This window comes from Haliotis cracherodii, unplaced genomic scaffold (genome assembly GCF_022045235.1).
Source record: "Haliotis cracherodii isolate W230 unplaced genomic scaffold, xgHalCrac1.p SCAF_18, whole genome shotgun sequence".
In the NCBI taxonomy this organism is placed as follows: domain Eukaryota; kingdom Metazoa; phylum Mollusca; class Gastropoda; order Lepetellida; family Haliotidae; genus Haliotis; species Haliotis cracherodii.
Genome location: NW_027266273.1, coordinates 1,025,279 through 1,313,636, shown reverse-complemented (window position 1 = coordinate 1,313,636; position 288,358 = coordinate 1,025,279). Strand labels below are relative to the sequence as shown.

The 288,358-nt window shown below is 38.7% G+C and overlaps 9 protein-coding genes and 1 long non-coding RNA gene across 18 annotated transcripts; 5 read left to right on the top strand and 5 right to left on the bottom strand.

The window, feature by feature from the left end:
• Nucleotides 1-8,396: 8,396 nt before the first annotated feature.
• Nucleotides 8,397-11,286, bottom strand: LOC139465611 (fibrinogen-like protein 1). The gene is made up of 3 exons (XM_071247316.1): nt 10,996-11,286; nt 10,236-10,338; nt 8,397-9,067 (listed from the first exon to the last, which is right to left on the bottom strand). Exons 1-3 carry the CDS (start codon nt 11,284-11,286, stop codon nt 8,397-8,399), a joined length of 1,065 nt encoding a protein of 354 aa, XP_071103417.1.
• Nucleotides 11,287-22,504: 11,218 nt separating this feature from the next.
• On the bottom strand, nt 22,505-34,373 carry LOC139466095 (fibrinogen-like protein 1). The gene is made up of 3 exons (XM_071248109.1): nt 33,964-34,373; nt 23,765-23,867; nt 22,505-23,407 (listed from the first exon to the last, which is right to left on the bottom strand). The coding sequence occupies exons 1-3, from the start codon at nt 34,252-34,254 to the stop codon at nt 22,737-22,739; spliced, it is 1,065 nt and encodes a 354-aa protein (XP_071104210.1). The 5' UTR covers nt 34,255-34,373; the 3' UTR covers nt 22,505-22,736.
• A 2,730-nt stretch (nt 34,374-37,103) lies between these two features.
• On the bottom strand, nt 37,104-52,280 carry LOC139466094 (uncharacterized). The gene is made up of 16 exons (XM_071248108.1): nt 52,183-52,280; nt 51,394-51,494; nt 50,400-50,498; nt 47,743-47,841; nt 47,362-47,460; nt 46,897-46,976; nt 46,041-46,380; nt 45,165-45,353; nt 44,538-44,821; nt 43,083-43,651; nt 42,697-42,845; nt 42,027-42,154; nt 41,677-41,777; nt 39,527-39,687; nt 39,249-39,373; nt 37,104-38,562 (listed from the first exon to the last, which is right to left on the bottom strand). Exons 2-16 carry the CDS (start codon nt 51,490-51,492, stop codon nt 38,490-38,492), a joined length of 2,595 nt encoding a protein of 864 aa, XP_071104209.1. The 5' UTR covers nt 51,493-51,494; nt 52,183-52,280; the 3' UTR covers nt 37,104-38,489.
• A 3,120-nt stretch (nt 52,281-55,400) lies between these two features.
• On the top strand, nt 55,401-59,953 carry LOC139466092 (uncharacterized). Of its 2 annotated transcripts, none has more exons than XM_071248106.1 (3): nt 55,401-55,622; nt 58,212-58,356; nt 59,419-59,953. In XM_071248106.1, exons 1-3 carry the CDS (start codon nt 55,473-55,475, stop codon nt 59,820-59,822), a joined length of 699 nt encoding a protein of 232 aa, XP_071104207.1. In that variant the 5' UTR covers nt 55,401-55,472; the 3' UTR covers nt 59,823-59,953. The 2 variants fall into 2 exon arrangements, with proteins under 2 accessions (XP_071104207.1, XP_071104208.1); XM_071248107.1 differs by lacking the exon at nt 55,401-55,622 and adding an exon at nt 55,896-56,251.
• A 15,189-nt stretch (nt 59,954-75,142) lies between these two features.
• Nucleotides 75,143-113,681, top strand: LOC139465654 (pleckstrin homology domain-containing family A member 8-like). Its single transcript, XM_071247388.1, has 12 exons — nt 75,143-75,191; nt 80,845-80,961; nt 81,252-81,407; nt 81,518-81,642; nt 86,502-86,654; nt 87,168-87,205; nt 87,898-88,269; nt 90,987-91,072; nt 92,636-92,694; nt 99,906-100,036; nt 100,836-100,968; nt 106,128-113,681. The coding sequence occupies exons 1-12, from the start codon at nt 75,152-75,154 to the stop codon at nt 106,323-106,325; spliced, it is 1,608 nt and encodes a 535-aa protein (XP_071103489.1). The 5' UTR covers nt 75,143-75,151; the 3' UTR covers nt 106,326-113,681.
• Nucleotides 113,682-116,496: 2,815 nt separating this feature from the next.
• Nucleotides 116,497-140,431, bottom strand: LOC139465649 (uncharacterized). Of its 2 annotated transcripts, none has more exons than XM_071247382.1 (12): nt 140,370-140,431; nt 137,714-137,804; nt 136,736-136,794; nt 136,126-136,304; nt 134,270-134,404; nt 130,863-132,812; nt 130,198-130,339; nt 129,824-129,906; nt 129,304-129,440; nt 125,471-125,664; nt 122,027-122,164; nt 116,497-121,423 (listed from the first exon to the last, which is right to left on the bottom strand). In XM_071247382.1, the coding sequence occupies exons 2-12, from the start codon at nt 137,756-137,758 to the stop codon at nt 120,736-120,738; spliced, it is 3,750 nt and encodes a 1,249-aa protein (XP_071103483.1). In that variant the 5' UTR covers nt 137,759-137,804; nt 140,370-140,431; the 3' UTR covers nt 116,497-120,735. The 2 variants fall into 2 exon arrangements, with proteins under 2 accessions (XP_071103483.1, XP_071103484.1); XM_071247383.1 differs by having other exon boundaries at nt 140,366-140,424.
• Nucleotides 140,432-147,595: 7,164 nt separating this feature from the next.
• On the top strand, nt 147,596-186,745 carry LOC139465648 (ADAM 17-like protease). The gene is made up of 23 exons (XM_071247381.1): nt 147,596-147,734; nt 148,314-148,443; nt 150,075-150,208; nt 151,053-151,141; nt 154,016-154,128; nt 154,649-154,728; nt 156,700-156,824; nt 157,329-157,418; nt 157,710-157,802; nt 161,227-161,365; nt 161,697-161,807; nt 162,730-162,735; nt 163,065-163,180; nt 163,841-163,910; nt 165,751-165,892; nt 166,121-166,222; nt 166,739-166,801; nt 167,851-167,924; nt 172,002-172,117; nt 174,724-174,802; nt 177,071-177,159; nt 181,861-181,914; nt 182,515-186,745. Exons 1-23 carry the CDS (start codon nt 147,680-147,682, stop codon nt 182,620-182,622), a joined length of 2,178 nt encoding a protein of 725 aa, XP_071103482.1. The 5' UTR covers nt 147,596-147,679; the 3' UTR covers nt 182,623-186,745.
• A 1,632-nt stretch (nt 186,746-188,377) lies between these two features.
• On the bottom strand, nt 188,378-190,958 carry LOC139465647 (uncharacterized). Its single transcript, XR_011653173.1, has 2 exons — nt 190,837-190,958; nt 188,378-188,778 (listed from the first exon to the last, which is right to left on the bottom strand). It is a non-coding gene; the product is annotated as an uncharacterized lncRNA (long non-coding RNA).
• A 27-nt stretch (nt 190,959-190,985) lies between these two features.
• On the top strand, nt 190,986-203,307 carry LOC139465646 (angio-associated migratory cell protein-like). Its single transcript, XM_071247380.1, has 11 exons — nt 190,986-191,190; nt 191,562-191,663; nt 192,542-192,661; nt 193,085-193,224; nt 193,664-193,808; nt 194,179-194,262; nt 195,674-195,789; nt 196,574-196,659; nt 198,489-198,579; nt 198,994-199,148; nt 203,191-203,307. Exons 1-11 carry the CDS (start codon nt 191,070-191,072, stop codon nt 203,264-203,266), a joined length of 1,236 nt encoding a protein of 411 aa, XP_071103481.1. The 5' UTR covers nt 190,986-191,069; the 3' UTR covers nt 203,267-203,307.
• A 15,791-nt stretch (nt 203,308-219,098) lies between these two features.
• On the top strand, nt 219,099-287,008 carry LOC139465645 (voltage-dependent L-type calcium channel subunit beta-1-like). 7 transcript variants are annotated; one of them, XM_071247372.1, is made up of 14 exons: nt 219,099-219,378; nt 219,751-219,825; nt 268,599-268,715; nt 269,669-269,791; nt 269,899-270,035; nt 270,571-270,651; nt 272,007-272,084; nt 274,841-274,926; nt 275,139-275,260; nt 276,006-276,145; nt 276,411-276,523; nt 277,687-277,838; nt 278,117-278,212; nt 280,438-287,008. In XM_071247372.1, the coding sequence occupies exons 1-14, from the start codon at nt 219,316-219,318 to the stop codon at nt 280,942-280,944; spliced, it is 1,890 nt and encodes a 629-aa protein (XP_071103473.1). In that variant the 5' UTR covers nt 219,099-219,315; the 3' UTR covers nt 280,945-287,008. The 7 variants fall into 7 exon arrangements, with proteins under 7 accessions (XP_071103473.1, XP_071103477.1, XP_071103480.1 ...); XM_071247376.1 differs by lacking the exon at nt 272,007-272,084; XM_071247373.1 differs by lacking the exons at nt 219,099-219,378; nt 219,751-219,825 and adding an exon at nt 241,495-241,757.
• The last annotated feature ends 1,350 nt before the right edge of the window (nt 287,009-288,358 follow it).

Sequence of the window (288,358 nt, the reverse complement as noted above, 5' to 3'; positions counted from 1 at the left end):
GTGGCTGACAAAAGTTATGTAATGTTACGTGCTACGCGTGGTCACGTGTGTATTTCGCTGTTCACAGTTGCTTCCCTTAGCCATGCGATAAACCGTTGATTGTGTTTTTCAACACCATTATCCTTTATACTGTGTTTCAAGAAAAAAAAAGTGGAAAGCTTCGGGCTCCCTTCCACATCAAACTGAAATTATAACTGAACTATTCCTGAAAGCGGCGTTTAAATTAACATTTTACTGCGATATTGTTTATCATATTCTTTGAATAAACGTTTAAAGGATAAAGCAAGTGCGTGTTATCTAATGATTCAGACCTGTTACTGTAATTTTGTGTACTAATTTCCCATCGACTGTGTATACTGTCCACAGAGATATCCTTACACAATGTCCAAAGATCATAATCAAAAGACAAGGTATCATAAGCCCTTTTTGCATCACAGGACTTGCATAATTTAAGAAATTAGGAAAACTTCAACAAATCATTATGACAGTTATCACATGTGTCCGTATACATAAATATGAGACTTGGTTACCTAAATAATTGTATATAATAATTGTGGATAATTACAACGCTAAAAGTATATGTACGTCTAAAATATGTCTTAGGATGATTTTAGAGGTGTTAAATAAGCGGGGGTGGGTAATATTGACCACAAGGAAGCTGAATATCATGGATGTAGAAAAAAAATCACAGACATAACTTTATATACTCTTCAAAAAAAGAAACTTGACATAGATGTAAAACCACTTTTTGCCAAATATCTAAAATAATTACATTAAATGAGAACCAAATAAGTCAAACAGAAAGATGATGTGTCTATAATTCGCGAAAACACATGCAAAGAAAATCCACATCAACGGCTGTTTATACATTCCTTATAACGGCAGTAGAGGCGGTGACAGAATGCCAAGACTTATTTGCAGCTCAACGGAACAACGCCATTCGGACGTGTCTGGTAATTTTCTTATCGATTTTTCCGCAACTTGAAAAACATGACAATACCAGTTAGCTACTTCGTCCTGTTAGGTTACAAATATTGTGAGTGGAGACAATAGCAAATTAATCTTGTATATCAAAGTTTACCCACAACACAACTTTCACATTGACTGGATAAATGTTTAGCATTACAGTCCTGTAATAACATAAGAGAGAGTAAACATTATACACACATTGTAAGCAACAGTATGTAAAATAAAAAAAACCATATTAACTCTCATTATTGTTTTCGTCCTTTGTCGAGAACCACTCGCACGAAAGTTTCTTTGAATACTTTTGATTTGCAGTAATAAAATACGAATCCAATGGCACCACCGACCATATCAAAACACAAAGAGTTCGAGTTCTAGTGGGCGGACTTTTACGAGTGATCCTAAAGGTCAATATGACGTCATGATAACACACAAATTTCATTGGTTACTGCGTAAACGAATGACGCCATGTAAACACACACCCACGTGGGCCGTTTGACAACAAGGACAACAAGTTTATCAAACGATTTATCAAACACAGTCCAACACAAAAATTATAGTTCTGTGCTATTCCCTGGAGGAGAACGAAATACGTTTGTCGTGATGAGCAGTGTATTTGAACAAAACATCATAATATGTATCACGGCAGCAATCGTAATCCTGTGATGTACGGTATATATGTAGTTTATGAATAGCATTTCTCATAATATATACGGTAATCGGTGATTTTAACAGTAATCGTTTCCGTTGTGTTCGTCTTGTCTTCATCTGGAATCTCCATGACAGCTAAAAGTTTAAAAGACCCTGATAATGGTAAAAAATATTCAAGCGATGAAAGCAGTATTTTATACAGTATACATAGAGTGATACAGTTATATCACGTCCTCCAGCATCCAGGGACGGTGAGGTAGCCTAAGGACCAGGCTCGATTCCCACATGGCAACAATGTGAGAAACCCAACTGAAATACAACCTAAAGCATCTCGGTTTGTCAACATCTGATCGAGCTTAAGCGCTAACCAACATAAACTGTACCGTATACACGATTACACATTTCTGTCGGGAAAATAGACCATCCAACTTTTAACAAATGAAACCCAGTTTGATGAATGAGCAAACGTTTGTCCTAGTGATTACGATTACATCTAGAAGGTGTTACCTTTTAGCGTTAAGGTTACTTTTTGTGTTAGAAGTTCCTATCTTCACGTATGCCCAGGCGATGATTATGGTCATTTGTGAACTTTCATTTTATACTCTGTGGATGGTACTACTCAGTGTGGAAAGTATCATTCAATACTACTGCATGTGTATGTTCACACTTGATTCGTGAATTTAATCATTCCTAATTGTGTTTCAATGAATCCGCTTTATCTAATGACTCATAAGACACCGGCATTCAACGAACCAACCATCAACACACACATAATCGTTGAATAGCATTGTGTAACATGTGATAGTATAAACTATGGAATAATTAAGTCGAAATACCTTTAGCCAGTGAGCTAAAATGTTTTCTGTTCATATGCCATTTTTTGTTAAAATTTAGGATAATTAAGAGATGATTCGTTTATAATCAAAGGCATTTTAATTTCAAGAGATAAACTCATTAAATGTGATCATACGCCTGTCGTGTCTCTTTTTTTTACAGGGCGTAATCCTGGAACGTTTCTAATAGGCAACTGATGAAAAGGCATAGGACCAGCTGTAAACATTGTCGTCCTAACAGATACATTTCACTGTTGTATTATCAAAGTTTGACGGAAGAAACGGCATCATCAAATTTTTCATCTGAGACGTGTAGACCTTTTGTTATTTCTTCTAATTAACAAATAATGCTTCTTGTTTACAATAACATGCTAATGAAACACCATTGTTCCGTGTATGTATCTTGTATTGATCAGTTCACAAGAACACTCTCTCGATAGCTTCAGCAGCCATTGTTTACAGATTACAAGACCTCCATGTGTGTGCGTGTTTATATGTGTGTATAATTTTCGACTTGTAATTAAAAGTCGCAATGAACAGGTAAATATCACCTGGGGGGAGAAGACAACAATGTTCTCTCTTGTCTTTGCCTATCTGGTTCACAGCATTCTGCATAGATCTACTCCCTGGGGGGCAAGGCGTGTCAAGGTGCGTTGTACTCTCATCGCTAAATCAAGTAATCCCTATGACTTGTTCTACTCTTTCCAGTGTTACGTAACATGGGTTAAACCCCGGGGGAGCTGAATATGTAATTTGAATGCATGATAATAGCACATGCTTTTGGCGTGTGTACATAACATTATATATTAATAATTACTTTCTGTTATATTACTGTTATGAGTTATTTTATGTGATTGAGATGACAATACTGTAACATGTAACTTTTTTCTTTAAAGAAAATGTTCATTCTGATATAATTAAATTTTCGTCGTGGTCACTGAAATTCCTGCATTCTGATTAGCTGAACTGTTCACGTGCTATTCATTCATTTCCCAATGTGTGGTGTAGTGGTGGTGGTGGTGGTGGTGGTGGTGGTGTGTGTGTGTGTGTGTGTGTGTGTGTGTGTGTGTGTTCAATATTATACATAATCCGTCTCCATTATCCGCCGAAACAATTACCACTAAACGTACAAGTAATAAAGTTAATTTTGAATAACGAATTACTCTTGTTGCTTACAAGTAAAGAGATACACCTAAGAATTAAGTTCGATTTTCAAATCGTTTTTCAACTCTCAATGGTGTGTGTGTGTGTCTCTGTGTGTGTGTGTGTGTGAGTGTGTGTGTGTGTGGGGGGGGGGGGGGGGGGGGGGTAATGTCTCGGCCCAAACATTATCTTTCCAGTTGACTCGCTGTGGACAAGGGCCTTGATCTCATAATGAGCCTTTCCGGCCTGACTGCGCCATGATCACCCAAACCGTCTTTGCTGCATTTTTTATTTTAATCTGTTAAATAGTAAGTGCCTGTTGTCTTACCCCCGCACGGCAGTACACCTGCCTCACGACGACAGCCTATAAACAGACCAGGCAATCAATTGAAGGAAAAGCAAATCCAGTGATACGCTCATCACATTTATTGATTTTGTTGAAACTTACAAAAGATTTTGAATTACCTCTGCCGTGTACAAGTGTAACGATTCTGCTGCTTAAAGAAAACGTAAAGTAAAGAAAACATTTAAGGAATATGTTCGTTTTGCAACACAGTGGGGGGGAAAGGAAGGTGGGGAACTGTCGCTGACTAAGCATTATTGATAAATGCTGCTGAGGCTCTAGTAAAACTCGTGGACTTCAGTCCACCAACAGAAACATCGACCCAGTTATAATATATATGTCAACGCAAGAAGATAATCAGTCTCCATTATCCACCGAAACAGATTCAATTGGGGGTAAAGGGCAAACCAGAAAATTAAAATGGATCACTGAAAACCACTGATGACACCAGGTGTTTGCGAAGAGGGTAAGCGTGTTGTGCTCTAACGTTATCACCCGCCCCTCACGCAACTTGCATCAAAAGTAAGTGTTCCTTTGTTGCCTAACGCTGCACCCAGCAATACGACCGTGACCTGAAAACAACTGAATCTGCACCAGATCACCATAAATCACCGCAACCTGTTTATTGATTGTACGTATAAGCATCCGCAAACTTTTTCAGACCACCAGTTTTCTATACATTATAAAATAGAAATATAGAATCTATACATTGCCAACTTTAACATTGACAAGATTGGATCCAAGCCCGATTCACTAAGTATCTGTAGGAACTGCTGTATTGTCCGGTTTTGGTTTATAAAATGTAATATCTTATTCTGAAATCTCTTAACATTTATTACAAATTCATCCTTCATCCACAAACAAATCACATGTAACATACTGATCATTATATTCATACTTTATGGTGCAACAAAACAATTGGATTGTCCTTACTTGATATTTTCTTGTAAAATATATTGCAAGTGCGTTCAAAACAGCTACATATTATGGTACTGATACTTTAAAATATTCAATATAGAAACTTTGAAATATATAGTAAATGGTCCTCTTTGTGCCAAAGAATTTCATTTATTTTTTCAAAAATTCACACGTGAACATCGCGGAACACTTAATTACAGTTTAAGGTAATGAATTGATCTTAAACGTCATCTCTTATATCAGGATCACAATTATGTCCTTTAAATTCTAATTTCTAAACACCATATCTGTTGTGTTCGTATGCTCTAACAAAGTAGTCTACGGGACCTGCATCACTGCGGGCTTTCCTTCCACATCAATCGGACTTGCCGTGATAAAACTGACACACTATTCAAAGCGGCGTAAAACCAATCTCTCACAACTTCTGATTATGATTTGTTTGTGGCACATTACGTAACTCGTGATAAAATGGACAACCTGAAAAGAACCCTCGGCCTAGATATTGTGGATATCAGTAGTATCATTCAGCTGAAGAAAGTTTTATAAAGTTATTAAGGGCGCAACATATGTACAGCCTCATTAAGGATGTTAATAAAATGTACAAACTTTAAAAACATATTTACCTGTATTGAAATAATGATGACTCGACGAATACAATCCACTTTATGAACAGGAGGGTTAAATCTTGGTATTTCCCGGATATTCTTACAATTTTCACGTTGATTATCTGCAGGTTTTCTCCAAATACCGATTGTTATATCTTCCACTTTTCGAAGCCACCATTCGGCAATTGCTTTTATCTACGTTGTCCAGCTACACTCACTAGAAACGTCCCTCTGAGAAATAAGGTAGTCCAATTCAGGACGTCATCTCCAGAAATGACGTTATGATAGAACAATGTTCTATCAGCAAGATGTTTAAACGTCTATTCATTTTTTATCATTTGTTAGTGCATTGTTATAGACTACTTAAACCCTCAATCGAAGTTGAAAGTATCAACAGAATTACTTGTATTTTACAAGTATTCCATAATCATAAGATTTGTACATTGCCCATTGTACGATTTCGACTTCATCTAAAGCTTATGTTTATGAATCGCAATCAAATACTGATGATATCAGGTGTTCGCGAAAATGTGAGCGTATCCTGCAAATCAATCAATCAATCAATCAATCAAGTTTATTTCGTAATTCAGGCCACAAAGTACAGCCGACCAGTCCTTGTTTTAGCCCCTTAATGCCCAGCGCCAGACAGGGTAACAACAAGTACCATCTTTTAACGTCTTTTGGTATGACGCGGCAGGGGATCGAACCCCGGACCTTCCGCTCTCCGGGCGGACGCTCTACCACTAGACCACGGAGGCGGTCTACATACATATAAAGCTGTCAAGCGTAGTACATTAATATCACATGATTTAAATAAATTTGCAAACGTAATATTACCTTTATAAACGTAATATTACCTTTATAATATTTCAATTAGTATACGGTACAAGCCAAAACATGGAATTGTATCGGACATTATGTTTGTCACTATTGCGTCAAATTTGAAAATACCCTCCTCATGACAACCATAAAACGTTATGAAAGATTTACTATGATCTTGAGTGTTTATAACCCGCCCGCCCAGATCAAAAATCTTTTGAGCAGAAGTCGTATGACGCTCTTTGACATCTTCGTTGAAAACGAATGCTCAATTGTACCTCAAAAGATGCGAAATGTAGATACTTACGGATGGAGATACTCGAATACTGTTCGACATGAAGGGAAAGTTGACTATTGGACAGTTGAAGTCATCCCTTTTGTCATAGAGTTTTGTAGATATTTTTATCATTCTGAATACGTATACATATATTTAAATATGAAATAAAATGAAGGGGTTTAACTGGTTTCTCTTATTTCTAGTTCCCGTTGGTAAATCAGTGCAAGTTAGTTTGACCATTATTGAACGATATCAGATCTGAAGCTTAAGTTCAATTCCTTAGCCAAATTCGTTTGTCTTGGTTTTGTCAATCAGAGCTAGAATTCCCATTCAAATGCATAAAGAAACAGATAACTAACGAAGGGAGCACAAATGGTGCCTATTAGGATGTTGACTTCTTGCCTAAATGTCTTATCCCCAAATTTCAAACAAAATGAGGAAGTCCAGAATTGTATATATTGTTTTCTCATTAAACTTCAGATGCCATTTGGTTTTGCATTTTTTTTAAATTGTCCTGATCCCTTTAAATATAGAGATGTACATTGTAAATGTACCTATGGTAACCACGGTTCGTTAACACGGATAAAACGAATTATGGTTTTCCTATATGTTTGTCGTATGGGATAGTAAAAAAACAATTGTTTGAGATCAACAAATCATTCTCATCTTCAACCATCGATTGGAGCGCCAATCATACAACCCAGTACTTGCAACTGTTTAGAGAGCAAATGTTAATGTGAAACTGTTACAATTCCATAGGGTTTCCCACAACATATGCGTGGTATTAAATCAATTTGTCTTTGCGGCCACATTCCAACATTTATCTGTCCAATTAAATTGTCCAAGGTGTCCCATAGACGACGTTCAAATATACATAAGCAACTTTTCTGTGTAATGGTCTACGTCAGTTTTACCAAGTGATGCTTTATTGTCAGCACAAGTATCATGTTTGATCAATCTTTTTTGTGAAGATTAAGTTTTTGTAGAACAACAATTTCATGATGATATTTCGGTTTCAGCACCCATAGAAATTCCCATGGAATTTTTAAATGCTGGAAAAGTACCACCCAAAATTATATCCAAAGCGATACATAAGGAACAAAGTAGTTGAAAAGATACATTGAATACAATGTCCTAGGCAGTTCAGTCAGAGTCACAACTATGATAACTTTTAATATCCAAAACAATAAAAGTGTATATATCGGGTGAACACAACAACCACATAGCAATTCAAAGAGAATGTTTAAGACAAACCTTTATTAAATTAAAATTATAGGTGGGGCAACCAAATCAAAAGAGTAAGTGAAAGAAATGTTCAACGAAAAGCCCTAAAAAGACCTTTTCTAAATACAAGACATCAACGCCGGAGCATAATCAGTCTCGAATATCTGCCGAAACAGATTCCATTGGGCGTAAAAGGCAAAATAGTGATGATAATTATATGAATGGATCTCTGGACATCTGTGATCGCGAAAGGGTAAGCATCTCCTGCTTTACTGGTAGAAATTTTGAATTATTCATCCCACACTAAAGCCAGAACGATTTGGTTTAAGCAAGTACAAGAGTTTTCTTTACAGAACATGCAGGCCTTTTATTTAAACAGAAGTTTTAAAAATACAAATAAAAGGTTTCCAATAGTGTAAATGGCTCTGTCATGATTCATTTGTTGGGAATGGGATTGTGGTAGAACCAAAGGATGTATTTAACATTGGAATTACTGCATTGCTGTATTGTTATCCCGTGGTGTCTGGCTTGTTCCGTTTTTAATGCATTTCTTCATTCATTGCTGCCTTGGTCTCTTTCAATGTTCTGGCTGCCTGACCCGGGCCAAGCTGACTGTCTTATCCCCATGTGTCTGGGTTGTTGTAGACCAGGTACAAGAGCATCATCCTCGGGGACCGGGTTCCCAATCCCTGCCCAGGAGTCCAGTGTAGGTCACTGTCAGCGCCGCCAGCCTGTCCACCGGCTGGGGATGCCTCATACACGCCTGTGGGATTGCAAGTGGAGCAGTCCTTGAACCACCAGCCTGACTGAAAGTCCTGAGCACAGTTCCGGGCACTGTTGTCATTGTCCTGGTCTGGGGTGCTGAATGTTGAATCGTATAACGGTCCAAGGCAGTCTTCGAGGGATTCAGGAAACTTGTCACTGGTGAAATGATGGCCAAACGTCAGCTTATACTTACTTGCTTCATCATTTACTCCAAAGTCCTGCATGTAATACTGGTGATAGCTGCTACCCGTTTCAACCTGTACCAAGAGCGAGTGTTTTCTGCTGTAGCTGATGTAGTGGATGTAGTCATTGCCCAGCCAATGGTCTCCTGAAATGTTTCCAAATCCATTCTTGTAGTCATCCCATGGTCTATTGAAGTTTTCATTTCCAATGGTCTGTTTCAGAATGGCGGTTCGTCCACCTAAGGCCATCTCACAGTAGACAATAAATGGGCGGGGGGACAGATGAGGTTGGATAATGTATTCGCCACTCTGTCCGTAATGCGTCACACCATCGGAACAGTCTGCAACGTCAAGAATAATACTTCACACCACCAATTCCACAGTAAACTAAGTGAATTAAAAACTTGAATGTAGCTATCGTTGAGGTGTACGCTTTCCATAATGTGATGTTGCATCTCAACGCAACACCTAATCACAATGAAAGCACACCGAAACGAAATTGTGTGCATAAATTGGAGAACTCACAATTTACCTAAGCACACGCTTAAAATGCCTTTGAGACTCAATGAACAGTCAAAATGGCGAATTGTACGATAGAGGGACGATGTCAATATCCCAAGTTGCCCCAATGTTTGGCAAATCAATATGTGTAATGTCTCGTCTGTGGGACAAGTAACGGATTGGGAAAAATGACATCTTGACAAGATCGACTTATTACATTATTGCACTACGCAATAGATTTAAGTCTTCTCCTCTTATCAATAGAGAATTCCCTAACAGCTTGCCAAAGACCGCAAAGTTACGAGTGGGCAAGGCAACAAAAGGGACGGGCTGTGCGCAGATGGCGTTACACCATGTTCACAGACGAATCCATGTTTAGCCTCGATTCACAGATGGCAGAAAGCCTTGGCGACGTCGCGGCGACCAAGATCGGTATTGGGGCGGTAGTGTTATGGTGTGGACGGTATTACACATGACAGGCGAAATGATTTGGTTATTGTGAATGGACATTTGACTGGCCAGCGGCATGTTGACGAAATGTTTGGTCTTGTCATTGTTTCATTTGATGGAATTATCGGAATAAAATTTGAACAGCAAGATGACAATGCCAAACCCCATCGTGCCCAGGTCGTGTATATCTGTGTGATATATATATATATATATATAATTTACGATTTAACTTTAAATGGTGTATTTCAATCACACGTCAGTCACTTCTTTACCCGTGAAGAGCCGGGGTAGAATAGGTCTTCAGCTACCCGTGCTTGCCGTAAAAGGCGACTATGCTTGTCGTAAGAGGCGACTAACGGGATCGGTTGGTCAGGCTTACTGACTTGGTTGATGCATGTCATCGTGTCCAAATTGCGTGGATCGATGATCATGATATCAACCACTGGATTGTCTGGTCCAGACTCGATTATTTACACACCGCCGTCATGTAGCTGGAATACTGCTGAGTGCGGCGTTAAACAATAAACAAACAAACAAAACTTCGTTCATCACGCCTACCTGTAATTACATCTTCACACACATCTCCCTTGTAACCACTGAAACACCGACAGATGTTTGTGTCAGGGTCGTGGTCTCCGCCATGAAGACAGGGGTTATATACCTGAAACCAAAATAACATCTGTTGACAGTTCCTAACACACGTGTCAAGGGTTACATGAACATACATGTACATGGATGGTCACTAACACTGAAATAATATGCTACAAGAAGAAGTTGAAAACCTACAAGTCAATTTGCCCTTACAAGATCAGTAAGAACACTTCTGAGTGTATCAGTCATTCTACCGAAACAATAGAAATCTTAGTAGAGCACATGAAACCTCTTTAAATCTCCTGTTTCTTGTGATATTGGTGATGGGTAAGTATACACTGACTAATTTAAATAATACAAACAAGACATTGGTTGTAAACTGAAACAAAGAAAGGTTCGCACCTGTTGACATTTCACAATATCTGTGTCCATAGAAACACGAAAATATTTAGTAATATAATTGTAGATTACATGCAGTTACAACAATAACTTATATCTAAATATGTACAAATGCTATATGGCTTAAACTGCTGAATATATGTGAAGATTCCTGACTCCAAGTTTCAACACATTCCCAACATACAGTTTACTTCACACAACTGCGTGTTAAATACATCTTTGTAGTCCAACACTTGCACGTTTTTATCAGATGCCCTTTTTAAGTAAATAGTGTTAAAAACCAGGGAAACAGAACATAAAGTCACTCAATTGGCCTGAAGGTACTCACGTCGTTGAAGTAGAGATCGCCAGATTTGTCACAGGGCCAGTCGGGAATGTAAGCACAATGGAGAAAACAGGTTGAAGAGGATTTCCTGAACGTGAAGGAATGGCACAGTGTCTCCCCACTGCACAGGTTGGCACAGGATGTAGCGGTGTGACCTTCAACTGTCCTCAAGGGCCAACCATTGAAGCTATGGGGTTCCATACAAGACCCCACAACCTCAAAGCCCTTAAAGACCCCTGAAATGACATAGTCTGTGAAATATATTACCAGGACAATACTCGCAGCAAATCCCATTTCCATGAATAAATCTTTCTTATGTTATGTCGAATCGTTACGTACTGGGAGTACAGTTACTATCTGTTTTGGAAAACTGAAATGGGGAAAAGTGAAACCACGATACATAGATGCTTCTTAGGACTGCGAACAGATTTGGTTATTAAGATCTCGATTGGTCCCTGACTGTTCACTCAGGTCAATACAGCTTATGTTTTTTATACACTGTATTGATTTGAAAAACCGTTCATGCTTGTTTATATTAACTTTAAAACCACAACACACCTATCCAGTCCATATCAATCAGCCCTACACCCCACTCAAGACATTCAGTCTTTCTTTTTGACGACGAAAGGCTATGATGTCACAGCCGGCAAAACTTGATTAGCGTGAGCGTTGAATTGGCTGGAATATTTCTTATAAGTCGTTCGTCAAAACAAAATCTAAAGAGAGGAGGGTTGTAAATAGATTGTTTTGTATCATATCTGAGCTGTAAACTTGTGAAAGAAAATCGCCGTTGTTGAGGCCAAGATTAAGACGTTGTTGAGGCCGAGATTATAACAGGCGTGGAACGGATCAGTCAATAATTCATTAATAACACATTTTGTCTTTTCCAGATTCAAGATGTATATTGTATTTAAGGCCATATAACATGAAAATGCGTAAATAAATTATAAGTTGGAATATTCAAAGTAAAAATTCAGCAAAAGTACAATTTGTTTCTTCATCTTTAACTGTACACACCTGGTATGGTAGGCTACTTTTAACTGACAAATCACAAAATGTATCTCTCACATCTTCATATAAAGGGCAGTTGAATATTTTTTTATGATTTTATTTCTTTTTGGAGTACACAAACAATATGGTTACAGAATATAGTCCACATGCAATCTTAAATACATACAAGTTACAAAGTATATCTATAGATGATAACAAACAAAAACTATTCCAGTGTCATATTGTTGGATTGTGCAAGTTCGTGGTTTTAAACGAATAGGTGGTAACAGAGAGACCAAAATGTCATGAACTGTGTGTATTTACATTGTGAATATGATGTATTTCTGTCGATGTAATATGAATCTGTTAATTCGTGTTTGATGTGTTTTGGTGTGGAGTCGGAAATGTTTGATTTGAAAATGTTTTGCTTTGTTACAGTTATAATATGATGTAATACTTCATTTCGTTTTTGTTGATATCCTAATAAAATTGTCAATTTTGAAAATTCTAGTTCTATTCCAGTTTTTTCTTTGATCCTTTTTGTAAGGTTGTTCCAGATATGTTTTACAATTGTGCACTCAAAGAACATGTGCACTAAGTTTTGTTCTTGCAAAGAAATGATTTTTTATATCCCATTTTGTACAATAACTCGTTTGTTGGTATAATTCTATGACTAATACAGTATTGGAACCGTTTTTGTTTTGAGGACACATTATATCTGAGGGGGCTACGATTAATCGTTTGCCAATCTTTTTCCTTCATGTTAAGGCCAACATCTAGTTCCTATCTTTGAATGTATTTTTGGGATAGCAATTCTTCAAGGAAATATGGCAGTTGAATAGGGGTGCCCCCGGTTTCCCAACATTTCTTAAACCAACAAACCCAGTCAGGCGTAGAACAATAGAGGGATTAATTTGGGTACACTATTGGTAGGGGTGCTGGTGGGTGAGTTAAGTTCACCCACCTGCCAGATTGAACCGTGTTCACCATTTAGCACTTATGCCAGGCTCTTACAATATGAGTGACCGTGTTCATGCCGTGATCCGCACAAAAAGCATTAAAATGGCCCAAAACCTACTCCAAAAATCTCTAAACAAAATACAGCAATGGGCTGACAAATGGGGCTTCTCCCTTAACTCGGAAAAAAACTACAGGAATAGTATTTAAACACAAAAACACCAGCTAAACAACAAACCAATCCAATTCCTAAAACAAACCAAATTCTTAGGACTAATTTTCGATGAACATCTCTCCTGGGACGCTCACATAAATAATCTAATAACTAAATGTAGCAAAGATCTAAATATGCTAAGGTGCCTTACTGGCTCAACCTGGGGGGCCTCCAAAGACACCCTCCTCTCACTCTATATATCACTAATTAGATCTAAAATAGACTACGGATGTGCCATATACGACACCCTAAACCAACCCCTAAGCAAAAAACTAGACTCAATCCAATATCAGGCTCTAAAACTAATAACACGCACTCAACATGGCACCTCCTACACTTCACTCCAGGCCTTAACAGGCGAAATGCCACTAAATCTACGTACGGAACAATTAACTCTAAATTTCTGGGCCGCGTCTCAATCCAACCCCCTAATTCAAAACCTAATAAACAAAAACATCAGCCCCAAAAACCAAGCAATCCTAAACCCACAAAATAAAATAGAAAATTTCAAAGCCTTATGCGTATACTTAATCAAAACAGGACTAATAAATCGCATTTAAAACCCCAATAAACTACCAAAACCAAACCACATAATCAAACTAACAAACTTCCATACTCAGGCCCCTTAGTTCGCTCCCCAAACCCTCTTGGCATTTTTTCAAAATCTCACAATTTCCAAAATTCTATATAAGCAACCACTAAAACACCCCTACTGGATTGCCAAACAACTTTTTCCCCTCTTTCGGAAACACATTAAATGGCTTGGCCGGGCCCGTGTGCGAAATACGCTGCAGTCGGAAAACGCACGTAAAATCTCCAATATAAGTAAGTAAGTCATGCCGTGATTCTCATCTTCGAGAACATTTATAGTCATTCAAAACGAAAAGCGTTAGCATCACATAAGTGCATATTTCTCTGCGAACATTTTGTATTCCAAATGAGTGTAATTTAAGTAAAGCTTTTATCTGTTTGTCTTTTCCTTTCCATCGTAGTGATACGGAATCCGAAAACACATGCGCATGTTCGATTCACAAATCATCTGGATATGTATAAATGTCAACAGTTAAAACGTTTTACAGCTGGTGCACAGAATATAAACCAATAAGCTGAAAGGCATAGTGTTAGTTCGGTTTTCAAATGAATACAGTTATTAGAATTGTTAATAAAAACAAAGCAGTAAATATAAATTGTCAATGCAAGAGAATAACTATATTTTCTGCCGAAACAGTGTCCATTTGGCGTAAAGGAAAATAGCTGTGGAACGCCAATGATTGGACAAGGGGAAATCAAAGATGGCACCAGGTGTTCGTGAAAAGGATGAGCATGTCCTGCCCTACCGGTGGCACCCCCATTTATATAATTTGCATAAAAAGTAAGAATTTATTGCCTGACAGCGCACAGCAGTACTCCTGCCGCGCGACGTCAGCTTGTAAACAAAACAGACAATCAAGTGGCACGTTAGTGCATTTACTAATTTCGCCGAAACTAATAAGGAAGAATATGTTAATCTTGAATAACGTTTATGTTTATAAACCCCGTGGGGCACAGTTCTTAAGCCACGGTCCAATTTGTAGCCGACTCAGCATAGACAAATGCCACTGAGTCTAAGATGAAACTCGGGACTTCAGTCCACCAGCAGAAACATCGACCCAATTTGAGTAAATATAAATTGCAAAGAGAAATAACCATCCTAGATTTTCTGCCGAAACAGATTCCATTTGGCGTAAAAATAGCTGTGTCACTTTGAAGCAATTCTATGAATGAATTAGTTTCCCTCTCTGCTCATTGATCATTAACAGTTTGTTGGTTTGTATTTTTATAATAAATGAATCATAACGTAAACTAGTATGTTTCATTTGGGCATCAGAAACATGTGCACATGTTCACACCATCATTTCACACCGCCTGCTGAAAGGTCGATGTTTAGCCAAAAGTCTGCAGAAAATGGCAGTAAAATTTCCCATTTCATGTTTTGACATTTTTAAAAGTTTCGAAGATGTGACTTGTACTTCACTAATGCAAGGGCCATATTACAGAGGGGTTTAAATACTCAAATTTAAATCATTGAATTGTGCGCAAGGTTAAAATGCCTCAGAACTTAAGAAATATAAATTAAAGAAATCAAAATTTCGAACAAAACTTTCAACAATTGTATTGCCTGTGGCGCTTAGTTTGGAATCCTGGACAAAAATCCCAGATCACACATCAAGTGTACTGGACTTCATGAGCTGTCTGAAATGAGTTACTGTATTTATGTCTGTGGTAAGTCTAGACAAACAGTGGCAAAATCTGGGAGGACAGAAGCACACAAGTTGCACAAACTAAAAGGACACAAGATAAATCCAGCACATGTAGTGAAAACCTTTAAATGGTATGCATAATTTCATTTTACAAGTCAGAGAAAAAACATATCACATGCGGAGTGACAACTATTACTTATCACAACTGTCACAGTTATATATGAAGTTAATCACTAATTATATAATTTATTCTGTTAAAGAATTGAGTTATGAATGTGACGAAGAGGTACCAAAAAAGCGACAAAACCCTTTCCGTGTTCATAAGCAATATCTGCTTAAAGCAGAGACTATTATACGATTCCGACTATATCATGTGTTTATAATTGTATATAATTTGAAGTTTACATGATATACGGCTTTTAAATTAGACGAGAGGTTTGTCACACGACCGTGAAATTGACGTTCAAAAGTGTATAAATGGCACAATTTGACGTTCATACGTTTTTCACGAGACCGTGTTCTTTCAATTGACGTAACTACTTTGGAGTGAGGGCCAAACACTGTATGAACGTCGTCTGAAGATCCGACGTTCATACAGTTTGGCCCTCACTCTATGAAGGTCCATACCCCAATAAACTCACACAAATTGAAAGTCAATGCTGAAATGAATCACTATCAAATAGTGGTGATACAAGTTGTGAAATGTTTGACACTGAACACTGGAGCTACATTAACATCCCACTCACTCGCTCACTTGTATTTCAGACATATGATGACGCACCATAACGAAAACGAAAAAGGTAGTATTCAAGCATCAAATAGGATTTGTTTTGTGCTCAAGTCCATCTCAAAACACATCGAATGAGATTACACACACACGCACGCGCACGCGCACGCGCACGCACACGCTTACACACACATACACACACACACACACAGTAGTTAGCCTATATATCACGAGTTACTTTATTTCAAAATTAATATAATGTATGTGTTTTCGTGGCATTTGATTTTCTTATTATTTTCAGTTAGTTTTTTTTGGCGTCCATGTTTCCATGAAAAAGTAGGGCACACCCATTAACTAACTACTGTTGCCTGATTGGCTAATAATAGAATGGTAAGGCTTGTGTTGCAGTATTGCACTGAACGATGCCACAGATTTTGTATTTTTGTTTGCACTTGTATTTGTCTTCATGATTAAATATTCAGTCTGTTAAGTTATTTTATATCTATAAGAATTTAATTTAATATATGTCAAAAGGTTACTATTTTACATTTATACCTCCATAAAAGCAGCAAACATTGAATTCAATTCTTAAACATATCTAACTAGCGACAGTAAGTTCGATACGTTTTGAAGTATACAAGTTACTATCTATCACTAGCTACTTCTAAGTTCTCTATTGTATCTTGTTTTACATGTGACTTACATATTTAATGCATGCTTGTTTCAGTACAAAATGTCTCAGTTATATTTTATTTTCTGTTCGTTATGACTCTTAATGTAAAACAATAACAACCGATGCAATAATCACAGCTTAGTAAAATGCTATGGCTCCGCCCTTTACTTAAATTTAATTATTTTATTAACCACTGTTGTATTATAAATACAATACAAATCTTTGAAAATGTACCAGTCTATAACAGATACACGCGGGTATAGGTATGCGTGTGTATATATGTGCATGTAGGTATATGTGTTTGTGTGTAATACTGTATATATACACGGGTGTACGTGTGTGTGTGTGTGTGTGTGTGTGTGTTATTCGCATTACTTGTTTATGATTTCTATGCACTACACTTATATTCTGCACTATCATTACTCACATATTACAATATAATGAATAATCCATTTTGATTTTTCGCAATCAAATGTGTTTAAATCAAAACACAAGTTATGATATCTGACAGGATAATAGTAATAATGTATTGTATTTACAACTCAAGTAAATTTTGCGAATTATCTAATCGAATAACGAAATAATACGTCACTTGTATATGAAGGCGGCGCATGTATACACAAGATGCGCTGATGGTGCCACTGACTGATCTCTCAAAATAACTAGTTCCAGCAGAAGCTTGACCAAATTCATATGTGACGTCAGATTTTACCTGAAAGAAATTGCGTGTTTTGAAGAAGTCCTGTTGCTAAAACAATCTCAAGAACATTTTAATGATGCTGCGACAAAATATTTCTTTCGTTTATTGATGATTCTCTGAAACGAGATAATGCCATGACGCTTGCGTTGCTAAATATATTGTTGGGAGTAAGTTTGCACTTTCGATTTCAAATATTTGTTCTCGGGCCAAGCGCCTGATCAAAAGCTCCTGCAAATAATCACGGACAGTAATATGCGTGGTATAGTGTCGATGTTTCGTGAACATTGGAAGGATATATCAGGAGTATATAATCAGCCTGGGGCACAGTAGGCGTTGTGTACATTGTGCTGCAGCTGATAACCAAAAATAGTCGCGTGATGTTATTACATGATGTGGAAAATTGTATGTCATCTAATGATGGCTTGTTCATTTGTACAAAGCACTCGGCATTCAGAAACGTATATGGCTTTCCCATTCCATACACATCTGAAGGCTTATAACTGATGGGTACAATGTATCCGAGGGGTAGTCCGTGCCGCCTGCATTCTTCATCTCGCACTCGCAGACAAAACTGTATATGGCATAGTTTTGCATCCTTAATAGTCATGTCCTCCAAACATACATAGCACACTGACTGACGTAGGTATCTTGCTTCCTAGGATGAGGGCATTTCTGTTAGTCAGTCAATGTTGGAACAGTCGTTTCGCCCGTCGAATCTTCAATTCCGTGCTCTCCGAGAATCTGAAATATTAAAAATGAAATGAAATTTCGGTTAATGTGCAAACCAGTACTTTCCCTACCCACTCAGGTATATCAGCCCAAGCTTCCTTCCCTTTAGTGCTACACGGTGTTCTCTTACAATACTAACATCCAAGTGACTTGTTCAAGAATCAGCGCAACGGTTAATCGAATTAACCAATGTACCACTGTGCTGCGTATATCAGTGTGGACACCACACCTGAATTCAGTTTAGATTGTTTACACCAGAAATAGGGTGATTTGTTGCCCTATATACCATTTTCACAACATTTTAATACTCTAACTTCATGATTTTCAATATAGAATGGTGCGTAAAACATATTGTTGAGTCACCGTTTATATTTTACATTTCCATCTAATGCAACTATCCTAGCCTTAGTACGTTCGTTGGAGCTAAAATTGCTGAAGGTATTATATTTGTGACCGACAAAAGCCTACATGTACTTCCGATGAATGTATATAACTAAATTTATATGTGGAAATAATATTTACCTTTTCTGTTGCCATTCTTCTGTGAACGGGACGTAAAACAGGTACCAGTATTGAAGTTGGGCGTCACTACTGGCATAGTCGACTTCACATGACGCTACAACGTCGTTGTCAGACGCTGAGTTAGTAATATTGTTGGGGTTATCAACAGTTTTACTGGTAAGAGTCGGCTTACTGCATTCAATTTCTTCTTCTGATACTAGTATGTCCGACTAACAATAACATAATCATTGCCTTCACTTTCATGAGAACTGTTGTCATGCAAAGAATTTTGAGTCAATAACAGTTCCTCACAAAGAGATGCCATTCTCCTTCGTCTCGTTGTCAACTGTTCAAAAACCTCGCCTTGTGGATATGGAGAAAACAGTTGTTGCACGATCTTATTGTAAATGCGTTAATGCACGTGCGTTCACGCATGTGTACATAATATTTACATGCGAAAAGCTATCTTTGATTGTGTGGCTTTCGACGTGTAACCCTATCTTTAGTTTTATTTCTTTTTTCAAATATGTATTAATATCTGAATATCATCAATATTCTTTGTATTATTTCTATAGATATAATCACAAAGTGTTGCTATTTGTGGTGGTTGTATTTAAGTGAGTGAGTGTGGTTTTACGCCGATTTTAGCATTATTTCAGCTATATCAAAAATGGGTTTCAAACATTGTACCCATGCGGGGAATCGAACCCGGGCCTTAGAGCATGACGAGCGACAGCTTTAACCACTGGGCTACCCCACCGCGTCTGGTTGTATTTAAAGTAGGGGAATATCCATGTACGGAATATAGATTTACTCGGACATTCCCCTCTGCAATGAAAATTACGAGTCATGTACAGTAAGTCCCATGTACAGTATTTGTCGTAAGGAGAACATAATTTAGCGTTATGGGATGCGTGATATCCTCAATTGACGGAACGCATCCGTGGTCTAGTGGTAGAGCGTCCGCCTGGAGAGCGGAAGGTCCGGGGTCCGATCCCCGGTCGCGTCATACCAAAAGTCGTTACAAGATGGAACTTGTTCTTACCCTGTCTGGGGCTCGGCATTAAAGGGTTTAAACAAGGACTGGTTGACTCGGAGTCATTATGCGTGGGTGTTCATGTTAAACTGCGGCATGGTATCTCAGTGGGCTAGCACTATAATCACTATCAGTCCGGACTAGTACAAGCAGCCACACACACACCTGCATGCACCTCGCTATATGAGTTCAATAATCTTGGACGCGACGTTTAACCCTATTTCACCTCACCTCACCTCCATTGTCTGTTCACGTGGATGCAATATAATTGAATTTATCATATATTGCAATGTAAAACATGCATTTCCTTTGAGAAACTGTTTCAAATATATTTCATTGTCATTTAATGGCAACTACACCAGTTACGGAAAGAGTTTTTATCTCAAATGTAAGTCTTCATTACATGTTAAACAGTCTAGAGATTAACGAAGCTTCTATAAAGTGACACTTACGAATTAAAATCTTTCCATTGCACGGTGTTGCACGGCGCAAGACAGGCGAAATGATTAAACATGACCACATGACAACATGGCCACGTAGGCCAATGCCGATTGGCCAGCTGACTATCCAAAGGTGCGTGAACTTTACTGTATTGCAGAATGGGCTAAAATACCTCAGCGTCTACTGGAACGTGTAATTCATGGAGTGATGATGCGTCTCGTGGCAGTCGATCCTGTGCAGGGCGGTTACACCAAGTATTGACGAGAGCAGTGTTTCAGGCATCTACTGACATTGGTTTACGATTCACTTGATACAGACTGGTTTGAAGCAGTTCAGAACTTATTGTGTGACAATAGTAATTTCCACTCTGTTTTTTGTGTGAATATAATGTCTTTCTTCAAAATGTCAACAATTCTGAGGAAATATTGTTCCAACTCAAACCCTTGTTTACTTCATGACTGATGACTCTGGTAAGCAGGAAACATCTGGATACTATCATCTCGGACGCAGTTTGCACTAGGCTGAAAGTAACTCGGCTCATTCATGAAGTGAGTGAGTGTGGTTTTACGCCGCTTTTAGCACTTTTCCAGCAATATCACGGCGGTTGACACAACAAATGGGCTTCACACATTGTACCCATGGCGGGAATCGAACCCGTGTCTTCGGCGTGACGAGCGAACCACTAGGCTTTACGACCGCCCCACTCATTCATGAAACTATGAGTGGTGCTTAATAAGTTTCTAGGTGTAAATAGTTCGATCAACATGACGACCGAATTTTAGAATTTCATATCGAGCAGCATTTGAGTAAGGGCCATGACTGCCGACAAATTGTGTTGACCCGTGCAACTGGTGAATCCAGTCCAATATGGATTGCTTCCACTGTTGGCCAAATGGTCTTCGGGACTGAGATGACCTGAGCAGTTGTTTCGATGTGACTGGACGGCAGCAGAATACGACTGGTGCAACAGTAAAAACATTGCAAATGAGAGTAGAGAGGAATAGATCCCATATAGTTTTATTTATACCGGTCTGCTTGAAAACGGGATATTTCAAGTCAGTAATCGCACAAGTTCTCAGTCTAGCTTTTGGACAGAAATACGTCTTTATCATCCTTTCAGTTTCAGTTGATCACATATTTTAATCAAGGCCAAGACACATTTTACTTTCGGTATCATTTTATATTTATTATATAGAGAACGTTCAGGGTATGATAGTAATTCTCCCCACATCTCTATATAGTCATTCACAAACTGCACTAGTCTCACAAATGGAAGCACGACCGAGTCGTTTATGGCGTCGCAATTCGTTGTGAAGAGAGGCGTCCCCGAGGCGTACCAGAAAGCTATGACCGTGGGTTCGAATCCCGGTTCACCGTGTTCACGTTTTTGGGTTTGTTAGCTCTTTACCCGTGCTTGCGGATTTCACTGCATCACTTCAGACTTTCCACATCAAACTGACCCGCCGTGATATAACTGTAATACTGTACAATCCTGCGTTAAACCAACTCACTCACTCAAAAATGTCTGTAGTTAACAATTTCAAAGTCCTGTTGCTTTGCATTTGCGGGGAACCATTGTAAAAACAAATTAATATGAAAATTGTTCTGGTTCTAAATGTTTTATTTTATAGATACCAGACAATTCCCTGGATCACGGAAATCCAATTTAATAGTTTTGTTTAGTTTTCTCTGCATGTGATTATTTTGGATATGTAAATATACTTATTATGAAGATATAATAGTAAAACAATCAAATTCATGTTTGGCCAAGCAATCCTAGCATGGAGTATTCATTTGCAGTGGACTATGTGTCTTTTACCGAAACCTGTGTGATGAATAGGTAACTAGAGTCCACTAAGATGGTGATCGGGTTGCCAGACAATATCAGATGACGTGTCACCGTACCCCGATGGTATAAATGGTTCCTTATTCTTTCGTCCACTGTTTTCCTTGATCCCGACTTTATTAGATCAAATCGCAGTGATGTAGCTGGAATGCTAACTCTGGTTAAACAACTTTCACTAACTCGCTTTTGCAGAATGCATTTTTAATTGAGAAATACAAATACATAGGGCAAGACAACAAAAAAGAGGAACTATAAATATCACTTTTTAGCAAAGGACTTAAGGCACAACACAAACACTAAAGAAACTTTCAATGTAGAAATGAGCTTAAAGTATATGAGACCATTTCGAAAATGCACATACCTTAATGCCTTTGTCTAAAGAAGCATTATATATGTTGGATATTCATTCCATTTGTCTTTCGTATGCAGAGCATACCGGCAAAAGAGGGTCACCACAGGAACCTATCGATAGCAGAGCAGGTGGGAATAGACTAGGGGGAGAAGTTCTTTTTCTGTCTTTTGTTTTGTGGGCATAAGGTATGATCACTCCGATGCTGAGAGCTGTGAGAAACACCTAAAATGTTAAAAGTCATCTGTTCCGTTTTAATGTATTTAATGTATTTCTTCATTCATTGCTGCCTTGGTCTCTTTCAATGCTCTGGCTGCCTGACCCGGGCCAAGCTGACTGTCTTATCCCCATGTGTCTGGGTTGTTGTAGACCAGGTACAAGAGCATCATCCTCGGGGACCGGGTTCCTAATCCCTGCCCAGGAGTCCAGTGTAGGTCACTGTCAGCGCCGCCAGCCTGTCCACCGGCTGGGGATGCCTCATACACTCCTGTCGGATTGCAAGTGGAGCAGTCCTTGAACCACCAACCTGACTGAAAGTCCTGAGCACAGTTCCGGGCACTGTTGTCATTGTCCTGGTCCGGGGTGCTGAATGATGAATCGTACAACGGTCCAAGGCAGTCTTCGAGGGATTCAGGAAACTTGTCACTGGTGAAATGATGGCCAAACGTTAGCTTATACTTACTTGCTTCATCATTTACTCCGAAGTCCTGCATGTAATACTGGTGATAGCTGCTACCCGTTTCAACCTGTACCAAGAGCGAGTGTTTTCTGCTGTAGCTGATGTAGTGGATGTAGTCATTGCCCAGCCAATGGTCTCCTGAAATGTTTCCAAATCCATTCTTGTAGTCATCCCATGGTCTGTTGAAGTTTTCGTTTCCAATGGTCTGTTTCAGAATGGCGGTTCGTCCACCTAAGGCCATCTCACAGTAGACAATAAATGGGCGGGGGGACAGATGAGGTTGGATAATGTATTCGCCACTCTGCCCGTAATGCGCCACACCATCGGAACAGTCTGCAACGTATGCCAATTGCATATATATTCATATATGTATCCGTAACGAAATCACACATCCGAAATGACATGATACACTTTTACAGTGCTGCTATTGGCAATAGGATAAACTGAGTCTCGTCAAATTGGAAGGCACATAATTGTTCCAAAAGAAATCATTTTGCATACCCTATCACCGACACTGCATGATTATATTTGTCCATATATTTACAATGGTGATGTGAATCATGAATACATTACTTGAACTAATATCAAAAGTATTAAATTCGTAGCGACGCCTGAACTATATGAATTACACCCCATAATGCATAAAGTCATAACTTGTCATAATAAAGTCATGATATGTGTCAGACCTACCTGTAATTACATCTTCGCACACATCTCCTTTGTAGCCATTGAAACACCGGCAGATGTTTGTGTTAGGGTCATGGTCTCCGCCATGAAGACAGGTGTTATATACCTGAAACCAAAATAACATCTGTTGACAGTTCAATAGAAATCTGGGTTTTTTAAAATACTCAAAGTGAAACACATGAAACACTCATTTCTGTCAGGGTATTGACAAATTCACACGAAGAATCCACACACTCGCTCTCCCCTTAATCGTTTAAATTCACCAATCATTATGGGAGGGCGTGTTTTGATTCAACGTGGAAGCTGTTCATGATATAATTGTATTGTGCACACATTTATTTGTCTGATGATCCTCTTGTGAAGCACGGCATGACTCATGATGAAAACAATTCATACCACAGGTTTTTTTTAAATGTGCGAAGGATGTGGGATAAAATCTCAGAGTCAATGTTGATTTTGTTGACTAATGTGATTGACAAGATTTAGGAAAAGGATGGCAAATATGCGGACCTCGCTTTCCTAAACGTCATGCTTGCATCTCAACTACAAAGTTGTCCAACTCCCCATTGTTCTTGGTGCCTTAGGTTTGGTACCTTCCAATCTTTTGACTGACATTGGGAGAGTACCCGGGTTTGTTGCTATTAATACAGCTCTTCTGACAATCTGTGTAATGCAACAGGCTGCACTGTCTTCACATTCTCCGAAAAGCTCTTGATGGTTTCGACTAGGTAGCGCTTCCTGTGAGAAGTCTCATTCGCTGTCCGGACTGCGTTTAGAGAGGGCAAGGATCACCCAAACACTCATTGCTGCATTTTTAAAATTTATTTTGTGTATTATATATTCAACAACAAGAGTTCCCGTGACGCCAATATTTTAGTGTATTTTTCAAACAAGTAAAGTTTGGTTTTCAATATTGTAGTATATGTATGGAATCAAGTCACAAAGACGCAACTGCTACAGAAAAGCATGCATTCCATGCAAAAGTTTACTTTTATACAAGCGCCATGCATTTCACTACCCAGGAATGGGTATAAAAACTGGATTCGTTAACGGTATTTCATATGCAATGTTTGGCATCGTGATGACAACAACCACCCAGAAAAACAACAAAATTACGCAATTATTCAACATTACGAAATGCCACGCCTGTCCGAAAATGAGCGACTGCGAGCCATTGGTATGCTTGAAGACAGAATCGTGTCAACGTGATGTTGCAAGACAATTTAACATCCACAGAAACACAATTTGGTGTTTATGGCAACGTTGGTAACAGACGAATGCAGTCAGAGACCATCCTCGGAGTGGCAGGCCGCGCGTAACCAATAATTGACAAGACAACTGGATTCGAACAACACAATTACGAAATCGATTCCAGCCAGCAACAGTGACTGCAAGAAGCATCCCTGGCCTTCGACGAATAGCTTCACAAACCGTACGTCGTCGCCTCAGATATGCAGGGATTGTAGCCAGAAGACCCGCCAGACGTCCCATTTTGACAGGAACCGTCAAGCACGTCTACAGTGGTGCAGACAGCAACTACGCTGGACGGTCATGCAGTGGGGACAAGTTCTATTCACTGACGAGTCTCGTTTTCACCTAAGCCACAGCGATGGACGGATTCAGTGTATCGACGTCGAGATGAACGTTACGTCAATCATTGTGCCATGGAAGAAGATCGGTTCGGGGACGACAGCGTTATGGTAAGGGGTGGGATTACTGCAAGACAGAGGACCCGTTTGATAGTGGTAGAGATCATCGGCCCTGTTGTTCTACCGTTTTTGCGTCGTCATGGCCCAGGTATTAACTTTCAACATGACAACGCCAGGCCTCATGTTGCACGACTTCGACTTCAGGATTTTATTCAACAAAACAACGTGAACCTTCGACGTCAAGGACGTGTTCTACAGACACTCCAGGAACTTCGAAACATGCTCCAGCAGATATGGACAGATATCCCACAGGTTATTGTGCGACGCCTGGTCCATTTTATGAGACGAAGATGTGGTGCTTGCGTCGCAACCAGAGGTGGACACACGAGCTATTGATTTGTAAATTGGCATTTTGGCATGTTCATGGGTTTATGAAATCACGCATTTTCTGAAGACAGTATGGCAAATTAAACCATTTGAACACTTACAGGAGTCTTTTATCTGTTGCAAACCGAAATTGTTTCAGATTTGGTAAAAAACATAACTTTGCATTAAATCTTATTCAATGTCACAGGAAATTTTGTTGTTCAGTATAGTATAATAGTATGTCTCCCAACAGATCACTTGCTTAAGGAGATAGCACATATTTAAAAACCTGTGTCAGTACGGGGCAAGACCGAAGCCCTGGAAAGTCGATCCGGAGTAACACTTGATCTACGTCACCAGCGTTAACTTGTCACCACTCACACAAAACACAGTAAATTTACAATAAAGTCACACGGGTTCGCGAACCAGATAAACATGTACTATCCTTCTAGGAATAGCTGCCGTTAGGAAGGCTCAAATTTCACAGCTGGCAGTAGAAAACATTTTAAATTCGTTGCTTGAATGGGAACTTGGACACAACGCTCTATACAGTTTACATTTTGGGAGTAATTCCATCATAGTCATAGTTTGAACAACGAATCAATTTAAAAAAAATGTGTACACATGTCGCATGGTTTGAGGAGCTGGTCATACACCTGTCGGAGGAAATGATTTGTTGCTTTAATTTGTTCTATGAAGTGTTTTTACATTTTAGCCAACGTTTCAAGTTCAATAACAGATTATCATTAATTTTCAAAAGCAATCTATACGTACAGTTCACTTGCATGTGGCATTTGGCACAACAACGCGCATAAAGATGTACAGTATCATGACGTAATTATACTTAGACTACTCGTACAACCAACACATACCTATTGAAGCAAAACAGGAAGGTTTTTTACATTAGTATTTATATGACTAGACACCGATATGTGCCTAAATATGAGATTTACATGCACATTTGTCATTTCTTACACAGGCTTAGAATTCAACTCACAAAATGACATAATTGCCTAAAACAAAGTGTTCTGTTCCTAAACAACGAACCCGTTTATATCATTTCACGTACATGGAGACTTAGTACGCCTGCACGGCGAGCTATTGCTTCCGGAAGATAAAAGCAACCATACAACCTTGCCTATCTCACCAGCCGTCCATCTACTACTTAACATATGTACAAATCACCAAGGATATTGAACGCTTTCCCTATATGGAGGCAACCATGCAGTAACTACCATCAAATACTACCATCCAGTCCAACACTTACAAGGACTTTATCTCATGACATCCTTTTATATAAATCTTATGTGTGAGAAGTAAATAGTTTCCTCGGTGTTTTAAGTAAATGGAACCATCAAAGCCACACCTTCACTTTCATGTTCTGTTGTTCGTTGTTTAAGACTGGTTTACGTTGGTCGATTTATCATTCAATATAACACGTCACTTATTTGTGTAAACAGCATTAATGTTGTAAAGAGGTTTAAGAAAGCATGTTGTTGGGAGGAGTAAGTATGCAGGTGGTTTTGAGTAGGTATGCTTATGTTGAAGTGTAATGGTCGAGTACCACAGTTATTGATTCAGGTTCTCGAGGATCTGACGATTGGCGATTTGAAAAACCCTGGTCCATTTTAGACCTGGTGCAGTGGATAAGACGCGTCGGATTCATGTTCTAGCTTTTGTTTTGAGCAGATCATTATTTATCTGCGACATAAGTGGTGTCAATATGTCTCCTCTTATTTGTGCATTGATAATCGTAGCTGTTTCTTATTCGCAAATTACACCCGTGAACATCCTGGTTGGAACTGGTCTTCAGCAACCCACGTTTGTCATAAGAGGCGACTATGCTTGTCGTAAGAGGCGACTAACAGGATCGGGTAGTCAGGCTCGCTGACTTGGTAATCCAATAGCCTAGATAGATGCTCATGATATCAATCACTGGATTGTCTGGTCCAGACTCGATTATTTATAGACCGCCGTCATATAGCTGGAATATGGCTGAGTGTGGCTATAAACAACAAACAAACATGATCGGTAGACGTGTAAAAGCTGTCAAATGCCACCCGCTACGTTATCCAAACTCAGATTGTCAGTGGGAGATTAATTCGGATTATGCCAAGCCGCATAAACGAATGTTTGACCAATCGTGGCTTTATTTTTTTATCTAGTAATATCAAACATTCATTTTTGTCCAGTTTTCCATGCTGAATAGCATGTTCCAAGCGCATCATTACCCCGGTCAATGGATCAGTGATGCACTGGGATTTCATTCTCAGCTCCTTGGGAAATGTACAACCCAAGCTGCCCGTGAGGCGCTGGAAGGTTAATAGCCTCACTGCCATCTCATCCTAACGGGTACCCATTTACTGCTGCTATACAGAGGTATATTTTGAACAAAGTCACTTGCCCCATGAGACACCCCCATGTGTTATATGTACTTCAGTAAGGGGCAGGTCCGAAGCCCTAGAAACTGTCAGAAGCCATGCTGCCGAACACGGTCATCCTTCCAAGGACTCGGTTTAACACCGTTTTGAAAATTATTTCAGTTATGTCACAGCGACACGAAAACGACACCGACAATAACGGTATGAGAATTTGTAAAGCAACGATTACAGATTTCTTTTAATTTTGAGAAAAGCAACACACATGGCCATGGCTACTATGTCTTGTAGAGTAGAACCATTTCTACGCATGCGTAGATTAATTCACGTACTACACATGCGCACCATTAATAGAAAAGGGCAACAATACCACATTATCAACAACGCGACAATGTCCCTTCTAGGATTGCACAAAGAAGAGCTAAAAAGCCACTTTTTCCAACTTCAAGGGAAAATATTAAAAGCATACAAAAATGTATGGGATAAGTTGTTTTGAGGTGAAACTTGAGGAGAATGCACTAATGTCTGGCAATGAAAGTGATCTATGTAGCAGGAATATTTCCGAATAAATCAAACTCCCAAACGCTCTGGACGCCCAAGGGGAACAACTCAAGCCAAGGACAGATTAGTCATTTGCGTGCACGGCGTCCGTGTGTCACCCAACAACGTACAGCATGTCATTTCAATCAGAGGCGTTCGTGGTGTATACTTAGAGACCGTGAGCACTGGGATAATCGACGTTGGGCTGATGAAACGAGGTTCACTCTCGACTTCCATGACCGAAGCAATCGAGTAGGGAGACGCCCTATATGAGCGTTTATGGACGTTAACGTCCCACGGCATGATTTGGGGGCGGTTCCTTACTTGTATGGGGTGGTATCACAAAGACTGGCCGACTGAGCTCCATGTTGTCCATGGCAGATTCACAGGTCAGTGCTCTCGGGACAACATATCACTACACCACTCGTGGTGCCATTTGCACAACGTGTTGGGAAACGTTTCCTCTTTCAAGATGATAATCGTACCAGGATTGTGACCCAATTCCACAAACAGCAAAACATCCATGTCATGTCATGGCCAACGCTGACCTTTCCCACATTGAACACGTCTGAGACGTCAAAGGCAGACGTTTACACAATGTCAAAATCCACCAACCACTCTCAATGAGCTCGGTGTTGCTTTGACTGAGTGGACCAATATGAGTCAAGATTACATTGGTCGACACATCAAATCTGGCCAACAGAGATTGTTTTACCCTGTTTCGAATTTGACCCTGATCTCTTTAACGACCTAGTGACCCACCATTTCACCACACCAACCATTAGAAACCATTATATTGATCCCGGCTCTCAATCAAATATGATCATATCATTTCCATTCACCAATACCATATAGATCAGAAGAAATGTCTTGATGATTCCCACTATCCCCTACATTTTTGTCATAGCATATGAACAAGTACGTGACCCAAGATGGATCTTTAACTTGTGTGTATACTGTCTTCATCCGTCCAAATCAGCTTAAATATTTATATACAAAATCTCGCCAATGTCACTTTTTCAAGTATATTAGGAAGCCTGGTGAATGTTTGAGAACGCTTCGTTAGTGTTTTAGTCCACAGACCTAGGAACAAATGACAATACAGTATGAAAAACCGTACACGCCTTGGAATTATCGAACTGTGTCGATTTATCTCGGTTCGAGATAACCTCATTGACGACATTAGATGAGAATGCTAATAAGTACTTTAACGGAACAATACACTCCGAATTAACAGAGTTTCACTGTAGATATGTTAAGTGTGCCATACACGTACATATCATACTCCAACAGTTATAGACAAGGCATAAGAGACTGCTATTCAACAACACATCGCCAATACATTGTCATCCGATCATACAAATATAGTTGATCCAATGTTTAAATTTAGACTATCAAATTCAAACGTTCAAGTTGTTCAAGTAGTTGTCCGGAGCATATATTCTCAACCGCAAAAGAAACGTCACCCCAAGTAACATTGCATGAAAAGTTGTAATTTAAATATCTGGGTAATTTTTGTCAAAGTCTGTAAAATTTAACATTACCTTGTCCAGAAAAAAATTAATTTGATGATAAAAAAACAAAGCAGATGACAATAAAACCGATCGCCCAAACGCATCACGGTAACGGCCATGGTAGCCCGATGCACGCGCGTTCCGTGCAAATTGGAATGCACATGCGTTCCCCCGTTTCTTGCTCTATAAAAATCCACCCAGATCGGATAACATTCATTCGTTATTGAATTGCTACCACATGCCAAGATTGATAAGAAATCAGAAACACCAAGCCCTTGGACGATTGCAAGCTGGACAAACCACCCGGCAAGTAGCCAATGCATTTCAAGTCCACGTGAGGACCATATACAGGCTCCAGCAACGGCACCAGACCACCAACACTACAGATAACCGACCACGTAGTGGAAGACCAAGGGTCACCATCCGAAGTCAGGATCGTCAGATTGTGCGACAGCATTTTCAAGATCGCTTTGTTCCTGCTGCGGAAACTGCTCGACAGACCATGAGAACACACCAGCGACACATAAGTGCGGACACCATGCGTCGACAATTGACACCTCCACTGTCACAGGCCACACCGAGGACCCATTCTGACACCACGTCATCGCCGGGACCGTCTTCAGTGGGCAACACCGCACCGGCATTGTCGCCACCAGCAGTGGAGAAGAGTTCTCTTCTCAGACGAGAGCCGTTACTGTATATAAACAGCAGATGGCAGAGAGGGAGTCTGGTTACGCCGTGGGAAACGTTATTCGGGTGTTTGTGTTGTTGAGAGAGACTCGTGGGGTGGTCCGAGCATCATGGTGTGGGGTAGAATTGGTCTTGCACAGAGGGTCGGCCCCGTGGTCTTCCAGAACATCAGTCCAGGGAGAGGCAATGGTGTCACAGCAGCTCGGTACATTGATCAAGTCTTGAGACCACACGCCATACCTCATTTGGCACATCGCCGCAACCACCAGTTTCATCATGATAACGCACGTGCCCACACTGCGAGAGTAACAAGAAATTTCCTCCAGCAGAACGGCATGAGAACCATGCAGTGGCCCGCCCTCAGTCTCGATTTAAATCACATTGAGTACCTATGGGACGAGATTCAAAGACGGCTGAATGACGTCCGACCAAGGCCGACAACTGCAGCTCAACTGCGTCAGGCGTTCCTCAGAGTGTGGGCTCAAGTGCCTATGGCCTTCATCAACCGCCTCAACCATGCCATGTATCGACGTTGCACGGCAGTCATCAATGCACATGGCGGACACACGAGATACTGACTTGTGATGCCATTTTGTGTTGTGTTGTGTTTCACTTTCAGAACATTTAAGAACAAAGTATGTTTACAGTGTTTGGGCAAATAAGGTTTCTCATATATCTATCCATGGTGACGTTTCTTTTGCGGTTCAGTATATATTTCTACGTGTACTCCGACAGCTCGAGACGGTCATGACGTCATGATACGACGGATGTTGTTAAATGAAAACCGCCTGGTTAAAATCAACAAAGTTCTTCTGATAAATATACTCTTCTAAAAAAGAAACTAGGCACTGACTTTCAAAATGTAATTATTATAATGCGACTGTTTCAAAATAGGACACAGAAACCATAATTGAAACACATAATTGAAGATCAATGTACACAATGTTCAAAACATTAATCGTGTCACCTAGACAGACACACGTACACGATACAGTTAATAACACTGGGGTAGGGAAATGTCAGTGTCGGTTGTGCCCACCACGTGCATCAATCACCGCTTAACACCGACGACCCATAGATGCAATCAAGTTGTCAATAACACGCTGTTGGATGTGCTGCCATTCATGCTGAAGTGCATCAAGAAGCGCCGGAAGTGTTTGGGGCGGTGGATTCCTTCTGCGAACGCATCGATTCAACTGGTCCCACAGATGCTCAATCAGGGACAAATCTGGTAACCGGGCTGGCCAATGTAATGTCTGGATGTTGTTGTGCTGTAAGAAGTCCTGACAAACACGTGCAATATTCGGTCGAGCGTTGTCCTGCTGGAACTGTCCGCCATGAACGTTGACGTGAGTAAGAACGTAAGGCTGTAGGATCAAGTCTCTGTAACGCACACCTGTCAATGCACCTGCCACATGCACGAGAGACGTCCTACCACCGTGATGAATTCCGGCCCATACAATGACACTCCCGCCGCCAAATGGGAAAACCTGCTGCACACAGTTGGGGGCATAACGTTCACCCCGACGTCTGTAGACACGTGCGCGCCCATCAGCACTTGTCATTAGGAAACGGGACTCGTCAGTAAACAGTACATTTCTTCACCTTGCACGTGCCCATCTAACCCTCTGTTGGCACCAAAGCAGACGGTCCGCCAGATGACATGGGGTCAATACATGACGTCGAACAGATCTTCGTGCAAAAAGTCCAGCCTCCCTCAGTCTGTTGCGTACCGTTTGATCTGATATTCTGCGTACCCCGGGGATCTGTGTGGTTGTAGACGTGGCTGTGGTGTCGCAGCCGGATGTATCGATCTTGTGCTTGGGTTGTCACCCTTGGTCTTCCTGACCTTGGTCTGTCGTCAACTTTGTTGGTGTTGTTGCATCGGGTCCACAGTGCGGAGATTGTCTGTCTGGATACGCCAAAGTGCCTGGCCACTTCTTGCTGACTTGCTCCAGCTTGTAATCTCCAAATGGCGTTGTTACGTTGAGCTGCATTCAGTCTTGGCATTCTGTCACCGCCTCTACTGCCGTTATAAGGACTGTATGAACAGACGTTGATGTGGATTTTTTTACCCATTCAGCAGGGGGGCCTGCATGCCTAAATGCAGGATCCTGGGCTGTACGTATTTTACAGGCGGTTGCGGTTGGATGAAGCTGTAAAATTGATCCCCAAACGCTACGTTTATGTGCTTAACATGTGTTTTCGCGAATTATAGACACATCATCTTTCTGTTTGACGTATTTGGTTCTCCTTTAATGTAATTATTTAAGATATTTGGCAAAAAGTGGTTTTAAATCTATGTAAAGTTTCTTTTTTTCAAGAGTATAATAACGTTAATGTATAACGAATAAGATATCCTTATTATAATTACTAGTTTCATTCCCAATTCTATTTTGGGGGGCCAAAAAAGTAAATTATGCTTATGAAGAAGAGTCCAGAAGAGGTTTCGTGACAACGTAATCCCGCCAATCCAGTCCATATACACATAGACATACGCTGTCCCATTCCTATTTATGATTTGGAAATAAATCCGATTAAAGACATCAAAACAAAATGCACATATTTGGACATTGTATGCATTTTAACAAACTGCATTCATAAGAATGTCCTTGAAAGTCTGAATAAAATAACCATTACGGGTTTGCAAACGAAAGTGTCAATAATAATGCTAATTTAGCATATAGTATAATATGATTTTCAAATACACACTCTTCCAAATGTCCTTTTCGTAACTCTATTCGTGGTACGGGGGTCCCAGTCCGCCAGGGTGCAGCAATTCGATATGCAGTGTTGCGTCTCTCAAGCTTGCTAGAGACCTTAGTTATACGAGAGATACATACAAGCAGTTAAATACCGTTTCTGTTTGATCTATGATATGTTAACCTGGTGCCAGTTCATAACTCTGATTATTGCTGCAGACACATATCCGACCATGCAAGCCAAAATTTAAACAAGGATGGCGTGATCAATTCAACATATTGCATTCATCCATATTAAACTTAATTCATAAAAAACCATTTCAAACTTTTTAAATGAACAGGATATCAATTCAATGTACTTACGTCGTTGAAGTGGATGTCGCCAAATTTCTCACAGGGCCAGTCGGGAATGTAAGCACGATGGAGAAAACAGGTTGAAGTGGATTTCCTGAACGTGAAGGAATGGCACAGTGTCTCCCCACTGCACAGGTTGGCGCAGGATGTAGCGGTGTGACCATAAACTGTCCTCAAGGGCCCACCATTGAAGCTATGGGGTTCCATACAAGACCCCACAACCTCAAAGCCCTTAAAGACCCCTGAAATGACATAGTCTGTGAAAAATATTACCAGGACAATACTCGCAGCAAATCCCATCTTTAGTAACAGTTGCTTCAATTCTTCTTCCTTTATTTTTCCGTTGCTTTTCAGAAGCAGTATGTCTGTCCCAGAAATGTCGCAATGTATCAGTAAAGCGAAAGTGTCTCAGCGGTTCTTTGCGTATATCCTGATTCAGAAGTGGTCGTCTTCTTACAGTGTCATCTCTTTATATGGGGAATTGTCACTGACTGTGCATACAGATCAATGATCATTGAGTACATAAACAGTATATTGATTTATCAAACAGTTACACTCTTTGATACAACAACTGAAATAGGATTCGTCAATAATGATCGTATACATCCGTGTTTTATATTCAACTTTGGTTTACTTGCAGGTGTTCTCTGCAGATAGTTTTACCGCACGTGGATCCAAGTGAGTTTTATCACTTCCGTTGTGTTTGTCGTGGCTGTCCCTGGTGTGTAAACCTCGTTACTGTTCAACAAGACGAGCTTCATCCACGGCTGCCTGAATAAGCTTTCATACGTTGATATAACATACGTCAGTCGCAGAGTTAAAATCGCTTTGTGAAACAGGGCCCCTCTTCAAATAAACAGGAATTCTTTTTCTTCAATTTCAGATGGGCTCCGATTGGTCTCTCATCAATTATCACACTCAAGTACTGTTCGACCATTGGTATGAGCGAATTAGAAAACGATATTTAACGCTGCATTCAACCACAGTCTAGCTATATCGCAATGACATGCACATAACCGAAACGCTCTACTCCAACGGTAAGACATTACGAGTCAACTCATATAGTGCAAAAACCCGGTCCTCTTTTGTCGACCCTTACGCGAAACATGGGCTTCTGAAGATCTCTTCTGCCTGCCCGGATTTTTGAAGGATGTATTTGAACTCAATTACTGTACTGGACCACCAGGAACCAGGAACCATATTCAGTCCGAAACATAGTAGCACTTAGCTGAACATACAAAATTATTTTCACGCGTTTCACATTGGGAAGCGAAACCCGGTCTGCTGTAGCAGGACGAGCCTAATCTTTGAGCAATAAAGTCCGCCTTCGTTGAATAGAGGTAAGAGCGTTTTCTGGTGAGTGGAGGCTCGGTAGTTCGATCCACTGGCGGCGTCATACCCAAAGACGTCAAAAGATGGTACGTGTTGTTACCGTGCCGGGCTCTCGGCATTGAAGGGATAAAACAAGTTTGGGCAGGTCATTATGATGTGTCTGAGTGTGGTGTCCATGTTAGATAGCGGCACAGTCTCTCAATGCAGTTGGGTTAGCACTGCAAAGGCATTGAGCAATGAGGCTGCCACTTGAGGCACAATGAGGCTGTTGAGTGTAAAGTATAGTACTTAAAAACAATTCAGGTGTCTTCCACAAGCCGAAACGCAACTTTTAGAAAGTGCTGACTAGTCCAGTCCGGTCTTAATTTTATCAGTCCAACCCATGTGTAAGTAACTGTGTTTTCTGAGAGGTCATTTTAATTTGTTATGACCTGTGTCTTTCCATTGAAATGATACTGTATGTGTTTATGCTCTGTCAGTTCTTCGGGTGAGCTCCAAAAGAAAGTATTATTTGCTTTATATTAGACTGCTGCTGATTTAAGAAGAAGTATAAGTTGAATATGCCGAGAGTGGGTGGTAAGTAGATATCGTATTTCTCCTTGACCAGAGAAAATGTTTAATTTCCCAACGTTAAGGACATGACACGCTGGAATGAAGAGTCATTGGGTTGATGGCTGTTAGGGTTGCATTTATGGGGAAATTGGCACTCCATTAATCTCATTTTAGTACATAACCTCAGAATGCTTGAATAGAAAACACTGGGGTTGGTTGTTAACAACAGAACATATTCTTCTACAAAATTGCAGAACTCGAAGTGGAGCTAAGACCGACACACTTAAAACGTACTTGTATCGAGATGAATGAACCGGAGACATTTCAGAAAACAGTTGTCCAACGCACGTCAATACCACAATCAAAAGCAATAATCTTAGCCTATCTGTAAATCTACCCAACTCCTTCCCGAAGATCAAGAGTGTTGTTAAAATCAATATCACAATATTGCCATACTGCAAGTCATATGAATGTTCAGCAAGCGTGTTATTCAAGAGAGAATGTTTCAATCACATGCATGTTCAATGATCTGTATATTATTGGACGCATGAATGATTTTTAGTTCCTTCTGCCTTCCGTTTTGTTACAATGTTACAATTCACTGTGTCAAGCACTGTGTATATTTTCTAATATGAAAGTACAAGCAAACAACGACATATTCGGCCCTGATCAATGTTATATTTCAGTAAAAGCAACAGCTCAATAATATTTATATATGGACGAACATGGCACTGAGAGTACGTATTTGTTGACATCAACAAACAATCATTGATTGTGAAATAATGAACGTTTCTACTGTAAGTTTTACAGACTACCTGACCATCTTGGAAGAGATTGATATTGCGTTTTAATGTGTCCCCAGCCATAGCACTATACTGACAGTATAATGAACCATGGTGAGTCTCTTTCCATCTCATACACGTGTCAGTTGTGACAAGGGAGTGAGAGAGTTGGGTTTAACGCCGATTTGAACAAAATCCCAGTTATATGCCCGCGTGGCAGCCAACTGTGGGGAGAAAGCCTAGCCTGTGGGGATACATGTCTCAGACATTTGCCAATTTGGTGAAACCCGCGAGCATGGGAATGGTGCTGACAAACCTAGAAATTCGGGATTCGGATTTTGTTATAGCAATTGCTGAGTTTTGTAAAGTGTCCAATACAATCCCAAGACATCAAGTAAGGGTATGCAGATTGTATCAAGGGGAAGATGGCAGAACACATATTTTACATATGTATATGACAAAAATATCAGCAAGTAAGTGACTTTATTCAGAAGTAATACAGGCCAGAGGTCCATGTCACACATCGAGAAATACAAAGTGAGAAAGTACTAGTTTCTTATAATGAAGGCTGTTCAATGTATATTAATTGATACATTTTAAGATGGTTACATTTGATGATAATAAAAGCATATCGAACTATCTCTTCTTGTCAAACACATTCGAAACCATACACTTGTTATATTTGCTTGACACTAGATTCCTTTTTAACAACCACTGCTTTCCATTTTACAAGCATTTTATACTATTTCTTGGCAACGATCATTTAGTTTAGACTGACTTTTTGAAGGTATACATATACATCGAACATTTACCACATTGGCCTTGCACTACATGCGATGGTACGGAGGTCTTAATCTTCGTTTTCAAGATGCCAGAGGTACAACTTCTATTTCCTGTATTTAACATTATAGACCAAAGTTTGGTATAATATATCTTAATAAAGTACTCATAGAAAAGTAACGGCATAAGCATTGACAACAATATGCCAAATATGGCAAATAATACTCGTTTAGCCTGCGTTGGTCCATACTAATGTCCTAATGAGGAAAACAAATATTAATACAAGGAAACACAATCTGAAAGTATTTGTGTCCATAAGGTCGTACAGAATCTAAAGATGTGCTTTCATGTGAAATCTGTACATCTGACTGGCATCATCATAATATCATTTTATTTGGTCTTATACATTAAAATTCAGCAAATATAGAACTCTAAGAATGTTTTATTATCTATTCATCCGTTACAATTGCAATTTACACCGGATAGGATTCTATTTAGTTTATTATCAATGATAGGTATGCATCCCAAAAAGACATCAGCGGTTCCCATGCAGTCATTGGTCCTAAGGCGCCATATCATACTGACTGTGTAGACGTGTAGAGTTATAATAATAGCACCTTCAATAAGCCACCACACTTGTTAAGGAACAACTGTGATGGAATATTTCAAGTAACAGTACAGAATTTGAATGATTCGAAATTCAGAATAAAGTTCAGCGGCTTTTCCTGTTGACGTTGGTTGAACAAAGGCGTTTCGTAATATTTAACGAATATGTGGGAACAATATAAAGCTGAAATTTGTGCTAGGTAAGGAAAACTCGAATTGGTAACATGAAGTAGTTACAGGTAGAGTTGATAAATATAAGGCTGTGTGGTTAGGCAAGCTTCTACAGTAATTTCAAATATACAGACGTTATTATTGCTAGTGGGAGCAACAACTGAATGCTTCAAGTCACTACGAGTTAAATATATTGTATAATCATATGTATAAAAGTGCAAGGTAACAGTGTCTTCTTTTCCCTTAATCCTGCCCTGCAAAAACATATCCATGACAATAAGAGTCATCCACTGGCACGGCTTCCTGGATGATCTAGGTGAACTGGTCAATAACCATTCTTATTTGTTCCGCAATCTTTCCATTGGATTGTCCATCAGATTGTAACCTTTAATCAAAGAAAACAACATTCATCTGAAAATAATCTTTCTGGTAATTTTCTTTTTCTTTTATTTTGTACCCACGTTTTTCGAATAAACATTACGTCAGCAAAGATTATCATTTATGATACATAAGGATGAAAACTTGTTAAGAAATGGACATAGACAAACATCATTTGTTTACAGATAGATTAGAAGTGTCATAGATGGAAATCTCTGTAACGATATATCGACTCAGAATGATCACAATATATCAATATATCGGATACAAATACGATTAACTATTGTGTATGAAGATTGGTTAAAAATAACCATGTAGAACTGTAATTTAATGTTAAATATCAACAAAGCTGATCCATTAATTCTTTGAAACTTAATTTTCTGCCTTCTCGTTGTCTTAACCATTGTAGTTTTAATAAATGTAAATATTTCTGTGGCAGTAAATTATTAATTTAGTATCGAGTAGTTACTATCAAATTCATAAATTTATGTCGATACAGTATCGACAGTAAACATTTACCAATACATATACAACGCAATATACGATGAAATCCCTCGTGGAGATGGTACGAACAACTTTGTGTTGACGTTATAACATATGTTGGCCATTTTCAAGACAGATGAAAGCTGTCCTATAAATATGGGCTTTTCATGAAGAGAAGTGTGGGTATAGGGTGGGTGGGGATTTCCTTACCACGTTTCAGTGTCTTGCATGATGGACTCCTTCGCATCATTTTGATCCAGTTGCTCTAGTCCTTCCAATAACGCATAAAGGCTTCCAGATCCATGTTGATGTTTCTCTCTTGCTCGCAGCAGCACCTTAAAATGCCATGTCATACACATGCATTGTATCATGCATTTGAATGAGAGGAGCAATTCCTAAAATGGCTTGAAAATAGGATAGAAAATTTCAATAAGTCTGAAAGCCTAGTTTTGATTCTTTGGTTTAATTATCATTAAATGTATATTTACCACAAATACCCGGCATTCACGGCCAACCTTGTGTATATTGCATGTTGTTGTATCAATTTCTTGTTTTGTCAAACCCAAAAATGTTCCCAAATTCTCGGGCTCAACTTCGATGTACTTCAGGATATCAAGGAGAAACATATTTGACATTGGCTCCGGCGCACCTGCAGAGATAAATTCAGAAACAGTCGGTTTCATCTGCATTATAGAATACTGACAAAACAAAAATGGAAGGGTGCATCTTATAATGTAAGGTTTACCACTCAATATTTTAATCATATGTACATGTATATTTATATTTATAGTCTGACGCTGACGAAGAGTTAGCCATTTAAGTATCATCCTCTCATCAACAAGCCCGGTGATATCTACAGGTTCTCTCAGCCTGGTTTCAAAATTGCGCTTCACGTTGTGTACCATTTGTAGCTTGAAGTGTAAGAAAAGGTATATTTTCATCCACTTGTTTGCTTGTCAGAAGCATGACGTCTGTTTTGATGATTGATTATTGATTAAGTGTTGTTGAGAGGGACATTATGAAAATAAGGTAATACCTCCATGAAAAGTTATGCAGAAAAAATACAATAAGAGTATTTCTCAATAAAAGTGACAAGCAAATAGTCTTTAAATTCATTAATATATGTATAGTGTAGCACGTGGTTGAATACCATGTGCTCATAAAGTGTTTTGTACGTCTTGCTGACTAATATTTATGTAGAATACACAATTACTTCAGTAAATCACAGTGAAGCCCTTTTAATAAGTGCATTTACGAGTATTTAATAAAATGATGGAAAAAGACAATACTATTGAAATGTCCCTCCCCTTAACACAAAGACGTCCCTCCAAGAAAGTTGATACAGAATGCATGTTGAGTGCAATTTTAAGGTGGCCTCTAAGAAGACATGTAGCATCTAGCCCAATAGGTTTGAGGAAGTCAAGGTGCTAAACAGTTATAAAAACAGGTGATGGGTAGATCTAAAACTAGAAAGGGGAAGTCCAGATGAAGCTGTGGAAGATTATTGAAAAGGGTATCAGAGTTTATAAGTAGTGGGTTGACATTCAACTGGAGACAAAAAAAACAACATCTAATTATCACAAAATGAAATGAAAATGTATATTAATAGATATAAATGATGTTAGGATGGATATTAGATCAAAGTCTGGGTCTGAGTTGCACAGCACTACCACTTGGCTATGCAAAACAGATTTCGCCATGGATATGTGAGCTCATGATACCAAAAAAGGTTCTTCCTAAAGATTATCCAACTGACATTATGACAGAAACTATTACTCCAAAGTACTCCATCTATGCTTTAAATGTTTTTTATCGTCATTCAAATGACGTGAATTAGTAATGATACCTTTCATAACACAGAACTTCCAATTTGACAGCAATGTCACATATAATATTTTCAAAACACTAATTATAATAACACAAAATAAACAATTCCTGAAATGATTTATGATGCTTCCGATGCTTGTTTGTTATTTAAATCCGCATTAAACGTCCCACTCTCTCAGAGTACGATGTCACACAACCAAGTCACCAAGTAACCACCGAGCCATTTAGTTGCCTCTCAAAACAACAAAAAGATTCATGAGAACATTTTCTAACACATAGTATAATGAATGATATCTGCATACACAATTACATACAGAATTACTGAATTGTGAATATGTTGTCTTGGAAACGAAAAAAACACAAAACTTTCCTGAATACAACAAAGGGCACCAGTTCAGCACTTGCATGGAAAAGGACCTTCAACCATAAAAACTACACATAAACGTCAAGTTTATGGTGAATATGTGTGCACTAGGTTTTATTAATGTAGCCCTAATAGTTTTTTAGGTCTGCTCCTGCAACTTGCATCCATGGAAACAGAAAAATATATTATTGCGGAAACCATAATAGTAAAAGGCAAAACTCCATTTTACCAAGTTTCGTAAGTGCAGCACTTCTTATTGTTTTCGAGATCTGTTCCGGAAACGGCATCGGGACACACGGAAACATGGACGGAGGGAATCTTTTTCAGTATCTTCGTTGTAGCGGGGGATAATTACATATTGTAACATCAGGTAACGTAATGAAATGTATTACTGTCGTATTTTGTCTAAATTTACAAGTTTCACTCTTTGTTTCACAAAAGACTTACTAGTGTTTCCTATAAAACTGTCTAGGCTGAAGGTCTGGTTCTTCAACCAGTTCCAAAATGGCTTATTCTGCCATTCATGTTTGCAATCAGATGACTTCCAGCTAGAAAAACAGATTCAAAGGCTGATAATACAATGATTTGATGGATAATCCAAGTGGGTTCATTTTCGTCTCGTTAAGATTAACTTATAGTCAATGGAAAGGAGTATATATAGAAGTCACGTGTTTTTCTAGGGCTTAAAATTCCTTTAGTCGTAACCTAAATATTAACAACAGTGACTAAGCATAAAATACATTGTATTATAACAAGTTCACAGAGATGAAGATACTGTATAATACATAAATACTTACCACATCTCCAGATAATCAATAACTGACTGTGCCGCAGACAGATTGTCTACTCTCACCAGTGCTTGTGTAAGCTTTGTGATGCCAAAGTCTGCGGCTTTGGCACTTGCTGAGAACCACTTTCGCAACACCTGTAACGTGTTTGTATATTTATCGTAATGTCCTGAGTTCAACTGCAACACTCTCGTTTTGCAATGTATCGGATGAAATATAGTATTACTGGCGGCTTGCGATATGTCAACATACTATCCACTCTTTAAGAGGTCAATATGATATTTATGTTATAGTGACAAGTATATATTTCACCAGCACTGAATTTTGTTTTTCATATTACCAATTCCGTTCAGGACATACGTGTACTGGCACAAACTAATTGTAGTGTTGCAAGTAATATGAGGGACCAACTATTTGATATTTGCAATGGTGTAGGGGTGTGGATGTGTGGGGTGCGTGCGGGTTGGAGGTGTGGGGAGAGGGGTAAGAAGGAATAACTCATTTCAGATGACAGCAGAAAAAAATGTCCTCCGGTTTTACCTTAACAATCATCTCAAACCAAACTTAAACCACCAGAATATTAAATGGTGGTTTCAAAAGTCAATTGTAAAGTATGGCATTACGATAGTTGTGGCGCTGCAATCGCTTTGCTCAACTGCCCCCTGCACATTCACCATACCTGTTTGCTTCCCTCAAGAGAGTCATACAGGTCCTTGTGAAGCAGATCCATCAACATAGGTAAAGGGTGACCAAGGTATAGCCAAATCTTCCACCAGGAACAAAACACTTGAACTGACAGACTGGCTGTAAGATCTGCTACTATGAATTCTGAAAATATAGTAATTTTTTGTTTGAAAACGATTCATATCTGTGCAGGACGAGTTTTTGTTTACTGTATTGATTTTTCTTTGATATTTTCAATGTGATCAACCTTGAGATCCCTTAAAAATACTTCCTCGTGACATTATTTTAGATGTTACTGTTATTCGTATTCATTAAGAATTTAGACTTCATCTGAAAAATGCAAACTGTAATAAATTTCCTATGTGAAGGACATGTACGTACTGCCTTTGGACTCGTACAGTTCAGGATCATAAGCCTCATCCAGTCCTCTGTCCACCTCATCAACAGCGGATTTGGATACAGAAGTGCTCTGGGAAGAATAGGCATTTATATCTAGGATAAACGGTAGAAACGTGAGCACGTCGTGGTCGGCAGTCTGCAGATTGTTTATAGCAATTGTTGCCCGACTGATGTCTTTAAGGTCGATCACTTCCAGTTCCAAAGGCTGGTAACAATTCATCCCTGGGAAGTAAGTGATCTTCAGCCGTGAGATATTGGACAGGGATTTGGCGTTACCAGCGACAGCCATGCCGTACTCGTGTTCCGGTCGAGCTTGGAACATCCCGCTAACTCGGAGGCAGGAGTAGTTGGCCTTCTCCCAAGCTGAAGTGCGTCTCTTTAGGTTTTCGGCTTTACAACATTCCACTATGACATCATGTAATTTTGGAGACAGTTGTTTTGCATATGCCAAAAATGTTACTATGTGAATCTTTCTCCTTCTGTGACATTTTGATATTTGCCTTCTTTGTGTGCGTCTTGGTGTGTTTCTCGGACTCTCCATCATCGCCTTTCTGTGTAGCATTAATTTAGGACAACATATGAAACAGGAACATATATATTCTCAATTCCGAAAAGATACATCCACCCAACCGGGTTCAAGCAAGCCGTGTTGTTGTTCTTGTATTATGTCTCAACGTCAGATATATAATTGATGTATTTAGAGTCCGCGAATGATTGCCATTTAGTGCCGCTTTGAACAGTATTTCAGTTATATCGACTACGAGTATGGTGCTGACAAAACCAAGAAACATTGAGGAACCATCTGGGATTGGCAACTATGATCATTAGTCTTTGGTGTTACTCTGCACGACTTAAAACCCTATAAAGCGATAAGTATTAATGCTTGCACAGGTCAACTATTTTGCCAAGACAAATAGAGTCATATGTGATGTCAGAAATAGTGTCAGAACTACGTACTTGCCTTAGTGCCAGGACTAAGAAGCGTAATGCTGTATCATTACATGTTTTGTTTCTGCTCAAATATTCAAGGATCTGGAAGAAAGCCATTGACATCAAAACAACTTTGCAGCTGTATACGACCTGTATATAATCTTGGCCAGACAAACCAGTGGTTTATGATCAACTTCCCACGAAACTGTACGTTGACACGTAATCAACCAAGTCATCAATCCAATTTATTTACGACTCGCGACAAGCATTAGAGTGTCAGGGGACTGTTATAGCCCTGGCCACAGGGGCAATACCATTTCATATCACCACGACACGAGCTGAAACAAATGAGCATTACCGCTGATGGGTTTGTGTTAGTTCATAAATACGTGTGCTATGGAAGCACGTTATATAACCGACCAAATTATTCACAAGACCAATCAGAATACCAACATCCACTCAACCTTTATCATTCTCAGGAAAACATGGACTATGAACAATTCTTACGTTGAAAAATGCTTGATGGTAAAGCTTGCAACATTGCCCTTGATCTCGATGTCAGTGTCAAGGAAGGTCCAGTATTCTGTATCCTCTTCAACGCTTGAGACATTCTCGGGTCCAGCCCTGGACAAGACAACAAGTTCCCCCTTCCCTGTGTATTTATCCGGGAGAGGCAATGTCAGGAGGATACCTTGCTTCGGCTGGGTCCCAGACGTGTGCTCAATGTCATAAAACTTCGAAAATGACAGAATTGCATCTAGGTCTTTTGTAACTGGCAGACACTCCTCGACCTTTAAGAAACAACAAATAGACATGCATGCCAACAAGAGATATTTGATTCGCATTCATAAACAGACATGATCATAATATGTTTCAGTATTAGTAGTACCAAATGCAAGTTCTCTTTCCACAAAATACTGTTAGCGAAATGACTACTGAATGTAGAGCAAGAACTAAGATAGTATTAGCGCTAAGATTGTTTTGTGGAACAAGGCCCCAAACCTGTGGTATGATTCATGCATGGTTTCCTTTGAAATAACTGTGGTCAAAGTGATTAAACATTATGCCTGGCAATGGTGATATATGTGTATAAAACATATAGGAAATTATCATCAAACATTGACAAGTTTTTACCTTGAACGATATACTCCCAGGTCTTTCAAATGTATTCTTTGGAATGTCCATTTCCACGTCCGTATCAAGAGTAGATGTAATCTTCCCACCATTGGCGGGAACTTCAAGTAGTTCTTCGCCTGGCCTATGGCAAATGACAAACCAGCCACAGGCTCCAATATTTATTTTGGCTTCTGCTATCCAACGTTGCTGAAAATGATGATCTATTTCAAGCATGTGTGAAACTATGAATGTTAAAGGTTCTGTAAAATGAAACAAATACGTCAATTCTCATATTCATTCGTTGTCACAGTATCACTAATTTCACGATTTTATTTACCTTATGTGAAAACGGTCTACTCAGGAGTAGGAATTCGTTGTGCAGAATTGTGCTTCTTAGTCGCGACAGGATCCGCTGGTTGTGAATGCGAATTTCAGAATTGTTATGATTATGATTCTTGGTTTTGTGGTCACCAGAACCGTGCAAGCTAGTTTCCACTCAAGTGGTACACATAAACAACCTGCTTCACCTTGGGTGTTCCTCGTATAGTAATCTCACACGCCGGAATAAAACTTGGTGCTTGAAGAGGCGGTAAACCTAATTCAATCACATGCTCATGAGTGATTACTGACATGAGTTACTGTAATATGAGGACACATTGGCTGTTGTGCTCAAGCTGGATTCAAGCTCAGTGTTCTAATATCGTAATTTCGTCAGTCCAGGTCAATTCTGATTAACCCTGATCCATCCTGTCAATCTATCTAGTCCTGTCAGTTCATTACATATAACTGCACGCGTTGCTTTCCGGGGAAATACGGATTGAGTTGCACATCACAGGATGCAGCAGTGACAGGACATTGCTTACTGTAAACCTTTAAACATGACATCACACGTACCTCCACTGTCATGAAGACTGTTTGGGCAACTGATTCCTTTTCCTCTTTATCCATGGTTGCATACTTCACAAACACTTCAGAATAGGAGCTTGGTTTGTCTTGCAAAGGGAAAGTGATTGTCAAGAGAATATTGGGTTGCGATATACGGCATTCAACCAGCTCTCCCCAGAAGGATTCGTCTTTCTTCTTAGCAGGACATTTTGGGTGCGTGGTTGGTTCGTATCGCTTGAGCAGCATGAATGTCTTTGAAGAACCAAAGTCAGTTTCTGACCCAAATTTGATAGTCATGTTCCTGATACACTTCTCCTCGCAATGGTCAGCTAGGATTCGTTCTGTATGTCTGAATGTTATTGTAATCATTACTTATAAAGCCACAAAACGTACCCAACAAACAAGTTATTGTGATCATGTTCTTAGTCATCATATTGTGCTTTTTTTGAAGTTCATAACTAAAAGTACTCTCTTCTTCTTCGAAGGTTTTAAGTGTTCTAAACAAATTCAAAATTTCATTTATTCAATTCTGCCTGGCGACTTTCTGTACACGGGTTAAAATTTAATGACTTGGCTATGGATATTTCCATTGTCCATTAGCGATGGAACGAAGCTTGAAAGGTGAGAAAATTGCTTTTGTACACAAATAGCACTTAAATGTAAAACAGCTACATTTCAACATGTCTTGACAAGTGATTTGTTGCGAAACAGTTGGAAAGAAATGGTCAATTAAAGTCATATATCCCTTTTCATGATAGTTAAGATTTGTCATTTGATGTGTGATTACAGTAACGTTTGTTACTGTATCGAAAGAGGAATTACTACCACTTGTGCTGTATAGCTACTAAGACTGTCTTCTTATTACCTTTCTAAATCCACAGGTTGTTCAATTGCGCCCCTAAGCAATTTCTCGTCGCCGACAAGAGACTTGGCAGAGTTTCCCATCTACTCAAGAAAAAGCGTAAATGAGTGAGTGAATGTTGTTTTAAGACAGACATATTTTAATATATCGCGCATTACAGTAAAAACGTGTTTGGGACATGATAATCAGTTGTTAGATTAAATGGGTTGAGAATACCATGACAAAAGATTAAGTTACAAATTGTACCCGTACCCCAGTTTAGTCGGGTAGGGTAGTGAGACGTTCTGCCTTGGAAATATCCAAGTGGGCTCAAAAACATACATTGCCTCTGGTGGTGCTGAATGGCATGAAACAGTCAGTTATTATATACTCAGCATCGTTCATGTTCAAACAGAAACCATTACTTCTGTTGCTCTAGAGTTGGTACAGAATAGTTTGATCACTTTATATCAAATCATTTTTACGAACTCTGTCTTCTTTATTGACGTCAGCCCCCAGAAAAACCAGCCATTCTACTATCTGTGTCCATTTTCTCTCCACGGCATAATGGAGTGGCGTTTGACCATTCTAAAAAATAATTGTGTATCAGGATAGAAACGGAATGACTACATGATATTTAATAAGATGATTGTTCAATTTATTATCATCCCGAAATATGCTTGTTATTGTATTACATGTTACTTGGTCATTTGAAAACCAAGTATTTAAATTGAAATGAGAATTGACTTTCGGAAATTAATTGAAATGTTTCAAACGCTCTTTCATTTATTAACACAAATGTTTGTATACATTGTACACGTAAGTTTTTTATCCAAGAGAGATAGTGACAACAGCTAAAATACCAGATACCTTATCTTCTAGGTTAATATTAACGGTTCTCGTCAGCAAGATCTGTAGAATGCCTCGTACACCAGACATCATGGCATGGTGAAAAGCACTTCTCCCATCCTGTAAATATGCATGGCAATGATATAGGCAATGTGGATTTACAGGTTGGTTGACAGTCCAACTGATCGATCACACGATACAGCTCTTGTCAATACGGACATGAGGCGGTTGATGCGGTCGTAACGAAAGGCACACCGCAATTTGTTTGTCCCTTTAAAAACGTATACCGGGTTATGACAATAACTAGTATGTATGAACGCATGCGTGCGTGCGTTCGTGCGTGCGTGTGTGCATGCGTGCGTGAGGGTGCATCTAGTAGATCGTAGAAGGCATACAATTGTCTTGCTCTTCAACAGGTACAGTCAGCATTCTAGAAATTGTTATCTCGCGGAGCAACTCGTATGAATGAGTCGGTCCCGGGAGTGAATCGACATGAATACCTCTCTCAGACTCAGTATGCTAACTCTGAGCCGAGCAGTCCTTTGCTTAGCCCCTTAATGTCGAGCGCCAGGCAAGGTTACAAAAAGTACCATCTTTTAACGTCTTTTGATGTGACGCGGCCGGGGATCGAACCACCGACCTTCCTCTCTGCGGGCGGATGATGTATCCACTAGACCACGGAGGCGGTCTTCATCAGAAATAACTAACAATATATAGGATATGTTGCCACATGGACACATCTATTCACGTTATAATAGCGTTTAACCATTAAAAAGAGATTATATATTAAAATGGTTGCTTCGACAGTTCAAACACAATGTAGTTGTACGGAAGGATGCTCTACACAGGATGCTTAGTGTTTTGCGATTTGTCTTACGTACGTAATATGTACAGTTACAAGGACATATCGCAAACTCGTGAATATGATCTGGTCCAGGATCAGACAGATTTACAGGTCGCCGCCACATACATGGAATAATGTTGAGTGCGGCGATACACAACAAACACACACGCACGCACACACGCACACGCACACACACACCGTATTTCCATGCTAGGGGGCACGGGTGACCAAGTCGTCTAAGGCGCCGCGATTCGCTGTGAAGAGTTGCGTCCCTTGGGCACGCCAGAAACCTATGATTGTGGTTTGGAATCCCGGTTCGCCCCGATTATGTTTTTAGGTTTGTCAGCACCATACTCGTGTTCGTGGGTTTCACCGAAATGGTAAACGTCTGATACCTGCATCACTTCGGGCTTTCCTCCCACATTAAGCTGACACGTCGTGATATAACTGGAATAATGTTAAAAGCGGCGTTCAACCCAACTCACTCACTCTCACTCACACATGCTTCGTGAGCAAATGGAGACTCATGCATATACCTCATAATACATAAGTACATTCACCAAAGATCGCATTGTCTAATGAAAGAAATGATACGTCTATCTTGGAACATAAACAGTGTGATCACTTAAATGTGTATGCATGTCCTGCCCTCCCGGCAGCACCCGCTACTCGCACGCTTTGCAGGAAATAGTTAGTGATTATTTGTTGCGTGACGCCGCGCAGCTGTACCCTTGCCATGCGACGGCGGCCTGTAAACAAAGTAGACAATAACATAATGGACCAGATAATCCAGCGACACGCTAGCGCATTCATCATTTTGAAACTAAAGACGATATGTTTATTTTGAGTTACTGTGTACAAGTGGAGAGATTCTGCTGCTTATAGGTAAATATAAATATTTAAGAAATATGTTTGTTTTACAATTCAGTGGGGGTAGTTTGGGTGTCTAGGCCCAAACATGTCTTTGGTATTCAATTGAAGGTCGGGCACGGATGCATAGTACAGTTATACAAATGAACACATGATTGGTCGCTTCTAACCAGGAAGATCATAAATATTATCTAGCTGCTTGACATATATACCTAGAGCTTTACAAAGCCCCTTTATCGCATTACTTGGAACACTCCCACCCCTTTCTGTGTCCTAAGGATCTCAACTACAATGAAATGAGGTGTAAGTCTGATCTTCCAGGTTAACTCGGGTTACGTTTGGAGTCACGTTTTAACGTCCTGTCTTATCCGTACATACCTTTTAGACTACTCGTCGAAAGCACGCACATTAAATTTCACATTGATACAAAATTAAGTTAACATTTGATTACATGTTATGTATGGAATTGAAGTTGTTTTATAAATATTCTGGATGAAAATTTAACCTGCACTATAACGGGGTTAAACACCACGGGGGATGGGGGCTGTACATAATGGAGTCTAACCCAAGCATGACAACCGCTGCATGGAGGAGTGAGTGAGTGAGTGAGTGAGTGAGTTGGGTTGAACGCCGCTTTTAACATTAATCCAGTTATATCACGGCGTGTCAGCCTAATGTGGGAGGAAAGCCCGAAGTGATGCAGGTCTCAGACGTTTTCTACTTCGGTGAAACCCACGCGCATGGGTATGGTGCTGACAAACCTAGAAACACAATCAGGGCGAACCGGGATTCAAACCCACAATCATAGGTTTTCTGGCGTACCCAAGGGATGCAACTCTCCACAGCGAATCGCGGCGCCTTATACGATGGGGCCACCCTTGACCCCGCATGGAGTACTTATTGAACGTGGTGTAATTGAAGGGATACTGCTGGGTGTGGCATAAATTCCCATGTGCACCCTCACCTTGTCAGCTAGGTCAGGTTTGGCTCCGTGTTCCAATAAGCAGGTGACAATGTCTGTTTGTTGACCTTCAATGGCAAGGAGCAATGGTGTCTTGTCGGACTGAAAAATAACATGCTTACTGGTACCTTGATTATCTGAGGTAATAAACACACACTGAGACCCCATTAATCCGGACACTACACTTTCCAAACTAATTTTATGAATATTGGTGAAACCCAGTTAATTCGGACTGGAACATTCTGCGTGTAATCGTCCGAATTAATGAATTTGGATACGAATTATTTTCTTCTTAATATACAGTTGTTCATTATAATTCTACAAAATTAGAGATAAACTAGGTTTATCGGTATACTAAAATATGAATGAAAACTTATCATAGAAAATACATACTGTATAAGTAAATTCGAGTATTTGACAACTCGGGGTAAATAATCCCAGTGTAATTAGTATCTATATTTTGAATATATCTCATTTAACTCTTTGGGATACTTCACTGAGGGACTGGTCAAATAGTGTAGGGGTGCGATAGTATTAGTCACACACTCGCTCGCACGCACTTTATTATAGGAACTATTTGTACATTTGTTCACCCATCCAGACCCCAAAAATGTACATAATTATGAAATAGAATACATACTTATTATGACCCCGGTGCCCTCCCTATAATAAATGACCAGTCCCTAAATAATGTTCAAATTAAAAAAAAGATGTTATATTTACAGAAAAAGGAACTTGGGCAATGTATATATATACAGTGTAGTTAATTATGTAGTTGTGGCACGTGTCGGCGCCCCAAGCTCTTTCGCTGCGTCATTTTTTCATGATGCCATCTCATCGGCCCACCCACCCTGTTATAAATGATTTCATAAATTAGTTTTATAATTTGATTTTTTTCAAAACTCATGAAATGTGTATCCAAAAACAAACTATTTTCTCTGGTAAAACAAAAATACTTTGGTTTGCTTTGCTACATACATATACCACTGATATTTACCCAATCGCTTCCATTTACATCTGTTCCACTCTTGAGCAGTTTTTCCACCGTCTTCAAAGAATTGGCGCCAATAGCCTCAAATAAAGCTTTTCTTGTCATGGCTGAAGGACATGCGACATTAAAAATTATTTGTGATGATTTCAGTTTGATATATACAGTGTAACTTAACAGTTAGTTATTCATGCACTCCGTGGGTATTCCGGGTTCTCCAGCGACCAAGTCATTAGGGGATCGGGCGGTTAAGCTTGGGTACTTGATTAATCGCGTATCATCCTACCCCTGAAGTCGTGGGTCCGTTGCTCAAAATCAATCATTGGATTGTCTGTCGCACACACACGTACACGCACACACGCACACACGCACACAAGTACGCGTACGCACGCACGCACACACGCACGCACACACGAACACACACACTGTGACACATCAATTTGTGTATTCATGGCAAACTGTGAGTCCATATAGGCCCATAGTTCAACATAATCTACAAGTAATGCCTGTTCTTCATTGCATGATGTATGGACGATGCAATATTTTGCACTAATGAAACATTCGAGGTTGACATGAGGGTGTAAAACAAACTGATATTTGGACAACATAGAAACTTGTTTGGAATTTATTTGTTCTTTATTAATGCAAAATACAAACAAGCATGAATAGATTGTCATTTTCTACACACAAAGACAAAGGGGTATTCTTTAAAAACAGCTGCAATTATGTCGTGTGTGAGACAACAGTCTTCTTTTGAAATGACTAAAGATAGACACACAAATTAAGCATAATACATACCCAAATATGAAATCCTCAGTTATGCGTGGTTGGTTGGTTGGTTTGTTGTTTAACGCCGCACCCAGCAATATTCCAGCTATATGACGGCGGTTATGCGTGGTAGTGATATGGTCCCTTTCTTGAATATGTAAAGGGTCGTGATCGTTGGGAGATACGCTATGTTCTGTTTTGAATTCAACAGTTGTCAAGTGCCTACAAAAGGGGTATGCGCTACAGCTATTGACACTGCAATCCGCTGAACTGATTTATTGCCAAGTGAATCTCTGCTAGGGTGTTCGTGTTTCTCAATAGCAGTGTGCGGGGGATATAGAATCGTATATGATATTCATAAATATTCATAAAGACCCGACTTTGGAGTTCGTCCATTTTATGTAGAGGACATAGGTGTCAGTTAACCTAATAGGTCACAATTATCTGCGCAGAGCTGCAACCCTTTGCCGTGTCAGGATCTCCTGATCGTGGATTTGAATCCCAGATTCCATTGTTCAAACATAAACATGTACTCAAAGGCAGACGAAACTGTGATCATTTAGCATTATCATATTCTGTCTGTATTAAGTAGAAAACGCCTCTCTTTTTTATTGAAAATGTGAAATACCGATCTTTAATTGGACTGAAGGTTGATTTTTCTTCTTCTTTCATACTAGGATAAGTCCAACTCTGCATAACATTTCTTTATTACAAGTTATCTGAACTATCTGGTTTGAAAGGGAAAGAAGTTTTCTCTATATTTTTATCCAAATACGCAACAAATGCCACCCTGTGGTGTCCTGACAAGTCGGTTGTTATGTACACAGATTCATCAATCCATATATTCATAACTAATTAATATTAATATTTTCAGTCTTGCTTCAAATTTTGAAAGTTCAGAATGAAAGTGCACGCGTACTGTTCTTCTCTGTCTATTCACCACACCTTTCTAGTACACTTGGGCACGGAACAACTGATAAAGACGTAACAATAATGAAGAGCATGTCTGAGTCATGCTGCGTGAATTCATAGTCTAAAGTTATGAGATAAACCTGCTGTGGTTTTAATGTGATATAAACATATTTATTTCCATACAGTGGAGGGATTGGCAAACAAGCAAATTTTGCTCATCTGAATGCCTCTCCAAAACATGATACATATACAAATAGCAATGTATGGATAGTGGCATGAGAAATAGCAATAGCATACATTGTATAATTGGCATTAAAGGTAAGTATTGTTCTGTAAGTGTTTAATTACTGGATTATCTTCCATAACTACAGTTATATTATTATTTACATTCAACACAACAACATCGCAGTATCATATAGCAAAGCCATCATCTCAGACAAAATCTCTAAATCGGCAAGAAGATAGAATAAAACTGTGCACCGATTTCAAAATTTCAAGATTTGTTACTGTCGTTACATTTGAATTACCATTTAGAATTGAATTTAAATCGTAGCCTTTAACGAATAATACATGTTTTGCTTTACTGTACTGTTTAAGGGACACGTAATAAAGAAATGAAGTGCATCTTCCTTATGATAGCCACAACAACATCTCGGGCTGTCGGATATAAATCTGGCAAATTTGTCGGCGTTTAGATCACTGCAGCCAAGCCTGTGCGCTTTGCTACCAGTAGATTTGACTGCCCTAAATTGAACTTTTGAACAGGTTGGCAACTTGAAGATTATGAGCAATACATATTTACTTTGGAGATTCATAACCATTTGAGTTCAGATACAGTTCACCTGGGGACATTTTAATGTTTCTTTGAAATGACACAGAAGCCCAAATGCAAGATGTCATGCAATTGTGCGATCGCAAAATAATCAGATGCATAATATGTTGTTCCAGAAATCTTGATTTATCCATTAGAATTAAATATTGTCAATGTCAACGTAGTAGAATACTCCAGACTACATGTCCTCGTTTCACAAAGGTTATGGTAATACTATGTAGATGGCACCTGTCTGTTTTTCACAGGTTAGGCAATTGCACATGTTGCACTCTATCTGGTTAGTTCGTTATCTGGCCTCCATTTCCGCACAAGCTGACGAAAAACGTCACTAATTTTGCATGCAAACATGATCCAACTATTTCTAGGGTGAGAATTGAATGATTTAGGGTAATGTTGTTGTTTTTACATTTTTGCAACATATATGACATGAATTTATTAAAAACTTATTCCATGAGTATATTAGCTATACCTCAAATAAACCACACGTCAAAATGAAAGGACTACAAGCAGGTGTATGCTTGAGGCTAATACCAGTTCCCACTATGACGCTGTTGCTGGCAACAAAATTGTATGCCATATAATGTATCTGATATTATATTTACTGTGTGGTCCATAAACCAAATAGCTGACTAGCTTTCAAGATTTATTTCACGACCCATGTCATAATAAATAGCGTTTACCTGAAGGAATATTTCTGATTGAGAAATGCCAAGCATTTTGCCAAAAGTGAGGACACGCATGACATGTTCCTTGAAATGACATTATGTATTGCCTTTGACGACTTAACTATTTTAATACTTACATAGTCTCGTGGATTTGTGCCTTTGCTACTTTTCAACCTCCTCCGGTACTCCTAAAACAATGTTTACCGGAGCACCTTGATAAACTTTGTGCGTTGTGATCTGATGTGTACACTGTGTGCTTGTTTATGTGTTGATATATTTTTCTCCACCTATTCAATGAGTGTCACGTGTTGTTTATGATGGAAAGTGTTAAAAGCTACGTATAATCGTACTCATTGCTTCGGGTTTTGTTCATTGATTTTAACAACAAATGGCTACAAAATCGTACCACCGAAAGACATGTTAGATTAATGACATATATTCAGCAAACCAAGATCTTTATACCAAAACGTCTACTTAAAAAAGGGTCATATTTTATTTTCATAGAAACATTAAAATATATTTTCTCTCTCAGGATAAGTGTTTTCTGATATAGTACGTATCATGACTTAGTTCTATCTTCCACTCTAACACGTAGTACCAATGTCCAATACGAATATATACACATCCAGCGCGGCTTTAGGTAATTCTTTCAGTGCAAATCATACATCGGTCAACGAATATCCAACGATCCATTTGCAATACCGAACCAACATTATAATTGAGGAATAATAACGAAATGCGCATATACTGGGTATAAACTCGGACACATAGAAGCCGCTCCTAACCTACATTCCTGGCATATTTCTGAGATATTAAAATGTTATCAGTAAACACAGACATACTTCCATGTACGCCATTTAGCCACTTGTGTGGTTCCAAGTGACAGGCTATTACGTAAGACGATTGGAACCATGCGTTTATGTTTCGCCATACTATTTTCTATGGCATCGGGCCTGATAATGCCGCTGACCAAACCAAATGGACAGGTTGATCTTAGGAGTTTAGTAAGTCACGTGTCGACTTTGGAAACAGCCATGACTTCGCTACAATCCCGGTTTCAGGTAAATGTATTATTTTCTACTGTTTGTTCTTTAATTCATGTTTGTTGGCAACATTCGTGAGGATTCGGGATCAGGATAGTCATTATCCTAAGTTAGAGCGACCTCGGGAGGTTCTAGGTATAGAAGCAGGGTGTCTTGGCTGATTAAGTGACACCGTGCCCCAATTGTGTGAATCGTCACTAATGCTTGCTGTCACTGGTTCAAACCAGATTGTTTACCGACAGTGGCTTTAAACAACATTTATCTTGGAAACATATGATGTCATCCTTTGTATCACTGTATTCTTGAATACATATCTGTCAGAAAATTGGGGGCACGGGTGGCCCAATCGTCTAAGGCGCCGCGATTTGCTGTGCAGAGTAGCGTCCCGTGGACACGCCAGAAACCTATGATAGTTTATGTTTCTAGGTTTGGCAGCACCATACCCGTGCTCGTGGGTTTCACCGAAGTGATAAACGTCTGAGACCTTCATCACTTCGGGCTTTCCTCCCACATTAAGCTGACACGCCGTGATATAACTGGAATACTGTTAAAAGTGGCGTTAAACACAACTCACTCACTGTCAGAAAATTACTGAATATATTAGATTTATCTCAAGTAAACCACAAGTCAAGATGAAAGGACTGCAGGTAGGTACATAGGTAAGGATGATGCCTGCTCCCACTATGACGATGTTACTGTTGTTTGGATGTTATTTTTGGCTAGATGTGGTGAACTCAGGTGTTTCATCCATTGCGTCAAATCGTTGCAAGAACATTTCTGGATCATCAAACAATTAGATTTTCACGAGACTTCGAGCTTTTTTATGAAATGTCAGAAGCTTTCTAACCCAAGAAGTTGATACTTTCTTCATTGCAAAAGTTTCTGTGATAATGGAATGTACTCTCTCCTTGGAAATACCCACTGAACTAGTGGTATGATGTTCAGACATTCGCCGGTCAGTCATCATCATATCGTGGATTATTTCTGGTGGTTTATTTGGGTTTTTTTTCAGATGAACAATTGACTTGCCTTTGCATGTGTTTGTGACATAGTCGGAATCGTACAATTGACTCTGCTTTATACAGAGTTTTCTATTTTATATAGAAAGGGTTTTGTCGCTGCACGTTCCTCGCGTTGGTCCATTTTCCGAAGATCACAAATTCCTGCTTGTTTTACTGAATTGTTTTTGTGGATATTGTAGTGTAAATCTTGACACGAGCATGAAATAATGCGAAAAATGCGAGTGGCAATAAGACATTTTGGACAGCAGAAATACAGACTAAAAACAAACAACTTTGTATTCCACATCACTGTCATTCAAACACTAATTACATCCTGTTAATTCTCACTGCTTGGGTCAAGACAAGTGTTCTACTCACTTACGCCATCACCGATCACACTTGCAGGTCCAGACAGACGCCACCCACGCAACACGGTGTCTTTGTTCTTTGCGACTGCATGCGTCAAAGGTCGACACGTACTGTTTTAACGGAAGTACTTTACTCAGCGCAAATAAGCGGTGCTATTTGGTGTGTGATTGGATTAATGTAATGTTGGATTCTGTGAGGATTCTCCTGTAAAAATGGCAGATAACGTTTTCTTTAGATATAAATCCACTGATGCTTTGAGGGGAGGGGGGTGTCGCATTCATATTGAGTCGCATTTTTGGCTAGGGACCAGCGGTCGCATTCTTTTGGAGACGCATTAATTTCACGATTTACAGTATTACGTCGCAATAGTTGGACCAATACTAATAGTGTAATCATAGCGTGGTGTTTTTAGATATCACGATACTGCTGTGGTAGTAAAATTGTAACGATAAGTCGCTCCTAGCGGACATACAATATTGAAATACAGGGAGTAGCTACACACTCTGTTGTGTGGTATGAGTGTCATGAAATGTTGAATTTTCACACGATGATTGAACTGATTTCCCAGCATGCGAATAGAAAATGCATGAAGTTGTAGAGACTACCTGTACAAAATACACGAAATGAGTGAAGGAGCAAATGGTGTTTTATGCCGCAGTCAGTTCCGTCAATATTTCATCGGTCTGGCGAAATAGATATCGCGTTCATGATCAATAATTGTCGGAACAACGATATAGCTGATAAAGCTCCTCGTTTTACTAACCAGGCAGGTTAGGAAGAATATGACGCCTTCAATTCTATTATGACGTCATTGGAGAGTGTCAAATATGTAAGAGTTCACACAGTCGTACGGAAATTACTATTATATCTTACAATTTCTAAAGACATGATGTAATTATTGTGTATGCCCCATATCATTGATTTCGTTTTCGTTTTGTGACAGATCGCTTTTTGTAAAAAAAAACCTTCCTTCCGGTTCAGGGGCCGTCGGGTAGCCTACTGGTTAAAGCGTTCGCTCGTCACGCCGAAGACCCGGGTTCGATTCCCGACATGGGTACAATGTGTGAAGCCCATGTCTGGTGTCCCCCGCCGTGATATTGATAGAATATTGCTAAAAGCGGCGTAAAACCTTACTCACTCCTTCCGGTTCGGGCATTGTAGTTTGTTGTGTAATAAACTTGTGTCACTGGATTTGTCCACATTAGCGATGTGACTAATTATCTGTGCTTCCCGCCAGGTAAACACGGTGCAGTTGGAGAATGTCAAGTCCCAGTTGAAGGCCACCGAGGACAAATTACAGACAACCTCGGACGAGCTCCTCATTGTGCAGGCAAAGCAGGAGGTGCTGCAGAAAACAACTAAAAATATGTCCCACATAGTCCGTGAGTACCTTTCCCGCTAGTGAACTGACAGGAAGAAACCCGAGCATCTGAATGCACTATTGCAACACTACAAAATTCTTGAATATTTGATACCTGGTTTATATTCGTTGTTTTAGGAACAATCACACATCTGGTTAGGAAAATCTTTGATTATTCAGGGTATTTTACCTCTATTTTGTCATAATAAATTTGTTTTTGATGATTACCACCGGTGGGATAATCGAGCCTGGACCGCACAATCCAGTGATTGATATCATGAGCCATTGGGATCGATGACATACTTCAACCAAGTCAGCGAGCCTGACTACCCGATCCCGTTAGTCGCCTCTTACGACAAGCATAGTCGCCTTTTACGGCAAGCATGGGTTGCTGAAGACCTATTCTACCTGGGGTCTTCACGCTTCGATTTCTAATGGATATGGAAAGGGTTTTGTCGCTTTTATTTATTGTATATTTGTTGACGGCGTGTAAATAAGTGTCATGAACATGGATCTACACAATAGGGATACGATGACATGCATCAAACATGTCGGCGACAGGCATGGGTTGCTGCGGATCAATTCTAACCCAGATTTTTACGGGGCATAATGATAAATATCCTGACCCAGAAATACCACATCTTCCTTTTGGAAGTGACATCACTACCTCCTTCGCAGAATTTCTGTCCATCGTGATGGACTGCTATTTTTTACCGTAGTGTCATTTGAAACGGCCTCAAAACAATTCTATGGTAGCGAACTGGTCTATGGTGTTAATAAAGTACACTTGATAATCGAAGATGAAGCTTATTGTAACAGACTTGTTATGAACTGAGAAAGTAAATTATTATTTCACTACCGCATCGGACATATTTCCTATGTTGTATTTCATGAACGAAACAGTCCCTAATTAGTAAGTTGAATATGATGATAGCTGCAGCAAAAATACAGGCACCTTTGAGTATACACTCCATTAATTATCAGGCTACCTCAAGCCTTCTACCAGCAATTATCCCTAACAAAGTGTAAATGTTCCTGAATATCAAAGAATCTTCCTGTAATGCTTTACCTTAAATTCTTGCAGTTGAACTTGACGCAGATGTTGCTTTCGAGGTGACCCAGGAGGCAGAAAAAGCTGGATGGTCTACTACTCTCAAGTTTGATACACTACAGACGAATGTAGGGAAAGCCTATAGCCAAAGGACAGGCGTGTTTAAGGCACCTGTTTCTGGAACGTATTTGTTCTGGGCAGACGTAATGATTTCTAACCACCATAACGATTCCTATTTAACCCTGAACCAGAACGGGGTGATTCTTGGCACTGCATACGCACATTCCCTGGCTGGTCACAACAACGGCCTAATCGTTCTAACAACTGTCTCCCGACTAAATCAAGGCGCCAAGATCACCTTTTCGTTTAATTCCTCCACTGTGGTCGTTGGCGGAGGCGTTTCCAGCTACGGCGGCACACTGCTACGTGCTCGTTAAAAGACTATCTTGAATGCCCCACTGAAGAGTATCGGACATGAGTATCTATGTTAAATAGACCGTTTCGTTGTTACTGAAGTTGCTGTTTAAAACTCTTATTCGAGGAAAAGTTGTGTTACGAACTGTTTCTGGCCTAGTTACTTCGGAACCATGCCAGATATTACTACGCGAACCGTTCCTGCGTCCTGCCATTGCAGGGTGTCGGTCGTTCATGCAAACATATTACTTCAAGCTTAAAATTGTGGCTGTCTAAACTCGTATTAATGGTTCCGTAATGCTAATGCAATGACGTCAAAACCTTAAAGTCAAATGACGTGCTCCACATTGACAGTCGAAATCAAAGCATGATTAGTTTAAACATTGAAACAAACCAACTTTGATACAAAATACTGCTATTGTTCCGAGATAGAGTCGCACCTTATACCTGTGACGAACCCTTGATCGCAGGTTAGAATCCTGATTCGAACTATTTATGATGTCAGGGTTTTTGTTTGGGACAGGATATTCGGTCACTGCTTCCAAGTCATACTTTTTTTTTAAAAAGGAGGTGCCCAAATTAGTCGTTTCATGTTGGGTACTCGAAGGCATAATCAAGGACGCCAACAGAATCCTGGAGCCCTACAAAGATGTAACCCACCAAGCTGCACCATACAGAACTGTGACAACCACGTGTGCGTGGGTGCCCGCCCGGGCAGAAATCGAATGATGGTTCAGTATATGGGTTCAGAGAGGTTCGAGCACGATCTAAACACATTCGAGGACATCAACGCCTTCCCCACTCTCTGCGGAGACGATGGAATGAAAGTAACCCTGACTTCCTCTCCAACGCAGCAGTCACCTCAGTCAAGCGTCACTATGTCCTATACCTGCTCACAGGGAAGCTCAGGTAGTCGCCACAGACACAAGTAACCAGCTGCTACCGCGCCTTACAACCCCTGACCCCGACCCCCTCAAACCCAAGCCCAAAGTTTTCCACCTGTTCTCTTATATTGTTCCTTGACTGCCCTCTCCCCACCCGACCCAGCCCAAACTCACCCAAGTTAGAACCTTTATTTTGTCTCGACATTTCTTTACTTTTGGGGGGATTCGCACTTTTACCTTATTATTAATTTTTATTCATAGATCACCCAGTAATATAGTGCAACCCCGTGTGCGAAATACGCTTTTATGTCGGAAAGCGCACGTTAAATCCCAAATATCATCATCAATAGTTGTTGGTTTCACAATACGTTTTTTGATGAGTAAAAAGCTAAAACTTTTGTCCAGTATTTTCTGGAAAACAATGTTTTCAAAATATAAAATGACCTGTCCCTTATCAGCAGATTGCTAATACATCCCATGGTGCCTATAGGGGATACGGGTGGCCTAGTCGTCTAAGGCGACGCGATTCGCTGTGCAGAGTTGCGTACCTTGGGCACGCCAGAAACCTATGATTGTGGGTTCGAATCCCGGTTCGCCTCGATTATGTTTCTAGTTTTGTCAGCACCATACCCGTGCCCATGGGTTTCACCGAAGAGGTAAACGTCTGAGACCTGCATAACTTTGGTCCTCCCACATTAAGCTGACGTGCCGTGATATAACTTAAATAATGTTAAAAGCGGCGTTAAACCCAACTCACTTACTCATGTTGCCTATAGGAACTTATAACCGTCCTGACAATATATCGAGTTGAAGACGTTCGAGTTTACGAAGTTTCAGTTTATACAGTCAAGAATTATAAGAACTCAGTAATTACGATCAATACCATAATGTCCCAGCCACGATCTTAACGTGAACAGCAGCCATAAATAATAATAATCCCCGGGGCTATTAAACTGTACCCATGTCAATATGAAGTACGGCATTGCCATCTTTCAAAGTGTATAATTGACAAAGTCTGCTCATCTGAAGTCGGGTTGATGAAATCGAACTCAGGATGTGCGTTCTGTACACAACAAGACTTGACTACGTGATCATGTCGCCGGTAATGGAAGGAAAAGGAAGATACAGTTTCAATGATAGCTACATAACCTTGAAACATTAGAAGGCCGTGTATAAATACATGTAATTATCATTTGTAGATGTCACAACGACCTCTGTTGTGTTATTCGTGGAAACAGCAATTGCCAAACGTTGGTGTTTGAATGGCTTGTTTCGGGGATGTAAGCAACAACACACAGATGTAGTCTAGTGAGTGAGTATGGTTTTACGCCGCTTTTAGCAATATTCCATCAATATCACGGCCGGGGACACCAGAAATGGACTTCACACATTGTACCCATGTCGGGAATCGAACCCGGGTCTACGGCGTGACGAGCGAACGCTTTAACCAGTAGGCTACCCGACCGCCCCGGATGTAGTCCAAACACTATCCATTTTATTAGGTTTCAAAACGTTCAATAGACGCAGGACTATTCATACACAATAATTTCAGATATTCTATCAAAAGGGGTGGTTTTGTATCTCAATTGTTATCGATTTATCTTGTTAAATGTGCATGTCTTAAAACGTTCACCATACCCAGACTGCAACGGCCAGACATTGTCTTGTGCGAATGTACATGTGTCAACAATACAAGTCCATGGCACAACGCCGGGTGTCACGTGACATCACATCACCTGCACTGAACCCCTTGACAGTGTTAGCGCGAAAGCGATTAAAAATCATACAGATCGCTTATACAAACAGAATATTTACATGAGCAACTAATTATCTAAAAAGTATTAATTATGTACAGGTATTTTTTAGCCCCGTGACAAGTTTGCAGAGTGTTGTATGAATAGTATTTGACTCAAGTGTACAAACATTACAACACCAAATTACCTCCCAGACTATATAGATGCAATTCAATTCTTGACGGATGAATATTAATTAATTTCTGACATGTATGTAATGTGATTTAGGTCAGTACGGTTGCAATTGTAGTGTGACGTTGTATTGACCTGTTCACCATAAATCAATTACAAAATTATGCATAGTCTAAAGAAGACCACTCAGATTTATGAGTTACGGAAAAAACTTGAACTTTTGTTTTAACTGGTATCTGCCATGCAGCATGACAACAACGTCATTTCGCTGTATTGCGGTGTATTTCGGAAACATGACATGATCAACTGCGAAAATGAGTGCCAAAATAAGATTTCCGAAATTCATGTGAAAATCCAACTTTGACCAAGCCTTCATACAAGATGGATGGTTAAAAAATGTAGTGAAACATAATCTTGATAAAAACATAGGTTTGGCAGAACAAATTGAAGATATCCACATACTGTGCCTTACTTGCATTTTCTAAATATTGAACAACAGTTGAAGGTACCACCCCGTATCATTCGTCCCCGCACGCATGTTTCCGTAACCTACAACACGGAGACAAAAACAAAGTCTCGGTGGCCGAGAGGGGACATCGCTTTCTCGCCCTATCGCTTTCTCGATTTATCCCTATATCGCTTTCTCGCTTTCTCGCTCTATCGCTATTCCTTCTTGGCCACGATATGGGTCGCATGCGTTACGTGTTTCTTTACGATAAAAAGTGTTTACGTTAAATAACATTAATGAATTGCCCTCAGTGTGTGTGTGTGGGGGGGGGGGGGGGGGTTAATCATAAAAGAGAGCTGAGATTTTTCCAGACGCATTTCAAATTATACATATGGACGGAATGTTGAAATTTTCTCACTATCTACTTAAATATAACATAACAGTACAGACATATGTGCTTTTATAACAATCCACGTATTTCTGCGTAAAAAAGAGTTTGATTGATTTATGGCCCTATTTAGCTATTGGATCCCCAGCCCCCAGGCCAAGTTATCGAAACAAATTATAGCAAATCACACCGCTCAATAGCGCTGAGTAGTACGTACTTCCTGAAAAGCAATAGTGTTTTCCTAAAAACAACGCTTATATCAATGTTTATTCTGTTTGCGGAGTAGATGTCATCAAAGTGGAAGTCCTCACCCAAGCAATGGTAATACTACCGGATGTCCATTATGTAATTTCTAGTTTTTGAATGACATATTGTTCTCAGTAACCGTAATGTGGAAATAGATAGTTGATTGGTTTTATATTCAAGTTGGTATTTCCGCTATTCAACGGGGTTCAGTGAGGCCGTCTTATCAACAGTCATTTCTGAGACATAAATGCAAAATAAAATTACCGTTTTCGACGTAATAAGCGCCCCGCTCTAATAAACGCCCACGGCGATATTTGCTAATATATTGGCCAGTGAACAATCCCAATTAGCACCCCTTCCGATTGATTAATGTACACAAGACTTATTTATTCGCGTATGATACGCACTCGTTATATGCACACTTAATTATGGGCAATTAAATTCGGGAAAAATGTATCTGTCGTACATAAACATTTCAGACTGTCAGCATAAACCACGAAATTAATCTTGCAACTCCACTTTTTTTCACCAAAATAATCTTCTAATTTTGAGAGCGCCCTGGGCGCTTATTACGTCGAATACGGTAATTAAGTCTACGCTTATTTTTTTGCATTTATAATTAACTCGAACGTTAATTTCAAGATTTATAGTACATACTATTCAAAAGAAGTTAAACAACACACGATTCCTTCATATGACTATGGTTAGTCATTAAAGGAAGCGATAGAGCGAGAAAGCGATAAAGCTATAGAGCGAGAAAGCGATATTTCCCATAATGCCGTACATTAAAACGTTTTTTGCTGATATTTAGTGATCCTGTAATTCTCACCGCTATTTTGCCTCTTATGATTAGATTTTTTAAACATCTTGTAGTAGATAAATATGTTACAAAATACACACGTATTTTTTTCTCGTTTAGCTTGCATATTTTCCTGTAGTGTAATAAATAAGCAAGATTCACAGAATACAGATAGTCACTGTTCATATTTTCATTTTGTTCATAGTCTTCCCCCCATTCCTCCACCAAACTTAAAACTGATAAACTTTCGAGAACGTCATTAACCCGTAACCCCATTCCTTGGACAATAGAAATGAAATGCGTTGTAAATTTTGTTTTTAAACAACTCCTTTCTTATAATGACTTTCGATCAAACTGTCTCCGGGAATTAAATTTAATGCTAAAGTGCTTGTAAAATAAAGTTTAACTTTCCCGCCAGGAGAGACTAGATATCCAATTATAGTATAGGCTCAGGCAGGAATATACATATTTATGTAACAATTCTCTATCCATTTAAAATGTATGGTTAACAATTGTTTTTTCTGATGTGAGTTATGGTGTTATCTACTACCCTTTTACACAGACAATGAGTCGAACACACACACACACACACACACACACACACACACACACACACACACACACACACACACACACACACACACACACACACACACGCGCGCGCGCGCGCGCGCGCGCACACACACACGCACACACATAGTTTTGACAAAACTATACTTAAGATATACCTAACATATCACAATGATAGCTGATTTTATATATGTTATAGATAATCATAGTAATGCATTTCATATTGTTATCAACCTTAACTATGTGGCCACACTAATTATGTCTTTCCATATGTATAGTTTACACAAGTACACATATCAACTGTGGTAACGCCACAGCGATGGGGGCAGTGGGGTAGCCTAGTGGTTAAAGTGTTCGATCGTCACGCCGAAGACCCAGTTCCATTCCCCACATTGGTACAATGTGTGAAGCCCATTTCTGGTGTTACCCGTGATATTACTGGATTATTGTTAAAAGCGACGTGAAACCATTCTCACTCACTCACTCACAGTGGTGTTTATCAAATTACTATATGCAAGTACATACATTTGTAGATTTGCACAAGACAAGAAACACAATTCAAGTTAAACATACATCAAATGTCAAAAAGAACATTTACAGACAACCTTATGACACACTGTAACATCATATACTACCGAAAACAAGTTATAGAACACCCACAATTATAAGATTGTATTTTTGCAAAACAATCAGCCATGACTAATTAACCATAGTCTTCTTAACGTCTTTTGAAAAGTCATATATTTAGATTTTAACCTGATTTATTTAGAGCGTAATTGCCATGATCTGCCACGCGCTTTCGGCGTGATGGTCATATACAACTGAATAGGAACCATTAATAAATAAATTACATTTTACGCAAAAATCGGTGGATTGTTTTAAAATCACCTACGTCTGTACAGTTAAATTATGTTTTAAGTAAATAGTGAGAAAAGTTCAACATTACCTCCCATTTGCAGCAGATATCACATGCGGCCCCTGTAGTGGTCAAGAGGGGATATTGCTTAACCGCGATAAAGCGATAGAGCAATAAAGCGATAATGCGAGAAAGCGATAGAGCGAGAAAGCGATGTCCCCTCTCGGCCACCATACTACATTGACTTCATCCCCACAAGAAGACTGGAATGCGTCGGTATCTGATCAAAGGGAGATAATAATGTTACGCCAAGTTATGTCTTTTACACAACAGCTCTAAACATCGTACGACTTGCCTTTCATCACATGCTTTGTTCCGTCCGGAAAATGTTCGCTTTGTCCTGGAATGCGAAAAAATCCACGCTGGTCACGAAGGTGACGTTCCAGACATTAACCTTATATTTCTACGGGTTTTTTTATTGGAAGGCATATGTAACCAACTCGTGCCATTCCGGGACAATCCGAATATAGACTCGTGTCCATGTTAAAGGATTCCATATTATCATTATTATTTTCATAGATATTGTGTTACGTAAACAGGCAGTTATAAAGAGTACCAACTGTCATTCCATAACAAACAAATACAGGTTATTCTCTAGAGAAAGAAAGAATATCTGTGGGACAGGTTCTATTTATCACTTTCACACTCTAGAGAGTAGCACCAGCTTCTGGTATTCCAGATGCGGCAGTACATGGGTGTCACGAAGTGGTTATCTGACCAACATATCCATGATGAATTTTATTATCCGTCGTTCTTATTTAACACAAATCAATACGATATTTAGCCCTAAGCTCATGATCATGCATTCTCAGTTTTATAGATAGTTTTTTTTGTCACTCTGAATACTTATGCACAGTAAAATATGTTTCAATATGCAACAGCTGAATATGCTTTCGTTAATATGTATCCCTAACATGTAATTCAACTCACCTATTCCCTGCCTTTTTATAAAACATTATTTTCTAAAAAGCGATTTTAAAATAAGATGCTATAAACTGACAATACCATGGTCGTTTTCAGTTTAAAATAACTTCCAAAATGACTTTATCAGACTATTAACTTAAGAATCGCAGTCGTGATTTTGTCTTTTTCATGTTGAAAAGGACATTTTAACTTATTTATGTCATAACTTTTTTCTTTTCATGGGCAGTGTTAACAAATAACATACACAATTTATATATGCTCGTTACAATATCAGTATTAAGGAAGACATATCCATCATGTTCAGAGATATAAGAACATGTTTGTATCTGCATTTAGCAGACGCTTAAGAGATATATAGTTGTAACCATGGTACCACAGTTTAGTGTCGTTACTTTTGTAGTGTATTTTGCTAACAAAAAAACCTCTTCTGCAACCCGAATTATACACAACAGTACTCAGGGACAAACGATCAGTTGGAGCAATGTGTAAATTTCGAATATCTCTTCAAAACTTTCGAAGCAACATTATTCGTAATTTTAGGTCATTGTTAAATATACCTCATACAGAATCTATATGTAAATAATGGGACCTTCATTTAGTAGAGGATGAAAACAGTGTTTTTTCTATATGTAAGAAATATATTCACTTGAGAAGTACTTTTTTTTACCTCATTACAGAAATATCATAAAAGTAATATTACATTTGCAAATATATTTAAATCATGTGATATTAATATACTACGCTTGATAGCTTTATATTTATGTAAATTATTTAAAATGAGATCGACAGAGATGTAACACTCTGGACATGTGACCTAAAATGTTACTATGGGCCTGAATTACGAAATAAACTTGATTGATATTCAGGATTTCTAAATGTACACGAACATCATCGTATAACCATTGTAATATTCAAACCCTGTTGGGATTCCAAGTTAAAAGCAGTCTTCGGGAACCAATGCTGGACGACTAAATGCATCGGATGGTAAGGCTCGATAACTTGGTTGATTGTGTATCATCATATCCCGTTGTTCACAGCACCATGCTGGTTTGTCTGCTCAAGTCGTTATGGGCTGTTGTCATATAACTATATATGTGCGGCGATAACATCAAACAAACTTTAATATTCAAAGCTCGTTGACATTTAAGGTGTTCAGAAAAAGGGAAATCACTATCAATCTTATCAACTACTGTAAGACTTGCAGCTACGCACAAAGTAAGCGTTTGATAACAATTACTACAGCTTTGGCAGTTGGTGTTTAACAAATGTTATATTTGGGATAACACTTTCTTAGTAAAGTACAGATTCTCGTACGTTTTGGGGTTGAGTCCCGTCCGGGATTCGAACCCACACTTGCCAGAGTGATGTGGTAATCGTCAGCACACAAAGTCTGCGATCTAACCCACTCAGCACCGAGGCTTCCACAAAAATGAAAGTCCGACAACTGGTAGTCTAGATCACGTACTTTGAGTACCCCTCTGACAAGTGTAAATTGGCACGGCTCCAAAGTGTTATCCCAAATATAACATTTGTTACTTTTGACCACTTTCTAAATGGCATTGTGTATTCATAATTGGTATTTAGTGGAATACATTGTGTTGGAATAATATTGCCCCTTAGAGATGTAATAAGCGAGAATATAAGACAGCTACGTGATAAATCGCAAAGAACAATGAAGAACGAAACGTGGTTTATTTCACGATAAAACAGTGTTTTATCATGACGTCATTTCTGGAGATTCGAATAAATAGCAAGACTAAATAAACAAATTACTCAATACATGATCACATATACGTCACCTATTTTGGTCATTTAAAATCACATATATTTTACATTAACAATAAGTTTCCATTTATCATTTTTGTAAGTATTTATTCTTTTTCTTCATAAGATAGCATCCGTTCATTGTACTATATGACAGAACATGAACTTTCTTTTGCAATGTTTTATGTATAAAATTGTCTGAGCGACGGGTGGTACAGGACAAGGCTTGCCCTTACTTACTTACTTTGGAGATTTAATGTGCGCTTTCCGACTGATGCGTATTTCGCACACGGGCCCGGCCAGGCCATTAAATGTGTTTCCGAAAGGGGCGACAGTGGTGTGTGCAACCCAAGAGGGGGCTTTAGGGGTTGCTTATATAGAATTTGGGAATTTTAAGATTTGGAATAGATGCCGTGTGTGTGTGTGTGTGTGGGGGGGGGGGGGGGGGGGGGGGGGGAGAGAGAGAACTAAGGGAGCTGGGTATGGTGCATGTTTGTTTGATTGTTTATGTGATTTTGATTTGGTAGATTATAGTGTTTTTAGATGCGTTTTATTAGTTCCGTTTTGTTTAAGAATACGCCTAAGGCCTTAAATTTTTTAGGTTTATTTTGTGGGTTTAGTATTGCATCTAGAGTGAGAGCCTTGTTTAGACTTAGGGTGGTTTGTAATGCGGTTCGATGTGTTAGGTAGTGTGTGCAGTGGATGAGTGCGTGTTCTGGGGTTTCTAGTTGTTTGCAGTGTGGGCAGTTTACAGGTATGGGGGTTTTTTTTAAATTTTAGGTGGTTATTTAGGTTGGTGTGTCCTGTTTAGAGTTAGTGATTACTCTGTCGATTTCTTTTTATGGATGGAGAATTTTTGGTTTGGTTAGTGGTTTGCTGAGTACTCTTTTGATTTGGCTATTTGAGTTTAGATATACGTTATGCCATTTTTTGGTGATTTTTTGCTTGTTTACGCTTTTAATTTCTGATTTTGAGATGGGTAAGTTTAAGCTTATTTCTGGGATTTTGAGGGATAGTTGGGCTGCCTTATCGGCGTTTTCATTACCGTATATTCTTACGTGGGCGGGTATCCACAAGAAGGTTATTTGTTTGCCTGCCTTAGTTAGGTCGTTGGAGCTTTTATGTATTTGATTTATTAATTTAGGTCGGTTTTAGGTATTTTTGTTTTGGAGGGCTTGCAGTCCCCTTAGGGAGTCGGTTAGTATTAGGATTTTTTGTGGTTTTTGGATTCTTGATTATGGAGGGCTGAGGCCATGCCCATTAGTTCTGCCGTGAATATTGATTGGTTGTTTGGGCGTCGGAAAGATTGTGTGGTTTTAGTTGGTTGTGTGGTATGGACTCCGAAACCTGTGTGTTTGGAGGTCGGATCTGAAGATCCGTCCGTGTAAATGTGACACCAATTTTCGTGTATGTATGCTAGTTTGGTGGTTTTAGCTATGTTTGGGTCGGTTTGTTTATTTATTTGGCTAGCTAGTCTTGCGTCTATTTTGGGTATTTTAAGTTTAGGGCTTGCCCTCATCTGGCCTACACCTTATATCGCCTACACCTCATCTGGCCTACACTAAATACAAATGGTTACTTCCACACCCCTGTTGTGTAGAATGGTACTGTCCGTTAACCCATTAATGATTTCCTTCATTAATATGAATTAATGACCTGAGTATATGGGCTTCTTTGAGTGGTATTTAGAAGTTGGAGTGATGAAGTAAGACGAGTTCTATGTATAGAATAAAGAAGTTGTTCATCCATAGAACTCGTCTTACTTGAGTACATGGGCCTTTGAACTAATCCAATGTTTTCATAGTGGGGTCTCCTCCCATTAGTAAGACAGCCCAGTTGTGAGACACCTTAAAACAACAATGTCATACCTGGTTGCACATGTTAATCAGGTAATTAACCCCTATCATGAAAATGGACTTGTCTTATTATAGACAAAAGAAATGACTCAAGATGCTTGATACCCTCTTTTACTTTATTTCATTCAACATTTTAATTCATCCATCCCTTAAATCCATTGTTTTAAAATATTCGCCACTTAGAGTTCAGTTAAAGTTAATTTCACAGTTCACATCACAGTTCACATCGAGGTTGTCACACTGACACAACCTTAATCCATCTTCAGAAGTTTGCCAACAGCATCCAAGAACTGGAGTAGTGTCTTGACACCCTGGGATAGCTGATCCTTCAGTCTGGAAAGTCGACTGTCAATCTCCTTGTACACATGCTTTCTTGCTGGTGGAGCTGCACCTAGGTCTATTTGAGATAGCTTGGTCTTCTCGATTTCTCAATTTTCTTGATGATCTCGATGTACCTGTAGAGATTAGGATGACGATGATTCAGTGATGCATTGAGGCGACTGTGGAAACCCTCCAGGTTGTTGTTGGTACTTGGGCCGAATGTCTGGCGATGGTTCCACAGTGAAAGAGGGAATCTGGCTTCATAATCCACCCATGGTTCTTCTCTTGCTCTCTTCTTTAAGCTGTCAAGGAACTGGATTCTGCTGGTGTCTTCTGGTGGGTGGTTGTGTACAGTGAAATTTCTGACAAAATTTCCAACTGTTGTATATTTGCCAATTCAAGTCTTAACGGTACAACGCCAGTGAGCACCAGTTTGTCTTACTTTGTTCTTGTAGTGGACATATCCCTGAAAGGGGAGCTGGAGAGTACCTCTTTGACTGGTAATGAACTCAACCTGCTGCAGACCTGCCATGATAAACTCATTTATTTCCTGAGAATATTCAAACAGAAATACTGGCCTGCTCATATTAATTAATCTGCTAATCATGGGCTGTGACCATTGTTAAGTGGGTAGACTGGCTGTGTTTGATTAATTAATCCCACCTACTCCATTGTCTTACAATAGGTGTCTCACTAAGGGGATGTCTTACTAATGGGATGTACCAAATGGTATCTGATCCTTGAGTTTGTTTAGACTGTTTATACAGGATTACTGTTATAATCCACTTTTAACAGGTCTACTCATCTCAAACGTTTTGTACTATTGTTTCTCTTTACTTTGATCAACGAAATAGCTTTCACATTGTTAACAGGATCACCTCATCTCCAATTTAGGTATAGGTATATATGTTAGTTATTAAGTTTGTACCTCAGTCTGAGAATGGCAGAGTTCATTTTACTTAAGGGATAAGGGTACAAGTGTGATGGGCACTCATCCATAAATTTGTTTTGATAGTAGTGTAGGCGATATGAGGTGTAGGCCAGATGAGGACAGGCCCAGGACAATGCTTATCCTTTCTCCAAACACCACTTCATACCACTTTCTAAATGGCATTGTGTATTCATAGCTTTCGGCCATGGAAGCCGTGCCAATTTACACTTATCGGAGGGGTACACAAAGTATGTGATCTAGAAAACCAGTTTTCAGACTTCATTCACACAATGTTCACCACTATTTTGCCTTTTACGCCCAGTGGAATCTGCTTCGGAAGATAATTAAGACTGATTATTGTCTGGAGTAGACGTTTCACATTTACGGTTTTTCTATTTCATTTAACATACGGGTTCCCTGCTGTCAGGAAAAGTTGTGATAATCTATGTAGGACAGGTCTATAAAACAATGAAAGAATCTCCTCAAAAATGTTGAAAGAGGTAAATATATCATAACGACTTACTTACCAGAATCGTGAAGCTGGTGGGATTCTGACTTGTTTGTGGTGGTGGAGAAGAGGTTATTCTATAACATGTTTTATCTATTCCTGTACATGAATTAATTAAAATACGTTTGTGACAAGAGCTGGTCGATGCTGTCTTGCGACAAATGTCTATTTTAAGATGAAAGTATTCTGGTTTTTGTTAAATGTTATCAGAAGTGTTCAACTATGTCACAGATCACCGACTGCTCATTGTTCGAGTTTCAGCAGAAGTTCGAAAAATGGTCACCTTGGGTCTTCTTCTGTTCTTTCAAATACACAGCTAGAAAGTGATAGAAGATAATCAGGTTACCCACTTCTGTTCTTGATCAAATACACAACTAGAAAGTGATAGAAGATAATCAGGCTACCTGCCTCTGCTATTTCAAATACACAACTAGAAAGTGATAGAAGATAATCAGGTTACCTACTCCTGTTCTTGATCAAATACACAACTGGAAAGTGATAGAAGATAATCAGGTTACCTACTCCTGTTCTTGATCAAATACACAACTAGAAAGTGATAGAAGATAATCAGGTTACCTGCTTCTGCTATTTCAAATACACAACTAGAAAGTGATAGAAGATCATCAGGTTACCTACCCCTGTTCTTGATCAAATACACAGCTAGAAAGTGATAGAAGATAATCAGGTTACCTACTCCTGTTCTTGATCAAATACACAACTAGAAAGTGATAGAAGATAATCAGGTTACCTACCCCTGTTCTTGATCAAATACACAACTCGAAGGTGATAGAAGATAATCAGGTTACCTACTTCTGCTATTTCAAATACACAACTAGAAAGTGATAGAAGATAATCAGGCTACCTGCCTCTGCTATTTCAAATACACAACTAGAAAGTGATAGAAGATAATCAGGTTACCTGCTTCTGTTTTTTTCAAATACACAACTAGAAAGTGATAGAAGAAGATAATCAGGTTACCTGCTTCTGCTATTTCAAATAAGCAACTAGAAAGTGATAGAAGATCATCAGGTTACCTGCTTCTGTTTTTTTTTTTTTTAAATACACAACTAGAAAGTGATAGATGATAATCGGGTTACCTACTTCTGTTCTTTCAAATACACAACTAGAAAGGGATAGAAGATAATCAGGTTACCTGCTTCTGTTCTTGGTCAAATACACAACTGGAAAGGGACAGAAGATAATCAGGCTACCTGCTTCTGTTCTTTCAAATACACAACTAGAAATTGATAGAAGATAATCAGGTTACCTTCTGTTATTTCAAATACACAACTAAAAATGATAGACGATAATCAGGCTTTTCAAATACACAACGTCACGCCGAAGACCCGGGTTCGATTCCCGACATGGGTACAATGTGTGAAGCCCATTTGTGGTGTCCCCCGCCGTGATATTGCTGGAATATTGCTAAAAGCAGCGTAAAACCATACTCACTCACTCACTCACTCAAATACACAACTAGAAAGTGATAGGAGATAATCAGGTTACCTACCCCTGTTCTTGATCAAATACACAACTAGAAAGTGAAAGATGATAATCAGGTTACGTGCTTCTGTTCTTTCAAATACACAAGTAGAAAGTGATAGAAGATAATCGGGTTAGTTGTTAGTCATGGTAAACTTTCCATTATCCAGTGTATTAAGTATCCATTTTATATTTTATAATACAATCATATATGATACTCGGGTTAATCAGGTATTGTAATATGATCACGTCGAATACATTATTACTTCATAACAATTTGCGAAACGTTTCAGTAACTTCTCCATTTCCAGTGAGTTAAGAAGGACCCTTATCATACCCCATCATTTGTTGTTGTTGTTGTTGTTGTTGTTGTTGTTGTTGTTGTTGTTGTTGTTGCTGTTGTTGTTTTCTGTGTGTTTTCTTTCTTCTTTTGCAGGCACAGATTGCCATCGGTATGCTGTCAAGGATAAACACATTAAAAGTTCATCGTCCATTCCAGTCGTAATCTGTTATCATTTTAACAGGAACAATATGTCTATGTACTCAGAAGTGACGGTTTTATCGTAGTCGAACAATGACAAGTTGAAAAGTTAGAACCAAGTCACGTAAAACAATATGTCCATATGTGGGGGTCGAACGCATTACTGTTGGTTAAAACGTTACCAGAGAATACTTATTAACAGAGCAAATTCAGCTAAAGCTCCTCGCAGCTATAGGCTATTCGCGGAGTTGTCACGCGCTGGGAAGGAGTATGGAGAAGCTGGGCCCCGTCTCTCATTTGATTGTAGTGAAAACGGCCTTATGTCAGAACGGCCTCAAAACTCGAAAGTCAAAACGGCTACAAAGAAAACTTGTTTGATAGGCATTACTTAGAAGTTGGCGGATGACAAGATAGACACAATTTTTATGGATAACAACTTCTTTGGATAACACAAAAAAGGTTAAAATGGCCACAGGCCCATTGTCAAAACGGCCCCAAAAAAATCCTTACGGCCACAACAAAATTGTTCTGTGTGGCCGTTAAGACTATTTATTGTGTCCATTAGGACTGTTTTTTTTTGTTGCCGTTCTGACTATGGGTTGTTGCCGTTTTGAGCTTTGGCCTTTTTTAGCTTACCTTTTGAGGCCGTTCTGACTTAGGGCCGTTTTGACCCGCTCCCTCTCATATTAGCTTGCGCAGCGCAACTAGGACATGGTACTAGTCTGCTAGGTACATCAAATGTTATAAAAATCGCATAAAATCTCTTAAGTTATAAAACCCATCTTGCCAATTCTATATTTTGCCAATTTAGAATTTCATCCACCTAAATCCATATATTTAGTGTTGTATTTGCATGATACGAAACTGAACATTTTGATTAGCTTTACATGTTGACGTTTGACAACAAATATGGAAGGCGTGTTATGGAAGTGGACAAATTATTTATCGGGTAAGAGAATGAGACATAGTGGCTCATTGTGAAAACTTTTGCTTTTTTCGGAATCGTTCACATTTCTGTCGTGAACAACCAGTTTTTCCTTTTTGTTTCTTCAACGAAACGCCAACATATTTGAACACAATACTCCCTGTGTGACTGTCAAATCCTCAATTTAGATTTTACTTTTTACGCCGGTTTTGTGTGATCGGATTGTTCAATATGGATCATGATATACTTTAGTCTGTCGCGACAATAGAGTCATTTGCATATTCCCTGTGGGCAACAATGCAGTTTACCGGGCGCAGCCCGAGCTCTACCATCCGCTCAATTACCGCGCTATAGTGCCACTGCTGTCTCGTTATACCGTTACCGTGCCTCACGCTCTGGTGACTCTCGCTTCACGATCCAACACCCGTTTTCGGTCTTAGGGAAACTTACACATCTTTACAATCAAACACCCCTTTTCGGTCTTAGGGAAACTTACACGTCTTTACGATCCAACACCCGTTTATCGGTCTTAGGGAAACTTACACGTCTTTACGATCCAACACCCGTTTTCGGTCATTAGGGTTAGCCTGCTTTGGGCAAGGGTGAGCCATAAATTCTTACCTTTACAAGCGTTAATCCTTTTAATCCCATTGGTCGGTCATGCTGACAAAAACAATTGCGGGTGTGATTTCAAGAAAACATGAATGGGAGCGCGGACCGTGACGTCATACGCATGCGCAATTCATTGTTTACTGATTACGCGAGCATGTCAATGGGGATTCTAATGACCCGTTGAACGAGCACTGATTACATGTGATAGCGCCTGTGGTCCAGTGGTAGAGCGTCGGCTAATTAACGCATTAATTAGCAGAACCGGTGAGCCGGCGAAGCGCGTTCGAGCCCCCACAGCGCTAATTGGATCTGAAAAAGTGCGCCCGGTAAAGTGCACTACTCCCTCCCTGTGTAAGTAAACTGATAAACTTGATTTGTATATGCGATCATATCCACGATACACATGTTAGGTGTCAGGTGATCATGAGGCTGGTGTTGATGTTAATAGTTTTTTCCACAGTAATAACGATGTTACTGGTTACTGAATTTCTTTTGAAAACGTTTCATTTCCTTGCCTGCCCAGATGCAACATTTGCTGACTGACTTCTAGGTAATCACCGTAATTAGCAGCAAAACTATCAAATACTGCCAATACATCATATAGGAAGCTGACAAATGTCAGGCTGTGATGAGAGTGTGTCATGTTAGTTCCATTCTCACTTCTTATGTTACTTTTAATATTGTTCAACACATATATGCAGATTCCTTTCTCCTGCTATTTTTTTAAGTATTGTAAGAAGAGCTTGTAATAGGCCATATATATACTCAAACTAATATCAGAAATGTTAGATAGAGACAAATTTTACAGTGGTTTAGGTACAGTCGGTTTTCACATGGAACATGCTGCTATTTTGCAAAGCTCATTAAAATCAGATGTTAGTTCTCACTGCCATTAAACAAAGATCTGAGGACACCCCATTACGGGTCACGTCAGAGCGACCTTTTGAAAACTCTGACCGACCAATGGAATAACAGACAAAAAGTTGACATTAGCCAATCAGAAGGCAGCTTTCTCGTGCTTTACGGCACTAATTACAAATTGGCGACTACGCTTCGAAACATATTTTGACAAATTCTCGCTTAAAAAATTGAAACCTAAACAAAAGAACATTCTCGAATGGCTAATATATGGTCTAGATTGTATAGATTCAGTCGTTATGCCCGTAACTTTGTTCGGAATACCCTGTTTTAAAGTTTTCAAAGCGGGATGATGACAAATCACATTCCGACTGTCACTTTCAGGATCTGGTAAGCGACGCTCTGATTGGTCGGATGAAAGGTCGTTCTGACGTGACCCCTAATGGGATGTCCTCAGATCTTTGTTTAGCGGTAACTGTTGACAGTTATTCATATTGTGCACATTACTAGTTCCTGCATTTCTAAAGAAAATTCATTCAGGGTTTTTTGCGACACACAAATGTGCATCCAGTACTCACAAATGTTAAGATTGGACACCAAAAAAAAGAATAATATTCAGTGTACCTACAGCACATCAAGAGCAATAATGGGTGTCTGTCATTTCATCCATCAATCGTTAACACTGTCTACAGGATCACTGATTCATTCCAGGCTCAAAAAGTAATTATCAAAACATACTGTACACATCACCATTTCAAATCTCTACCTGACCTTTTTGATAGTCAAGGTAAATCCTGACATTGTAAGTTTGATTCAGTTAGTAAGTGATTAGCCTCTTGGTGTACAAAAGAAACTTATAAAAACGACTACCTGCATATCGTGATGTGTGTGCAAGGTAAATCATGTTCACTGTGTTTACATCATGTACATGTTCAAACATTTTACTTGTAGTTCCAAGTTGTCCAGTGACATAAATCTATTGCTAACCAAAATTGTTTTTTGTTTTTTTGACATTTTTTATTCCTTTCAAAGGGTTGTACATCAGGTTCAGAGGTTACACAGTAGGTTTAGTCAATTGTAGTGAAAATACGTTACATGGATGTACATTTCTTGTGATATGAATATAGCATGCACAATTGAAACACACACACACACACACACACACACACACACACACACACACACACACACACACACACACACACACACACATGCACACACACACGCACATGCACACACATGCACACACACATGATATGCCTCAAGAAGATCATGAAAAGTTGTATCGATAGTCAGATATAACTAAAACAATTATGATGGTATTGCTATTTGAGGCGTAACTGATCTATAGCCTTATTGTACAGGGCATGATGATTATATTAATTTGTGTAGAATTTTTCCCCATTTTCGTTCAAATTGTAATAGACCATTTTTTTTGTGGCAATGAATTTTTCAATCATCGCTGACTCTTTTAGTATTTACCTAAAATTATCAAAAATTAGTTTCTCACCCTTAATACTTGATATATATATATCTTTTACTGGATATTATTATATGATTAAGTAAAAGTTTATTTTTGTCGAATCCAAAAATAACTGAGTATCTGGTAAGTGAGATCCTAGTATTTGTGTCAAGGTTTAAAAAAGTTTCCAGTTTGCTCCAAAAGTGTTTAACATATTCACATTCCCAATATACATGTATAAGGTTTTCGCCTTTTAAGTCACAAAAGGAGCAAATGTCATTATCAACTAGTTTCATTTTTAATAATTCCTTTTTGGTGTAAATTATTCTATGGATAAACTTAAACTGAAAGTCAATCAATTTAGTATCTTTAGTACATTTTCTGAAATTTGAATAAACTTCTTTCCATTGAATATCATTATCAAAAAGAGATTGCCATTTTCCATTTACTAAGGGTGGTTTTGTTTTTGTAAGTAGTCTATCATAAAAGTACCTAGATCCTTGAACGGGTATAAATATATCCCTCAATTGTGGACTAAGATTTAAGTCATATATTGGTATTTTGATAATATGATTGACAGTGTCTCTCCATTCTTTAGGTATACTAAGTTTAACCTTATTATAATCTAATATTGTACCCTGTATATCAAAACGTACTTTTAATATTTCAAATGGCAAAAGTCCATTCTCATTACATAAGTCCTTAATTGTCATTATACCCTTTTTAAACCAATTTTTAATTATGTAGTTTTCATGTTTAAATTGGTGATTTAGCCATAGGGGCTGTGATAGAATTTCGGAGATCCTTTCTGAATTTGTTGTAAATTTTCTGCCGTAATTTCCCCAAACATTTAAAACATCTCTCCAAAAAGGGTTTTTCACACATAAATATTTATCAGCATTGACTCCTAAATTTATCATATCAGTGAAAGAAAAAACTGAGGGATTATCACATGTACTCTTTTTTAAATACTTTCTTAATGTAGATAATTTTAGTGATTCTATAAATATTTTAATGTCCACCATTCTAAGCCCACCATCAGCATAAATTTTTTTCAGATTTTGCCTTTTAATTTTATCTGGTTTATTATTCCATAAAAAACTAAACAAAATTTTGTTTAAGTTTGTAATAAAATCTTCTTGGGGGTTTGGCAGTGCCATAAAAATATGGACAAGAGTTGAGAGAGCCAATGACTTGATAACAGTAATTTTACCTATAAGAGTCAAGTTTCTTCTTCTCCAGTTTGCCAATAGCCTATTTATTGTTTCAAGTCTTTTTCGGGTATTGATAACCCATAGATCTTGCAAATGGGGGTTGAGAATAATTCCTAACACTTCAAAATTGCCTATATGCCAGTCTAACTTTAAGTCTTCGCAAATATTTGTTGAGCTCCTTGCTTGCGTCTCGATCCATATGGCTTTTGTTTTATCAATATTTATTTTAAGTCCAGACATTTTAAAGAAACAATCAAGTATATTTATTGCTGCATACAGGCAGTCAGCCTCTCCTTTTAAGAATAATTGTGTGTCGTCTGCATACTGACCTAATTTGTACTCTTTCTCATTCAATACAATTCCTATAATGTTTTTATTGTCTCTTATCATACAGCCTAAGATTTCCACAGCAAAAAAAAAAAGATATGGTGATATTGGATCTCCTTGTCTGCAACCTCTTTCATTAATAAAGAAAGAAGACATATGACCGTTTTCTATTACACAAGAGGATGCATTATTAGTTAGTAGGTGTATCCATTTTATCGTATAAGGCCCATGTGTCACACTTGAAAACAAGTAATTTCCTACCTTTCAGTCTATGTTTTGAAAAAAACAAAAACTTACTGCAATAATATCAGATCATTCCACCTTGTTTAAAACATGGATGGCTGCAAACCTGATTAGTTTTTGATTTATCTTGATTATATTATGTATATGAAGTCATTGTTATATCTCATAAACAATGTGTTGATAAGTTTTATTTATTGATAGTTTTTATTACATCCATTGCCTAGTGTTATCATGGTTATTGATAACCTAAATTAATCAGGATAATTGATAATATATATGTTAGTTCAATTTTTTGTAGTAGAAGTTCAGTAACTATAGACATGTTAAATATTTATTAGCCTAAATAGTGATATCATCATCATCATAGACCTCTGAAATTCTGCTATCCCTGAGGATTCTTATAATATTAGACAGTGATAAACATATTGTTGGAAAAACTGACTCTAGGTGGTGGGCTTGTGCAAATCTCTATCCCTGCAGTCAATATTCAGTGAATATGTTTAAGTCATTATTTATACATGTCTGGTCACAGCTGTATCCTTGGTAACTATGGCAACATGAACATGATGGATGCATGTTGAGGTTCCTTGATATACAGCATGTATACAATGAAGAGTGTGACACAAGTTAATACAGTAGTGAGTTACAACTTAAAATTCACATTGGCAGTAGTTCAGCCATATTGTGACTATAACCATGATAACATTGTGTACATAGTACGAGTTGTGGTAAGGATCGTGTTGATGTTACTGTTACCCAGGGAAGTAAGTTTGAAATCACAAAATGATTACATGAATACAACTTGTTTTGTGTTCAATGGCTGTTCATATAGAATGTGTATCAGGGCACCCCCATAATCTTAAATTATTCAATTAATTACATGAGCATTACAACAACCCCTGATGAAGAAAACTCATTGAATTTGTTGAAGTCTTGTGCTGACAACTGCTGTGTGTTTCAGGTTGGCAACCGCGATGGTTTGTCCTAGACAATGGAGTCCTCTCCTACTACAAATCACAAGAGGATGTCAACAATGGCTGTAAAGGTTCAATCAAGATGACTGTATGTGACATAGTTGGTGAGTCGACTTTCAAAAACAGCCATCTTTGGTTGAATTTTTCCAAGTTAACAAACAGCTAAATTGACTTAATTGTTTTGAAATTTTTGTTTACCTGTTGGCCAGTGTAGCATGTGGAGGCATGGTTGGATGCCTTTAATGTGGAACAGATTGCAAGTGCCTGTTATCAATTCATAATTATTTTGTCTAAATATGTACTGGCCTTAAGAAGGGACACAAACTTTCATTTTTCATCATTGCATCATTCTTGACAACAGCCTTAGCACTAAGATGGAAATAAATGTTTTCAGTCCATCCAACTGATGCTGCCCGACTGGACTTAATTATTCATGGAGAACAACACTATTATGTAAAGGCTGCTACAACCAAGGAGAGACAGGAATGGCTTGTTGCTCTGGGCAGCGCCAAGGCCATGCTCAACAACAGTGGACGAGCTGCAGATTCAGGTAACTGTAACGTTATGTATCAGATGTAGCTATGGTACTGGATTTCATTTCTGTCCTTAATGCTGTATAGCCACCATGTACGTATGTTGATATTTTGCTTCATGTTCAAGCTGATGAAGTATCCCCAGGCAGCCTTCGCTCCAAAAAGTCGGAATTGCGACTGTATTGTGACCTCCTTATGCAGCAGGTCCACTCTGTCAAACAAGCCGTAAATACTGACCAGGCAGACACTCAGGTAAGCTATCTCCTCATGTCCTCTGTCAAACAAGCCATAAATACTGACCAGGCACACACACAGGTAAGCTATCTCCTCATGTCCACTGTCAAACAAGCTGTAAATACTGACCAGGCAGACACTCGGGTAAGCTATCTCCTCATGTCCTCTGTCAAACAAGCCGTAAATACTGACCAGGCAGACACACAGGTAAGCTATCTCCTCATGTCCACTGTCAAACAAGCCGTAAATACTGACCAGGCAGACACCCGGGTAAGCTATCTCCTCATGTCCACTGTCAAACAAGCTGTAAATACTGACCAGGCAGACACTCAGGTAAGCTATCTCCTCATGTCCTCTGCCAAACAAGCCGTAAATACTGACCAGGCAGACACACAGATAAGCTATCTCCTCATGTCCACTGTCAAACAAGCCGTAAATACTGACCAGGCAGACACTCGGGTAAGCTATCTCCTCATGTCCTCTGTCAAACAAGCCGTAAATACTGACCAGGCACACACACAGGTAAGCTATCTCCTCATGTCCACTGTCAAACAAGCCGTAAATACTGACCAGGCAGACACCCGGGTAAGCTATCTCCTCATGTCCACTGTCAAACAAGCCGTAAATACTGACCAGGCAGACACCTGGGTAAGCTATCTCCTCATGTCCACTGTCAAACAAGCTGTAAATACTGACCAGGCAGACACTCAGGTAAGCTATCTCCTCATGTCCTCTGCCAAACAAGCCGTAAATACTGACCAGGCAGACACACAGATAAGCTATCTCCTCATGTCCACTGTCAAACAAGCCGTAAATACTGACCAGGCAGACACTCGGGTAAGCTATCTCTTCATGGCCACTGTCAAACAAGCCGTAAATACTGACCAGGCAGACACTCAGGTAAGCTATCTCCTCATGTCCTCTGCCAAACAAGCCGTAAATACTGACCAGGCAGACACACAGATAAGCTATCTCCTCATGTCCACTGTCAAACAAGCCGTAAATACTGACCAGGCAGACACTCGGGTAAGCTATCTCCTCATGTCCTCTGTCAAACAAGCCGTAAATACTGACCAGGCACACACACAGGTAAGCTATCTCCTCATGTCCACTGTCAAACAAGCCGTAAATACTGACCAGGCAGACACCCGGGTAAGCTATCTCCTCATGTCCACTGTCAAACAAGCCGTAAATACTGACCAGGCAGACACCCGGGTAAGCTATCTCCTCATGTCCACTGTCAAACAAGCTGTAAATACTGACCAGGCAGACACTCAGGTAAGCTATCTCCTCATGTCCTCTGCCAAACAAGCCGTAAATACTGACCAGGCAGACACACAGATAAGCTATCTCCTCATGTCCACTGTCAAACAAGCCGTAAATACTGACCAGGCAGACACTCGGGTAAGCTATCTCTTCATGGCCACTGTCAAACAAGCCGTAAATACTGACCAGGCAGACACTCAGGTAAGCTATCTCCCAGTGTCCACTCTGTTAAACAAGCTGAACACACAGCATGTGTATTCCCAGGTGAGTTATCTCCCCTGGACTACCTTCGTCTTGGGGAGTAGTCTCCCCTTGTCTACTTGGTCAAAGCTATTCATTATGAACAGTGGAGGCTGTGACACTCTTTCAGCTAAATGAACCATGCTAACAGTGCCCCCCTCAAATAAGATAAAACAAATTCCCTTGAAATAAACATACCCAACTGCATGTCTTTGAATGTTGCAACATCAAAACGTCATGTCGTATCTCCCCATGGGTTTTCTGAGTCAAAATAGATCCCCGGTACCCAGTGTTTGATTTAAGAGCAAACTAAAAGGAGATTTGGATGGTTGCTATGTTTGATTAGGCTAATTGTTTGTCAATGACAACATGTGTTGATCATTGTGCTATCTGGTTTGCCTGAACCAAAGTTGATAATTTACATGCCTCCTTGAACTTGTTGATATGGCAGAATTACTGCAGACTGCAGCATAAAACAACATTCACTCAGTCATATAGTCAGTCACGTGGATTTGACGTGTGAAATGGTCACTTACCCTGAAGAATGTTTATTATGTTGGAGTGAAAGTATGAACATGTTTTCTGTGCCTTTGTTGCAACCAAATATAGTGTGTTTGGAAAACTTTTTATACAATTAGTATTGGTAGTGATTAAAATGTGCCGGATAATTTTTAAGTGAGCAATCGATGTACACAGATGGTAGTATTTAGTTTTCTGTAAGATTGAACTAACCAGCAGGGCTGCTATAATAGGAACTAAACAAATTATTGTATATTTTTACTTATCCTGCATTACTCCTTTATGCTTTCACTGCTTACCTTACCTTACAACAAAATGACAGCATACAGCAGTAGTCTTAGGTGAAGAAATAAAAGTTTTTTTAAAGTCCCACTCTCGCTTTTTGCACTGACCACTGCCGCTGTCTTTGTGACCTTGATGACAAGTCAGCTTCCTCACAACACTGCCTGTTGCACCAAAGCAAGGACATGTCTCAGCGGATCTCTTAAAATTTGACAATTTTAGACCTTCAGCTTGGCATATAATTCTAAAATTTATCTCCGATGGGTGATGAATTCTCTTCATATTACTTTCACTATGTTGTGTAGTTTTATGTGGATTATTTAGGCGTACAAAGATTTTTTTCCCGCCATGTGCTCGTTGTTTTGAATTTGTGTCACAATTGTTTGCCTGTAAGGGTAGTCAAATTGTTTACAATTCTCAGCTACGTATGTATAATATATTCTTATGTTTTTTGTATACTAGTAGCTTCAGCGTTACATAAGCGTTTGCATGTATCAATATTTGTGAAATACACTTTCAACTTGTAAAAAATATCTGGCGATAGAATATTGTTGAATTCTATGGCAATCTTCCAACTCCGTCTCATCAACAATTCTCTATTTTGTTTAACTTATGCTTGCGCGTTGTACTAATTGTCGTGAAAAATAATATTCCAAGGATCCTCAACCACGTTGTTTGGCATGCACACAGATTTGCTCTCCAAACTTTAAATGTAATTGTTGTGCACCTCTTCTTTTTTTTGTGACATTCTTCTGTCATTAGTACACCTTATCTTTGGTGGGTAATATGGCTTCCGCCATTTTGACTGCAGACGTTCATCATCCGCCGATATCAACAGTACCGGAAGCTTTTGTGAGATTGTACCTGCTCCTAATTTTCAGGCGCCTGGGACATCCAGTACTACTATCCCTGCGACGCCGGCACATGCTTTTCAAGATGGGGGTAGCGCAGGCGCAAGCCATGATCCAGCGTTGCGTTTCATAAACACCTCTACAATTACATCAGCCCCAGGGCTTACAGCGTACCCTGTTACGCAGGCGACACATGATTAGCATAGCTCTGTTCTAACAACTTATCCAGTGCAGCAGATGTACGCTCAGGCTTCAGCACTGTTCCAGAACACTAATCGGATGCAAAACTTTATGCAGTCCATGTGGCAGCAGTCTATGGCATACATGTATCCTGCGCCTACGCCTATGTACCAGATGCCTGCGTCAGCTATAACTATGGCACAAGTGTTACCAAAGCGCATGCATTGCCAGTACACCAGTGCGTACATGGACATCAGCGCATGACTCCTTGTCACCAGGCAGGTCATCAAAGCCTTCTGATAGAGAAGGCTCTACGCACTGGAGCACAAGCCGTCAGACTTATCAAATGGCGAGGATGGCGATTCCTCTGTAGAATGGAATACGCATCTAGACTTAGCGCCAGTACCTGATTGGGTGGCAGACCGTCTCATGTCATAGGCGCCCATTCCCTGGTAATGGGGTGGATAAAAGGGACACCACGAGGTCACATCCTACATCGATTCTGGTGGATTGGATGTTGACAGACATGATTAGGTCATTGGACGAGGACTTCTCCAAGCTCACACTTGCTCTGTCATTTGAGCCACCCAAGTTTAGGAAGGATGATTTCCCTGTCCATGCGTTTGAGGTCGCAGACCCAGCTCATAGTTTGGATGAGGACATACAAAGGATGACAGGCTCATCAAGGCCAACCACCCTTAAGGTACAAGATACCAGATTTGTCAGCACTAGCGTCGTCATTGCATGCAGTGGATCGGTATCTATCGGGATAACCCTTACCAAACCCTTTCCAACAGCGTCAGATTGACCACATAAGAAACCATCTTAAGGCTGCTCTGGCGGAGATTACCGTCACAAGTAGACTTGGTTATTTAGCGCTTTCCAACTGGGACTCTGAGTTCAAGCGCAGGATGCTGCGTAAACCTTGGTCATCTCAATGAACAGATCGCAGACACGCCCACCAAAGTTTCCATTTAAGCTAGGGATGAGACCGCGCTCAAGGCTCTAGAGCACGTCTCTCATAGTCTATCCCAGCAGGCTGGCAGGTCAGGCAATTATAAGGCTAGACATGCGTCTCTACCAAGGCAGGGGAGGTGATAAGAGGGGTAAACACTGAAGTGTTGGACAGTCACATCTGGGAACTCCCACCCCAAGTCATTCCAATTGTCGATTCCCCCATAGGCGAGAGACTGAATCTGTTTCGGAAAAACTGGACCATTCTCAAAGACGATTACGCACTCAACGTACTACGTCACGGTTACCGTCTAGACATAGAGTTAACCCCACTGTTGACAAAAGCTCCTCCGCCTTGAAAATATCCAAGAAAGCAACATCTGCTATTAAAATTCAACATAGACATACTGTTGGTGAACATTATTAACATTGCAACATTGGAGTTAACACCAGGGTTATATTCTCACGTCTTCCTGTTTGTTTTCTTGGCGTAAGGTAAGCAGTGAATGCATTAAGGAGTAATGCAGAATAAGTATACAAATGTAATTAATGTTTAAAATTGACTAAATTTCCTTTTCATTCAAGAAACTTGACGAAGCAACTTCTCTACTGACGGCCACCTGTGACACGTTTATCCAGACACTGGAAGACTGCATGCAACTCGCCAAACATGTCTCTACTCCTGGGCCGACAGAGCTGGGTCCTTCCCCACCCTCCCCTACACGCACAACCAGAAAGGTATGGACATTCTTCATCACTGATGTCACATTGTTTTGTAATTGGTATTTGGCTGAAATAAGGATCTTTGCTATTATGATTATTATCTTGAATTTTTAGATAGGGGCATGGATGTCCAAATGGTCTAAGGTACAGCAATTCATTGTAGAGAGTTGCTTCCCTTTGCTGTATCAAGATCCATTGGCAGTGGAATCGAATCTCAGCTTCGCATGGCCTCGGTCTGTCATAACTGCTTGTGGGATGTAAATTTCCGACAAACACAGTGCTGACATGCCTTGATATGATTGCAAAGTACAATGATGTTTAAGGCAGTGTTAAACCCAGCTCTGGCACGAATGCATCCTTGTCAATCCTAAGGCGGATACCAGGTATCAGTCGGCCACTGTGGTTGCTGAGGATTGATAATACTAATAATAATGGGAGTCCCTTTCGACGAATCTCAGCTATCACTGGTAGATATACTATGTTGCCATGATTGTGGATCTCATAATAAATTAAAATGTATACTTCTAGGGATCAAGGAATGTTTCAAGGTCCAACTCTGTTGAAAAGTGAGTGTCTTTGGCTGTGGTAAATATGAACTGACAGTTTTTCTTAATCATGACATGGACATTTTAATTTGATCAGTCATCTACTATTAAAAACTCTTCTTCGAAATAATCACTATAATGGAATTATAAGCATGATAAATAATAACTTGTATTATCTTTTGTTTCAAAACAATATTAATCTTGATCGCACGAGGGTTTTCTTCATGAGAATAAGAAAAGCAACAGAGAGCAACCATTCTGTGGAATTTTGATCATTACGATGCACACTTTAAGAAGATTGTGTCTTGTTTGGAATTTGTAACTGTAAGTGTGTATGTATTCCGTTTTGGTTGCTCTCCGCTGGTTTTATTGGTAGGCCTGAGAGCTGTACCTGTGGGGAACAAGAACAGGTTCCTAGCAGTACTAGCACAACTTGCTTGTACATGCTGTAAACACCTGTGAAGATCCAGGTTAGAATAGGTCTTTTCAACCCATGCTTGCCGTAAAAGGTGACTATGTCATAAGAGGCGACTAAAAGGATCTGGTGGTCAGTCCTGCTGACTTGGTTGATGCATGTCATAGCGTCCCAATTGCATAGATCAATGCTCATTATGTCATCATACCCAGCTGAAATATCATTGACTGTGACATTAGACAACATTCACTTCCTCATTAGAGCTGTACATCACTTAATCATCATTTATCTGTCCCAGGTCAGTGCATCCCAAATTGTCTCCAATGAACTCTTATGATGGTGTCACACCCATGCGACCTCGTACAAGACCAAGATCTGGTTCAGAAAGTTCCTTCTCCGAGTCCGAGCTCACCAACGGAACAATTCGACCACGCTCAATCAATTCAGACTCAAATGTGATATATGAAGTAGAACCTGTGAAGGAGGAGTCAGGAGGTGGTGATAACCAATCAGAGAAATCTGTTGGTGTGAGTGACAGTTCAGATACCCAACCAAAGCCTTTGTTATCATTGAACCATAAAAGAAACTCAGAAGAACATGATGGCTTGGAGGATTTTAAGGATGCAATTGATAGCAAGATACCAACATTTTTCTCAGCAATGAAACCAAGGTAAATAGTATTTATGTCATATATATATTGTTGATGCCCGTCAACTAAATGTTTTTCATCTCAACACTGCTCATAGCCATTTTAGGCTTCATATGGGGGGTCTGATTGTCTAGTATTAACATGGTTAAAGCATAGCTAATTCCCATCCCATCTTCATCTGAGCTGTCATTTGCCTTGTGTTAACATGGCTAAAGCATTGGCACGTAGCTAATTCAATCATGACAATAATTTCTCAATGTTAAGATCCTGGCTTCTTTATGAACATCATTTTGTCATTAGATCTGTTATTAACTCTATCTGTGGTTATCAGTTGAATGAGTGTTAGCAGCAGTCATGGTAGTGATCAGTTGTAAGCATGAATAATATTCTGGGGTATTTTCTACGTCCCAGAATCCTCATGGGACGTAGAAAGTAAACTCCTCATGAGGATTCTGGGTAGTAAGAGGCACTCAAATGTCATGCCTAATAATGTGTCATTTAGAGCTGAGTATCACCTGCGATCTTGCGATATGATACTTATGTCGATACAAACTGATGATACACCACAACAAATTGTAAGTAATTATGAAATCACTGAAGACTGAAATGCAATGGGCATGTCCACTTTTACCACCTTGTCCTCAAGTTCCACCATGCTTACAGGTGGCATTATAGTATTTCCCCAGTTACAGAAGGTAACTCCATCAGTCCCTGTTCTGTTTTTAGCTTATTATACCCCAACCAACAAAGTTGTCGGGGCATATAGAAACAGGCTCTGTCCATCCGAACATCCATCCGTCACGTTTCGTTTCCGGAGCATAACTCAGAAACTGTTCAATATTTTTGCATGAAACTTTGCAGGTCTGTCAAGTACATGCTGAACTGGTGCCTTTTGCTATTTAGAAATTTTAGAAATTTTTATTTTTTACGTTTCCATGGCAACAAGATGGACTTAGGTTCTGTGAGGGTAGGGTTCGTTTTCAGAGTATAACTCATAAACAGTTTAATATTTTTTCATCAAACTTTGTAGGTCTGTCAGGTACATGCTGAACTGGTGCCTTTTGCTATTTAGAAATTTTAGAAATTTTTATTTTTTACGTTTCCATGGCAACAAGATGGACTTAGGTTCTATGAGGGTAGGGTTCGTTTCTAGAGTATAACTCATAAACTGTGCAATATTTTTTCATGAAACTTTGTAGGTCTGTCAGGTACATGCTGAACTTGTGCCTTTTGCTATTTACAGATTTTATAAATTTTTATTTTTTCTATGGCAACAAGATGGACTTAGGTTCCAAATTCTTCTTTTTTTTACAATTGCCATGACAAGTTCCACCTCGGTTAAAAAGGTTAGGGTTTGTTTAGATTTAATTATGTCATAAATTCTGCAACAGGGGCGGGGATATAGCCATGTTAGTGGCAAACTCTTGTTGGGATCTTACAAGCTGAGGATTCAATTTCTCGTCTGTACCTAAGTATCTATGACATAATAGATATCAGTGAATCGTTACATCCTTGTGTCATTGTACGCAGCCTGCATGGATCGATGATCAAGCTATCAATGACGGGTTGTCTTGTCCAGGCTTGTTTATTCGTACAATATATGCTACTCAAAAGAAGTTAAGGAACATCAGATTCTTTGATATTACTAGCATGACTATAGTTAATCAGCCATAACATGATAACATTAACTGTAGTAATATGAAAGAATTGAGTGGTCCTTAGCTGCTTTTGAGTAGTGTAGTAGGAATACTACTGGCTGAGGCATAAAACAAATTTGTTCACTCATTGTTAGCACATTTAGAAAACCTTTTTGACTTCTATATACCATATTTGACTGTAGATATGCCAGATTTTGAGGACCAGAAAAATAATACTATAGAAAGGTGTCAATTGTGGTAATCTGATCGTGGTTGCTGGGAATAATGTGAGTTGATGCTGTGATGGTATGGGGAAAAGCGAAACCTGTGTAGCAGAGTAAATGGAATGGCTTATGTACCGAAAATACCATTTTAATACAGATTTCAGGGATCAATGTAATACCTCAGCTTGACTATGAGATCAGCTCATCTACAGTCATATACGGTACATGAAAAATATGACATATTAAACGCTCTGTAAAACATTATAAAGGCAAACAGTTTGACTACTGGTTCAGTGCAAAGTTTGATTTCAATCACCCGACCTAAAAGGGCAGGCTTATATAGTAATAAGTTACAAGGTCAAAAAGTACAAAAGACATTTATAAATACATGAATATTCTTCAAGATGACAATCGATCTTGGGTCAAAATATTAAGTCAAGTTACCGTATCTGGAAAATTTTGATCACCATGATCACCAGTGCATCTTTGAATCATGCCATTACTATGTGATATTATTGTGCTTTTTATGAGAAACCGGCCCAAACATTAAGGTATTGATATATCTCCGATATTAAAATTGTTCTTCAGCTGATGTCGAGGTTTGGGGGTGTCAGTGAGCCCTCACTTCTTGCCTTGTTATTGATTGTCACGGGAGCTCCTCTGTCATGTGATCAATCCAGGAGATATTGATAATGTAAATATACATGAAAAATGTCATTTTTATTCATCAAATCATAATTAACATGATCAATAAAACCAGAATCAGTGGCATCAATAAATGAAGATGTGAAGTATGTTACAAAATGTTATCATGGTTATGTCAGTCTAATCACACTTTTATGGCATGTATTCATTTTGAAGTTATTTTTACTTTTAGTTTTACTGAAGTAACAATTTTACCAAATAACGGAATTCCTGTGGAACCATTCCTGGGAGCATGCAGATCCATTGTGCCTATATTTGGTGAGTCAGCAATTTGCACTACTTAGTAATCATGGTAATGTCGAGGTTAGCTGTAGTAAGTACCGTATTCGACGTAATTAGCACCCCGCTCTAATAAGCGCCCACGGGAATATTTGCTAATATATTGGCTAGTGAACAATCCCAATTAGCACCCTTTCCAATTGATCAATGTATACAAGACTTATTTATTCGCGTATAATACACACTCGTGTGTGATATGCACCCTCAATTATGGGGAATTTAATTCTGGAAAAATATATTTGTCGTACATAAACATTTCAGGCTGCCAGCATAAACCACGAAATTTTGAGAGCGCCCTAGGCGCTTATTACGTCGAATACGGTAATTATCTTTGTTTTTGATTCATTGATGATAGTACTATGAGTATGACATTCAGGAGCAGTTCAGTAAGTTAATGTACCATAAGAAACCTTATTCTTTATGTTTGGAGACATTTCCCTCCCCACCAAGAAATATGATTCAAATGTGAATGTGTTGATTTCCTCAGAGATTACTCTTTACCATGTTTACAATGTTTACAATGTTTACCATGTTTGCCATGTTTGCCATGTTTACCATGCTGCTTCAGGTATGATATGTAATCTGTGCCAAAAACCCACTCTTGTATTACTTCATCTTCATCGGTTCATGCATGGACTGTTCATAGATATCTTTCCTCAGTTTTACTACCCAAAGTGGCTTAAGTTACAGACCACTAACTAATACGTAATGTATTCCTTGTAATAAACTATTGTGGCTGCTTGAATATTGGAGTGGGGTGGGATGGCCCTAGTAAAACCATAGACAAATTAAATTTTTTTTTTTTTAGATCAATGGAGATTGAGCAGCAGTGAACAAATCTAGTTTGTCAGTGAATATAAAATGTTTTCGGTATAAATTACCATACATTTATAGGGTTTTCTCCTTCTGTTGTTATTGAAATATATACAAATTAACATTGATTAAGCATGCTTTTAGAGATAGAGGGGCCATGGGTAGTCCAGTTTTCTAAGGCGCAGCGATTCGCTGTGCAGAGTTGAGTCCCCTGGACACGCCAGAAACCTATGATTGATTGTGGGTTCGAATCCCAGTTCACCCCGATTATGTTTCTAGGTTTGTTAGCACCATACCCGTATTCGTGAGTTTCACCAAAGTGGTAAATGTCTGAGACCTGCATCACTTCGGGCTTTCCTCCCACATTAAGCTGACACGCTGTGATGTAACGCAGTAGTGACGCAGTTATATAGTTTACTTCTTCTGTGCAGCTGATTTCTGTTAACAAATGTGTAATATACACAAGAAAATACAAACTGTCATGTAAAGTTTCAGTCTATGTAAGGGGCGCTCATAAAGATTGCCCAGTACTGACAGATTGGTCTGGAAGTTGCTCAGATGTGCTTATTGAAGCAGGGTGTTTGATACAGCGAATACGATACATGATATAAGGATATGTATTTGTTTCATATTTTGTTATTTAGCTTAGTGTAATTATTGAACTACATTAATAATCAAGTGTTATTATTAAGAAACACTTCTAGTAGGGTACATTGTATCTTTTTGCAGATAAATTAAATGGAACTGCCTTTGCTCCTGTGAAGATGGACTTTGCAGGGAACATCAGGGTGAGTAGCTCTTAGTACTGATACATAGGGCTACATACTTGGTGGCCAGCCTTTTCTAATTGCTGTATGGACAGGGCATTCGCAGCCCATGTAGGAGGCACTGGTGATTGCAAATTATGCTGTAACATGCACAGGCCCCCATACTGTCATATTTATTATTATAATGTCAAACACATTAAATACCACTGGTGCCACACACTACATACATACAGCCTATGTATATGTTACAGGGACTATGTCAAATCAAGGAATATGGTTAATCCTTGGCATTTTCAGGGAATATTTGTAATGTCTGATCCACACAGGGAATATGTATAATCCCTGGCATTTTCAGGGAATATATGTAATGTCTGATTCATGCAGGGATTATACATAATCCCTAACATTTTCAGGTATTATACATATTCCCTGATTTAACAACATGTTATTTAGATATATTCCCTGAAACTATTTCATTCAACTTTGTTAGAAAAATGATTCTCTCTAGTATCAACATAATAATGTCAAGGAATTTATTAATAAGAAAAGATTTATTTGACAAATGTTAAATATAATTGGCATACATCAGTACCAACTAATTTGAATGCAGCATTGTAACTCTTGCAGTAAGACACAAGTTATCAAAACAAGACATATTATGTACCTATTGTTTCAATTGACGCATGGCACAGCCTGGCGAGATGTAATGTTCCTGTCAGTAACAAGATCTTCAATTGCATACATCATGTACATTACTGTCGCACAATCATCAAGCCATCTTTCTGAGGCAAGGGAGTTAACTGACTATAAAAGTCCAGTTTCCACCTTTGCCGAATTTGGCTGGTATTATGGAGTTACATTTTGGCTGGACTAACGAGTCTATGCAAAGTCAAATCAAAATCGCGCAATGAAATTGAAATCCGGTTTGTAAACTGTCATGCAGATTTCGGTCAATTGCAGGTTTTACAAAGCATGTGCACCAGCAACTCATTGTCAACAGATATTTTCCAAATCTTTTCATGTTTTTAGTCAAGGTGCTCACATGATTTGATGCACTTCACGATGTAAGACCCGTTTGATCACAATATAGATCTTGATTATCGATCAGATCGTCTTGACTGGGTGCCGCCATTTTGTTTGAAGCAAATGCAAGTGATACGAAAGGTGGAATCTGATTGGTCCATAGGAGAGGCATAGAAGGGACATTACTCGTAATAACCACTGGACAAAATATCATCCATTCCAAAAAATCCTAAACTTGGAAATACCACCATTCCAATTGGAAATGTGACCATTCCAATTTTTGGCAAGGTCATATTTCCAAGCTTGGATTTGTTTGGATTTGTTTGGAAATGTTTGGATACAACATGTCATAATCATATATGTTAAACTTTGTACAACTTTTGACCTTATGTGAGGTTAGTAATGACATGAAAGTAAATAATTAAGAGTATTTTGGCACTATGTACCACGAAAAGACCAAATCATGAGCAAATTTAACTAAAAGAATTTCTGTGGCTACTCTTTATATTTAATTTCTTATCTTCCTTGTCTATAATCATATGACATTGACTATGAACTTTGAACAATTAAACAAATATTTTGTTTTCCCATACCGACTTACGGTTGTCGTAGAACAAAGACCATTTCGAGAATATAGAGGGCCTAATTATTATAATTTGAACTAATATACATATGTACATAATAGTACTAGGTATAAATTAATTTTGATAAGTGTTCGTACAAGAATATGAACTTCGAATTATCTCGGAATTATGCACAACACATAGGGCTGGAAATATTATAATTGTTCTGGAACTATCTGACGGTAATTCAAAACAGGGAACAAGATTTCATCAAATGAATCATTGAGCCAGGAATGCAACGATTTAAATGCCAACAAAATGAAAAAACATATCTGGAACAGAGTAGACTGTTCATGCGGACAATTATATGCTACGTCTATTGCCAATGAAGTTTATCACCCCATGTTATAGCATTTGTTTCATATAAAAGATAGAAGCCAAATAAATGGGACAATTAGTTGTTATGAATTAGCTTTACCACTGTGACATATCACGCAACTAAATGTGAATATGTTTATCAAATAATCAATTACAGTAATTAACCTAGTGTCCTTATTTATACACAATTTAATTACGTATTGGGGTACAATATATAATACACATATACACGGAATGATTTCTTATTTTGTCAATTTAATCACAACACAAATCATACAAATCAAAATGTGAAAGTAGTGACTAACTTTATGATCAAGGGTATAACTACTCAGTTGTATCTATTAATCCTAATAGTATAACAATAAACCCTGTGTATAAACTGAGCATATTTAGATACATCCGGATCTACGACCGCAGCCATATAATCAATCAAGGAAAGTATGTTAGATTGAATTACAAATGTGCTATCACTTAAACAAAAGTTTCTGTTTTCCACGTAAGCCTAAACCTGGGAGAAATAAAGTTCTGTTCTGTTCTGAAGACGCCGTCATGATTAGTTGGCGCCAGTCTAGACTGTCCAATCAACGTGAATATACAAACCGTGATGTTACTTGACCAGTTGATGACACCTGTCAAACTCAAAGTGCCCCTGGTCCTCCACCCACCATGTGTAATACTTTAGCGTACTTGATTGTTTAATTTGCAGTTATATCACTGTTAGGCTGAGTGATGAGAGAATACATTTTGTTGTTTTTGTTAACGATCGTTTCCATTTTCAACGTGGTAACCTTATAAGTGACTAACTTTTTTATCATGATGAAATGAAACATATTAAAATAATCAGAGGGACTGACGATCGCATTTTTCGCATAAATGTCATGCTCGCATTGATTTCATGATTTACGGAAGATAGATTTGAACATTTCTGAGCAACGATCATGTTTGGGTAAGGGAAGTAATCTTGTCTCCGCTTGCAATTGGATTCAGTTCCGAGATCGCAGCTTTACTGTTCAGTACCGCCGAAAGGCGGCTTCCATGTTGTTCACGCTCCGCTGATTACGGGGCCTCATTTGTCTGTATTCTGCTTATGAGCCGGGATACGCATGAAACACGGGTGTCAAAACGAATATATTTACCAATTATACGTACGGTCTATTAGCCAGTCCAAGAGACAATACCCTGGTTCTACCACCTTTAGGTGTAATTACATCGCATGCCCCTGGTTCACGGTTGGTCTGATCTCCCATCATAAAACCACGATGTTTATTTACCTGGAGCCTCCGACAGTGCCGACTTCCTGTGTACATGTACGTACATGGCAATAAATGGTTTGACAGTTGTTTGAAGGAATCAATCAATAATTATTGACACGGTTATGTAATTTAACTTTGTCACTATTCACAACTCCTATTTTTATTTTTCTATTGTTCAGCTGTATTTTCGACCAGTTTTATATGTATAAAAAATCTTCTCTAAAAAACATTATATCAGAACAATTGTGTTTTTAAACCGTAAGTTTTCTATTAAAACAACCATGCAAGTTTCAGCCGTAATATTACTTTAGTCACTCCACAGATTACACATCTTATATGCTGCAAACGCAGCGAATGTAATGCTGCTACGTCACAGCTGCCTCGGTAATTAAGGGCTGGAATGTGTTTGTGAAGGCAGTTAGAGCAGACGAATTCCCCCCTCGCTGTATAATGACGGTCGCTAACCATATATGTGTATTTTTCGTGTTTTTGGCTTGATTTGATTGTCCTTTGGTGAAAACAAATGTTCAATTGTGAAAGCAAACCCTTTTCCCCTGAACGTTAAAAGACAGCTGACTCTGTTTTTGTCTGAAATATCAACGTTGGAGTCGTTTATATATTCGGAAATCCATATTATGGTTAATATTTATAATATAATATGAACAATGGTAAAATTCATTATCACAGTTTAAGTGCTATGCACAAATGTATGTAAATCTACTTCGTGATGAATGAAGCATGGCAATAAATGTATGCATCCGATTCTTCATTTGTTCTGTATTCTTTGATGAGAATGAGTTTCGTTGATGATGATCACTCTCACAGATTTTTTTATAAGAGGATAGAACTTTAACTGGAGAATAGTTATGAAACTGATACCTCATTGATTTGCTAATCGGGACTTGGAAATCATAGTCTGTCATTAAATTGATTTTAAAATATATGGTTTTGACTGTAGTACGTCCTGACATCATAATATTATGTTGTAAACAACTTATCTTATCTTATGTTAAGTAAAACAATTATTGATAGCTCCCTGAATTCCAATTGTTCAATGAACAGAATTATTCACAGCTCTGGCGTGAGAACAATAAATTAGATGTTACCAAAGATTGTCCATTTTATGATCTTAGGCACATGTCGGCGCACTTACATGTGAGCCGTCTAGACGACTGTCTGTTTTGTAATTAAATGGCAGCTGCCATCCAGCGGAATACTTAATCTTGAGACCTATTAGTTGTCTCAGCACTACACAATCAGCAATCTAAAAAACAACAAAAAATACTCATCCTAACCGACTCCCTCAGTGGACTACAAGCCCTCAAAAATAAAAACACTAAAAACCACCCCAAACTAATAAATCAAATACTCAATAGCTCAAACAACTTAACTAGGGCAGGTAAACAAATAGAGTTCATTTGGACCCCTGCCAACGTAGGAATCTTTGGAAATGAAAAGGCAGATAAAGCAGCAAAATTATCCCTTAAACTCCCAGAAATAAGCTTAAACTTACCCAGCTCAAAATCAGAAATCAAAAGTCTCACTAAACAAAAAATCAACAAAAAATGGCAAAATACATGCCAAAACTTAAATAGCCAAATCAGGAAAGTACTCAAAAAAAACCTAAATAAACCAAAAATACTACACCCATCCAAAAAATTCGACAGAATAATTACTAAACTACAAACAGGCCACACCAGACTAAATAATCACCGTAAAATAGCTAATCTACACACAACAGGAAACTGCCCACATTGCAAACAACAAGAAACACCAGAACACGTACTCATTCACTGCACACACTACCAAAGACACCGAACAACACTACAGACCACCCTATATCTTAAAACCGGACTTACACTAGAATCAATCCTAAATCCACAAAATAAATGAGAAAAATTCAAAGCCTTAGGTTTATACCTAATTAAAACAGGACTAATTAGTCGCATTTAAACCCCAAATAAAATAATAAAACCAAAACTACCTTATCTTACAACCACCCAACACACACAGCTCCCTTAGTTCGTCCCCCACCCACTCTTGGCATTCTTTCCAAATCTCAAAATTTCAAAATTACTACATAAGCAACCCCTAAAGCCCCCCCTCCTGGGTTGCACAAACTCACTTTCCCCTTTTTGGAAACACATTAAATGGCCTGGCCGGGCCCGTGCGCAACATACGCTTGCAGTCGGAAAGCGCACGTTAAATCTCCAATATAAGTAAATAAGTAAGTGTCTTTTCGAGTCAAGTGCGGGTCTCTCTCTCACCTTAGGGAGAATGCGACTGTAAAAGCCCCTCGCTAGACAGACAAGTAGTGAATGTTTGAGATAAATTTATTATTTATTATATATAGTTTAAACTCAATGAATAATTCATAGTCTTTTTATTGTTCAAATTACTGATAAAACATATTTTAACTTGTTCCTTCTAACCATATTTCCAAACAATTCAAAGTCATTCCAAACATTTCCTGTGTTGGAAATGTTGCTATTCCAATTTTTGATTTTCTGGAAAGATCGATCCTTCTAAGCTTTGGAAAGTTTGGAATGAGCGATCTTTCCAAAGCATTCCAACGTTCATTCCAAATTGGAATGGACGCTATTTGGTCTTGTGAACCACAGGTGGCGCTATGATCAAGCCCAGGAATTCCAGCCTAGTTCGGCAAGGGTAGAAACTGGACTTTTAAAGTCAGTTAACTCTCTTGCTTCGGGAAAATGACATCAAAGTGGCTACAGGAGTACTTCCCATTCTGTGTTCCACCTTTCACAGCAATAGTGTTTAAACTATTATCACTGCATTCCCTCACAGCTCCTATTGTGATTCTGGTATCAGAACAGCACCTTGGGGAAGTGGCATTGTGACATGGTCACCAAATTGCACTGCTCATAAAACACGTTTTCGGCACTTAACGATTTGTTCAGCTTGCTGCATCTGTGCATTGTGTGCTTACTTTCACATGAATATGAAGGCTTCTACGTCATCAACTCTGAAACTGAGTGATAACTTTTTGGGGCAGACCTGATGTCAAACCAATTTTACCCATCAGCTACTAAAAGTGCAGCAAAGGGGGAACACTTGATGGTGCTGTCATGACTACAGTTTTTTCTGGACTTTAACATCACTAGTGATGTTATCTCATAACCATGCAACTAACATGTCCTTGATGTCACAGTTTGTTGTGTTGTTACAACAATTGGAATTCCCTTATTTAGTCGTAAGGAGACAGTCACACCTTTACTAACATTGTGTTGATTACAGTGTTGACTAATTGTTCAATTAAACACATGTATGTGTTATTATTACAAACTTTTTCTTTTTAACAAACGCTTTAACAGTGTTATATTGATACTTGATACTTAACTATAAAGAATCATTCATACAACCATGTAGGAAATAGTTTCAGGGAATATGTCTCTAAGTCACATGTTAAATCAGGGACTATGTATAATACCTGAAACTTTTAAGGATTATGTATATTCCCTGCGTGAATCAGACATGACATGTATTCCCTGAAAATGCCAGGGATTATAGTTTATACATATTCCCTGATTTGACATATTCCCAGTAACATATACACATACATCTGGTCAGTTGCTCTTATCAATAAACTGCCATATGTTATTGTCACTGGTTGATCTCTCTCATTTGAATGTGCCCTACTTGTCATTTCCTGCCCTTGTCTTTATGGAACTGAGATCACATGTCAAGCTAGAGAACTTAGATTTGTTACAATGTAAACACCATTCACAATCAAAACTGATCAAAACAGAATTATTTAATTTCAGTTCTAATCAAATGTAACTAAATGAATTGATATTTTGTAAACTGAATTTGGAATCCTATTTCTCCTGTTAAAATTTCTAATCCTGAGTAAACTTTCGGTCCCACACAAATCTGGCTCGGATTGAATCAACTGTACGTCGAAGTAAGAATTGGGAACTGATCTGTTGTCACTTATACTGAAATAAAGTGTCATTAATGCAATTCACATCATGTAAGACATGTTTCCTTCCAGAAAATCCAGCAGAAGTATTCTACCAACTTGAACAGCTTTGCGACACTCCAAGACATGGTGGTGTATGAAGTCAAGGCCAAACAGCACACAAACTCCAACTCTGCTACAGTAGCAATACTCTGGCTCAAACGGTATGGTGTGATTTTCTTATTTCAGGCCATTTGTAATGATAAAGAATTTGAGTGACAGTTACTTGTTATTTCAGTTTGACTTTGCAATGTAAATGATAACTTCTTTGATAGGCATTTAGAAGTTGGAGTACTAAGTAAGGATAAGAATATATGGAACTGTTATACTGGAGTAGAGAAGCCTGTTATGTACACACAAGGGTAGTGATGACAACCCCACTCTGTAAATCACTTGCTTGATAACGGTGTTAGAACCTGCACCGAAACGTCGCTCTTAATTGTAATAAAGAAGTTGTTCATCCATATATTCTTATCCTTACTTAATGTAAATGATACTTGATTATTACTGGTCACATAATAATTTTATCGCAGATTGATGCTTACATACATTCACGATTTTTATCACAGATCAATGTCTACAGGGTAAAGATTATCACACATTGATACAAGTTTATCACACACTTATTATCACACATTGGTACTTAACACACACTGTTTATCACAAATTGATACTTATCACACACTGATTATCAGTGTCACAGACTGATGCTCATGCCATATTGATTATCACAGATTAATTATTTTTGCATACTGATTCACAAAGATGATGTCATGATGTCAATCACTTTTATTGTCTAAGACTTCATCATTTACAGACTGCTTTTATATGGCTGGAATATTGCTGAGTAGCGCGTTAACCATCCAACAAACAAACATACAAAACGTTTGACTCTTACAGAATACTGATTATCACAGATACATTGCATAAAGGTCTTCAATTATTGATTGTATTGTGTTTCAGGGGGCTTGAATTTGTCCTGGAATTCATGCGTGAAGTGTGTTCAGGTCAGCTTGACCTTACGTTGTGTGCAAGCAATGCTTATTCCCGCAGTCTAAAACCTTTCCATGGATGGGTTGTGAGGGGCGTGTTTGCTGTAAGTTATTTACATGTTCAAATGTCTAAAATGTAACTGTAAATGTAATGTAAAATGTAATGACCGATGACTGCAGGTATTTGTATGGATGACAACTTCTTTCTTGTTTATTTCATTGTTTTGTTCATGTCGGTGCAGACACAAGGCTCTGTATCAAGCATGTAGAACAAACAGAACATGCAAGTAAAACATTATGAAATGTGGGGCAGTCTTGTGCTTAAAGTGTTCACTCATCAAGCTCATACAAAAATTGCTAGGTTAGCAAATCAAATGCCACTGACACACTTGCAATTTATTTGTTTGGTCTTGAAAGGCTGGAGAGATGTGATAACCTAGATCTCTGAGACTGTGTAGGTAGTATATTAGGTATTCTACTTAAACATTGCATTTGTCTCTATTCCCAAATCAAAAGTGGAAACTTTCCTTGCAAACGCATCTGTTTGCAACTGGAAACACCCTGCCCAAATGCAGCCTTTCAGTGACACACGAAGCCCAAGCCTCTTGTTTCATTGGCATCTTGCTCAAGACATGTGGTTTTGCTCCCCGTTACACATCATCATGAAGTAGAGAAAAGGCCTTGATTATGTTGCCATTTGCCAACTACATTTCATCAAACTGTATTTTGCAGTGGATTTATATTCTACCTTGGCATACTTGTTTTTTTACGCCACACTACATTCTTCACTCTTGTTTTTCAGTGGATCGATATTCTACCTAGACCTTCATAGTTTTAATGTTAGGATACATTTATTCAATGACTGACAACCTATTGTGAAGGCTGTTCTACCTTATACATCTGATCCTACACCCTTGCTATCCCTTATCTGGGGAGACAGAGAATGCACTAATGCGTCATGCTTTGTCACTCTGTTACTTTGCAGTTTTAGACTAACAACAACTTCTCTACCCAAAGTCTGTTACCTTCTCCAGGCAGTCCCAGTCGCCGCACCATTCATCTCGGGTCGTCAGGATCGTCCACTGCAACTCCAGCACAGTCCACCTCCACTGGACACCACGCTGGTTCATTGTTGCCAACACCTCATGCCAGAACCTCACATCAGCCTTGTCTGTTTGTCTTCTCAACCTCCGGCTCGTTGACGTCTCCTTCATTAGGCGACTACAGTTCATTGTACACATCTCCTCCTCTGGCACAGATATCTCACCATCATCGTTCTCCCTCTCTGTTGGGAAAAGCTCCTTTGTCCCTGACTATGACGAGGAACAACTTAGCAATATGGATTCAATAGGTCACCTAGATGATGACAGTGTATTCTGTTTGTTAGCTTGATGTTTCAGCTAACTTCCATCTATGACAATGGGATGCTCTGTTTTGCATCAAGCAAGTCACCAAGTCTGACCACGCGGTCCCATTAGTCATACAACAAGCATGGGTTGCTGAAGACCTATTCTATCCGTGGCTTTTCACGGGTATTACAGTGTATAATGTTGGATGTTTTCCCAGCTGCCTTTACATTCACCTCAGAAGTCTGACCCTTCATCGTTAATGTGAGGGTGCCATAGCTGATCGCTGGATATGTCCTTTGAAAGACTTAAGGAAATGACACTTCATTAAGGCGCCCACCTTCCTGTGTCAGGCTGTCCCTGTCTACACTGCACTCTTTTTGGAAGGCCCCACAAGTAGTTGACAATGACCATAAGATGAGTTAGAGATCTTTTTTCACATCATTAAGTGTGTACAGAAGGAAGCCAATGACACAACACAGGGGCCAGTAGATCTTCTGCTGTTTCAGTTGACTGTCACATGACTTTAGATGGAACCGCCTCTAGGAATGATCAACGATGCACCTTCGACCAGCCCTATAGTTTTTCATACACATACTGACTTGTGCTGGACAACTAGGATCTCTGGTGACACCAACTCCAGTAGGCGGCAGATTGCAGCTGTTCTGGCCAACTTGACGATACAGGACAACCCTTCGTCATGTTGCTCATGAAGGAGAGGTCTCAGCTGTATGCAACAGCCACATCTGCTGTCAACACCACTTGTTGTCTTTTTTGCACCTGCCAGCTTGTCGAACCACCATACAGTCGCTTGTCCAGAAGTAATTTAAATCAAGCTACCATCGTCCCTAGCTTCAACTCACAAATATATGTTGTGCCGAACAAGTCTGCATGTTTTGCAGTATGCGCATCTTCTACCCCTTGGTCTAGGACCATCCACAATGCTTCTGCTTGGTCAGTCAGTCAGTAAACTATGCTTCCAAGGATGTCTGGTGTGTTTAGATTTACAGAATGCTTATCTACGTGTGCCCATACCTCCGTTCTACTGCAGATACCTCTGGGATTCCTTCCTGGGACAACATTTCACTGGCATGTCCTGCCTTTGAAATTTCCCGGGTATTTTACCAGAATCACAGAGCCTGTCATCTCCTTCCTCCACCAGACAGGGATCAGATTCGTATATATTTGTGTACTTGGACGATTGCTTACAGGTTCACCCCCAGAAGGAAGTACTCATCTGGCAGCTGCCCTTCAACCAGCACCTCTATCACTGCCCCTGTTGGCTTGTCATCATGGTGAAGTCTGACCTGATTCAGTCCCAATGCCGGACATTGAACAAAGAAGTATTCAATGCAACCTGCGACTGCCTTCTTCTCCCACAAGACCGATTGCAGACCATTTCCATTGCCGTCACACACACCTTGTGTCAGCACAGCTTTCTTCATCAGTGACATTTCACATCTGACACCTGCAGATCTTCCCATATTAAGCTGACATGCTGTAATACCTGGAATACTGGTATTCACTACACTCATCAGTGAAAGAAGTTCTTTGGTATAGGCACTCACGATGCGCAATCACCTCTGGTCGTTACTCCCTCATCAGCAGTCAAACTGCCACTCTTCATCCTGCCTCATCCCCACTTGGGGGGGCATGGGTGGCCAAGTCGTCAAAGGTGCCGCGATTCGCTGTGCAGAGCTGCGTCCCTTGGGCATGCTAGAAAACTATAATTGTGGGTTTGAATCCCAGTTCGCCCCAATTATGTTTTAGGTTTCTCAGCACCATACCCGTACTCGTGGGTTTCAACGAAGTGGTAAACGTCCGAGACCTGCATCCCCTGGGGCTTTCCTCCCACATTAAGCTGACACGCTGCAATATAACTGGAATACTGCTAAAAGCGGCGTTAAACCAAACTCACTCACTCATCCCCACTTGGACTGGTGGACTCAGCCAGCGCACATCAGCAATGAATGGTGTTTCCTTGGTGATATTTATGACCACTCACTTTTTCGTGAAAGCATCTTGTCAGAACTCGGGCGCCCAACTTATGTACTAGCAAGTAGCGAGACAATGGTCAGACGACGATCACTTGTGGTGCATCAACAACTTCGCGTTTGTGACGGTGGACGTCATACTGGCTGATGTAACTTTTGTTTCCTCCCTCCTCAATGTAGCAGCAATCCCATCTTCCAAGTTTAAGCATGGAAAGTGAACCAAGTCTTCCCACCCTTCCCACCCCATTCTGTCTGCCCATCTGGCATGTATGGAGAAATACCTGAAATTACTGTTGTCGTTGTTCCATGAGACAATTTTATGATGCTAAGTGGTCTTTGAGATAAACAGTTCCAACAACATCTCTCCTGCACTGTCTGCTATGCCTCAAAAGATTGCTGATTTCCTCAACAATCTTCATACCTATCTGACAGCCATTACCTCTGCTGGCTCTCGAACGCAATGCTTGACCATCCCTGATCCCTGTCTACTGCTTGTGGTTTACAACTCAAAGATTGGATGTAAGAGTTTTGTCCTGTATGGTACTTGACGTCTTGCCTCCCTGAAGTACGTCCCTCAGATAACTATTTTTCTGCTCATCTCAGCCACTGCCAGCATAATACATGGACTGGATTTCATGAGGATCAATTTTAACCGACACCATTACAGCGCGGTTTATTTTGTTCTCAGATAGGATTTCATCGCTAATAATCAACTCAGGCACTGTAGTCACCCTTTGGATTTTCTACCATTCTCAAAGCTTCTGACAATTGTGGAAGTACTACTTCCAAGGTCCATAAGGCTGCACGAGGCGTGTGAACTCACTTCTACATTGACTCTTCATCATTACTGGTCCGTCTCAAGGGGTGTTTCGGGCAGTCTCAGCCTATCTTTGTTGGTCACTACCTTCTTGATATCTCCGTTGAAGATGTTTGCCATCAGCTGTTTGGCCTCTTGGTACTTGCACAGCAAGTGATGATGTCCCATGAAGATGAAGTTTCCACCCCAAACTTATACTCGTACACTGAAGAAGCTACAGTGTCAATCCAGATTTATTATTATGTACATGGGTTTTTTTTCAACTGAGAATTATCATTGTTATTATAGCGCAGGTGTGTCTATTGAGGTTGACATAAATCAATTTGTTTGTAGTTGGTGCTGGGTACCTATTGTGGTTACATCGATTAGTGATGTAAATTAACTATGTGAAGTACATGATAGGTTTATATTATTACCTCTATCACATGTTAGTGGACTAATCGACCTCCCTTCATCAGTTAAAGTGTGCAGTGTGTGAGAATTTGTCTCACAGGATATGTTGCCTACCCCTCTGCGGATTGATTCGTCTACCTGTACTTTGACTTCTGAAGACTTGAGCCTCGTGCGTCATGGATGAGTGTTGAGGTTGGGTGTTTCGAGTTGCAACAGTTCTGTTTGCAAGCAAAGTTTCTACTTTTTGTTCAGAAAAAGAGACACAATGAAATAATGTGAGACAGGATAAGTATTGCGTATTTATTTTAATGTAAAATTAACAATACTGCTACAGAAAACATAGAGGAACCCTGTAGTCCTGCTGATTTCACTGGGTATACATTGGACATATAGGACATTGTCACTGAGTACTTAGGATGATCATTAACTGCTTATGGTTTTATATATTATACAGTTTGAACTAGAAGACAAACAAGTGGTGCTTGGGGGAATTGAATCAAATAGCTGGGACTGCCAAATAGCACAAATCTAATGCCCTGTTTTATAAAACTCTTTTAGACAGAAACTAGAGATTAGACTACATGATATATGTTGCTTATTCATAAAAATCTGATTATTTTGCTTGTCAACTTTCTGCCCAAACTGTATGTGTTGTGAACACACAATGCCTTGTTGTATCTTGTTGGTTGTAAAACATATTCTGCATTTCTTAGGTTGCAGTGAAAGCGCTACCATATCGTGAGGTGTTCTTGTCTCAACTAGCGGAGGTGAAGTGTGACACCCAGAGCTCCATCTACCAACACTCCCTTAATGAAGACTGTGAGGTCTTCATCCGGTCTCTCAGTTTCATCACTCGAACCATCAATGACTTCTATGTCAATCATGATCTTGACTGTGCTGATCAAGTTTGATACGCAAACCACGAGAATATTTCAACACTCCTATGACCAAGTTTGATTTGAGCTGGAGCAATGTACAAATGAAGCGGTGAAGCATACCAGTTAACTCCCTTAGATTTGAGTTTGGATTGAAGCTGTGTATCAGTAATAATTGTATTCTCTCTTTCATTGTTTAGACTTTCAATTTTGATGATGCATCAAAACATGGATGATCATATTTCAATATTTGAGTTTCATTTGAACAATACTTTTAGACTCATGACTTTGATGAAACAAAGAGAAAAAGACATCCAAACATTATTTACAATACCATCACCAGTGTTATAAGGCACTTCTTGTTTAACCAAATAAGAGACAAAGGCAGGGAATTAATTGAGATATCTTCAAGGATTTGGGCATCTATTAGGACATTGTACATATCCACTATTTTCATTCCAGACTGGTAAACGATGTAAAAATGCCTTATTATTTGCCCATCATTTTCAGTGTTTACTTCACATTGTACAAATCTTCAGTTATGATGACAAAGTACAGAACACGAGAACTGTGTTACTTACAAGTATAGACTCTGTTTGTTCTCCAAGTTGTTTTCTGTCATTTGTGGAGGGGTCATTCATATGAGTTGAGGAAGATAATGGGTCTATGTATCAGAAGAAGGTGCAAATTACATTTAATTCAAGTCACAGAAAACATTCATGAAAAATCTGTACTGACTTTCCTTCATTATGTATGATGCATGTCTAAAATCTCAGTAAGCAGCTGTCACTGAAGTCGACATCATCTGTCATGATCCTCCATCATTCGTTTTAATGTCTGATCACAGCTGGACCCATTCAACATGTTGATGAGATATATTGATGATCATGCGTATGAGCCTTTTTACATAAGGATGTTAACGCTTATCTCACTAGTACTAGTGCCAGTGGTAGCCTTGTTTACTATCTTAGTGGTAATATTGTTTAATCAATTTACTATCTTGTAGTTACAGGGGCCAAAGGGACCAAAGAGATTCTCATGTTTAATATATGTCAACTTTAGTTCATCCTTACATATTTTTGGGTGAAATATGCTATCAGCTTATCATCAGATATTAAAAAAAAGGAGCCCCATTTCGACAAGATTTACAGTCTGCAGATCTGTAAAACATGTTTTAAATAAAAGTCGCCTAACTGTATTTATTTGAAGGAAGTAAATTGCATTTGGAATCAAGATGTAAACTTGATTATTTGTGTATGTTAACCTATGTTTAGATGACGAGAGGGAACTGTGTTTACAGAAATAGTGAAAGGTCAGGGGTTGGCCATGAGGGGATCTTCTTGTCTGGTATTTCATTTGATAATTTGACTTCCAAGATCAATATGATGACACATATCAAAACTTTAATTTAATAGTCACAAGAAAATGTTCATTATGAAAGTCACAAGTGTCTCGGCTTGAGACAAAGCACAACCTGCAGCTGCCAATGTTTCTGGTTATGTGGCATTTACTGATTCTCCATCTCCTATTTCAACCTGGCTTTTCAGTGGTACATACTTTCTTTGTACTGTAAAAGTCACTCAGTCTATGCTTTGTTCTGTCATGACAGTCTATGCTTTGTTCTGAAACATGGCAGTCTATGCTTTGTTCTGAAACATGGCAGTCTATGCTTTGTTCTGTCCTGTGACAGTCTATGCCTTGTTCTGTCATGACAGTTTATATTTTGTCCTGTGACATGACAGTCTTTGTTTTGTCCTGTCACACGGCAGTCTATGCTTTGTTCTGTCATGACAGTCTATGTTTTGTCCTGTGACATGACAGTCTTTGTTTTGTCCAGTGACATGGCAGTCTATGCTTTGTTCTGTCATGACAGTCTATGCTTTGTTCTGTCATGGCAGTCTATGCTTTGTTCTGTCATGACAGTCTATGCTTTGTTCTGTCCTGACAGTCCATGCTTTGTTCTGTCATGACAGTCTATGCTTTGTTCTGTCATGACAGTCTATGCTTTTTTCTGTCCTGACATTCTATGCTTTGTTCTGTCCTGACAGTCTATGCTTTGTTCTGTCATGGCAGTCCATGCTTTGTTCTGTCATGACAGTCTATGCTTTGTTCTGTCCTGACAGTCTATGCTTTGTTCTGTCCTGACAGTCTATGCTTTGTTCTGTCATGACAGTCTATGCTTTGTTCTGTCATGACATTCTATGCTTTGTTCTGTCCTGACAGTCTATGCTTTGTTCTGTCATGGCAGTCTATGCTTTGTTCTGTCATGACATTCTATGCTTTGTTCTGTCATGACAGTCTATGTTTTGTCCTGTCATGACAGTCTATGCTTTGTTCTGTCATATTACAGACTCTATTTATCCTTCACATGTTCATGTTTACCCTGAGCTGTTAGTCAGGTTTGACCCCAGCAATAATGACTGATTTTACATTTGCAAGAGAATATGATTACTTGTTGAGCATACAGATTACATGATAAACATTATTGAATCAGAAAAATTCATTGCAATTTGAATTCATTACTAAAACATTCAAACATGTAAGGAAATTACTTTTTAGCTTGAGTAAAAGAATGATAGATTATTTGTGTTATAATCCCTGCATAATTGTTTTTAGGGTTTAAATGTATAAGGTGTTTCTTAATGGGTGTACATACTCTAATGTATATTGTTAACAGATAATGCCTGTGACTGTTCATGAGAGTGTCCAAGAGAAGGTAAATGGTAAATTTTACTGTTTCCATGAACAGATTGTGTCAATGTAGCGTTTCATGTTAATACCCGGTATATTTCTTAAAGTGTGTTCGTCACTTTTAGTGGCTGTTGTATTAAATAGTATTTTCAGTTGCCATGGATTGAATAAAAGCATATTGAATAAGCAGCCTGTATATTTTAAGGAAAACATTGAATGAGAAATAATGTATACATAGTGAGAAAATGTGCTGGAAGTTGATATGTGTATTGAAACAGATATATCAGTGTATTGAGAATGGATGTAATTTTTCGGGTGCCGTGTTAAGGTAAAGATATTGTGAAAAGATCGCTTTGTGAAACAGGGTCCAGAGCACCAACCATATTCACTTGATTTGTTTAATTAGTGATGATACGGGGTCACGGATGGCCCAGACATCTAAGGCACTACAATACCCTGTGCACAGTTTCACCCTTTATGAATGCCAGTACTCTATGATTGTGGGTTCGATTCCTACATTGGCCCTGGTAATGTTTCTAGGTTTGTCAACACCATACCCATGCTCATGGGCTTCACCAAAAAACATCCAAGACCTGCAACATTTTGGCTTTTCTCCGGTCAAACTGACATGCCATGATTTAACTGAAATATTGTTAGGCCACATCAAACCAAACTCACTCATCGTGATTCAGTGCTGTGTCCTTTGTTTTCTGTGATTGATCCACAATAGTGAAAGGTGTACTTAGTATTGTTTGATCAACAGCCCTGCTGTCAGTAGTACACAATAATATAGGTGAATGTCCAGATAGAGCACAGCTTTTTTTCTGTGACTTTTTGACAAATGTTCCTTCATTGTAATATCAAATTTGTTCACACCTGATACTATTTTGTTTCTCACATGACAGTTGGAGAAGATTAACTGAAATTCCTATTCCAACAAACAAACTAAATTTGGGAGTTTATTTTGTGTAATTGAGGCAGCAAAGTTTTGTGATACCCATCATTCAGTGAAGGCTTTCTTTAGAGACACCATATTGCTGCTTGATGGTTGGTTACTTGGGCTATAGTTGAACAGTATGTTCAGGAAGTTCCCACAAAACATGACAAGCACTACCATGCACTGACACAGAATTGTCCAAAAGGAAAGGTGCATTTTAACAAACAACATGCTAGATCAGTGCAAACTTGCATGTTGAAGTTATGTTATTACTGTTGAAAATGTTCTACTGGATGCAGGGCTGTTTCAAAAGGCTGTCTAGATTATTTGAGAAGTCTTGCGAACATGGGCAGTGAACATGGGGTAATATGTGGTAAATTGTATGCCAACAAAAGATCTTTACAAAAACTTATTTATTCATTTGTTGTAGACAATTGCATTAAAATGCCATTAGTAATGAAAATATGTATCTATGCATGATGTTGTCTCTATATAAGAACATGATTGTTTGGTCCCTGTGTCCAGCATTGGATTGGGTTTGTCTTCAAGACATTCGTCATTTGAAAATACCAGTACATTCCATAGAAACAGGAAAAAAGGGAGAATGTGTTTCCTCTAAACATTGATTTCCATGTATGCATTTATGATCACAGTTCTCATGACATGTATGACATTTGGTGAGTTGAATGAGAGGATAGACCAAATGTTTGTGATATTCAAGTTTGTAAACATGCAATGTTAATCTTCAGTTTCAAATACATGTTGATTATCAAGGTACCTATTTATGTTAACGCCAAAAAGGCCTAAACATTTTTAAGGTAAAAACATGTCATTTTAAACGAGCACACCTTTTGTTAAACACTAATTTTGACCTTACAAGAATCCTCTATACAAACATTAAGAAACATGATAATAATAAGCCTCGTGATTGAATTTTGCATCATACTGGCGTTCATGTAACATGCATTTTCGTACATTGAATGAATATTCTAATTAACATAGTTTTAGGTAGCATGTTTAGTTCCTTCTTGCCTATTTCCTCTCTGATCTCAACTGAATCTTTTAATAGTGTAAATATTCACTTTCAGAGGTCAGGCAAAATCATTACAAAGTTTACTGATGTAGCACTGTCATAACGATTTGTGAAATACAAGTGAACTTGTTGCAAAGCAACAGTAATTATATCCAACAGATCATTCAGTGATTTTGTAAACAGAGATTGGATGCAGATTTTCGTTTTTATCTCAGCTCCTGAATGGGAATTGAACTGACCACCTTGGTTTGTTTTTTTTTATGCAAAATGTTTAGTTAAATCCTTGTCTGAGTATGGTGAGACTGTGGTGGGGATCTGATTTCTTTACCTCAGACGTTTATATATGCTTGATTAATTTAAAAAATGTAATGGCTTTCTTGGTATTGTCTATCTAAAATCTTTTGAATCCGACTTCACAACTAATATCTTTCATACATTTTAATTTAAAATGTTTTTTTGCGATACTCACCTCATGCAATACACATACTTGAGTCTGATATGACACACACCTTGAAACTCAATTTGCACCACTTATCACATGAATTTCTCCACTTGCCTTGCGTCTCGGCGAAAGAAATGTTGAACTAGTTTGTCTAACTTGTATGAATGGTTAATTTGGGTGTGCCCTGATAGTTTTTAGCAATCAGCTTTAGCATTTTGTTTCGTGATACAAGGAGAGGTAACTGTAAGCCTAGAAGTCATCAGGCCGAGTTATTGCACAATGCAATGTCACATATTCCTCTTTGAAATGTGATACAGAATTAAAACACTAATTGTAACATGGGATATTGTGTATTGTATCATGTGGTGCAAATTTGTGATGTATTGGTGAATTGTGACAAGCCTCCTAATTTCATATTTCATAGTAAATTCATAAAACTCTTACTGCATCATCAATAATATTTCTTTGTTTATTCACCTTGTGTAGATATTTTTGTTGTGTTAATTATGCTTTTTCATTAAAGGTCACACAAAATATTGTTCATTTGAACACATTGTTAGGTATGTTTTGCACTTGATATTCATTTAAGTATGAATGACAATTGTTATTTGTGAACTGTTGTTAGAATATAGAGATTATTTGCTTCCTTTATTACTATTTCTTGTTTGATCAAAAGTTTCATAATGTACTTTGTATATTTTATTGATCAAATACAGTCCTGATTATTAATTGTCAGAAAACTTGTAAAACCACCTTCACCATCATGCATTAGTGCATGCTTATTAATATTAAGGATAGCTGCTGGTTTAGATTCAGGGTACATTTATTTCACTAATTTCTGATATCAAGCCCTTTTTATTTCAGAAAATACCTGTTAAAATGGAAAAATGGGGTAGCAGCACATCGCATTTTTACAATATCTCCAAATTCACACTTTCTTGTTCATAAAATATTTTAACAATACATGGATAAAATGTTCATCTATAGGAAAGATATAAGAAAATATTATGTAAGTGAGGTAATTAGCTAGTAAATGGATATAAACATGCACATTAACATTATTTGGATTAAAAGTCAATTTTCCTCATTTTCATCAGTGCCAGCAACACACAGTGCTACACAACAAAGTTACAATGACTTCATTGTTTACACATCTTTTCAGTGCTAATTCCTTTCATTTATGCAGTAAGCGATATGCAAGTTATTAAATAAGAATCGTTGACTTCATTGCCTGATACATAAACCTTTATCTTTGACTTTTAGTCTGATTCTCAGCTTCACCTATTGGCAATAAACTTAGAAATGGAGGTTGCACAGTGATACAAGACCATATTACAGAAATACCAATTGCATAATGTATTAGGTAGCATTCTAATTCTCTAAAAGGAAGTACTTATAAAAATATTAAGATAATTGAAAGTTAGGTTCCTTTTGATGTCATTATTGGGCTTTCATCATAATTTTTCACAGACTTTGTGATAAAATGTTTCCATCCACTTTAAATTTTCATTCACTGAACAAAGGATCAAATGGCTTGTCAAATGTCACAATTCTACATACTGTATGTTCACTTGCGTGATAACAGTGTAAGAACCAAATGTTATGTGTTTATTTACTTGTTTTTGCATGATTTTGTTAAAATTGGTTATATATATATATATATCTAAATGTTGTATATATGTCATGTGAAAAAGTGTTCAAATGTGTTTAACATTGCTGACCAACAGAAGTAGACCTGGAACAACATATTGCTTATGTCACTATCAACATCCCTGGAAATGTTTTGCAATTTCTGTTTGGCAGTTGTATTGTTACCATTATGTTCTTTGAATTGTTGCACTGTTCTGGCAGCATAGGTATTCTATATTCCTTGAAAGTCCTGTTGTGTGAACAAGACTGCGACTCCAAACATGCATGTAAATATGTATATAATAATATATGAGGACAACATTACTTTACTATGTGGTGTGAAATTTGGGAGGCTGTTTGGAATTTGAATGGAATGTGGTGTTTTGTAGGATGGCTTTGTGGTGACTTTTCAAGACAGGAACACCATATTAAACAAGACTGTTTATATCAAACCAAAATTAACTTAGCTCAGTGTGTATCTCTACTTCATTACCAATGCAGGATATTCATCAAAAGTACAACAATATCAACAGTGTGAGATTGTATTGATTCTCTGGACTGTCAGCATTGTCAAACACGGACCTAATTAATGTTTCTACATCATTGTACAGAAAGTTTCTGAAAGGCCTGCCATCTTCCCATTTGGTGTTAGTTACAACTGCATCCATACAATATATGATTTCAACTTTCTCATGTGTCATGTAGTTTCTTTTAATAGTCAAGAATGTTCCATTGTTGTCGGCACTTTTCACATTTTGGCAGGACAGCTTGATAAATTGAGCTTTTCCTGTCCACAAGGACATTTTTCATCAAGACATTCCAGCTCAAATGTATATAGAGAAGTTCAAGTTCCTTTTGATGTCAAATATATCGACACTCATTGATAAAAGTGGAAAAAAGTTTTTCCACTTTTATCTGTGAGTGTTGATTTATTTGATATCAAAAGATACAAGAGTGAGTGTTTATCATCCAACGTCATTTTTCAAACCTTTTCAGTTTGTAGACAGTAATAAGCAGTGTCTTAAGTGTAAAAAGTACTGCTAACAGCTTCAGTAGCAGAGCCATTAGTAATGTCATTTCATAGTAACGTCACGGTAACCATGTATGATCTGTATGATCATGGTCTGCAAAGCATTGTGATGCAATTTCATTGCAGCGATATCTACATTGTAGACATCGCTTGATCTCACATAAGCCATATTTCCTGTGGGAGCCAGTTTGGGATGATAAATTGAGTCTGCACCAGACAATCCAGTAATGAAAGATCCCTGCCGTTTTACCCAATCAACCGGATTAGTTTGGTTGCATCTTAATTTTTGGACTTCTTCTAACCCCCAAATCCCCATGGTGGTCAAGATATGAAGAGGAACACAGCGTTTAGATTACTGTAACAAAAAGTCTCATGATGAGGGATGGTATGACAGTAAACATTCTGTATTCTAGTAAACAATAACAAACAGTGACTAAAATGATTCAACTTTTAATACAAAGATCAAATTGAAAACAAATTTGTCTTGGAAAAATAATAAAAGTCTCCTGGACAAGTAATGTCAAGATTGACCAAGACAGTACAATATATAAAATAAACCTGGTCCTGTGAGATATACAAACATCTTGTGCAATATTGGCACAAAATCATGCAAAATAAATGCAGGTATTCATATAGAATCTAAATTTTGTCAACTCCTTCAAACAATGCAAACTTATAATACTTTTCCCCAAAACCTATCAAGTATTTGTTTTTGGAATCTAAAGTTCAAATTCTGATTACTGTTTTCATATCAATCACAGAACATTTAAGGGAATAAAATGTAAACATGAAGATATTTATGCCCTTATTTTTTTATTAATGTTATCTAAGTACTATTTACCTATTGTACACTTGTGTACAAAATGTGTTGTTTTCAGAGATGTTTATATAATGCTATATAATCTTTGGCTTTAAGTCAGTGAAATTGAATCACTGAACACTGGAATGTTTAAGAGTGTCTTTCAGGAATGTCTATCTTCTTGGAAGGCAATAACTGACACTTCTGTAGTCCCATCAGAGGATACAGCAATCACATCTGAACATTTCTATTAATACCAAAATAATCACTTGCTTTACAGAAAGGCCTGTCCCTTTTTTTAAATTTCTAAAAATAACTTTTGAAATTCCTTTACTTGTAATCTTTTATCCAAAAATGTAGTTACATTCAACTTTTTGCTCTTCTAAATTCACTCCTGGAAAGACTCCATTTGAAGCAAAGGATGGCATTTACCCCCAAAACAAATTAATCAACTCAAACAAGAAAATACAGATATAGGCACAATGCAACAATAAATTTAGTCAATGACTTTTTTATAATTCTGAAAAAAACATGTTATTTAATTTTCTTCTGGTTTTATTCCTGTCCTCCCTTCAGATATTTTTGGAATTAACACCTGTAAAATGAGTAGAGGAACTGAGTTATGCCTTGCCCGTATTAAAATAACGACTAAACAAGCCATATAATGGCAGCTTTAAAAAACTCTTAAATATCCAAATCAGCATCCAACATTACCTGGGCAAATAGATGGATGTGGATGTTTTATTCTGATGCAATTATGCCATCAATATATTAGTTTTGTTATGCAATGATGTACTGAAAATGACATAATTCAAATACCCCGGTACACGTGTGTGAACTTGATAGAGGCAGTGCTAAGACACTGAACAAATACTGACTGCCAGCATACCCTACGCAGGATTCATGACATTTCTTATCATGACAACATCATAAGTCTGTATAGATCATATAACTATTTGAAGGAGTTGACAAACATGTGGATTGACACTGGTTAACATGAGTTCTTGTAATATTAGTTGATGAACTCACTCAAATAACAACATTGACACTTGTTAAATATTTTGTTAATAACAATGAGTGACACTCCATGTTCATTGTGTTCTCAAATGTAATATCAAATGTACCATGGACAAAAATTTCACATCACCATTTATGTCATGTGTTTGAAAATTAATTTAATCTCATGAAAATCAGGTCTTTTACTCAATATGATACCTCTCTGTGGGAAGATCTGAGGGCTTCTAAATTCTTAGTACGAGTGATTGAAGAATGCAAAACAGCATATATGTTTTCTATATCTTGAAAATGAACAAAAATGACAAGTTCTGAAAGTGGGAAGTATAGCGGCATCATAATATTGTAGTAGATATTTTTATACATTTTGTGTGTATCGCTTCTTGTACAACCAACAGGGAATTACCATACTGTGACTATGCTTGTCGTAACGGGATCGGGTGGTCGGGCTCGCTGACTTCGTTGAAGAAATGAAGCCAAATCATTTTAGAAAGCTACTGCTGATGGGCCCAAGAACAGATGCAGTGTTCATTTCAACTGGTTCACCTGATGTAGGTGTCCTCAGATCTTTTTAATGCAAGGAGGTATCGTATCAAAGTAAATGATCTGATTTAATGCATGTGCAGGTTACACGGTGCAAACATGATTAAGACACTAATAGTCTGAGGTAGCATCAATCTGGATGGTTAGGATTCTACCCATAGTTAATAATGGGATACTCCCATTCCTAATTAATCATCAGTCTTGCAACACATATTTGATCCGATCAACTTAGTTAAACCTCACTATGTTAAACCTGAAGGGATCATTAATAAACGCAGAGAATCCATAGACTAGCATAAGCAATAACCCAAAATGACACAAAATATGTGCAGAGCATTGATAAAATTGCTCTTGTGAAAGGAAAACTATTCAATGTGACAGCCTTAAATATTTGAGCTTCAATGAAATTTTTGTTCTCCAGACCGAGACCCACTTACAGGGGGAAAAAGCCCAACCCCAAAATTTGACAAATGAATGAGAAGCACTTATACACTACACTATGTCAGTTTAAAGACTCCGGTTCGACTTCACTTTGAAACATGCATGTTTGGCCAATTAATTGGTCAATAACTTGCGACTAAAATGGACCACTTTAGAAGGTATGTGGACTGTTGACTTAATGATATGCATTCAAGATTAAATGTTCAAACCGCTGTCCACTTTATCAATACAAAGTGGAAATCTGACAATTTATGTATGTTGACGGTTGTGCAACACACAATATTGACTTGAAAGACTCCATACAGTACATACTCTGATCAATGGAATGAATAAAAGAAAAGACAAACTTGTAAAGCATACAAGGGAGTGTTCAAGATTGTGTTATCTTGAAGTCCAAGGTTAACCAGTATCAAGCCCTAGTTTGACACTATACAGTAGAAATGGGTATATTTATCAACGTGTAAATAATACTGTCTTACTTTGGCACGATCACAGACAAGTCAAGATGAAAAAAAGTAAACAACAAAATGTCTCACAATTAAATGTACACTTGTAGACAATGGAAGTGGACTGTGTCTTAGTTTGCGTCTCCCATAAGCACTAAAACAAACACTCAATATGTACATATAACCAACGTGATCTCGATGTAAATATCACTGGTACGATAATCATAGGGAAAAATGATAAATCAGTAATTTGCAAAGTAATAAGTAAATATTTTTCACAACTTCAAAAGTTGAAACATTGAAAATGGTAATGTATAACTGTAACAAATAGGAATTGGGGGTAAACAGTAAAGAATATGTGTAAATGTTTGTCCCTATTTTCAGAACATTATGTCACTGGATTTGGCAGGTAATATCGTAAAGAGGCACTATTCAAGTGAATACTTTGACAAAAACTACTGTCTCAGTAGACGATGATCACAGAACAAGGCAACAAGATTAAATTACTTGGAGACAGACACATAAAGATATTCTGTAGATAAACATCCATGACTGAACACATATAACCTGGTGTGTTCACGCAATAGAATTTTAACACCGTCAATTTTGGTAATACATCAACTTCTAAAATCTGGTGGTGAATCTTGATCTTTCACTAATGCAGAATATGAACATTTCAAAACAGGAGCAATAAACAACTGCATCTCATTTTCAGAACTGATGATTTTGATAAAGAGAAATCATCATTCTATTCTATGTTTGTCACATGATAAAATGACAAACATTCTACATTATGCTGATATTCTACATTAGAGAAGTCAAACACTGAAAGTTTCAATGAAACCTGGATAATAACACACAATCGAGAAGTATTTGAGTATTTCATATGAGATTCTGGTTCTACAAAAAGCACAACCTCAATCCTATGATATTATTGCAAGTAAAGTAATTCAATGAATTCTGTAATCTAGTTCTGCACTGAACTAAAATGTCTTTAATGTTAATCATTTTGATCATGAAAAGGGATAGAAGTTGAGTAATACCAAATCAAGCACTTCTATTTCAAACATCAATATTGACAAGACACTGCCGTTTTTCTCATCCTTGAAACTTATTGGGACCATAATCAAACAAATACACAACAAGCCAATGGATTTTCATACATACTGAAGTGACCAGTATGAGATTTTCTCATTGCTTTGAGAAAGTAAAGTACAGGGTAGACTGAAATTCTTCACAAACTTGTAAAGACAACTATTTCTGTCCAGATATGGAGTAACTTCACTTTTCCATGATGAGAAAAAAAAATTTGACGATGTCCATTGATGCAATAGAAGAAGCTGCATACTTGAAATTTAACTGGTAACTTTTCACTGTAATGAATCTAAGAAGCATACTTGTATAATCATAAACAACAAAAACAATTCACAAAGAAAAGAAAACATTTAAAGTATGTTACGTATGTTGCTACATAAACTTTTCAAACCAGCATTTGCTTAATGTAGGTTTTTTTAAGGAAAGTTAGCCATTGAGAAAGTTACAATATACATTCAAGCTCTTAACTCTGCATGAGGTTTACATACTCAAAAGCACAATTAGGCTAAATACTTTCAAGAAATCTTAGCTTAGAGCAACACAGTAAACCACACATTCTGACATGAAATAAATTGATTGAAATAGCTTTATGAAAGAAATAATATGAATGGCAAAGATTAACACAACATCAAAATGTAATACACCACCATCACAAAATAATACACATCCAACAAAGTATATTAGCACATCATTTAGATATATCTATCAATCCACAAAATTGCATCAACGGAAGTCATAAGGCATGAAAATAGTTGATATGTTTCAGTTTTTTCCAAAATTAAGTACATATACTTACTGAAAAAAAAGCCCTATTAGAAATTTGATATGATCTATGCAAGTTCAGACATAAAAGTTATTCTTCCTTGGAACATGTACCGGTACTTGTAATAGTTTGTAGTGTCCAAATGTGTTTACATGTAATTTGTTAATGAGAACTTTGAGACAATTCTATATATACCACAAAACATCTTGAAAAACAAGGTATGACACTGTAACCTTAAACACTCATGTCAATAAGTGTTAAATACTCATGTCACTGAACAGTGAAATCAATTTTATCTTGGCCGATATCATTGAAAGAGTAGGGCCACTATTACATATAGATACAGAGCTTACATATATAAATAGGACATATATTTTGATTAGGTGTATGTTAAGAAGTTTTACTATTCTCCACTTAGACAGGATATATAAAAGATAAAATATTGTAAATGATTTGAGCATAGTATTCGTTGTAAATTGGCATAAGTTTCATTGAGGAGCACAACTGTATTGCCAGTAAGGCTGCACTTGTTTGAACAAAATTTACATCATTCTGTAAAATTCATTTACATGGATAAATGTCATGAAAACTGCTACAAATCAAAACAGAGCAATGTGCTTGTTCTCATCCAACTGTCTCAAGAGAACCCTTTGTCATCCTTTTCAGAAATTAATGTTAGTGAAGCCAACAAAGTATTATGAAACGAATATTTAGATGATACAAACTGAAGTTCTTCTCTACAAAGCAAATAAGATCCTACCAATTTAGATACATAGAAACAACCAAGAGCTATGTATTGTCGTAAAACAGGAAACCTTTGTTATGAAAAAATCCAACTCTTTCAACAAACAAACCGATGCACCCTTCCTACCCAATACAAGTGACCAATCCTCTGTTGTCCTGATAGGTATTAAGTAGACAATCACTAACAGAAATACGACATCCATGAAATACATCACTGCTGACGCTGTTGTGCATTTGTTTGGACTCCTTAGAGCCTGGCCTTTGTTGATGTTTTAGGCCAAAAAAATATATGTTTCCTGAACAACCCATATCTGGAGCCCCAAACCCTACGCACCATACCTCTTACCAACATCCTGGTATCACCCATATATTATTTTTGGATTGACTGAAATAGGAAACAGATTTTTGTTTTTGCGTGAGGAAAATCCAACAGGAAGACAATTGTTTGATTGCTTTGCTGGACAAACATATTAGATTTAACCCTGATTCAGTGGTCTTGAGTAAGGCAAAGATGAATTTGAATTTGTTTCATACATACGATTCTGTCAAAAGGGTGTATATGACTCCACACTATGTGACTCTAACGGATCACAGATATATATTACAGGGTCATGTTCAGAAAAGAATTCAGATTGTGTATATCAATGTATATGATTAATGCACTTTAAAAGAAAAGCACATTAAAAAAGTCATGCTAAAACTGCTAAAAGCATCATTCACTTTCATGAATCATTTTCAGTTTCAAAAACCCTGTTCAACACAAATAACCTGTTCATAAACATGAAAAACAAACCAAAAAGCACCAACATTTCTTACAAGCAGAACAAAAGCGTTCCATATTACGAAAACATTTTTTTGGTTTTTTCCAAAGCATTAAGTACTTTAGCAATATTAGCATCCAGAGCAGCTATGCCCTCTCTGAAAGCTTTGTCATCCACTGTTGACAGTGATGTAGTCGATGTCACTGCAGACACCACAGATCGAACATCTTCTTCAATAGTACTGAGACTAAGATCTAACTCTGTGCCCTTGAAAGCTTCACTCTGTAGTGAACTTGAGTCTTGTGGGGCTACCTGACTGGGAATGATGGGCTTGGAGGCGCCAGGGGTTCCCTCTGTGTCAAGCCCACTGTCACTCGTATCAAAGTTGGGCTGTGGCAGTTTCATCACCTGTCTGCCACTCCCTGTGCTAGGCTTGACTGGATCTCTGATTTCACGACTTCTACTTGAACAGTTCCTAAGCAACATCTCAGTCACTGATCCTCGGTCACTCTTCGGGGAGGAATTAAACGGTGACATGTAGCTCTGGAATCCTTTCTCAAGAGCAACAAGGTCTTCAGTCTTTGGGGTCTCTTTACGTAGTAGCTTGTTGTGTTGATGTAGAGCTTCTTTACTGAGAGGAGAAACTTTACTTTTCCTTGGAGATGACACAGGATTGTTGTCAAACTTCAGGTTTTTCTTGGCACTTGCCACAGCTTCCTTATTTACTGTTGGCTGGCCCGGATCAGACATAACACTCTTGGCAGGACTAGAACCAACAAATGACCAGATTCAAATATTCTCTAATGTTAATGAAACAAAAATCATAACAGGGAGGTTATTGTAAATTTAAGTTCTTCCTAATTAGCAACATGATCAAATCATCAGGTTTAAGACGACTCTTAATCTCATTAAAATCAGATCTTAAAGCTCGCTACCACTACACAAAGATCTGAGGACATCCCGTTACAGTACATGAAATGACCAACAAGAAGACAACATTTGCCAATTACAAAGCAGCTTTCACATGCTTGTTTCACAAGCTAGATTCACAAGCTTGTTTACAGCACAGTTTCAAATGTTTATCCCATTGCAGCAAGAAACAGACAATGATTTTGATGGAATCAGTCGTACAGCCCATAACTGTCATTCAGATTAACTTGTGTTAACCTTTCCAAGATTGCATGATAAGAAAAAACATTCTGAATGTAGCTTTCCCAATCTGGTGACACTCCCAGATCATTATCAGGAGTAGCGAGAACTAAGATCTGATATTAATGCGATTGAACGATCCAGAGAGGATGATTTCAAATACATTTGAAACTTTGCTACTTATACTGAAGTAAAACAATCAACAAATGACAGAACCTACCTGTAGCCTGATCCCTGTTTATTTAGTAGAAGCAGCATTTTCTGAAGACTGAAGCTGTTTTCTATCGTAGATGCCCCATTTGCTTGACCACCATTATCCAAACTACGAAGAACCTCACCTACACCATCTTTTAATGTCCTGGGAAAGAAATACAAAATAACTGTAAGATGAATAAGATGTACATCCTTGATTCTTCCATGATCTCCCATATCAAAATCCTTCCTCACAAACCCAGCTTCTTGTCTTCTCTGCTGTAATATTTAGAAACTTATCTTAACCTACTAGAAATAGCTTGGATCAATAACCTCTAAATACTTATCCCTGTATAGAACCACTTCTTGTAGTCTATTGATCTCCCTGGGTCAAAGGTTCTGACCAGAGTGCGCTCTTTCTCTATGGCAGGGGTTAGGGGCCTGGTCCTTTGGCCCACTGAGCAATATTGGCCTGTTGGATGGTTAATACTTTTCATCACCTGAATTCTTACCCAACCAATTTGTGGAGAGTACTGATGACATGACACTTATTGTATTTGCTGTAAAAAGCTCCATGACCGCTTACAAAATTGACAGAGGGGAGCGCACATTAAAACCACATACAAGTTAAATGTGTTGTTGGAGATCGAGCGATAGCGCAGAGCCAAACATTGATGAAACTCAAACATTGTTTCAAAATACAAGGGCCATTCAATATATAACCAGCCTAACCTATTTGCTACTGCTCCTCACTTCTTTTTCCACATAATCACCATTGAGGTCTAAGCACTTTGTCCAGCGATGTGTGAGAGCTAAAAGCCCATTGTGATAGAAAGCATGGGGTTGTTCGTGTAACCACCCCTCCACTGCTGTCGTGAGTTCATCATCGGACGGGAAATGACATCCACGCAGTTCTTTCTTCAAGTTTGGGAAGAGAAAGTAGTTGCTTGGTGCCAGGTCTGGTGAGTAAGGTGGATGAGGCAATACTTTGAACCCGTTCCGCTTCACTGTGGCAACCGCAAGTCGACATGTGTGCACTCTGGCATTATCATGTTGGAGCAGCACACCTTTTGTGATCTTTCCACGACGTTTCGCACGAATAGCAGTCCGCAAACAGTCCAGGAGATCGGAGTAGTACTCTCCAGTAATAGTCTGGCCACGTGGCAAGTAGTCAATGAGCAAGACCCCTTTGGTATCCCAAAAGATGGTTGCCATGACTTTGCCAGCCAATGGTTGAGTCTTAAACCTTTTGGGACGGGGTGTAGCAAAGCCAGTCCACTGCTTACTCTGTTCTTTGGTTTCAGGGTCATAGTGGTGTACCCAGGTTTCATCACCAGAAACAATTCTCTCCATAAAGTTGTCTGCATCCAGACTGCATTGCGTCAAAAGTGCCTGACACATTGACGCATGTACAGCCTTCTGACCATCACTCAGACATTTCGGGACCCATGGGGCAGGCAGCTTCCTCATACCCAGACGATCATGCAAAATGGTATGGACACTTCCCTCTGAAATGTCCAAGCTTGGCCATTTCTGACACCTTTAATCGCCTGTCTTTGACAACCAGTTGTCTCACAGCTTCACTGGTTTGGTCATTGGTCAACTCTATAGGCCTGCCAGGGCATGGCTCATCTTCCAGGTTCACCCGACCCCTCTTAAATTCTGCAACCCAGAATTTGACCTGTGCATACGAAGGTGCACTGTCACCATAAACATCTGACAATTCATCATGTATCTCCTTTCCTGGTTTCCCTTTTAAGTAGAGGTATCTAATAACAGCCCTGTATTCAAACTTTGACGAAAATTTGGCAGAATCTACCCTTGCCATCTTTATAGATCACGTGTGTGACTTCAAATACAATTTCCTCAGTGAAACTTTTTCTATGCACGTGACATACATTGGTGCACAGCACGTGACAAGCATGCAACCGTTAAGATCTGATAAATAGCTTAGGCTGGTTATATATTGAATGGCCCTCGTAGTTACTTGGCAATAAGATACCCTTTCTACATTGCTGTTTTCTGAAGAAACACAAGGCAACAAAAACAGTAATATACAGAAGAAAATATTGGCAGTCAGGTAAAGTTTAGATCTTAGTATGTTGTGCTTTACCTAAGCATAACATACAGACTGGTGTAAAAGTAGGTCAGGTGGCACGTTATATGGCTAATATGGCCTTGAGCAGATAAACAACCAATACCAGAGGAAGAAGAATTTTACTATTTGGCCATATGGATATGATGAAAAATGACCAACCAGGCCAGCATTTTTTTCATGTGTACCGTATTTTCTTGAGTATAGTGCGCACCCATGTATAATGCGCACCCCCCTCTAGCGGGTTCAATATTTTGGAAAAAAAGAAATTTGAATATTATGCGCAGAAAAAAATTACACCGTACCCTTTCAGCGAAATCCGGCAAACAAACGGGTGCTGAGAAACTTCCGTCAGTACAAATTCGAAATTTGAGATAAAAAATCACCAGACATGTTTATTTACCGTTTAAATAGTATTGATTGTTCTGCTAGGCATTGTTTTATATCTAGGGATTAAGATTACCTTGTGTATTTTCTCGTAAACTAAGCCGGAAACAGCAATCAGCTGTACACACGTTTTCTTGGAATCGACCGGTGATTCGGTCAAGACACACCCAATGATATAACTTTATAGGATTTTTAATGCAAGGATCGGCAACAATTGTATCTGAAACTATTTTATTTATCAGGAATAATATATTCCATTATTTTCTTAATTAAATGCAGCCTTTACTAAACATATTTAAAATAATAATAACCCTAAGCGAAGCAGCTGATCGCTATTCCCGGGTATTATTTTTTACATGGAACATGTCTGACCAGTCACCGTCAAGGCTCACGCACACGGGATCACGTGAGCGCGAGAATTTCATGTTGACAAAGAATCATCAAACAAATACAAATATGACTTTTAACGAGTCAAAGTATGTCATTTATGATATATGTATCCATTCTCTGTCAACTAAAGTTCGTTTCAAGGCGTCAATAGCGGTATTCTGACCGTGGTTGCTGTTAATAACGGTGAGTTGTGCGATCTTCCGATCACTTCACACACGATTTCGCCGAAATGAATAAAAACAATATTATAAGGAATTTTGAAAAAAATTAATAAAGTAAGTTACAAACATAAGTCCAGAAATAAAAAGAACACTTTTTATAGACAGACAGTGTAATTACATAATTATTTTGCGTACTTCAGTATGGATTTGTTGACATGGTATTTCCGGTGTTTCGTGCTCACGGTAATGTCTTTCCATGGGGGAAAAAAACCATCCAAACTCATAATTCGTGTATAATGCGCACCCCCTTCTACACAGCTGTGTTTTTTGGAAAAAAAGTGCGCACTATACTCAAGAAAATACGGTAAGTTGTTTCTAACATCTTAAAAAACAACATATCCCAACAAATAATCCCACAATGCCAGAGTACATGACTTACTGGACCAGGTCCTGCAGCCTGGTGATCTCCAAGTCTCGCTGTTTTAGAGACACCTGCAGGATGCGGTTCTCACTCTCTGCTGCTGCATGTCTCAGGTGACTTCCCTCAGTCTGTTTCCGGGCAAGTTCCAACTCAAACTGCAACTTCTGAGACTCCTTGCACGATTCCTCCCTGGTTCTTGTACAGTCATTCTCCTGATAATTATATGACATACCAGACATACTAGATGTTCTTTTCCTATTTACACAACATATACAAGTATAGGCTTTAATGCTAGAGTTTCAATTAGAGTTTTGACATGACATTTCAGTTGACTCTTATCAAAAGCATGTGGCAATGGGAAATCTCAAATGTAAACATAAAAATGCAAAGAAGCATGTTCAGACTAGTAGACTCAAATGTTATTGGCACAGTCTGATATAGTTAACACAAAAAACTAGCTGTACTTAATTTGTACCACTTCCAACAACACCCTCCAAACACCCATAACAAGGGTCACTGGAATCACTTGTACTTCCACCTGTTACTGAATAAAAGTAAAATTTGTCAATATCTTTTTTTTAATACTTATTCTGCATTACATATTGCACTTCCTTTTGTTTCCTTCAAAAACAAAGACTGGAAATGTCATCCCTTGAGAGAAGAACTTGGCCCTGAACATAGTTGAAACTGCTCACCCAAACACATCCTGCATTCACCGCACCAGTCAACTTACATGTCACTCTTCTTGTTGAGGAAACAGCAATGTCCACTGAAGATACAAGCAGGGAGGCAGTGCTATACCAGATGGGCCAATTCATGATGTAATGCAGGATAAGCATTAAAAAATATATGGATAAATTAATACTTAATCCTGCATTACATATTGCATTTTATCCCATGGGTGTATACCTTCAGTGTAGACTGTGTGTGTAGGTGTAGTACCATCAGGCAAGATTCCTTGCACACCAACAGCTACCGCAAACTGCATGCAGGTGGAGACTCAAGCAGGACCCACATGTGCTTGGTATACTTCGTCACAGATCTTACAAAGTGACATCTGTCGTATAACTGTCAAATTAACATCAGTACAGTGGAGCTAAAGAGATGTTAAATGAACGTATTTCTGAGTTTGACGGACAAAAATGAATACGTTGGTTAGAGACATCATTAATGTCATAACCTTGACACTCCTCCAAGAGAGGGAAGCTCAGGTGGTAGCATCCGGGTTCCACCAGCAACATCGTTTGGGGTTGGCGATTTGCTAGGCACTTCAGCATTGCCAATTTCTAGTGCTGTATAGTCCTTGCCAAACTGCCCAATAGTTACAGTATGATAAGGACTAGTAGAAATTTACCATTTTTAAGGGTTTTGCTGTATGTGATCATTATAAGGACCAGAGTACTAAAATTTTACTTTCTACCGGTGGGTACATATTCCATTTTGAATATCTCGCTTTGATAAAGAACAGACGAGCTGAAATAAGAATTATCGTAAATATTTGATTCTAGTGACCTTGAAAAACAACTTCAATTCATGAAGGGATACAGTTCAATTCACTGAATATATATATCGTAACAACCCTAACAAACACTAAATATGAGTGTAAACCCCCAGCAAAGACACGACAGCTTTTGGTGAGTGAGTGAGTGAGTATGGTTTTACACAGCTTTTAGTAATAATCCCTCATTATCACAGTGGGGGACACAACAAATGTGCTTCACACGTTGTACCCATGTTGGGAATCGAACCCGGGTCTTCGGTGTGACGAGTAAACACTTTAATCATTAGGCTAAGAGACCGCCCCCAACAACATTTAGAACAAAACAAGTTCAATAACGGTGGGAAAGGCAACACATGCTACAGCAATAGAAATTGGCACTCATCCTATAGCAGCCGTAGAAAGTAACATTTTTTAGTCCACTAGTCCTTATAACATAGCAAGACCCTTCAAAACTGCAATTTTCCACTTGTCCTTATTTGACGGCTGGTCTGGATGGTTCAGATAGGCCATTACTGGCTTGGTGAGACGGTGCCACTGAAATATCAAATGGGAGTACTGCCCATTGGTAGTGGACATCATTGAACTGGAACCTGAGGAACTTCCGGTCACTGGGATGGATAGGGACATGCAGGTAGGTGTCCTGTAAGTCGAGACTAATCAGGGAATCGTAAGGATTGGTTCTGGTCCTGAACACTCCAGTAGCACTCATTGAACATGGAGAGATTGTGAATCATCCTCATCTTCTCGGAGTCCTTCTTTGGTACGAGGAAGATGGGAGAGCAGAACCCTGGTGTTAAGTTTGGGGTGTGCACAATCCCCATGGCTCTTTTCTGAAGCGGCATATTGAAGTTGGCAACCAGAAGTGGATGTTGCTTCTTGGGGTAGAGCCATCATGGAGGCACCGTGGTCAACGTCAATCAGATCAAGGCAGTAACCACAGCATGTTAAAAAGGGTCTTTTAAGGCGATCCAGGTCACCCACCCACTCGGGTGTCAAAGACTTGAACGAGTGGGGATGAGAGCTTTCAGTCGTGGTCTGAGTATTTTATTGCCTACCCTCACCGCCTCTGCCCTGGGATTTGCTACAGCAGGACTGATACCGTGGTAGTTGCCTGCCTTGGAGGAGCAAGACATGCTCCAGAGCTTTTAGAGCTGTCTCATCTCAAGCATAACTCAAGACCTTGGCATAAGTATCGGTTGATGAAAAGAGATAAAGCCGATCACGGCTGACGAAGGAGACAGCACTCCAGAACCCAATTGGAGGTGGCCAAATAAACCAGATGGCCAGTTGCAGCGATCTCGGTGAGCACCGCCCTGAGATGATGGTGCATGGGATCAATCTGCCTCTGTTGGCAATCAACCACCGTCTGCAGATGGCCCATCAATACAGCGTTGGACTCAGTGAGGTCAATGAGCACCTTATCTCAGTCTCCATGAATGCTACACAATCCTGATTGTGAACAGTTTTGACGTCTGGGACATTTTATGACGGTCTTCTACCTGGAAGGCATGAATGGGGAAATCATCCTTCATAAATCTAGATGTCTTGAACGCTGGAGAGAGTGTCAAATGACAAAGTTTATCCAGCATAGGATCAGGCGGGGTTTTGACCAGATGGTATCTCTTTTACCAACACCAGTAGCTGAGAACCTCGCTACCGCAGTCAGACAATTAGCCATCCAATTTGGCATCTGGCTGAGGTGAGTGTTCCACTCTGGGGATGTCTCAGTTCTCTATTACAAATTCCTCTGATGAATCTGAGCGGTAAGACTGTGTAAGTGAATAGACGAGCGATTCCTGGATTGGCTTCGACTGTGTAACTTAGACGTCATCACAGCCCAGTCACATGGTCTCATCTGCTGGGTCATGCCTAACACTTCAGTGAAACAACTTTCTTCATCAGCTGGAGCCCTGCAGCTTCATTTTCTGCCATAAGTAAGCAGGAAATGCATTAAGGAGTAATGCAGGATAAGAAAAACATTTATGTATGTAAGAATACCCAAGTGAACAAACAAACAAACCTGTACTGAAAGAAAACAAATGTTTGATATCAAGAACAAAAAACAAAGGATAACATTCACAGAAGGTTTGTACTTGTCAGTGTAAGTTGACTGGTGCGGTGAGGGCAGGATGTGTTCAGGTGAGCAGTTTCAACTATGTTCAGGAACAAGTTCTTTTCTCAAGGCATGACATTGCAGTCATGTTCTTGAAGTTAACAGAAAGGAATGCAATAGGTAAGACAGGACTAAGTAAAAATTGTAGGAAATATTTAGGTGATGGACATATGCACTGGTCAAAAGGACCACAACCAGCTTATGTATACAGCTAGATTCATATGATGCAGTTCCTACCTTATCCCCAAGTACAACAATCAGCCTCTGCCTCTCGTACTTCATGCGTTCGAGCTCCTGGGACAGTCTGTGGGTCAGCTCCTTCTCCTCCTTCAGCTGGCGGTGCAGAGATGCATTGTCAGTCTGGAGGTGCAGCACTGAAACACAAACATTGAACCACCTTCACTGCTGTCACTGGAGTGTCATGATTTTAGCTCTCACGTCACACAGAAACAAGCATGGCTTTATGCCATTTTAAGCAATATTTCAAGTCCTATAACAACTGGGGACATCAAGAAAGGGCTTCACCACATTGTACACATGTTGGGAATTGAACATGTTAAAGGCTGAACACCTAGGCAATCCCACCATCCCTGCATGGAAATGACAAATCCAATCAGGACTGAAAGAGCCTACGACTGGTGTAATTCCATGTTAAGGTATGGGAGTTAGGATCACCTTAGATTGCTTTGTACAACGCCACCCGGGTTAACTGTAAGTGCTCATCCCCAAGGAAACTGCACCAGGAGCAATGACTCACTTTCAAAGTTGATTCCATGGTTAGTGTTTTCCTTCTCTTGTCTCTCCCTCTCCTTCAGTTGCTGGTTGACAATTCTAAGTCTCCTGCAACACGATCAGACCACCAAATGCTATTATTGCTCTAGTGATAAGAAGCAATAAAAATGATGACTATTAACTGCACGTGTAAAATTACTATACAGAAAAAAGCTGATTGTATCCTCTGCCTCCACAAAACGAAACTTAACCAAAGTCCCCCTGCACCAAACCATTTCCATGAACAAAATCCACAGAAAAAACAGAATCCATTCAGCAAATCAACATGATCAATGGAAGTGAAAGCAATCATGGATCAATCTGACCATAACATTGCAAAACCTAGGCAGAATGTTCTACCTTCTGAGTTGACTGTTCTCTGAGCGGAGAGGCTGAAGCAAAAGGTCAACCTCTGTCTGGAGATTGAACGTGGGTTTTAGTTGAGGGATTGCCTCAATGCACTCCTGAATGTCTTCAACCACATACTGCAGCTCGGACTCCCCTGTTAAACAAATATAGTGACTATTCAATTCAGATATATAGTGTAAGACTTACCTTGTTACTTATTCACTGCTTATAGCTCAGTATCATAAACCATTAACACTGGATTAAATAAATACTAAATCTGACTAACAATATCAGCAGTGTTTGAAATTGAAGGGGTCCTGGGGTCCATGGTGTTTTCTCCAATAACAGTTGAATCTAGGGGCCCATAAATCTTAAAATTTAACATTAGGGTTATGACAAGGAACCCAGACTTTCATGCTTAATTTCAAAAACTGATTAGCCAAAATATGATCAGTACATCAGTATATTGTTCCAGTCTTGGAGTTTTAGTAGTTTTACCTCACAAAATAGTACATAATATAGCCTATTCAGAGGACAAAGCTGAGACATAACTTGGATCATATGGACTGTTGTCCGTTAACCATTAATAATAGCTTTGCTTTAACATCAAACAGTAGAATGTATTTTGTGTGATCTTGGAAACAATAAAAGACTGGTTACATTTCTTTCTTACTTACCTCCAACTTTGCAGACTTCTCCAAGCTCTTTGACAAGGTACCTCAGCTTCCTAGGTCCCGCAATGGCCTCCAATCTTGCTGGTAGTGTTGGCTGGTTCTGTGATGCAGGATGCATGGACTGTGGAGCCGGGGTGTGGCCAAGCAGAGCACTGGGAACTTGGTGCTGGGTTTGGTTTGGAGCTGGAGTGGAAGGTGCCCTGTTGATGAATTTTGATTCCTGGCAAATTCGTGCTGCAGGAGAATTGACAGGGGTCATAGTCCACTGAGGATCAGTTTGCTCTGATTGAAATGGAGCAGTTTCTAATTCGTAATTTTCAAATCGTTCAGCTTCCTCTATTTCAGGAGCATGATTGGCTTCATCCTGGAACCGTCTCTCCAGATTATCACTTGCCCCTTTACGAGGCCTTATGTTGTCTGCATATAGATGGGGATCATGGCCCTGAGCTGTCTCTCGAGTCATCCTCCTGAGAGTAGCCTCCCTTAGGTCACGAGCTCGGTTCCTTGGTGTTAAACTAACAGGTGAATTTGCTGGAGTTTCTAACATAGGTAACTGAGATGCAACAGGTTTTGATATGCACACATTTGAGTTAAGGGTGGACGGATTAATCAGAGATGAAGGATAGTTCTCCCTCATATCAATTTCTTGAGCTTCATCTTTGTTCAAGTTAAAGTGTGCAAGCCTGTTGGACATGTCATAAGATGGATCGCATCTGTCAGACTGTCTAGCTGAATCCCAATTCACATCCTGATCATCACTCTGCCCTCTCTCATAGTTCACAAATATTTCATTGGGCTCAGCATGTTGTTCAAAATGCTCAACCTTATTGCTGTTTAATTCCATAGATGTTGGAGTCTTCCCAGTGTGGCGTCCTAATATTGCACGTGGTTCAACAGGCATGGTTCTAACAGGACTTGACACTGTTGGTTGTTGCATTTCCTGGACTGACCGATCCTCTGTAGACGCATGTCCAGTCAACTGATCAGGAAGTTGCTGTACACGATCAGTGTGTCTGGGAGTAAGTCCTGATCTAGCTGTCATTTCTTTCTTGTCCACTTTCTGTGAAAGGTTGTACTGGTAGGCTTCATTCAGAATTGGGCCTTGAGTCTCTTCAGGGCTATAATCCAAATCATACTGTTCATCTCTGCTGCTTCTCCGTCTGTAACCAGGGCCAAACATTTTCACCTGGGAGCTGTTGAACAACGGAGCAGAAAAGTCCTCCTGCTGATCAGTATCATAATCATGATTCAAATAATCTCTGTTATGGGGATCTGGACTTTTTTCAGGGCCTAGCTTCTCTTTTGAACTTGTGTACCCTTTATCCTGCACTCTAGACTGCACAGGAGGTGCTGGGTGAACCATTTCCTCAGTTGCAGATAATCTGTTACCAAGGAATCCATGTTCCTCCTGTCTTGGTTGTTCAGATGGATCAGGATCATTACTTACAGACTCTGTTATTGGCTTATCTTGACTAGATGGGAATAAAGGTGGAGAGAACCCTGTTGACTCTCGCTGGAGATAACACTGAAAATCACCAATACTACTCTTCCTGTTATGGCAAGCTGGGAAGGAATCTTCAAATCTCTTCACACCTTCAATAAAATCATTTTCAGTATGGAATGAAACAGGTCTGAATGCCTTTTCAAAAGATTCTCCTTCTTTCAGATAGTTTTGGTTGTTGTCAATTTTCAAATCTGCAACTTCTTGAACGATATTTTGTTGAGGGAGAGGTAAACTGGGTGTATAAGTGATAATTTTTTCCTTGCCATGTTTAGAAGGGTGTGTATCTTTCTCAGGTATCATCTGAGCATATCCATCGTCATCAGCAACCTTCTCTGGGTCAGGAGTGGACGAAACAAGGCGCTGGTTAAAAGGTGTGCGAACCTCCACCAGTGGAGCACGAGATCTTGCTAGCCTACCATCAACCATATTGGCTACCTGTGTATCAGGGGCTGCAACGACAAATAATCACAATGTGCCCTTTTTTAACAAACTAAATCACTTCTGCAAACATGACTTATCTAACCATGCCATAATGTAGAATGATAGGGGAAAGAAACACTGCATACACTATGTATTATTTAGGTAATAGAAACAGAAACTGCGTAATCATAAACAATAACCCCTAAATCCCTGGAAATATGAATGGAACCTTTTTCACCCAAACTATGATGTAGCTCACCTGGCAAGACTCTGAAAATGCTTGGGAATACGCATTTAACAAATCGACTTATATAACCAAAGAGATAATTTGGTTAGTTTTTTCATTCATTTTTGTAAAATTGTCTAAATCTGCTTAAGCTGAGTCCCTATCATAAAATGATGCATTGGACAAACTAAAGAATATTACTATCATCATTTACACATTTCATTTCATTTGTTTTCAACATATCTATTAAATTCAAAATGACAACTATCTTCAACAAACTATGGTCCCCTTACCATCAGGAAAAATTACAAAAACAATTTTTCACCATCCATCAAGCAATTCTGGATTGGAAGTCTAAAATATATAAAGTTTATGCAGGGTGACTTTGTCCAGATGAGCTTAACTTTTCAACAGTGAGTGATCAATTATTGCTTACTGCCACATCAGCCACCCTGCAGCTTTTAGGTGCGAGAAATGTCTATATTCCTACCATAAACATATCCCAAAAGTTAATATATTTTTTTCAGCTGTACACATGTTTCTCAGAATCTACCGGTGATTCAGTAAAAAATTACCCACTAATATCATGAATATAACTTTAAAGAATTTTGATACAAGGATCGGAATATTTGTATCTGAAACTATTATTTTGTCAGGAATAACTTATTCAGATATCATGTTATTTTAGTTGAGCTTTACTATATATATTTGGAATAAATTAATAAGCATAGCACTTGTGTTCAGTTGATTGCGATTGTAGAATATTTTGTCGTACGGAATAATTTGACCAATCACCATCGATGCTCCCGAGCTTGCGATAGTGAAAACTTTATGCTGACATATAGTTGTCAAACTACAATGAATATGAGAGAGTGAGTGAGTGAATGAGGTTTTACGCCGCTTTTAGCAATATTCCAGCAATATCACGGACACCACAAATGGGCTTCACATGTACCCATGCCGGGAATCGAACCCGGGTCTTCGGCATGACGAGCGAACGCTTTAACCACTATGACATGAGAGATTAACTATAGTAATATGAAAGAATCAGGTGAGCCTTTACTTCTTTTGAGTAGTAGATATATATAACCCCATTCTCTATCCACTGAAGTTTGTTTCAAGACGTCAAATTCTAGGTACAAAAAACTTGCCTTATACACAGAGACATACGGTAACATAATGATACCAATCATAACAAAATACTAACAGTAAACATTATTATTCATCATAGTTCTGACTGCATAAGAACTGATGACTTACACTCAGTACCAGCTGTTGGTATGAAAACTCGATCTTTCGTCTGTGTAAGTGGTGTGCATCTTGAATTCACAAGATCGCAGTTCTCATTCCCTTCTCGGCTAAGCATGATCACTGGCTTTGCCCATTGGTTCCCTCCTACAATTATAAAAGTTACTACTAGAGACAAGTATCTTCACTTAAAGTGCTGTTTTCCTTCAGCATGTTCAGAGAGAACATCTCCTCTAAAACTTGGCAAAATGATCCGAAATGTTAAGCCTTACAAAAATATCACATGAATACAATACGGAGTCGGACTGTCAGACTGACGATTCAAGTAACTGTCAGCAATATTACGGCTGCAAAACAGTGTTTCTGTTTACCGGTAATTACCAATTTTATAGCAGTAATATTTGGCATGGGCGGGTATTCAAAGGGACACAGTCCCAGTGGACCGACAAATAAAGTACATAATAAGTCTTTATTGCTGAACAAAACATTGGTGTTAATCAATAAAGTTTATCTTTTAAATGAAGTCAGTTTTCCTTTATCATCAGGGTTTCTTGTTGTCTATTTTTAGTGCAATGAAATAACATTTTGCTTTGTTTCAAGGTTAAACAGCTATTTGTAGTGACTTAGTCTAGAACCAAAGTGAAATATTCCGGGGGGGGAGGGGGGGGGGAAGAGAAAATTGTGACCAAACCGTGAGTGAATGACATGTAGATCTATCAATCTTACTTCAGAGATAGATGAAATCTTGAATTTGTCTGCCATGAACATAAACTACATTTGACATGGTGTTGAAAGAATTAAAACCAAGAAATTTTCATCCCATTTTTTATGTCTCATTTGATACTGACCACAATTGGTGGTAGCCTGTCCACCAGGAGTGAGAGTTTCAAAAGCCAATGGTAAGACTGTGCCAGTGGTCAATAGTACGAGCATAACTACTTCAACTGATTAACATGACACAATCCACCTCAGATAAGGGTGGTGCTCCCTACCATTTCAGGGACTATTCATACTCAGCATTGTACACAGAAGTCTCTGAAACCACCTAATCCCCATCTTCAATATCTTCTGACCCAGAACACGTTAGTGATGAGCAACATCTCACCTGACAGCCTGATCCAATTCTGTCACCTCTGACTTTTATGACAAGCAACAGAGTGCTGGGGACCTATTCTAACACACAGCCCAATCTCATAAAAGCAGACCTTATTTCTCGCAAAAACCTAAGGACATCCCATTACAGGCCATGTCAGAACAACCTTTCGCCAACTTTGACAGACATGTGAAATGACTAACAAGAAGTCGACATTAGCCAATCAGAAAGCAACTTTCTCAAGTTATATGGCACTAGTTTCAAACTTCCATTCCAGACTATGCTTAGAAAAATATTTTGACAAAGTTCTTGAAGCAACATTTGAAAACTGAACAAATGAACATTCTGGAATGTCTAACAGATGGCCGAGAATGTATGGCAGTACTTCCCACAGGCTACGCAAAGCCTCTGCTGTTCAAATGTTTATCCCATTGAAGCGAGAGACAGATTGTGACTGACAGAATCAATTGTACAGCCCTTAACTGTCATTCAGATACTGTGTTAACGTTTTCGGGAGTCGCATGATTAAAAAACATTCCGACCATCATTTTCCTGATCTGGTAAGCGAGGCTCTGATTGGCCAGATGAAAGGTCATTCTGACATGACCTGTAATAGGATGACACCAGATCTTTGTTTAGCGGAAGCAAGAACTGAGATCTGATGTTGATGAGATTGACACAAAGCCCCACTGAGAAAAGTGATTAAAGTAGGACTATGACAAGCAATGTTTTGTTTTCAATGCATAACTGGACATGTCATTAATGAATGGATCACCTTTCTTCCTCTGAATCAGGTTAGCTAGGAGTTCAGAACATTTGTCAATGCCACAATTGAGAGATGATATCTGATCCTCTGAGTCCGAAGAATAGAGAGAGTAGCCAGGCTTTGGACGAGGAGCTTTTTTGGTGATCTTCTTTCCAGATTTAGTTTGTCTCTCTTTGAAACATCCTGATCTGTAAATGGAATAATTCAATAACAACATGTCTGATGACCAAATGATTGATGATGAAATACTTGGTTAATCACGAAATTAATTTACATTGATCTCAATCCCTGACAAATTGACTAGTGAACAGTTTGACATCAACAGTCAGCATTGTTTTCAAAATATCATGATGCGTAGACAGCTGTATGATAAGCAATTGTGATCAAACAGTGTCCTCGCAACCTCTATCATCCAGGGTATCATATCTCCATTCTATTATGAAAAAACACCATGGAGATATATTAATAGGAATGGAGATAAAATGAACAGAGTAATTGAGTTTGGTGGCCTTTTGCCGTTTTATTACAGTAGTTCTATGAAAAAACAAATACTACCATTGCTCCTGAGTTTGACAATGTTGATAACAGAAACAAATTATCTCTAAGATAGATATTTCACCTTTTCACCGGGGTAGATTTTATCCCAGGTTTCACGGAAACTGATTTGGCTTTTGAAACCTGAAAACACAAGCATAACTATATACAGAAACAGTGGAACTTGAAGAATAACTAGTCAGTCCTGTATTCTGAAGTCAAACAATAAAATTATGTGGTCAATGTTTGTAAATTCTGCAAACTTGTAAGCTTAGTTTTCGTGTATTTCGTACTTTTGCACCTATTTTGACTTTCAACTTCACTTTAAAACTAAACCATGTAAACCAGGATGTTGATTTATAACCATTTCTCAAAATGCAAAATATTTAAAAGATTGCTTGTAAACTTTTTTTTTCCATATAACAAACACCTCAAATAATTATTTCGAATGATTTCAATAATACAATGCACAATTCAAATGACTTTGTTTCAGTAAACATATGCAACTATTACACGTTGAAAAACAGCTTTTACCTCAGCCGTTACAATTCTGCAATGTATTTGACAATTCTGAGGCAGATACATGCAGAATTCTTCATGAGTTCTGCATAAACTTTCTGCACCAAGCGGGCATTTCTGCCAAATATTTTAAGAATGTGTAACTGCGGAACATAGCAGAGACTGAATAAACCACAAATTTAAAACCAAATGTTTGATAATAGAAGCAGACCTACTATTCATCAAAGATTCTAACACAATTGTAATGATGCCAACCTTATTGATACTACCCAAAAGAAGTTAAGGATCACCCAATTCTTTCATATTGGTAATATTAATCTGTCATGGCATGAGAGATTAACTATTGTAATATGAAAGAATCAGGTGATCCTTAACTTCTTTTGAGTAGTTGTCATCCCACATATTTTATCACATAAAACAAGTCACCTGGTCTTACAGTGTACAAAACTCTTTGTGTTAGCATTGATAGCATTACTAAACATTATCATGATTACAGTAGTAAAGAGGAAAGGAGTACAGAGTTGTATTGAAACATGACTTTCACCTTGCCCCTTCCTGCTGTTGTTGCTTTCCTTCCTTTTTCTGACATCTTGGTTGTTCAGTTTGTCATATTTCCAATTGGCATGACGAGAAACCTGTGGCAGACAGAGACATCAATTTTAAAATCTGAAATTATTATTATTTTTAGCATTAATTATAAGCTAAATACAATCATTTAGTGTGGAACCCACTGCCTTGTGATCATTTCCAGTCTTGATTTGGATGCGCTATTTAGTCCCATACATGTGTGACATTGGCAATATTAGTGTACCGGTACTTCTTACATCCAGTCTAAGTTAGTAGATTAACAAAGTGGGTTCAAAACATATTAAATGACACAAATCAAAAGTTGATGAAGGTGATAATCATTCTGATAATCATGATAATGGATGACAAAAATAGAAACAATTGGGTTTTTTTTATTTACATTGTTAAAACTTGACATTTCAGCTACAGTAATACTGCAAACAAATACTAAATCAGTCTGTGCCAAAACAAATTTACACTACTCGTCTGAACTTGGCTCTTTCAGTAGAATTTAGTGATTATGTGCACCATTATTAGCTGAGCTTACTTAGACCTCCACAATTTTACTTAACTCTGGTGACTGACTAGTGGCAGAAGTCACAGACTTCAAAATGATATCGGGTCCATTGTGTTTCATTTTTACAAGGAAAGTGTGTCCACTAGCCTGTAGCAAAGTCTAGTTTCTAGTGGAAACTTTACTTTGATAAATAGGTTAGTGGACGCTCTTGCCTCTGGAAGGTGATTGTGTTCATGACTACTCATGTCCAACTGGCTGTCATTATTTGACCCTGTGGGGATTCTTGTCGTCAACCACCAGGAGTGAAGTAGCAGTAATCACACAGTAATCATGGTCATAAAATTTCATAAATGCCAGCTATCCAATTCTTTCATAATTAAGACATTCTTTACAGTAAAGTTACATATGTGCAGTGTAACACTTTCATACCAATTACTGCAATATTGACTCATACATTTTTTTATTTTTTTTTTTCTTCTTTCTTCACAATTTTAAATCCTTTCTTCTCATAATGCTCACAAGAAAAGTAACAGACTTCATGCTCACTATGAATCTATCTTTATGTTATTTCCTTCCACGATCTATGCTTCCTAATTTTCCAATGCAGAACAGTGTTGACAATTAAGCATGAAAATCGAAGGGTCCTTGTCATAACTCAAATGTTAAAAATTAAAGATTTAGGGGGTCCATCAATTCAAACATCATGGAAGACGCCATGGAACCCAGGATCCCAATGCAAAAGTTACAGTGTTCTCAACCATGGGAACATGGACACAAAATAATAAATATGTATAGTTACAACATGATCAAACATGAGCATGTTTTGGCAGTATTTTAATGAAAAAATTGACTTATCAGAACCCTCAGTCATGTGCAAACAGTTTGAATTATTTCCAGAATACATTTCATTGTCATAATAATATCGCACTTTCAATTCCTCCTATTAATCTATTTACCCTTTAATTTAATAATACCCTATTTTCGAGGGTTATAGCTAAAACAGCACCTCAGCAAAACATTCCTGAGCGAAAACGGGAACGATTGGCAAAAACGGCACCTCACCTACAGCAAAAACGGCTACTATTGCCTGGCGAAAACTGCACCTTCATTTTTTTAAACCTTGGTTTATTTTGTGACTAGGTTTCAAACTTTCAATAACTTTTTGAGTTTTAATGCCAACCTGCAAGAAATATGTTGAGAACTGTGCACCAAACATGTCTGTTCACTCATGGAATCCATGCTAAATCACCAATCCAAACAGACTTTTGCAAATAGGTGACATCACTCATGTGCAACGGAAGTTTACAGACGAGGCAACAGAGGTCACGCTATTTATCGAGGATTTTTTTTCTCTCGGAATGTAGCTAAATTCTACTATTGAAGACATCACCTACTGGTATGTAGCAGAATGTGAGTTTTGATAGGATATTATCACCAAAACCAGAACGGAGAAATTTTGGTAACAATCCGGTTCACACATATTACTTACATTGAATAATGCTTTTGTCTCTTTTGACATGCATGTATCAAGAATTGGTGATGTGAAGGGTTACTATCTGTGTTGCAAGGCACACTTTCACAATCAGTTGATAGAACTGAATGAAGAGACAATTACGTTTTCACTACACGAATATGACATAATGATATTAAAAAAAAATCGTTTGCATTGGATTATAAGGTCCAACTTAAAGTTATGCAAGCAGTCTACAGGAACGAGCACTTTCAATCAGCATGTATTCTTAGGCACATGAAGTAGGATAATGCCATAAATTTGCTATTTCAGTAGTTGCTTCACTACGCTACCTAGTCCGCAACTCTAGGCCTAACTGACATGAACAGTTGATGATGGCAATCATTTTGGATGTGTGTTATACGGTATATATGAAGTCAATCAATATCTAAAAGCCTAAACATGACCATTTCTAATCAACACGGCGATCTTCTTCGATTGACATTCAGAGCACCTGCGTGCATGGGCCTGTTGTCAACCGTACAGACACAAAATATTGTAATCACTTGAATCATGTCGATCTGCAAATTGTTTTCTGTATTGTACAAAATGTGCACAGCCTCAAGAATTCAAACTACTGTTTTGCGAACATTCTTAATTACCTACTAAGCTCATTAAGCTCTGTCTTAGCACGGTTTGCGAAATCTTGCCGCTTGTGAAGTCTGCTCACGAAACGAGCCTAACAACAGTCTTATTATATCTGAAACCGACTTCCGGTTTGTACGAAATATAGTCTGTCCAAAATTACGTTCATTTAGATCTATATAATGTGCTGAGTACCTGAACTATGTATAATAAAGTCATTATCTACAAGGTGTAACCATGAATGGCATGGTTCTTGTGATCCGGTGCTCGTCATTTACTTAAACAAGCCGGCGAAAGAATACCACTGAGAGGATATAAAAGTCGAAATGACACATATTCGTACATCGGTTTTGACAGTGAGGGGTTAGGGGCTCTTATCCTAAATTCTTTGGCACATACAAAAGTAACACAATACACATCCAGTTGTCAGTGGAATATGTATCATTTCAATTTTATGACGGTCAAGACATACACAAAATAATGATAAAATAGACAATGATAACTGTTTTTACAGGTAATGTCTAGCACAGGACCATGTAACTATAATAATAACAAACTCTCGTCTACGAGTTTTTTTGCAAATTTGTTTTGTTTTCATCATCATTATTATTATTATTATTATTATTATTATTATTATTATTATTATTATTATTATTATTATTATGTGTGTGTCTAGTCACCCCATCTGTTATGAGCAATCGTTTGATTTTATTGACCCAATATACATTATAGTAACGCAAATATACAAAACGCAAAAGATATGTCAAAAGACAAAACTATAAAACATATTGTTAATTTGATAAACATATATCTATGAATATAAATTACATATCTATTCTAAAATCGGTTTCGCAGAAAGTGAACTCGAAAAAATGGGGAAGAATGCTCTTGCGGAACATACACCCAGAAATATGGACCTTCCTTCCCACGTCTACCTAAAACCTGCATCACTTCATAGGCTTTCCTTCCACGTCTACCTAGACCTGCATCACTTCATATGATTTCCTTCCACATCTACCTAGACCTGCATCACTAGATAGGCTTTCCTCCCACGTCTATCTAGACCCGTATCACTTCATAGACCTTCCTCCCACGTCTATCTAGACCTGCGTCACTTGATAGGCTTTCCTCCAACGTCTACCTAGACCTGCATCACTTAACAGGCCTTCCCCCACGTCTACCTAGACCTGCATCACTTAACATGCTTTCCTCCAACGTCTACCTAGACCTGCGTCACTTGATAGGCTTTCCTCCAACGTCTACCTAGACCTGCATCACTTAACATGCTTTCCTCCAACGTCTACCTAGACCTGCATCACTTAACAGGCTTTCCTCCAACGTCTACCTAGACCTGCATCACTTCATAGGCCTTCCTCCCACCTCTATCTAGACCTGCATCACTTAACATGCTTTCCCCCAGGTCTACCTAGATCCGCATCACTTCATAGGCTTTCCTTCCACGTCTACCTAGACCTGCATCACTTCATATGATTTCCTTCCACATCTACCTAGACCTGCATCACTAGATAGGCTTTCCTCCCACGTCTACCTAGACCTGCATCACTTGATAGGCTTTCCTCCAACGTCTGTCTAGACCCGCATCGCTTCATAGACCTTCCCCCCACGTCTACCTAGACCTGCATAACTTCATAGGCTTTCCTTCCACGTCTACCTAGACCTGCATCACTTGATAGGCTTTCCTCCCACGTCTATCTAGACCTGCGTCACTTGATAGGCTTTCCTCCAACGTCTACCTAGACCTGCATCACTTGATAGGCCTTCCCCCCCCCCCCCCCCCCCCCACGTCTACCTAGACCTGCATCACTTAACATGCTTTCCTCCAACGTCTACCTAGACCTGCGTCACTTGATAGGCTTTCCTCCAACGTCTACCTAGACCTGCATCACTTAACATGCTTTCCTCCAACGTCTACCTGGACCCGCATCACTTGATAGACATTCCCCCCACGTCTACCTGGACCTGCATCACTTTATAGGCCTTCCTCCCACGTCTACCTGGACCCGCATCACTTGATAGACCTTCCTCCCACGTCTACCTGGACCCGCATCACTTGATAGACATTCCCCCCACGTCTACCTGGACCTGCATCACTTTATAGGCCTTCCTCCCACGTCTACCTAGATCCGCATCACTTAAGAGTTTCCTATACTTGGACCACTGATTTCTAACGTCTTTATTAATGATATATTTTACTGTTTGGATACGTTAACTCTGAAAATTACTCGGATGACAACACGCTATCATACTCTCATACTCGCCATTCTTGTGTACACTTGAACTGTACGGTGCAACCACCCTAAGATGCTTAGGCAGCAGCGGCGAGCCAGAAGAGGTGAATTGAGGTGAAATTTGGTTTAACGTCGCGTCCAAGATTATTGCACTTATATAGCGACGTGCATGCACGCGTGTGTGTGTGTGTGTGTGTGTGTGTGTGTGTGTGTGTGCCTGCTTGTACTAGTCCGGACTGATGCCGGTTTACAGTGCTAGCTCACTGAGATACCATGCCGCAGTTTAACATGAATACCCAACCCAGACACAGTATACTGACTCCGAGCCGACCAGTCCTTGTTTTAGCCCCTTAATGCCGAGCGCCAGACAGGGTAACAACAAGTACCATCTTTTAACGTCTTTTGGTATGACGCGGCCGGGGATCGAACCTTCCGCTCTCCGGGCGGAAGCTCTACCACTAGATCACGGAGGTGGTCCGCGAGCCAGAAGAAGGGCCATATGCCTTGAGATAAGAACCCAGCCATATCTTCAAAATTTCAGTATCGGAGGTACACATGTCTCTTGCAATGAGAGTGTTACTCTTTTTGTGAAGATCCGAGTTAGAATAGGTCCTCAGTAACCCATGCTTGCCGTATACGGCGACTATGCTTGTGAGAGGCGACTAACGGGATCGGGTGGTCAAGCTCGCTGACTTGGTTGATTTGTCAATGTATCCTAATTGCGTGGATCGATGCTCATGATGTCAATCACTGGATTGTCTGGTCCACACTTGATCATTTACAAACCGCCGTCACATAGCTGGAATATTGCTGAGTGTCCCGTTAGTCGAATCGTACAAGCATCGTCGCCTTTTACGACAAGAATGGCTTGCTGAAGATTCCTTGACTGAATCGTGTTGAGAGTTCCCATATCATCCCTTGTGATCGAGTACGACAGGCGATCCTTCCACAAGGGATGTGAAGGCATTCTCTTTGAAAGAATATTTTCTCACGATTTGAAGTTAGTATTAATGTTTACCATACCCTGTTTATATGTAATCATAACACGGAACTGCAACTAATTTCAGCTAATACTTAATCCGCTGACATTTCAAAACGACAGTCATCTGCCATTACCACGAAATAATGTCCACCAATTAGAACCCACGTTTTTGCGTGTACCCCTCTTATTGTCTTAGATTTAACATCACTGAACAGGTTTTAGCTTAGATGCTTCAAACTCTAGAAAAAAGGAAAACGCTACACTGAAACGATGTTTGCAAACAAACCTCTGGCAGGGGAACGCGTTCACATTCCTTGTACACGATCACAGGGGTGCATTTATATGCACTTGATCAGCATATGCTGAGGACTCTATCTCCAATTCTAGTATTTATTTTATATTTTATCTTCTATCCAACCCCACGTACCTCCCTCGTAGTCTGTTCGTTATTTCATGCTCTGTGTGTACATTCCTTTTCTTGTTTTGATTTCTGTTTTGTGCATTTTGAAAACTGCTAATAGCTTAATAGCTTATGTTCTTTTGCTATCCGGCGTTAAATAAAGCTTCTTGTAGCTAACAGTCCCGTGTTTCGGTGTGTCATCGTATCCCGAAGGCTTCATGCTGTCAGTGACTTGACTGACCAAACGTCGGCTATTTACAGACATCCGTGATCTATTATACTGAGGTATTCACTCACGTACTCGTGACGTCACGGGCGATTGATGCGACACTGGGGATCAACTCGTTGATTTTGACGATACACCATAATGTGACCAGATAAATAAAACGCCAACTCTGTGTTTTAGCGCACATTTGACAGGAATGTAAGCAGGGATTTTATGAAGAAGCTATAAAGATGAACGTTGTACCGGAACTGAGGTCACACGGCACTGGGTCTATCGATAAGTGTGAAATTTAATAACGATTGTTATATTTCGTGGTAAAAAAAATCTAAAGTGCAGACATTGCAAAATGTTCATAATACATTGACAGTTGAACATCGTAACATGGCATTAATTATTCATGACAATGTGCAGGGATGAACGTCTGTGATAGTTCAATATGGCCAACTTCGTAAATCACTAATTTGAATGTTCAGATGGAACGGGTCGCCAAGTCACCATCCATGCAGAGTTGCAATACCTTGATTTTGCCTGAATCATGGATTTATGAATTTATGGATTGTCCCTCGTTTCGAAAAACCAAGCTTGGTGATGCAGTTTTAATTTTTAACTTAAGGGCTCTTTACTTAAATGCCATTTTCTAAGAGCTTCTAAGCAAAGTACACCAGAAATTACAGTATCATCCTCAATTGAGCATATTTAACCTTCGAATGCATTTTATATTCCCTAAGGATATTCTGGGTTAAAACAGATCCCCCGTAGCCTGTAATTGTACAAGATAACTTGGTCAGGCTCGGTGCCATGGTTGATTGTGTGTCATCGTACCCAGACGGTATGGGTCTTTGCTCATGACATCACTCACTGGATGGTCTGCTAAATTACACGTCGCCGTCATATGCTGGGATATTGACGAGTGCGGTGTTAAACAACAAACATTAAACAGAAGGAGCTAAAGCCTAACTCTATAGTGTGCCCCTGGCTATTCCCACTTCAAACAGGAACTAACTGATCCCCATCGAAAGTGTGTCACTCGGTGGGGGGGGAGGAGCTTAATCTGTTAAAGGTCAAAGGGAGATAACTCCATCAACGACTTTTATGCACTCATCTCAGTGGAAACGGCTGCGGTATCATGGGCGGCACACCGTCAATTTCAGTTTAATTCGTGTCCACTCGGCTTAATCCATAACCAACATAATAAATCAGTGCAGCCCATGGGATTTGAGAAGCCATGCGGTTGATCCATTCGACAAACCTCAGCAGAATGGCCGATCGAGTTCAGCGTGCCGTTGATGGTCAAAGGGAAGTAACTGTAAATCCTTCCTTGTTACCATTTACTTAGACTGGTTCCTGGATCCGCCGTTTGGTGTCGCTGCTCTTGGTGCCGTCCAGTCTGTCGCAGGAACAGGAACCAGTCTAACCATTCGTTAAACAGAGTTACCTCCCCTGTGGACAAGGGACATAACTCTTTATTAGTTGTACATGGTTAGCTCCCTTTGATTGAGGTCGCACGCAGTGCGTGAAGTTTATAAAGAGATTCTGTGTGGAGTTCAGGGAAGGGAGTTAACTCTTATAAACATGATTACTTCCCCTTGACCAAGACCGAATCAAGCTCTTTCCCAGCGCATGACACCTTCGTTACTCGGGCTATCGCTGTGAGGAGCTTGAAACCGAATAACTTGAGTATTGACACGATTACCTCCCTTTGACCATAAATGAAACCTTGTTAACTCGTAAGGACGAGAATATATGGATGTCAGCTTCCATATTATGAGGAACACAACGTTTCGGAGTATATGCTTCACCTGATTACAGAGTAAGCATATACTCCGAAACGTTGTGTTCCTCATAATAAAGAAGTTGAAATCCATATATTATCTTCCTCATGTGTATCACTTCTGAATGCGATCGACTTCGTGGACTAGTGGTAGAGCGGCCGCCCGGAGAACGGAAGGTCCGGCGTTCGATCCCCGGCCGCGTCATACCAAATGACGTTAAAAGATGGTACTTGTTGTTACCCTGTCTGGCGCTCGGTTTTAAGGGGTTAAAACAAGGACTGGTCGGCTCGTAGTCAGTATACTGTGTCTGAGTGGGTTATCCATGTTAAACTGCGGTATGGTATATCAGTGGGTCAGCCCTATAAGATCCTATAAATCGGCATCAGTCCGGACAAGTACAGGCATCCACACATAGACACACACACGTTGCAGGTTGCTATATAAGTGCAGTATAGTCATGGACGCGACTTTAAACACTATTTCACCTCACCTCACTTTCAAAGTCTTAACTCGTGTATAAACACGATTACCTCCCTTTGACCATAAATAAAAATCACTCCCGACGGACACGTGGTCCTTAGCGATTTTGTTTTCTTTTCCAAATCAAATTTTAGAAGAAAAATAATCATGAAGGAGGAAGAAATTCAAACATGTACCTTGAGGTTTAATTCTGGCGTTGATTTAAAACAATATTGCATTAATGCAGTCTTGCATTTTGGGACTGATAATTTATTAAGGGGTTGGGACTACATATCATTAACTTCATGACCCTCCCACAACTTAATGTCACATTTGTTCATGTTGATATGAGCAACGTCCCTCTCTCTTCCTTGTGAAAAGCAATGTCTGAAAACATAAGGACCACAAAATAATACTTCCATTTAAATGTAAAAGGTGCATGGTAATTTCAGAATATTTTCAGAAAGACAACACGAACGTTCAAATTTTAAAACATAATACCGAAAGAGTTTCAGAAATAGCTGAACAGGTATTGATTTATTCAAGTGTTTATCATAAGGATATTGCTGTTTGGAGCTTTTTGCCCGTAATTAAACTAACTCTCTGATACGTCTGGGATGAATCCAAATTTACTACCCGGGTACTCGACCCCCTATTACCCGACCCTGCCCGGGTACCCATTGAAGGTCCCAAGATGTGGGAATTAACACAATGTCTGAATGGGAATTGTTTTACCGCAGCCCTGGCATGAACTATCTAGATCATGTATCAAACGATCAGGTTATGCGTACACTGAAGTTGACTGAAGCTTTAGCTTTACTCAAACATATACAAGTCAAAAGATTAGCGACTTGTAGTCTTACCACTGAGCAAAGACGTAAATATCTATATATATATCGATACATATACGTCTTTGGTCATTAAACAATATATCACGTGGCAAACCACGGGTCCGGGTAGTCCTGTGGGTACCCGGGCCCTACCCAGCATCCACCCGACCCGTGTACCCGAGTTACCCGTCCCAGCCATACTCTCTGTTCTCTGTGCCGCGATAGAGTAAGGTTTAGAGAGAAAACTTGTGTACCAACACCAGTAGCCTCCCTTGACCCTTTCCACTAGAGGGCACTGCTTGATAGCGTGCACAGCAACGGGACTTCGAACTTGTCAAGAGTAGTGTTTCCACCAAAAAGGAACTGTCAAACAGATAAAACAACTGGAATTTAATGGAGGAGCAGTTATAACAATGGTTTCACCAATTGTCTGTGCCTGTGTGTTCGCAACTATTCATGTTGTTGGGGGTATGTAGAAAGGGCACCTACTGAAAATCAAATTGCAGTATACCTTATAGGCCTACCCGATGGCTTTTGATATTGATCACAGCATGCGAAGCAATGAAAATCAACCATGCATGTTAAAAACGACTTGTTTAATGTTGATATATATATAACTGCCATGATCGTATTTGCGTAAGATCAGTCTTGGACTTGGTTAGATGGTATATTAAAAAAATTAACTGGCCAGCAAGCAGGCAAATTTATCGCGGTAATAGGAAAACGAATTAAAGGACCAAATGTCATCAGGTCATGGCACACAACTAACAAACCAAGAGGACCATTTTCCATATTAACAAATTACATTGCCTCTATCAAATGAAAATGTTCAGACTCGTATTTTCTTTGCAATGCATTTTTATATGTTGTGGTGTACATGGCAGTATGGGTTATATCAACTGCAGTTGAAAGCAACATATACATAATGAAAATTTTTAAAAATATTATTGTTATTGAATGTATTTTATTGCAGTATAGACCATAACTTCAGTATTTCAAAGTGCCAATTATTGTTAAACACCTTACCATGCTATTACCTTTTTGCAGGCAGTTTATCCGACTCTCTGAGCTACTATGAAGTGATTGACCACATCAACATTTTCTCGAGGTCCAAACGAAGTGTTGATGACGTGGAAGAGGGTTTAACAAGAGAATTTATCTTCCATGCTTTCAACAGGTACTTGGCAATGTTTAAGATGTATTTCAAAACAGATATCATACTTAACTTTATGAAAGATGAACAGTCTTTCACCTGGGGGTGAAAATTGTTCACTCATATCACACCAGGTTCGATTCCCCACATGGTTACAATGTGTGAAACCCATTACTGGTGTCCCCCCCCCATCGTGATATTGCTGAAATATTGCTAAAAGCGTTGTAAAACAATACTTACTCATTCCACCTTGGGTGTTTTTCAAGCAACAATTTTCCATTTCCACTCTTATATAAAGATCACTGTTAGTATGGGTAGGGGCATTGTAACTATTGTAATCACTGGTAATGGTGTTGTCATAAGCATGAGTTTAGGAGTGTCCTTACATTCCAACAGCAATGTTTTCTTGCATTATCATGCATTCATGATGATTCAACTTGATGATGAAGCCAAACATGTCCAATGTGTTTTAAGGGAAGTAACTCTGTTTATTGTCTGATATGATCTTGTTAAATTATTGTATAAACAGTCATAGTCTGTGCAAACTGGTTAATGTTGATCTATATAAACCTTATGGAAAAGTTAACGTTTAATACCACATGTATTGATCAACGTATTGGCAAAGGCCCTTGGGCAGTTGCTATTTATCGATAGTTTCAGCAATCATTACATCTCCAGAACCCCACGGGTCCCTAAAGGGTTTAGGTGAGCTGTAATCTTACTTTTGAAGAGCAGTTACAACTTACAACCTATTGAAATGTGACGTGTCTGTTTCAAATCTCACTTGAAGCGGAAAAGGGCACCTACTGAAAATCTAGACATGTTAGTAACTGTTGGTGTGTAGACATGGGTTTTACTGGTGCATGTACTGCAGTGTTTTTGCATTTGCTTAAAGAGGAAGTGTACACGCAAAAATCACTTTCTTTCTTTTTCTAAACAAAACGCAATTTTAGAATTAGTTAGTATCTGTGTTTGAAAATATACACTCATTTTTTTTCACAGTGCAAGTAGGAAGCTCACAATAGTACGAAAGTGATATGCCGTTATGAGGCCTTCGTTTTACGAGCAAAATAGGCCTGAGTTATCCCCCTTAGATTATGACGTAATTGGTGCCAATTCAACTGGGTCCCTGTCTATTCTCAACGCAAAAGATATCAAGGACCAGTTTGCGGTAAAACAACATGGTCTACGACACACTCTGGCGCAGTGGTGACTCAGCATAACACAATTCTGGCTGGCATCTGAGATGCTAGAATCACAAAACTGTACCTACACCACATGAAGCGGCTCTAACAAAGCATGATGACGTCATAATGTTTATCAATTGGCACCAATGACATCATATTGCAAGGGGCATAAGCCATGGTGTTTTTGTTATGGAAATAGAACACTTGGTAAATGTGAAAAATATAAATCGTTTTAGTGCAAAAAATATTTTAATTAAATATGATATTTTCATATTTTTGTCTATGACACTTCTATGTTAACACTTTTAATGTGGAAAAAGTACAAGAAAAAATGGTTCATTTCCGTGTGAACTTGCCCTTTAAATATTTGTAATAATTTCTTTAGTTCCTTTTCAGCAGTATTTTAGCATGTTAGATGTTTTTGGTATATTGTGCGTCAAATTGTGTACATTTACAATTCTCTTTCAGAACGTTCACATGCCACCTTCGTCCCCGTACTGAGATATTTTCTCCCGGGTTTAAGATCACCGTTATACATGGAGACAATAGCAAGGAAATTGTTGGTCTTCAAGAAGGAAACTTCTATACAGGAAACGTTGTTGGTAAGTGTCTGTCAAGTCTGGTGCTGTCTATGGCCAGTCTTGGACCCTGTTTGACCAAGCAATCATAGCGCTAAGCATGCTGAGATGATCATCATACATACTCCAAAGTCTCGTCACGCAAAAGACCCGGGTTCGAATCCCGACATGGGTACTATGTGTGAAGCCCATTTCGGGTGTCCCTGCCGTGATATTGCTGGAATATTGCTAAAAGTGGCGTAAAACCAAACCCACTCACTGAAAGACATCCTAAAATTAAACAGCAGACAAAAAAGGTTTTTGAAAAACTTGTATGAAATCTCCTTGGACTGCCAATTGTCCTGAGCCTTGTGTTCCTTCCATAGACTTGTGACAGTCATAGTGTTGAGATACAAGGTGGAACCTAGCAGTTTTAGGCAGTCATCCCAGTGTTAAAGCTCCATTCTGATAAATAACCAGGAGCCTTTTGATACCATAGCTTGGTTTTGAGCCAGATTTGATTAATACATATAAAAAAATATATGTCCAGTACTTCAATGAGTGAGAGGACATCTGTTCTAAGCTAGTTAAGGAAAATAGAGATGGCAGCATCACTTTCGAAAGGAAATTGGACGTAGGTAATTTTCACACCAGCAGTTAAATGGAATGGACATTTTCACTGGATAAGTGAAGATGAGTAGCAGACATTATATGCACAGCATATTATATACCCAACATGTCCAATCCCATCTTTTGCAAATGATGCTTGCCTTACAAATGGTCCAAACTTCATGCACTTAGCAGAAGTTCTGCATTTTGATGACATTTTGACAACAGATATCTTGATATACATGATGTAGAACTTAATCGATTGATGGTTTCATCCAAGGTGTGGAAGATTCCGAAGTGCATGGCTACTTTGAAGGAGAAATGTTCACAGGGACTGTGTTCATAGAGGGACAGCTGTTTGTCATAGAGGTATGTACAGTTGATGGCTTCCACCCATGCCACACATAGAGGATGATTGCAGCATTGTTGGTGTTACGAAGGCACCGTGGTTGACATATGATGCATTGTTGATGCAGTATGTGATAGCATCACAAGAATAATTGCTTGACAGCCTGTTGGCATCATGTTGACATGTTTTCTTCACTACAGAAAATTGTGTGGATATCAAAGTGATTACTTTTTAACTTATCCTGTATTACTCCTTAATGCTTTTACTGCTATTTCTTGACTGAAAGACGAAGCTGTGTGATATCCAACTGAAGAATGGCTGATACCATTGCACAGCACCCACATGATCTTGGAAGTGATGGCATCACTTATCTTCACATCACCATGATGACTTCTTGTCACTCAGGGGGGCACGGGTGGCCACGTCGTCTTAGGCGCCGCGATTCGCTGTGCAGTGTTGCGTCCCTTGGGTGCACCAGAAACCTATGATTGTGGGTTCGAATCCCGGTTCGCCTCAATTATGTTTCTAGGTTTGTCAGCACCATACCCGTACTCGTGGGTTTCACCGAAGTGGTTAATGTCTTAGACCTGCATCACTTCGGGTTTTCCTCCAACATTAAGCTGACACGCCGTGATATAACTGGAATAATGTTAAAAGCGGCGTTAAACCACTCACTCACTCACTCTTGTCACTCAGACTGACTAGTACTAGTAGTGATCAATAAAAGCTCCAGCAATCTACTGGAATCCTCTTTCTTGTTTCTTCTTCAACATTTCGTTTGTTATTTATATCATTTCTGTGGTTTATGGCTTCATGTCTTACCACTTGTTTTTGAATTTATATGTTTTGCTTGATGGTGGCTACTAGTCACTGTAAATATCATGCGTTTTGTTATTCAGATTCACCATTTTAATTTCAATATATGGTAACATTCTTGTATCAAACATATTGCCTTACCTATGCTTCTCATTTTGAAATGAAAGGTTTTTTTCATTTTTATACTGCATAATTTACTGCCCAGTTTACTGAACTTTCTCGTTGTTGTTTGTACCTTGGCTTAAATTGCAGATTTTCTCCCTGTAGTAATCATTGCCACCCCACCCCTTGTGTCTTGAGTGTACCAACCCTTGTTCAGTGGCTGCTAAGTGTAGCATCCTGTGCCTGTGGCTCCTCCAGCATCTGCAACTCCTGCGTCTACAGGAGCGCATCTACTTCCAGAGCTGCATCATCTCACGGTTCAGCATCTCCTGGATCGTCCTCTTGATGCAGCACTAAGTCGTCAAGGTTCAGGAGCCGTTCCCCTGTCCACAGATCATACAACTATCACTTGGACTCATCAGAAGGCTCCTTCATTTCTAGTTATGAAGAGTTCTAGTTAGAAGAACATTCATTTAAGCCTTAGCCAGTGACCGTATTGGATGGCTGACCGGTGTGGATAAGACAGATACAGCCTAGCTCCATTCTACCGGACCCGATGTTGAAAGACACAATCGTAGCATTGGACAAGTTCTTTGCTACATTGTTTCTCCCGCCGGCTTTCAAGGCTCCTCGACTCAAGAGGAGGATTTTTTAGGTGGCTCCTCTAAGCCTACGACTGTCAGAATTCCAGACACACGGATGACGTTTATAGAGACTAGAGATTCGGCACTCTCTTTAACCCTTGTCTGCTTTTGCATTTTCATTTCGAGCCATTGATCAAGACTCAATAGAGACTATCCCAATCATGTGGATCATCTGAGGACAGCTATGGCCTTCCAACAACGTCAGATAGATCACATGCGCAATCATCTCAAGGCTGCTCTTGCTGAGATCACTCAGTGCATTGGCTTTCTTGCTTTTAACTGAGGAACATCCAGTTTTAATCATATATCGAGGATTGCCTACTGAACCACCGGGACACGGACTCTCTAATCCTACACCAGGATTTTGCCAGGATTTCACAAGGCCCCTTCTCCATCAGCTGGGGTGAATTGTCAACGGACCAGGATATCTTAACTGTCCTGAGGGACAGATGGCACAAGATCCAGCTCATCAGCTCCTGGCTCTTCAACAACCCCTTACACTTCACTCGTGGCAAGTGCTTCTGGGTCTACTCACTTCAGCGCAGGATCTGACATCCAGAGGATGCTTACATCTGGAGCCAATTCAGAAGTTCCTAGCACTGGTTGTCAGGCACCAGGATCAGTCAGTCTCCATCGTTCTAGCACCTCACCTCAAGCGTTCAAGTCAAATGTATTAGAAGGAGTCACCATGACCAAGCTATCACCTACTTTGCGCCTGTTTTAGACATCTGTCTTCAGGGTTGGGACACTCACCTGTATGACCAGATGGCCTCAGGGCTGTGGTCAGACGATCAGTGCACACAGCACTTAAACAACTTGGAATTGGAAGCATTCATTCTAGCAATATCCCGTTGTCAGAATCATATCCAGAATGACAAGGTAGCCATCTCAACAGACAATATCATGGTGTTTTGGTGTCTGCACACCCAGGGGACGACACATTTTTAAGTAAATGTTCCAGTTCTTCCATCTGGTAGATCGGCTGGACTTGCAATTTCTCGTCCAGCACATGTCAGGTTGTCAGAACATCCTAGCGGATGCTCTATCACCAAACCCTTCAGTCTTGTGTGTCAGCATGTAATGTAACCAGTATTTAGATTTTATCAAATTATAAAATATTGTAAAATAACTGAGATACTGTTCAAGGAAACATTGAGCACAGCTCACTGAACTTGCTTCAGATATTCAGACATGTGGGCACTGTGCCATAGGATTAGCCACACAACTACTTGGAACAACTTCTTTTTCAGCTGGACCTCACACAGCTTCATCTTTCTGTAAAAACAGAAGTAAATGCAGGATAAGTATTGTTTTTCCATTTGTTTTCCTCAGCCCCTGTGGCGTCATGTGGATGATGCAGTCAAACTGAACTACAAGGGCAGGATGGTTGTGTACAGAGGCTCTGACATCAGACTGGACTTCAACCAACATAAGGCTGGGAAAAGGTAAAGGCAACGTGAGAGGTCCTGCATGTATTTTAAGGAGGCAGGTTGGGGCAACTGAGGGTATATATTGTAACTTTGTGGATAAAATGGTAATACTATTTGTGATTTTCGTTAAAACAAACTCCAAGGATATTTTATGTCAACAAACATGTTATACAGGAAGAATTTCATATTTTCCCTGATGTCACAGGGATGATTACAATGATTATTGTTTGAAGCTCTTGTCTCCATAATGATAACATTGAAGTCAACTTTCCGAGAATTTTCTACGTGCTCCACAGATGCCGTTTATTGCTTTGCACATGTGAATAATATCTTACCATGTGACCGATATTTGAATGGTTGTAATGAACCAGATATGACCAGTGATTGATGATAAGAATATTAAAGATGCCAGCTTTTTTTAGTTCTAGTTTGTTTAGTAGCATAATGGCACTGGGATAATGGTAGCCTGAATATCAATCTCTCCTTGTATCCTACAGTATTATTCTATCTGAAACTAAGCTGCTTTGCATTCCAGTGGGACATTTTGTGGGTCGGTCCATGCAGAGGATGAGGCTGACGCGGGGGATGCTCAGGAACCGTCTACATCACATAAAGGTTGGTACCTCTAAGGGGATTCCAGGGTAGAATAGGTCAATGCTGGTTGTAAGTGGCAACCTAATGAATTAGGTGCCCGAGGCCCGGTGTCATGGCTTTGTACCCTGACTGTGGGGATCATGCTCATTATATCAATCACTGGATTGTCTGGTCCAAACTCAATTACTTTCCATCATAAAGCTGGAATATTGCTGCTTGTGGTAGTAACGAACAAAACAACACACTAAAGGTTGGTAGGGCATGGTCCAATGGCCTGCCTCCTTTGTCTTGTGGTAGAGTGTCCGCCCGGATAGCTGAAGGTCCGGTGTTTAATCCCCGGCCACGCCATACAAAAAGATGTTCAATGATGGTACTTGTTGTTACCCTGTCTGGCGTTCAGCATTAAGGGGCTAAAACAAGGACTGGTCGGCTCGGAGTCAGTATACTGTGTCTGAGTGGGGTATTCATGTTAAACTGTGGCATGGTATCTCTGTGAGCTAGCACTATAAATCGGCATCAGTCCAGACTAGTACAAGCAGCCACACACACACACACATATATAAGTGCATTAATCTTGGACACGACCTTAAACACCATTTCTTGTAATGGCAGTCATTTATTTATGCTTGTCGTATGGCAGACTAATGGGATGGGGTGGTCAGGCTTGCTGACTTTGTTAATGCATGTCATCATATCATATCTGCATGGATCGATGCTCATGATGTCTCTCACTGGATTGTCTGGTCTAGACTCTATTATTTACAGACTGCTGTCATATAGCTAGAATATTGCTGAGTGTGGCGTTAAACAACAAACAAGCAAACAAATAGTTTAAGAGTTGTGGGCAATTGTAAGCCTTCTACCTTCCAAAGCTTACAGTCTCAGTTTTGTGACCAGACATGTGCAAGGCAGTGGTTCTATATCCTATTAACATATTAAAAGGAACCAATCATGAAATAAAATACAAAAGAAAAATCAGTGCACACATGAGTTTATTAACATATAGTGCGACACATATTCAATTGTCGATTCAAGCTGAATATGTGGACAAAATGGCCACGGCCCGACCATTTACACAGTACACACAATCAATGTGACATCGACTGAAACAAGGTATTCGGATTGAAAAAACAAAGAGGCAGGTAATAGTACTCACAGTGCAGTGCACGCAAGCACTCTCAAAACAACGAGCCACAATGGTGCATATATCTATCAACCGTATTACAATAAGTATTTGGAATGTCATTACCTACAACTGTGCCAAGTTTTGTGCTTTTATCACAAAGTGCACAATATGTCGTAAAACGGCTCCACTAAAGTATGTGGGTGAGTGGTGTTTAAAGCCGCTTTAAACAGTATTCCAGTTATATCACAGCATGTCAGCTTAATGTGGGAGGAAAGCCTGAAGTGATGCAGGTCTCAGACGTTTACCACTTCTGTGAAACCCACGAGCACAGGTATGGTGCTGACAAACCTAGAAACATAATCGGGGCGAACCGGGATTCAAACCCACAATCATGGCATGCCCAAGGAAGGCAACTCTGCACAGCGAATCGCGGTGCCTTAGACAACTGGGCCACCCTTGCCCCCCACTAAAGTTTAAATTAGAGGATATATTCTGATATTCTAATTATGTTAAAGTTGAATAATATGACTGTGGTAATGGAATGGATCATAACTGTATTAAAACACTCAGGGACTGTATTCCGATGCCATTTCTAAAGTTACTTTAGGAAATCATTGTTTCTACTTCTATCATTTCCAAGTATGACATTATATGATGAAGTAATTATTATCCTTGTGTGTTTCTCCACAGTAAGTGTCATATACAAGGAATAAAAAGTATGTATCATGCTCACCATAGGCACACAATTGTTATTCCTGATGTATACTATTCATGATACAAAAACAAACTCGGCAAATAATCTCGATATGTGTCTTGGAATTATATGTTGCTGGTGACCTTATCTGTAAGTGGTGATACCTTTCCAGGATTTGCTGCCCGTAGTAAGAGATCCACACCAAGCTGGAACACTTGTCGGCTGGTAGCTGTTGCGGATTACAGGTTCTACCAGACCATGGGGGGCGGAGACATTTATACCACAGCATCTTACATGGTCAGTAGGTGTGACAAAGGTCCAAATAACCACATGAGGAAGATGGCATAGAAACTGAATCAGATGGTCACATTAATGAAGAAAGCTGAAAGAAACTTTGTCTTTGCTCAGGCCCTCTGATGCCTTAGCTATTTCAGTCGGTCGAACACAACTTTTTGTGTCAGCTAGTTGTTAATTATTACACACACTCCAAAGAGACAATGTCTGAGTTTCACATGTCAATAATTTACAACATCTAGGGCTAAGCTGGAGATTGTCATCCAACTGCGGGGCTTAGTTTCCCATGAGGCACTGACTTGTCCTTTTCGTATATTCATTTCTCTGTTTGATAAAATTGTCAGTATGCCAACCATGCAAACATTAATATAATACAACATGTTTCATAGTTTATTTCAAACTATGTATTTTGTCTCCTGAAATGATAACTGTTTTACCACAACTGTTTTTCCAAGCATAAGCAATGTGTCCTCTCAGACTCTCACTTACTTATATTCTTGTTGTCAGGCTGGTGTGATAGAGAGAGTAGACGCTCTATACAAGAGAACAGTGTGGAACAGTGCTGGGCTCACGGGCCTTGGATTTGAGATTGCTTTGGTAAGTAGCAATTTGGTCTCTGTGAATACTTGATTACTCGAGCTAAGGGCACACATTGTGTATCGATATATATTGCAATACTTCCGATACAGTATGTATTGTGAAACCTAATAGGTGCCGTTTTTCGTAAAATTCCCTATGTTTCATATTTTCTGGCTAACAAGATGTTGTTACTATGAACCACTTTGTGTAATAAAAAACACCCATCCCCAAACCTCAACTGTCCAGTGGCTGGTTGTGTATACCTAGAGGCCTCTATCCAAAGTAGGAGGTTATCATTGTCTCTTACAGATGCAGATCCATGTGAGCCCCACTACTGTGGTCGGTGATGCTGTACACTACAACATGGCCAGGTTGAGTTGGGACACACTCCAGCTACTTCGGGTTTGTGATGAAATACTGGTATCTAAACAACAGAAATGATAAGTAAACCCACTCAGTCTAAGCTTATCCCTCCACAACAGTATTCAATGTTCCTTCTTGCTTTTATCATAAAACAGTGTAGAACAATGTAGAACATTTCAGACTAAGCTTGAAAAATATGTTGACACAGTTCTCGATTAAAATTTTGAACATAAATTTAAAACATTCCGATATGTCCAATACCGTATTTTCTTGAGTATAGTGCGCACCCGAGTATAATGCGTGCGCTTCACCCCTAGTGGATTCAGTGTTTTGGGAAAAAATGTTTTTCGAATATTATGCGCAGAAAAACATTACACCGTACCCCTTCAGCGAATTCCGGTAAACTAATGGATTATGATAAACTTGGTCAGTACAAATTTGAAATTAGACATAAAAAAATCACCAGACATGTTGATATACCGTTTAAATTGTATTCTTTGTTCTGCTAGGCATTGTTTTACATCCAGCGATTAAGATGACCTTGTGTATTTTCTCGTAAACTAAGCCGGAAACAGCAATTAGCTGTACACAGATTCTTGGAATCTACCAGTGATTTGGTCAAGACACACCTAAATTGGCATTGGATGTACCTCATTATCCTCACAATGCTACGATACGTAACCTCAGACAAGAAGCGAAAGCGTGACGACAGCCAGTCGACTGATGCAGATCAGTCGAGCAAATCTGCCAAACCCACAAAGTCTGGACGATCATTTTGTAAGTCGTGGTAATCTGACAGTGGTTGCTGTTAATAAAGGTAAGTTGTGCGATCTTACAATCACTTCACACACGATTTTGCCGAAATTATCAATTATAATATTTTTAATAAAATTTATGAAATAAATTACAAACATAAGTCTCGATATAAAAACAACAATTTTTTTAGCCAGACAGTGTTATTACATAATTAATGTACTTCAGTATGCATTTGTTGACATGGTATTTCCGATGTTACATGCTCATGGTAATGTCTTTCCGCTGGGAGAAAAAAACATCAAAACTCATTATTATCCCCCGCCCAACAAAGTTAGTGGGGGATATAGAAACGGGCTCCGTCCGTTCGTCACGTTTCGTTTCCGGAGCATAACTCATAAACCGTTCAATATTTTTTCATCAAACTTTGCAGGTCTGTCAGGTACATGCTGAACTGGTGCCTTTTGTTATTTAGAAATTTTAGAAATTTATAATTTTTACGTTTCCATGGCAACAAGATGGACTTGGGTTCTGTGAGGGTAGGCTTCGTTTCCGGAGCATAACTCATAAACCGTTCAATATTTTTTCATCAAACTTTGAAGGTCTTTCAGGTATATGCTGAACTGATGCCTTTTGTTATTTAGAAAATTTTATGTTTCCATGGCAGCAAACTGTTCCTTTTTTTGCAATTTCCATGACAAGTTCCACGTCGGTTAAAAAAGGTTAGGGTTTGTTTAGATTTAATTATGTCATAAATTCTGCAACAGGGGCGGGGGATATAGCCATGTTAGTGGCAATCTCTTGTTGGGTATATAATGCGCACCCCCTTCTAAAAAAAGTGCGCACTATACTCAAGAAAATATGGTATATGGTTGATATCGTATGGCAGTTCTTCCCGCGTACTGAGCAACGCCTCCTTCGTTCAAAATTTTAGTCCACTGAAGCGAGAGATAGATGATAATTTTGACGGAATCAATTGTTCAGGCCATAACTGTCGTTCGGAATACCCCGTGTTAATGTTTTCGAGGTTGCGTGATTAGAAAACACATGCCGACTATCACTTTCATGATCTGGTAAGTGGCGCTTTGATTGGTCGGATGAAAGGTCGTTCAGACATGACCCTTTATGGGATGTCCTAAGATCTTTGTTTAGCGATAGCGAGAACTAAGATCTGATTTTAATGAGATAGGCATTAACTGAGCATAAAAGTTTCCACACTTGCTGAACTAGGCTGGAATTTCCAGACTCGATCATGGTGCCACTAGTGACTATTACGAGTTATGTCCTTTCTCTGTCCCTTCTATGACCAATCAGATTCAATCTCTCATATCACTTGTAAAACAAAATGGCAGCACCCAATCAAGTTGATCTCATTGATTATCAAGATCTATATTGTAATAAGACGGGTGATTCCTCGCAAAGTGCATCAAATCACTTGAGTACCTTGATTTAAAGCATGAAAAGATTTGCAAAATACCTGTCGATGTCCGGTTGGCAGTACACATGCGTTGCCAATCCTTCAATTAACCGAAATCTGCACGTTGAAATCCATGTTGTTTACCAACCAGATGTCTAGTTCATTATGAATGTAAAATGTAACTTCAGAATTCCAGGATAGTTCGTCAAAGGTGGAAACTGGACTTTATTGTCAGTAGGCGTAGGTCACTTGCTGTCAATTGTCTGTACAGCTGGATCACACCTTCACTATAGCCCAGCTGACTAACATCGTTGGGCCTAATGACACAGAGGACATTTCTCTTTGCCAAGTATGTATGCTGTGCTGTTACATTGACGTTACCAGTCATTTTCGGCAACAACGTAAACATATCTTCCTCCTGGCCACAGAAATATATCTAAGAACACAAAGACCTTGTCCTTGCATTCTACGACCCTCCGGGCTTACGTCCCTACTGAGCTGGAGCCTCCAAGAGCCTCCAACTGCACTCAGAGGATGTTTTTTGCAGTCAGATACTACCCTGACAATCCCAGGGATCTGTCGGTTGAAGACGTCAACAGAGTACACGAACTAAGTCCTTTCATCTTTGCTCAACAACTAGTCTCACCTTCACATTGCCATTGATGGAAAGAACGGAGCGACTGGCATCAAGGATTGTCTTAACTCAGTACCATTGGGTATTTCATATCATGAGAGCAACCATGGCTTACCTGGAAACAGGCATGGTGCTGATGTATTATGGGAAGTTAAAGACACCCAAGGGTTGAAGACGAAGTCGTTGTGCTCTGCCCCCACCAGCATAATCGCAGAGGGAGTATACAGTTGAACCAACCGGCTTTCCTCCTGTGGGATAATTGCATACTATTATGGAAGGATACTTTAAAACACATGAAATCAGAGTGTTCCCTTATTTATGTACCTACACTGACACAGCAGGTCATGTCGGCCCGCCTGTCCTACCTCAAAATTTTGGATTAACTTGTCACATGTCTAACATAGGAAAAGAGAAGCAAGAAGAAATATTGCATACTTTCGTGTCAAGATATTTGTATGAAGGAGGGGAATACTCTGATTCCCTGTGTTGGTAGAATACATAGAAATGTGATTTTGACATCCTTGTTAACTACAAAATCATACAAACACATATCCTTAAAAAAGGCTTGGGACTTACAAGTTTAATTTGGGACGTCATCAGTAATCCCTCTGAGGTGAGGTTCTTCTCTAAATATCATGTGTTCATATTTGTCTTCTCAGGTCTTCGGCCGAGACCTGGACTTCAAGGATTATTGTTTGGCCCACTTGTTCACACACCAGTCATTTGCCAACAACGTACTCGGACTTGCTTACATTGCCTCACCCAAAACAAACAGTGTTGGAGGAATCTGCTCCAAAGGTAGAACTTTCAGCTTCAAACACAATGTACAGGTTCTGTCTCTGCGTCCATGTTTCTGTGCATGGTGAAAATGACTATGGAGCAGAGCTCCAAGGAGTCTGTTAACTATTTACAGTAATGAAAAAAGCTTCATTGTAGTGGAAGGAAATTTATAGACAATACTCTTTTATGGCATCACCAAACTGACAATATGTTAGGAGATCACATGATTATTTATAACAACAGACTATTTGTTTCAGAAGTTAACACCAGTCAACCAAATAATTAAACAAATAAGATGTCTGATGAAGATAATTCTAAACATGTCCTTAAGTTATTGGTTCTGTTCCAGTTGGCACAATAGAGGGTGTTCGCACAAGCCTGAATACAGCACTCAGCAGTACCAAGAACCAGAAAGGGGATGTTGTTCTGGCTCAAATGGCAGACCTTGTCACGGCTCACGGTCAGTTGTTGTCATGTCTCAACATCATGTAAGCCCATGGTGAATGCGTGTTAGAATTGGTCCCCAGCAACATATGCTTGTAAGGCAGCTTAATGGATCAGGTTATGACTAGGTTGATTGTGCATCATCAAACCTTGAAGGCATGACTCGTTGCAGACAAAACATCATAGATATCAGGGATTGATTGATTATATCCCAGTCGTTTATGCTTGAAGGTGAACATAATAGAGTTCATGTTAAAAAATATTATACAAAAATATGAATTTTTTTACTTATCCTGCCTTACACCTTAATGCATTCACTACTTACCTTGCGACAAAGAAGCAGGACAGCGTACCAGTGATGGTCCTTGGCGAAGAATTAATAAACTGTTTGAAGTCCCACTTTTCACACCCACCGCCACTGTCCTGTGACCTCTGTGACTTGTAAAGTCCAAATTAGAGAGTTGTGGGTCAGTTTGAGTTACAGTAATTTATTCAGGAACTGAGGGGACCGGGGGAAAATGTGGTTTTCACCAAAATCAAAATTTGACAGAGTCCAATTTAGACAGATTCCTCTGTACTCTCCACTGCCCAGTTTCAACAACCAGGACGTCTGCTTCGGCCTCAGTTTCTTTATTGCATTACAGCCATTTTCTGTCTGCACATCCATTTAATCACCATGTACACAACTTATGCCTTTTCATATAATCCCTGACATGCATTCATTATGTGGAATAGAACCGAGGGCAGCAGGTAGTTTATGATCGTTTAATGTAGCCAAACAGGATGTAAGTCATAAAAAAGCTAGTTGCATATTGTTACCGCAATAATACAGAGTTGCCCCCTTTACTGCAATAATATAGTATACCATACCACATATAGAATTTGTTTCTTTTCATATTTCTGTACATGATGCTGTGACTCCTCCTAAATGCAAGTAGAACTTGGTAAGTGTCATCAACATAATATCAATTTCTGTCTTAATGTGCCTCGTTCTTGCGTTTGAATTGTTCATTTTCCTGTTATTTAATGACACTAAGTACTGTTTTGTCAAAGTGCTGATGTTACCATGGTTACGTCAACCTACTGCTGTTTTTGTAAAACTTCTCATGTATTCTTAATTGAAGCACACGAAAATGTGAAGAAATTGATTTGCATATTATAAGGCCTCACTTTATTTTGGTTAATTGGCAGTAATCCTTGATTAAAGAAAAACAACCTTTGTGTATTGTTGTTCAATTGAATTGTTGCAACTTTTAACTGTGCATTATTTCAGGACACAACTGGGGCAGTGAGCATGATGGAAGCGATTGTTCACCATCCTCCATATTTGGTGATGGCAAGTACCTCATGTACCAATACTCCGTCAGTGGGGTCGACCCCAACAACTATGTGAGTTCTGCAACTGCTTACTTCTGGTAGATCCCATGAGGGTTGCAGGTCAAACTAGGTATCTTGTAACCTACCAGTATACACTTTATAAGAGTCGACTAAATGGATCAGGTGGTCAGGCTAAGTGACTTGGTCGATTGTGTGTCGTTCCAGGCAGCATGGGATGTTGCTCATGGCATCAATCACTGGTTTGTTTGGTCCAGATTTGATTTACAGGCTGTTTTCACGAAGCTGGTATATTGCCGACTCTATCATTAAACAACAAGCAAATAAAAGACCCATTCATAATTTTGACAAATGAAAGGAATGTTATTTCAATTTTCAACTGAAGTATTGTTTGGCAATTAGTATTTGTAAACATGGTTGTGGCAGCCCATGTGAAAACTCATATAATTTTTTCATTGAATGTCCTATTTTACAAATTAACTGGAACAAATTGATGCACTATTAATTGTGAAATATACTTGTGATGTTATATTGACATGACTCTAGTTGGCAATAGAGGGCCTTGCAAAAACATATTTAGGAATGCACATACATATATAAAGAAAACAAACCGTTTTGAGTGAGTAATGTTCATATGTTTCTCTGTTTCTCTTCTTTCCTTTCTGTTTTGTAGGTCACTATACTTTTTATTTCACTTTATGGACATGTTTTCAGCAATTTTCGCCATGCAGCAAGGTTCTGATCAACAGTGTTCTGCAGTCAAAAGGCATTGCTTGTTTCCAAGGTGTGTATACTGGAACTGTTAGATGGAATACAGTGAAAGGTCCTGGAAAGGCATCTAAGAGTTTCATATGAAACCAATGACAAGTTAGTAGTATGATCAACTGCAAAAACTGTCACAAAAAAGTTGATGAAGTATTCTGACAGTGACACCAATGTAGTTAATCTGGTTAGATATCATATGTACTAGGTGAAAAGATACATCAGTGCATCACTGTTTTCATGCCACGATAGGATACACAACACATTTTTGTTGTTGTATCGATACAAGATGATACATTTGCTTAAGTAATTTCCTACTGCTCGTTTAATGACCCCTCAGCATTTTGTCAGTCAAATGTTGCAAAATGTGTTGTAATTAGCATTTCAAGTTCACTACAGAAAATAGCCTCTACAAACATATGTCCACAGCTAACTTTCTTTTTATCCCCCGCCCTAACGAAATTGGATGGGGATATTGAAATGGGTTCCGTCCGTCTGTCCGTGCACCTATGTGTGCGTGTGTCCTGAAATCGTTTCTGGAGCATAACTCAGAAACCGTTAAATATTTCTCTCTGGAACTTTGCTTGTCTATCAGACTCATGCTGAGCTGATGCCTTTTGCTATTTGGAATTTTAGACATTTTTATCCCCCCGGCATATAATACGGGGGAATGTAGCGATCAGCCAATCTGTCTGTCCGTCCGTCCGTAATCAATTCCTTTTCCGGGGCAGAACTCGAAAATAATTCAATCTATTTGATCGAAACTTGGCATATCTATCAGTCACATACTGAAGTTGTGCCTTTTGCTATTTAGGAATTTTAGACATTTTTATTTTTTACGTTTCCATGGTAACAAGTTGGACTTTGGTTCTATAAGTTTGGTGTTCGTTTCCGGAGCGTAACTCAAAAACTGTTAAATACTTTCTTACAAAACTTTGCATGTCTACCAGGCACATACTGAACTGGTGCCTTTTACTAATTAGGAATATTATAAATTTTTATTTTTTATGTTTCCATGGTAACAAGTTGGACTAAGGTTCTATAAGGGTGGTGTTCGTTTCCGGAGCGTAACTCAAAAAATGCTTTCTTACAAAACTTTGCATGTCTACCAGGCACATACTGAACTGGTGCTTTTTGCTATTTAGGAATTTTTATTTTTTTATTTTTTACGTTTCCATGGCAACAAGTTATATAGGGTGGGTTCACTTATGGAGTATAACAAATAAACTGTTAAATATTTCCTTGCCAAACATTGCATGTCAATATATAAAGTACATACTGAACAGGTGCCTTTTGATATTAAGGAGTTTTAGAAATGTTTATTTTAGAATTTCTATTGCAGCTATTTTGACATGGGCTAAGAGAAATATTGGGTCAGTTACCTGGTTTTGGACCATAACGTGTTAAAATGGGCAGGGGATATAGATGACTTCGTTGAGTATATGCTTGTTGAACTTGCTCTGAAATATATACAATCAAGAAGTTTCCACGAGATTTGAATATGTTTTTTGCGACATGTATCTTATCGTGACCTTACTGTATCTTCACCCCTAATATGTACCAACGGATATTACTCATAACCCTTAACTTGTTAGTCCGGCGATTTGTGGATCCAGACAGTTTCACGTCTGGATTAACTGGATATTTTAATTTGGACATAATGGAGGGGTCCTCATCTGAGCCCTATTAAATGTTGAGATCAAGATTTAGGGGGTCCCAAGATTAAAATATGGTTGCTGTTTCCAAGGGCACCCAACCTCAGACCCCAAATGACAAAGATAACTCAGCATGTTTTTCTGATGTAACTAGCAATCCCAATGGTATGGGATGATGAGAATTATGGTGCTTTGCTCGTTTCCCAGAGAGGACAACCCAGCAGTCGTGTGGTAACGGTCTTGTCGAGAGTGAACTCGGGGAGCAGTGTGATGCTGGATACCTGGGGAGGTTTGGCCTTGACCCCTGCTGCAGTTCCACCTGCCAGTTTTCGGGAAGTGCAGTGTGCAGGTACGTCCATCTTACACAACTCTTTAAGTATCTGATGCCTGGATTGTTTGATATTTGATAGTTTCATGAACGACTTGACAACAGATATTAACTGAATATATTGATGTAACTTGTGTATTTGGTATGTGAATAAGCACATATTTTTTGTGCTATTGACACTGATTTTATTGTTTACTGTAACTCCATTTTTGTTCATTAATGTTATGTTATGCTTTTGATGTACTCCAGCCCTGTGAACCATGAATGCTGTGTCAACTGTCAAATGGCTAGCTTAGGCCACGTCTGTGTGGCCGATACCAATGTCACCTGTCTGGATGCCAGCTACTGTGCATATCCTTTTGTAACTTACTGTACAAACCAGAAGCCTCAGGTCAGTCTGTGGGCAGGAGACAGGGCCTTGTTTCACAAAGAGATATACCGCAACAATTTCTGAAAGTCTGTGTTAATGTATGGTAATCACAGTCGTCATAGCGCAGAGATATCTTAACGTGAACTCCAGGGCCCAAATGGGAAAAGTGATTTCAGTGCTACATATATTGTAAGCCGGTGTGGAAGTGTCAGAGTTGTACTGCTAAGATTGGTTTGTGCATATGGGCCCAGCAGTTGCAGCCCCCTTGTTTTGGATACAGCAATACTGACCAATAAGGGGTGGCAGTTTTAAGAGATTCACTGCATTTCTGAGCTTCCCCTATCCTGATAGATGAATTTAGGGTCATTTTATGAATGTTAGAATGAATTTGAGGCCACAATCAGCGTTCTTCCATACATATCACTATGATAAATCCTTGGTTAACTTCCGTTTTGACATTTTCCAAGAGGAAGGTATTGACTCCTTAACTTCATCACTGGCAATAGCTTTGACTGTCCTGCAGCAGAAAAGAAGCCAGACAATACTCCCTGTCTTGATGAGTGAGTATAAACCCGATCTTGTTAAATAATAACCTTTTACTCCAATGAGATACCTCTCTGCATAAGGATCTGACAAACCCACCATAGGACATCGCATCAGTTGAAACCTGGGCCAACTTTGACCGTCCAATCAAAGTATAAGTGGACTCATGAGACAATCAGATGTCAGCTTTCTAAAATGATTCAACTTTCATTTCGAAATTTCAATATTAACAAAAGAAAACCAAAATTAACACAAATACAAACTGCCCATTTTCGTTCATTTTCAAGACACCAAAATCAGATATGTCTTCTCTGAGTGCTTCGCTAACTTGTACCGAGAATTTAGAAAGTTAACCTGACTCTACCTCTTATTATATCGTGATATGCCAAAGGTGAGGAATGGGCTTCCAACCTGTGAATGCCTGTGCCTATGAGAACAACTCCACATGTTAGTGAATTAAATGGCCGAGGGTGTGCGGGTGGTAGTGTGCTACTAAGCTGCTAGTAAATTACAAAAAAAAAACTTCTGTTGCCATGGCAATTAGTGTTACCAATAGTGGTTAGCCTAAAGCAACTACTGCTGCCCGCCCCTGATAGCATACTTAGTTATAAGAAACGTTAACGTCGCTTAGAAGATAACTGGTACAATGACCAACTGGAGATGCAGGAACAAGTGGACTTGTGCCCCGGGCAAATGCTTTAATCTCCAGGCTACCCCACCGCCCATGAAGTTAATTTGTATCATGTCATAGGGTATTGGTTAAAGAAGAGTTATTAGTTAACACAGGACATCATGATCTTAACCAAAGAATATCTAGATACCTAAATGTAATCTGTTAGATGTTGTTAAGCTTACCATATTGCCGCAGGTGACTCCTACATCTCCCTTAGAAAGCTCATGTTCAGTGTGAAAATATTTATGGTAAGAGGAAGAAAGTGCTCAGAACATCGTCTGTTTTTTTGTAAGTTTGTCCGTAAAATGAGATCAGCAATATACAGTGTATACAGAAATGGCTAAATGTGACCTGGTCAAGTTTGCCTTTACATTTTCACATGATGTGTTTCAGAGGGGTGTGTAGAGACGGACAATGCCTGCCATTTTGTGAGGGAAGGGGACTCATCTCCTGCATCTGTGATGGAGGTATGTAAAGACTACAGCTGTTTTATGGAACTGAGGCAGTAAATTACATGTCAGAAAGGCTATGGTCACTGTGCTTTGCAGTGGGTAGATGTATTAATGAAATGAATAGTATTGAAAATTTATAAGATTTTAGAACTGTTGAGTTAACAGTGGAGAGTTTTTTATCACCCCCAAAACGGGGGGATATTGCAATCAGCAGCTCCTAAACCTTTAGATATTTCTTGCCAAGATGTCTTGTGGTAAATTGGTGGATTTTGATGATTTTGGATTTTTATTTGTTATATTTGTTTATGTTTTCATGACAACAAGTTGGACTTTTCTGATATGAGGGAAGTGTTCGTTTCCGGGGCAGATCTCCAAAACTGTTGAATATTTCATATTGTTTATCTTATCCCTCCACAACAGTATGTAATATTCCTTTTTGTTTCCATTATATACCAGTGTAGAACATTGTGAAAACAATAATCCCTGGAACGCACTCTCCGACAACCTCGCTCCCAACATGCTCCTATAATAATGTTTTCCTTCATCACCCATGGTTATCAGATGTGTTTGCTTCCTCTCCACATTTAAAACTAGATTTGTTTGTCATTTCAGTTTGAATTGAATATCTTCATATGTACATTTATCTACAGGTCCCTAGCCATTCCTTATCAATGAATAAATGAAATAACAGTGACTTACTTTCCTCACATGTTCACACACTGCCATTGTTAAAAAGCACAGTCTCAACTGCCCTTGTTTTAACGCAAATGGTTCTGTTTCGATGATATGATCATTTCGGAGACGGTGTCGGAAATCGGCTCCTGATCCCCACTGTCTATGCCCTGACTGCAGGGTCCCCTGCTCCTTGGACCAGTGATGCTCTGAATATGCCCACTTATCCTCCCACCTTTTCAACGTTTGCCTAGCTATACTCCGAAAAAGGGCTCACCAACAACTACAGCACCAGACTTCGAACCCTCTCAAAAGCCTGCAACTGGATGCGGCCCATCTCTCTTGTGTGATCTGTTACACCAAAGCTGGTCATCCGAGAAACTATTCAACAACAAGGTTCAGTAGGTTTTCAAGAAATCTCTCTCCACTGCTAAGGCCGAAGCCACTGTTCAGGCATTGCAGATGTGTATAGCCAACTTGTGTACCAAGTACTCATGGAGGACACTCAAGCAACATAAGGATAAATACCTCTGTTGTGCTCCCCATGTGCCCTCAGTAATGCTCCTTACCAGGTGGCCGACTGGAACCACCAGTCGTCACTCCACACGACTCCTGTCAGCGGTCACCTCCAGTGAATCTGGAAAAATTGGGATCAACTTTTAATTACCTACTTTGCACGGCCACATCTCACTGTATTGCCACTCCAACTACCATATCCGGATGCGCACTTGGAGCCGCTTTAGGACAACATTTGAATCTTTTTGGACAAGGGGGCTTTAAAGCTCCTTTCCCCAACAAATCTTTACAGTCGCATCTTCCTGGTGCCGAAGAAAAATTTGTTGAAGCTTTGTGTAAACCACAATTTGCGTGCTTTCAAACGCATCTGTTTAGACACACACCCCTGGTTTCGGATTGTCACGCCACCGCTGCTCTGGTCTACTATCCAACCTGGCAACTTCCTGGCCTCACTAGACCTCCAGGATGCCTATCTAAATGTCCCCATGTTTCCTGCCCCCCATGGAAAATCCAGTGGATAGTTCCTACGTTTGGCATCTCTATGGCCCCGTGGCTTTTCACTCATATCGCCAATCCCCTAGGGATGTTTCTACGCCAGCAAGGGATCCCCTTCAAGTCGTATATTGACAACTGTCTGATGAGCGATCCCTCCGTTTTCTTCAGCAGCTTCATCTTCAAAAGGTTTCCTCCTAATTCCATGTTGGAATTAGTTCCAACCTGTGGTCCAGGCAGGGCTGTCATCGGGACTCCCATTTCACATTTGGCCACACTTGCTCGGCCTGCTCACATCAGCGCAGGACCCTTGAGTCAAACATCTTCAACAGAGTCTCTGTGACCGACCTTGTTCCCACTAATTACCTGTTCATGGATGCAAAAAACAAGGGTGGGGGGCCCATCTCGAGTACCCCGGGCCTCAGGATTTTGGCCACCCTGTTCTCTATTGGCACATCAGCTCTCTGGAGTTTCAAGCAGTCCTGCTGGCCATTCAAACATGGCGGACGATCTTGTGGGAACTCACCACATGATAGCAACAGACAACATCACGGTCACTCATTACATCAACCGGCTGGGATCCACTCACTCACAGAGTCTCTTGGACCTCACATTCACTTTCTATCATCTCAAAGACAAAATCCAGTTGGAGGTGAGAGCTTGTCATATTCCAGACGTTTCCATAGCTGAAGCCACATGTGACAACCACCGACTTCAGACATTCATATCACAGATACCTGACACTCTGGCTTGGGATCCAGATTCTTTGGATCACACCTTTTGATCACACCATTCTATTGGCTCAGTTAAACGTCTTTCCTGCATCTGCTCCGACTCACCAGAGAGCCAGACTTACAACTCCCCACATTTCCCTTTCTGCTCAGAAATCTACACGCTCGTCACCCACACCTGTACCCAGAGTCGTGGGATCTACGCATGTTGTCTATTTGCAAAATGCATTAATGGCCAGAGGTTTCTCTACAGTGGCGACTCTTGCTATTCGTCAGACACACTGGCCTTCTACGGCCTCCTTTGTATGACCAGATATGGTTATCTTTCAAGACTTACTGTCGTCAACATGATATGGATCCTACTGTGGCTTCTCTGATCATAGCTGATTTCTTAGTCTACTTATGCGAGACCAAACATTTTTTAAACGGTAACATTGCCAGTTATGTCTTGGCCAATCCCGTTCTACTGTCTCCTCGCTGCTCTTGAAATCGCTGCTATCCACCATTCTTCAGGCTTACACCCATGCTCGTCTTGATTCGCCTAGAGCTTCCTATCCGCATCAAATTTGGGCGTTGGTGTCAACGATGGCACTACACACAAACAGCTCCATCACAGACATCGTCCAAGGTTGTTTTGGGCATACCGATTCTACTTTTGCCAAATTTTACCTCCGAGATCTGTCTGTTGAGGATGTCAAGGGCATCTTCACACAGCAACTCTTTGCGATCGCCATCGCCACTGACGAATTGGAACAGAGCACCATATTGGATGCCCATATTCGAGTACCTCAGGATGCGAAGTAATTTCAGACCCAGCCTTTCCTGTAACCTGGCATGGTGATGATGTATGACGGGACTAGTGAAATTGAACAATCCTGGGGTTGAAGGCAAAGTGGCAGTCTAGTCTAGTAGTCTAGTCCGTGCTCTGGCCCGACCACTAAATCGCAAATAGGGATATGCGGTTGATCCAACCTGCCCTCCTACAGTGGGGTAATTGCATACTGTTGTAGAGGGATAAGTTAAAAAATATAGAGAATCAGAGTATTCCCCTTTTTACCGTATTAGCACCGTAATAAGTACCCACTGTGCTCTTATAATTAGGAATAGGGGGCTTTTATTAGAATATTATTATTAGAGTAAAAAAAAAGACTTGAAAGATAAATTTGATGTAATGCTGACAGCCTGAAATGTTTATGTACAACAGATATATTTTTGTAGAATTTAATTGCCCATAATTAAGGGTGCCCACCTGTCCATCCTCTCAACATTTGGATCCACTTGTCACCTGCCTACCGGCGATTATAGGAAAAATCACTGAGTATTACAGGTACATGCTGGGAGCGAGGTGGTCGGAGGGTTTGTTCCAGTGATTGTTTTCACATTGTTCTATACTGTTACATAATCAAAAGCAAGAAGGAATATTGCATACTGTTGTGTCAGGATAAGTATATAAATAAGAGGAAAACTTTTATTCCCTACGATGAAACTTGCTATACAGATCAGTCTTGTGGTGAACTGGTGCCTTTTCATGATTTGGGATGATGAAATATACTGTACAGCATTGTTCTTTTCCTCACTGAACTGAAGGTATCCAATGGCAATGAACCAAAAGTGGGGTATAAGTAGCCAAATTCCATTTCCGAATTGCACCAGTTTATTTTCTTGATTGTTTTCTGTTCAGTGGATACATCCTGCTACAGATGTTGCCGTGTGAATGCTTCATCTCTGTGTGAACGCTTTGACCCTGCCTCTCTGCTGCCAGATGGGCGGCCCTGTGTACAGGGCTACTGCACCCAGGTATGTGGGAAATGTGAAACTGTTCTGTCACCTACATGTGTAACTCTTCCATCACCTACCATGATATGTGAAATGTGAAACTCTTCTCTCACCTACCATGTTATGTTGAAATGTGTAACTCTTCTATCACCTGCCATGTTATGTGAAATGTGTAACTCTTCCATCACCTACCATGTTATGTGAAATGTGAAACTCTTCTCTCACCTACCATGTTATGTTGAAATGTGTAACTCTTCTATCACCTGCCATGTTATGTGAAATGTGTAACTCTTCCATCACCTACCATGTTATGTGAAATGTGAAACTCTTCTCTCACCTACCATGTTATGTTGAAATGTGTAACTCTTCTATCACCTGCCATGTTATGTGAAATGTGAAACTCTTCTGTCACCTAACATGTTATGAGAAATGTGAAAACTCTTCTATCACCTACCATGTTATGGGAAATGTGAAACTCTTCTGTCACCTACCATGTTATGGGAAATGTGAAACTCTTCGGTCACCTACCATGTTATGGGAAATGTGAAAACTCTTATGTCACCTACCATGTTATGGGAAATGTGAAAACTCTTCCATCACCTACCATGTTATGGGAAATGTGAAACTCTTCTGTCACCTACCATGTTATGTGAAATGTGAAACTCTTCTGTCACCTACCATGTTATGTGAAATGTGAAAACTCTTCTATCACCTACCATGTTATGGGAAATGTGAAACTCTTCCATCACCTACCATGTTATGGGAAATGTGAAAACTCTTCTATCACCTACCATGTTATGGGAAATGTGAAACTCTTCTGTCACCTACCATGTTATGGGAAATGTGAAACTCTTCTGTCACCTACCATGTTATGTGAAATGTGAAACTCTTCTGTCACCTACCATGTTATGGGAAATGTGAAACTCTTCTGTCACCTACCATGTTATGTGAAATGTGAAACTCTTCCATCATCTACCATGTTATGTGAAATGTGAAAACTCTTCCATCACCTACCATGTTATGGGAAATGTGAAAACTCTTATGTCACCTACCATGTGATGTGAAATGTGAAAACTCTTCCATCACCTACCATGTTATGGGAAATGTGAAACTCTTCTGTCACCTACCATGTTATGTTGAAATGTGAAACTCTTCTGTCACCTACCATGTTATGGGAAATGTGAAACTCTTCTATCACCTACCATGTTATGGAAAATGTGAAACTCTTCTGTCACCCACCATGTTATGGGAAATGTGAAACTCTTCTATCACCTACCATGTTATGTGAAATGTGAAACTCTTCGGTCACCTACCATGTTATGTGAAATGTGAAAACTCTTCTATCACCTACCATGTTATGGGAAATGTGAAACTCTTCTGTCACCTACATGTGTAACTCTTCCATCACCTACCATGATATGTGAAATGTGAAACTCTTCTATCACCTACCATGTTATGTTGAAATGTGTAACTCTTCCATCACCTACCATGTTATGGGAAATGTGAAACTCTTCTGTCACCTACATGTGTAACTCTTCCATCACCTACCATGATATGTGAAATGTGAAACTCTTCCATCACCTACCATGTTATGTTGAAATGTGTAACTCTTCTGTCACCTACCATGTTATGGGAAATGTGAAACTCTTCTGTCACCTACCATGTTATGTGAAATGTGAAACTCTTCTGTCACCTACCATGTTATGGGAAATGTGAAACTCTTCTGTCACCTACCATGTTATGGGAAATGTGAAACTCTTCTGTCACCTACCATGTTATGTGAAATGTGAAACTCTTCTGTCACCTACCATGTTATGGGAAATGTGAAACTCTTCTGTCACCTACCATGTTATGTGAAATGTGAAACTCTTCCATCATCTACCATGTTATGTGAAATGTGAAAACTCTTCCATCATCTACCATGTGATGTGAAATGTGAAAACTCTTATGTCACCTACCATGTGATGTGAAATGTGAAAACTCTTCCATCACCTACCATGTTATGGGAAATGTGAAACTCTTCTGTCACCTACCATGTAATGGGAAATGTGAAACTCTTCTGTCACCTACCATGTTATGGAAAATGTGAAACTCTTCTATCACCTACCATGTTATGGGACATGTGAAACTCTTCTGTCACCTACCATGTTATGGGAAATGTGAAACTCTTCCATCACCTACCATGTTATGGAAAATGTGAAACTCTTCTGTCACCCACCATGTTATGGGAAATGTGAAACTCTTCTATCACCTACCATGTTATGTGAAATGTGAAACTCTTCGGTCACCTACCATGTTATGTGAAATGTGAAAACTCTTCCATCACCTACCATGTTATGGGAAATGTGAAACTCTTCTGTCACCTACATGTGTAACTCTTCCATCACCTACCATGATATGTGAAATGTGAAACTCTTCTATCACCTACCATGTTATGTTGAAATGTGTAACTCTTCTGTCACCTACCATGTTATGGGAAATGTGAAACTCTTCTGTCACCTACCTTGTTATGGGAAATGTGAAACTCTTCGGTCACCTACCATGTTATGTGAAAATGTTTATTGCAGGTCCAGGCAGGACTTCATCTATTGCTTTTGCCACAAGCCTTATACTTTTTATCATTACAGGGGACATGTAAGCGCACAGTGCAGAATACTGTTGAGAGATTGTTCTCCATCATTGAAAACCTGTCTATCAATGAAATCTGTGAGTTACTATGATCTACTGAAGGAAATACTCAAACATAAATGTACTTACCTCCAGTAATAACTTATATATTACAAATCCCACTTCTAAATGCCATTAGAAGAACATGGAATGTTGACTGATGTTTCCAAAATTACACTTAGCCAGTACATGTATAGCAAACTCTTCTTTATCGAAAAACCTCCATTCCTATCAATATCATCCAACTTTGTGTGTGTGAAAGGTGGAACAAGTAATGTAAGTCTGGAAAGTTTTGCAACCAGGAAAGTACTGCGAAAACTGCTATCGACACACACATCCACAATAGTTTCATGACACAGTTATGTTTGCAGACCAACAACAAACAAAAGACATTAGCCTTAAAAAAAAAAGGTTTGTGTGCTTGTTTTGCTGTTTGCAAATTTGGTCAATGAATACCTTAAATTTGCTATACGACATCACCAGACATGATGATGGTATTCAAATACAAATTCAATGGTATTTTTGTACTGTATGCAGGACAATGTTTCATAAGCAGAAATTAAGATTTACAATTACAAGTGTATTTGTCTCGTTAAATAAGAGGGAAACTGATGCTTATGAATATACCCCGTCTATAAAGTGAATCTGAATGAAGCACGTCACCAGCGCATACACAATCCCTATATTTGCCTTAAAAATGTGTTTGTCTTCCGCAGAAAAAAATAACATTGTTTCCCTTCAGCAAATTCAGGGAAACGAACAGATTATAACAATTAAACTTGGCCAATTTGAAATTTGAGATAAAACATCACTACACATGATGATTTACAGATTAAATTGTATTTCCTGTTCTGATTATCATTGTATTATATGCAGAAATTCAGATTACCGTGAGTATTGTCTCGTACACTAAGCCGGAAGTAGCAATCAGCTGTACACACGTTTCTTGGAATCTACCAGTGATTCGGTCAAAAATTACCCAATGATATAATTTTAAAGAATTTTGATACAATGAGTGGAAGTATTGCATCTGAAACTATTATTTTTTCAGGAATAATTTATTCCAGTATCATGTTAGTTGCAACTTTACAACTTTATTTTTTTCAGCCTAAGGAGGCATATTTCTTAAATTCACTTCCACACATTTTCAAACCAGCCAGTACATGATTAAACAAATAATCTCTCACATCTTTATATTTCCCTTGATACACACTGTTCGCTAACCTGCCACATCTGGTCAAGTTGGTGACATAACAATGAGTAATCCAGACATACATCAGCCAGTCTTTTCTGTTAGATATACACACTACTCCAACTGCCTTGTCAACTACAATAACTCATGCATCTACAGTTACCATTACATCGCTTCCTATTCATCTACAACAACACTTACAAAAGTAGCTTTGATATTGGTAATCCTAACAGGGTGACACAAATCTTTCCAGATTTACAGTACTTGATTATTTGCAGACATAGCTGTAATATGAATGTGTCTCATTATCTCCAAAAGGTTTTTATAAATAGACAAATAAGGAAATGCTAGCTGTTGGTACATATTGAATGAGATTATGTGGCAAATGTACTTGCTTATGGGATCCTCCCACCTTCCCGAGGCAAGAGCATCCACTAGCCTTCTAGTCAAAGTCTTGTTTCCACCCTTGCCACATCAAGCCCACCTTCCTGTGTTAAATATGATTTGAATGGGCACATATCAATAGTCCAATCAGAGAATATTTCACAAAATCAACATCCATGACTGGTACACTTTTGTATAAAAGAGATTTACCGCTGCCTGTCTTTGTTGACATGAATTTGTTTTTTCATCTTTTAAAACCCCCAACGATTGCCTATGTTTTTGTGTCAGGGATGAAACCGCGAATGGTTTCGTTATCTGATCAACTAGGTCATCGCCTGTGGTAGTCGCCATCTTTGTGAAGCTATACGTGATAAGAACAGTGATCTGATTGGATATCACGTTTTCATTACCAGGGGCACAACTCGTGATCTAAAGCAAGTGGCGCCAGGGTCGAGTCAAGAAAAGTGGCCTTGATGTGGCAAGGGTAGAAACTAGGCTTTGATATAGGCTAGTTGACATGCTTGTCTGGGGAAGATGATGGGTTCCCTGCTCAAGGTGTCAGATCAGGAACTTGAAAACTTCCTATTTTCCTGACCATAATGAGAGTCTTGCTGTACATGTTTTATTGGAATGAATGAATGAGGACTCTTCTTGTTCATAATTGATCAGAATAATCCTTGTGGTTTCACCTACAAGATGAAGTAGTAACGAGAGATACATTCATGTTTCAGTAATATTTTTTCGGGACAACTTGATTGGTGCAGTGTTGATCTCCAGTCTTCTGGTATGGGTTCCCGTCTGTATTGGCATCCGTATCAGGGTAAGTAGTTGCATGGGTACCCAGCAGTTTCACACGAAATTCACCGATATCCACTTGGACACGTATCAGTGACTGATGTATTGTGGAAGGAAGTGACAGAAAATACATTGCCACATGTTGTAATAAGGCTCTGTCCATAAGCCTTATTTGGTAACATGTTCCTGGGAAATTGCTTTAGATATTAGGATGTCTTGATCATGTTGATGATGATATTTTACTTGTTCAATCAGTTGTTACAGCGCAAGCTGACTCGTATGGTAAACCTTACCTGACACTACACAGTGCATTAGCTTCCCTACCTTTCACAAACAGGCATTACTGGAACAGAGAAACAGTTGAAACAGGCTATAGCCAGTTCTCGATACCAACGAGTTATTGTGCTTGGCCCGTACTCCCTCATATTCTCTGTCCGTCTTATGACTGACGTGTTATTAGAAACGTTATTACTCACCTTATGTTGTCATCAGTTTTTGACATCAGATGACGTTACCTCCATATATCCTTTTCCTGCTTTATATCTCCATTTATTTGTTGTATATACTTGATATACTTGTACACTTATACTTTTTTCACTGCCGCATAACTTGGAACATTTGGTGCCTTGGTTGCCATCTTGCTTTTTCATGCATCTTGTGTTTACGTTGATGTCATATTTTTTTAATGTTCCCACCATAACAGTAAGCAATATTCCTTCTTGCTTTGATTATATAACAGTAGAGAACATTGTTCCTTTGCCCCCAGTTTACGATTATTAGATGTAATTGTTACTTACATAACAGTGGATCTTAGCCTGTTTCATATTGAAATACAAATTTAACTGAAGATATTAATCTACGATCTACGACAAGAAACCAGAAATGTTTTATCTGATGAAATTGGTAGTGTTGGAATATACCTTATATAAACTAGTGATATACAAGGGATACAATAATTATTTATCTGTAAAGGTTTGGAATGTCTATGTACATGTAAGCGGGGAAAGGAATACAGAGAGTTGGTTCTTCTTATTTTAGTACTTTGATGCGCATTGTGGATCGGGTGAACCCATGGAAAGAAACCTACAACATACAATATCAAAGCAGCTTGTCAGGACATGCCGACATCATCTTCCCAAGGCAAGAGAGTTAACTGACTTTAAAAGTCCAGTTTCCACCCTTGCCGAACTAGGTTGGAATTCCTGGGCTCGATCGTAGCGCCACCAGTGGTTATTATGAGTTATGTCCCTTCTGAGCCTCTATTATGGACAAATTCGCTTCCATCACTTGCATTTGTTTCAAATAAAATGGCGGGGCCCAGTCAAGATGATGTGATCGATGATCAAGATCTATATTGTGATAAAATGGGTCTTGCATCGTGAAGTGCATCAAATCACGCAACACATTGATTAAAAACATGAAAAGGTTTGGAAAATATCTGTTGACAACGAGTTGGTGCACATGCTTTGCAAATCCTGCAATCGACCGAAATCTGCATGACAGTTTACGAATATCGATTTTGATTTCGTTGCAAGAATGAAGATTTTGATTGGACTGTGCATAGACTCGTTAGTCCAGCCAAAATGTAACTCCATAATACCAGCCAAGTTCGGCAAGGGTGGAAACTGGACTTTTAGTAACTCTCTTGCTTTGGAAGATGTGCCAAGGTACATAATAACAGTCAACAATTTATATTGTTCAAACACAATAGATGTAATAATTCCTACTTATTAATATTGACCAGCAAAAGTATTACATACAATCGATCAATAATGTAACATTACTCTGTCCCTTTGAACAATAAATGAAATGTACATAAACTGATGTTGATTAATTACCATGGCTGAAAACATCAGTAATATTCAAACCCTTATTCACAAATGAACTTATTAACAGAATAAAGAATTAAGATTACACAGGTACAATATAAAATGTTTTTATCATGTATAAGTTTACAGTTGTGAATTACAAAATATAATTAAAGTTGACAAGTTTGAAAATATAAATCTAATTGTGGATTTGCCCCTTTAACTCACCCCCAGGAGATAAGAACAGCAGTGGTCACATGACCCAGGGCACTCCCATATCAAAACAAAAACTAAACCAGGAAGTATTATCCAGAAAAATATGACGTACTTCTAAGAATTTGGCATAGAAAAAGAATTTTTGTCAGGTAAAGTGAATATGAAAAGATAAACATTTGTAAACAATGCATTGAAACAAAGGATAGGGGAGGTAATTCTCGTCTATCGTCACAACCAAAGGTTAGTTTCGCGTGTTTCAACCCGTAATTGTCTTGCACAATTCTTCTATTAATAACGATAATCTCAGTGTATAAGTATGATTAACTCGTGATAAAATATTGACTCGCGAAACACAGATACATTGGTATTACGAGCACGTGGATTACGCACATGTCATAGTGATGATGTGAGGTCTGATCGTCTCGCTTGAGATTTACTTTTATGAATGAAATACTGCAATACATGTCCCTTTTGACAATCTACAGAATTGCAAACATAACAGCAATGCATTACAAGCAAGGGGAGAGTACTTACATAAAATCAGTTGTAGTAACGAGCAGAAATGCTGAACCATCTACATTGAAAAACTGCTGTTTCGGATAAGGAATATACTAGCAAAGTATATATTTTCGAAAAATGTGTATTTAATTATGCAATAAAATTCCCGTTTCCGACCACTTCCGGAAACTACTGAAGATTACAACTGAGAACAGGGCCAAAATAATGTATATATTTATATAGGGGCAACCTTGTTTATAAATCCCCATGCACTATACATATGATCATAGAAACTTAACTCTACAATATTCCACTCTATAATATTTTCTGTATGTGTTTCCAAATATAAGGCTAAAAAAATAATAGTCTTGGTTCTCAGGCCCTCATCATCATAGAGTTCGCCACATGTTTCGTTTTTATTTTCATTTCCTTAACAAATCCTTAAAAACTCCAACGGAAGTCAAATACTGTAATCCAGTATTTTCCTCATCAAGGATCACAAGCTTGTAGGGAGGCTGTTGCCCTGGTTGATTGTACACAATTGTTTATTTGGTTACATACAGTTTTGAACACACACACCCCCAAAAAATTAAAATACGCCTCCTGTCCGCACTCATCTTCCCGAGGCAAGAGAGTTAACTGACCATAAAAGTCCAGTTCCTACCCTTGCCGAACTAGGCTGGTATTACTGAGTTATATTTTGGCTGGGCTAACGAGTCTATGCATAGTCCAATCAAAATTGCACAATGAAATCGAAATCCGGTTCATAAACTGTCGTGCTGATTTCCGTCGCTTAGAGGATTTGCAAAGCATGTGCCCCTCCAACTTGCTGTCAACAGATAATTTACAAATCTTTTCATGATTTTACTCAAGGTGCTCACGTGATTTGATGCACTACGTGACGTAGACTCGTTTTATCACAATATAAATCTTGATTATCGATCAGATCGTCTTGACTGTGCGCCGCCATTTTGTTCGAAACAAATGCAAGTGATACGAGAAGTGGAATCTGATTGGTCCATAGGAGAGATTTATAATGGTCATAACTCGTAATAAGCACTGGTGGCGCTACGATCGAGCCCAGGAATTCCAACCTAGTTCGGCAAGGGTGGAAACTGGACTTCTAAAGTCAGTTAACGCTCTTGCCTTGGGAAGATGGCCCGCACTATATTTTCAAAAACCATCGCCTGAGAACCAATTATTTTATTTTTTTACGCCAGAGATGTTAATTCCAATATCAATTGTTTAGACTTAAACAAATAAAATAATTGGTTCTCAGGCAATGGGAATCAAAAGGCACGTATACATGCCCTGCATCTATACACTACCAAATACCTGACTTATTAGCTTATGAAGTTGTTATGTAGGCCTACGCTTTTTGAATCTTGGATAACGCCCAGAAATGTTCGATAATTTATTCCATAAAAGCTCTAAATATTTCAGAGGCATCAATACTGGCATTACAAGTGCATGAAGTTTTCTGAAAGTAAATTTAAGATATACGCTAGGTTGTAGAGTTTTAGATATACATGCCCCAGAAATGACACTACCTATCAATTTTGAAAGTTCATCATGTTTCCATGGAAACTGTCCAACATACAACTTTTGAAAATCTCTAAATAGCAAAGTGATCAATAAGTGTATTGGGTTTCGTGAAGCTGAGACAGACCGACATACTGACGACTATATACCCGTGTTCCTCCGTAGTTCCTGGGGGGGAGGGCGGGGGATAATAATCAAGAGAAACATGTTTTCTATAACTGTAATGATTATCATCAAGATCAACATGACCATCATCATCATCATCATCATCATCATCATCATCATCTCCAAAATGATTTTCTTTTGTTCTGATGAATGCCGACAATATGTGCAGTAAACCTTAGCATATATTGTCCCCGTCGACAAGTATCCATAACAGGAGCTCACCTCAATGCAAAAGTAACATCAGGCCTATGAAAGGCAGAAAAGCTCTTCCACATCAATAATCTAGAATACGAAGCAGTACCCGTGCAATATCCCATGAGCCCCACAGTTAAGAAACAAATTTCTGATGATCAGAACAGACAATTCAACTGTGGCATTCATTATTAATCTTCAAGGCACAACAAAATCAGAGACTCTCCTGAAGTTGACCTTCCAGCTTTATGAACTTGTGGACAGCCTGAATCTAACAATTACATTTGTTTTTGGTATTTTTTCAGGATTACCGGCACAAGAAAAGATTTGTAGATGATATGTACAGAGAAATCAAGAAGGTAAGATTCTAGGTCTCCAGCACTTTTTGATGACAGAATCATTGTTTATGTGTGTTCTGTACAGGCCTCCCCACTGTCATGGTATTAAAGTAAAAACTAATCTCTAAGTAAGTGAAAATGTATGACATTTTTTTGTGACACACGCAAGCAACCAATGGTATATGTTATGCAGACAGATAATTGTTGGATATTTACACTGAGGGTGTGATTGTTTGTCATGCTCACATGCTCTTGTTGGGTAGATGTAGCGAGGAACTGTGGTGATAAAATGTTCTTGGGTATTACAGAAGTTCCTCTTCTTCTGAGCACATGATTGTTTGTCATGCTAACATGCTCTTGTTGGGTAGATGTAGGGAGGAACTGTGGTGATAAAATGTTCTTGGGTATTACAGAAGTTCCTCTTCTTCTGAGCACATGATTGTTTCTCATGCTAACATGCTCTTGTTGGGTAGATGTAGGGAGGAACTGTGGTGATAAAATGTTCTTGGGTATTACAGAAGTTCCTCTTCTTCTGAGCACATGATTGTTTCTCATGCTAACATGCTCTAGTTGAGTAGATGTTGGGGGAACTCTCAATACAATGTTCTGTTTGGGCCACAGGATCGTGTGCTGCTGTATGATCAAGATGGACGAAAAAGAACGAGGCCCATTCTGAAAGACGGTAAATCTGATCTGCGTGAGCTTAAAGACTCCAACCGAAGATTCTAATGTCAGCACTTCACCTCAAGATCGGCCTGAAATGATATGTACTCTGTTGCAATACAATCTGTATCTGGGTAGTAAGGTCAAGAAATGATTCATGAAAACAACAAATGTCATGTGAACAAGATGACATCATCATTTAAGAACATCTGGAAATAGGCCAAAACATGTTTTGTAAAATGGAGTCCTGTACAATAATAGTAAAATAAGGACTTACGCATAGTCAAGTGTTGGGAGTACTGAGGTATTTGTGGTTTGATCCTCTCATGTTTGAATCTAGGAACTCTTTTGGATTTGGGATTTGTTGCTTCATTTTGAAAACTGCTTTCTGTAAGAATATTTTTTCACAATCAGTTTTCATACAATTGTCCTCATGCTAATTATGCTGATATTGTATAATTTCAATGCTGAGTATTGAGATGGACCTCATCCTGCATGAGTTAGTACTCCCCAAATCAGGATTGGAGTGAATTTCATGGGAATCATACAGATAGTATTGCCAATAAGCCTGTCCACAGTCTGAAACAGGGCACTTTCGACTGGTCTGGAAACTTTCATCAACATTTTTTCATTCATTTTTTTTTATGGATTGTGCACTCAACCTTGACCATTGTTGACAGTAAGGATAAGATTTATGGATGAACAACTTCTTTATTACAATTAGGAGCAACGTTTCCGTGTAGATTCTAACACTGTTATCAAGCAAGTGGTCCTTACTCAGTAATCCAACTTCTGAATGCCTCTCAAAGAAGTCATTTATGGCATTGTTACTAAAATTATACTACCAGTATATGTCTCATGTTACATGAATTGTTTTGATAATTTGATATTAATTTATTTATAGTTTAATGCTGGTACTTCAAACTGACCACATCACACAGCCTTGATGCTTTTACATTCAGCTTCATTTCAATGTACCATCTGAGCCCTGGTATCATGGTGCTCTGTTTGACAGATTTCAGTGTTGTCTGATATTCCTTTTTAGCTTTGCCGCAGGATTCTGGGTCAGATTCCTATGCATGTCATACAAGGCGACACGGTGGATCAGGGGGTCAGACTCGGTGACCTGGTTGATTGCATGTCATTGTACTGATGGCATGGATCATGAGTGATTACTTGTAATATCAAGCACTGAATTGTCTGGTCCCATCTTGATTGTTTAAAGGCCACTATCTTCTAGATGTAATATTGCAGAGTGTGGTGTTAAATATGCAAAACAGACCAATCTTCCTTTGCAGTTTTAACAGGTGAGTGTTCTGAGAGAGAAGTTGTATATGTGCTGAGAAAAATACCTATAACTAATCAAGTCAAAATAGAATCTCTTAGAGTTTTTCCTCTGTATTAAACACTTAAAAATTTTTTTTTTAATTGCAAAACATAGCATATATATTAATGCTGATAAACATAATAATACATGTTCTACCTCTCTCACATTACTTTGATGAAGTTTGAATGAATAGCAGAACGAGAAAAACATAGCATTTGTCATCAAGTTCTTTGAAGAACTTGTGTATAAGCCACAGTATTGAACATATTGGAGGGTAAGCTGATGAAACAATCTTTAGTTTTAATACAAATATGTTCTCTATTTTAATTTTACTGTAGTGCTTTGCTGCAAGATCATCAATATATAGCTGTAAGTGTGCAATGTTTTTACAAGGAATATATGACCCTCTGTGATATATCTCTTTTGATATGGTTGTAGTGTATAGAAAACACTTTATTTGTAAATATATCTTGTCCTATTTCATGCATAATATTTTGACGAAAGTTTGCATTGACATTCAGATGTTGTTTCCAAGATTTTATACTCGTCACTTGTATACTCCTGGCAAAAAAGTTGAGCATTGTTTTATTTGTTTCCATATTAAATACATGTAGTCATGTTCTTTAGTCTTATCTAATGAATGGATGGTTACAGTTCTATGACACTAGTAATATGACTACCCTTTTGATTGCTGCCTCTGCTTCTTTACATAATATACAGATCGATACTTGCATCCAACTGGAGAAACATCTTGGAGATTTATCAAAATAGTGTCAATGTCATGTCAATAATTCCTTAAAGAAGCATGGAAATTTGGGATATATCCAAACAAAGAAGGAATGGCACTAAGTTTAATCCAGGTGTATAGATATAAATCAACATACCAAATTGTGACTGTTCATGTGAACAGCACATCTGATTTTCATCCATCTTCAGTGTTGGACTCATTTCAACTCATGTGGACTCATTTCAACATGATTGTCCCAGGTTCATGTGTACAGGAAACCACCTACCACCGTGAGAATGGCTGTGGAGTAGCCTAGTGGTTAAAGCATTCGCTCATCACACTGAAGGCCTGGTGGCGATTCCCCACATGGCTACAATGTGTGACACCCATATTGGTGTTCCCTGCTATGGTATTGCTGGAATATTGCTAAAAAAGGCATAAAAACCTACTCACTTATCTCCATGCAAAGGACTAAAGGACCAGGGCAAACCAGGGATTCAAACATTTAATCAGTGGATCCTGGTTTGACAAAGGAACGAATCGCAGCTATGTGGTCCGACCACTGGGTATGAATTTACTATCTATTGTGATAACTAAAGGGTGTCCATTGTTTAAATGAAACATTTTCACATCAAGTTCTGTTCATTGTATTTTTGTGGTATTTCAGTATTATATCAATACTCATGTTGCAATCCTTCTATATATGTACATACCTTTTATACTTTTTACTAACTGCATGATTATTGATAATGCCAATATGATTATGAAATATTAATATAATTTGTGTTTTATATAGATCCATGTTGTGTACTGGTCTCACACACTTGTAACATTTCTATAACTTGCTCACAAGATTTAGCTCAAGTATGCCCTGCATGTTCATTAGTGACTACTGGACTGGAAATCACTATTGTGATAACTATTGATATTGTAAGAAACTATTGCGATAAATATTGATATTGCAAGCAACTGCTGCGATAAATATCGATAGTTTTCAGTGTATCATTTTAGATGGATTTTAGAGTTGAATTAGACCATGGAACTGAAGTTTCCTTTGAATGTGATAACCATAACAACAAATAAAAAGGAAAGCTATGACCGATTTGGTTTTTTCTTTACCCTAATAATTTAAGAAAAAGAAACTTCCACATTACCATGTGTAAATTACTACCACTCATGATCAAAAGAAAAACAAATTTGAACCGCTTTGCATGTATTTTATCGATATGGTAAATACAATCGAAACTATCTATATTCCAAAATGAAATCAATACTATTGATCGGAAACTGATTTAACAGTCAATTTATTGACTTTAAGTGCTTACCAATAGCAATTTATCAATATTTCAATTTATCATGACACCCCTCATGTTCATTGTTTTTGTCAGTAACATATCCAAATGCTGTGATATCTTGGGTTTGGTAAGTTTACATGTATGTGTATCAATAGTGCCATGCGTCCTCCATAAGCCAGTGTATTATATCTCTATTCTATTTTGATAAATATCCTGAATCCATTCACTTCATTTTACATCCAGTTCAAATGACATAATGCTAAAAAAAGCTGTCCTATTATATGACCTTGTTCTTTCATGATTGCAACAAGCTGATTACTTGACCCCATGTGGTCTAAAATCCAACTACATCTTGTAGTGTCACCCAATCTAAATACCACAAAACATTTTTTTTCAGTTTCAAGATTATTCATGTCTTCTGATTTCATTAAATGTATTAAGGACTATCCCCTATAGAGGGGCAATTTCAAATTGTAGCTGTGTTAAACTCTCATTCAGTAGTCTTTTTGATTGGCTCCTGTTGTGGAATTCTGTGATCAAGTATATGCGATTGTGACGTCACATGGTGACAGATGGGTCTGTGGTACTTATCTAATAGAATAGAGTTGTAATATCTAGATAATCGAAGATGGAGGGTCATGATCCATAGCAATAAACAGGCCAATCCATTGGTGTGATAAATTTTTATAGATATAATTACCGTCCATGTTTATTATTGGGACCAAAAGAAATTGATGAAATGCTTACTTGTGCAAATCTCTTTTTGTATGGTTTCCATATTTGTTTACTATGTATTGAGATGTACTAAGATGTCACTTTGATAACACATAGTTTAAACATGGTAACACCATTGTTTTTTTACATTTACATATGAATAAATAAATATTTTTGTCACTTTCTAAGTAGTTTGTGTTCGTCACTGCCTCGTCATGTGGGGAATGGAAGCTGACCACCATCTTGCAATACTGTCCCGTGATTACTAAGTCACAGGCCATCACAAACACAGACTCTGGTAATCAATCAGACTGAGTGGAATAACTGTCCCAGTTTGGTGATAGTTCTGTTCTGAAAGATTTCCATGTTGCTGCTTACAGAACACACAATCCATAATTCCTTTCAGAGACATCCTCCTTACAACAATAATACATGACCCCCAAATCACAGGGTATATACACAGACTATAGAAGTCAGACAGACTTTGTGGAATAACTGTCCCAGTTTGGTGATTGTTCTGTGATTACTAAGTCACAGGCTAACGCAAACACAGACTATGGTAGTCAGACAGATCAAATAGAATAACTGTCCCAGTTTGGTGATAGTTCCAAGATTACTAAGTCACAGGCTATCACAAACACAGACTATAGAAGTCAGACAGACTGAGTGGAATAACTGTCCCAGTTTGGTGATTGTTCCGTGATTACTAAGTCACAGGCTATCACAAACACAGACTATAGAAGTCAGACAGATTGTTCCGTGATTACTAAGTCACAGGCCATCACAAACACAGACTCTGGTAGTCAGACAGACTGAGTGGAATAACTGTCCCAGTTTGGTGATTGTTCCGTGATTACTAAGTCACAGGCCATCACAAACACAGACTCTGGTAGTCAGACAGACAGTGGAATAACTGTCCCAGTTTGGTGATTGTTCCGTGATTACTAAGTCACAGGCCATCACAAACACAGACTCTGGTAGTCAGACAGACTGAGTGGAATAACTGTCCCAGTTTGGTGATAGTTCTGTTCTGAAAGATTTCCATGTTGCTGCTTACAGAACACACAATCCATAATTCCTTGCAGCGACATAATCCTTACATCACACAACAATATTACATGACCCCCAAATCACAGGGTATATAACAGCAACTTGAGTCAAGGTTATTTCAGCCATTGTCAGAAATGGCCTCATGGTGCCTTGTATGTAATCAGCTTTCCCTAAGCATGCTAAGGGAAGCCATCCAAGTACAATTCATACTCGGTGGCCTGTGTGGCCACTTTTATGACAAGCAAACCAGAAACATTAAATATCACCACACATCCAAATCAGAAGAAGCAACTCGAATGAAATTGTGAAAATCCACATGAAAATTAGAAAGTGATTACTCTACCTTGAACATGGGATTGGGAGGCAGATTTAATCATGTGATCAACCACTGGTGTGCCATGCTTGTCCCAGACTGTAATATCTAGATAATCGAGGATGGAGGGTCATGATCCATCGCAATAAATAGGCCAATCCATTGGTGTAATAATTTTTTTATAGAAATAAGTACCGTCCATGTTTATTATTGGGACCAAAAGAAATTGATGAAATGCTCACTTGTGCAAATCTCTTTTTGTATGGTTTATAGGCAGCTGTGAAATAGCTGGAATATTGCGGACTGCAACTTGGAACAACAAACAGACTAGTTATTACAAGTGAGAAGAGGAATCTAATCATGATAAAACAATAATCTAAAAGTAGTCAACAATGATCAATGAAAAGATTTATTCCTTGACAATAGTCACACTTACACACAAACATGACACACAACAATCTGGCCTATAAACATGGATGTAGAAACACTAACAATTATGTCTCCATGACTACCACAGATGTGAACACTTTCAGTCATCTTGAATGCCTCCGTTTTAAATGTTGAAATGAAGTCTCAATACGTGACCAGCGCCTTCTCTTCCGAGAAGATACACAGGCATGATGTCAGGTCACAACAGTCTTCACTATGTTTTCCACATTAGTTGTCCTCGGCTTCACGTTCAGCAATGACAAAGTCTCGAATGCTCTGTTTCCTTTTCATAATTTCTGCACGATTGCCTAGTACCGACTGTCGAGCCATAGCAAAGCCTGCAATGCCAACTGCTATGATCGTGGCCCTGGAACAAGGTAGAGTGCAAAGATTATAGAAGTAGGCTCTGTTTTTCAGCCTCAAGAAGCAAGGGTGTGGAAACAGATGATTAAGCACTTAATATCTTTCAGTTTCTGTATGGCAATTTGTGTTCAAGTGTAGTTTTGGACTGACCTTAACTTTCTGTACACATTTAAATCTTTCCAAAACACTGTACACCTTGAATGTCTGTAAAATGTAGGCTTCAGTCTGCACTATAAGATGTATAAATTTAAATCAATGTATTGTCTAATACAAACTGGTTTCCGGTAGGGCTGGGACGAGTCCTAATTTACTACCCGGGTAGCCACAACCCTATTACCCGACCCTACACGGGTACCCGCTGTTGGTTTCAAGAGATAGGTACAAAATGTCCGATTGGGAATAGTTTGACCGTTGCCTGAGCAAAATGTATTTAGATACACGTATAAAACGATCTGGTCATGCATATACACTGAAGTTGACTGAAGTTTATCTTTATTCAAACATATATTAGTCTGAAGGAATGCGTTCATAGTCTTAAAGAAATGTGAACATTAGTGACTTGTGTAACCATGTAGTTATAGTGAATTTTTGTCATGAAACAATATATCACGTGACTAACCACAGGTCCGGGTAGTACTATGGGAACCTTGGTCCTACTCAGTACCTACCTGACCCGAGTACCCAAGTTACCTGTCACAGCCCTATCTATTTGATACATTGTACAAAATGCATAAATAAAAATATAATGACGTCAAGATGTGCAATGAAAGTAGTTGAACAAATGATTATTTTCACATTGAATAATGATGCATTGAGATTTAAGAACTGTTTGATTTACAAACTCACTTTTTTCCAGTTTCTCATGCAATATATTCCATGACGAAAGTTAAACTTAACAGTGGTGTCTTGACAGATCAGCCAGAAGAGGTTATTTGAGTTCAAAATTATTTCAAATGAAAATATTAAATAAATTGGCAATTCATTTATTTGGAGTTGCTATACAATATGCATAATGAAACACTGGTATGCAATACATATTGGGTACGATAATTTCTTAAACAAAAAATGCACAAAAAAATCTACATTTATGAACATAAGTGACATTTCAAGATATGTTTATCGGTAATTTATCACAGTTCACTTGTTCAACAGTTGGTTCGCCTTAAGTGTTAGTCAGTGTTTTAATGGGACTATCCCACTGAGTCACAATTTTTATTCGATAGTTTATTCTATTGTGCCAAAGCCAATATTCAAAATACAGCAATCTAAGGGGTCCATGTCACAACCCAAATGTTTAAAGTTAAAGATTAGGGGTCTCCAGATTCAAATTCCATAAAAAAGACCTCAAGGACCCCCCTAAACTTTGAACAATGTCATGTGTCAACGAATCATAACTTATCACTGTATGTACTGCCTTAACAATTCCCCATGTGTTATTTGACTATAATCATATTGCAGGTCATCTTCATTATTTTTTAAAGATCTATGTGAAAAACAGGTTGGTTAGTTTTTGGTATTTCATAAAATTAATGAAATAATGTACATACATTTTTTTCCCTATTAGTAGTATTATAACTGAACATGCAGTCATCTGAGGTTCAAAATATATGTTTTCCCTGATTATGTGTCTAGGTTTGTCAGCACCATTTGGATATTTTGTTAGTTGCTCTCACATTAAACTGAAACGCTATGATATAACTGTAATACTGTTCAAAGCTGCGTTTTATACAAACTTTCTCATTCGTTCACCAAGAGCCCATGTCCTCTTTCTTTGCTCGTGCAGGCAACATTGAGTTGAAGGTCAAATATTTGTTTGCTGAAGATAAGTGTCATTTCCAGATGTATTTGTTACATAGATGCAGTCAAAGTCCCCAATTGGTTTCCACCGTCAAATATTTAGAATACTAATAGCTCATGTTGAATTTTAATAAATTCATTTTGATATTTTCATGCTATCGTTTTACACAGTTATCTCCCTTATCAAATCACCGGATTTTACATTATCGTATTGAGATGTCATATTATTAATGGAACAAGAAATGTAAGCTTTATCCGAACATACCATCCGACGTATATTTTAGACACTTTAGAAAAGCGCATGGTAAACCTGACGCTACGTCGTGGCCTAAATAGGTGTTGTTGTGTACTGTTGTGGTATCGACATGCCTCGGAAAGTTCCGGAAGCGTTCTTCTGACTGTAAGGTAATATTTTCGTGAACCGGAAGTATTGAATCATAACACATGTCAGGAGGAAATAATCGCCATAATACATCGTAATACACAGTCACAAGTGCAATGAGTGGCCAAAATTTCGAAGAAATTGACGAAGAGGATTTTGAAAAGTTTGCTTTGAATCTTGAAGATGTTGTCGACGTAATTGATCTCGATGATAACGTTCCACCCCCAGATTCAGACGGTTTGTTCAATTTTCGAGATGGGGATTTTTTTTTACATACCAAGATGTTTGATCATTTTTCACTTGGTAGTTATAACTTAAACTGAAAATTTGGTAAATAGCATTAGTTTGGATATTCGGATATCACATCTGTCGAAAACGATCAGAATATCTGTATCAGACCTCAAGAGGTCGAAACATTACCACGATCAGGGTTTATGGGGATGGGCAGGAAGTTTGGGCCACTGTTAAGTATAAAAATGCGTAGAGTTTCTGAAGACCATTCTAGGTTAATCATATCTTGTTCACTAAATAATCATGTGAGATCATACTATCTGTACTTTTTCCTATGTGATTTTTTATCATATAAGAAATTATAAATGTTTTCCTAGATGATGACAATGATGGAATGGAGGTGGATGGAGAGGGTGCAGCTGCCACTGGTATTGTTGCTGATGTTGACGATGCTGATATTGTTTTCAAGGAACACAAAGGTCATTATCCCATACCTTCTATTACTTTGATATAAGGCAACATAAACATGATGAAGGCCTGGCATTCAGCTGACCTAATGAAAAACATTTCCTTAGTCATGTTATGCTTGTGTCATGTAATGCTGTTCAAGACAATTTCTTCAGTTATTTCAGTCATCATTTTATTTCTTATCCTTTTTAGCGGGTAATGATTCATCTGACTCTTTACTCTTTAAGAGACCGCCTGTGCGGCCTATTGGTAGAGAATCTGCCCATGAGAGAGCAAATGTTTGGGGGGTTTGATCCCTACCACGTTATACCAAAATATGTTAAGAGCTTATACTTGTTGTTACCCTGCCTGGTGCTCGTCATTAAGGGGTTAAATCGAGGGCTGGTCGTCTCGGAGTCAGTATGCTGTGTCAGAGTGGGATATTCATGTTGTGGACTGCGGAATGGTATCTCTAGCACTATAAAATCAGCATTTGTCTGGATTAATTACCACACACACACTATAAAATAGGCTTTAAGAATTAGTTATTAGCTATGCAGATCCTTGGATCATGTTAAACTTTGTTTAATGGCCAGATGACAAATTTTATTTGTTCATCATGTGTCAGGATTTACAAATCCAAAACTCAGATAAAGGTTTTTAGGTCTCTTAACTATCTGTTGAAAACTTCAGTAGGCAATGATAAAGAAACTCCAACATAGATTGGATATGTTGACAGGGAGAGAGAAGAACTCTTTGGCTCCAAGCACTATGCTTCTGTGATTTAGTTTTGTCTGGGGATGTTCCTTCCCCTGTTGTATAAAAAAAGACAGTTATTGGAAAGAGTCCTTTCAACAGTACTGAATAGCACTTGTTTAATCATATTCATCACTTTCCTCATTTCTTGCAGATTCTGTGTTTTGTGTGAGAGTTGACCCCAAAACTTGTACCCTGGCTGTGACTGGAGGACAAGATGACAAGGCTATAGTGTGGAACATCGAGACTGGCCATGTCGTCCTTGAATGTACAGGTAAGGTTCATTTTGTTAGATATTATTACAAGGTTTACACAAAGTATTGTGTTTGAAAGCTGAATATATATACATATAATAGACATAGACCCTACAAAATAAGATACATAAAGGATGAAATAAATTAGTGATCAATAAGTTATGATCTCATCTTTGAAAGGCATTTAGAAGTGATACACATAAGGATACACCTGATGGAGTAAGCGTATGCTCCGAAACGTTGTGTTCCTCATAATAAAGAAGTTGACATCAAATATTCTCTTCCTTATGTTATGGTCACATTCTTACATGCAGTAGAAATTGACTGAATTTGTCAAGGTTATTTTTCTCTTTCATAAAATTACTTTCTGGATGATTCGTGTGTACACATTGGATTAATTGTCAGACAGCTGTTGTATGAATGTATTGGTGTATGGTCACCAGGTCACAAGGACTCTGTCACTAGTGTGGGTTGGAGTCACGACAGTATGTACGTGGCAACCGCAGATCTGAGTGGGTTGATCAAGGTGTGGAGGGTGGACACAAAGGAAGAGGTGTGGTCATTTGAGGCAGAAGATGTGGAAGTAAGTCATTCTCACACAATGGCAAGGAGATACTGCATGTGTAGGTGAATGTCTCTCTGACATCTTCTCAATGTCAAGGTCATTCTTTTTGTATAACAAGTCAAATGTAAATGGTGAAACGTTTTCATTTTGTATCCTCCCATCCCACTGCCTACATTGAAGAAATGAATTTCATATTGTGTTGGTTTTGTTGAATATGAACGCTTTGAACCGTACAAGTTCAAATCTTGTGTAAATGCTGCCACTAGCTCTGCCACTCTGATATACTGCCAGTTTGTATATTTTGAGTCAAGATTCTACACATTAACTACACCATTGAAGTGTGTAGCCCTCCCTAAATGATCTTTACCCATTTTGAAAATTGTCAACAGTGAAATAGTTCGTAGGTTTGTATATTGGTTTTCCATTGGATATAGTAAGGTTGTCGTTGTGTCTGCAGTGGTTGCAGTGGCACCATGGCGCCCATGTCCTCCTGGTGGGCACCGTGGATGGGCAGGTGTGGATGTGGAAGATACCAGGAGGTGACTGCAAGACATTCATTAGCCATGGGCCAGGTGCCATCAGTGGGGTTGTCATGCCGGATGGTGAGTTAGAACAGCTGACTGCAGTTACAAGAAACAGTTAAGGCTGCAAAAGTTTCAGTTGATGTAAGGAAAAAAGTCCATTTTGATATTCTTTGTATGAGGTAATACAGCGTTATGATTGTAAGATAGTCTCAAAAGTCAACATGGTTATCAAATTGATACATTTTGTATGCTTTATGATTGAGAATGATCCTGGATATTACACATTATATGAACCTCCAATCTATTAATCTGTTGTATTAGATCTGCAAAAAAACACACGGAGAGGGGATAATGCTGCAAATGTATGCATGGACTGCCATTAGATCAGTGTGTTGTTACATTGTGAATTACGAGGTCACAAGTGAGTGAACTGTTTGTGGTTGTTTAGGGAAACGAGCCTGTGTTGGATACGAGGATGGTATAATCAAAATATGGGATCTGAAGACTGGAGAATGTCAACACACTATCACAGGTAATGCCACAGAGAACTATTGTATGAAAAGGATCACAGATCCATTTCAATAAATTATGTCATGGTTTATCTTAGATGAATATGTTACTGTAGCGTTGGTTCAAGCCATAGACAAATGGATAAACTGTTGGCTTGTCAAGCAGAAGATTTGGATTTTATTCCTAACATGGGTATAGGATGTGAAGCTAATTCTTGGTGTCCCAAGCTCTGAAATGGCTTGAATAATGCTCTCTACTCATTCACTAGTTTTCATAATATGGAGTCCTTCGTGGGGATTCCCGATAATAATTTTGGTCCCCATCAACCAATGCTGGTCGTGAGAGAGGTCCATGGATCAGGTGGTCAGACATTCTGGACTGGCTTGTCATCGTACCCCGACAGTGTGAATTTTGTTGCTCATAATATCAATCACTAAATCGTCTGGTCCAGACTCGCTTTTTTACAGGCCGTCACCATATAGATGGCATGTTGCTGATGTGAGTTAAGCAAACAAACAAATGTAATATGGAGTATTTGTTTTTCTCCCCTCCCATTCAGTGGAGTGAAGATTTCTTGCTTCTATACATCAATTTGTCCTTCAGTCTGTTCAAACCCCATGAGCTGGTCAACAGGAAAAAATGCAGGAAATAGTTCTGAAATTCATTTTTTATAATGAGAAATTTATATTTTCAAAATTAGATTTAAAAGAGTTCTATCCCTTGCTTGTCGGCAATCAGACTTACACATTATACCATGGCGTTAGCAGGACAGAAGGAAACCTGTTTGTGATACTGTCAAAATATTATACTTGGGACTTTTATGATTGAAGGAACTGGTCATATATTATAGGGGAGGAGGGCCAGTTAGATTGAGAGGGCTTCATGAAAAAATCGAACAGCACAAGTGGGAAGGGGGTTGTGAAAATTTATCAGACTTACCCGGTATACTGAAGGGGGAGCAGGAGTGTTACATGTATTGGAAAGGCATGATAATATGTTACATAAAATGGGGGTGGGGGGGTTGTGTCAGCAAACAGTCAGTCAGTCCTAAGACCATATTGAGCACCACCCCATCCCCCTCTCACAAGCTGACCACCCCATGATATAAGACCAGTCCCTACTACATTCACATCCAGTGTGGAAATTAGTTTATCAAAACATAATTGACGGGTTGTGGCCCTTTTTCTGTAATCAATTTGCACATTATCACAACTCTTGTGTGTTATTTTTTATATAACAGCAGAACTTGTGCTATTGTAGAGTTACTAAATAGTTTTCCTTACAATATCAACTTCATCCAAGGTGAAAACATGAATTTTGAAAGGGGTAAGCGGAAATGGCATATGTTATTTTCAAAGAAGATAGTTTCGCATTGTACGTCATGCTTTGGTGGGTATGCGAGTATTTCATGCATGCCAGATGATGCGTTACAGGTAACGACAGCCACAATTCATCTGTGGTGTCGCTGCACAGCAGCAAGGACAACTCCCTTTTATTGACCGGCTCCACGGACATGACAGCCAAACTTATCACTGCTACAACGGGAAAGGTAAGACTGAAGATTAAACAATCCCTTTCCAAAAGTTAAAAATCTCTGTAGAGCTCACAAGTTTCACTGTCTCTGTTCCTTATTCTGGATAAGCAGGGCCTCAATGCAGAAGTCGGAATAGAGACTTTAATGGTTTCCATCAAGCAGTAACTTCATAAACAGTTTGGGGTTGTAGGCTTCGTGTAAAAGATACAAAGGGCAGTACAGTGTTTCCTCAGTTAATAGTTTGAAAGGAATTCCATCCATTGTGACGTAAAAAGGTCACTTGTTACTGTAGGTCTTCCAGGCTTTTAGAATGACTTGATGACTATCTCTAAGATAGAGTTGTAATGCGTCACTGCTTCATTTCGCTAAGTTACAAATCAACAGGTTCAATACAAAAGTGATACATTTGTATAAGCATGATAAGAGAAAACCTATAAAAAAAGGTATGAAAATGAACTGTATTAATGGTATTTTATTATGATATGTACATACATTCTCTATCCATTGTTAGCCACATTGATGGAAGTGTACTGAAAATGGTTTGTCTGAACGTTTGTTATTCCCAACGTAACAAGTGGCAAGTGTATGTGTGTCACTATTGTATCACAACCTTAATATCAAGATACATATATTGTATATGTCGTTACACCCATTATTTAACATTTTTTTCTTTTTCATCAACACTTTTTATGATTAATTATCTGATAATAATTGTGTTTATCAGGTTTTGATGACTGGGACAGTTAAGATAACAAACTATGCTGTTTCCGTTGTAACCAAAGTCTGTGGTATGTTTCAGGTGATATCTACCTATGATTGTTCCAGTCATCGCATTGGATCAGCAGAAGATGAAAATTCAGTGGAAAGTGTCGGTCTGTCTAGTGTGTAAGTATTAACCCATGTTGAAGCCTTGTGCTCCCACGGACACAGTACACCTGTATCTTGCTCTACACTTTTACCCACAATAAATAAATTTCATCCAAATTTTCAAATGGGGCAGTAGGCATTGTATTTTGTGCATTTTGTTTTTGTTTTTTGTGAACAAGCTGTTCAAGGCATCTGTGTATATTGACTGTCGACACATGTGAATCATGGATGTTTGGTAGAACTATGAATGATGTATTTCATCAAGTAAGGACAAAAGTGAATTAAGCAGCAATTTTCTGCAGGTACTTAGTAGCAACAAAATGATATGAGGCGGGGTGTTTGGTTGTCGGGCATGTGTGGATGAAAATCTAATAATCAGTTTATTATGGCCTTATCTGAACATTGCTGAAACAAGCACAACTCTGCACTTGGTATAAGCCTGTGTCTAATGCATGTCTCTGATGTTGATTCTACTGAGATGGATGAATACAATGTTTTGACCGTTCTACTGAGATGGATGGATGAATATGACATTTTGACAGTTCTTCTGAGATGGATGGATGAATATGACATTTTGACAGTTCTACTGAGATGGATGGATGAATATGACATTTTGACAGTTCTTCTGAGATGGATGGATGAATATGACATTTTGACAGTTCTACTGAGATGGATGGATGAATATGACATTTTGACAGTTCTACTGAGATGGATGGATGGATGAATATGACATTTTGACAGTTCTTCTGAGATGGATGGATGAATATGACATTTTGACAGTTCTACTGAGATGGATGGATGAATATGACATTTTGACAGTTCTTCTGAGATGGATGGATGAATATGACATTTTGACAGTTCTACTGAGATGGATGGATGAATATGACATTTTGACAGTTCCTCTGAGATGGATGGATGAATATGACATTTTGTCATTTCTACCAAGATAGACAGGTATATGTGATATTTTGACAGTTCTACTGAGTTAGAAGGATATGATATTTTGACAGTTCTACTGAGTTAGAAGGATATGATATTTTGACAGTTCTACTGAGTTGGAAGGATATGATATTTTGAAAGTTCTACTAAGTAGATGGATGTGATATTTTGAAAGTTATACTGAGATAGAATGATTTGATATTTTGATAGTTCTACTGAAGTAGATTGATGTGATATTTTGAAAGCTCTGCTGAGATAGATTGATGAATATGACATTTTGTCTGTTCTAATGAGATAGACAGCTGGATATGATATTTTTGCTGTTGTGCCAAGATGAGTGGATGTGATATTTTGACAGTTCTACTGAGTTGGATGGAGATGACATTTTGACAGTTCTACTGAAATAGATAGATGATTAAGACAGTTCTACTAAGATAAACAGGTGGATATGATATTTTGGCAGTTCTACTGAGATAGATGGATGAATATGACATTTTGACAGTTCTACCAAGATAGATAGGTATATATGATATTTTGGCAGTTCTACTGAAATAGATGGATGAATATGACATTTTGACAGTTCTACCAAGATAGACAGGTATATATGATATTTTGGCAGTTCTACTGAAATAGATTAATGAATATGCCATTTTGACAGTTCTACCAAGATAGACAGGTATATATGATATTTTGGCAGTTCTACTGAAATAGATTGATGAATATGACATTTTGACAGTTCTACCAAGATAGACAGGTATATATGTTATTTTGACATTTCTACTGAAATGGATTGATGGATAGGATATTTAGTTCTACTGAATTAGATGGATGTGATATTTTAACAGTTCTACTGAAGTAGATGGATGAATTTGATATGAAAACTGGTAACTAAGATGTATATGTTTCAGGGTGAACTATGCAGCAACAGGAACGCTGGGCGGTGTGATGAGCATCTGGGACATTGCCACACATGTAGTCAGACACCAGTGTATCCATGGCGTGAGTAGAATGTTTTATTGGTCATCGCAATGAACTGTGCAGTTCTTGGAACAAGACTACAATGACTGGTAAATGATCTTGGAGAAGGTTCACATGATGTGGAGAAGGTTCACAGTGGTAAAAATCAGTTTGACTTGCTTGGTACTTTCGTATATCAGGGCCCATCTGCCTTCCATTGCAGATGCAGTTGAAGGATAATTGGTCACACATTGTTTGCATTTTACTTAAGGATTGAAAAATATGTCTAACCATTAAAATTGCCTAAGCTGATGCAGTTGTATCTGTTCAGACCTTTTCTGCCCCAATATTTTTGGAGGTGTGTGTGTGGAGATAGGGGATATGCACACTAACATACCTGGTATAACAATTTCCTTTACATAAATACCTGATGACCTGTGGTTCTGTGTTGTACAGGATGGTATTGTGAAGCTGAAGTGGGATGAAACATCCCCGCTGGTGTACACAGCAAGTCTGGATGGAGTGGTCAGAATGTGGGATGCTCGCAGCGGCAAGGAGGAGACCCGCTGGACGGGACACTCAGCGGCCATACTGGACTTCGATATCACAGCGTGCGTATTACTGTAACATTAGTGTGTCTATCATACAGATTTTAGGAAGCAAGCATCAGAATGTTGTATTTCTTGAGCACAGGTTTTGTGAAACCAGTATGCTCAACACCCAAATGTAACTGTTTCTTACTCTTTACTGTTGTGAATCGGCAGTGTATCACAACATATTAATGCCTATCTGTCCTTAAGATGAAGGGCTGAATTGGGAGAGTCAAGATTCATGGTCTATAAGTCCAATCATCAAAGATATGACATATATCAAACAAACCCCATATATCAAACAAAAATGAAAGAAGTTCTATTTTACGAGAGGTCGCATATTGTCAACATCAAAAGTCATTGGGAGTAGCTTTCTGCCATTTCTTTAAGCTATGACATCACTGTGATAGTGTTTTGTGTTTTCATAGTACAGTATGACGTCATCAATTTGAAAAACAAAAAAAGCACACTGAACATTTTCAACATTCTGGTTGGCACCCAGTCTTCTTGCTTCTGCCTCAGATGGTTTTTTTGTCACATTACGGGGCTTTTCCTTTAGTTGTCAACTCAGGGGATTAATCACTGACAGGTATTCATTGTGTGGAATAGGACTGAGAGTAGCAGGTGGTTTATGGCACCCAAACAGGATGTAAGTAAGATCAAACTAATTAGAGAACATAAATTGTATTCTTATAATAATGTCAAAATCAAACATCATACTACACTCTCAACAATGTATGCAATATTGTTTTTTGAGGATTAACAGAAATAGCAAAACTTTCTGACTTATCCATATATAGCTAAGGATTACAAGATGGATTATATAGAAAGTAGACTCTGCATTCACTTGGACATTTAAATACTGTACTACGAATGTTTTGACTCTTTCCTCTTGGGTATTTGCACTAACCCCCTCCTTTTTTTCAATTAGAAAGTTACATGAAATATTATATCTTTCAAAAATAGCTGTCTCAGTAAAAGTTAAATACGCTGATTACAGATCAGCAGATGTCCTTAATTCGAACCATATTTACCCCTGGTTGAGCCAGGTGATAGCATTCCCCTGTCTGATCGTACCTCTTGTTACTGGACTTTGATATCACTGCGAGTCATACTGACATAGCTGTTTGAAGGGAGGTCGACCGCCTTCGTGGTCTCGTGGTAGGGCATCTGCCTGGAGAACAGAAGGTCCGCGTTCAAACCTCAGCTGCGTCATACTGAAAGACGTTAAAAGATGGTACTTGTTGTTACCCTGTCTGGCGGTCGGCATTAAGGGGAAAGAGCAAGGACTGCTCGGAGTCAGTATACTGTGTCTGAGTGTGGTATTCATGTTAACTGCAGCATGGTATCTCAGTCGGCTAGCACTATTAATTGGCACAGTACAAGCAGCATGCACATGTTTATACAAGTGCAATAATTCTAGGATGCAACGTTAAACCCCATTTCACCTCACCTTAAAGGGAGGTCATGGAGTCTTTGAGGACTTCTCCTATGGTATTTGATTCTAGGGACCCACTAAATTTTGAACTTTCAATATTCATGACAAGGGTTCTTTGGCTTTTCTGCTTAATTTCTCTGCACCAGGTTAGAATTGATCTTCAGTAACCCATGCTTGTTGTAAGAAGCAACTGAGAGGATCCATGGTCAGGCTTGCTGACTTGCTTCATGCATGTAATTGTATCCCAATTGCAAGGATCGATACCCCCATTGTCAATCACTGGATTGTCTGATCTAGACTATTATTTACAGACTGCCATCATGCAGCTGAAATATTGATGAATATGGCGTTAAACAACAAACGAAACAAAGAATTTCTCTGCATAGTACTTTAAGATTACACAGATTTAACAAACTGATGGACGTAACAAAAGTCACCAATGTTCCATTTGTAAATTCTTCCTTGATGTTTTAGTGCATAATAGCTCCTTTGTGGGGATTCATGGTTAGAATTGGTCCCCTGCACTTTATTGATGGAGAAAGTGGTCAGGCCCGGTGACTTGCAGTGTTGAACAACAAACAAAGTTACACATTGCGTAATAACTATGCTTGAACTGAATGAAAATATACTGAACCAATCACATAAAAACGTCACAATCCTAAAATTTTAACATTTTGACCAGTTATCATTGTGGGCCCTTATTGTGTATTTGAACAATAATGGCCTCATATTGTCTTCAAATAACACCCGTTTTGGTGCAGGTAAATCGATCAAAATCATGTGCACAGCACCATAGTCATGATAGTGGCAAAAGTGGTTTTTCACGTGCAACTGGTCACGGGGCCATAATACGGCACATGTTTTCAGCCATACTTGTTAACAGTCATTAACAAAAAAGGAAAAACACAAGAAAAGAAAAGTCTTTACGGCCATTTGTCATGCCACGCCTTTCAAATGTGCATCGTGAACGTGCCATCGGCATGTTGCAGACGGGAATGTCCGTAGCTGAAGTCGCCAGGACGATGGGTTGTAGTCGACGGACTGTTTATGATTTACAGACCCATCTACAGCAAACGGGTACCACCGCTGATCGCCCTCGGCCAGGTCAACCACATGTGAGGTCACATGCAGAGGATCGTCAGATTGTCTTACATCAACCCGTTACCGATTTTTGACAGCTACATTACCCAGAAATGAACTGTTTAGGGGTAGACTGAGTGGGCAAACTGTTCGAAACCATCTGAGAACTGCTCACCTCCAAGCATGACGGCCATACTGTGGGCCGATTCTTACTCAATTACACAGACGTCAACGTCAATTGTGAGCACAGCGACACTTACCTTGGACTGAGAGGAATTGGAATCAAGTCGTCTTCAGTGATGAATCCCGATTTAATCTTCGATTTTACTGATGGTAGGGCGAGGGTGTGGAGGCGCAGTCATGAACGTTACGCCCAGTGTTGTGTACAGGAAGTTGACAGATTTCGAGGCAGAAGTGTCATGGTGTGGGGTGCTTTCTCTGGCAATGCACGTTCCAGGCTTCTTGTCATCCGTGGCAACCTCAACGCCGCTGCTTACCGCGACCAGGTACTGGGACAAGAACTTCTGCCTTTTAGGGCAGCACATGGACCTGGTTTGATCTTCCAACACGACAATGCCAGACCCAATACAACAATTTTGACAAGGAATTTCCTTCAGAATGCAGGACTCAACATCATGGACTGGCCGTCAAGGTCTCCCGACCAACCCCATCGAACAAGTCTTGGATCCAGAACCAACCACAGAATTTGTAAGATCTTGGCACCATTTTGCAGCAACAATGGCGTCGTCTTCCCAATCATGTGTTCACAAGCATCACAAGGTCCATGCCGAGGCGTTGTGTGTCAGTTGTCAACGCACATGGTGGCCATACACGCTACTGAACTTGTGTGCCGTCAGATTCTCGTGCTTGGGGCTTACGATTTAAACTGTTGATTTTATTACCGAATACCATAGGTGCTTGGAACAAATTATGGTTACCACCGTTAATTAAAATCCTTCCTTGGACATTAATGATTAAGAATTACCTTCTCTGATACATTTGTCCGTTGTATATCATATATGGGATTACTTTTAAAAATGTGAAGTTTTTAATTTGTCTCAGTATATTTCTTATGGTTCAGTGTGGGCGTCGGTCATATTTTACTGTTTTGATATTTCTTTGCTTCATTGTTTCATTGTTTGGCCAGGGAAGTTTTTATATTGATTTGTTTGGCAACATTTCAGAGTTACTCCCCTTTGGTTGTGTAAAGACAAGGACACCTTTCTTTCAGTAAACATTTAGTTTGCAAATCAGAGAGTCAGTGGTCAAAATCAAAATAAAAGTACAAATTTCAAAACATGTTATTTCTTGATATGTTTCCCCCCCCTCCCCAAAGTATTGTCTCTGATTACCGGTATTGGGGAAATTGAAAATACATAATTAAGAGAGAAAATGTTTTGTTTCTGGTGACCTCCGTTGCGATATTGCTACAGTGTTAAACCCAACTGACTCTTCATTATGAAGTTTTGCTTTTATTTGTGCTCAAACAATGTGATGACAATGATTCTGCAATGTTCTGTAACACAGCGTTGTCTATATTTGCAGGAATGGTAACAACTTGGTGACAGTTTGTGAGGATCATACAGCAAGAGTGTTCTCAATTAAATCACCGGAGAGATGAATGCAGCCCTTGTACAGTCATGTTTTATAAATGTATAAAGAAAGTACAGTTCTTTGTCTCTCTTCTTGAACATGATCTAGTTATTGTCATGGTCAGTGTTTGGCTGTTGTCATCTGTAAATATTGACCACAAGCACGCTTAGGGTTTTTACATGTTCAATGTATCAACAAATTATCACAAGGTAGTATTAGATTTTTTGGTATTTTTTCTTAAGGGCTAGTATATCTAAAGTTAGCAGTTTCAAATACCGGGTGTAGCAGTCACTTCTAGGTGTAACACAACAACCCCATGGGTGCTACAAAGTCACAACTAGGTACACCAAAGTCACTAAGAGGTGCTACAAAGTCACTACTAGGTACACCAAAGTCACTACTAGGTGCTACAAAGTCACAACTAGGTACACCAAAGTCACTAAGAGGTGCTACAAAGTCACTACTAGGTACACCAAAGTCACTACTAGGTACACCAAAGTCACTACGAGGTGCTACAAAGTCACTACTAGGTACACCAAAGTCACTACTAGGTACACCAAAGTCACTACGAGGTGCTACAAAGTCACTACTAGGTACACCAAAGTCACTACTAGGTACACCAAAGTCACTACGAGGTGCTACAAAGTCACTACTAGGTACACCAAAGTCACTACTAGGTACACCAAAGTCACTACTAGGTACACCAAAGTCACTACGAGGTGCTACAAAGTCACTACTAGGTACACCAAAGTCACTACTAGGTACACCAAAGTCACTACTAGGTGCTACAAAGTCACTACTAGGTGCACCAAAGTCACTAAGAGGTGCTACAAAGTCACTACTAGGTACACCAAAGTCACTACTAGGTACACCAAAGTCACTACAAGGTGCTACAAAGTCACTACTAGGTACACCAAAGTCACTACTAGGTACACCAAAGTCATTACGAGGTGCTACAAAGTCACTACTAGGTACACCAAAGTCACTACTAGGTACACCAAAGTCACTACAAGGTGCTACAAAGTCACTACGAGGTGCAACACAACAACCTCATGGGTGCTACAAGGTCACAACTTGGTTCAACTTAACAACCCCAGTGGTGCTACAAAGTCAGTACTTGATTCAACATAACCACCCACCCCATTGGTGCTACAAAGTCAATACGAGGTGCTACAAGTCACTACAGGGTGCTACAAAGTCACTACGAGGTGCTACAAAGTCACTACGAGGTGCAACAAAGTCACAACTTGATTCCACATAACTATTCCATGTGTGCAACAAAGTCTACTTGGTTCAACTTAACCACACCATGGGTGCTACAAAGTTACTATGAGGTATTACAAAGTCACTACTTGATTCAACATAACCACCCAATGTGTGCAACAAAGTCACTACGAGGTGCTACAAAGTCACTACTTGATTCAACTTAACAACCCCATGTGTGCAACAAAGTCACTATGAGGTGTTATAAAGTCACTACTTGATTCAACTTAACCACCCCATGTGTGCAACAAAGTCACTATGAGGTGTTATAAAGTCACTACTTGATTCAACTTAACAACCCCATGTGTGCAACAAAGTCACTATGAGGTGTTATAAAGTCACTACTTGATTCAACATAACCACCCCATGTGTGCAACAAAGTCACTATGAGGTGTTATAAAGTCACTACTTGATTCAACTTAACCACCCCATGTGTGCAACAAAGTCACTATGAGGTGTTATAAAGTCACTACTTGATTCAACTTAACAACCCCATGTGTGCAACAAAGTCACTACGAGGTGCTACAAAGTCACTACTTGATTCAACTTAACCCCATGTGTGCAACAAAGTCACTATGAGGTGTTATAAAGTCACTACTTGATTCAACTTAACCACCCCATGTGTGCAACAAAGTCGCAACTTGGTTCAACTTAACCACCCCATGTGTGCAACAAGTTATAGTTTCAACACACCAAGACGAGTTGTTTGGGCAGTAAGAGCACGGTTTGGCTTGGCATTTGATTGACAGACAAAAGGATCACCTCGGTCAAATGCCAAGCCAATCCGTGCTCTTACTGCCCAGCAACGAGTAGGTGGGTGTGTTGTAAGTGACTTGTAGCACGGGTTGCGACGGTCATTCCAAAATTGTGCGAGTTTGTGTAAAATTTAGTGACGTATAAAGATGACGTTAAATATGACGTCACATGCTTTCTATCTTCGAACCATTCTTAACTTTTAATCTAATTATTAAATCAAGTGTAAACTTTGGAATTTTCAAAAGCACATTAGAAATGTCAACTATTAATTTTCCGAATTTAGCAAAATGCGTTCTGTGTCCAGTTGTTTTTATGTTTGACAGTTACATTGTAATCTTTTAATTAAGTTATAAACAATTCTGTTGTTTTTTTGTTGTATATTTACGTTATTTCTCTTGAACACTGTACAACACTGAAGAAACATTGTTGTAAGTTTGAAATTTCTGAAGCTAGTAGGCGGGGCTTACTGTTCTTGGCACCAGCCAATGTTAATAATCTTTAACAAACCGTGCTCTTACTACCATGATACAGCACGGGTAAGATCAAAGGTACCGCTTGCAACCCGTGCTACAAAGTCACAACTTGGTTCAACTTAACCACACTATGTGTGCTACAAAGTCACTACGAGGTGTTACAAAGTCACTACTTGATTCAACTTAACCACCCCATGTGTGCAACAAAGTCACAACTTGGTTCAACTTAACCACCCCATGTGTGCAACAAAGTCACAACTTGGTTCAACATAACTATCCCATGTGTGCAACAAAGTCACTGCTTGGTTCAACTTAACCATCCCATGTGTGCAACAAAGTCACTGCTTGGTTCAACTCAACCACCTCATGTGTGCAACAAAGTCACTACCTGATTCAACATAACCACCCCATGTGTGCAACAAAGTCACTACCTGATTCAACATAACCACCCCATGGCTGCTACAAAGTCACTGCTTGGTTCAACTGAACCACCCCATGTGTGCAACAAAGTCACAACTTGGTTCAACTTAACCATCCTATGTGTGCAACAAAGTCACTGCTTGGTTCAACTTAACCACCCCTTGTGTGGAACAAAGTCACTACCTGATTCAACATAATCACCCCATGGCTGCTACAAAGTCACTGCTTGGTTCAACTTAACCACCCCATGTGTGCAACAAAGTCACTACCTGATTCAACATAACCACCCGATGTGTGCAACAAAGTCACTACCTGATTCAACATAACCACCGCATGTGTGCAACAAAGTCACTACCTGATTCAACTTAACCACCCCATGGTTGCTACAAAGTCGCTAATTGGTTCAACTTAATATCTGGCCCAAACTATTTACATATACTACTCTTAATCTCTCATGTCATGACAGATTAACTTTACCATTATGAAAGAATCGGGTGATCCTTAACTTCTTTTGAGTAGTATACATGAATCAAACGATCAGTACACTGAAGTTGACTGAAGTTTTATCTTTACTCGGACATATACAAGCCAAAACGAATGTGCATAGTCAAAAATAAATGCGAATATGTTGTGTAACCACTGAGCTATAGTGAGTTTTTGGCATTAAACAATATACCACGTGACTAACCACGGGTCCGGGTAGTCCTGTGGGTACGAGGGTCCAACTCAAGACCCACCCAACACGATTACCCGAGTTACCCGTCCCAGCCCTACTACTAGGTGCTACAATGTCATGGTATCCATGTTAAACTGCGGCATGTTATCTCAGTGTGCAAGCACTAAAATATCGGCGCTCAAGCACACACACGTTCGCACACGCGCACACACGCATACACACACAGTGCATGATATACAAGTGCAATAATCTTGAACGTGCCATTAAATCCCATTTCTCATCTTCAATAGATGTAATAAATGGCACAGTCAACCAGTGAATACAATAGGTATATATTGGTACGGAATCTTATATTTTACAGTGCAGCTAGTAAATACTTGGGGCTGGTCAACCAGTGGATGACAACAGAAGCAAGGATCCAAAGGCGAAGGCAGCCAGGTTGTTAAATGTAACTACTCTACATTCTCAGTCGTCTCCCACAAATAACATGTCATCCTCGATTATCGAGTAAAGTACAATTATATACCCTGGATCCATTCTTCCTTATACGTTGGATCCGATCAAATCAAATCTCATGAGAGCTGGAGAGGGAGACATTTTGTGCGATGGTTGTGACAGGAAGATGAAAATGATAACGCAACTTCAGAAAAGAGACTTCTCCATTCCCTTCTGGTAATACGTTCGATCGTTATTCATTTCAGAAATGACGTCACTATCCCCTTCTTCCTATCATTAACATCTCACAGAATTTTACTCGCTTGTAGTTAGCGTCGTGTTGGATCGAATCGTATTATCAGAAATGAATGAATGGATTATACACTACATAATCGAGAACAATAAAATGGCGACTAGGGATATATCATGTCCTGGAACTCACAAATATACGGTCGGATCATAGGTTTTCGGACGGCCACGTTTATCGCGATTGCTCGCGCTATAACGGGGTGGGGTGGGGAAGTATCACACAGACATTGTAAATACTCCGATGATGGCTTGTTTTTAACAGAAAGTTGAAAAATTGTCCTGTTAAAGTGACTGAAATGTTTACAGTTGTTTATGTGATTAGAGAGAGAAACAAATGTTTCTTAAGCGTCCGAAAACCCATAACACGGGGACACCTGAGGAAAGGTTATGACGCAAGTACAATGAATTGCATTTGTCTTTCCGCTTGTCTCGCTCGGTTTCGAAAGGACAAAGTATTCCTGGATTAATAGTCTCGGAAGGTGTCAGTATCTTAACACCTAAGGCACCGATTACGATTTCTATATCACTGACATTTTCCTGTGGCGTTGAAAGTCTGTCACCCAGTGGTAACCAATTTCAGCTGATTTAGTCATGCATATTCCGTTGAAGATTAAAAAATTTAAGTTTAACCCATGAATAGATTAGTGTATACCGGTATGACACTGTCAATCGGATCATCCGTTACTTTTCCTTTCATGTCGTTCCGGCTATACTTGCACAGGAGTATAGTAGATTGCTCAATTATGTAAATTTGTTGCTGAAATTAAATTCAACCCAATAACCTGGAATATGGCTTGAAAGAAATTTTCATATTCAATAACTTTGCAGTGAGATTGATGTATGTTAGAATGAATCAAGGAAACTTAAGTTCGGTGTAATCAATAGTGAATATGGTTCATTTTGCAGCAGACGAATGGCGTTCTTTATATGTCGGCCTAAATATGAATACATAGACTAACATTTAGTCTCTAAAATCTTATATTATACAATATCCTTCTTGAATCTAAAAATAAAATAAAAAATCCCTATGCTGATTGTGGAATGGAGCTAGCTTGAGTTGGCTAGACTTGCTTTTGTATGCATTTCTAGATTATTATTTTTTCATAAAATAAATATATTCCACGGTCATGGTGCAGGACTAATGAATACAGTGCTGGGTTGTACCATACAGTCTTATTCACAGACCTGGCATAGGGCATGGTGCATGTTTCATCCCACCCAGTTTCAACGACGGCATAGGTCGTTGTTTAAAATAACCATTATTTGTTACAGTCAAGACTCGATTATTTAGATTATTTACAGGCTGCTGATGAAGTTCTTTAATTGTTGACCGCGGCGTAAAACATTCACACACCCAGAGCATATTCGATCACCCAGTGTAAACATTCCCTTATAAACCATTATAATAAATACGCCGGAAACGACCCAATGGCCACAGTGTCTGTTTCGAATTACACAACGCTAAAAATAGACGTCCAATGAAATCACACTGTTCATTCGTGATTGTTCATTCCCAGCACTCATTTCGACTTCTGCGTGCGGTCTCAGGTACAACGGGGACCTCTTGTAGTAAGAAGACTTCCCTCGTCTGTCTAAGTATTCAGCAAAACAAGATGTTATGCTTAAGTTTCATTTGTAACTGTCCTCAGATTCCATATGCTTGAACAGATTTAAATGCTTGAACAACCACATGATTTCGAATGTAGATTTGTGCCGAACTCACGTTCAGAAGAGTTATTTTGATTGGTTGTTGATTTTAAGCTCATGGTCGAGAAATTCGAGTGAAATAAGAAATAGTGCTTGTGACGTCAATTCCAAATCAAAGTTATGTGGCGAATCATCAATGGGTACAGGGTATTTATCAAAGTAAAATGAAGATATACGCTGCATAATATTGAGGATGGTGTACGTATGTTGCTTGAACGACAAACAACGAGGGCACGTGTAGTCCTTCAGTGTATAAGAAGCCATATGTTGCGTCCCTTTGGTCGTGCCAGGATCTGCTGCTGGCGGATTTGAATATCCTCCCACTTGATTTAGATCCTTGGTCTGTCAGCACTGTACCCGAAAGCGTGGTATCACCAAAGTGGTAAATATATATTCCCCTGTGTATAGGACCCTTTAGGCTGTGAACTGAGTGAAGAATTGTTCAAAGCGGTGTTGGTCCCAAATCACTCAAGTTTCACGGACTGGAACCTCGTCATATGGCTTTGAACCGTTTTTGCCGCTAATCCCCTTCTCTCTCATATTCTGCCTCAGTTTCGTCAACGCTGAAATTGATTTCCATTAGATTCATGAAACCTGGGGAGAAGCCAGACCCTCTCTTGAAAAAGCTACGACGTGCTACAGATAATGAGTCAGTGAGAAGATCGTTCATGTATTTACGTCTTTCGATCATGTATTTACACCTATAGAGCTTGTAGTACAACTGACATATGCGCTTATGATACTGTCTTCGCTGTCAGACAGCACACTTGTAAAACGACTTCGTATTTATTATGTGGAATTAAGGGAATTGAATCGAAATAGAACGGATTCCAGTCATATTTGCTTCACAAGACGGATAAATGTTGGGTATCAAGTTTGCTGATTTGGATGTTATTACATGTACAGTGAATGGGTTTATCAATGCTCACACTATCGACCACTTGTTTGGACAGAAAAGTAGCCATGCAGTAACAATGATGGTGATTGAATGAGCATAGGTTTACGCCGCTCTAAGCAATATTACAGCACAATCACGGCGGAGGACACCAGAAATAGGCTTCACGCATTGTATACCAATGCATGTTGGGAACGGAACTTTGGCCTTCGGCGGGGCGAACGAATGCTTTCTCAGGTCCATATACCCGACCACCCCCTGAACCGGGAAATGGTTTTTATATCATTGAATATCTGGCTCAAGACTTTACTCATTCCATGGATACACCAGAAAGACATTGAGCGTGAATCCGTTTTACGTGCATGGAAGTCGCGACGTTAACACTGTTACTATGAAACCATTGACAGATAGCAGTACGAAAAGCGTCCAGTCTACGACACGTTACATAAATATGTAGACTTAAAACATTGTCATTCGCACAAAGTGTCTTGTTGACAAGAAGGCAAAGAATGTCTTTACAATACGCAGTTATTAGTACGTGTGACAAACTTCACACAAATGCTTCACCAATCTTTCTCGAACAGTGTGCCAGTATTCTAACTGTGTGCGGCTGTTCCGAATTGCTGGCGTATGATTGTCTATCCGCTTACATCATGTATGAATGTGATGAAGGACGGTCATATTGATTTTTCCTAATGAGGTGAATAAAACATGAAATATTGTACGATTCTGATACAGATAAGCAATCAGGCAGCCAAAGGGCGCTTCGCAAGACGCCATTGATGAGGGGGGCATCTCAAATTTTGTTACGACGATTATATCTGGAGAGGTTTTTTTGCTGGATCATTTATAGTGAGTGAGTGAGTTGGATTTAACGCCGCTTTTAACAATATTCAAGTTATATCGCAGCGTGTCAGCTTAATGTGAGAAGAAAGTCCGAAATGATGCAGGTCTCCGACGTTTACCACTTCGGTGAAACCCACGAGCACGGGTGTGGTGCTGACAAACCTAGAAACATAATCTGGGCGAGCCGGGATTCGAACCCACAATCACAGGTTTCTGGCGTGCCCAAGGGACGCAACTCTGCACAGCGAATCGCGGCGCCTTAGACGACTGGGCCACCCTTGCCCCCTTGATCATTTATAGGTCACGTTATATAACTTCAAACCCATAAAATCAACGTTCATGTAGCCCGATCCCAGGAAACGATACTAATTTCGTGAGTTTATTATCATGATAATAATCTATGTATAATTTAAATGCAAAATCCACAATATTCTGCGAATGCTCAAAGAAAGCATTCACTATCAACAAATACCAGAAGATGTAATCGGAGGATGCCTTAAAGAGAGAGCTTTTTTTAAATTAAAATTTGTCCGTCATATTCAGAGACACATATTTAATATAATATGATATGACTAATGCTGTGTCGATTTGAAGTTTCTTTTGTGATTTGAGATGACCATTTAACGACATGAAACAGATGTACCAGACGTTTGCTCAGCGGAAATGCATTGTATGCATGATGACATTGCGTACACCGTCGTGATGTAAATATAAAGAACTAAAGGCTTAGGGCGGTAGTATTAATTTGTAGCTTCCCATCGATTGTCCACATGCAGATGTAGCCCGTCCACGGGAGATGGCCATTCATTTGCAAGGAATATGGTCCTGATACCGCGGGTTCAAAATCAGCGTAGTGACCCCGTGAATATGAATACATCGTTGCATGGTTGCTCGGAAGAAGAGTGTACAACCTGAAAGTTGTTACTGTCGAGACAAATGTCTGGGACCGGTTACACAAAGCGAGTGTCGTTAACCAGTCCTTTTTAACTTGTCATGTAATGAGTATGGTTTTACGCCGCTTTTAGCACCATAAGAGCATGGTGACAAGGTAAACATTTAAGATATTGCAAAGAAATGAACATATGTTGAATCACACAACTAAATAAACAAAGACCAAATTCCATTACATTTTGTACAGAAATGACAGAGAAATGGCCGTAAATAGATGTTTAACATGTCTTCTGTGGCGGCCATACTGCAAACAGGGTTCGAGCATCTTGAACACATTCAGATTGTTGACACTGTTGGGAAGAAGCATGTAAAGTTAAAGCTTCTTTGCTCATGCGGTTTCTAAAGAGATGGTGTTTACAGTACGAGGAAATGCAGTTTGAGGTGGTAAGGTGAGGTGAGATGGAGTTTAACGTCGCGTTTAAGATTATTGCACTTATGTAGCGACGTGCATGCACGTGTGTGTCTGTGTTTGTGGCTGCTGGTACCAGTCCGGACTGATGCATATTTATAGTGCTAGTTAACTGAGATACGATGCCGCAGTTTAGCACGAATACCCCGCTCAGACATAGTATACTGACTCCTAGCCGACCAGTCCTTGTTTTAGCCCCCTAATGCCGAGCGCTAGACAGGGTAACAATAAATACCATCTTTTAACGTCTTTTGGTATGACGGGGCCGGGGATCGAGCCTCGAACCTTTCGCTCTCCGGGCGGACACTCTACCACTAGACCAGGGAGGCGATCTTTGCAGTTTAGGAGAATGTAGAAGCATCTTCAAAGTGCAAACCTAAATAATAATAAAAGATTTAGATATCGCAACATCTGTAACATGTATGTTAAGCCCCACAACTATTGTTACATATGATACCCAGAGATCAAAACTTTTTTGTGAGAAACTGGATGTGGGTCAATAAAAAGTTTCAGTATTAGGCGAAGGGCAAAGCTCAAATCATGGTGGAAGGTTAAAATATCCCCATAAATTAAACAACCTGGAACATATATATGTTGAGCCACACTGCTGACACTACTGACCACATTTCATTACGTTGTGAACAAGAATCGCTGAGTAATGGCCATTAGAATTTTCATCTTTCAGTGTGGTCGAAGTGTAACTGTCAGTATTCTAAATCTCGCAATAAACCGAACATATGTTGAGCCCTTCCCCTAACTACACGTGTACCACATTTCATTACATTTTGAACAAAAATTACCAAGTAATGGTCAAACACATCTTTTTTTCATTCTTGCTGCCCTGGTGGCAACCATATTACCGATCAAGTATTAGAGAAGAAGATTTTTGAATGTTCTGTTTTATGACTGTCAGCCATACTGAAATTTCAATTTTGATGTTTTGACCAAAACTTAAACCATTTCACAGCAATTAACGTCAGCTGAATGATCAAGCATTCAATCAAACCATTTCTGAGAAGAATTCGAAAATATGAAAGGTTTAAGGACGACCATGTCCATTTTCTTAGCGATAAACGTCATCATTGAGTTTTGATCAGGTGGTTACAATCCGGGTAATAATCGACAGTCAGGTGACTGCGGATGGTTATGTTTAGCAGTGATCTTTGTCAATAGCATTTAAAATACTACATCTGCGTGTACTTTTCTTTCAGTTTGAGCTGGTTTTGCTCGTACGCTTCGAACACTGATAAATATAGTTGCTCGCTGTCACCTGACTGCCGGCCCTCAGTCTGATTGTAACCACGTGATCAAAATTCAACGATGATGTTTTCTTGAAAAGTGCACAAATTCTTGTATTCACTGTAAGAAACATTCCATATCGGCGGAATGTTTTAACGTTATAAGTATAACCACACATGCAGCCATCTTCTTCAATTAATCATCATTTCTTGATTCTATTTCAATTGGCGAGGGCTATTTCGAAGCCATATAGACAAAGCATCTGACAATCGCATTATACTGGGAAGAAAAATAATCACCATCAATAAAGGTCACCCCGAACAAAACGCAACATACATCGAAAGAAATGTAAGTGCTAGGTGTGCATCCGATCGCCAAAATCAGTTAATGACAAGATCATAATTATTACCGAAATACTCATTGAAAATGAAAAATGATCCTTCTTTATTCCGGTAATAATGTTTCATTTCGGTTTGAACTTTCTCAACCGTGACCTCCAACAGGAGTCTGCCACTAGTCCGATACGAAAACAATTTCAAGCAAATAGCAACAGCTTTTATGTCGAGCTTTTGCAGTTTATTTTGAATGTGATAATTTTACTAACGGTTATACCTACAATGCTTCCTATTTTTATCGTTTTATTTCAAATAGATTTTAGATCCTGAAAATGAATACTTCCTGTAATATCTCACAATACATAATAAATGTTTAAGGTACTAGTTACCGGAAAGGTTTACCTGATTTGTTTTTTTTATCGCCGGAACAGTGCATGCCGCAAGATGGATGCCACAAAGTGAATAGTTTAACAATAAAAGTATGCAATGTGACACGAATATATAAAAGACAGAACGACGGGTCAAAGGTCTGCTTGACATGTGCTCTGTTGACTACAATTGAAAATTGTGCTACTAATTATTAAAATAATAAAGAGTATTGCAATGATAAAATATATTTTCATTTTATCTGCTGTAATGGTATAAGTTTTTTTATCTGTTGAAATGGTAAAAGATTTTGTTTTATCTGTATATTGAAAGTAAATGAAAGGTTAAATCCTGGGGATGTCACAAGTAACACAGAGTGCATGGTGTGTGCGTGCGTGTGTGGGCATATTAAAAGGCTAGGCGTTATGATTATGCATCTATATCAGACTGTACACATATTGTTCAGTGTGCTATAGACAGTGCAGCACTGAACATATTTACAGGTAAGAAAAGCATCATAATGTGTAACACTCTTCAAATAAATCGAGCTATTCGTTGAAACATTCCTAAAGAGTTTGGCCATAAAAGATACCAATTTGCTATAATTTCCGTTGTACTGGCCTGAAATATAAGAAAAGGAAGGCACTGTCGGGAGCCCGTGTGAATTGGGACATATTACAATGATCATACGGGTATTGTGCCTTCACCAAACCCTGTGAGGAAATTACTGACATGAAGAAATGGCGGCGTATTTTGAAAGTATTTCAATCGGATCGAGGGAAAATCACGGTAGTAGGTTGGAATTTCCTTAAGCAGAGGGTATAATTATCACATGGTATCTATAGCTGTTTGTTTCCATTGATTTGCTGGGTTAGAAACAGTCCTGGAAAAGAAACGCATGGGTACGATACTATGAAAAGGGAAGCATTGTGTTTGACGTTAGTGATGAATGATGAATGCTGTTTTCATTATTTTTCGTTGACCCACTGGGGAAAATATCAGCGCGGAATGTCCAGTTGAAAGGTTTGTTAACAGATCATATTGCAGCTAGAAAAATATATATGTCGACATAATGTTTGTCGTTTTGATCAGTTGCAGTTTGGTGTAAATGCATGCACTTGTGATTTTTGAAACACCCTCACATATCCTTTGTGTTTTTTTCGTGCGAGTAGCTTGATGATATATGATATATTTTTATTATCCCCAGCGTTCTTGTGTGTATTTAATGCGAAACTTATAAGTCGTTGTTGACCTTTCATGTAGCTGTACATCTTGATGGGTGTCTTTCTTGTTTACATACACCCAGATGATTAGTTACGGCTCTTGTATGTGTACACCCTGACGATTGGTGACCTCCTTGTATGTGTACACCCTGACGATTGATGACCTCCTTGTATGTGTACACCCTGACGATTGGTGGCCCTCCTTGGATGTGTACACCCTGACGATTGCTGACCTTTTTGTATGTATACACCTTGACGATTAGTGACATCTCTTGTTTACATACACCCAAATGATTTCTTTCGGCTCCTGCATGCGTACACCCTGAAGATTGGCGGTTTTCCTTGTATGTGTACACCCTGACGATTGGTGACATCCTTGTATGTGTACACACTGACGATTGGTGGCCCTCCTTGTATGTGTACACCCTGACGATTGGTGACCTCCTTATATGTGTACACACTGACGATTGCTGACCTCTTTGTATGTGTACACACTGACGATTGGTGACCTCTGTGTATGTGTACACACTGACGATTGGTGGCCCTCCTTGTATGTGTACCCCCTGACGATTGGTGACCTCTGTGTATGTGTACACACTGACGATTGGTGACCTCTTTGTATGTGTACACACTGACGATTGCTGACCTCTTTGTATGTGTACACACTGACGATTGGTGACCTCTGTGTATGTGTACACACTGACGATTGGTGGCCCTCCTTGTATGTGTACCCCCTGACGATTGGTGACCTCTGTGTATGTGTACACACTGACGATTGGTGACCTCTGTGTATGTGTACACACTGACGATTGGTGGCCCTCCTTGTATGTGTACACACTGACGATTGGTGCCCCTCCTTGTATGTGTACACACTGACGATTGGTGGCCCTCCTTGTATGTGTACACACTGACGATTGGTGGCCCTCCTTGTATGTGTACACACTGACGATTGGTGGCCCTCCTTGTATGTGTACACACTGACGATTGCTGACCTTTTTTTATGTGTACCCCCTGACGATTGGTGACCTCTTTGTATGTGTACACACTGACGATTGGTGACCTCTTTGTATGTGTACACACTGACGATTGGTGACCTCTGTGTATGTGTACACACTGACGATTGGTGACCTCTTTGTATGTGTACACACTGACGATTGGTGACCTCTTTGTATGTGTACCCCCTGACGATTGGTGACCTCTTTGTATGTGTACACACTGACGATTGGTGACCTCTTTGTATGTGTACACACTGACGATTGGTGACCTCTTTGTATGTGTACCCCCTGACGATTGGTGACCTCTTTGTATGTGTACCCCCTGACGATTGGTGACCTCTTTGTATGTGTACACACTGACGATTGGTGACCTCTTTGTATGTGTACACACTGACGATTGGTGACCTCTGTGTATGTGTACACACTGACGATTGGTGACCTCTTTGTATGTGTACACACTGACGATTGGTGACCTCTTTGTATGTGTACACACTGACGATTGGTGACCTCTTTGTATGTGTACACCCTGACGATAGGTGGCCTTTCTTGTATGTGTTACCCTAGAATATTGGTGATCTTTCTTGTGTATATTGGGAAAATTGATGTTCAGATCTCTGGTTTACCTCACATGTGCATGTACATTACATGTATGTGGCGTCACATAAAAGGAAACAAATGCGAAGAAATACTTCACATAGAGAAATATAAAAAGAATGTACCCAACATAATCATGCAGTACCACTGGAAATTCACTGGTCCCACAGAAAATGTGCAAGACAAATGCAGATCATCATTAGCAATTCCATATATTTTTCATAATTCTATATGTCGCAAATATCCGGTTATACCTTGTTTCTTAATATCCTATTTTAGGTAAACAAACTTAGGAGACTGACATTGGTTTTTTTTACTACTAGCTAAATTTCAAAATGATTGATCCTCATTATTGCATACTTAGATTTTAATTTGAGACAGGATATTTACAAAAATCAAAAAGATATGATTTCTCTCTCTGAGATTTAAAGAGGTACCAAACACTTCTTCCTTTCCTCGAAACACATTATTTTTCAAATTATCCAGCATTATATTTGGGTGTAAATACAAAAATAGAAGGACAAATAGGTTGGTTGGTTGTTTTACGCCGCACTCAGCAATATCCCAGCCTTAAGACGGTGGTCTGTAACTAATCGAGTCTGGACCAGACAATCCAGTGACTGATATTATGAGCATCGATCCACGCCATTGGGGTCGGTGACATGCTTCAACCAAGTCAGCGAGCCTGACCACCAGATCTCGTTAGTCGCCTTTTACGACAAGCATAGTCGCCTTTTATGGAAAGAATGGGTTGCTGAAGACCTATTCTACCCCGGATCTTCACGGGTCAATTACAACTGGAACTGAGTATTCTTTAAAAACAACACCGAGTACCAAATGGACGACAGACAATTCATCGTCTCGTGTGCTATGGATATTTGAACAACAAACGTGCAGAGAGACGGGGATATCCTTTTCAACACAGTTTGCATACATATACCGAACATAATAAGGACCTGAGTTTATTTGATAACTCAGTGAACAATGAAACTCATATCTGAGTGTTATCATACGTGTTATTTGTTCAAATTGTTTATAAACCAATCTCATATGTACTATTGAGAGGCATTGTAACTAAATCCTACGGTAAACGTAGATCTATATAGAGCGAGTTATTTCGTTATATCATTGTGTAATGCGCCAGACGAGTGCCATATGGCTTATCTGGTGATTTGTTCTAAAGTAACTGTGTACTCAACCCTAATTGCCACGCACTGATAATTCTACATCCTGGAATAACAATTATGCAACTCTGCAACAGGCTGACCAGTGGACCGTGGATGGCGCGTGCCTGTCTAGTCACGTGACATGTTAATTGTTATCCTCGCGACAGTTTTGGAAATCGCTTGTGAAAAGGCTAGCTGTTGACATGCACATAAAATGTTATTGACCTGACGTTTTTTTTGTTCCTTTTATATGCGTGATTATCAATTGTAACTACTCTCTAGTCAAGCTTTCTTTCATTAAGTTCTTAAGTTCAGAAAACATTGTATTCCAATATTTGCGTTATATCGAGGAATAACGGTACCCCGATCACACATCAGTTTATTTATTGCAGTAAGGATATGCGTCTTGTGACTGGATCAGTGTCTTGTGGTAAATGACAGACACGATACCGCTTTCAGAGTCGATGCCAGCTTTACCATATGTTTGGTTCTGTAAAGATGCCAATGCATGCGTTAGCAGGTGATGACATTTACTCGACCAATGAAATAACGCGTAACAAATGCCTTCTGTCGCCATTTGCGTTTACGCCATATGTTCTCCGAAGGGGGTATAATAAGTCAAATCCGATATTCTACAATATTGTGTAATTAATACGAGAGAGTGTGTATTGTATTAAAAGCCACTCAGTTGTTTTAATGTGAGATAACAATACATTCTCGACGTTCAACATGCGTGGATTGTGATGGTATTAAATAGATGCATTCATAGTGATGCTGGTTATCCCCTTCCAGCCTCGGAGGGAAGTCAACATCTAAACCTTCTGCTACAGTTAGCCGCTGGTGCCTGGCTCTGTTTGAAGAGAATCTGAGAGGCGTATTTTTAATATTGGCGTTATTTTTGGCTCGGATACTTATTTCAACACGAGATGAGGGTGACCTAAGCCCCCCTATCTCACCGATTGCGCGCCTATGGCGTGCGGCAACAGACTATATCTCTCTAACGCAAGGATGATGGTGTCATGGCGTTTGCTTCCACGAAATTCCGAGATCTTGTAGACTCTAAAATGCCACCGGTGTCGCAAGTATGTTGCCATTCCTTTTTCTATCAAACGTTTCTTCTTCGCTTTATTTTCATTGAATATTTATTACCTGTTGTTCACGTTACAAATTCTAGTGAATAACTCCAAAGAACATTGGTGCTATGTATGCGAGAGGATTCTTTATTATTTCCGACAAATAACCAAATTCCTGAAATAATTTGTATGTATTGTATGTATTTAACCGTTCTGCGATAGGATTATTTGATGCGGCAGCCTGGCCCACATTCACTGTGGCTATTTGACATTTTCTTATGGAAGTAAAGGATTCTATTTTGGTAAACAGACCAAAGTGATCCGAATTCATTATGGGACGACGCCAGTGACATTCCAGGCATATCTTATTGTTGTTTATAGGGCAAAGGAGCGAAACGCAAAGGAAAACGTTCTGATGGCAGTTTTTCGGATAGTTCTAACAGCTTTATCAGACAGGTAGGCTCAATGATGTTTTGACAGTGCGACCGTTTCCGGTGAGCGGAGCATCCAAGATGGCGGCTCTGTTCGTGTTCGTCTCTCGGTATGGGTCTATTTCGGGATCTGGATACGCTATTCCATCCCTTACCCCGTGATTCCATCTGTGTAACGGCATCACCGCCAGATGTGTACGCCAATTTGACACTGCACGGGAAGTTACCCAACCTTTTCAGCTGTGGTTATGCGTGATGAGGAATAAATACTTTTAAATACACCCAAACCGTTTTGACAAAATGCCATTTAATGTTTCCTCAGATTTTTATGTATCGTTCATGCACCCGTGGACATGTATCACAACAACAACAACAAAATTATTTCATTAAATAAATACGTCAAGACTCTAGTGTTTCAATTTCCTACATGTCAAAGTAGTGTATGTTCATAATAATTGACTGTATTGTTAAGGTAAATGAGATTTTGTTCCAACTATGATTTAATTATTTCTACAACAAAAGATTTGTTGTTCTTGCAAAATAGTTAAAAAGAAAGGATTAACCAGTTTAGTTATATGCTTGATATATGCAACAAAGTTCTACAAAATGTTTAGTACATCAAAATAATATCCAAACTTATGCACAATATTACGAAGTTACTCTGAGAACATTGTCATACAGCATACTGGAATGGTAGTGGTCAGGTTACACAATTTATCTATCAGTTATACACTGTATCAAATTCAAGTAATACACTAGTGTATAATTTTATTTATATAATCTTGATAATACTGGAATGTTTTCCAACAGTTTTCCCATAAAGAGAATTTTTATATTTATTCTAGCTTGATACTTATGTTATAATGGATTATTCTTGTTTATGAATAAGATTCAGAAAACTTTTTGATAGAGTGTTTGTATTACATGCCATGAAAAGTGAATCAGCTTCTTATAGTACAGTAAACATGGTAAACTATGTTAATAACAAACAAGCTTATAACATGTATAACGAACTGATGGATATAAAGAACTGTTCTTTGGTCCCGTCCATTTGCTATATATATGCTCTATATGTTTATAACTAACCACGGTTATAACGAACTAAATTTAGTTTTCCATTTGAGCCATAGTTTTCTGTATATCCAAAGCATTAAAGTTTTCAACTTTGAGTTGATCATGATAAAAAGAAGTATCAATGGGACCATTGCTTTAATTGATTCTCATTTGCGGACATGTTTATGAATTTTTGAAAGCATTACCTTTGTAAGCATCTTTTACTTGCGAGGTTTCCCCATTTTTTTAGCTGCCAAGAATATTTCTAGAGTAATGGGTGTATATTATAACCATGTCAAAGATTGAATGTTCCTGGAATTATGAAACATGACTGATAAAGTGCCATCATGAGTCTGTCAAAATTGTCACATTGGAAATGCCTGTAACCCCGTCAATGGAAAGGCAAACAATCTCATATCTTCCAAAATAATACATTTGTACATTTAACATGCTTTCTTCCAATCAACTGAACAAAAAATAAACTGACACACCGATAAGCTTGTAGTGACTAATGAGTTTGCTTTGTTATGCTATTTTTAAGTACTTTAATTGAATCGAAATGATCACATGAATACTCATAGTTTTATAATACTATTTGTCTTTAAGGCCACATGAAAAATAATTCTTGTTTCTCATCATTTTTAAAAAAATGAGTAATGGGAATGTAGGTTGAATGTGAATTCGATTTTGTCCAGCCTAAATTCACAATTGTCCAAAATGAAGCTAATGATATGAAGAAGTAGTGAATGGTTATCAGGACTGCATTTTTATGACTGAAAAAACTAAAACTAAAATAATCTATAAGTCCATGGGCTTAAATGAAAATGAAAAATTGCTTTATGTTCCTTACTGGGTGTTCTATAAAATGTGTAGTAGCAAGCCCTATATGGCCAATTTGGACCAATATTGTTCCATAGATTTCCACATTTGCCAGACACATTGGGTCCCAAACACTGGTGATATTCTGGATACTCAGTGTGTCATTTTAAGCACATATGAGGGACAAGCATATTGGTTTGTCGTTACTTTTTGACAGTAATCATTTCAATGACAAAACATGTTCTTGACTCATAACTTTTAAGTGGAAAAATAATGCCATGTTTTATAGTTAAGTATTGCTCTCTCATTACATTTGTGAGTATTGTTTCACAAACTTTGGGATATTCATTCCTCCTATTATCTTTTTTTTCCTTTTTGGTTTTTAAGCCTGGGCTTAAATTTGGAAAAAATGTTACCAATAAAAATAGGCAAAGTTCATAATTAAGCCCAGGGCTTAAAAACAAGTAGTCCTTGTAATGTGGCCGGCCATTATTAGAAAATATATCATTAAAATCATTTATTGCCTCTATGGTATCAATAAAGTGCAACATCATAAATGAAATAATGAAAATAAAAAGCCTGAACCAACTTTACTTTGCAAAAAATATAAAACCCAATAACTATGGTGTAGATGATTAGAATTGTAAGGATACAGTGGGGTGCAATACGATTAATGTTCCCAAACAGTACTTTTACATCATAAGTTTATATTCTTTCTTTTTGCAGGTGAATCACAACCTTGAATTATTTGTTTTGAAATTTCTGTGATTGATGGGATATTGTAGGGGAGAAACATATTGTCGAAAGGGCGCTGTGAATGTGCGCTATTTATAACCAATAATAGAGAATCTGCATGAGCTGGCTGTTGAACAGTTCATGTTATTAATCACATGTTCTTGCACGATAACTACCTGTAAAGATCCGTGTTAGAATTGGTCTTCAGCAACCCAAGTTTGTCTTGAGAGGTGACAAAAGGGATCAGGTCGTCAGACTTGCTCACTTGGTTGATGTTTGTCATTTGTATCCCAATTGCGTTGATCAGTGTTCATAATGCTAATCAGTGGATTGTATGGTACAAACTGTTGTCATATTGCTAGAATGTTGCTGAGTGCAGTCTTAAACAACAAACCAACACTATGACTTGTAATGTATCATATTTATCTTGTTACAGGAGTTGTAAATTAATGTTTTCTATCATGGGCCTCGTATGGGGACTGGTGAAGTGTTGGTGATGAAAGATATAAAAAAAATTGTCAGACCTAACGAAAGTTCTCTCCAAATGTACAGTGGGTCCTCTTCCTGAGACGAGAGTTAACTGACTTTAAAAGTCCAGTTTCCACCCTTGCCGAACTAGGCTGGAATTACTGGGCTCGATCGTAGCGCCACCACTGGCTTTTACCAGTTATGTCCCTTCTAAGCCTCTCCTATGGACCAATCAGATTCCAACTCTCGTATCACTTGCGTTTGCTTCACACAAAATGGTGGCACCCAGTCAGGACAATCTGATCGATAATCAAGAAATATATTGTGATTAAAAACATGAAAAGATTTGGAATAATATCTGTTGACAACGAGTTGGCGGTGCACATGCTTTGCAAATACTGCAGTCGATCAAATTCTGCACAGTTTACAAACCGGATTTCAATTTTGGTGCGAGATTTTGATTGGACTATGCATAGACTAGTTAATCCAGCCAAAATGTAACTCCATAATACCAGCCTAGTTCGGCAAGGGTGGAAACTGGACTTTTATAGTCAGTTAACTCCTTTGACTCGGAAAGATCATAGTGGGTATGTACAGTGGTACCTTGCTACAACGCCACCAATGGGGTCCTAATAATTGGTGGGCGTTATAGACGATGAGCTGTTTAACCGAGGCCGAGTTGTTGGAGCGCGCTCGGCCAATCTCACGATCTTCGCCTTGTCTCGCACATTGCAATGATACAAGTTGTTTACCGTTTATAGTGTAAAAATATATATCCATTATGTTTTTGCCGTTTGTTATTATTTACAAGCCTTAACTGTCACATTCAATGTGAATGTAGTCTACTTACATGAAAATAGCGATCGATAATGGCAGTAACAGACGGTATGAGTGAAGAGCCAATCACAATTCATTACACAAGTACAAAGTGTTTCAGTGGCATTGATTGGTCATGTTGCTTAAAATACAGAAAACGAGAGTTTAGACCAGCACTATGCACATTCATACACATTCAAGCCAGATTAATTGGTTTGATACGGTTACTTGATCCGAATCAAAAGCAATGACCGCCGTGTTGTGACAGCAATTACATGTGAGTTGACAGTTTAGCCTCAAATTGGATTGCCCACTAATTAAGAATATAAACTTCGCTTGTGGTTCTCTTTTATTGCATGCATCCGCTTCTAAGATCAAAGGATGTATAGTGTGAAAAGTTAACTAGTAGAACAATCGTATTTCCGGGACTTGCTGCGGATGTTTTCAAACAGATTATTAGAACTCCATTCAGCGGTTGCTTGTGCAATGAGAAGCATTATGTGCAAATGAACAACAATACAATCATGTCTGTGTAAAACGCTCCGTATTAAAAGTGTACATAAATTTTGGGAGCCATGCCTTACCGCTCGTAGTAACCGAGATAGCGCTTCATCGAAGAGCACAATAGCGAGGGATCACTGTATCTTATCTTAATTGTCCCACTACATACTATATGTAATAAAAAAGAGAGAAGATTCTTAGGGATGTAAATCTTTTTGCAATTTACTGATGTGTCATGATAGGTAGTGTATTGATGCAAAATGATACATCTGTACACTTGAGACAAGCTATTTGCTGACAGGACATGTAAGACATCCGAAGCCATAAGTTTAAAGGGCTCATGGTTTACTGATACAGTAAACTACGTTTATAACGAACACGCTTATAATGAACTGTCGGATATAACAAACTGTTTCTTGGTGCCGTCCATTTTCTGTATAGATGTTCATATGCTCACCACGAACAAGGTTTTGAATAATTAAAATTTGTGGTCCCTTTGAGTTTGTTATAACCATAGTTTACTGTATATATTTTGGGTCTCCTCTTACCCATCATGGGGGGATCAGGAGGCCCAGTTGCCTAAGGCACCTCAATTCGCTGTGCAGAGTTGCGTCACTTGGCCACACCGGAAAGCTATGATTGTGAGTTCTCATCCTGGTTTGCCCCGATTATGTTTCCAGGTTTGTCAGCACCATACCAGTGCTTGTGGGTTTCACTGAAGTGGTAAAAGTCCAAGACCTGCATCACTTCAGGCTTTCCTCCCATATTAAGCTGATATAACTGGAATACTGTTAAAACCCAACTCACTCACTCACTTTTACCCATCTTGCCATTTGATGATGAAATATAGCTCCTTCACATGCACAGAGTTCTCATATGCTGCATTGTATATTGAATCTTACTATTTAGATCAAGTAGGCAGAGGTAGCTAAGTTGTTTAAGGCACTGCAATCTGCTTTGATTGCAATTCCATAATCTTGGGTTTGAATCCTTGATTTGTATTTTGTGTTTGTCTACAACCCGCACCACTCCAGGTTTTCCTCCCACATTAAACAGTCATGCTGTGATATAACTGAAATATTATCAAATTCCAAAATTTTCATTTTTATATTCTTCTCTTTTCATTACTGTTTAGTTACAGAGTAAGAACCATTAACCTTAGTGTACACTTATTACCACAGTGACATTCAGCCCTAGCTGTCATTCCTGTGAATTTGACCTACTTATTACCCACAGCTTGTTAACATTTGTTGAGATATTGGATAATGGAGGCATGTAGCCAGACTCCATCAAAGTTGTGGAGCCACAGCTCTCTGTCAAGGCCATCTGTCATCCATGTGCAACATTGTATCAAACAGACAGCCTTCTTGGCAGGACAAAAACTTGAAACTACTTGTGTTTCCAGTAAACTAATGAATCCATCTTATGACCCTGACATTTGGTCACACCTGTAAATATCATTGACACTTGTATTTATGGCATTTTACCCATGTACATTTTTTAATGGCATGTTACCTGAAACAGGTATTTTTTGTATGCCTGTGTCTGGATATCTTGACAAACGAACAAACCAGTGAGTGATGATTTTACTCATTTGAATGAAAACAGATTTTGTTTGGGCAACATTGGTTGAAAGTTAGCTCATGACAACATCATTGCTGATGCTGAAGATCTACCAGCTAACAAACAGGTTTAACTGGAACATGTAGATTGAGGGGGATTATGCAACAGGCTTTAGCACATTTCTGTAAAGCTGTGGCATAACAATTGGATTGATGGCGTTTTACTAAGGGGAGTATTCCCAGCAGAGTTATGAAGCATCCCATGAGGGCGCTCAGCTGACAGTACAATGCACTGGGCATACAGATGTCAGATATGTAGCTTTACTAGGGCTTGATCAGGGACGTGCAACAATTGTGTTGAGGCTACAACAAATCAATTATCAGGACAAATGTTCCGTTATCAGGGGAGCTGGTTTGATACCAACAGAATGAGAATACTTAAACAAAGGTTCTAACATGTCTAATGTATACAACTTTCTAAAAAATCAGTTAGGGTGAAGTTTGTGGACTTAGTTACAGGCCTACCAAAGAAAACAGTGATGATGTATCCAAAATTATAGAAATGTGTATGTTATTTGTCAGATTGGCTCATCAGAAGACCAGTAGCTGAAATATACAGCTGAACAACAAGTCCATAGCCTGATTTGAGTAAAATGTCTTTCGGTGTAGTAAACTTTATTAATAATATTTAACACTAAGACCTACTGACAATGATGTCAAGAGACATGTTCAGGCTTGTAGACACAACTGTTTTTGGCACAGAGTGTATGAGAGTTCACACACTAAAACTATTCGCTGTGCCAGTTATGAGAAACTTTAGTCCTCAGAAAAGTGATTACATGCATTCCTTTCAACATATCTGTCCTTTTGGACACATTTTATTTTTTTTATTGGTAGGTCTGTGTTTGTTGGATTATCAGTGATATGTCAAGGAAACAAATAATATATAGGAATGCTTGGGAGTTCTTTTCTCCAGTCGCTTGTCATTTTCTACCCTGCTTGTTCTCAGCTGTCTAAGTCACCCACTTTTCCAATGAGATGTGTTTTACAACACCCATGGTTCAGATTTTATGCTGCTAAACAGGCCGGTTGTCATATGGTACAGGCTAATTTTGTATGAAAACATATATCCAGATCACACACATACAACATTGGATATTGAGAAATCTGATAGGGTAGGAATAACTTTTTACCTCGGTCAAAATGGCCAATGAAATTTTTATCATTGTTTTTCAATGATCAAGTCCTATTTAAAATAAAAAATCCCTGACACTGAAATCATGGTACTAAATCCAGTACACAGGTAATGAGAGTGCATGGATAATGGTGTACAGGTTAACACGCTTAATGCACAGCATACATGGTATGATTCACAAAATATATTTGTTTTTTTTAAAATGAAAATCATGGTGAAAGGGGAAGAGAAAAACATTCAAACTTACAACTGCTTTTTATGTAACCTTGGTGAAGGGAAATTTACTGATTTTGTGATGGATTAAAAGTACTCTTCATGTTGGCTCTCTAGTTTCAAAGGGCACACATAAATGTCATTAGCAGAGTTGCTCAAAACAGAAAGTTCATTTCCATCCCTGTGTTGAAATGAAATGTTATTTTTATTTTACCTTTTTGCCCATGAATTGTGATAAGTATTTCACAAGCACGTCAAAGCAGTTAATTCATAGTCAGTTGTTGGCACATGTTGCTAAGGGTGTTGAGTGAGTGAGTGAGTGAGTGAATGAGTATTCCAGCAATATCACGGCAGGTGACACCAGAAATGGGCTTCATACATTGTACCCATGTCGGGAATCGAACCCCGGTCTTCGGCGTGACAAGCGAATGCTTTAACCACCAGGCTACCCGGACCTCCCCTGTTGCTAAGCGAACGACATCAAATGAGTTACTTTTTCATAATGAATGGTTAAACAAGAAAGTGTTTGCATTCAACAAATCTGAAATTACAAGAAATTGGACAGTATCTAACTTAATTCTTTATTCTCTGTGCCTTGTCTGACAGCAGAATGCAAGGGTGTCCTCTACATTCTTACATTTATAAATTGCAAATTTAAATTTTAAGTCAGAAATGCATTTTTTAATTAATAGAATATTATGTTATAGGGTGGCAATTTTATGACTTACTTGTACCATGTATCACTTGTTAGTTATGGTAGCTCCCTTTTGCAAATCAACACCCAACATGCTCAATCCATATTATTATTTTTTTATCAAAATAGATTCATTGTATGGCTCCCATTTTCAGTGCTTTGTTAGTTGGAGTTGCCTCCCTTGGCTTGACCAAGTCAGCCCTGAGCTAAGATAATCAATATTTGTGAGCCCAGAAACACAGTGGAAATGCCGATGATGTTGGGTTTGTGCTGACCTGCATGTACAAGCTGCCTCAGTGTAGGCAGGTCAGGGAAGACTGGATAAGGGAGGATATATACACTGATACTCTAGCAGGAAATTAATTACGAGATCTTCATCCCTAAGACCCTCTTTGAATACTGTGGCTTGGAATCTAAGGGTAAAGATATTATGGAATATTTAGGTGAAGAAATTATTTGATTCCATGTTAAATATATATCAGCTCTGACTGTACTCAACTTGAAAGAAATTGTAATATTTTGAGTGCTAGCTCAAACAAAAGTTAAACATGTTAAATGGAAAAGATTTCACTTAACATATTGCAAAAATAGATAGATGATGGAATATGAGATTAGGCCAAAGGAAGACAAATGTTCTCATGCAAGAATATGTGCAACAAAAGCTGCAGACAAGAATATGTGCAACAAAAGCTACAGACAAACATGTACAACAAAAGCTACAGACAAACATGTACAACAAAAACTGCAGACAAACACATGTACAACAAAAGCTACAGACAAACACGTACAACAAAGGCTGCAGACAAGAATATGTACATCAAAGGCTGCAGACAAACATGTACATCAAAAGCTGCAAACACATGTGCAACAAAGGCTGCAGACAAGAATATGTACAACAAAGGCTGCAGACAAACACATGTACAACAAAAGCTGCAGACAAGAATATGTACAACAAAGGCTGCAGACAAGAATATGTACATCAAAGGCTGCAGACAAACACATGTACAACAAAGACTGCAGACAAGAATATGTACAACAAAGGCTGCAGACAAGAATATGGACAACAAAGGCTGCAGACAAACACATGTACAACAAAGGATGCAGACAAACACATGTACAACAAAGGCTGCAGACAAACACATGTACAACAAAGGCTGCAGACAAGAATATGTACAACAAAGGATGCAGACAATCACATGTACAACAAAGGCTGCAGACAAGAATATGTACAACAAATGCTGCAGACAAGAATATGTACAACAAATGCTGCAGACAAGAATATGTACATCAAAGGCTTCAGATAAACACATGTACAACAAAAGCTGCAGACAAGAATATGTACAACAAATGCTGCAGACAAGAATATGTACAACAAATGCTGCAGACAAGAATATGTACATCAAAGGCTTCAGATAAACACATGTACAACAAAGGCTGCAGACAATCACATGTACACCAAAAGCTGCAGACAATCATGTACAACAAATGCTGCAGATAAGCATATGTACAACAAAGGCTTCAGACAAACACATGTACAACAAAGGATGCATACAAGCACATGTACAACAAAGGCTGCAGACAATCATATGTACAACAAAAGCTGCAGACAAGAATATGTACAACAAAAGCTGCAGACAAACACATGTACAACAAAAGCTGCAGACAAACACACGTACAACAAAGGCTGCAGACAATCATGTACAACAAAAGCTGCAGACAAGCACATGTACAACAATGGCTGCAGACAAGAATATGTACAACAAATAGTGGTGTAACGATACATCGAACTATCGATTGATAGCGATTGATTGTCTCACGATAGTACACTATCGATTGCAACTTGAAATAATCGATACTATTGGCGATAGTTTGTCTAACTATCGATAGTTTCGATAGTTAATTTGTTTGGTACATTTACTTTCAGAATCTTAAAAAACATAGAAACAACTCCTATGGTTATCTAACCTCTGTCGTGCTTTCCTTTGGATTGCACTACTTTGTCTGCTTGATTTAGAATTACGTCAGTTTTTGTCAACTTTGTTTCCTAATTGATATGTTGAATCGCATTTAGTCATTCAGTGAATGTCAATGTGACAAGAGTTTGACAGTTTGTATAGTCAAATACTAGTCATTCAATCACATTCATTCACATAGGTGCTAAAACACTGCAGTAACCTAAGACTTTACCAGTTACATGAAGTGAAATTTTGTATTAACATGTTTTTGAGAGGTCAATTTGAACTTCTTTTCTTCTCATTTCTTGTTTTCTTTACAGATAGTATCAGAAAGTTATAATTATTTTGATGGTGTCAGTCAAAATGCTGAAATATATGCTGCTAAAGCCTGCTATAATTGCAAGTGAAAACTATCGTAATAGTATCGCAATAGTAGGGCCACTATCGCAATAGTATGGCAATAGTTGTTTTAACTATCGCAAAAGTATCGCAATAGTCAAAAATGCCTCAATAGTCACCCCATAACAACAAAGGCTGCAGACAAGAATATGTACAACAAAGGCTGCAGACAAACACATGTACAACAAAAGCTCCAACCCACAGCTACAATCAAAGCTGCCAAAAACCACATGTACAGTATGCAAATCCATCTGACAGCTGAATACTATTTCCACAGAGATAACATCCAAGTCACACATAAGGCATTTAATTACATCCAGACAACCACTTAAGAAATATTTCCTGATATTGTTGCATATCATGGTGCTCACCATTACTTGTCACGATGTATCAGTGTATGTGATTGCACACTTGTTGGGAGAAGTGGAAGCTTCGTGGTTGAAGTGTTGGTTCATTATGCAGTACACCCAGGTTCAACTCCCCACATGGGTACAATTTGTAAATTTACCTCAACTCCCACCCCATCTAAAAGCAATGTAAAACCCTATTCACCTTCTCTGTTGAGGATAGTACTTCAGTGAAGGCTTTCTTTAATTTAGTAATGTTTAAGATGTTTAGTATTGATGGTTGTACCAACAAACAACAGGAAACTCGCCACAATCTCTGTCAACTGCTTCATGTTTGTTCTCTGCAACTTCAGTAAGCCCTGCTCTTGCCAGTAATGAGTATGCACTTGCTTCTCAATCATGGTAAAACGATACATGACATTGGGTTCTGTCTCATGCATATGTATGTGGACATGATGGAGCATTACATGGCAATCCTTAGCAATGAGATGCTGTGATCAACATGCAGATGTGGAGATGGATGATGAGGGTTGTAATGCCAGATGTGCCAAGACGTCCTACTGCATGGATAATTGCTTTAACATGAGCCAACTTTGTGGTAAAATCTAGAAGTGTGTGTAAAAGTTGTACAGTATTGACAAGACAAATAAGCCTTAACTGTGTTGTGTGGAGTACTTTCAAAGTCTTTTTGTTTATATCTTCAAAAAGGTTACTTTAATAGTTGTTTTGGCACAAAATGTTGAAAGGAACAAAATGTTGATTTGATCTGATTTTAAGTCATGACTTTTCCTTATTTATCCCCCTGTTTTGAAAAATGGCGGAATATGGCGATCACCATGTCCATCTGTCCTAAACTGTTGAATATTTCTTGAGGAAACTTGCTATACAGATCAGCCTAGTGGTGATCTAGTGCCTTTTGATGATTTGGGATATTGAAAAATGCTGAGCAGCATTATTTTTTTCTTCAGTTGACTAAATGTATCCAATGGCAATGACCCAAAAGTTGGGTAGAGTACCGGTAGCCAAACTCCATTTCCGAATTGCATCAGATCAGGGAAGATATATCCTGATGACTCTTGTTTAAATGTCTTCTCTGAATCCCCAAGACCAGTGAAACTACAATTTTGTGTGAAGGATCCTACCATAGATCTTTCTGGGATGCATATAAGCTTTTAACCTTGTCAGCAACCATGGCAACTGCCATGACACATCAATGTATTACCAAACATTGAGATGCTTTCCCATACCCGGTACTTGTATTCATGTACAAAATATGTTGTGCCAAGCCTACCAAACTCAATTTACCATCATGAAATATGTTTCATACACCACAAAATGTGTTGTGTTGCACTTAACTGGATGTGAAATTGGCACACTTCTAAAGGTACCAATCCAATTTTGGGAACTCATTTGCAACGCAGAAATGTTCCTGTATCACAACTCATACCTGTCTCCAAACCCTGCAGTGTCCTCCGTAGTATGTGTTAACTGTGCAGAAACCTATAGAGGGCTTCATTCAATATTGGGGGGCGGTTGGGTATCCCAGTAGTTAAAACGTTTGCTTGTGACACCGAAGACCAGGGTTCGATTCCCGACATGGGTACAATGTATGAAGCCCATTTCTGGTGTCCCCTGCCGTGATAATGCTGGAATATTGCTAAAAGCGGCGTAAAACCATACTCACTCACTCATTCATTCAAAATTGGGAACTGGAGGGAACTGATAAGTCAGTTAAGCTCCATGCAGTAGATCCCTCTATCTTTTGTTCCTCTCTCTACAGCATTAGGTCTGGACTTTTCTCTTAGTATGTTAATAGTATGACCAAGCTAAGAGTTACTTAGTATCAAAAACAAGAAAAATGCTTTGTGTGTTTCCATTGGATCTAGAGTTATTAAAAAACAAAACAACTTTGCATGTATTGTCAAATTGCAATAGTCTAGAATAGTTAGGCTGTCCCACCAACCCAAGAAAGCATAGAAGTTTAAAAAGATCACCTACACAGAAATAAGTAGAGAAGGTACTGAGAAAAAGTTGAACTTCAAGACTGTAGGTATACTTGATGTAAACTGTTTGTAAACTTAAAGTTCATGTTAAAGGATATTTGTTTGATTTGTTTGGTCTTTTCTTTATGTAACACATTTACTGGAAAGTCTCTGTTATATTTTGTAAATAATTATGATTGGGAATGAGTCATAATTTGGGAGAATTGCGGCAAAATATTCAATATATATGTGATCTAGTGATTAGGAAGGCCACACTCCATTGGCTGATGGCTAAAGATTTATTTTTTAAATGGAACATGGTAATGCATAGTTGACATGCCAAAGGCGTCATTCTGGTTTACAACTATAAATGGTCATTTATAATTTTTCCAGTTGCTAAGAACAAAAAGAAATACTTTTGTTCATTTAAATCAGTCAGATTTGGATGTTTACTCAGCTCAGTATCATTTACGAGTTAACTTATTTCAAGAATGTTGCTATTGAATGTTGAGTTTGTTTTGACAGTCCATTTGCTCAGCTTTGTTCATGAATTGTGTTCACACAGTATTTGTGTTGTATGTACATAACAGGTGTATTGTTTGTAAAAATGACCCTAAAGGAATTTTGATTGATTTGTCATCACCCAAAATATGTTTTCATTGATGAAATCTCAGCCCAAGTCAATGGCTTATTGTGATGGAAACATGCATACAATATTTATCAGCCCAAAACTACATCTTATCACTTCAGGTGAGGTGAGGTGATGTGGGGTTTAAAGCTGCGTCCAAGATTATAACACCTATATAGCGATGTGCATGCACGTGTGTGCGTGCGTGCGTGCGTGTGTGTGGTGAACTAACAGGAGATAACAAACATGGTCAATGAAAATATTAATTTTATGATAAAACATGACTCGACATGATGATTTTCAATTTCAATATTTGTAATTCGTGTTTCACCAATCATATATTTTTATGCAGATATAAAGATTGTCGAGTGTAAATGTCTCGTGAAAAAACAAAACAATAAAAACCAGAAATAGCAATCAGAGGTACACATAGTTGTCAAAAATCTACCGTAATTTAGTTAAAAAATAACTTACATAATAAATCAAAGGAATTTTAATGCAATGACCGGAAGAAAATATGACTGAAACTATTTTTGCACTGGGAATAGTATTCTAATATCTTGTTATTTTCATTGCTGCTTTTTTTATATTTGTTTGAAATAATCAAAAGGGTAGAACTATTTTATGTTACCAGATATTTTTTACTTGTACAGTTTAATGATAATCTGATCATGGTTCTTGGTGAGTTGGTCTGATTTGATAATCAGTTTGTACATGATTTCTCCGAAATTAATGTCAACAATATTGAATGAAGTTGTGAATAAAATTAATGCATTTGACGAACAATAAGAGTCCAAATGTACAATGAATACTTTTTAGCACAAGATAGTGTAATAACAGGACTAGTGTGATGTACCTCAGGATTTGTTGACATGCTAATTATATTTTTATTTTGAGACTGGGGGTAGGGTGGGGGTGAACAAGACATCAAACTCATTGCCTGTATGCATGTTGTGTATACTGTGTACTTCACTCAACATTGCTCTAATTATTTTAGAAAAAGTATGCATTATATGCAAGAAGATATTGTAATATCACTTTTATGTTTAATGTATTAAACAGTAAATGTCACTTGATAAGTAGAGAGTCAATAAAAATCACACAATCAAGTTTTTATCTCCTTCAATTTATTATTCCGAATATTTTGACAGAAACTGGAAAAGGGGATTTTGGCTCACTCAGTGTTTGGACCAGTGGCCCATACTTTTTGAAAATGGCCCATGAAAATAGTTTTCAGTTAGTTGGCCCATAAGAGCATATTTCCTTCCCAATCACTGGTGATCTATATGATTCCAATAAGTGACTCAATGGCTGACAAGATGCACAATGATGGATGCACATCATGAAACCTCCATCTATCATGTCGTGTAATATTTCCAAGATTTTTCATGAATAATTTGGAGGACAATACTAAACCCCTAAGCACCCACTTGCAAGAAAATTCCATGGTCAAAAATGTATATTTCCCTGTGAAGTTGCTTAGATGTTTTGCTTCTGCCAACATGGTATTGTATACAATGTTATAATTATGATGGCACTAATACAGGTGCAGACTACAACATTATCACTTAATCACAGGAACATGAGTCAAGGGGAATATTTAGTTACTACATAGTAGGATCACTTTTGTTGAAATCAGTCTTGTTGTATGCTTTTCAGTAGAATTTTCAAAAGATGATTCTGTTGTCCATACACTGGATACAGATGGGATGTATATTACTATACCAGATATTGGTGAGAGGTAAAAGGTGAGACTTTATGCAAGCTCTATACGACAGAAATTGCCCTGGTAAATGTCCCAGTGGCAGGCAGTACCCATGCAGCATCTTTGCATTTGAGCTGCATCCCCATGTGCAGGTGGTGTGGAAACACAGACATGTGCACAGCAAAAAGCGCCTATGTATACAATGGTAGTAATGTGATAAAGTGTTGGTGCCTGGAAGGCAGATCTTGGTGTGCTCATTTATCCCGTCCCACAATGAAATGTTCAGTGCTGTCTGAAAACAAATTCCTTGATGTAGGTTTTAGGACATTCCTGCAATTATAAGCCCAGCTTCATGGTTGTTTTGCCCGGTCCAACACAAGACGCAAGTTGAAAGCGCTGATATATGGGCAAATTGCAGTGACTTTTTTCAGTGATGAATAAAACATTTTAGCATGGTTAGCAGTCAGTGCTGGTGTCTTTGACCAAAAATATTCTTTTAGAAATATCCAGAATTGTTTTCACAATATCGTTTGACGCAGACCAATTTAAATATATTTATACAGATATGTGCATTCTTACTTCTGTTTGAATCTTTCCTGGGATCATTGTATCTATTGGTAGTTTAGTTTCATATCAATAAATGCATACATGGTTTTCTTCATATGAACATTTATCTTAGGTTGTCACAAGAAACTTGATGAAGAGTTTTTATATGGTGTGGCAATGCTGACAATGCCCAATGACACTTGCAGTTGTGCCGCAATTAGCTGTGCTGAGTTGCTTCCCTTGGGCATGCAGGAAACCTATGATTAAATGGTTCAAATCCTGGTTTGCCCTGATTATGTTTCTAGGTTGTCAACTGTAACAATACATGTGCTTGTAGGTTTCACCAAAGTGGTAAATGTCTGAGACCTACATCACTTCGGGCTTTCCTCCCACTTTAAGTTGTCACTTCGGAATACTGTTCAAAGCGGTGTTAAAAACCCAACCCATTCACTCTAAGCTAAAGGTTTCATGAGTAAACAGTCTTGAATTAAATTGTTTAAGTTTTCACTGTGTCATCCATCCATCCATCCATCCATCCATCCACTTTCACGTTATATGCTGTGAAAGCATTTTGCATCAGAATCAATCATTCAATCGCTACATTTCTGAAGGTTATGCACTTCATGATGTTTTTTACATGTTGTACACCTGAAAAAATAAAAAAAATGTCCTTGGATGAAGTATGTGAGGTTCCTAATGTTATCTTTTGAAGTAAATGGGCTATCTTATGTATTCACCACATCTGCAATTATAGGATTATTTGACAATGATTCCACAAACAAAAAGTCAAGTGTAGTTGGTGACTGACACACATGCTTGGTGCAAACTACCAGACATCTCAAAGTTTTCAGTGAGAAACACAAAGTCTAACATGAAATCATATTGTCTATTGGATGCTTTCTTACGTGATTTCTGCAATTGTTTCTGGTATGTGCTTGAACCAGATGTCACAAGAAACTACTATATATATCCATGTGATATGAATGTCTATTTGACAAGGCATATGATTGACAACAATTTCTTTATTAAACATACACGTTTCAGTGGCTACTTATTGCCCTTTCATCAGGTGAATGACAGGGTGGGAGAAAATGCAGAGTTTTACGTGATGTAGATATGAGCGTCTTCATGCACTAGTGTGTAGCATCAATGTAGAAAAATATATATAGTGCATCCAGAGGAGCGCACAATTAAGTTCATTGTACTAAATTCTTTACAAGAAACATAAAGGTCCAGTATTTAAAGTAATTATCAAATCTGACAGTACAGTACATTTCACCATTTCATTACTGTACAGGATCCTCATATTTCCAGTAAGGACCCTTGAAGTTAGTAATTGGGGTCACCTGGACCTTCAGTTTTGTCGGTCAAGGTAAAATGCTGAAACAACATATATGTGTATATGAACAAATGGACATACAAATGAAGCCAGTTGTAAGATAATATAAGTGAAACCAATTGTGACAAAACTTGGTACACAATTCCGATGGAGTAAAAAGCGTGACACTTGTTATAGGAGAGTGGGTCCAAGGTAATGTGATTATACCCGGATTATGAAAGTGTTTTTTTCAATAGATTATATGAGTAGTTCAAGGAGTTATGGGAAGTTTATACGGTGAATTAAAATAAATTCTACCATGACATTGAAAAAGGCTTAATTCTGATTGGTTTAAAAGGAGTTTCAGGGGCACCTTCCGATCAGCTGATGTAACTGGTTACGATCTCAAATGAGTTTGAAAATTGGTTTTGTACATTTATATTTAACAGTTATGGCCTTTGCTCCATGCTTTTCAACTTAGTACATTCTGTGTGCAATGGGGACAATTCTTTTCAGAAACTACTGTAGTCTATTGAATGAAAGTTTGCATGCTTATGTAAGAGATACTTGTTAAGACAGAGTTCGAAAATTGATCCTGTAACTTATTCTTTTTCAGAGTTACGACCCTTGATCCATGGTATTTGTGCAATGAGGACACGTTTTCTCAGAAACTAGCTTATCTAAGAGATACTTATCAAGACTGAGTTATTTTTTCTAGAGAAGGGTCCTTTTGTGTGTATAAATTTCAATTTCAATGATTTTTTTCTGATGACATAAAGCAGCCCAAGTGCCTATCTCTTATTATGGCTTTATAGGACTCTTTTTTTAGTTTTTATTCACTACCATTTGAACAAACAAAATTCTAATGTGCCCCATGACGGGGATAGTGATAACGCTGTTTTCTTGTTTAAAACTATTTCTACAACCTGTCACACCTACAATGGGAGATGGCATATTTGATTTTCAAGAATTGACTTGAATGAATCGAAACAGTATACAACAGGTTGCGATAAAATTATAACACATATTTTTGGATTCAGTTTGCAGGGTTATATGTCAATTTCGTGTTGAAAAACTATTTGTTTTGAACCCTTATTTCAACTAGTCAAGACATGATGTATTTAAAATGTCGAACTTTAGTAATATTTGTTATATTTTACTATCTGTGACCCCTTTTGGGAATGTTCTAAGATAGCAGCCATTTGTACCCTGTGTAGAGTTACACATTACAAGAAAGCACCATTGTCAAAGCGGTCTTGTTGTCATGGTAGAATGGAGATAAACTTACTGTGTTTTGAAATTTGATGTAGTCCCACTGTTGATTCGATACCTCTTATTTATATGTTTGAAACCTCTTGCTAAAGTGCTCGATTCCAAATAAAAATACATCTGCATTTAAGAAAATAAGTACTTTAAGAATTCCAATTTCTTTCCCAAGTTGGTTGCCAAGGACACTTAGGAATCCAAGATAAGATCCTTGTTTCTATCACAGATAGTTCATCATTTGGCATGATTGGCAATGAATATTTGCAATGGACACACAATCATGTAGTTCCCTTCATGGCATACAGATGTTCATGAAATACAAATCCATGTTACATCTCAATTTGTGGTTTCAAACCAACCTCCGTCTTTCATTTTGTCTTTGATTATGAAATTTCAATATTCCTTTCATGGTAGTAAACCAATATGAAAAGTCCATTAAACATTAAAAGCTTTGTAGGTATACCTGATTTGTCAAGTTCAGTTGTAACTAACCTTTCCACTTGTCAGGACTGAATAGCAGTTAAAATGTGTGGGAATGCTCTGCTGTTGTTGAAATTGTGTGGGTGGCCATAGCTGTCCATATTCGGTATAATCGTAGTGGCTTCACTGTTTCTCTGGACAGCCGATAACAACAGGTGGGCAGCTTCAGGAACAGAGACTACTAAAACTCGAAAAGCTTAAAATTCTGGTTCATTTGTAAGTTGGTCTCAGGTGCTGAATGGTCCTCTAAGAGAAGATGTCACTGTTGTCAATCAGTTGGATATTTTGTGATTATACAAAATGAAACTACAGAGCATTTATATAATGCTTCCATATGGTTTCACTGAGATTGAATGAGAATTATGTATGGAATAATGTGAAATGAGGAATTCAAAGAACTGGATTCACAAAAGTCAATGGCCAACGACAGTGAACCTGTCTGTAGCAAACACTTTGGCATTCTGTCAACAGCCTTTTTGTTTTAAATGTAGACTATTATCAACTGAGCTTACGACACAGAAATATATTTCACTAGATCGTGATTTGGAACCTCTGTCTTAAGTGACGGACTGTTGAACTACAAGTCATTGACTCAGTGAGGAAGCTGTATGTTGTCAGAAACATCTTGGCAGTGGAAAAATGTATGTATGACAACCTGGAACATTGTGATACTACAAGGCTGAAATCATATGGATCAGTTGTTTTTTTCCTTGTAGATGTTGCTTGATATCTTCGTCTTTGTGACATACTACTAATGTGGGTCTGCGCTTGATGACGAACAGAGAAATACATCCAACTGATATGATCTCTCCAGGAAAGTTTTTTTAGTCTCTAACCTTGTCGGTGACAATGGGAAACACTTTCCCTACTGCTGGTCTCCAAATAGACTGGTACATGATGAAACAACAATTGTCAAAGGAGACCAAATAACCAATAAAGTTCAGTGACCGGGAGTGTCATGTTATCTCAAGGCAAGAGGTTTTTAATGTCCATGGCTTTCCTATTTGTGCTAAGATCCTGCACATGCTGGGACTCTGCTATACAACAGGTAGGATTATAATGTTGATGTGTTGGGGTGACTTGCAACCAAGATAGTAAAAAAACAGTTATTATGGTAATACATTGGAGTGAACATAGTTGTGGTATTAGACTGATTGAGAAGGGGCATGGAAGGCTGCAATTCGCTGTTCTGAGTTGCTTCCCTTAGGCATGCCAGAAACTGATGATCTTGGGTTCAAATCTCAGAATCTCTCTAGGTTTGTCAGCATCATACCTGTGTTTGTGGGTTTTTCTTCCACATTAAGCTGACATACGGTATTGTTACTTCAATAGTGTTCAAATGTTAAACCCAACTCATTCACTCATTCATTCACTGATTGAGTATATTTCAGACTTCTTTCAGCAATATTCTAACCACCCATGTTTGGTACTCTAAGAATAGGTTTCAAACAATGCACCTTTTATACCCTGTTCACATGCACAACATTAACGAACGTAAGTAATTTTACACATGTGTTACTATACACAATGCGTCTGAGGTGTGTAAATAAAGTATGTAAATTGTGTAAGGCACACATATTCGTCAGTCTGTTCACGACTTTCAACACAAAACAGGTTGTTTTCAAATCAAAATTGAATAGGAAGAGAGTTACTTCACAGAAAATTTACGCATGAAACAACATGTGTTTGATTTCATTTGTACACTAAGTTTTGACTCCTTGAAACCAAAAGAAAAAACATCATCCAATCAACTTTGTATATATGCATAAAAGTTGGCAACTTTTGACAATTTGTTTGGTGTTGGCAAAAGAACAGATATAATTTAGATCATGCTCTTACCTTGACATAAATGTTCACAATGCAACATATGCACACAGTGCAAATTTACATTTGCATTTGCACCTGCAGCAGACATGATGCAAATTTCCTCCAGGTGTAAATAAACACACGTGAGCAAATGCATTCACATGACTAGTATACTCACTTATGTATTTCTACACACGTATGCACATATACACACATATGTATAGAGGCCCATGTGAACAGGGTATTAGTTTAATAGTTTGGGAATCCAATCTAGAGCATCAATGTGACATGAATGCTTTAAATATCCAATTTTTTTAGGCCCTTGTGCTTTGTGAGTCAACATGCAGAAAACCATGTTTTTCGAACATTTCTTTGTATTCAATCTGCAATTTTATATGTGTGAACAAAACTGTCCTGGGAGCCCTGATATTTCTGCTTGTTATTGTGATTCTTCCCTCTATTAAATTCTGATGTTGGTAACTGGGATGGTTATTTTAAAATCATGAAGTAAATTTGTGTCAAATTAAATATATTTAAATAAGATGATATATGTGAATTAGTTAAGTAAATTATGCTTCAAGTCAGTAGCCTCAGTGAGGCAGTCACCTGCTCTCATGCATTCTAGAGAATCATTGTCATGGTTTAGAATATTTCAGGAAACAATATTCTATTTTCATGATGATATGAGAGAAATAACAATAAAATTCAATGAATCCCCCTATTTTTACATCTGTTGACGAGATCATCTTAAATGTTGAGCTGAAGATCATGACATCACAGGTTGCTGTTTCCATGACGTCACAAGATGGCTGGAGCATTCTATCGTGTATATAGACAGTGACATCATGAATAAATTGTTCCACTTAACTTTACCAGAAGTATTTATAGAATCCTCTGAGAATTCCTCAAGATTCTGCAAGTTCCAGCATAGTGTGCAACACTAACTTCATCAATTGTTTCTTGTCTTTTGAACCAAAAATGCTATTTTATCTGTCAGTGTCCCCTTTCATGCCACCTTAGACTGTTCCAGTTGAATACTCGACTGGAGTTCAATATGGTGGAAGAGGGTTGGCAGGGGTGATATTGATTTTGTAGATGTAATTTCCCCATGTTCCTAGTTCTCAGGGTGACCGGGATTCTACGAGAAGTCTATTGATTATTATGGGATGCCGGTAGGCTCTTATCATTATTAATGCAATGAACAGAACACACAAGCTTGTTGCTGGCATCATCACCTTATAGTATTGATGTAAAACGACCATGGAGAGAGGAATGTTGTAGTGTAGCTTGTTATCACCTTCAACTCAACAATTACGGCCCAACTTTTGCCAGAGAAGTCGCGGAGATCTAAACAGAAGGACAATGGCTTGTCTGGCAAAGGGTCGGACATAATGCATGATACCCAACCTAGGAGGATGGGACGACTGAGAAAAATCCTGTCTGGCCTAAGCGACATTGATTCTCTTGTGGTAGTATACACTTCTCCATTTCTCTAGTCCTTCCAGTGAAAAATAAATATCCTTGTTTGGTTTGCATCCGATTCTGAGATGCTTTCAACCAGGCTTTTCATTTGTTTATGTATGTCTGTGTTGTTAAGAATCTACTGTTTCCATGATGTCTTGTCCATAGTATACAGGAATATGATGAACAATGGTAACATTTTATCATATTTATCATGGTAATAGAGAATTATGATTATTATTACTGATACATGATGTGTGTATTGCTGTACCATATCTATTGAGATGGTTATGAGGACAAAAGGAAAATAATGTATTATTTACATTGCGGCCATTTTAACAAGGATGTGTTTGTGTGTTTGTCGGGGGAGGTTGTTTGGTAGTGAAGTTCCATAACATGCACGATGATCTCTTAAAAACATTCAAAACTCTTTAATGATCAGTTACGTTTCCTTATTCAGCATTAAGATTTAGAAAGCCACACAAAGTTGGGGTTTTTTTCATGCAAGATGTATGCAACTCGATCATATCTTATTTACATCATGAATAGTTTGCTATGAATTTATTTATTAAAATGAACCCAAATAAAATCAAGGCAAATCCGGATGTGATAAGTACTTTCTGTCTTTTAAGCCTTTTTGTGTTCTGTTTATTCAGCGGTACTTTTTGTCTGCATCTTACTAAGAGAATATACACTGCATCCTTTAATACATAGAAGTTGTCATGCTTGTTTGTTTTTGAATGGTAAATATCCTGGAGAAGCTAAATACATAGTGTTCATTCCTAATACAATTTATTTACTAACTCGAAACATGCAAGTGTGATAACCTCTTTATTATATTATGTCATTCTCAAATTATGTTGTCAAAAAATCTATTCTTGTCTCTGAAAAGTGTCAATATGTTTCCAACTAAAACCTAGTAGACAGTAGCCTAACTACACATAGGCAAATCAGTCTGCCTGCTAGAGTAATTACCCGTTATCAAAGTGAAGCTATTTTTGTATGTGAGATGTCATGTTTGTTTATCTGGCTTGTCATGTAAAACAAGGTTTATATTACATACTTCTGCCAAATCAAAAAGGTTTAAATTGGGTAAAATAACCCAAGAGAGATCTACAAGCACACGTATGGAAACTGATCCCACAAGTGTCCTCGCTCAATTGTTTAGCAATTTCATTCTTCAAAAATGCCCGAACTTGTAATATTCCTCAGCTATGTCCCTGTAAGGCATTTATTATCGATGACCCGTGAAGATACGGGGTAGAATAGGTCTTCAGCAACCCATGCTTGCTGTAAAAGGCGACTATGCTTGTCGTAAGAGGCGACTGACGGGATCGGGTGGACAGACTCGCTGACTTTGTTGATGCATGTCATCGTATCCCAATTGCGTGGATCAATGTTCATGATGTCAATCACTGGATTGTCTGGTCCAGACTCGATTATTTACAGACCGCCGTCGACCTGTGAAGATTCCGGGATAGAATAGGTCTTCAGCAACCCATGCTTGCCGTAAACTATGCTTGTCGTAAAAGGCGACTAACGGGATCGGGTGGTCAGGCTCGCTGACTTGGTTGATACATGTCATTGATCCTAATTGCGTAGATCGATGCTCATAATATCAATCACTGGATTGTCTGGTCCAGACTCGATTATTTACAGACCGCCGTCATATATCTGGAATATTGCTGAATTCGGCGTTAAACAACAAACCAACAACTACAGACTGCTGTCATATAGCTGGAATATTGCTGAATGCGGCGTTAAACAACAAACAAACAAAACAAACTTATTATCGGTATCACAGTCTTTTTTTTTTTTAATTATCTATCACAGTAATTTTCCCGACTTCAGTGGTTAATTCTGACCCAATTGCACCAATAGACAAGGGCACCACCATGCTTGTCTGGAAACTCTGGAAGTAGTACCTACCTGACATTTCATGTCTTTTATTTATCCATATATGACCCCAATGGATACTGTTGCGAAGGACACACACACTTACATGCTCGTCACTATATAAGTGCAATAATCTTGGACACGTCGTTAAACCCCATTTCACCACACCTCACCTGTTGCGAAAACTTACCCATTACATGATAATCACTTATAGATGTTGTCATCATATGCCATGACAAAGAATATTGGCATTGTTTACCAGTCATTAGAGTTGATGTGCATCAATTCCCCTGACTATAAACCTCACCTAAAAACATTAATTACTTTGGCTCCACAGCTGTGTCTATGTGCATCAGTTCCCCCACACCTGGGTCTGGGCCTGCTATGAGCTGCAGTGTCTGTACACCTGGGTCTGAAAGCATCAAATCCTCCACAGCTCGCTCTGGCAATTCCTCTACAACTTGGTCTACATGCATCAATTCTTTTGAATAAACACCTGGTCGAGATACAGGAAGTCTTTTGACAAGACTCTACTTGTATAAATGTTGGAATGGATTTTCATGGAATGGTTTTCATGCCCTAATTCATATGATTATACCTTATCATTGCCACCCAGGTGAATATGGTCCATTATTCCCCTCACACCTACCCCAAGAATATGTCTATTAGGAACCCTCAATTGTCACATATAAATGTATCTGTTTTGACTGATTTAGTGGTGTGGCAAGCATGTGTTGTCATGACGGCAAGGATTTGAATCATTCAGAAGTATCTTCTTAGGAGCATTGTCATTATTGATTGAATAAAGCCTATGTCACGAATGTATTTCACACATTGTATCATACCTTTATGTTTTCGATTAATGTTAAAAAATGTAGACATTATTTTAGCTCAACACTTTATCCTACCTTTTAAGTACTTGGGGAAATATATAATGACACATGGAGGAGTTCCTTCCCTTCATTATTACTTCTGTAGGTTCCTGTGGTAAAGTTTGGTAAATCAACTACTTTCTGAAACCCATTGTTTGTTGTAAGTGGTTGAAGGTTACCTTTAGTCTCATCCCAAAGGTAGTTTGAAGAGAGTGGTGGATCATGTATACCTGGCTTTTAAGGATACTAGGAGTCAGACACATGATGCACTAGGTTTCCAGACTTCACAGGTCAAGTTGCATTTTCAATTTCTTCATTGTGATCTTACATGTACATATTATAAATAAGTTTTATCGCTAGGTAGGTTTGGTTTGGCTGGTTTGTTGTTTGAACTGTCACTCAGCAATATTCCTGCTTCATGACGGCAGTCTGTAAATAATCAAGTCTGGAGCAGACAATCCAATGATTGATATCATAAGCTTCGATCCAGGCAATTGGGATACTATAGCATGTATCAACCAAGACAGCGAGCCTGACCACTTAGTCTGTTAGCCACCTCTTATGACAAGCATAGTCACCTTTTACAACAAGCATGGGTTGCTGAAGGCCTATTCTATTCCAGAACTTTACGAGTATACTCGGTAAGCTTGGTAGGAGGATATTTTCTTTCTAAACAAGAAGTATGTTGTTACTGCATTATACATTAACATCTAAAAAGAAGGCTGTTTCACAAAGCCTTTCATAGACTTCAGTCCAATTGTATCTGACTTTACCCTTCTTCAGTGTTCTGCCAAGAGATTGAACTAGTGGGACAGGGACCCTCTCATCCTAAATACATGTGGTCATTTTCAGAACTTGTGGCACCACACTCTGAGAGATCATATAAACCCCCATACTATGCAGGTTATTGATGCAGAATTGCTGTCTACAAGTAACGTCAGACACAGAATTTTCACAGGGCATCTTTCTCAGATATTATATATTGCAGCAACAACGTCTGATGTCATATGTATTTAGCCTGAATAGTTTGTGATTTCTGCCATTAGCATGTCTCTTCGTTGAGGTAATAATTATGAAATTAGAATGTTGATTTGTCATTGAATTAGATTTCGCATTAGTTATACAAAGCTGACATGTCATAGTATTAGTTATGCTGCAACCATGTGTTGTCATGAAATCAGGTTTGTTTAAAATTTCTACCTTTCTCAGTTTTTCTGCCTCCTCAGTCTGACACCATGGTCACTCTCAGGTGGGCCATGCGACACAATCTGTATATTTCTAACATAACTTGCGGCGTAAAACCATACACATTTATTACGAGGACAGGATGTCAACCGTTCTGAAGCCTTGTTTGCAAACAATAGCCGATAAACCACAAGCATATTCGGTCCCTGCACAGTTCATTCCATGAGAGAATTGTTCTGCTACAGTGACCATACAGTGAGGGTAGGCTTATCACATGACAGGATTTTTCCCTTGTTTGTAAACAAACACTCTTATTCTGAAACAAGAACTGACAGACCTTATGCAAGTCTTTTGGTGCACTTTGCATATTGTTTTGCATAATTATATAGACATACTACTACAATTGTGACAGTGAGGTGCATGACAGTATGGCTTTTGCATCAAAGTGATGGTTTTGCTAGCTTTCTGTATGATTTCGATGTCAGCATGTGGAGGGTAAAAACACAAATCAAATTAATTTTTCACATTTTAGGATATTTTTTTAATGAAAGTTATGTTTATCTAAATGTGTAGACTCAGTTAAAATGAAAAATATGAGAAACACATGAACAGACTTTGCAAGATTTGATGATGTGGCAGGGGAACTTGGCTGGACGCAAGGAACTCTGGGTATGAGAGTAATTGGCTTCATGCGACCAAGGCATATTTATATTGTAATCTAGGTTTTGATAAACACTGGCTTCTAATATAATTAAGCTGGCAATTAGTATTTTGTAATTCATCCATTAGGGTAAGTGAGTGAGTCTGGTTTTACGCCGCTTTTAGCAATATTCCAGCAATATCACGGGGGTGGACACCAGAAATGGGCTTCACACATTGTACCCATGTCGGGAATCGAACCCGGGTCTTCGGCGTGACGAGCGAACGCTTTAACCACTTGGCTACCCGACCGCCCCTCATCCATTAGAGCTTTCTCTACAATTTGCCACTAATAGAAAACATGACTGAAGCCAGTTTACAGTGCTTGTGTTGTCTGCTTCCCTTGTGGAGCTCTATTGTTTTGAGAATTGAGTTGGGCATGTGACATCACACTTGGAAATTATTTCATGCCTGATTGAAAAACACACAGAATCGTTTACACAATGTCTCTTTAATGTTGACAAGGAGCGTATAACATAACCTCACTCACAATCACACACTCACACTCTAATGACATAAGTTATACATTTAGTATGCTTATGTATCAGTCTTGCATGAATTCTATTCATGGCATTGTCTTAAGACTGCGATATCCCACTGGCATATCACCCATAAAATTCCTGGATCGAAAATCTGACCTCTTATAACCCAATTAAAAGTAGATTTCTTGTTTGTCTTGACGACTCATTCATTAACGCCTAGACATCCACTGACACACTCCTGATGAAGATGAGCTGCACCAAGTAGGTGTGTAGAAGGTAATGTCACAGCTCTATCCCACAACCAGTTGCTATATCGTGATATTACTGAATACTGTTCAAAGAGCCATTAAACCAAACTCACTCACCCATATCTTGATGCTATTTCTTACTCAGCACCAAGCAACTTTCTCAAGACAAATGAAATTTCTTAGTTTGTTTGTTCATGTTTGTTTATTCACGTTCTTTGTCAAGTATCATGTTCTTTGTCAAGTATCACCCTATCTCCCTTTCTCTCTGGAAACATCTTTAGATAAGAGACACCAACAGTGTTAACCTAGGAGGTGTTAGGTTTGCAGGATCACCATTTAGTGGAAATGTGTTGTTTGGGCCATGAAAGAAGGTAAAATAAAGACTCTTTAATTAATGATTATTACAAATATCAGTCAATTCTTGTTGCATGTTCTGAAGATTCATGGGCCCGCTGGGGTAGCCTAGTGGTTAAGGCATACACTCGTCATGGCGAAGACCCAGGTTTGGTTTCCTACATAGCCGCAATGTGTGAAGCCTATTTCTGGTGTCTCCCGTCGTGATGTTGCTGGAATATTGTTAATAGCAGCGTAAAACCATACTCACTCACTCATTGATTTATTGTAAATACATTAAAGGTAATAGAGATATCTAGTATATGGTTGTCATGTTAGGTACAGCTTTAAACATCCACATTGTAAGCATAGATGTTTTTGTGGAACTACTTTGACCATATGTGGTTAACGATTGTCTTGTTACAAGACAACAGAAAAGACTTGATTGTAGCATGACCCAGAATTACCAAGGAGCACAAGTCATGAGTAATTTAGATTAATCATTGGGAAGGACCCTTTAATGGATGGGGAAAATATTGATTTTGTTACTTGTTTGGATTTGTTTGTCAGTTATCCCAAGAGCATCAAAGATATAGGTTTGGCCTGTGGACATCAGCAGAGAATGTACCCATTTTTTCAGTACAGCTCAGTTTGAGGGTTTGCCAGGATACATCTGGTACACAAAGCTGACAATAATACCCATCGATCAGGAAACAAATGTTTCAAACTATATTATAAGTAAATTATCGCCAACACACTAAATAAAATCATGCAGGAACTTTTCTTCTGTTTAATAGGATTTATTTAAAATCATTCTCATTTCAAGTAATTTAAAAGGACGTTTTCTTGTATTTGGAGGGATATACTGCCTGTTGTCCCTATTCTGTTAGGGTTGCAGTTGGTACACATACTTCCTGGACTGATAGTGAGATGGGTTGGCTTAACAAATGTTACCGACGTATGCGCTTGGCTATTGGTATTGGGATTGACATGCCACAGTGTCACATGCTGGATTGATTGCCCTGGCTGACATTGTTGGACTGACGTAACTGAAGATTGGACTTAATGCCACCATCTGCACTCTGACTATTCCAGGCCTATATTACAGTAACCTGTCCATAAAGTCACTAGACGTGATCAATCTCCAAAAGACATTATAATATCGTACTTGCTGCACCTTGCCCTCTGCCCTGTGTAGCATTTTATATGTTGCATACAATGGCTCAATAATGTTAGATATTCATGGGGAGAGTATCTTAGCAAGAATAAGGGAATGAGAAATAAATAGATTATGATTTGGTATATTCAACAGGAATTGTCAAAGTTTTTGTCCTGCGTGATGGCATGACTGATGCAAAATCATGCAAAATGACAACAGCATTATCATCATTTCTGACTATATGTCTTGGTTACAATGAAAAACATAAAAACAAATAACAAAACATAGATTTTCAGAATGTTTCTGATTACTAACATGGCACATTTATGTATGTCATCCCTGAATCAACAAAAGTCCCCAAGAAATCTCTCACATACTGATATCCTTGGACATTTTGTAAAAGTCACCAGTGATGTTCTACATCAACATGTTTGTACAAATTTGGTGAAGGTCTGGTGAAAAAAAGAAGTCATTTCTGGTGTTCCATTAATAAAAGTAACTCTGGTGTTTTTATGTAGGGAACTTAAACTACCAGTACTGTGTTTAGCGTAAGTGTGAATACACAAGCAATTGGGTCACTGCATTCCACATAACCGGTAATGTAAATTGCTTAAAATGTGCGCCACACTAAAATTCGTATCCCTCCAACTTCAAAATGCGAATTTATAAGAAATGAATTTCAGATTGTGTTCATTTACTGGAGTAGGAATGCTTTGAACGCTTGAATTCTAAAGGTGCTCCACTCATTACATGTTTTACGCACACACCACCCCTAGAAAGTTGTAAATTGATTTAAGAATGCTCACTATACACAAGAAAATATGGTGAATCTAAGTTATCCTGATAAATATCTAAGAGATTGCAGCACATGTTCCCATTCATTTTACAGTATATCCAAATACTATTGCAGTAGTAGAACTGCTCACCCTGCCTGTGCCGCCATGGTTGCAATCAAGAAGTAGGAGTGTGCTGGTATTGGGGGGAAGTGAAAGAATGTGTGGCATGTTGTGGAGGTGGAAGACATTGGCATGACTGGTGCCATACTGCACCTTCCTCTGGCTGCCTTCTCATGGCTTATCTATGTATATTGTCATTGGATAGTGATACTGAAGAGTTCAGATCACCGGACTTTGACATTTTAAAGTTTGCCAACTTGATATTTTTGAGAAAGTACTTGCCAGACATTACAACCTGAGACTGAATATCATAACAAAGGATATAAAATAAGAGGTGCAGCCAGACTGACACAAGCTTTTGTTGTTGATTAGTGTATACACGACTTGCAAGGGTGACGAGGACTGTCCGTCAACATCATGTTATGCCCGGTAACAACTACATCGTATCCCTTCAAGAATTCACTTGGTCAATAAAAATGTGAAATTTGAGGTAAAGTATCAGTAGACAGGATGATTTACCGTATAAATTGTATTTCATGTTCTCCTTGGCATTGTTTTATATGCAGAAATTAATAATACTGTCTGTATTTTCTCATATTCTAGACTTTTGTAGGTTTCTACTATAGTCATTTTGGATAGTGGTAGGTTCCAGGTATATGGCAGGAGATTGATGTGGGTTTCTACTATGGTCATTGTGGATAGTGGTAGGTTCCAGGTATATGGCTGGAGACTGATGTGGGTTTCTGCTATGGTCATTGTGGATAGTGGTAGGCTCCAGGGATATGGCAGGAGACTGATGTGGGTTTCTACTATAGTCATTGTGGATAGTGGTAGGTTCCAGGTATATGGCAGGAGACTGATGTGGGTTTCTACTATAGTCATTGTGGATAGTGGTAGGCTCCAGGTATATGGCGGGAGACTGATGTGGGTTTCTACTATGGTCATTGTGGATAGTTGTAAGTAACAGGTATATGGCTGGAGACTGATGTGGGTTTCTACTATAATCTGTAACAACAATTACCACCTTCTAATATTTTTTGGTATAAGGCAGCCTTGGATCGAAACCCACCCTTCATTTCTCTGTGCATTTCTCTATCCAAGATAGCAGGAGACATTTGGGTTGATACCATAATAAATGATAGTTTGTTTGTTTCTTTTTTAACACTGCCCTCAGCAATATTCTAGCTATATAAAGGCGGTCTGTAAGTACTTGAGTCTGGACCAGACAATCCAGTGATTGATATGTATCAACCAATTCAGTGAGCCTGACCATTCCGACCCTTGTTAGTTGCCTCTGGCGACAAGCAAGGGTTTCTGAAGACCAGTTCTAAACCGAATCTTCACGGGTCTAATAATGGATAGTGGAAGGTTTCCTGTAATATTGTGATGTAGGTTTTCGCTCGGTCAACTGTGTCATGGTGAAATGAGGTGTATAATTAAGCCTGGAGCTAGCAAACCAGTTGTCAGTATACTGAGAATAGCTCTTCTCCATAAGGGTGCAGTTCCACCATAACAGCTAGGTAATGTCCAAGAGATGTCCCCTTTGATCCTCACCCATGGCATATCTGCTGAAAGATATACGTTTTATAGGTTAATGCTTCAGCCAACTATTTAGTTATTCATGATTATTACTTTCTGACTGCTTGTACTTGAGTAATGAAATGCAATCAGCAAGATGCCTATTGTGAACAATCTACATTCCATTTGAAGTGAAAATTGGCTAAAGAAGCAGAAGTCTTTTTTCAAGGCATTTTTGGGGTAGAGTTAACAATTTCAATCTTTCCCTATGTAATTGCTCCTTACTGCTTAGTCATTTATGATCATAAAGTAGGAGACAGTTGACTTTGTTTTACACCTACTTTATTAGACATGCGAATATGTAGGCGTCACTAATGTACACCCTGTGCAAGTCTATCTTATTTCCTGGCCTGGTATGTTAATCTTCTCCCTGATCACAGCGGGTTGATAATGATGATTACGTGCATCTAGCTTGGACTGTTCACAGAAGGATTGCCTCATGGGAGTTAAGCCAGGCGTGTGAGAGAATGGTTTCCTGACAACTGATTAGATTTACTGGATTCTGTTTGAGGCTTTGAATGGATGGAATTCTGAAAAATGCAGATGAAACACAGTCAGTGTGTGGCATGGGCTCCTCAGTGCATTATTGATCCTCATGAAATTATTCTAGGCCATCAATATCATATGTTCTATAAGGTCCCCCAGTGAATCAGGTGAGGCTGTGACAATGAGTAGGCATGCTGAGGACAGTGGCTCAACACAGTAAATGCTGTACATCAGTAAGGGGCCTTTGTCCCTCTTGCTCTGTTGTACAGCACTCACTCATGCAACTAGCTGATTAAATTACAACATTTACTCAAATTAAAAAGTCATGAACTCAAATTAGAGTATTTGATTGACCAGAATTGGCAAAACATCAATATTGTGTGCGGTAGTTGCAGTAACTGTGGAAACATTATTCCTAAAATGAGAGTAGCACTGTTTAAGTAATGGTCTTGCATGGTTTTCATTCAAAACTAGGAGGAAAAGGAGATGGACCGATTTATTTTGAGCCAGTTTGAACTCTTTGAAAGCAACCAGAAGGAAATTTTTCTATATGAAAACACTTAAACCCATATATTGTAAATGTTCTTTTTCTTTGCAAAAGTGGTACATGGTTTTGTCTTTGTGGAACTGTTTTCTTTGCTACAAAAACATAACATGTTGTTAAGTTGTATTTTTTTAATACATGTATGTTGGTTTGTATCACAATGCATTGGGTTTTTTGTTCTGAATATCTTCCGGGGCAGCCAAGTGGCCCAGTCATCTAAGGTACCTCAATCCGCCGTGCAGAGTTGCATCCCTTGGACAGGACACAAACCTATGATTGTGGGTTCAAATCCCGGTTCGCCCCAATTATGTTTCTTGGTTTGTCAGCACCATACCCATGCTTGTAGGTTTCACTGAAGTGGTAAACATCTGAAACCTGCATCACTTCGGGCTTTCGTCCCACATTAAGCTGACACACTGCGATATAACTGGAATACTGTTAAAGCTGTGTTAAACCCAACTCACTGAATCTCTTCCTGTACTTGTAAATGTATCAATACAAGGAGATCTAATACATGTAATATCATACAGCAAATCATGCAGTACATTTGAGCAGCCTGTTAAACCAGCTGGTAAAGAGGAGTTTGATGTTGGGGAATCAATGGGGATATCAAATTAGCTGCCACAAATATGCAGTGTGTTAGAGAAATGTGGAGATTATCAGATGACATGGTTCTTGTCTCCTGCTGTGTACAATCATTCCATTTCCAGCATGTCTAGTTATTACATGATAAGCTCTCTTCACCTAAAGACAGATACAACTTTCCAAAATGGTGTGTTAAACCAAAAAGCTGTTTGAATATGAGGCATCAATTACAACCCCACTTGAATGAATAGAACAACACCCTAAGATAGGCAGAACAACCCTACTGGAACAAGGAGACCAACACCCGAACAGGCAGAACAACCCTACTGGAACAAGGAGACCAACACACTGACAGGCAGAACAACCCTACTGGAACAAGGAGACCAACACCCGAACAGGCAGAACAACCCTACTGGAACAAGGAGACCAACACACTGACAGGCAGAACAACCCTACTGGAACAAGGAGACCAACACCCTAACAGGCAGAACAACCCTACTGGAACAAGGAGACCAACACACTGACAGGCAGAACAACCCTACTGGAACAAGGAGACCAACACACTGACAGGCAGAACAACCCTACTGGAACAAGGAGACCAACACCCTAACAGGCAGAACAACCCTACTGGAACAAGGAGACCAACACACTGACAGGCAGAACAACCCTACTGGAACAAGGAGACCAACACCCTAACAGGCAGAACAACCCTACTGGAACAAGGAGACCAACACACTGACAGGCAGAACAACCCTACTGGAACAAGGAGACCAACACACTGACAGGCAGAACAACCCTACTGGAACAAGGAGACCAACACCCTAACAGGCAGAACAACCCTACTGGAACAAGGAGACCAACACACTGACAGGCAGAACAACCCTACTGGAAAAAGGAGACCAACACCCTAACAGGCAGAACAACCCCATGAGAACAAGGACTGACTTTGTTGATGCATGTCATCGTATCCCAATTGTGTGGATTGATGCTCATGATGTCAATCAAAGGATTGTCTGGTCCAGACTTGATTATATACAGACCTTCGTCATATACTTGGAATATTGCTGAGTGCGGTCTTAAACAACAACACTAGAACAAGGAGACCAACACCCTAAGATAGGCAGAACAGCCCCACTAGAACAAGGAGACCAACACCCTAACAGGCAGAACAACCCAACTGGAATACACAGAACATCACCCAAGAAATGTAAACTTGAAACTGTCAAACTCGAAATATGCCAACTTGAAGGCTATTTATTGAAGCTTTCCTGACAGATTTCATGTTGTTCAATAATCATCTGTTATATCTATATCAACTTGCTAACCTTGAAATATCAATGACAAATTCTTGATACGACATTGTGCACTGTCGGCTGCAGACAGACCAATCAACGGTCCTGTTTCAGATTATTGACTATCTAATGTTTGCTGGACCTTGGCCAGCTAATATGCAGTGTGTGTTTTTTGCCAGTAGTCTTACCAGGTTGGACCAGGTATTTTGACACCCAGTTATGGCCCAATGTTAGATCCTAGCTAAGATAATGACGAAGCAGGGAAATTACCCACACCATGACTCCATGATATGTGAGTCATTGACATCTACTTATTATGTTCACGTAATGCATGTTTACTCAGTGTTTGAAAGAGAATTCTTTCTGATTTCCTCAGACCTTCCTGCTTATGAAATTCGAGGTCTGAGTCATTCACCAGGGTCACAAGATTGGTTTCCATGACACAGATCTGAGACTTGTACCAGTCATTTCAGTAGGTCACGAACTGGATTGTTGATTATGCCAGGATTGGCAACTTAATCACAGTAACAATAGTGCAGTTGGTTCAGACAGCAGGGTTGCCTTGTAATGTGGTTAAATCATTTAGCCACACCTATTTGAGAAGTGTAATCTACTCCTTGCATAGTGTGGAGAGAAGAAGCGTGCCAGTTAGCATATATTGATTTGTGGAGAGCGCCACAGCCAGGAAAACTCCCCTGGTCTCAGAACACGCTGGATGTTCATAACTCACTGCTATCAATTATTCAGAGAATTCGAAGCCACAACTGGATTTGGAATATCTATCTTAACTGTGTACGACCTTGCTTTCAACTGACTGCTGTGGAGCTTCCTTGTTACTGCTGCTGACGTGGAATTCTGCTGTTTGGTCGAGACAAAGGTCATTGTTGTAACAATTGGCAGAGGTTTGGAAGCTAGCTTGGCGGGGTATGAGTAAACTGTGTGTAGTTTGTTGAACTGATATTTGACCAATCCTGCTCACACCATCATCTAAGGCATAATTGCAGTTTGTAGTTGTGCTACTTTTGTTGGAGGTGTATCAGTGATCTTATGGCAGTCTCGAAATTCTTCTTGCATTTGAAGTTTGTTGCATCTGCTGCTGCTGTCTTATTATCCTAGCACACTTGTTCAAGAAGAGAATTGTGAGCCAGCCTCCGCTTCTACATGGAGGAAATTAATCTGAGGCTGGAGAGAGAGTTCTAGCTCTGGGAAGCAGACGCCATCAACCCAGATCTGTCTGTCACCATTGTTGACTGTCTTCTGAGTCAGGAACATTTCCACGGAGCGCTGGTGTTTCCATGGTTACCAGCAGGTGCCACTCCCAGCTCCATCTGTTGGAAGAAGGAGCTGTTTCTGGTGATTCTTTGGTAGGTAGGGGTGAAGCCAAACCTCTGACACAGATGTCTGAGTATGCACTACAATTATTGCTATTTCAGTTGCTCTTTGAAGGTAGACATACACAAGTATTGGTATGCATTATCATTCCTTCGAGTTCACTTCATGTCATTCTACTATGACACTGACTATATTCCTATTTTCTTTTATCAGTAGATGCTCCTAAATTACATTAAATGTTATAGCTACATTTGGCTATTACCTAAGCATGCATCATTTATTAACTAATGTTCTGCACCCAAAATTAGATATGTATTGAGTCTTTATGGTTTACGGAATTCATTAGCTAATGATTCTACTGGGTTAGTAGTGAACCATTTTTTGTGCTTACGAAAATGTGCTTGATTTTCAGAATGGTCTTAATTTGATGTGTTTAAAAATGTTTAAATTATTTACAAGTTCTCAAACACTCATAATTATCATCTCAGCGATGGGGTAGCTGATTGGTTAAAGCATTTGTTTGTCATGCTGAAGGACTGGCTTTTGATGCCCCACATGGGTACAGTATGTGAATCCCTTTCGGTGATATTGCTGAAATATTGCAAAAACTGGCATTTTACCATACTCGCTTTTATCTTCTCAGATCATTCTATGTTAACAGCTTTGAAGGCATCACCCTTCTATATCTTCCATCATGATATGAAAATATATAAGATCCATTCATAGAAAAGAACCATAAAGGTGCACCAATGTACAATTCTTGTTCATTCAGTTTTGTTACAAAAAAGATATTATTCAAGTGCATAAAAGTGAAGATGGCAATTTGTTTCGGCATCTTGTTCCCAGCTGTCTGGAATATAGTCATTATCAGCACATTCACATCGGCCACTGTGGATCCACATTGTGGTGTGTCATAATGCCTTCAGAGCTGTGTTCATTAGTGCATGAATCAGTTGTTGATATGTTGCAAGATGAATAACTGATGTTGTCTCAGTGTTTTATTTGCTGGCATAATGGTGTCTTGTCTCTTTTGTTATCAGCAGTCCCAACTGCTCTGTCTGAATATTTGCTCAGTTTCATAGCATGTTGTTACCATGCAGCTCTTCTGAGACTAACCAGTACCTTTGAATTCAGTTTAATGGGATTCCTATTTTGAGGCCTGTTTGAGAGATGATTACAGATGAATGATGAAATGACAAATTCACTTGAAGTCACAGTTCATGGTGTCTGACTCACTGATTTGAGTTAACTAAATCTATATCTTAGTCATTCTATGACTTTGGTGCTTTTTTTCAACCAATCAATTCTTGGCAAGATCTCAAAAAGCAAGATCATCCCATCCAGTTGCAAGCAATGGGATCTTTGCGAAGTCTTTTCGATTAGGTTATTGCTTAACCCTTTCCCAATGGGTAGCTCATTCTCTGCACAGACTATGAAGACTGTATTCTAAAAGTTTGTTGTTTGATGTCATCTATAGCAATTTTAAAGTTTATTGCTGTTTGTAATATTTAAATTTTCCATAAAGGTTAATTTGTGTAGATGGAAGAATCACATAAAGACATTAAACATGGGTTAAATAAGTGAGACTTCATGTCAAGTTAATTCCCGTTAATCCAAATGGTACAGTTCCTGGTGAAACAAATGGTAGGATTGGTGATTTCCACCAGGAGTTACTCAAGAGGTTCTGGATACCATTCCAGACAACAACCCTCTTCATTTATCATTTATTATGGTTACAGAGTTAGATAAATTACTTAAAAATTAATATTCCAGCTATTTGATTGCCTGTAGGTAATCAAATCTGGATCATGATTGATATTATTAGCATTGTCCCACACCCTGGGGTTACAATGACATACAATCAACCAAGTCACTAAGTCTGACCACCCAAGCTATTACCGGTCAGTTCCCTTGTAAGGCTGAGGTTGCTTGGGTCTACTGTAACCTTGAATCCCCACAGGGATTACTGTAGCCCAAGGCAATAAGGGGATTGCTCAGAATACTCTGGCTGTTCTAATATGCAGAGGGGCGGTCGGATAGCCTAGTGGTTAAAGCATTCGCTCGTCACGCCGAAGACCCGGGTTCAATTCCCGACATGGGTACAATGTGTGAAGGCATTTCTGGTGTCCTCCACTGTGCTATTGCTGGAAAATTGCTAAAAGCGGTGTAAAACCATACTCCCTCACTCACTCACTCTAATATGCAGACAATAACATTTCAAGAGATCAGTTTTTATTGTTGGTATAAGGATTATTCAGATTACAGATTATTTACATTGACATTCCCAATTAAGTATACACCTGTTTGGCTTTTATGTAGAGAATTGACATTAAAGGCTAATTCATGGAAGGAATTTTGAAATGGAACACAGCTTTTCATGTATTCCATTTTCAGCTGACCTGACTGAAAGTTGGAAGTGAGCTTATGTCATGATGCATTGTCCTTTGTACATCTACATGTCTGGTTGTCCTCTGTTGACTTTTACATTTTCAAAATCTCCTCTGAAACTACAAGGCCTATGTAGCTCAAACTTCGTGTGAATGATGCCAGCTATGGTGCCTCTGAGATTAACTCGTTATTAACTCAGGGAAACTTCCATATTTACCTCCCTTGGTGAAACATCAAGCTGATTGTGTAAGCAGATAAAGTAGAGGAGGCAGTGTTTATCCAACACTGAAGCCAGGTAATAACTGGCATAACATCTTCCTGTACAGTATTCCACATGGCTGTGGTGAATGCTGGGAGTCTGGTGTCTGGCCAGCTCTGTCAGAATCATTCATTAAAGATGTGATAGGGGAGATGGGATTGGGTGATGATCTGGGAGTTTGGATGGAAACAGCTGCTGAATAGGTTTAAGTAGATGTTGAGGAATGAATGAAAAAATATTTAGTCAGCTATTATGCAAATACCTGCTGGATTAGATCATCATTTTATGAATGAAAATATATTTACTGTCAGCATGACCAGGTAATGAGAGAATTATGCACAGCCGGTATAAAATGTGTGGAGGTGGAATTATTCAAGTTCACTTAACAAAAAATTATTGGGTATGGCTACACAATGCAACTGGATATTGTAATTGAAATCATTTCCCACCAAAACTGTGCCTCGCTCTGAACCAGGGAGCACTGATATTGCAGCCGACACTATCAGCTGTGTGCCAAGAGAGTCAATCATGTCCTAAATGTCACTTATTGTTACTGAACAATGTAATGTTTCTTGCAAAATTAGGTTGATTCTTTGATATTTGTTCAGAAATCAGGTCTTGTTAAGCTGAAATATTATTTCCATATTTTGACAGTTACTCCCAGCATCCAGGCATTTGATGCATTGTGACATGGACAAAATGATGCTGATATAGTGTACCTACATCATTCTCAGTTTCATAATGACACCAGGCACAGAGATGATATCTCCTTGACTATTTCTTTTCTCCTTTTTTTGCATCAACATAACAAGGTTCTTAGGGGCATGATGCATCCAATTGTGGCAAAATAAAACACACAGGAGAGCACAAATAAGTGCAAAATGAAAGCACCTGAAAAGCATAATACATCCTAAAATACCTGAAAGAAATATTCCAGTAAGTAATCTAAATGGAATAAGAGAACTTGTGATATGGAAGGTGGCACCGAGACTTGAAGATGGTATCAGTATTCTAAAGTCATCCAATCGCTGTAAACATTCTTCAAACAAATCAAGAGGGATAAATATGAACACAATGAATCATGCATAGGGTACTCCATATGAAAACCGAAAAGATAACCACTGATGCAAAGAAAGTTGCCATGATAAAGCCAAAAAGCAAAAAGTGCATACCTGTACAACTTTAAACATGCAAAGCAGACAACATTGTTTACCAATCAGAGTGCCAGATGCTGTCATGTGATCAAAACAGTTGTCAGCTTCTGATTTACAAATGTATGCTTCATCTAATTAAAACAAATTATCCATAACATTTAGAAAAATATGTTACAATCTTCAAGTGTCAACAGTGAATCAATTTTTCAGCTTATTTGTTGTTTGTGTCAAGGGTTATTTATATTGTGGGGTTAAGTATTTGGTCTGGCTGTTCCCTTCTGTTACCATTTTGGAGGTGTCAGTTAAATGGCTGTAACTACCCACATATTGCTTATTCCGTCTCTTTCATTACCTTTTCATGTGCCCTTGTGACCAACGATTGGTGAGAACATAAAAGGGACTCCATCCACCATTTGAGATGGATAGAACCTATATTTTTCTGGAGAGTTTGACTGTCTTCAGGGAAATATTGTTGTCATCTGACTACATCTGACACCTATATACTCATCACAGCGTTGAATAGGACTATCTTCAACAGTTGGAAAATGAATAAGGAATGTTCAGGTGACCATGGATATTAAGCTTGATACATTGTTATCTACACATACCATTTAGTGAGGTAGGTGAATGACATAAGAGCATTTAATTTTCCAGAGGATGTGATATGTCACTGGCATAGGCTTCTATATTGTATGTAGATGAGGCTTTGAGCTGTGCTATGATAAGAAACAGCCTAGCATCATGTACACTGTTGTTCAGATCGAGAGTTGAGCTTGGGAAAAATGAGACTTCAGGAAGGAATTAATAATGAAAAGTTGATAGTATAGCCTTTGTGATGATTAATGAAGAGCCAGTCTATTAAGAAACAGATGGACCTGGTGTGCATGGATTCATACAATACAGTAAAATACAATATTAATTTATTCAGAATGTAGGCTTTTCAGTCTATAATTCTCAATATAAGCAGTTTATGTCATAAATAATAATACATATTAACAAAATACAACATACAGCTAACCTCTCGGCATTTACCTTACCCAAGTGATTACATTATATAATGTTTCCATTTATAGATAGATACCTTTACAGATTCGAGTGACTTTAAGTGATATACTTTATAAAACAACATTCATAAATATGAAACAAATTCATCTCAGTAAATACATACAAAAACATTAATCTATCCAATTCTTCCTTAGGATAAAACTGAAATATAAGAAAGCTCCTACTTTCCAAGTTTCCTTTTCTCTGTTACACATGTTTAATACAGTATTGATACATAAGTAAATGTTAGATTGCTGTAGATATTTCTCTATGTAACTGCTATACATTGGACAAATATAACAGAAAATCTTTTTCATCTTCCAATAGGGAGATATATGCTGTAGAATGACAATAACGACAAAGTCACTCTTCTCTTGGAATATTTTCCCACCTGCTCATCTCCATGTGTAAGTTATGACATTCAAATCTAAATCTACTAAGTGCCTTTTTAAATTTGGAGCATTTTATGTTGGAGAGATAATTTTTATATGAAGAGATGTTTTATACTTCTAGTTTATGATTATCACAAATATTAGATTTCCATTCCTGAAGGTGCATACCTTTGAGTCGTTGATGAAAAGCAGACAAACGTATTAACAATAACTTTGTCCAATATGTGATGGACTTTTCCATATAAGTCACTGTCCCAACTCTTCCAACACTGCCTCATTAATAGTTTTTCTTCATAATTTGTTGACAAAAGTGAAAAAGAACCCTCTCAACATTCTCTGTATATTGAAATCCCCATATTTCAGCTCCAGTGATCTCGTGTAACAAGTCGGGCATTAATTTTCCACATGCCTAGTTAAAATATGCTGGCATGGTTAAAATAAGTTGCCTTTAGATCACATTAAGAAATCACATTTATCTAAATGAAAATATTGTAATGTTTATTCTTTGAACCTAGTTACGAGTATAAATGTACTTTGTATATTTGATTTAAAGTAAACTGAACAATGTGGAAAATGATGACCACATGAACAAGCTTGATCAGAACAGTATTATTAATGACCTATTTCATTGGAAACTGTTCTTGTTTGCACACTTACAACCCAAGGGGCACAATGCATGCTTGAAGAAAACTACATTTCTAAAAGATATTGTCATAATATTGCACCAGTCACTGGCTAACTGGGCAGCAGGGGTGTCAAACAATTTGGTGTGTGAATTATCTGAATAGCAGTATAACAATGGTGGGTCCATATTGTATTGAAAAGGGATATGGCACCTTTTGTGAAAATGATGTTATGAAAGTTTCAAAGTTGTATAACTTGATTGGCCATTGTCAATATATTGCTTATGAGGAATTAGTCAGCTGTTACCTTTTCATGAGAATTTTCAACTGGCTGAAATTTGACACACTGGTACATAAACATTTGGTATCACGCTTACTGCTCAATATATATCAGTATTGATCTTGATGAAAATGAGTAATTTCATGCTTAAAGAGTGACATGTTAAATAAACATTGGAACAGCTCCAATACTGTAGCTGAGAAGTGTGAAAACAGTTCAGCATGCTGGAGGTTAGCTGTGTGTGTAATGGTCGTGTGGGCCTATGCAGTGTCTAGGAATAGGAATACTTTGGTCAGCTCGTTAATGGGAAATTTCTTTATTTTGGATATTCACAGAAACAAACGATACTATCATGATTTTGTCGACACAGTATTGATGTTAGCTGTAAACAGATATTAATCTTCAATTTGAAATGGAATATAACGTAGATACCAAAGTAATATTTGTTACTTTATTAACATAGAGTAAGTTGCATGTTAATTTCTGAAATTAATCATGTCTTCATATCATTATGCCATGACTTTTCTTAACTTTATATACCCAACTCCCATTTTTATTTTGTATTAAAAACATGATAAAAAAGTGAAATATGTACTTATAAATCCTTCTGCTTATGTTCTGGCATATTATTGAATGTAATATGATAAGAAATCAATATTATATGATGGAAGAAATACACAGTCATGGAGGGTGTGTCACATGTTGTGAATAGCTATGTCGGTCTGTGCATGCTGCTGTGCATTCACCTGTCCAATGTTTATGGTCCTCAAGCATAGAGGGCGTTGCAACAGCTGTTGTTAGTATCTGTTTATTGCAAGCCACCTGATGTACGGAGCTTGATGATGACGCACTGTGGTATTTAATTGTGGTTAGATCGGAATGCACTCTGCATCTCAAATGATGTGGGATGCAATGTTACAGTTTCAGTAGTGGAATACAATTGGGAAGAATTGTGTAACATCCTCAGGCTGGCCGGTCATGTCATAACAAGTCACTGTGCAGCAAGTGTGTCTGTCAGAAACCTGTGGTGTATGAATTTAAACAGACCAGCAATTGATTGTCTGGATACTGTATCTTGCATGTTATGGTAGCTGAGGCTTGTGTGTAAATATTCAACGTCGTGTGATTTGACCAACAACAAGGATGCACATATCTGATGAGGTTTGATATAATTTTATACTATAATTCTATGAAGTTTAACTGTTGCCTGTAATTGCTGTTGTGGTTTCACTGGTAATTGTCCATCTTATATGACATTGTTTATGTTTGGTCCCTAGACCTTAGACCTATACACATTATTGTTAAGACTGATACTTGGAAATAACAATTCCTACTTTTCTACATCATATGATATGGAAAGACCAAGATGTAATCAGAACTGTGTTATGTTTTACGAACATGATACATGTTGCATTTCAACCTTTCCTATTCAACTATGACTGTATATTCATAGCTGCAGAATGAGATAGTGCTGTGTGTCTGTAGGGTTGAGGAGAGTAGCCACTTCGTCTCCATTGAACTTATCCCGCACCTTGTTCCCGAGTGGTCTCAAGGAGTTTTTCCTGCCCAACATCAATAAGGATGTTTTCTTCCTTGTTTCCCACAGGATCACCTTTACCACCCAACTGTCTTCAGATAGTGTGTGCGTTATGACAGTAGTTCTGAATATTGTACATCAATCAATGTTCATGATGTCCCCCATTTTCATGTGCTGCTATATATTGATATATATCATGGTTATGCAAAAAAACATAACCACTTTGACAGCTATTCATCCCTTTCTCTGTGCAGTGTTATTTTGAGTTATTTTAACTCACCTTCAAGGTACCACCATGAATATTGTGTGATCTGTAAATCCCTTCTATCTTGTTTTAGTAGTGTGAAAGCTCATGCTACCTCCAATCTTGTCTGACCAATGTAGAACCCCTAGATTACTGCATAATATATGATCCTTGTTTGCTGCAATACCTCTTACTGAGTATTGTGGAAGCCCTATCTCACTGGCATCATGTGTCAGCCATGTGGAGCCGCTATCTCTGTCATGTGTCAGCCATGTGGAGCCGCTATCTCCCGGGCAGCCATGTGGAACCCCTATCTCACTTGTATCCTGTACCAGCCATGTGGAGCCGCTATCTCACTTGTATCCTGTCCCAGCCATGTGGAGCCGCTATCTCACTTGTATCCTGTCCCAGCTATGTGGAACCCCTATCTCACTTGTATCCTGTCCCAGCCATGTGGAGCCCCTATCTCACTTGTATCCTGTCCCAGCTGTGTGGAACCCCTATCTCACTTGTATCCTGTCCCAGCTATGTGGAACCCCTATCTCACTTGTATCCTGTCCCAGCCATGTGGAGCCCCTATCTCACTTGTATCCTGTCCCAGCTATGTGGAACCCCTATCTCACTTGTATCCTGTCCCAGCCATGTGGAGCCCCTATCTCACTTGTATCCTGTCCCAGCTATGTGGAACCCCTATCTCACTTGTATCCCGTCCCAGCCATGTGGAGCCCCTATCTCACTTGTATCCTGTCCCAGCTATGTGGAACCCCTATCTCACTTGTATCCTGTCCCAGCCATGTGGAGCCCCTATCTCACTTGTATCCTGTCCCAGCTATGTGGAACCCCTATCTCACTTGTATCCTGTCCCAGCTATGTGGAACCCCTATCTCACTTGTATCCTGTCCCAGCCATGTGGAGCCCCTATCTCACTTGTATGCTGTCCCAGCCACGTGGAGCCGCTATCTCCCGGGCAGCCATGTATCTTTCTATCTATCTATCTATCTATCTATCTATCTATCTATCTATCTATCTATCTATCTATCTATCTATCTATCTATCTATGTCACATTACATAATGGAAAAGTATGGATTATGAATTATATTATAGGTTTGTAATGATATTTATCCTATTTATGTATACCATTATATTATTAACAGGCAATGGACTGTGAAATACTTCCATATTGTACTCGCACTGTAGACCAGTGTCCTTGCAAAATGCTTTCAGAGATCATTGGTTTATATTTGGGATTTTGATTTGAAAAACTTTGCCTGTTCTAGGTAATATATGGCAATGTGGACCCCCACTCTTCCTGACGTTCTGGTCTGAGTAATGTGAAACCCTTAGTCCCCTGCCATCTTGTTTGAGTAATGTGGATCCTCCGCCTTTTCCCCTACCATCTCATCTGAGTAATGTGAAACCCCTAGTCCCATGCCTTCTCATCTGAGTAATGTGAAACCCCTAGTCCTCTGCCATCTCATCTGAGTAATGTGAAACCCCTAGTCCTCTGCCATCTCATCTGAGTAATGTGGATCCTCCGCCTTTTTCCCTGCCATCTCATCTGACTTATGTGAAACCCCTAGTCCCCTGCCATCATGTCTGAGTAATGTTGACCCTTCCGTCTTGTTATCTGCCATTTCATCTTAGTAATGTGGACCCTCCCGCCTTGTTCTCTGCTATTTTGATCTTAATTATGTGGACCCTCCAGCCTTGTTCTCTGCTATTTCATCTTAATTATGTGGACCCTCCAGCCTTGTTCTCTGCCATTTTATCCTAGTAATGTGGACCCTCCAGCTTTGTTGTCTGACATCTCATCTAAGTAATGTGGACCCTCCCACCTTGTTCACTGCCATATGATCGAAGTAATGTGAAATCCCTAGTCCCTGCCATCTCCCTGTTACCATGTCTTAGTAATGTGGAACTCTATCTACTTGTTATCATGTCTTTGATATGTTTGTGGAACCTCAATCTCTCTGTAACATGTCTTAGTAATGTGTATGAAACACTATCTGCCTGTTATCATGTCTTCGTAATGTGGAACCCCTAGCTATCTTCCTGCCTTAATGTGTTAGCAGTGTGGAGCCCTAATCCCCCTTCTGGAGGTGTCCAGGCTAGTGTTCAGGAGGTCCACCAGGATTAACAGTGAGACCTGGCTAATATCACATCCCTGGCACTCCTGTACAGCCTCTTGTGTAATTGGCCCTGGCAGGGCTGCTTTTCCTGTGTATTCACTTGTGTAACACATGAAGAATCTGGCAGGTGCATCCTTTTTGTCAAGGGGTGGCATTTTGGTGAAGTGCCAACTAACCAGTGTTCCAACATAGTTACATATTTGCACCAACTCAGCAATGGTATTCATACATTGTTGCAGCGACACACAGTGGCTGCCCTTTTGACAGGTTCCACTTGGATGTGGAGTGTCTTAAATGGTTCATAGATGTTCATAAACCGGAACTAATGGTGTTACTTGGGTCACAATTTGAAACATTTTAGCTTATGAAATCTGCAAAGGAAAACAATGTAAATGGGATGAGCAAGATGTTGTTGGCTATGGAAATGTCAGACACCTATTGGTGCGTGAATCTGGTATGAAACTGAGGCACTGGCAAACAGACCATCATTCAAATGCAGATCCTGTTTTGGGAAAAGTATTATGTTTCTAGTGAATGGGAAATCCTGATCAGAGTACTGCTATGAGCATGATCAGGTAACTCAGTGTTGGGTCAGGGTTGTCTACAACCTTTGGTGAGAAGTTAGACATTGACTGAATCATTTCTGAGGAAGGGCTTGGAATTCTCCCCACAACAACGGATCTAACAGAGTTATATGATTTGTCCCAGTGAGAAACCAGGCAGCTTATCTAGGAGTAAAATAACTTTGTGGACTTCTTGATCATTCTGGGATTTGGTCCATGATAACATTTCTTTGTTGTGCGTTGGTATCCACTCTGATGACAGGATTATGTCACTTCATGTTTGAGGACTCATAACTTGAGATTGTTTTAGCTGCTTTCACGAGTGTATGGAAACAGCACTGATGCTGTCAGGTTTGTCAAATGTCAAGGTTTTTATTAAGTACACACACATCATCTAATTCCTCCATGGCATGCCGTCAAGAAACTCAGGTCCTTTACCTCAAAGCATCAATGGAAGATCAAATCCTCTAATGATTTTGACAACTGTTCAGGTGGCAATCCTGTGAAGCATCCATTAGAACTTCTGTGGGTAGTGTTTCACTGATAGGTATAATGTGTCTCAATCATAACCACATGTGCTACATGTACAAACAGTGTGATGGTTGTTCATGTGTTCAAGTGTACTGACATTCTGACACACTGCTGATCCTCCTATAGTACAATGTTTATTGGAATCAGAGCATCCGAGGACAATATGGAAGAAGTAAGCCATTTCCTACATGGGACCTTTCAAAATTATTAAAAGAAATTAATTACCTTATTTACCTGTGCATAGTCGTATGTTTACATTGTTTTTTACTGTAGAAGTAAATGTCTCATTACAAATAGGCTTGTTTTCTGGTTGACATCTAGTCAAGTTGTGTTTGCTTCCAAGTTTCCTAATTACAAAGAGATATAGTGATCATGATGACAATTTATGTGCTCTTGATATTTTTCTTTAAGTTTGTATCAATTTCCTCTCGCTGTTGATAGTTTTTGTTTAAACACTCTGCCAATCATGCAGTGACTAAATTGATAGCATTTATTAAGCATTATATTGTAGCACTTGCCATTGTAAGACATTTGAACCAGTGAAGGACAAAATATATCCATAAAAACACTGCAAACAATCACTCATGCCCGGAAGGGTTATTCCACCACCACAACTGTCAAAACCATTTTAATGACAGCCACTATTGCTCAGCATTCACTGAGCCTCTGCAGCCTCATCTAAACCGTTCGTGACTATAGTTATTGATTGAATTGATATGGCAAGGCACAGCTCTCTGATCTGTGTTCATACATATACATATATATAGCCTCACCTACTGCTCCCATATAAACTGATGTATGACTGCACATGTTGCTTACAGCAAGGCTTCATTATAAGACTATTGTGATCTGTCCTCATTATAAGCCTATTGTAGTCAGCTGTAATTTGACTTGAATATCTACATGCCTCCTTTTTGTGAAATGATTGATAAGAAATTCTCATTGCATTACCTAGTATTATCACTATTTCCTACTGTATTGTTAAGTGGATTAGTTTAATGATTTATGTGTCAGAGTATTCTATTCTGACAATTACTTTGCTGGTGGATTATACTTTAGTTGTATACTATTGTAGAATATATGAATACTCCATAACAACACATTAAGATGAAATACTCCAATATAATAAGCTTTGACCTTTGTCCTCATAGTTTATGGGCTGCTCTTCAATAGAAGTTGTCATACATGTATTATGGACAGGGAATACCTAAAGAATCCTGCAGAACACTGTCTCTGTTCTAACCAACTTTTATGACTGAAAGGTTGCTGGAGTTGATCTTGCCAAGTAACATATACAAATATGTGTTGTCTGCAATGATTATTCCTCATTATGTATGAAATGTCATCCCCTGAATCACAAGCATCTTTTCTTTGTGTCCTCCTTGTATTAGAGTACCCATGGCACCATCAAGAATTGTAATGTCACTGTTAAAATAAGTTCTTGTGCCTGGACTTTATAATAAATAACTTGCAATGATGTATATTTGACAAAGCTAGTAATAAAAGTTTGGTCAAAAATGTTGTGGACAAAAATAAACATTAGAAGTGAATGCACAACATGATTAATAGAATAATCTAGGGAATTGAGAAATTGAATAAGATGTTAAAGCTAAGAAAGAGGGCAGACTTTATTCATTACAAATGCTTGTTATCTCATTCATGGTGAAAGGACATTCCCCGAGATGAATCAAAAGTATTCTTCATGTTTGCAAGTTTAAACTCCAAGGGGCACACGCTAAAATCTTTGTGAGTGGCTTCAGGCATACTTGAAACAAAATACATTTCTGTCCCTTACCCTGTATTATAACACCTGTATTACAACTCTTGTATTTTCTTGTGTGTTTCCCTATGTGGATGCTAGGACAAGCCCCAGTACCCATGCTTGTCGTATGAGCTGGCTGAAATGAGAGCCAAGTGGTTACAATATGTTTCATGGCTGATAGTATGTAAGTTTACCCCGATGTTGTAGGTTGTTGCCCATGTTATCATCCTCTGGCTCAAACCTGATACTTTGTATGGTGTGGTCATATAGCTGGCATATTGGTTATTATGATGTTAAACAACATTGACCACTGCTGTGAATGTACCAATACTGATGGTGTGTCCATCTGCTGCAGGGTTCTGCTGACTCCAACTACAGCCAGCCTTCCTCCGACCTCTCCCTGGATGAAGAACGGGAGACACTGCGGCGAGAGACGGAGCGACAAGCACTGGCCCAACTGGAAAAAGCCAAAGTAAGTGTGCGCTTTATGTGGAAAATAAAGGTTCCATTTTGTTTATGTCAGTAATTGATGACAATGAAAGAAGGAAAAGATGTAGTTGTGATGATGTAGTTTCACAGTTTATGTCTTCATAATTTTTTTATTTACAACACTGACTATGCTGTATAGTGTTAGTGCACTTGGAACAGTTATGAAAATGAGGTATTAGATAACTGAATAGAACAACCCTTTCCAATACGTCTTGGTATCCTTTTTATCCCCCTGAGGAGGCGATATAGTAATCAACTTCTCTGTTTGTTTGTCTGTCTGTCTGTTTGGCGACTGGAGCCTTTTCCTTTTTAGGGATTGTTATAATTTTTATTTTTTCCATTTCCACAGCAACAAGTTTAAAGTGACTCTGGTCAGACCACAACATTGTACGGATAGCTATTCACTAGTCAAGTTAACCAAAGTAACAGATGGGAGATGATATTTTTATTAAGTTGTAATATATAATAATTCATAAGTTTAATGTGAAAGGTGAGCTTCAGTAACTATAGTTGGTAATGCAACATATTACGTCATAAGCCATGTTCAATTATATGACATCCACTATCTCATATCTTTGAAAAAAAAGGACCTGACATACAAATTTTGTGTAGTTTTGACAGCTCAATAATTACTTTACTATGAAGACAGACAGATTAGATGGGAATACTTTCATCAAGTTGGACAGATCACTTTGTAGGAGTTGCTGTAACAATTAGATGATTTGTTCTTACGAGTTTGTTGGGGTCTTTGGGATTTGTGAAAACTCTTGTTCTTGTCAAAACATGAGGTTGGTTTGAAAGAAAATGAAATATCAAATTAAAAATGGTCCATAGACTATGATAGAGGCTGGTTACACGAAGATGCCTCTGAATAGATCTATGACAGGTTTGACTTCAACATTAAACACTATTTATTTGTTCATTTATTGGTTTCAGACCAAGCCAGTAGCATTTGCCGTGAGAACCAATGTGTCTTACGATGGGTCCCTGGATGATGACTCGCCTGTCCATGGGTACGCTGTGTCTTTTGGGGTCAAGGACTTCCTCCATATCAAAGAGGTAGGTAGCAAATTTGAAATAGTGGAATGACTTAAATGGCTATATTATTGCTTCACCTACCACAACCTTCTTCATGCCATCCTAACACGTTTATTTTTGATCTTCAGAAATTCAATAATGACTGGTGGATAGGGCGTTTAGTGAAGGAGGGATGCGATGTTCGCTTCATCCCCAGTCCAGCCAAGCTGGAGAACCTCAAGCTGCAGCCAGGCGGAGGTGGGCGCACAGGAAAACTCTACACAAGGTAGGCTGAGTTGTAGCTCACTTGTGCAGCCTTCATGTTCTATCATAACATTTCGAACAGTTGTACAGATGCAGGTCTTAGGCCTGGGACACCAACTTGACCATTGTGTTGCTCTGGTTCCTGCTGAGTTAATGGAGGGAAAGAGTGACTTGTGTCAGGCAGGGATCACACTGTGGCACATGCTGCTTCTGTTTTGGGATAGATACCTAATAGTCATGACAATTATTTCTGTTTCCTGTCACTGATAATAGGCTGCATGACACAGGCTAAGTGTATCATATATAATGTCACTGATAAAGTAATATTTGTATGATTTCACATCTTTTCACAGTTTTTCGTAGTGGTAGTTTAGTCTGTATGTGTTACACCTTTCTGCCACCATTATTTTGCAAGAGAAACAGATTTAAGAAGTTATTTATTTTACTGAAAGAAATTCTGTCTCTCCTTTCGTTTCCTTGATTTCCATGATCACTTTGTTTTCAGCTATATCAGTTTGAGTCTTTTCTCCCTATTTTGTGTTGTTTTCTCTATTTAGAAACAAAGAAGGAAAAAAGACCCCAGATGTGCAGGAAGGACCGACTCCTCCCATACCAAATATAGCAACACTGCCCCCAGGGTATGCTATTTGATTGACCAATGCATCCCTCAGATAACTCTGATTGGTTGAGCAGATGTCTAAAATTCCATGTGATTGGCTGATACTTCCCCACACACAACCCTGGTGTGAAGCCTTCACTTTTTTCCCCTTTGTATTTCCTAGGCACTATTTATTTGTAATTTGTTTGGCCATCAAATGCCACAAACAATCTGATTGGTTTAGCCCTGTCCAAGAAGCCATTTGTTTGGCTGATTGTCACCCACACACTATCCTTGAGTGTGGATGAAGCCTTCACATGTGTTCCTTGTAGAACGTGTAGGCATGTATAATTCAACTTGTCAATGTCTTTGTCCCCACATTGTAAAGAATAAAGTCGCATCAAGTGCATGCTATGTACAAGACATTTAAGAAATTAAAAAGAAACTAACTTTGGAAGTGCTTGCATTTTGTAAATGAAGTCCCAAGTTTGCATTCAGTCACCAAGACACACCTGGGATGTATGTTTGGTTCCTGCATGATGTTAATGTTTTGTTACCCCCACACATATATTGCAGGGGAAGGGGCAGGGGATATGGTGATAAGCATGTCTGTCTGTAAGTTGTCTGTCTTTCTGTTAGTTTGTAATCTATTTGTTTCTGGAGCATAACTCACAATCCATTCAATGTTTTTGCAGGGTTCTTTCCATACTCACTGGTATATTGATTCCTTTTGATGTATCAGGATTTTTTAGGAGATTATGACTCCTCATTACTGTTAAATGCAGTCCAGGGTGCCATTGTACAAAACAACCTAAGCACTGTGATGATCATAAGCCTATGTTAAAGTATGGGAGTTATGATCACTTTCTGCAGAGATCCCTTTGTACAATGGCACCCAGTTTGTTATGTTTTGTTCATTATTGCAACCTGATAGTTGTGTTTAGTGTTAATTTTGTACTTAAGTACACAATCTTATTTTGCTTTTTTCTATGAGCCGATATGTAGTAGTCAAATATGTATTATGTTTTTAATAATATCTTTTACTGTATCTGAAATCTGATTTACCAAGTTTACTTGGATGGTTCACATACAGAACTGAATCTGTAAACGGTAGACAGTAATAATAACTAGAGTGTATGGCACAAGGTACATTATCATATATGTTTGGGAAAGGACGTTTCCAGAAATTATGGATGAGGAATCAACAATGAAATGGGACAAATGAAGAAAAGAGAATTATTGAAAAAAAATTAAGTTTTGTGATGTGATGACAATAATTGATAGAATTGTTTGAGTTGCCAATCAGATTTCATGAAAGCAGTATTGACAACAATGTGGGGATTGAAAAATTATTGGGTACAGTGATATGCTTTTTTAATATTAATTTTCTTTCAGTTCTTTGTTAACCTTGACCAAGCAGATTCTTGAGAAGGCGAATACGCCAGACTCTTACCCTTCACCACCACCATTGGGGTCAGTGAGTTGGTCACATGACTGGTCATGTGACCAGTATCTAGGTGTGCAGTGTCTAGATCGAGAGTTCTAAAAAAGTTTGATTCTAAAAGCAGTTTGGTCAGTTGAGCTTTTGAAGAGTTTGATTAGACTTGCTTTATATGCTTGCATCAGAATTCACACAAATTGTTAGTGGTGTGTTATAGCTTTTGTAGAAATTGAGCACCTGGTTACATATGTGGTTGATGATCAGCGATGCCATGTTTTTAATAATGTGTTTTAAACATATTGACGTAGATTGCAATGTGTGATCTCAAAGAACTAGCATGTATCTGTAGTTGTTGAAAGATCATTGCACTTTCTCACCTTCTTCTTTAGATTCGGACCCGTGAAGATCCTGGGTGGAATGGGTCTTCAGCAACCCATGCTTGCCATAAAAGGCGACTATGCTTGTCGTAAAAGGCGACTAACGGGATCGGGTGGTCAGGCTCGCTGACTTGGTTGATGCAGGTCATCGGTCCCAAATGCGTCGATCGATGCTCATGATATCAATCGTCCAGACTCGATTATTTTACAGACCACCATCATATAGCTGAAATATTGCTGTGTGCGGCGTAAAACAACAAATCAAACCAAACCAAATCTTTAGTATCGAGGTGATTCAGTGAAACCATAGCATAGAGAGATTTCATTGAAATTGTATTGGGTGCAATGATCTAGATGGATCTAGCACATCAAACTAGCCTTGTGATAACTAAGTGTATCACTGACATGCAGCATAATGACTTGCTTCCAGAAGGTTTGCATGTTTATGCTATGGTTCAAGCAAAACAAAGCATGGGAGTATATGGCTTGTTCTTTGACTTGAAGCTGTTGAGATAGATCACATATGGGCACACATGGAGGATTTTACAGGACATGGACCAGTGCGGCATGGACAGATATGTTCTGCATTTGTAGTTGCTTCTAGCACATAGATGAAACATGTATCTAGAGGGAAAATTTGGCTTGGAATTGTAGATCTGATTCTGTTTTGATCAGTGCATACTGGTAGTTAGCAGAAACTGCTTAGCTTGTATGTTGGCTGACAGTTTGCCTTAGCCTGCCAGCCAGAGGAATAGATCCACTAACTCCCTGAGTTTCCCTTTCTGTGTATGGAGAGGCGTCTTGGTAAAGGATTTTGTGTGTGCAAATATTTGACATGCAATATGCTGAGGTTAATTCATCTGATTCTGTGGATGTGAGTGGCATAAGTAATAGCCTGCTGAGAGGAGCAAATCATTAGGGGAGCTTATGACTTGCGACACAATTTGATCAATCTCGCAGTACACATCAACCCAAATCATCCAAGATGGGAACAATTGCCCAGAATTGATGCCTTCAATCTGGCATCACTACTGGATTACACTTATGGAAGCAGCACAGAGGTAGCTGACCTGTGTTATGCTGTTGACTTGTGTTGTATGGTGGCTCCTGCTTGAGACTCCAGTCAAAGAACAGCATGTGTTGACCACTGCCAGTGGATGTTATGTAGGACAAGACATTTCACGATGTCCTTTTCAAGTGGGTCCATTTATGATCATTGAGTGAATGATCTCACCTGCTATCATTACTTCCTTATGATAATTCCAAATGACGGTGCTGAAAATTTTAGGTTATATCAAAATGGATTCAAGGACACAATCTGAATGTCTTTTTTCTTTTGTTTTTCCCATATGGCTTGCTTGCATGGTTAGACTCAGCAAGTATGTAACCAATATCCACAATAGATTCATCAGTATTACTTAATGTCTGTGATGGCTCCATATGAGCCTCCAGACCAGTGCTATTAGGCGTTACATGCTGACGTTGATGGATCCTGTATTGCTAAAGATGTTTCACATCATCTACACTTGTTTGACACTGGGAATGTTTAATGAGTTGATGTACCAAGAGATAGGCATAGGCAATGTTGGACTTCTTCCAAGGAGGCTTACACTCACCATTGTGGGGGCCTATGTTAACAGTCAGCTGGAGTTGATATGCTGGTGCATAATCATTGAAAACGGATTTCCTCTTTGATAAAACTATTCCAAGCTCAAACATTGGAAATATCTTTACAGGGAATTTAACAGAGACTCTGGCTAAAGGAATTTTAATGCAGTTTTCATGTACAGAATACTTATGACTTAAGAAAGTTTTGTCGTACACAGGCGAAACTACCCTTATTCAACTGTCTAAACATAATGAGTCTAGCCAAGTTCTAGAGTGCATGCATTGAGACACATTTGTGCTTTAGTCATTGAATGACTTAATGAGTGCTGTTGTATAAATGTCAATTAGTCATGTGGTAATTGGGTCAGTGGGAAATGATAGTATCAACACGTGACTCAATAAGAATCAAACTGAGCCATGCCTAGAATGTTCATTTGTTCTATGTAATGTTACCTTGTAATTATCTCGAGGTTTTCTGTTTCTGAGCATTTTTTGTGTCTTATTTTCTTTCTCCTTAAAAGGATTATTTTATTCACTTTCAAATACAATTTTGTTTTGTTTTTATTCTTCTTCAGATTTTCTTTTTGTATGTGTATGTATACTTTTATTTTGATAACAACAACAAAACAAAATAATGGTAATTTAATGTCTGTTTCGATATTGTCATGACACTTACCGGTAAGCTTTTTTTTCAGATCATGATTTGGGAGCAGGATTCATTCCTGAAATATTTGCCCAATGATTAATGCTATCACAGTAGGATTAATCTTGGTGTTAAATCGATTCTTTTAATTATGTTTTAGCAAAACCAACTCTTCCTCTAACATTGACAACCTGCTCGCCAACTCCAAGTCTTCGAACTCACGTGGGTCCACACCACCTACCCCAGGTAAGGGAGGCAGGCTGGATTTAAGGAACTTGAATTTACTTGCACCAGGTGCATGATAACAGGAAAACTTAATTGCGCCAGACAAAACCAGGTTGCACCCTGTACCCATAAATTTATCAAACTTGAAATATGTGCACATGATCTTGAAGTTACCACATTTTGACTGTCAAAGCTTCAATTGGTTGTGGTTTAAAGTTTGAGTATGGTTTCAGGTTTAGAAGATCAGAATGGCTTGGACAGCAATCTTGGAGAGGACAGCGACAGTCTTGGTAAAACCAGCAAAGCCAACATTACACCACCGGCAAAGGAAAAACGAAAACCTTTCTTTAAAAAGGTAAAGCATTGAAAATAGTCAAATGTGTAGATGCTCACCCATCAATACCACAATTCCTACCATATCATATCCATCTATTCCACAATAACTACCACACCGTATCCATCAATACCAGTAAAAGCGCCCTAATGTTTCCATCAATACCACTATGACTACCATAGCATATTCATCAATACCAACATAATAACATACATATTCATTAATGCCGTTGTATGTTTCCATGTTTACCAGCACTTAGGGGTAAATCTCACTCACTCACTCACGACAATTGCTATGATTATACCATCATCTAAGTTTGGAAATCTAAGAATTGGTGTGCAGCAACCCATGCTTGCCATAAAAGGCGACTATGCTTGTCGGAGAGGCAACTAACAGGATTGGGACTGATTGCATGGGTCTTTACTCATTATATCAATCAATTGTTTGTCAGGCACTTGGGTATTTACAGGCCACTGTCATATAGCTGGAATTTTGCAGCCTTACATTACACGACAAACTAACCAGTAAACACAAGAAAATAATGTTGATTCCTGTGATCTTTTAAAGTTAAGTCAATTATTCAATGGATGCAGTACTATATGTACGTCCTGTCATTTGCCTGCATGAGAAATGAATTCAAACTGTAATGTTGCTGAAAAATTGCAGACCATGTTTTTAGTCTCATGAATAAAGCTCACTTGAGGGATTCCTTTCAGAAAACTAATCCAATGGTTGTTATTGATACATGCATTGTTGTCTGTTGCAGTCTGAAAGCATTCCTCCATATGAAGTTGTGCCTTCAATGCGGCCTGTCGTGCTGATTGGGCCTTCCCTGAAAGGATATGAAGTGACGGACATGATGCAGAAGGCACTGTTTGATTATCTCAAACACAAGTTTGAGGGAAGGTGAGAGAAATTAACAGGAGCATGCATGCAAGGAAAAGTATGGAGCAAGAAGTTGTAATTTTCTTTTTTGTTCGGCAATGTCTGCTCTGTGGTTTTTGACAGTTTTAATAACATAAACTAGGACAAACAGAATAAAACAGGACAAGCAGAATATCAATCTTCATTATTTGAGATTTAAGATACAAACCCAAACACTCCTTGCCTTTGTTTTGCTCATAATTTAGTGTTAAGGTCATTTTAGTGATAATGCATCCCTGTGTTGTAGGATAATCATCACTCGTGTGACAGCTGACATTTCACTGGCTAAGCGTTCACTTCTCAACAACCCCAGCAAGAGAGCAATCATGGAGAGGGCCAACAGTCGGGCTGCTGGGCTAGGTGAGATATTTACTATACATCCTATTGAGGCAGTACAGTACATGTAGTATTGAGAATAATGATAGTCCATTCTCAACAATGACATACATATGTAGGTGGCTGTATCACCTCCATGTGGAAAGTTATATTACAGTGTCATTAATGTGGAATTAATTTGTTCTCGCAGTTCTGTCACAGTTTTAATTGAATGAACAGATAGTTCATGAACTTCATGACATATGCAATTTTTGTCAGTTTTCATTGATCCTCTAAAAGGTTTGTAGCTTGACATGACCATATTGAAAATATTACTTTTGCCCATCATTGACTGTCATCAGTCATTTATCAGTGTAAACACTATGAGTGAGAATTTTCATACTTGAAATAACCACAATACACCTATATTCCTTTGGAGTACGTTACTGTGATGTTTCTACCATATGATTGGTGGACTTTTGAGCTTACTATGCATACATAACCTCTTAGATGAGGACTACATTTGAATAGACTTGATATTTGTGACAGGTCCGAGTCACAGAATTAAGCAAGTAATCAACATAGATAAATGAGTAAACATTGATATCATTCAAAACTAAAACCATAAGCACACCTGCTTCTATATGTTCACTTTTTGATACTTTGTCTTGAAATCTCAAACCATGATTGTCCATCACAGGTGAAAGTTCAACACTATACTATTATGGTTTCAAGAGAAAAAGCTGTTTTTGCTATGTGATTGCAGTATTAATATACAACTAGGAATAAACTCAGTAGGCACTGATCAACTAATTTGCAAAAGTAATCTTTATTGTTGTTGACAGAGTTGCAAATCTAAAAATCAAATTTTAGCAATAGTGGTCATATTTATAACTTGATGTTGCAAAATCATTGTTTTTTCATATTAGTACATGAAATGACATATTCAGCTTATCTTGTAAAGATGAAGTCTTTGCTAAAGCAAATTTTTAATGATGTAAGTCTTGAGATAATGTGTATACTTTGTAGCTGTTTGCATTTCATATTCCTATCATGCCTTCAGCATTGAACAGTCCTGCAGCTTACAGTAACCTTGCTTGGAGTTGTGGAGACAAGGGAAACAACTCTTCATATTCTCTCATGTCCTTTCATGCCATGGAATATTCCCATCCAGCTGTCAGTTTATGTGTGAACTGAATTTGTTGCAGCTGAAGTACAAGCTGAGATTGAGCGGATATTTGAACTGGCACGAACCCTTCAACTGGTTGTGTTGGACTGTGACACGATTAACCATCCATCTCAGTTGGCAAAAACATCTTTAGCTCCAATTATTGTTTATGTCAAAATTTCATCACCAAAGGTAACATGGTGTTAAAATGAATTCTTTTCTTTTTTTAAAATATTTTAAAATTATTTTAACTTATTTGATAAATTATTTGAACTGCCTGTTGTAAATTGCTCTTGTCCAATATGATCATCTGTCTGATGAACCATGAATTGTACAATTAAGCTCTATCACATTGAAATGTTAATTGACTAATATTCTCTGAATTTTCTCGCAAAGGTTTAAGAGTATGTCCTTGATGTTACTTTCTATTCCGTATGCCTTTACTTAATGTTTCAAATAATTTCTGCCAGGTACTACAGCGATTAGTCAAGTCAAGAGGTAAATCCCAGAGTAGGAATATGAATGTTCAACTAGTGGCTGCTGACAAGTTGGCGCAATGTAGTCCCGTAAGTGACTTTTTATACATTCATATATATATATACCTTAAAGAGGTTATATTTCCTGTTCAGCTGGGCATTGTTTTATGTGCAGAGATTAAGATTTTTCTTGTAAACTAAGCAGGAAAGAGCAATCAGCTGTACACACATTTTCTGCCAATCTCTCGTTGATTCAGTTAAAAAATATCAAATAATAGAACTTCAAAGAATTTTGATGCAATGATCAGATGAAATTTGTCTCTGATATTATTAATTTATCAGGAATAATATATTCCAATAACAAGTTTTATTAATTGTATCCTTTATTATATATATTTAAAATAGTTATAACCAGAAACAGCCCTTTAGTACAACTTGAGACTTCCCATGTTACATGTATTTCAATTGCGAAAACGTTATGTTGACATAATAGTCAAACTGCAACAAATATGACTTTTAACAAGTCAGTATGGCATTTATCCAACTGCACACAGACGAAATTTCTGAAATTGTTGTAGACAATTTTGAATGAAATTTTGAATAATATTAATCAAATATATTACATACATAAGTCGAGATATACAATGAACACGTTTTTATAACCAGATAGTGTAATAGTAGGATTACTTTGCATACTTTAGTTTGGATTTGTGGCCTGGTATTTTCCATATTACCTACTCGCGGCGATCAGCAGATATTGTCTTTATGTTGGGGAAAAAACATTGTGTCAGTGTAAAACTTGAGTTTATTAAAAATGTACATAAATTTGGGGAAGCATGCATCACCTCAAACTATAACCTGGTTAACACCTGCTATTGGAAGACTGTGTTGCCATACCCACCAGTCGTGGCAGATTATCATGGGTTCAAATCCTGGTTCGCCCCGATTATGTTTTGAGGTTTTTCGGCACTATACCTCTTCTTGTGGGCTTCACCACTGAGGTTAAAAGTCTAAGCCCTGCATCACTTTAGTCTTCCTTCCCACATTAAGCTGACATGCTGTGATATGACAGGAATACTGTTCAGAACTTGCTAAACCCAAGTCACTCACTCACTGTGTCCATTCATTACGTACATTCTTCCGAGAGTGTCAAACATTTTGCAAAAAAATACATCATAGATATGCAACTGAGCATTGCTACTTATGTGTGGAGGATAAAAAGGAATCGGTAAATATGACATGGAACCATATAGAATGATACTGGCAAAATTATTCCCTGATAAATGTTTATTTTCTTACTTTTCTTGTACATATGTCTAATTGTATGTGTCCTTTACATGTTGTCATTGAGGTATATCCACAAATATTTGAGTCATATGAGTCGGTAAAATAATCAGGGGTCTGTGACCCCAAAAGCCATCCATGAAGGCAAGAGTACAACACTAATGAAGGATGCCCCTTCCTATGCCACCATAAAGAGGTAGGCAGGAGAGTTTAAACCATCTTCTCGAGGCAAGGGAGTTAACTGACTACTAAAGTCCAGTTTCTACTGTTGCCAAACCAGGCCAGAATTTCTGGGTTCGATCGTAGTGCCACCAGTGGCTATTACGAGTTATGTCCCTCCTATGTCCCTCCTATGTCCCTCCTATGTCCCTCTGATTGACCAATCAGATTAGACCTCTCATATCACTTGCATTTGTTTCAAACAAAATGGCGCCACCCAGTGAAGGCGATCCGATTGATAAGCAAGATTTATATTGTAATAAAACGGACCTTACTTCGCAAAAAGCATCAGATCACATGAGCACCTTGATAAAAACATTAAAAGATTTGGAAATTTTTTTGTTGACGCCAAGTTGACAGAACACATGCTTTGCAAATCCTGCAGTTGACCAAAATCTGCACGTCAGTTTATGAGCCGGAAGTTGATTTTGTCACACGATTTTGATTGGACAATGCATAGGCTCATTAGTCCAGCTGAAATATAACTCCATAATTGCAGCCTCATTCCACGGGGGTGGAAACTTGACTTTCATAGTCAGTTGAGTCCCTTGCCTCGTGAAGATGATTTTAAGCATGACAGTGAGAGCCTTTAAGAAGACTCCCAAGAGAGAGTACCGTATTTTCTTGAGTATTGTGTGCACTTTTTTTAAAAAAAAACTTACGTTCCATTATCACCTCATTATTACCTCAATAACATCATGTAATGTACACAACAGAATATTTCACTATTATGCAATTGCTTATATGTGAGGCTTAGAACTCATCAATCAACCCTCATGACAGTGACGAAAACATTATAATTATCTTTGCAGGAAATGTTTGATGTGATTCTGGATGAAAACCAGCTGGATGATGCATGTGATCATCTGGCTGAGTTTCTGGAAGCTTACTGGCGTGCCACCCATCCTCCCACCCTCACCCCTGCCTCCCCCTCTCACCCCCACAGGACTATGCCCCAGTCCCCCACGGGACCCCTGTCCAGGCACAACACAGTGCCTGCAGGTGTCTCACACAGTCGTTCAGGCAGCCTGGAGCGCCACCGGCGACCAGCATCACCAGAACGTCGCCATGAGCACGACCGAGATGCCAGGTTACGGGATGTTCACGACTATGACCGTGACTACCAGTCACGTGACTATGACACGAGGGGGGGCAGGGATTACGGAAGGGGAGACCCTCGTGACCAACGTTCTCACGACTATGATTCACGGAGACACGCTCGGGATTATGAGCACCATATAGACTCGCGAGATAAACTCCATAGCTCTCCGCGGAATAAAAATTACCCGCCTTTGCGTCAGGGAAGTATAGACATCTAGCATTGGATTTGTGCAATTTCTGATGGAGTTGGTTCTTGGAGTATCCAACTACTGGTTGTTTGTTTATGGATTACCACATTTTAATGTGATGCAATCTGTTTTCTCTCCTTTGTCAAACTTGATATCTTGTGGGAGCGGCTGTGTGACTTACACCAGGAAGGACCCAGGATTATTCCAGCAAACCTTCGTGGAGTGGAGTGACCTTTTACCTTTGGAGTGTAAATTGCATATTGCAAGCTCGACGTCACCACTTGTTGTGCATAATGAACTGTGTACGTACTTTGGTACTCTGCAGCCAAAGTGGTTTATTTGAAAAAAAAGTTTTTGCTCAAATCTCTTTAGCTCTGTACACTTGTGTGTTATGGGAAAGTTTGTGAGCTCACAATTTTTAGCTCCAGAAATGGGGAACTTTCTAATTTCATTTGTTTTCTTAATGTTTTAGAGTGCTTGAAATTTGAAAAGATCTTTTCGTATAAGAAGCATTGCATCAAATGTTTTCATTGGACAAGTGAGATGTACCAGTTCTATACTCCAACATCCACACAATACTTGGTGAAAGTCTGTCATTTTAAAACATTTGATCTCTTCGCATTAATTGCATTTGAAGCATCTCTCCATATGAAAGTTTTGTATAATCTTGAAATAACCTCTTACTCCTATTAAGTGCTATGCTTCAAGGGATCATTTCAAAACCAAAAAAAAAAATGCCACATTTAATGGCTAGGGCAAAGAATGTTATTATAATGTATTTTTGTGATTTCAATTGTTTCCAGTTTGTTCATAGAAGTTTAAATCTCAATTTATCCAAATAGATTCTTAATTCCCAAATCTCTTTAGCCTAGTCCTTTTTTCTGCAGAGAGTTTCCATAGATGTACTATTTTCTTTTGAACTGAATTGTTATATGCTATACCTGAATCAGGGCATAAGCTGCCAGTGGAACTCCTTCAGATGCTCCCTCATGAATATTTATGAAGTTAATGACCAAAGATAAGAGAATTGTGTCAGTGGTTTCACAAAATCTTGTTCTGGTAGATTTTCGGTTCACCGAGGAATCGGCCCAGAGAATCGTCAAGTTTGATTTCTCTGATGCAGAAAAGGATTATTATGAAAAAGAGATTTGGATGTAGGTGTATCATATTTCCAGAAAGTTTTCCTTTCTTATTTGTTTACATTACTTAGTTCTGAAGAATTTTGTGCACTGGTAGAGGTTTAAATCTGATCAAGACAATGAATTTGTTATATATTTGCTCTGAAGTTGTTCCATAATATTTATACAGCACTTACGGACTTAACTCGGGTTACTAATGAGAATCAAGCTTGATTAGGCTTTCTTTATAGTTTCACATTATTTGAAGGAGGTTGGAGTTTTCCAGGAATGTTTTTGCTGAGTAAAGGTTTGTATTCGTGACAATTCAAGGTTATCAGAATGTGTTAAGTTCCTAAAATCAACATTTTTGTGTGGATGTACTTAATTTCCTGACTGATGGGTGTCAGCAGTAGGATGAAAGAGTAAAACTGATATTATTCCTGAATTGGTACGGATCAAGTAGGCATTGTCAAATATTTTCTAAGTGTAACTAGTAGTTTTGAAAGCACACCAACATCCCTACTGATGGAAACATAGATTATTCAAAAAATAACATCAGGTACATGGTGATACACATCACAGGGTTAGACTTGAATGTACTTTATAAGTCAGTACTATTTTTATCAGCTCAAAATGATGATATTAATTGGTTTGTATTTATGAATATGTAAATTGTTTAATTTAATGATCTATTCCAAGCTGTTCAGGACCAAATGATGCGCACAAGAAACTTAGGAAATCTTACTCAAGCTTAACATGAGTTTTGTGTTCTTTGTTTCTCTTCCATATATTTATCTGAGGTAGATGCTCAGCTGTGCAGATTGGTCAGCCTTGTGCACGGCACCGATTCCTCCAACATCAGTCTCAGACTCCTGCACTCGGCCACTATGATGCACCATAGTGTTTTTATTGAACCTAGTGATTATTTCCTGCAAGACGTTTGGTGATTACGCAAGATGAGAAACAATTGCATTACTCAATATCTTTTTGCCGTGTCATTAAAGATGAACAATTTTATCACTCTTTTGAAAGATAATTCTGTAATCATATACAAAGATGTCTCCATCACAGTAAAGTTCATAGACACAGATGATATTAAGATTAATTGGGTGCGGGCACCTATTTAAAACATCATTCTGTATTTTTTCGCTAATAATATACTTAATATGAGAAAAATACTTGATATATCTCATTGTTATTACGTGTGATATTATTCAAAATTTGTGATTAAAACAACCATGACCTGATGTCTCAAACTGCTTTTTCATATTGTATGTATCTCATCTTCACATATTTATTCCACAGTTTTTTTATTTCTTCATGCGTTTTGTGTGCTGACGTATTTGCATAAGGTGATACGTGTATTATTTTCCCTTTGTTATAGTGGCGAAACATTTTTCACTTTTCACACCGGGTATATTATTGAGATGTAACCTGATTTATTACCACCTATTTTTCAGTTGTGTATAAAGCTCAACCAACATACCTTGTTAATTCCATCAACAATGTCTTTTCCCTCTCACTGAGTGGGATGATTAAGGTATGAAAATCAGTGATAGAAAGTCAAGGTTACTTAGTCAGAATGACTGATGAAATCCTTTCGAATGAACATGTTCAGAGTTTAAAATCTGCTCATGAGAGCCATGCATTTACATTACAGCCTGTGACAGATGCCTCAGTTAAAGTCTGGGCATGTGGAAATTACCAGGTCTTTCATAATGAACATTCTCTGTTCTATCAAACACAATAGATGCTTTCATTCTTGGCTAAAGTTCAATTTTAAGTAAAGACTTATTTGCCCATGTTTAATGAATATTTCTAGTTACAAAACCTAATATTGTCAAGACAAAATTTACAAATAAATACAACAATATTCCTTGCTTATATGAGATTATATTATGATAAATCATATCCTCATTGTTTGTTACAATGAGTGCTAATCTTTCCTTGCAATGTGAGAATGCTGTCAGGCTGAGAGAACATAGTATTCAGTATTTGTATTGGAATTAACTGGCCTCTGTTTTATTTATTTGCTATCAAAGAGCAAATGTTTTGTGCAATCCTTATACATTTATCTTGAATAGTGCAATATTTTGTCGTGCTGCTTTTTGCACATGGACCTTATAACATTATTTATGTATTTTTTTCATCCATTAAGCCTCAATTTCTCACACCCATCTTGGTGTCTGTTTAGGCAACTTGCACCTCTCCACATCACATCATGTTTGTTTGAAAGATCTAGTCCTTTGTCATCATACATGTGATGTAATCACTTTAGACAATGCCAGTTCAGGGCTATACTATTACACTATTTGACCCTGATGAAGGGTTGTTATGAAATTGTGATTACTCTGTCATTGCTTGCATATATTGGCCGTTTTACTGGTAAGATATATAAAATTATACATATTATATTGATATGTATCTCAAATGGATATGTTTTTCCAAATCAATTATGTAACCATGATAGCATTTCAGAGTTTTCTCAAATATTTCCTCAATTTGTCTTGCGCTATGTGGAATTCAATTAAAATTCGGCACAGTTCTGTAATGGTGTGAAGCAGCAATGAGTATCACATGTATCAGATCATGAAGATCCTCATTATAACGACCCTGGTTGTTTGAAAAGAATGTATGCTTTCATTCCGTTTCCATTATACAAACGACATTGTTCAGAGTGTTTTGTTTGTTGACAGTTTCATTCTTTATATCACCCAACAGGACAGACTATATACATTTTCTAACACTATATTACCAAATGTTTTTTCCATAACCATATGCCCAAGAGCTGCAGTGATTTATCATAGAATGTCAACTGAGACATCCACCTCCCAAGAACCAAGGTATCATAGGACTGTTTTCATTCTTTTTGCCTTTTGATATTTTTCTTAACTGATTTGACAATATTGGATTCCATGGTTTCTATTTATTTTGCTCTATGAATTCACTGATTTATATAATGGATGGGCCTTGTTTGTTTTTCCTTGTATATACTACATGCCAGAGCCCATACATGTATATCATCTTGGCTGCCGGTTGATATCTACTGTTCAGCTGTTGTCTCGATGGGAGTGTGTTGTCTCGGGTTCAAAGAACTGGGAGATTTGGCACTGTGTGATGTGAGATTTAGACACAGTTTTAATGAACTAGCAATAAGGCCATGATAACAAGATAACCAGGTATTTGCTTCCTGTCTCAATCCAATCTGTATGTTTGTCTGCTCTGAAATATTTTCTTCTTCAATAGTAACTAAATGAACAATTTGGATCAAAATCTGGTAATTGAGTTATCATGATCTTGAAAAGACAGTTTTCATTTTCACTTTATCAAGCATATTGACTGCTTTGATAAGACATTTTTTGTTACTGAATGCCCAGAAATTATTTTCCAAGGTGGGAGGAAGAAGCAGCAGTGTTTGAATTTTTGTGTGTGCAAGATATTAATGTGCAATGGAAGTTAGCTTCCATTCTTGGATGTACAATACATCTTCAGTGTCATGAAAATTTATAACTGTCACCTTTGTTTATGCCTGTGTTTTGTCAGAAACACATTATAGGAAAGTAACATGCAACATTTCTATTCTACACTCAACATATTAACCCCCCTGGCACCTTTCTTCTTTAAAAATTGTTTAAAATATAACATGAAAAAGTCACAAAATATTATGAAAAAAAAACCCAATTGTTAATAATGATAACTTCAAGAATTTGAATTTCATTTTGTCTGAGATGGATTCGGTGAAAAATGCTGAATTATTAATCATTAAACCCTTAAACTAATTTCTGCATGGAATTTCTCTTTACGTAATATAGTGGACAAATTCACTTCTTGGTTGGTTCTAGAAAAACCTTTACTTAAGCAAAGAAAGGATTCCATTGATAATTTATTTCTAAAAAGTGTTGAATAATGTCTGTCCTTGCACAAGCACATTTTCCTAATTAAATTCTTTGTTTTATATGAAAACATTTCCTTCCCAGATTTAAGTAATTATTTTATGCTGTACGTATTTCCGATTTAGCAAGTGCCCCATGGGTTCCTGAACACAAAGAAAATATGTTTGTATTAAAGGGATTTGGTCATTTGCTGAACCTGACGGTATCATGATGTCTAGTGTCAGGCTTATCGTTCTGTCCACACCCAAATACATAATACTTGTATATATAACACAAACATTACTGTGTTGTAGTTTCTTTGGAGCTTGAGTTCTGGCCAATAACTAGAGCTTCCGATAGGATTCTGGTCATGGTTACTGTTCTTGTGTCGGAGAAGCCCACCCAAAGTCTAGCTGTTCATGCCACAAGCTCTCTTGTAGATACTAACACTCATACAGTAGAATGTTCTTTGTAATATTCTGTGCATAATTGGCTTTGAAACAAGTCAGTTGACTCTTTTTCAACTCTAGAAGCCTGAATGTTTCTTTGCAATACAAACACAATGATTTCCTCACACAACCTTACAACATAGTAATCCTGATATGATGTCGCTGTTAGTCTGTTCCGACATTTGCATGCACTATTGTTTAATTCTCTATAGATAAGTCTTACTACTGCTGTAAGGCAATGCCTGTACACCCTCTGTTTATAATTGCTGCCCGTGACCACCATACCACAGTAGGCCGCCATCAATGGCAGATAACTTCAGTAGGTGTGGGAATGCAGCCATGTGCAGTGATGGATCAGTGTTTAAATGGAAGTTCCATGGCTGCAGTTACTGTCATAGTGGTATGATTGTCAGTATGTCAGACAGCCCTTCAGCAGCCTGGGTGATGCAGCTGTCTGTACGTCTCTCTGTGGGGACAGGCTACATTACCCCAGCTACTTATGTGCGAGGGCCATGTCTATATTCACTGTCAAGCTTTAGCTTCTGTCTGAATGCCATTGACTGTTTCCCTTATTGTGGCCACCGAACAGGCCAATCTGGTTTTATTTTCACCATGTGACTCTTGTTGGATTTGTAAATAAAATTTTTATCTCCTATATTGCCTTATGTTATCAATTATTTTTCAAAATACCTTTAACATAAGAACTATTTCAACATGAGAACCATTTTGCATTAATAATTTAGGGAGCCAAATTGTTTTGAAAATGGGGTTTATCATTTTACACATTTTATGCCTTTGAATGCTAAGGTGGTTCACATAGCCCACTCGTCTAAGGCAACAGTTTTTTGTGCAGAATTGTGTCCCATAGGCATGCCAGAAACTTTGTGTGTTCCTGGTTCTTCCTGGTTATCTTTAGAGGTTTGTTAGTACCATAGCCATGTTGAGGGTTGTGCCAAAATGATAAACATCTAAAAAAAGACATCACTTCAAGATTTTCTCCCACACTAACATGTCATCCTGTGATGCAACTGATGTACTGTTCAGAGCAGTGTCAAACCCAGCTCTCCTGTTACACAATACACAAAAGAAGTATCTATTTAAGGTTGTGATTACAAGGATCTCAATCATTGGATCTTTGTCATTGTTCATCTGTCGGTAATCTCTGAATTAACTCTTCTTATGATCTATTGAAAAATCAATATCATTTTGCTCATAACATGCCACTGGCTACAACTACACTAGATTTCGAAATGTTTGGAAAGGTGGCTCCTCTAGGTTTGAAAGAGGCCCATATGTTTCCAAATGTCCCTTTTAATCTGAATCAGTTCTCTATAACCATTACTACATCCATGCCAGCATTAATCGACACACGTCCTGGATCCGTATCTCTGGAGATCTTGCAATTAAAAAGTACCGTCTCTCCGCAAGAGGATATTACAAAATGGATAATTCATATTACGAAGGCATAGTCAACCATGGGTCGCTGTTCACTCAGTCCGGGCAAGTCAGTAAATACTGATTCATAAACACAATGGAGATTTCTTGTGACTATGGAAAAGGTATTGTCGATTTATACCATAGTTCTCTCAGAACAGTGAGTGAGTGAGTTTGGTTTAACGATGCTTTTAACAGTATTCCAGTTGGGGGCACGGGTGGCCCTTTCGTCTAAGGCGCCGCAATTCGCTGTGCAGAGTTGCGTCCTTGGGCACGCAAGAAACGTATGATTGTGGGTTCGAATCCCGGTTCGCCCCGATTATGTTTCTAGGTTTGTCAGCACCATACCCGTGCTCGTGGGTTTCACCGAAGTGGTAAACGTCTAGGACCTGCATCACTTGGGGCTTTCCTCCCACATTAAGCTGACATGCCATGATATAACTGGAATACTGTTAAAAGCGGCGTTAAACCCAACTCACTCACTCACTCAGTATTCCAGTTATATCGCAGCGTGTCAGCGTAATGTGGGAGGAAAGCCTGAAGTGATGTAGGTCTCCGACCTTTAACCACT

Bases quoted from the DNA above. Each gene is read 5' to 3' on its own strand.
- LOC139465611 (XM_071247316.1), bottom strand. From the start codon at position 11,286: ATGGGATTTGCTGCGAGTATTGTCCTGGTAATATATTTCACAGACTAT. The intron at 10,339-10,995 runs GTGAGTACCTTC...TTTTGGTTTCAG, and splicing joins GCGATCTCTACTTCAACGAC to GTATATAACCCCTGTCTTCA. The intron at 9,068-10,235 runs GTAGGCGTGATG...TTGACGTTGCAG, and splicing joins GTGTGAAGATGTAATTACAG to ACTGTTCCGATGGTGTGACG.
- LOC139466095 (XM_071248109.1), bottom strand. From the start codon at position 34,254: ATGGGATTTGCTGCGAGTATTGTCCTGGTAATATTTTTCACAGACTAT. The intron at 23,868-33,963 runs GTAAGTACATTG...TTTTGGTTTCAG, and splicing joins GCGACATCCACTTCAACGAC to GTATATAACACCTGTCTTCA. The intron at 23,408-23,764 runs GTAGGTCTGACA...CATACGTTGCAG, and splicing joins GTGCGAAGATGTAATTACAG to ACTGTTCCGATGGTGTGGCG.
- LOC139466094 (XM_071248108.1), bottom strand. From the start codon at position 51,492: ATGACAAGAAAAGCTTTATTTGAGGCTATTGGCGCCAATTCTTTGAAG. The intron at 45,354-46,040 runs GTACGTGTGATG...CATCATTTTCAG, and splicing joins CAGTCTTCATGACAGTGGAG to CAACGTTGGATAGCAGAAGC. The intron at 42,846-43,082 runs GTACGTACATGT...CTATATTTTCAG, and splicing joins ACTGTACGAGTCCAAAGGCA to AATTCATAGTAGCAGATCTT.
- LOC139466092 (XM_071248106.1), top strand. From the start codon at position 55,473: ATGCGTTTATGTTTCGCCATACTATTTTCTATGGCATCGGGCCTGATA. The intron at 55,623-58,211 runs GTAAATGTATTA...GCTTCCCGCCAG, and splicing joins CGCTACAATCCCGGTTTCAG to GTAAACACGGTGCAGTTGGA. The intron at 58,357-59,418 runs GTGAGTACCTTT...AAATTCTTGCAG, and splicing joins AAATATGTCCCACATAGTCC to TTGAACTTGACGCAGATGTT.
- LOC139465654 (XM_071247388.1), top strand. From the start codon at position 75,152: ATGGAAGGCGTGTTATGGAAGTGGACAAATTATTTATCGG. The intron at 80,962-81,251 runs GTGAGTCGACTT...AAATGTTTTCAG, and splicing joins GACTGTATGTGACATAGTTG to TCCATCCAACTGATGCTGCC. The intron at 86,655-87,167 runs GTATGGACATTC...GTATACTTCTAG, and splicing joins CTACACGCACAACCAGAAAG to GGATCAAGGAATGTTTCAAG.
- LOC139465649 (XM_071247382.1), bottom strand. From the start codon at position 137,758: ATGTCAGAAAAAGGAAGGAAAGCAACAACAGCAGGAAGGGGCAAG. The intron at 136,795-137,713 runs GTGAAAGTCATG...TTGTGTTTTCAG, and splicing joins CAACAGCAGGAAGGGGCAAG to GTTTCAAAAGCCAAATCAGT. The intron at 134,405-136,125 runs GTGATCCATTCA...TTATAATTGTAG, and splicing joins CCTGATTCAGAGGAAGAAAG to GAGGGAACCAATGGGCAAAG.
- LOC139465648 (XM_071247381.1), top strand. From the start codon at position 147,680: ATGGTTTCACCAATTGTCTGTGCCTGTGTGTTCGCAACTATTCATGTT. The intron at 148,444-150,074 runs GTACTTGGCAAT...ATTCTCTTTCAG, and splicing joins ATCTTCCATGCTTTCAACAG to AACGTTCACATGCCACCTTC. The intron at 163,181-163,840 runs GTGAGTTCTGCA...ACATGTTTTCAG, and splicing joins GGGTCGACCCCAACAACTAT to CAATTTTCGCCATGCAGCAA.
- LOC139465646 (XM_071247380.1), top strand. From the start codon at position 191,070: ATGAGTGGCCAAAATTTCGAAGAAATTGACGAAGAGGATTTTGAAAAG. The intron at 192,662-193,084 runs GTAAGGTTCATT...TATGGTCACCAG, and splicing joins TGTCGTCCTTGAATGTACAG to GTCACAAGGACTCTGTCACT. The intron at 194,263-195,673 runs GTAATGCCACAG...GATGCGTTACAG, and splicing joins ATGTCAACACACTATCACAG to GTAACGACAGCCACAATTCA.
- LOC139465645 (XM_071247372.1), top strand. From the start codon at position 219,316: ATGGCGTTTGCTTCCACGAAATTCCGAGATCTTGTAGACTCTAAAATG. The intron at 219,826-268,598 runs GTAGGCTCAATG...CATCTGCTGCAG, and splicing joins CTAACAGCTTTATCAGACAG to GGTTCTGCTGACTCCAACTA. The intron at 276,146-276,410 runs GTGAGAGAAATT...CCTGTGTTGTAG, and splicing joins AAACACAAGTTTGAGGGAAG to GATAATCATCACTCGTGTGA.